Here is a 240,000-nt window from a genome sequence, read left to right on the forward strand (position 1 = left end):
AAGAATGTTGCGGCCCCGCTAACTGTTCTCCATACTGTCCCCGCTATCTTTCAGGATGAGTTCCGTCCAGCTATGCTTTCTTTTTTTGTTGTTTATTTTTGAGATTATATTTTAACTGCGAAGTTTCTCCTTTCCCTTCCCTCCCTCCGAACTCTCCTATATCCACCCCGGCTTCTTCCCCAACGTTTTCTTTCCCTGCCCCCCCTCCCCCACTGCCACTTCTTTCCTCATCCAGCTAACTAAAAACCTGAACAGCTGCTTGAGGTGGTGCCCACCTAGGATCCCAGAGCTGAAGACCCGCCTTGGTGTATGAGCATGAGTGACCTTACCGTTATACAAGTGGTAGGGATAAGATGAGCCATTGTCCCTTGCTGGTACCGGGGTCTCTGATCAATATCTGAGCACACGCTCTTCTTACAGCATCTTGAAACAACATTAAGCAAAAATCAGCTAAATATCATAAAGGCACTCATGACAAGTAGCTGTCCTTGGATATAAATCTAAGGGGAATTACATGTAAGGATCATGTAGTGATTGGAGCCCTTTCTACATTAGGGTGGGCTGAGGGAAAATACTTCTATTTATCTCCAGAGGATATCTTCTGGAAAGAGCTCTTGAAACTGTGTCTTTCCCAATGCCAGCTTTTTATACTATGAATCTTGAGTTTGATTACAAAGGGCAGTTGGGATGGAGCAGCCATTCTGGTAAGCAAACAAGACCAGCCCAGATTTCTCTAATTCCTGTAAGGAGCCTGTGTCTTCTGAGAGAACCTGTTGCCATCCTCAGAAAAATAAATAAAGAAACATGAAGAAAGTTGGAACTGGTCCTGTAGTTGGCTCATCTGCAATCACAGAGGACTGGTCCTGTCACATCCGGCTTTGAAAGAGCATTGGGGGAGCCAAACTTTATCTTTTCCTGACAACTTTCGGTTTTTGGCAAGACCACCTCACTGCTCATGCCCTCAGGACCTCCTTCTTCTTCCATCAATAAACAAGCCTTTCTGATTGCACCTCCCAATCCAAGCAAAGCTGAGGCTCAGCCTTGCTATCTCATCCACACAGCGTTTGTGCATTGCCGTTTCTCATATCCTTCTTAGCAAACTTAAAAATCGCTTCTCTCACTCTGAAGTTTATTTCACTCTACCAGCTTTGTCCACCTTCCTGGGGGTGGGGGTGGGGGTGGTGAGGCTCACATCTATCTACCAGAAGGATCTTCATTCATGCAAAGCTCTGCACACAGAGTGTTCCTGTTGTTTCTCTTACTTTTCGGGGTAGTTTGACTTCCTGTTTTATACACATTCCCACAGACGTCCTGTACCTTGTAAAGCTGCTTTTGCCCTAAGAACATCTTTACATTGTATTTTGTTTGGGGTGACAGGGTCTCACTACATAGCCCAGGCTATCCTCTAGCTCATAATTAAACAGTGGAGTTACCGGCATGTATCATCATGCCTGGCCAATATTGCAACTAATCAGTAAATTTGGCAGTGTTTTAGTATTAAAGTCAATGTACAAATTAATTATAGTTCTATATCCATAAACTTCAAAACTAATACTGAAAGTAGCATCTATATCTCTTCCCCAAATATTTGGAATAAATTTAGTAGGAGTTGCATAACATTGCTACACTGAAACTACAAAATATTGGTGAGATAAATTAACAAAGGACTTAATATGTACAGAGACATAACATATTCGTGACTTATAAAACAAGATTGTCAAGACATTCTGTTGTCTCCAAATTCCCCAGATCTGTGTACAGATTCTCTTCAATTTTAACTTTAAGAGATTTTTAAAGCAAACTTTCTTAAAGTAGAAATTGACAAGATAATTTTAAACTATATATAGCTCTGATTCAAGAGAGATGAGAGAAACAATTCTGTAAGTGAAGCTTAATTATGTTAACAGAGTGATCCTATAAACAGTGTATATCTGTATGTGAAAAGGGGTTTTTGTTGTATTTTAAAAACAGCGAGGTGGCCTTGGTCAGGAGACACTCCATGCAGACACTGTAGGGGGTAGCCAAGGAGGTAGAGCGGAAGGTCACTCCCACCATTCAGACCAGGCACCCACGTGGAAAGTTTTATTGGGAGGAAGAGAGAAGGGAAGAGAGGGAAGAAGAAGAGAAAAGGGAAGAAAGTAAGAGAGGAGGTGTGTACTGCTTCATGGTGTGAGAGAGAGGAAGGCGGGGAGAGAGAAAGAGAGAAGAGGGAGGATTTTTTTTCTTTTTTTTTTCCGAGACAGGGTTTCTCTGTATAGCTTTGTGCCTTTCCTGGAACTCACTTGGTAGCTCAGGCTGGCCTCGAACTCACAGAGATCCGCCTGGCTCTGCCTCCCGAGTGCTGGGATTAAAGGCGTGCGCCACCACCGCCCGGCTGATTTTTTTTTCTTAAAGGGGACTTTAAGATGACATGGTCAGGATGCTGGTCAGGTTCCCAAGGGGCAGGTCTGAATGCTAACATTCCCTAACAATTTTGACCTCTACTTAAATACTGATTTAAGGTGAACCAAGGTCACAAATGCAAAACCAAATGGTGGAACTCTTAATAAAAGAAATAAAAAATATAATTGCAATTGTTTGCTAGGAAAATATTTTTTTGAGATGAAGCAAATAAAGCTAAGCATAGAAGAATGAGAAGTTGAGTGCTTGAAAACTTTGCCTTACCAAGAGACATTTCAAAGAAAATAGATAAGTGTAAGCCCACTTTTCCCTTGACCAATATATATATATATATATATATATATATATATATGAAAAATACTTTCAACATATATTTGAAAAAGGACTAGTATCAGAATATATAAAGAATTCCTACACCCTCCACCGATTCATTCACTCTTGGATGCCTGTGTTTTGGCCTCTTCCAGGCTCTACATTTCAATAATGAAGAAAACCAACTTAGCAAAGATGTAGACCAAAGGTTTCAGCATATGTTGCACAAAGAAAGATCAATGAATGGTTAATAAACACATGAAAGCTTGTGCTATCCCTAGTCTTCAGAAACTGTATATTAAAGCAGTTATAGGAAATCACTTCACAACCACCACAAAGACTGATAACAAAAAGGCTGATAATAAAAGAAGCAGGTGATGCAACTCTGTTACTAGAATGCTTGCCCTGATTTGAATGCCAGCACCTAACAGTTAGGTGTGTTGGCAGACAGGCAAACCCATAATCCCAGCACTCTGGAGGTGGAGACTGGAGAATCTGTAGTTCAAGGCTAGCCTCAGCTACATAAAGCATTCAAGACTAGCCTGGGCTACAGGAGTCCTTGTCTCAAAAGTAAAAAAAAAAAATAGAAAAATGAAATCAAAATTGTACAAGCCGCATGCTGACAAAAATATAAACAGATTAGACTCGTTCATTCTTGATGGGAGTGTAAAATAGTTCAGTCATTTTTTTTTAATTTGTTTGCTTGGTTGCTTTTGTTACTCTATAGCTCAGACTAGCTTTGAACTCAGGAATCCTCTTGTCTCTATCTTCCAAATGTTGGAATTACAGGCAGGGGCCACCATGCACCTTCTTTGTTTTGCTTGAGATAAGATCTCCCTGTCTAACCTTTAAGTCGGTTTTAAAAGTTGAAGGTTCTGATGATTTTAAACAAAATTTTTCTCTGTGATCTAGGAAATCCACCCTTCAGGTTTTATTCAAGAGAAATTAAAGTATGTGTCCATAAAAGTTTGGATAAGATTAATAGTAACTTTCTCTAGAAGAGCTCAGTCCTAAAAATAGCTTAGATTTGCCCTCAATGAAAGACTAGAAAAATGAAAATATAATGGATGGCTCCTAAGCCATTAGAAGAAAGAAACTATAGACAATTATGATAATACTGTAACATGACACAGATGTGAAATACTGAAATACTGTTCTGATGTGAAAATGCCCATCTGAAGCCATAGAATAAAAAAAAACATGTTATAATGATAAAACTCTGAGCCAGGCTGTTCCAGGGCAGGAAGACATGAAATAGAAAAGGGCTATGGATATTCCATGTTTCAATAAGACATAGGACATACGAGTTTACCTATTTAAGCTGCTTTGCTTTGTTTGGGGATAAGATCTCTAGCTGTGGCTGGCCATGAACTGCCTTGAGTTTCTAGGGATGACCTTGGCTTCTGATTCTCCTGCCTTCATCTCGTAAATGATGGACTTAGAGTTGTGTGTCTCACACCTAGATAATAAGACTTCAGGACCTCACGTTTCCCTCTCTTTTTCTCAAGGGGAAGATTAATGTAGAGCAGAGGATGACTGACTCCACAATGGTGGTGGATTTAGAGTCTAGCTCAGTGAGTCATGGGAAACACGGGGATCACTCCTTCATACAAGTTGTTTTCTTCTCTGCTAGTCTGTCATTAGACTCTAGTCTCAATTCTGACTCAGCAAACTTCCATGACATTGCAAAATATAATTTCCCAGTGTTAATCAGGGACAAGTCATCTAGTCTTTATTGCTAAGATACATTTCTTCCTATTCCTTAGATTACTGTCATTGTACAGTCAAAGTCCTCTTTGATGTGATATTTCTTCTGCCAGAAGTCTTAAGGTCATAGACTAATGTGTAATCTGTGGTAAAGAATGTCTTTTTTTTTTTTAAACAACTCATTTATGTCACTTTCTCTTTGACTCAATGGCACACAAAAAGAAATGACTGGCTTGCTTTTTGTTTCCTAGGCTCTACAAAAGAATTCCACGTTAGTGCTCTATTGTGTTTTCACTATGGTTTCCATGCTATTGTTTGTCTGTTGTCTTGAAAGTGACTGAATAATACTAATGAGTAACCTGTAGGCCATAGAAACTGAGCCCTTAGTAAACAGTGTTTATGACTTCTAATTTACAGTCTAAACATTTTTTACCTTCTGCAAATATATTTTATAATGAGATGAGGAATTTTCATACTTCTTGTCAAGACTTCTGGGTGGATACATTGAGAAAACAGGCAGTTTCTTTTCCTTACTAGGGAATCTTGAATGTGACAGCAAAGTGTTGAGAATTTCAAGTTTTCTCGAGGCTTTCCTTTTCCTTGTTGCTAGTGTGTGGCTTGATGCTTCCAGTTTTTTTTGTTTTTTTTTTTTTGTTTTTGTTTTTTTTTTTTTTTTTGAGTATGTGAGCAAACATCTGGAGAACTGGATTATTTTGGTTACATAAAAAACAGGCAGCTGAGTTGATTCTAGCATCCACTCAACTTCCTGTGAGAAGAGAACATTGTTTTAGGGGTTCTTGACTTCTGGCAATTCTTGTCCTTGTGAGTCCAAAGATGAAAAAAGTGTACGTCATTGAGTAAACCCAGGTGTAGCTAGACTACGCTTATGACGTTTAGGAGGGATCTGGCAGTGAGTTTGGAGTTGCCTGAAGCTTAATCTCTTGGGAATTGTGTGCTTGAGTGCTTGAGTGTTCTGGAGCATGTTTTCCACTCGAAACCAAACATGATACTTCTGTTTTAATGCTCAATTATCTGGGTAGCCAATACCTCATGGAACTCTGGTACTGACAGATAGGGCTGGGAAAAGATAGTAGCCCACAGTTTAGCATCATCCCTCCCCAGGAAGCCTCCTTATCTTAATTCTTCCCCAGGCCACTTCTCTGTGTTACAAATATTAACATTTACTGATCTATTATATCCATTTGTATAACAAATTTATAGAGATGCGGTCTTTGTAATGCAAAATTCACCACTCTAATGTATACACTTCGGTGGTTTTATTGTACTCTTTTTGTATTGTATTCTTTATTGTGTAGTAAGTACGCAACTATTACAGCATAATTTTAGAATACTTTAAACACCCATAAAAGAAAGCCTATACACTTGCCTAGCTCCAAATGATACATCTACAGCACAACCCCTACATCAAAGGCTCGGGGAACATCTTGGAAAAGGAGGTGGAAAGATTGTAGGAGCCAGCAATGCAGAAACTCTAACTGCAAGATTGTGTATTTTAGATAAGACAAGAAAGCTATAAGCACGAAATCTCAGCAATATGGCTGCTTGAACAAGACCAGCACAATGACAACACCAGCTGACATACCAGCATGGATGGGGGAAATCTCATAGGGTCTCATCCCCAGATAAAGAGCTACAGGCAATTAAAGACAATTGAGAAAAGGGGAATAAATCTTCCCCAGGGATGGGTCCCCTAGATGCTTATCCGATCCCAAGTGGTCAGAAAAAAAAAGAAAAAAAAGAAAAAAAAGCAACACTAAATGGACATAGCAGGATCCATTTCCATATTTATTTGCAAATATATGTAACAATAACTAAAGAATAAGAGGCCATCGAATTGAGAAGAGGCATGGGAGAAGTTGGAGGATGGACAAGGAGGGGGGAAATGATTTCACTACATTTAAAAAAAAGAACTCATACCTATTGGTTGTCATTCTGAATTGTTCTTTCTCCAGCCTCTGGCCATGAATAATCTAATTTTGGTTTTTTTGTTTTTGTTATTGAAGAGGGTATGTCTGTGCAACAGCTCTGGCAGTCTTGGAACTCACTTTGTATACCAGGCTGGCCTTGAATTCAAGAGATCTACCTGCCTCTGTCTCCTCAGTGCTAGAATCAAAGGCATGTGCCACCACTACCTGGCTTGGATTTACTTATTGTAGATATTTTTTATAAATGCATTCACATGAAATATGATAGGCTTCTTTCACTTAATACTTCTAAGAGTCATTCATATCATAGCATGTATCAGTGCTTTAGTTTTTGATTGCCAAGGAGTTATATTGTGAAGAATTGTATTGACATGTTGCATTCTATTCATCCATTATCACTTGAAGAACATTTGGATTGTTTTCTTTTTCTTTCTTTCTTTTTTTTTTTTATACAAGTAATATACCTGTGAACTCTTATGTGCAAGTCTTTGGGAATGTGTTCTGGGTCACATAGCAGACTTGTCTAACATTTTAAAGATCTGCAGAACTGTTTTCCAAAATGAATGCCTCATTTTTTCCATACACAAAACAGTGTATGAAGTTATCAGTTACTACCTGTGTTTGTCGACATTTGCTATTGCCTATCATTTGGCCTGGAGTCATCCTAGTGAGTGTGTGGTGGCATCTCACCATCACATTTACCTTTACTAATGGTCACTAAAGTATCCTTTTATTAGGTTATTACTTAATTGTATATATTCTTTGGAGAGATGTTCATTCAAATTATTTATCATTTGTAAATTCTGTTACTTCACTCTGATATTGAATTTATAAGATTTCCTTATTATGGATACTAGTCCTTTATATAGATATATTATCTACAAATAGACACATTGCCATCATTTGCAGTTATGACCCTCAAATGATAGGGATGATAATTGTACTTTCTCATAGTGTCCCATATTTGTGATCATTTATGAACTTTTCCTGAGGAGATGCAAACAGATATCTACTCACCCTAGATAGAGCTCCAACGACAGAACAAAGTACCACTCTACAAATATCCACCTTGGCAAACCAGTGAGTTTACTTGACTTACTTACAAGGAATAGGTGAGGAGTTTCTCACAGGAACATGGGGGACCCCAAAGCAGCCTCACCACAAAAAAGTCCCACTCCATCATGAATGAAGATTTCCTTATAGAGGTATAGGTGGAGTCCCCTTCAGTCAGTTTCTCACACTTTACCTCCTACAATCACTAGACCAAATGTAGCTTGGGCAGAATTATATATAGCTGGGGGAGAGGTATAGGAATCAGTGGCTAGAATCTCAGGTGAAAGTTTAATGACCTCCTCAACCTCTCTTTTCATGAGAGAACACACACAGGCCCCATTTTAAGAGATTCTTGCAAGTAATCATAGCTACACTAATAAAGAGATTAATGGCTGTTATGACTAGATGTCACTCTAAGGGAGTGATAAGCAGCTGTTATAAAATATGTATAATTCCTGAAAGATACTCTAGATACAATCAACAGGTTGAGGCAAATTAGGTGTTTCTGCCTAAACTCCAACTGAGCTTCTTTCTTTCTGTTTTTCTAAATGATAGTACTTCTGAGATGTTTTTAGTAACTTTAGATGATGTTTACAGTTCTTTTGTATTGTTACTAGTGTTTTATCTCTTGGATAACACATAATTCTTTTTCTTCAGAAAAATACCTTTCAAATATTAATCATTTTCTCTTTTCAAAATTTGCATAGCTTTTTAAAAAAGGTTATTTAATTTTGGTTTTTGAAGAGTTAACTGATTTTTAGTGTGTATGTGTCTATATTGGCAGTTCTCAATCTGTGGGTAGTGATCCCTTTGGGGGTTGAATATCAGATATTCTGAATATCAGATATTTACATTATGATTCACAACAGTAGCAAAATTACAATTATGAAGTAGCAACAAAATAATTTTATGGTTGGGGGGGGTCACCACATCAGGAGGAACTGTATTAAAGGGTCACAGCATTAGAAAGGTTGAGAACCACTGGTCTATATGCATATGAGTACAGGTGCTCTTAGAGGCTAGAAGAGCATATTGGATTCACTAGTTCTGGAGTTACAGAAGGCTGTGAGCTGATATAGGTGTTGGAACTGAACTCAGCTTCTTTGTAAGATCAGTATATATTCTTAACCACTGAGCCCTCTCTGTGAACACCTGGGCTATTATTTATTTATTTATTTAAATTTTGAGGCAGGGTTTCACTCTATAGCCCAGTCTGACTTCAAACTCAACTCATTATGTAGCCTGAGCTGTCTCTGTACTCATAATTATTCTCTTGCCTAAGTTTCATAAGTGTCAGGATTATAGGTGTTCACACCTATACCCAGCTTTTTTCCCTTTACATTCAACAATGTTAGAAATTCAATACACAAGTTTCTGATTCTCTCACATTCTTTTCCAAACTTTCATTTTTGTTCTTTGTTTTCTTTCCCAGACTTTCAATATATCCTTGGAGTATTGGGCCTTCAGGAGGACAACCAAGTTCTTAGGTACACACAACAGAAACTGCCTTTGGCCAAATTAAATAAGAAGAAATTCCTTGAAAAGGAATATACCATTCCCAGAAATGAACAACAACAGACAATCAGGCTTAGGAATTCATAAGAACAAACCCCCGTAGTCCATCTTTTGGGAATGTAGATGTTGTATTCTCTAACTGCCTCCTGTTATTTGGGGGCACTAGCATCTTTGGGGGAACCTTGAGAAAATCAGGATAATGGTAAGTCTTGGCTGGAGTAGTCTGTGAGGCTGGACCATCTCAGCCAGCAGTCTTGAAATTGTTCTGGATACAGAACTCTGAGGAAACTGCAACAGAGGCATTCTGAGATGCTGCATCACCTGGGTCATTCATTTTTATTGGTATACGGTCCCATTGCTCTGAAAATACGTAATCTTTTAAAGGTAACATACATATCCATATTAATACAAGTGTGTAGATGTAACCAACCGTCTTATTAAATAAGAAACACAGAGCCGATTCAGAGAAGAAAGCCAAGAGGTCAGAACTAAGAGCCTTACCCTTCCTGCTTCAGCCAAGAGAGCTCTCCGAAAAAAGGGACCTACTTCCTGTGTGTATGTCTTTAAATAGTCTTTCTGTTCTGCCTTCTCATTGGTTGTAAACTCAAACACATGACAATGACAATGACAATGACTCGTCATTGCCTGTCTGTAGAGACTTCCAGGTCTTCTATGGTTGGTATTGAGATTAAAGGCATGTGTCTCCAATGTTGGCTGTATCCTTGAACACACAGAGAGCTACCTAGCTCTGTCTACCAAGTGCTGGGATTAAAGGTGTGTGCCACCACCGCCATGCTCTTGCTATGGCTCTAATAGCTCTGACCCCCAGGCAACTTTATTTATTAACATACAATTAAAATCACATTTCAGTACAAATAAAATACCACCATACAAGTGTAGACTGTGCACTGCACAGAAGTCAGCCAAAGATTTTTTTTTTGTTTTGTTTGAGTGGGTAAAATATACATTACATATTTTGTAGTTTTTCTTGGGTTTATTTCTTTATATATGAAGCCAGGATTTTCAGGGAGTCTTCCTCAATCCAATTTGATCTTCTTCAACCCTGAATGAATCAATAGCCTTTCATTTTCTGTGGGAACAAAAGAATAATATCTTCCCCAAAGCAACATACCTTTTGACTTCCATTTTGAAGTCAAGATATTTTTAAAATATATGTTTGTTTATTCTATCAGCTTCCATAATCCAGTGTCTTTTAGCAGCTATTGTTTGTTTATCAGCAATCAAAAAATTGAAAGATAACACAATAACATACAGGACCCAGACTCCTAGTGTATTTTCAATCTCTATGTGGGTTTTTTTATTATTGTTATTTAACTTTTCTCTTTAATAACTTTACTTTATTTATTTTTAAACTACTTACTTTTTTCCCTAGGTACATTTTAAAACACACTGTAACCTATTTAGAGTTTTTTTTTTCTGTCTCAATATGTCTTTACTTTATATCTGTAATCTTTTCTGTTTGCAAAACAAAACCTTAAACCTGCCATGTGACTTAGCTCATGACATGTTGGCAGGGCTCCTGCTGGCAGCTCAAGCCTGCAGGCAGTGGCTAGGGGGATGACTCTTTGTACTGCAGCCCTCATGAGAGACTGCAAGACTAGGAAACAGTGTTTGGCTCTGTTTTTGTGTTTGGATTCCTTTCTTAAGTTTTTTTTTTTAGGTTTTATGTGGATATATGTGGCCCCACATTGGGTGACATTTGTTGATGGGGTTTTTCATCATTTATATTAATTGTAAATGCTCAGCTGATAACTTAGGCTTGTTGCTAGCTAGTTCTTACAATTTAAATTAACCCATATTTCTTTTCTACACCCTATCATGTGGCAGTACCTTTTTTCAAACATGGCATGTTCATCTTCTTCCTCTTCGTGTCTACCTGGCAACTCCCTGTGACTCTACCTTTCTTCTTTCCAGTGTCTTCTCAGTTTGGCTTTCCCACCTAACCTCTCCTTCCCTAGTAACTGGCCAGTCAGATATTTAGTAAATCAATCAGAGAATGTCTTGGGTAAGACACATCTTCATAGTGTACAAAAGAATTATTCCACAACAGGTTTGAAAAGGAAAATTGTTATATCATGAAGTTGATTTTATCAGCAATTCATAGAGATTGGTGTGTAAAAGAGTAAATTGAAATGAATACACTGTGGACAGATGAGAAGAGTAGTTTAGAAGTATTGTCAAGATCCTGGGAATGGAGGGTGTCAAGGAATAAGATATGACACCCAAATGTGTATTCCATTCACTGAGAGAGGTGATACAAGGGTGGGACAATAATAAAAGTTTTAGTGTGGCAGTCTTACTACATTTGTAGTATCTTTTAGATAAAAATGGAGATTTCAAGTCGAGAGGCTGACACATAGGTCTATAGCTTAGAATTTTAGAAATATTAGAAAGTCAATGAAAAGAAAAAGTTTATAGTCTACAAAATTCCACAAAGAGGCAAATCCCTGCTTATTTATAGTCCTTATTTACAATAAGGGATGGCCTCATCAAAATTACATAGTATGCTAACCATGATCATTTATAAAATTAAGTTTTATGGAATTATCAGTGAGAGTTTAAGAACAAATAAAATATTCCAAAGTAATACATAGCTCTTTCACAAAACTAGATAAAGCCAGGTGGTGGTGTTGCACTCCTTCAATCCCAGTACTTGGGAGGCAGAGGCAGAGGCAGGTAGATCTCTGTGAATTTGAGGCCAGCCTGGTCTACAGAGTGAGTTCTAGGACAGGCTCCAAAGCTACACAGAGAAACCCCATCTTGAAAAAAACAAAAGAGAAAGAAAGAAAGAAAGAAAGAAAGAAAGAAAGAAAAAAGAAAGAAAGAAAGAGAAAACTAGATCAAATATGTCCCTCTTTTCTAAATCACTATGAGCACCACAGTTAATAATTCTTTTTTTGTTTTTTTTTAACCAAATGTATTAATTCTTTCTCTTTTTGCATGAATGTTTTATGACGTACTCTGGAGATTTTGTTCATGAATTTGGGAGTGTTCAGGTAGATGTATTTCTGTGTATTTTGTTTTACTACACTATTTTTCATTGTATTATAAACTTTTCATTGAGTAGAAAAGGCTGTAACATGCTATTGAAATTTTGTAATCACAAATAGGTCACAGAGCCTTGAGTAAGCGATCAGAATTTCTCAATGATGTGAGCCAAGTCAATGGAGTGGATTGTGTCACTCAGAACCCTCGATGGAGGCATTACTGTCATGCTCATGGCAGGTTGGCCCCCAGCTGGCTTCCTGGTTTCCAAACATCAGTAAATATTTACAAATTTCATTTATCTCTGTTAACTTCTGGAATATTTCGGAAAAGAAATTGTCTCTTTGAAGTGATTATTCATGGGAATATGAGTAGGAAGTCATAAGTCATTTCAGATGATAATATTTGGATCTCTGATGGAACTCCTAACAGTGTTTGATTATAGCAAACTCAGAGGCACAGTCTCAGAAGCCAAACTTTGATTTAGGCAAGAGACACTAATATAGAGCTCTATGGAATTTTAATATTAGGTGCTTAAAAGGATTCTTTATTTTCTACTGTTTAAATAACCTCAATTCATAATCTATAAGAGAGCTAAGAGATCTCTAGTGTCTGTGTTTACATAAGTTAAAATGTCTCTGTTCCATCTATCATGAATCACCACTCATTTATTCTACTCTGCCACTGCCACTACTTAATCTCTAAACCTTCTCACTAAATAATTCTTGGAGGACGGCCTTGAGTTTCCTATGTATTTGGAGATGAAACTTGCACTCCAGATCTCCTTACCTCTACCTCCCAAGAGTTGGCATTACAAGAATGTGTCACCACACCCCACAAAATTTATATTTCTTGGTGCAAATGCTTCTGGGAATGCTAATTAATAGAAGCTCAGTTATTCAAATGCACTTTGGTGTGACTATAGGGACTAGATCATTTTCCAGTACAAGGTCATGACTAGGAAAAGAAATAGGAGGAAGCTATGTCAGAGAAGATGATATCAAAAGTCAAGAACAATAGTAAGAGGCTGAGGGGTCTGGACACAAGTTTGTAGTTGTAGTGCTTCAAAGAAAGGCTTTCTATTTCTTACACAGAATTATTCCAACCAACCTTTTGTTGTTTTAGGACTTAGTTATTTTTATTTTATATGTATGACTGTCTTGCATCTGCCTTAGTTAAGTTTTGTATTGGTGTAAAGAGATACCATGACCATGGCAGCTCTTATAAAGGAAAACATTTAATTGAGCTGGTGACTTACAGTTTCAGAGGTTTAGTCCATTATCATCATGGCAGGGAGCATGGCAGCTTGTAGGCAGACATAGTGCTGGAGAAAGAGCTGCTACACCTTGATCCACAGGCAACAAGAAGTGAACTGAAACACTCGGCAGCTTGAGCATATATGAGACCTCAAAGCCCACCCCCACAGTGACACACTTCCTCCAACAAGGCCACACTTACTACAACAAAGCCACACCTCCTAATGGGGGCCAATACATTTAAACTATGCCCTATGTACATACCTGTATGTCTACAGAGGTTAGAAGAGGGCATAAGATCCCCGGGAACTGGAGTTACAAAAAAAATATCAAGCAAAATATATATGCTACAAGATGAGTCCATACTTCTTCATAGGCAGCAAGTTCTTGCTCTTAATCACTGAGCCATCTCTCTAGCCCCACAAGTGTACTTTAAACATTTTGTCATTGCATTGCTTCAGGACCCCCAGTCTTACTTTTACTTAATAGATAAAAACAAAGAGGGGCATGGTGGTACACTCTTGTAATACCAGTGCTTTGTAGGTAGAAACAAGAAGATTAGAAGTTCAAGGTCACCCTTGACTACAAAGTAAGTTCAAAGTCAGCCTAAACAAGGTGAGATCCTGTCTCAAAAAAAAAAAAAAAAAAAAAAAAAAAAAAAAAAAAAAAAAAAAAAAAAGCACACTAGCACAGATAATTGCTTTGTAAACATTTCTCAAGTCTGATCTTATCAACTACTTCAGGTGGGACACAGCTCCCATTTTCAAAAGACAGGATGGTTTGCTTGGGTTGTTTATTGTGAAGGAGAGTCAGTCACATAACCAAAGCTCCTCCTGCTGTCTCTTCCTCCCAGTTGATTTGATAATATTGGATACAATTTTATGCTAATGAGATGTACATTTTGGTATCTGCATAAATGACATAAGAAGCATGTTCATGTCTTATAAAACAGATACAGTAAAATAGGAAGTAGAATAACCAAAGAGGCACTTGAGTCAGTTATATTATTATAAAATAATAAAAATTATCTCAATTGTTATTAGTAATTATTGAGCTAAATGATTAAAGAATCACATATTTCCTCTCAATTCTGAAAGTTCTCCTAATAAACAGCATAAATAGTTTATTGTTACTGATTCATAGCATAAGGCTGAATCAAGTTGTAACCTGCTTATTATTGGTTTTTGAGACATGGTCTCTCTCAGTAGCGTAGGCTGGCTTTGAACTCATAGCATAACTAAGTCTGACCTAAAATTTCTGAAGGGTTATCAAGATGACTCAGTGGGTAAAGGCACTCACCACCAAGTCTAACAACCTGAGTTCAGTCTCCAGAACTAACACTGTAGAAGACGAGAACCAACTTCTCCAAGTTGTCCTCTGACCTTGACATACATGCCCCAGCATAATCAGTATTCTCTAAGGATCTTTAGAGACTGTGTTTAAGAATTGCACAGGTGAGTCAAACTGTTACTTTCCCCTCCTTTCAATCAGCTAGGGATACAAAACTGTGTCATGTCTTGTTTGCCATTCCAGGAAGAATGCAGAGCTGGTAACATACCCTATTTCTAGCAGCTAACACACTTGAATGCCACAGCAGTCATTGTTAAGATGTTTGCCAAGAAATGGAATCAATCAATGCCTCCAGAGTTTGCATGAGTCCAGAGATGTAATATTATGCGACTATGTTTGTAGATTTATTTATGTTCATGTATTTAGAGATAGGCTCTTACTCTGCAGCCAGTCTCACTGTGAACTCAGAAATCCTTTTGTCTAGTCCTCCTGAGTGTTGGGGTTATTAGTGTGGAACACAACTGGCTTTATACAGACTTTTATAAAACAATAGTTACTTGCTGTAAGTTGGAAATACCGTTGCTGTGTTTCTTATCAAAAAGTGTCCATTTTCTATTACTCATCACCTCCACGAAAGGTTCCATTCTCAACCTTGACTCATCTGCTCATTTACCCATCCACTCACTTTCTCAAAGTGTGCCCTGAAGACTTGATGAAGTCCACACTGTAAGATGGGTGCTGCAATATGCAGGAGCTAACCTAGAGACTCGGCTGCCTTTTCCAGAGTCCTCTCTTCTACGGATCTTCCACATTCCGCTGCAATCTAGAGATTTTACTTCCTTACCTGCATTAGATTCTTGCATTTTCCTTTCTTCTACTCCCATCACATAGCTGGGCATGCCATTGCTTCTCATGCAGGCTTTGATGCTTTGGAAAGCAGTGTAACTAGTTCAGAGCCAACCAGGCTACAGAGTGAGGCTCGATCTTGAATAAATAACACTAAATAAACCGACGAAAATACCAACAGAGTCAGTGTAATGAGGTAACAGCTGGTGTGCTTTTAGCGTATCCTGCTCTCTCAAGTTTTAGGGGCAGAAGCCATTGAAGGAACAGACAGAGAAAATGAAAGCATTATCCCAGGAATGATCAACATTTGATTTCTTTCAATCTGCTTCCTTTATATTATGCTTATTGCTTACAATTACTTTTCAAAGAAGAGGCCATCTGCATGTTAAATTGGAACACAGAAGTTCAGGTTCCTATATATGATGGCCTGAATGAAAACAGACTCATATGTTTGAACGCTTGGACCCTAGTTAGTAGAACTGTTTGGGAGGGATTAGGAGGTGTGGCCTCAATAGGGTAGGCGTTACCTTGTTGGAGGAGGTGTGTCACTGGGAGTGTGGGCTTTGAGGTTTCAAAAGCCCAGGTCCAGTGTCTCCTTTCTTTCTGCCTGCAACTTGGTGATCAGATGTGAGTTCTTAGCTGCTGCTCCACTGCCATGCCTGTCTGCTTGTCACCACACTTCCTGCCGCAATTATCATGGACTAACTTTCTGAAACTGTTAGCAAGCTCCCAATTAAATCGTTTCTTCAAAAATTTGCATTGGTCATGGAGGCTCCTCACAGCTGAACAATAACTAAAGGAATGTAATACTCCAAGTGTGTCTATTTTCAGACTTCTTTTTTTCTTTATGTCATGCTGAGACTAAGAAACAAGAACAATGAAAGATTGCTTTAAAGGTGGGACATGGTAATGAAGGAGGGGTCAGAGACCTTCAAAGACAGCCAGTCTGACTTCTGGTTGACCGACATTACTTTCTAGAGAAATACAATGGGCTTATTTGTGATTCTCTGATACAGCACCATTGAACCCATGGCATGAAAGAGAGTCCCAGAACTCACCGGTACATCATCAAATATTCTGAAAACTAAACACCAAGGCTCCTTCCTTTTCTTCAAATTACCCTATCAACTCAAGCCTTGATGAAAGCACTTTGGAGACCACATTTAGAACAAGGGAGTTGCAGTGGACAATTATCCTGAGTGAGGTGTCATAGTCATGTTTGTGGAAGTTTGGGATCCCCAAACAGGATATTAAGGTATAAGCAGCTTCCCCAGGGAAAGAGAAACAGTCTAGGTGTTACTCTTTAACTACCCAGAAACCCTGAAAGAACTAGGCGGGGTATTCAGAAACCTAATGAGCTATGCTGTACATGTAAATGTTCTCGAAACTTCTTTTCCAAGGCAGGGTAGGGTTATTAACACAGTCATCATCTCAAGGGCATACAAGGTTTTTCACACACAATTTCACTTAATATTTTTAAATCCTTGTGTTTACACTGAACACATTTAACTGTGATTCATTCATTTATTTATTTGCTTGCTTGTTTTAGTATTTGGTGTTTTGAGACAGGATTTTATGTAGTGGAGGCTGGACTTGAACTCAATATATAGTTAAGGGTAACCTTGAACTCTTGTCTCCACAGCTGAAGTGCTGGGATAAGAGTGACATTTAAAGACATTTTTAGAAGTTTTATGTGTATGGTTTATCTGCTTGCCTGTATGTCTGTGTACACACCATGGGCATACCTGGTGGCCACAGCGGCCAGAAGAGGGCATTGGATTCCCTGGAACTGGCATAACAGATAGTTGTGAGCTGCATGCCAGTGCTAGGAATCAAACCGAGGCCCTCTGGGATATCAGCCAGTGCTTTTAACCACTGAGCCACCTCTCTAGCCCAAGAGTGAGATTTTTAATTCAATGCAAATACTTTGAAATACCTATGTTCCTAGCACATGAACATCAGCTGATCACTAAGTGAGCTGCTTTGTCAACCTACAACACACTGACTTGTCATTGAAATCAATGAAATTCCATTCAACACCTAATGCTTTTGCCGTCTTGGTTGTGTTATCTATGGTGAATAGATAGTACATACACACTATTTACGCTACCTTTGTGTATGTATATATGTAATTGAGTACAAAGTTAGGTTAAAACAAAACTTTGTTTGATATCATTTCCAATATTTTGGAAAAACAACCACTACTCAAAATGGATGAATTCTCTTCATACGTCCCTAGAAAGTGATTGCCCAGATGACTTTAGGAGTAAGAATAACTAACCTGTGAAAACTGCTTTCACCCTTAAAGCTGGACCAAAGGTAAAGTAGGTCAGGACTGATTCAGAACTACTTTTACCTACTAATGTATAAGGCATAGACTGTAGACTATCGTGTGGAAATAGCAGTCTAGCTGCTTCCGCTTGAGCACACAGTGTGTTAATGGTGAATTGTAAGCATCTAGGGAGGGGCAGTAGATTCAAAGCATATGGCCACAGGCAAAGCAGCACCAGTTTCTGGCTTTCATTACTATGCAAAAGGAAATGAGAATTTTCCCTATTATTCTTCTTAAGCATTGCCTTTTTTCTCCATTTTTAGTTTTTAGGTTAAAAAGCTTTTCTTTTATACATGTCCTGTCAAGTACTTCTTCTCCTTCCGTTCCACATCCCTTACCTCATCTCCACCCCTATGGTCTTCAGACATCTGATCATCTTGGTACCACATTCTATGATCACGTAAGCCTTAGGCAGCTTCCCACATGTTAGGTAAACGTGCCCTAGGAGCTCTTTTACTACGTGACTTAAATTCCAAAGATGAAAACCTAGTCTGTTTGTCAGTATCCCAACTTGTTTTCTCAAAGTTCCTACAGGAACACACTGCTTACTATGTGAGTTTCCCCTGCTTCTATTTCTTTTGAGGCACATGAGAAATTTGAGTCAATCATCCTTAAGACACTGGTTATCTTGGGCAATGATACATAAACATGTTTGTAAAAGACATAGTAAGATTTTAAATAGATCTCTATAGCAATACATTAATTTCCCACAGACTGTTTGGAAAGGAATTATGAAAATAGAGCATTAAATAGAAGAAACTGAGGCATCTCAGAGGCGGTGGATGAGTTCCACTCGAACACTACCTGTTTAACAATTCTGCTATTAGAATTGCTTACTGGATGAGAGGAAGGCTGGTGAGGTGACAGCCTCTGCTGACCTGTTGGAAAATACTTGGCTCATTGACCTCCATACAGGTCAAGTCTCTGCAGCTTTCCCATCAGTCACTGCGGTGGTTGGTGAGACATACATGTTCCTTCTCTCCTGGTCTCAGTAAAAATTAATAGAGGAAAATTTAGATGGATTGAGAGCTTGGCCATTCTTGTTCCTCACTGTTAGCTTCCTCAAAAACAATTCAAGCCATTAACATACTTCCCTGGAATTCCACTGTGTTGTCAGCTCCGTATTACTTGGGACAGTTTTGTTAAGTTACTTGGGACAGTTTTGTTAAGAAAATTTCAGAGATACAGAAAACAGAAGATAAGGGCAATAAATGTTCAGAAAGCATTTAGATAAGATGATATGTGTTTTATAGAAACTATTTGCTTTTTGATTAGGCCTCTTGACTAATGGTGACTGGCATATGCCAATGTCAACATGCAGACTAAACTTTTGTTTTGTGGTGTCTGCCATTGGGTCCTCCCCTCAGACACTCCTGTCTGGGTAGGTCTGAATGATCCTTGATTTGTAATTTGAGCCAGCTCTGGATTTTCCTCTAATGAACACAGATATGTGAACCTCCCCATCCCTTATATGCTTTCTTTAATTCTCTAAAAACCCATTAATGTTTGTCATACAGCAGTTAAGAACGTAGAAAAGCAGGGTTATTTAAGGATTTTAAACCAAAAAGATACAATTTTTTTCCTTGGAAATGACTGAATTCTCTGTCAACTGAAGGGGTTAATATTGAGAACTAAGGAGATTTTACTCTATTCATAGTCCCATAAATGTGAAGATTTTATTATAGGTTGTCAGTTAACATCTTTTTATATTAAACTTTTTTAATTATTTTATGTGTATGGGCATTTTGCCCATACGTATGCATATATATGTCTGTGTACCAGGCGCATGACTGGTGCCCTTAGAAGTCAGAAGGCATCAGATCACTGGAATTAGACTTAGGGACAGCTGCATCCATTAGGGACCTGTTTACTTTCACCTGGTGTCCTAAGGTTAAGGTAGCATGGGTAAATTGCAGTATGACTTTTTTACATTACTTATTTTTGTTATTGTTAGATGGCGTCTCGGTTAGAATTTCTACTGCTATGAAGAGACACCATGACCATGGCAACTCTTATAAAGGAAAATATTTAATTGAGGTGGCTTGCTTACAGTTCAGAGGTTCAGTCCATTATCATCATGGTGGGACATGGTGGTGTAGACGCAGACATGGTGCTGGAGAAGTAGCTGAGAGTCCTACATCTTGTAGGCAACAGGAAGTGGTATGAGACACTGGGCAGTATTTTGAGCATATATGAAACCTCAAAGCGTGCCTCCACAGTGGCACACTTCCTCCAAGACTACACTTCCTCCACAAGGGCACAGTTCCCAGTAGTGCCAATCCCTTTGGGGGACATTTTCTTTCAAACCACCACAGATGGTGTGATAAACAACAAACCTTGGAATGAGAAAACCAATTTCAAATTTCATTCATGGCTAAAATAATTTAGATTGTGTTGTATTTTTATATCTACAAATTTCATGTATCAATATTGCATGCATCCATACTATAGAATCATTGTGGGCATAGATATGAGAACAGAAAAACTTCATGTATCTGACATAGTTCTACAGAGGAACAAAACCAATAGGATAGATGATAGGTAGGAAGGTCGGTAGGTAGATAGGTCGATAGGTAGATAGACAGATAGGTAGATAGATAGATAGATAGATAGATAGATAGATAGATACCCAATGATTTAATATGAGAATTGATTCTGTGATGTTGAAATCAGAAGTTCCACAAATTGCCATTTCTAAACTAAAGAAATGGGAAATCTGGTGGGGCAATCCAGTCTATGAGCAAAGACTTGAACACTAGGGTATCCTGTAGAGTAACTCCTGACAGGGTGAAAGGTCCCTCAAGCCAAAGGTCTGAGAGCCAGAAACTCCGATGCCTTACAGGAGGAGAAGGTATGACCCAGCTCCGGAACAGAAAGTTCATTCCATTCATACTCCCTCGCCATTTTCCTTTGCTGAGCACCACCCTGGTGAGGAATCATCTTCTTCATTCAACCTCTTGGTCCAGAGGATGTCTGCCTCCTGAGACACCTTTGCAGACATACCCAGAGAAAATGTTTCCCAGTGAGCATGACATTCCTTAGCCCAATCAAATCAACATCAAATTTATCATCACCCTATATAAGAGTATTTATTACTAATATTGCCATTAGTGCCGTTATTTCATAGTCTTATGTGTAAATGTACTTTTACACCCCCAGTATTTTATGAGATATTGGAGGGGCATGTTGGGGGTCATTATTTATTTTTTAATATCTCTGGATAAACAGTATATATAAAGATTTAAATAAGGCATGTTGAATATATGAATGAATTTTCATTGAAAGTAAAACTAGGAGCGCTGTGGTAAGCCACAGTAATTTTCACTTTTTTGTTTTTAAAGAAACAAAATTACAGGACAGTGAGGAGACTAAAGTTGTTTTCAATGAGGAGTTGTCTCACAAAGAAGAAAATAGTCATACTACTGAAATCCTGTGGACCAGAAGAATTTAACAATGATTCCAAGATAAACCATTTGTAGCTCTTCATTTGAGAATGAGGCTGAAATTATGCAGGGAAAGAATGAGCCAAAGCAGAGGAGAATTTAGTATGAATCAACTAGAAAAATAAAAACTATAGTAGAAAATAAGTTCAGCTCAATTCTGGGAAGATAGCTTGCCTCTTACACAAAATAACTTAATAAAAATTAAAACTGAAGTCATCCTTATATTTAAACTAGTACTGATTCAAATCAGAGATTAAGAGTATATGAGGTACTGCCATGAAACATGAGATTAATAAGTACCACAGCTTGTAGAGTTATAAGAAATGCTATTAAAATTCCAATAAAATTCTGAGTTAAATCAGCCCATAGAGGATCTCATCTGTTATTTATATTCTTTGGGAGAGAGTTTTGCTGTGTATCCCAGGCTGCCCTCGAACTCACAACAACCCTCCTTCCTTGGCCTCCTTAGTGATAAGAATATCAGACATGAGCTCCCACACAGGCTCAAGCATCATTACATTCTGACCTAATGAGAATGTGCAAGGTTAGGAGAAGACGGAAGTGGGCTGGCATGGAAAGCAGTATGGCTTTTGCCTAGGGTCTCTACCATAGTCAGGATGCAATTGCACTTGAAAGCATTTACTGTTCATCTTCTGAGACACACTCATGGTACTATGATAGGCAATAAGAAAGAAGGGATAATCTCTAGTTTAAATAACACACAATACATAATGCAGTCTGCGAGAATAAATACATTTGCCCTGTAAAATAAAATTAAAATCAACAGTCTAAAAATTACAGATTAGTACAGGCGAGTAAACGACAAGAGCATGTTTATTCAGGGCCAACTCAGGAAGGTGGTTAGAGAAGAAGACCTGAGGCACTTTCCTCGAGGTGATGAAACCCTTTCCAATCCTGTAGCCAGTTCTAGTCAATGACCCATGCAAAGGTACAAGGGCAAATGGTATGCTTGGCTGAAGGATGACAATTAGATGTTAGCTGAAGTGTAGGTTGAGCTGAGGCTTGGAGTGTGGAAAATAATGGATCACTTATGTGTAGATGTAGAGTAATAGGCAAGTCTTGAGATCTGAAAATCAGAACTCCAGTGAAAATAGAAATCTACAGAATCTGGGAGTCTAGAGAGCAGGGATCTGTGGTTAGAGGTCAGCTGGGAGAATAGAGACACATACTAGCTGTTCTTCCTGTAATCTTATGCCGATTTGTTGCTGACACGTGTCGCAGAATGAATGGCCTGTGCACTGTGGAGCAAAATAAAGAAAACCCTCAACACACAGTGCTTATGCTCTAGTGGAAGGAGTCACAAATATACGAATGAGAAAATCACCAGATAACTGCAACGAAGAAAACAAAGTGAATGTAGACAGCCAGCCAGCCAGACAAACAGACAGGCAGGGGTGGGGTGGGGTGGGAGAGGGAGGGAAGGAGGGAGAGAGAGAGAGAGAGAGAGAGAGAGAGAGAGAGAGAGAGAGAGAGAGAGAGAGAGAGAGAAAGGAGAGACTTTTTTGCTTTTTTGCTTGTTTCTTAAGATGGGCCGACCTCTCTTGCCTCTACCTCCCAAGAGTTAAGAGTACAAGTGTGTACCAAATTTGCAGCTAAGGGAGGGAGAATGGGACCTTTCTGAGATGACATTCCAGTTCAGATTTGAAGTCATATGCTTAGGAATGTGAGGTAAAGAGACAGTGTGTGGTCAGAGTTGTAAGGACTCAGTCATACATAAATTGAGCAAACTTGGAGTTACAGAGTTTGCTATGGGTTAGGTGGGGCCGTGCTTTCTGGTTTAGGCCTTTATAATAATAGTATGATTGTATTCATCTGTCTGTGACTACCTGTTTCCTCTCTGGGTTTTTTTTTTTTTTTTTTGGTATTTCTAGACAGGATTTCTCTGTGTAGCTTTGGGCCTTTCCTGGATCTCACTCTGTAGCCCTGGCTGACCTCCAACTCACAGAGATCTGCCTGGCTCTGCCTCCCGAGTGCTGGGATTAAAGGTGTACGCCACCACCACTTGGCCTGTTTCCTCTCTTTGTTGCATAGGTTTTGTTGAGCTTTGCCTACTTTTTCTTTGTCATAAGGATCAAACCCAGGCCCTTGTGCATGCTGGGAAAGCATTCTATTTGTAAGCTAAGCGATGTGCTTCTCTCAACAGAGTTTCGGAGCTCTTACTCAGCAAATTCTTAACAGAGTGCACTTTCAACCTCAGAATTACACGGCTTCACAGTTACCTCCTTTTGAAATAAGGCCTCATATAGCTCAAGGTGGCCACAGACTTATTGCTGAGGCTGGCCTTGAACTCCCAGTCTCCTGCCTCTACCTCCCAAGTGTTGAGATTGCAGATGTATGATAGGTTTTTCTTAATTGAGATAATTTTCCTTACTAATGTTGCCACTCTGTAAAGGCGAACTTCCCAGTTAGGGGTTGAATATGACCCTTGTTAGGTTTAGAATGAAGGCTCCCTCCACAAGGCGTTGGTGCTGAAGGCGTGGTCTCTAGCTAAGGTGTTAGTAAAAGGTGAGCAGAGCATGATGGTTCCGACTTAATAAATGGACTCATAATCTGACAGCATTGTTGGGACAGCACTATTATTCCTTATCCCATTCTCCCTGTCTCTCTCTGTCCCTGTCTCTCTGTTTCTCTTTCTCTCTCCTTTCCCTCCCTCCCTTCCTCTCTCTTTCCCTCCATCCCTCTCTCTTTCTCTGCTTCCTGGCTACCATAACTGATAGCTCTGATCCACTGCACCCTTCCACCATAAAGTTCTGCCTCACCACAGAGACAATGGAGCCAACTGACCGTGGACTGAAAAATGAAACCCTCTTTCTTTTAAATTCTTTCTCTTGGGTCGACAGATGGCTCAGAGGTTAAGAGCACTGCCTTGCTCTTCCAGAGGACAAAGGTTCAATTCTTAGTACCCCCATGGCTGCTTACAGCCAGCTGCAACTCTGCTCCCAGGGAATCCAATACTTGACATCCTCCTCTGGCCTCCTGGGGCACCAGGCGTGCAAGTGGTGTGCCAACACATGTGTAGGCACAACACCTATAAACAATCAAATGATAATTAGAGCAGTTAAAAAGCTGTTTCTTCAAGTATTTGTCATAACAATGGACAGCTAATAATATCCCTTCACAGCATTGGAGTCATGGAGTAGAGTGATGGCCTTGGAAATAGAAGAAGGGAGAAAAGGTGATTTAGGAAATGCTGTGCAGGAGAAGCTCCAGTCTCAGTAGAGATGGGATAACAAAGAGAAAAGTCATTTATAAGATGATGAGCCTCTGATCTTAATTACGTTAAGGAATTCGGGATAGCATCTGTCTCCTCCCCGACCCCTTGGTGCAAATAAATACACACCAAGCCCCTTAAGGCAGGTAGGTTTATTTTGGCTTACAGTTTGAGGAGATAGAGTCTATCATGGAGGGGGCACTTGTGGCAGTGTGTCCCTGCTGGTGACAACATGTGACACCTATTTACATCACATCAGGAAAAAGGAAGCAGAGAAAGGAAGATGCCGGCACTCATGTGGTTTTCTTATTTTCCCTTTCTTACTCAGTCTGAGACTACAACCTATGGGATAATGCTGCCCACGCTCATGGCAGGCCTTTCCCTCATAGGAACTGTTCTCTTGAACATACCAGATGTCTATTCCACTAACGCCTTAGGCGTTTCTGAACCCAATCATAAATCATATTGATAATTAATTTTACCATCACAGCACCTAATTTGAGGAAGAAGTAAAATGCTGTTTAATATTTCTCTGTGCAGCTTTGCGCCTTTCCTGGAACTCGCTTGGGAGACCAGGCTGGCCTCGAACTCACAGAGATCCGCCTGGCTCTGCCTCCCGAGTGCTGGGATTAAAGGCGTGCGCCACCACCGCCCGGCAATTTTTAGATGTTTTAATGTCCACTTAAAAGTAATGGAATGAGCTAGTATGATGGCTCAGTGGGTAAAGACTCTTGCTGCCAAGCTTGAGGACCTGAGTTCAAGTCCCAGGATCCACCTTGTGGAAGTAGACAACAAACTTCCACACATTTTCCACTGGTCTCCACACATATGCTTTGGCATACATTGTCATCACCTCCCAACCCCACTACACACATAAATAAATAGAATAAAAAATTCTGAAATGGAATGTATGTAGATCACTGTACAACCCATGCTTTAGTCCCTCACTTATAAAAAGAATATTTCCTTTTCTGGTCTTTTGCTTGTTTGTTTTTGAGACAGTCTCTCTATGTAGTCCTGGCTGTTCTCAAACTCACAGAAGTCCTCCTGTGTCCGCTTCCTGGATGCTGGGACTAAAGGCATGTACTATGATGTCAGGCATGAGTGTTTTCTTAAGGTGACTTCAAGGGTCACTCTCTTCTCTAAATACGTAAGATACTGTAAATTAAAGCCATTTCCTTCTGTTTACTACTCATCTCTTTCTTTATCTCTTGATTTCAAGATAATGGACCCCAAGATGATCATTATATGAATTCAAAATATGTTTATAAACAAGGATTATTGACCTCCTCCTCCTCCTCAGGTTTATACAAGCTGCATGATTCGGGTCCCAGAGTCTGTACACGCTAAGGCTGTTTCTACTCGATTATATTGGTTTCCCTGTTTTAACACCGTCCCTGTAGGATGTGGCTGGTCTGCTCTCTGCTGTGGTTTCCTCCACTCCAATCTCTTGTTAAAATGTGCCTTCTGCTCCTCCCAGGCTCAGTCATTTTACTACAATACGCTTTTCAGAAATGATTGGAGAGTCCTGCTGTCTTCAGTCAGTGCTGGCACGGTGTAGTCTTAAAAGGTCTTTCAAAGACCACAAAGGAGAAGCAGTAGCATATCAGATTATGTTAACTGTGATAAGACTTCAAGCCCAGTGCCTTATCTTTAAAAGGACCGTTTAATCGAAATCAGAGAACGTGGTTTAGCTGCACAACAGGAAGGAAGCAGTAGAGGAAAGCATGTTGTATGTCACACGCAGAGGAGGGGGTCCCTGGGCTTTGGGGTGTTGACTCATCATCATGTTCTATTTTCAATGAGTTGATAGGAGTTGTTGATTCAAATTATCTAAACTACAAAATAATAGAGAGTCGTGCTAATTTGTTTTTATTGTCAACATCTTACAACTTAGAGTCATTTGCGTAGAGGGAACCTTAATGGAGGAATTGCCCAGATCAGAATGACCTGTGGCCAAATCTGTTAGAAAGTCTATTGATAACAGATGTAGGCGGGCCCAGCCAGCCTACGCTGGGTGGCAGGATAGATTTTTGAGATTGTACAAGGGATGATACAGGATGCTGAGCTGAAGCTACTGGAACTCAAGATATATGAAGAGCTTGGTCCTGAAGGGCCTTGTTTTGTCATGCAGCACACACACACACACACACACACACACACACACACACACACACGCACACACACACACTCCAATCATGGTATGCTAAGCTATGTCCATAGTGTCTTGAATTACTTTGTTGACAAAGAGGTAGGACAAAGCTTGGTGTGATTTAGGGAAGTGATTGCTTTCCTAGTCATTTGCCAGTAACAGGAGAAGAGAGCAAGAAGCAGCTGGTTAGTTTTCTAACCACCTTTTCAATGAATGTGCCTTTTGAAGGACATAAATTTCTTTTTAAAAAATGAGATCGTTCATAGAAATATTGGGTTCACTGGTGCATTGTTAAATTGGATTATCAACCTTCCTTGCTAAAGTCCAATCAGCCGTCACTGTCCCAAGGCACAGCCTCCTCAGGCAGCTGGAGAAGGATGCTGGAGAAGGACCCACCTGTTGCTGGGTCCCCATCTAAGCATCTATGGTGCTCCTGAACAAAGGCAAGACAGGCTTTGCCAACAGCCTTGAGGTCCATCCAGTGAGACGACTCTAGAGAACACTTAACCCATTTACCACTTGTCAATTTCTTGATGTGTGCCTGGTCCCTCACAGATACATGGCAGATTTAAACTCTGGAAACTTTGTGTGGCTCCATTGCCCTCCCTGCTGGACTGGACCCAGTCAGGGTCTGCCTCCACTCAGAATAAAAACCACACACCTAACAGTGTAGCAGCGAAGTAATGAAGCACCCCAGCATCTTGAAAGTACCTGCTGTAACTGTGGACCTGGCTCTGGAGGCTCTTGAGTTTTGAAGTTTAGAGGGACATGTTCTGATGACAGAATCAGCAAAATAACCCTGTGTTCACGTCATCAGTTTCTCATTACATCAGTATTCAGTAGGTTGATGAGGGTCATGTTATTTCTGTTGAATTTTCTTTTTTAGATTCATTTTATGTGTGTGTTTGTCTGCACGCGTGGATGCATTATGCATGTGCCCATGAAGGCTAGCAGAGGTATTGGATCCCCTGGAGCTGGAGTTACAGGCAGTTGTGAGCCACCATGGGGATGCTGGGAACTGAACCCAGGTCCTCTGGAAGGCCTCTTAGCCACAGAGCCAGGTCTCCTGCCTCAAGTGTCATGCTCTTAATAAAAACTCTTGAGAGTGTTCCAGTGACAAAATAATGGTGGGGAAAACAAAGATATCACCACCTGTCACTTTCTTGAATGATAAGGACAAGCTATTCCTCAACCAGAAAGAAGCATGCTGCTGTGTCCTCTGAAACCTGCCCTTGCTGTAGCCATTTCTAGTAGGTCTGTTGAGTGGACTTGCTCTGAGTTCAAGTCCCCAAATTCTACCTAGAAGATCCCTTACCTTTCTCCAGTTCAGCCATGCCCCTTTGGGCACCTGCATTGGGGTGGAGTGTCTGACAGAATGTAGGAAACGTGCCTTGTTCATAAAGAGCACAAACCCTATAGATTCTCACTGCCAGCTACCAGGGATTGAACTCTAGGTCTCACTCATGGCTTTTATGCCAGGTGATAATTTAATCTTGTAACATTATATCCATTAACTTCTTACAATGAGGGGATGAGTATGCTAGAGAATTGTCTTCCTCCATCACCCTCCGTCTTATTCCTTTGAAGCATAGTCTCTCCCTGGACCTGGAGCCTGTGGGTTTCCTTTTTGTTTGTTTTTAGCTACGCCGGCAGCCAGGAAACTGCAGCAATTCTGTCTCTGTCTTCTAAAGCACTGAGGTTTGGGGTGTGGGGGACCACACGTGGTTTGTTATCGGGGTGCTGGGATCTGTAGTCAGGTCTTCTTGGTTCAATAGCAAGCCATCTCATCCACTGCACCATCAACTCTCAAGCTCTGCTTCTAAAGGACCAGGAGAGGTCTCTGAGACAGGATCTTACTCTTGCAAAATGAACCATGGCCTTACTTCTGGATTCTCTTCAATGTGTGTTTTAAACAGCAATGTAAAATTCTTTTGATATATACGTACACACACACACATACACACACACACACACACACACACACACACACACATATCTATATATGGTCATAAAGTCCAAGCAATAACCTTTTCTGTGCCAACTTTTAAATTTTCTTTGGCTGTTGTGTCTTGTTTTGTTTTGTGCTATAAAGGTAATGGTAGTAAGTACCTTATAGTCTTAGAAAGGGTATTTTAAAAAAAACAACATGGTTTATCATGCCAGATAGCCTCCCTCCCCAGTTTTTTTTTCCCCCATAATTTTCAGATGACAAAACTGATTCCAACTAAGATTAAACTCTTTACCTGTTTGGGCATAGTTTTTCAATGCAAACAGCATTTTGAAGATAAAAATCCTAAGTCCTGAGAAGGGTGTGTGGTGCATGTTCGTGATTCCAGGACTTGCAAAGTGGAGCTGGGAGGATGGGGGTTCAAGGTCAGTCTCAACTACAGGACGCTGTCTCAACACACCAAAAACAAACAAACAAAACCTTACATCATACATATTGTGTTAAATAGGCACCACGCATGTAGAAAACATTAAGTCTCTAAGTCTAAATTGAGTCCAAAATGTGGGTCTTATATAAACTGACTTCCACAGGATGGAGTTGCAGTTAATTTCAATCTAGTATTACGTGCCTACAGTTAATTTCAATCTAGTATTACGTGCCTACAGTTAATTTCAATCTAGTATTACGTGCCTACAGTTAATTTCAATCTAGTATTACGTGCCTACAGTTAATTTCAATCTAGTATTACGTGCCTACGTGTCTGTCTGTCTACTCCACCCTGACGGGCCTCCTGGCGTTCAGGTCCCAGTGCACGGGGCCTGCTTGACAGTGTTCCTTTTTAATGTCACTGGCTGATTCCCATCTAATCTGCTGTCAAGGAGTTTAGCAACGGTAGTCTGTGCAGAAGCTCAATGAGACCAATGTCGCCAATCAGCAGTTTCCAAATTCTAAGCAGAACATTTTGGATTATCTAGAGCATCTCATTCTAGGTCTGAAAACAGACGTCTGTTGAAACTTTTTAAAAACCTGACCTCCAATGTACGTTTCTAAAATTGCCTCCAACTCCTCTCCCCATAAACTCTGCTGTGTACTGGAAACTCCTTTGACCTCTAATTTTGTTGTTTCCATTTACCCCCAAATTCCAACCCTAGCTTCAGGGTCCCCACTGGATTTCTAATTTAGCACTCTTTTTGTTGGAAACCCTAGCCACTCCTTAGCTACATGGCCTCACATGTGCTGTCCAGCGGTGAGGCAGAATGCTTAGTCATCTCAGGGCCTTATGTCCTACGTAATACATGCAGCATGTGATTGCGTAATCTATGGGTATGCGTGGTGTAGCTACGTAAGCCCAAATGCACATGAGGAGGGGGAGGACCCATAAAAGCAGATTCCACCCATTTCCCCATCCCTTTTCTTCCACAGCATTCGTTTCTAATAAGCCTATTGCATGCTCTTTTTCCTCCCCTAATAAAACTCTGGCAGTGGGTTTCTTTGTACCTCGTGGTTTCTCTGCATGGTAAATAGCGCCGCAAATAAATAACCCTTTTCTCTTTGTTCCTTTTAATGCTTGCTATTCAAGGCCCAAGAACTGGATCTCTCATGTGTGTCTTTCAAATTTCATGGGCCAATCTATGTTTTAATGTGCGTACTTTCTGGTTCTTTTGTGTGGAACATTCCTCCCATATTTGGTTTCATCTTCCAAACCTCAGCCAAAATGCCACATCCTTAGAGAGGTTTTTCTGGGACACAATAGCTTCAGAAGTCTCTGAGGGTTCTCTGCCCTCTCATCATCCAGGATGTAGGTCCGTGAAAACATGGACCTTGTCTATTCTGTTTGCTTTCTCTCCAGTACCTCCTGGAATGCTATTTTGCTTTATTCCTTTGCCCCCATATACTAAGGAGGATTGTCTATTGATTTAAAGGTTAATCTCTGCCAGTAATACCCCAGGGATCCACTCAGAAAAAATGTTTCCCCAACCATCTGAGCATCCTTTACCCCGTACCAGTTGATTCATAAAGTTTAACCAATGCAGTAGTGTATTAAGAAATATTTTAGTTGCTTGTGCCATCAAGGCTTTTCTTAATGGGTCCACCTAAAGGAACAAAACAGTTGGTTTTTGCTAATTTTGTGTGTGGGTGTGAGCACATGTGCGCATGTGTGTTCACAAGAGCATTGTATATGTATATGTGTTTATGTGTATGTAAGTGTTTGTGTGTATATATGTTCAGGTGTGTTACAGGTGTGTGCCTGGAGGCCAAAGATGAATATTCACTGCCTTTCTTGGTTACTTTCCACATTATATATTTTTAAAAAGTAATTTCTATTATTTCTGTCACCTATGTGTGGATGGCCAAGGAGGCCAGAAGAAGACATCAGTTTCTCCAGAGCTGGGATATAGGCAGTTGTTTGCTGCTCAAAATGGGTTCTGGGAATCTAACACGGGTTTTCTGGAAGAACAGCAAGTGCTGTTGAGTCATTTCTCTGGGCCCTCGGTCTTATTATCACCATCATCATAATATTACTGTTATTACTTTGAGGCAGGATCTCTTACTGAACTTGGAGTTCACCAGTTCACTGGATCAGCTGGCCAGCTAGCCCCAGGGATCTACATATTTCTACTTTCCCATTTCTGTGTTTGTAAAAATGAATTGCCATGAATCCGGGTGCTAGGGACCAGGACCAGTATCCTCACACTGCCGTGGCAAATACTTTAGCAAGTGCGTCATCTCCCCAGCCCCTCATTTAGCTGATTTGGAGCAAATATGGTTCTTTCATTAAGTAAATGTTTCTTTGCTTATTTTTGTATTTTTGAATTATATTTATTATTGTTAAAATTGTGTTTATCGTATTAAATTTATAACAATCATAGTAATAATAATAGTAATTGTGTGTGTACATGTGTATCTGCGGAGGTAAGAGAACAACTTTCAGGAGTCAGTTAGTTCTCTCTTTCCACTACAGTGTGGGATCCAAGGATCAAACTCAGGTTATCAAACTTGCGTGGTGAGCACGTTTACCCACTGAACCTTCTGGACAGCCTAGGTTTTCTTTTTTCCCTATCCCCTCCCCTCTCTCTCGTTTTCTCTTTCTCTGAGACTGGATCTCACTATGTAACCTGGATGGGCTGGAATTACTGATGTAGACCAGACTGATTTTCAACTCACTGAGATCCGCCCGTCTCTGCCTCTGTCTCGGGAGTGCTAAGAGTGAAGGATTGTCCCGTGACCCACAATTTTTTTTTTTAAAAAGCGGTTTTAAAAATATTTTTATTGGAATTTATCTCAATTTTATTTCACCTACAAAAACAAGCTGGGGACAACTGTGGAATTTAAAGTCATATGATAAATTAAATGAAATGAAGTCCTGGTATTCGACTATTTTTGTAATTTGGGTAAAGATAAAACTACTTGTTTTGTTGTGTTTCTAATGGAAGAAGAAAAATGACACGTGCTGGAAGGATGAAGAAAGATTTTTCAAAGTAGCTGCTGAGGGAGGCCCGATCATGTATTTGAAAGAGCAAATAGCAAAGTGTTCTTGAGGTTGTAGGCAGTGGCTTTATAAACACACATGTAAGAATGCTATTATTATCTTAGCCCTAGACAGCCAACGTGCTAAAGGAAGACCCTCTACTGACATCTCTCAGGGTTCAGCTACTTGAGAAACATTGGAAATTTACTCAGCAATTATTCTTCCTACTCAGAATTGCCTCAACACAGGAGACATGGGGTTTAGACTGCACGCTGTCGTCAGTCAGTGCATTTAAATTCCAACAGCATAAATATTTTCAAAACCTCGCCGAGTGCCTGGAAGTCCTTCTCTGAGCTGAGTAATGGGGTCTGTGCCCATTGTGACAGAGTCACTAAAATTGGACAGACATTTGCTGCAAGAAATTTAGAGGGAATCTTGGAGAGCAGAAAGCAGCTTGTGGAATTATTGCTGCAAGTAGGTAGAAGGAATCAGGGCAAACTAGTTTCTAATCCTACTGTTTGTCGAAAGTTCTTGAATATGATTTAGTGGTAGTCATATTTTCTATGGTGGACTGCAATATTTATTTTAACTTTGTGAATCTTTCTATTTATACCACATAAACTTGCATTTTGTGATAGAATGAAGGATTCGGATTTGCCTGTTATATTTGCTTTACTTGTGACTGAAAAAGGAGCATTTGGAAACTGTAATGGTATGAATTGTTAGGCATGGTGGCATGTGCCTATGACCCAAGGGAGGTGGAGGTAGGAGAATTAGGAGCTCAAAGTCATCTTTTGCTAGACGGTTCAGTTTGAGTCCAGCCTAGGCTGCATGAGACCCTGTCTCCTGGAACAAAAACAAATAAATTATGAAATGAGATTAAAAATGCATTCCGGCTTGATACCTGCTTTGAAATCAGGTTTCTGACTTCAGGATGGACTGGGACGGGGACATGTACGCCAAATAAACCCTTTCCCCACAGGTTGCTTTTGGTCAAAAAGTTTTATCCTGGCACTAGAAAGCAAACTGAGAGTTCAGAAAAGAAAAAAAAAATACTTCTTAAAAACATTGAAGATATTAATTAGGAGATGAATGAAGGAGTTTTCGGGAAGAAGGGGCAAGATAGTGACCATCGCTGATACGACAGATGTGACAGGCTTCCTGTGCAGGGTACTTAGGATAATGGTGTTTCATGGATTCTCATGATGTTTGCTTGCTTTGAGATATGGCTTCAGTTTGTAACTTGGGCTGACCTTGAACTCACAGCCTCTTCTGTTTCTGCCTCCCAAGCGCTAGAATTACGGGTATGAGCTCCCAGCAAGCTCCCACTGTCAGGGACGCCGTGCCTGTACTTTCCGTCACATCAAAGTTATTTAAAGTTATCAATACTTCAAACTGTATTGCGAACTTGGGGTTTTGCCTGATTGGTTATTGTTTCTAAGTCTGAACATAGGTGTATCCTTTCTTAAACAATGCAGAGGTCTTGAGTGTGGGGAGAAAAGCTTGAGCAGGTTTGATTTTTAAAGTGGCCCAACATCGTTCAACTGAAAAATGTATATGATTCACATGTGGTGTTTGTTTTGAACTTAGCTTTTTAGAGACTTTAAAAACGCTCAAAGTAGTTCATTATCTTTTCAACTTGACTCTTACTCTTTTGGAAAAAAGAGGAAGTGGTGACTGCTTAAGGGCATGCAGCAGTAACACACACACACACACACACACACACACACACACACACACACACACACACACACAAGCTAGGACCAGTTAGGTCACACATTTTTAAGGCACGTTTTATGGATTTAAAGGTCCGATTCTGGAAACTAAACACGTACATGTAGGATGTTAGGCTTCGCCAGGAGAGCTCGCCCTGGCTTGAATTCCACCTTAACAGAGTCAGTGAGACCAGCCCACTTCTTAGCCCCTCCTACCAGTGGGAAAAGACTTTCTTGAAGTCGGAACCGTGAGGGGATCCTGACTGACAGAAAGTTAGAGGCACCAAGAAGCCCGAGGATTCTCACTGAACTCTGGGAACTGTAAGCATTTATTCCCCTTGCCTGCTCCCTCTCGCGCTCTCCCTAGCTATCCGTCGGCACCGACCGAGGAGGAGGAAGGCAGCCACACGTGATAAAACCTCACTGCTTTCACTCCTCTGCCTTTGGGAAAGACTCACGGAACAGGCTTCAGTCCCCTTCTTACTGATGAGGATGTGCTTTCCTGGGTCTAAGGGCAGTTTGGAAGAAAGGGAGAAACTGTTGCCTTCAGCGGGTGCTGGGAAATGTAGTATTTATAGAGAAGTGAGTTGGCGCGTCTTTGTGCTCCACGTGATGCCACCCAATGATTCCAGGCTCCTGGACTTGAGTTGCACGTTGCTTGACAGTGGAGATCCTTAGGGGCAGTTTGGTGACTCATTTAAATTTTAATTGTTCAAAAAAAGAGTTATATTAGTGACGTATGCAGAGAATTTCTGGGTATCTAGTGTGTTGCTGTATTATGCGACAGACAAGACTGAAAATCTAACCGGGAGCTAACAAGGATTGCTATTTCCTTAGTCTTTGGGTAACTTGTCTGTCCTGACAGGAGAACAGGTCAAAACTTTTCTTGAAAATACTTTATCAAGTTGCACGCATGAATTTTGAGTGTGAATACTATTTTAGAATTGGTGTTCAAAAGGAGGAAGGGGGAAAGGCATTTAGTTTTGAAATAACGGTGACTTAACCTATCTAAGTCATTTACAACTTGAATGATTTCGGTCTTAAATATATATTCCATCACTTTAAAAACTAGGTTAAGAAATTTAAATGCTCCTGCTTTCGGGTGGTGGTTTAAACTGCTTCCTGGGAAGGGGGTGGAGAGTGTTAGAGACATGCACTTAGAATGGTGGATTCTCATGTTATATTTGGGATTCTAATTTGGGAAAGGGGGTATGTGTTGTTTTGTTTCTGTTTGTTGGATACATTTGAAGTTGCAGTCAAAGAGATTCACAGAGAATTTAATGAAATGAACCCATTGAGTCTGAAATTATATCCCAGGTATACTGAGACCTTGCCAATGAAGTTGGATCTTTGTTTTTATTGAGCTCAGGAAGAGTTAAAATTTAAATTAAGCCGTAATTACAAAATGCATAGAGAAGTATTTAATCGGCCTTTTCTCAAAGTTTTACAAACTTCCCTCTAAGGGAAATATATTTTATGGGAAGAGAAACTTTCATTTTAACTGCATAAAGTTATTTTTTATAGCATTTCATATTTATTTCTAAATAGAGAAAAATAAAATTATGAGACACATGTCTTAGCCCCTGGTAGAGTTCATGCCATAGAGGTCATTTGGTCTGTTTTTAACACTTGTCGTTCCTTGTGCTGTTACTTAGAAAGCAGAATCCTGAAGCTGACGGTTTGCATCTTAATAAACATGTTCCAGGAATAAAAAAAAAGAGGAAGACAGAACTCTCGAGGTTCCTTTTCCTCCCCTTCCATTTACCGCCACATCCCCCACCCTACCCCATCATATTTCTCTTACTCCTCTCTGGTCACTGACTCCATCACACACATTTTGAGGACTCTGGAATCCTCCTAGGATAATGTATGGATGCTCTTCCAATGCACACACCTCTTAAAGGAAGAAATTCACACATTTGCCAAAGGAATGACTATTTCCCAGAACTATGGGTTTCCGGATAATACATCAAAGTTAAGCAGCAAACTACTCCACTTGTAAGTGTAGACCTGCCTCACTGTTAATATAGTGTCCACACTGGCATTTGTTCACTAATATTTAGGAATTCTAAGCACCTTAGGGCCATGAGTAGCCACTGGCCTAGAAAGCAAGTGACCTAGATTCTGCACTCAACCCCAGTAATAATCAGCCAAGAAATATTAGACCTGTCATTTTTTGTGACTTCTGATTAATCTTTTTACTTAACCATAAAAACATAACAGAGAAATATTGAAGTTTTTTTATTGGATCATGTAGTATATCTGTATATTCTACTTTTATTCTAACATTCTGAATTGTATTTCCCAGATTGATCATGAGTTTTAATATTATTACCTATTACTAAAGTAATTCACACCCACTATCAAAATCTTGTTAAAAAATAGAAAATTGCAAAGAACAAAAGAAAAAAATACTTATTCTCCTCTAAGGAGTTTCAGCTCTTTATTTACTCTAGTATTTGTTGATTATCCAGCATATATTAGCACATAGAAAAAGAACCCATGTATTTGCATTAATTTAAACTTTTAAACATTTTTCCTAAATAATATATAGTCTCACTCGTAGACTCACAAATCTGAGAGTTTGAATTTGGTGCCATTTTCTATGGCACTTTCTCCTGATTTATATGATTCTATTAAAACATTTTTTATAATTGTGACTATATTCATCCATATTTTTAAGCAAATATTATGGGTCTCTACTAGGAGTCTGATACCATGTAGCAATGAAAGACTATGGCTCTTTCCATGAGCTATGTTCATTTTGTGAATATGCTGAATTGACCAATCATAAGTTATTGAATATTTAGATTGATTATAATTTTCCATATTGTAAGTAATATTTAATCTAAAACCATTATAGTAATGTTTGTATAGCTCATTATGATTCAGTCTTAAAAGTACATTTCTAGACTTTAACAAAATTTTCACAACTTTCAAATAATGAGATCATAAGCCACCTAGTTACTTAATCTCCTTATATTTTTTTTTAGCTGTAAAATAGGAATAAAAATAATTCAGTATGTCGAGGGGCCTCCAAATATTTAGCAAAATGTCACAGAGTACTAGTTACTCTGTACCATTTTGCTTTTAAGACATATATCCATTCACAAGCAGCTTGAGGTACTAGAGTTTGACTATGATAAGATTGGATGCTATGAATAACAATACAGAATAAGCAGAGAATCCAGTCATTCAGACAACCACTACAGGAAGAGTGCTACCGTACTTACAATTGCATCTTTTTCTTGAAGAAGTTTGACAAATGTTCAGAATGTTTGCATCTTTCAATGTGACTTTAGCATTTTTTTCTCAGCTTTTACTTTTAGCATAGCAAATCTGAACAGCTATAGTTGACATCAGAGATCATATTGAATCCTCATAGATTTTGAAGAATGCCAAAGTTCTTAACAATCCAGATGAAATGCAGAAGTAGAGATAGAAATCCTATAGACTCATCTTTTAGGGGTTTGGTTTCAGTGTTTCATGGGACTTCCACAATGTGTGGGAATGCACAAGAACATGAAAGCAAATCATATTCTCATAGACTCATAGTTCACCAAAATTGAGGAAATACAAGAGAATTCTGAGAAGATGCCCAGAGCTTCTGTAGTGTCTCTCACAGCCCTGGAGACATCCAGACTTGCTTAATGTAGAAAAAGTAGAGCAAAGGGTAAGAGCTGGTTATGTGATGATTACTAATAAAAAAAGTTTTGTAAAAAGAATGCCCATGTTTGTCAATAACGCGAATGTAGAATGAGCTTAAGCATTGACCAACTCATCATCTTCTACCTCTTGACTATTGGGGCGACAAAGAACTGGGGAACTGACAGTGGTTCTGGGGTTCTGTTCAGAGAAGGCAGCAGGCAGGGAAGATAGTCTTCTTGTCTTTGGATGCCATTACGTGTGTGTGTGTGTGTGTGTGTGTGTGTGTGTGTGTGTGTGTGTGTGTGTTGGGAGTGGGGCTGCAGCATGGTTTTTGCTGCTCTTGATATATATATGGCCTCAGTTACTGTTTTACTGTTGGTGACTTTTAATGCACGCACAGCACTCTTGAATACAGTTTCCTTCTCTTCTCAAACAAATGTAAATAACTCAGTGCTGACCATAATCAGTTTTGAAAAGCTGCACAACCAGTTTAATCGCTTAATTAATTCAGATGTCTTTAGAGACACTCAGCAAACACCTGTGAGTGAGCTGGGATTAACAGATAATGGACAGCCCTCCTCTTTCTTCCTGCTCATTAGCACATGTAATTGGGAACAATTTGCATTTCATTTCCTTAGTCTTCTACTCTTTTGCTTCGGCCTTGGAGTCTACAGGCAAATTTGGGAATTTTAGGGAAGCGTCGGTTTTAAATTAGCAGACAAGGGTCCCTAGTATGTCCAATACCAGCATTCTTCTCAAATATAGAGAACTCAGATCTACAAGACTCAACTTACATGTTCTTATTCGTTTTGTTTCTATTTACGAGCTGTTTTCTGATCATTTTGTTTGAAAAAATACGAGTTTTATTATTATCTTCTATTTCTATGGTGCTGTATGGTTTCTAGAAAGACTATATAAGAACTTCATTCACAGCTGAGGCTGGTAGCACCGGCATGTCATCCGAGCTGCTTGGAAAGTGACACGGGAGGTTAACAAGTTCAAGGCATGCCTGGGCTACACATTCAGTTCAAGGCCAACCTGAGAAACTTAATAAGATCCTGTCTAAAATGTTTTTAAAAGTAAAAAAAAGGGGGAGGGGCAAAGGATGTAGCTCCTTGGGGATCATTTGCCTGTCAAGCATTCACTAAACTGTAGACTCAGTCCCCAATACTGAAAAAGAAAAAACAAAAAAAGCAACAAAGAAAATAAAAGCAACAAAATTAATAGTAAATTTTATTTATATATATATATGTAATAACTATGAATTAGCAGAACAGTTACTACCATCTACATTTACTGATGTGAAAAGAGAAATTTGGGAAACAATCCAATAGCGTCTCTGTCCAAGTCCGTGTCCATGGCATCCATCCCTACTTCGTATATTTCATCAGACCTGCTGATTTGTTCCTAGTCCCTGGTTTTTAATGTGCTGTATTTATGGTTGTCAGCCTCCTCCTTCTGGGGTTAGCTGAAAAATCGTAAGGGAAGGCTCAGAAAAGTGCATTGTCCCAAAGTCCAGTCCCACAGCAGATCAATTGTTCTGCCCTGGTAACTTGGTTACTGATTGAGAGGACATTGCACTATTACTAAGGAGGATTGAGAAATTTGTTTCTGATTTGTAATTTCAGGGTTTTTGAACTACTTAGTATTTCATACAGGTACATATGGCTTCAAAGAAAATAACGTGTATGATATTTTATCAAAACTATGAAATAGACGTGTTAAAGAATGACTTTTATGAATCAGGATAAGAAATGCTTGTTTAACCAAAGGATTTATATCCAGGTTGAAAACAGAGGGGTTTCTAAGACTATTTGGAGTCTTAAGGTTCTTTCTACCCCTGGTTGTGCCAGACAGTTAGTATAGAGCATTTACATTCATCCTTTGCAGAACAAAACAAAAGGTTTACTTTCCCTAGCAATCCAGAAGCTTACAGTAAAGAAGATAAAGCTCCTTCTCGAGACCTATAAACCAGTTGTAAACTCGTCTTGGTATGCATATGCATATGCATGGCTTCATCATAAGTAATACGCAATGGCTGAGGCCTGCATGCTGGGTGCAACTCTGCCTCGACAAACATTAGGTCAGCAAACAGCTTCTGAATTTCAGGCAGTGAATTGGCACACTTCCTGTTTGCCCCACACTTCGTGCCCACATCTTTGACGAGATAAGCAACTCGAGTGTAGTCCATAAGCAGCAAACTGGTTGTTAACCCCAGGTTGAAAGGTATTTCCTTGTTGGATTAATGTATCTGTAATTCCAGAAGATACCGCTTGCCTGGGGTAGTCTAGGGGAAGAAAAACCATGTCTTACATTTTTAGGTTCTGTTACTTATTTATGAAAATAAAAAGGCAATAGATTTTGTGGATTTTTTTAACCTGTATTTTATGTGATATTATGAGAAAAATTGAGAGAAATAATTTAGAGCAATTATGTCAGAATTTATAGAAAATCAACTTGCGGGGAAAGGGCATCAAGATGTACACATGCAGAATGGTATAGATCATTCTGTGTAGACTCTTTCATCTATAATTATGATCTCTTAATAACCATCAGTTACTACATCTACCACAATCTCAAATAGGTTTCTACCTCCTTCCCTTCAACTATTATAAAGAAGATGATTTTAAAATTGGCTTAGTTCATGGTCACAGATTAAAGATTAAATCCTGGCATTTTTGTAGTCCATTGACTTTCAGTGTTCAATGTACATGTCCAAATAATACCTTCTTAAGTATTAGTAGAGTCTTGATTCTCAGAAGTTGCAGCCAACACATTTCAGAAAGATTTGTTATAGCAAAAACTATAATTTAAAAATGTTTCTTTAAACCAAGAGTATAGGCACAGGTCTGCGATCCTATGCAGCAGGTAGATTACATGTTCAAGGCTTATCATGTGAGTTCAACTTAGTGAGGTCATGAGTCAAGTGAGTAGTAACACAATAGAGCCAGGACATAGCTCAGTGGTAGTAGGTTTGCTAAGCCTGTGCAAGGCTCTAGTACCCAAACTAAAGAAATAAGTATCAAAATAAAAAAAGTTAATTTAAAACTATTAAATGGTTATTATAATCTGTTAGTATTTATTTTCTGAGCTGGCAATAAGCAGAGATTTAAATTTAAAATATGTAAAAGTTTAAAATAGTTACAGAGAACTTCCTCTTTCTTTTGCATTGTCTGTAGTGATACCTCTCTCTTGTCAATGATAAATGATGAAATGGTCAACAAAGGAAGATGTGAGGGGTGAGAGGCAATGTGTAGGAGGTGAATAGAGTGAGGATAGCATGGTTCACACTGGCTCCTGGCAGAGAACAGCATTGGTAAAGGAACCTGCAAAGGAACAACCATAAAATTAGATGGGAAACCAGAGGTTTGGGATAATAACATGGAACCCCAGGAAGGATGGTTGCTCCAGAGGAAACAAAGGCTGAGTAGGATGAGGGTGCAGAATTGACCTCTGTGTTAGGGAAGGTGGAGGTCATTCCTGATCTTCACCAGGCCAGTCTCAGTGGAGATTGATGGAGACAGACTAGAGGAAAAAGTGGAAGTGGATGGCAGTGCCTGAAGCCAGACAACAGTGTAGATCTGGGTACAGCGAACAAAGGAGCCTTTCTAGAAGGAGCAAGGACTGGTAGAGACTATAACAGCTTTGCCAATCAGTAATCTGATCGAAGGTGATGTTTGATGATTCAGGAAAGAAAGTTTTTGCCATGAGAGTAAAGTCTGTGTAGAGGTAAGGATCTCCCATTCAGAGCCATGTGTGCCAGGTCTTGTCCAGGAGGAGGAAGGCTACCTCTTTAGTGATGGACTGTCACATGCAGGGCAGTCCAAACCTAAGAGAGTGTAGGTGGGTGAGATCCTGGAGTGTGAGAAGGAAGCCAAGTCACTTCCAGGAGTAGGGGTGTAAGGTGACCTGAGACCTTAGATGCTGCAGTATTGGCTGTAGCTAGAGTTTTCCTGCCTTGCCCACAGTCAGGACAAATCTTTGTCACTCGCCAGTCCCACAGCCGCTCAGACCCAACCAAGTAAACACAGAGACTTATATTGCTTACCAACTGTATGGCCGTGGCAGGCTTCTTGCTAACTGTTCTTACAGCTTAAATTAATCCATTTCCATAAATCTATACCTTGCCACGTGGCTCGTGGCTTACCGGCATCTTCACATGCTACTTGTCATGGTTGCAGCTGGCAGTGTCTCCTTCTGCCTTCCTGTTCTTTCAGTTCTCCTCCATGATAGTCCCGCCTATCCTTCCTGCCTGGCCACTGGCCAATCAGTGTTTTATTTATTGACCAATCAGAGCAACAGATTTGACATACAGACCATCCCACAGCAATTGGCTGAAAGCCTCTTCAGATTCTGAGGATGAGAGTCGAAAACACAACCACTGCTTGGCTGTGTGATTTCACTGTGGCTGTAGATGATAAGTGTGAAGATGCTACGTAGTTGATATTAGAATGTGTGTGTCTTCGGTTTTTGTTTTTGTTGATTTCCCTTTTCCAAAAAGGAGAGGAAGGAAAGGAAGAAGAAAAGGAGGAAGAGAGGAGGGGGGAAAGAAAGAGAGAAAGAAGGAAGGGAGGGAAGGAGGGAGGGGAGGAGGAAGACAAAAAGAACGGGGGAGGGATAGAGAGAGGGAGGGAGAAAGAAAGAAGTTGAAAGCCTTGAAAATAAAATAATGCATTAAGTAAAGCAAAAACCCAAACAAGACAGAACCCTAAACAGAAATACCTCAAATAAAAATACGTAGAAATCCAGAAACTTTGAGGACTCAGGTAATTGAGTAATTGGCAGGGTGTGTCCCACTTTGGCTGGGTTTCTGGTAGGCGGGAATGGAGCCTTTGTTCTTTTCAAACCCCTGTTGGATTCCATGCCTCTCCCTATCCCTGTTAGACCTCTTTCTACACTTCATTGGATCTCAATGACTTTCTACCTGTTCCAAGAGGCAACCTTCTGGAATCTGTTTTCTTCATGTCCTAATTGGTGGGATTGCTGCTGAAGCTGGTTTGAGTTCTGAGTGTTAAACCGCTGGCCTCCTCCCCAGTTCCTGCTGGTTCCCTAGTGAAGTCCTTAGGTCTCACTTAGCACATCATCAGCCATTTGTTCGCCTCTCCAGATTCTGAGGAAAAATTTAAAAATATTATTATTATTATTATTATTATTATTATTATCATCATTATTTTAAGATGGGCATTTTGGGCTGGAACTCACTATTTAGACCACCCTAGACCTCAGTTTCTTGGTGTTGGGATTACAGGTGTGTGCCATCATACCTGGCTCTCAGAGTATTAGTGTATCTGCTAAGACATTCTAGGATTTGATTGAACGGAAGGAATTCTGCGGTACAGGGCTGGAAGTTAGCAGAAATGTGCTTGCCTAACATGTGTTAGGTTCTGGAGTCCATCCCTAGTACCATAAAAAAAAAAAAATCAAAATCATGTTATGTCTGAGACAATTAGTAATAAAACAATAATAAAAAAGAGGATCTTTCTGAGAGTCCTACTGCCAGGATGTGCTTTTTCACCCTGACAATTTGTTTTTTAATCTAAAAATCAACCCCCTGGCTTCTTTTTCAATCACCCACTTCTTAGGGAACAGCTGGTGATCGTAAACAAAGCGATGGACTCTTCCCACCCCGACAAAAACAATATTATTGAAATATTGACTCACATAGTTCTTCAAAGCTAAAAAAAAAATGCACATTTTTTCTTAAGTCCATTAGCCATTTTCATAAATTCTCTTCCCATAAAAGAGCCTTGGTTCAGAACGAATTAGAGTCAGTCTGAGGGGCTCAGGCTGGCCAACATGTCGGAGTAGGGGCCACTCTTCAGAGGCTGTGAGATTACTCCTGGCTGTGCTGTGAGTCATGGCTTCCTCCTCCTCCTGCCCTCCTGCTTTCCTGACAGGCCATGAAGTGGAAAGTCACTGTGTGCCTCTCTCCATGTTCAGCCCATGTCTCTTAGGCTATGGCTTCCTTACAGTCAGCCAACTTCCTCATCTGCAAAAGGAAGGGGCACTGACACCTTATGCGTTTGCCTAACGCCTTCTTTGCGGCCTTCTAGCTCATGCACCAAGGTTGAGGAAATAAATATATGTTTGCTATTGGGAGGGAATGAAGTGATTCTAATTTACCTAATTCAATCTACTGTTGTATAACACCACATATCAAGGGGTAGTACAAGTGCATCATGGTGCCAGCGGAGGACAGTGGCGCAGGAAGAATGCATTTTCTGTCATTTTACCCTTCATAGTTCTGGGAGTCACTCTGCCCTCAAAAACATTGCGTCAGATTTAGGACAATGCTAGTGTGCATTTCAGAGGCACCATGCCACACTTAATATTATTTAATATTCATGGCCTGCTACAGTACTGTATTGCTTTATAGTTGTTTCCCTTTATAATCTGATAGTTTTATCAAGTGACTTAACCTCATGCTGTATCGTGGAGTTCCTACCCTTCATTAGACTGCTACCAGGGTCCACAACCGAAAGTTAAGAACATTTTCCTCAAAAACAAACTTTGTCTTTACAGGCCCCTTAATCCTGCAAAAGACCAGGTTTGTTTCTCATTTCCAAAGAGAATTGCCATTCACAGTATCTAGAAGACCATTTCTAGAATTTCTTTCATCTGAGAAGAGAATTGTGACCTGGAACCCTTATTTCATGTTACACGATCCTGAACCTGCAGGATAAATTTATTAAATGGATTTAGACTGTGGTGGTCTATGTGTATTAAATAATATTGTGTGGCTTGGTACCGCTGAAGCATACACCAACATTGTTTTAAATTTGATGCAATGTTTTTGAGGACAGAGTGACTTCCAGAACGATAAAAGGTAAAATGGTAGAAAATGCATTCTCTCTGTGCCACTGTCCTCTGCTGGCACCACGATACACTTGTCCTACACCTTGAATGTTTGGGTATTCTACAATGATCGATTGAATTAGATGAATTAGAATTACTACCGTTCCGTCCAAACATCCAATGTATGTTTCCTACAAACAAGGTCAGTTTCCAAAACAGTTGTTGTTTGACAGCTTGTTGCAAAGCAGAGTGAGGAAGAGTTCATTGAGAATTAAAATGGCTCCCGTGAGACAGTTCTGCCTGTCAGACGAATTCCAGGGAGCTTTGCCTGAACTTAGTCTTAAGGGAAAGGTGGGGCGTTCCCTGAAGGGCAATTACTAGTACATCATGGGTAGAAAACAGAACAAAACTCAGTAGTTAAAGAGGGAGTGGAGTCCTCAGTACAACACAGTATGCCCACAGGGACATATTTACAACTTCCAGTCTGCAGAGACAGCACAGATGTGGTCTCAATGCACACCGTATTTCTTGGCACTTAGATGTGTTTAAAGGGTTAACACTGACTAACTCACCCAATCAGTTTCCTTAAGGGAGAAGACAGAACATCCTTATTCTATATTATCTAAAAAATGAATGTTGCGTATTTTCCAGCCATCAGTGTAAATGTTATTCCGTATTGTTCTGAGTGATGAAAGAGTTTTTAAAACAATCTGTGTAATATTTGTAAGTAAACAACTTGTAACTAAGGTTCAGACATAGAGAAGTATAAAAGATGAAATAAAGCATAAAGTCATTTTTTTTTAATCAGTCACATGGGGGAAATTCAGTTACTATTTTTTCCCAAATTCATACATTGAGTCTACTCCACACCACCAAACTAGTAACTTAATCACTTAGCATACTGGCCAAAGTGAAATGTGTGTGTGTGTGTGTGTGTGTGTGTGTGTGTGTGTGTGTGTGTGTATGCCTTTTTAAATTTTGATTAATTTTAAAAATCTTTACTGCGTACACTGAGGTATAAAGGAGAAATGAATGTTGAGCTGTCCCCTGGCTAAGCTAACTTGGCTTGGCCTGTCTGTTCCTTAGGCTGCTGCTTATAAATCTGATTCACAGTGATGGCTGGCATGATAAGAGTATTTCCTCCAACTCCAAATTTTTACGACTCTAAAATCTAGCCAGAATGGCCACTTGCTCAGGTGAGAGGATGGAAAAGAACAGCCAATCTACATGTCAAGGGAGGAATACCAGAAAGCTGTCTGGGGACTGAGGAGAGTTTGGCTCTGTTTGTTAATTCACTGGGGGACTGGCAGGCCTGTTTGCTCACTCTGAGGTGGGTAGGTTCCTCTGAGTGAGTGCTTCCTAGTAGTAGCAAGGTGGTGTAGGAAACTACTACAGGGAAGCGTTAAGTAGTGTGTGTTCATCCATATGGAATGCTTGGGGGTGTGCATGGGAGCTTGCTGAATGGCCAGATAGGGTGGTTGCCAGGGGTGGGTGGTGGGTGGGGGTGGGGTGGGTGGGGGTGGGTGGGGGTGGGATGGGTGGGGGTGGGGTGGGTGGGGGTGGGTGGGGGTGGGGGTGGGTGGGGGATGGGGGGTGGGTGGGGGTGGGATGGTGCTGTGCTGCCTTCTAACCAACAACCTGGCTCAATTCAGGTCTCCAAACAGCGAGGCTTCTCCTGTTCATTTTGTCTCCCTCCTGGAGTAATTCCTTTGCCCCTCGCAGGCAGTCCCTTCTTCATTGCTGGATTCTGGACTGCTGTGCCTCTGTTTACCAAACTGTGCTCTAAAGGGATGATTCATTTACAACAAGATCAGTCAGAGTGGCCATAAGACAAGAACATCGTAGGAGAACACCTAGTCAGATATTCTCCTAAATGAAACGTAAGCACACAGAGACACGTGGGAAATACAGGAAGGGGGAAGAGACGTGAGGGGGCTAGGTGAGGAGAGCACCACCGTGAGCAAGGAGAGGGCATGCTGAAGACCTGACTGAGGAAATGAAGGCTACTCACAGGGCTGCTGTACTTTTCTCTTCTTTTCTCTTCCTTCCTTCCTTCCTTCCTTCTTTTTTTTTTTTAGGAAAACATGTCACCTTTTTGCTAAGGCTTTCTAATAACTCTATTTCTTAACATGTAATTTCCAAATGTTTCTGGATGTCATGTCTTTTAAAAATTATATTTATTTTGTGAGCCTATGTGTGTATATAGACATTGCTGTGTACAACAGCTGTGCTCTGTGTGTCTGTAGGTGTGTGTGTGTGTGTGTGTGTGTGTGTGTGTGTGTGTGTGTTTGTGTATAGGTCTGAGTAAAACTTCAGAGTTGTTTTTTTTGCTTCCACTCTGTGGGTCCTGGTCATTGAACTCAAGTCACCAGGCCTGGCAGCAAGTGTCTTTTCACAATGAGTCATCTTGCTTGCTCTTTAGTATCTTATTTGCCATGTCAGAATGAAGTAGAAAGAATTGTTATGAGGCAGGTCACAATTCTAGGGCTGGCTCAGTCCTGTTAATGTTTCATACTACTTGGGAGAGATGTTTTTCCATAACATGGATGTAGAGTTTGAGTTGTCAGGTTGACCAGTTATTCAGCCTTCTAAACCTAGTTTGTTTTAATCTTAAAAATGTTAATAATAATTACTACTTTGTTAAGAAAAATAAATGAGATAGTATGTGTACATTATTTAACAAAGTATCTGGGAAATGATTAACAAGTGTGTATTAATAATTTTTTCTTTTCTTTCTTTTCCTTTTCCTTTTCTTTCTTTCTTTTTCTTTTCTTTTTTCTTTTTTTTTTTTTTTCCAAAACAGGGTTTCTCTCTGTTGCTCTAGCTGTCCTGGAACTCATACTCTGTAGACAAGGCTGGCCTCGAATTCACAGAGATCCTCCTGCCCCGTCTCCCTGGGTGTGTGTATTAATCGTATTGTGACTTGTTGTGCCGTGTTCTGTTGATATCCCTGGGAAGCCTGCTCTTTTCTGAAGGGAAACTGAGGAGGGAGGATTCGTGGGAGAAGGAAGATGGGAGGGGGAACTTCGGTAGGGGTGTGTTGTATGAGAGAAGAAAAAGAAAGAAAAGGAAAGGAAAACTCAGCAGCACAGAAAACAGTTCAAAACTTTTCAGTCAACATTCAATGAAATCAATTTGATCGATCACAGCTCTATCACAAAAATGAAGTTTAATATGGAAAAGATTAGTGCTGAAACTAACAATTGCTTATATATGGAGCAGTTTGTTACTCTAGATTCTATGAATAGGGAGTTCCTTGAGTTCATTCTCAGCACATGGCTTCATCTGTAGTCCAGTAATTTCCCCAAGTATACTATGAAAAGTCCTCATATGCTTATTCACCGTTTCATTGAGAGTAGTTAAATAATCACCCCTGGTCCAGCTAGAGAACTGGGGGAAAGAAGTAGAGCTCTCCTCGTGCAGTTCAGAGTTAGGGCCACCACTGTGTAATGCGTACACGGCTTGTGCCTAGCTCTCCCGTAGAAATACACGGCTCTGAGCTAGAAGATATATCAAGAGGGCTTTCCTCACAGAGCGTTTATGCAGAACACTGAGTGGCAGGCCGGCAGCTCCAGGGAGAGCCACAGGTGAGTTGGAGAGTCTCTAGTGGTTGAGCCTTTACCTAATGGAAACATTTCCTTTTCCCCTTCCTGTGGACTCTGTTCCTTCTCTGAAGCATGGGCTCTGTATGCCATTTCCTCCGTATGCGCTTGTGCTCCATGTGGGATTGTGCTCCGTATATGGTTGTGCTCCGTATGGGACTATGCTCAGTATGCGGGTGTGCTCCGTACGTGGTTGTGCTCTGTATGTGGTGCTTCTTTGTGGTTGTGTTCTGTATGTGGTTGTGCTCTGTATGTGGTTGTGTTCCGTATATGGTTGTGCTCTGTATGTGGTTGTGCTTCTATGCGGTTGTGGGTTTAGAGAGAGCTTTTAGGAAGGCACGTGTGCGAGGTTAGGAAGAAGCGTAGAGACCTAACCGAGAAAGTAGAGAGAGAGAGAAAAAAAAATCCGTTCCTAAGGAAGAGCCATGGTTCCAGCCCACAGCCCCGGGTGCCTTACTGTGACATGCTGGGCAGGCTCTGCAGTTATGTACCTGGGCTGAGAAACCCACCTAGTTAATAACCTGTGCCTGAGTCTGGGAGTGTATATTTTTGTTTCCTAGTGAGCAAAGAACCCTCAGGCTTTCTGTGCTAAAGTAATGTGGCTTGGGGGACATTTCTTGTACAGGTCTTATACATTTAACTACCTTTTTATCTGCTTGTTTTGAGATAGGGTTTTGCTATGTAGCCTTGGCTGACCTGGAACTTGCTATGTAGACCAGGCTGGTTTCCGACTTGGTGACCTACCTGCCTCTGCCTCCAGAGTGCTGAGATTAAAGGTGTGTGCTACCATTCCTGGTGTATTTATCTATTGTAATTCCTATTGTTCTTCATTTTTCTCTGCCTGTGGGTGATGGAAAGCTTCACTTAGCTTTAGTTAAAATAGAAAAGCATCATCCAAACCATTCAGGAACAGAACTTCAGTAATGCCTGAGTGACTGTGCATTTCTGGAAAGGATGCTGAAGGGACATGGGGCCAAGGGCTTTTGTTTTCAGAATATCTGCATCTCCAGCATAATGGAGAAAACTGTGGCTCTAGCATCAGATGAGCCCGTGGCCCAGTGTTCTTACTTTTTAAAATCCTAGTGGATTGGAACTGTAAGCACTTCGTATTTTCTGTTAAAAACTCATTGTTGACCATAAAAAAGCACACGATCCTTAAAAGAATTACTCAACAAACTGGCTGACTCCAAACTTCTTAGAGCTCTCCCTAGAAGAGAAAGCATCAGTTTTATACACAACAATACATTATTTTTTTCATTTCATTTGCTTGTGGTTGGAGTTTCCATATGTTTGCTCATGTTCTCCTCCCAGGGAGTCTGTGAGATGGAGGGACCACTTCCTCATTTCACACAGTGGAATGAATGGAGGGTCAGGATGGGAGAGGGAGCAAGCTCTGCTTGGTTCTGGGCTTGAGAAGGTGGCACTATGTTGTGAAACCTCATGTCACTGCCTAGGGAATGTAATCCCTGTCCTTCTGGCCACCAGATGCTGCGGCTTTAATTATAGCGTTTTCTCCCTTTGTTATTACATCACCCTCCGCAGAGAGACAGAAGTGACACGATACTTCAGGCTGGCCTTAGAGTTTTTACTCACTTTTTCTGAGAAGCCTGTGTCGCTCTGACGTGACTAAATGGGCCTCGGTCAGACACTACGGCATTAATCACCCGATGGAAGCCAACCGTTGCATGGCACAAGCAAGTGTGTATTGGGAAGTGTATCTAAATTCTCCTCCTCTCATGAGTATTCTGGAGGGTTCTAATTATAGGGCATGGGAGAAAAAGGGAAAAGCAAGACAAAAACCCCCAACCAGGAGCTTCATATCTCTTACTGCAGACTTGCCAGATAGTCTTTACTCAGGAAGACTGCTTGTTTAGCCTCATTAGAAGGAATGAGGGAAAGCCTTCTGTTTTGTGGACACTCATTGTAATGGTTGTGCAACTTAGTTGTAGTGAGATTTCCAGGCCTGAGCTAATGGTGGGGGTAAAGGCATTTTCCGAGGGTTTAAAGTGGAGAGTTGGTCAGAGATGTCTTCATACCACAGAAACCTAACGTGTCTGCTGCAGTTACTGTCGGCGACAGGGGTGGGGGGTGGGGGGGAATGTGGGTGAGTGAAAGCTGCTTCCTAACGAGAACTGACAGTGGAGCCACCGACAGGAACTACACGTGGTTTTTGTCCTGAGGAGAAGTGATCATATACTAACCCAGTTCTGGACTGCTTTGTTATTTCCTGGAATGACAATTGGACATATAAATGAGGTCTATTGACAGTTCTTTTTTGAGATAGGGTCTTACTATGTAGCCCTGACTGACCTTGAAGTCACAGATCCACCTTCCTTTGTCTCCCGAGTCCTGAGATTAAGGACATGCATTCACTACAGCCCCCATAACATGCACTGGATTTTAAAATCAACTAGACATAATTAAAATAAAAGTCCCTAAGATGTTATGCAGAGTTCTGTGTGCCTTTGACTAAGTTTCCCCTATTGTATATAGCCAAAGCACATTATCAAAGCCAGGACACTGACATTGGTGCAGCATTATAAGTATATTATAATACTAAAGTATTACAGACTCTATTCATATTTTTACAGTCCTTAGTATTATTTAGTCTGAAGGCCATTGACTTTTGACTGGAGGTCAAATTCATGTACATAACTTTGCTGTTTTGTTTTTTGAGAGAGTTTCTTACAATGTGGTTGCCCTTTACTTATTTCATTCACACGTGTTTATTTTTAGATTTTTAGTAGCATATACAATGATATGTTTCACAGCTACATTTTCAAACATGTTTATAATGTGTTCTGATTGCATTCACTCCTCATTACCTTCTGTTCTTTCTTCCTTCTTCTGATCCCATTATTTTTTGCTGACTAGTATGAGTACTCCCTTGTACTTTCATGTTTTATTGTTTTAGGCTTCTTCTGGGAACCAATGGATTTCATTAGAGTTACTTATAGGAGCATGGGTGAAGAGTTATTTAAAGAAGCATGGGCAATTGACCAGTGCCTACACTACTCAAGAAAATGTCTCTTTCCTCTAGCACCCACTAGGTGTCTGTAGGTTCTCAGAGAGGAGCTGGACCTCATGAACTCTGTCATACTCCATGACAAGATATTGCCTGTCCCTATCTTGTGCATGTCCTGTATAGGTGATTACAGATGTTAAGAGTTCAAAAGGATGATGACGATGTCATGCCCAAAGACAGCCTTCCATACACTCTACCCCTTTTTCTGGCTCTTGCATTTTTTTCTATCCTCCATTCTACAATGTTCTCTGAGCCTTTGGGAAAGGTGACATGGATGGCTGAGCATTCAATGATGCCTTATACTTAGCACTTTGACCAATGGTGAATCTGTACAGTAACCTCTACTCATTGGAAAAGGAAGCTGCTTGATCAAAGCTGACACCAGCACATAAACATAAACATAAATACTGGTAAAGGCAATTTGACAAACCATCATGTCAATTTCTTAAACCAAACCAACCATGGTGTCATCCCCAGCAAGACCTGTGACCTCACCAGCCACTGGCTTTTGATCATGTTTACAGTCCCAGACATGAATTCTTTCCTATGGAGCAGACCTCAAATCCAATTAGGAAGTAATTGGTTACCCCATAGGAGTCATGCCACCATTGCACAATTTTCCTTACAGGTTGATAATACAGCATGCAGTGTTCATAACCGAGTGAGACTGTTGATGATAATTCTTCCCCACCAGCCCAAGACCCTGCATGACACCTTTTAAAGCTATGAAAACTAACTAGCTGGGAGGAAGAAGCTTCCAGCCCAGTTTCAGCTTGAGTTCTCTCAGTCTTGTATCCAACTATGCGGTGCCTTAAGCAATAGAGTCTTATGATTTAGTTCTGGTGGGCAACAGCAGATACAACAGCTCTCGGGGTTCTTTCTGACCAAGCTGACCTTGAACCTGTAAGTCTACTGACTCATCCTACCACGTGGTGGGATTACAGATATGTGGCACCTCATCTAGTCTCACATTTATTGTTAATAGAGATAGGACTGGATTTTCATCTGCCATTGTGGTTTCTATTTATCTACATCTCATTTCATATTTACTTATTTCTATTCTTCTGCTCCCTGCACTCTGTAGCTATTTTCTGGTGATTCTTTTTTTGTGGGGAAAGGCCTGGCAACCCATTTAAATTGTTTTGTTAATATTTCAATGGTATTTGAGTGAGTTTGTTGGTTGTTCTAGGAATTAAGCTATATGTATTAGTTTATTACAGTCTTCTTCATATAATTAATAACAATCTGTAGTCTTTGCATGTAGCTGCAATTCTTCTTCACTTATTTGTGCTGTTGTTTTCCAGTGTGTCTTATCTTCCTGTGTTATAAATCCAATGCTATCTCATTGTGGTATGTTTCTATAAACCTCATGCCTTTTATAAAATGCAGAGATAAAACTAAACATTATATTTATAGACTATTTGGTATGAATCTACATTTTACTGAGGCTGGTATTCTTCATTTATTCCTATGGATTTAGACCATCTGGTGTTTTTTTCCCCCCTGCTCCAATATAGCTACATTTATCGTTTCCCTCTCTGTGATATAATTTTCATGTATACAAAAGAAATCTACACACACACAAACACACATAGCCTCTTTAAATTAGCTCAGTGTAATTTTATCATTTTATGGCATAAAGATAAAGAGAAGAAAATATATTTATTTATTTTTTAAAAGTTTTAACTTTATTGGTGTTCTCTGTTTCTTTGTGTGGATTTGAGTTTTTGTCAACTGTCAATTCTTTTTAACCCAAAGAACTTTCTTTGTTATTTCCTGTCTTCCCAGGTTTCTTCCCTCCCTCCCTCCCTCTTTCCTCCCCTCCCTTCCTCTCTCCTTTCCTCCCTCCCTCCTTGTTCTGACCCCAAGGCCTCATGCATGTTAGTGTCCTCATACTAAAGCTGTAGTTCCTGTCCTTTAACATCTCACAGTTATTTTTAAGTTGGCATGTTCAGTAATGGGTTTCATTGTGACATCTTCATTTATGAGTCGGTATACTTTGGTCCCATTATTCCCCTTCCCACTATTCCCTCCCAGCTGGTTCTCTTTTTTCCATCACAAATGCTCCCGTTTGATTTCCTCTTATATGTATTCCATCACGCTCTTTGTTTCTCATTTCCCTTAGGGTCTTTTCCTTCCCTTTTCCTGATAAACGTTCTAGTTTCTTGACACTAAACACACCTATGAACACAGACACACAGATGCACTTTCAGAAATACAAACAAATACACACACACCACACACATACAGGTTTTAGGTTTAGGTTCTGCATCTTTTACTAATTTATTTTTCTATTTTTTTATTTTTTATTTTAGCTCTACAAATTCTTCCTGTGTTAATTGCTGTGCTAATATCTGTATTTGTTCTTATTTCTAAAAGAGAGTTTGGTGGCTACAGTATGCTCAATGTGTAGTTTGATTCTTTCAGCACTTTGAATATGTGGTCCCACCGCCCTCAGGATGCTGCTGTGGGTTCTGATGAGAATCCACCTGTTGATCTTCCATTATCTCAATCATGAGCAGCTGTTATTTTCTTGCTCTTAAATTTATTCTTTACACTTTTTGGATTTCAACAGTTTGGCTATGTGTCTAGGCATCAGTCTTCTTTGTATTTATCCCACTTGGAGGAACTGAGCTTTATTGATATGCTTTTAAATCAAAACCAGGGAAATTTCAGCCAATATTTGTTGCCATTTTTTTTCTTCTCTTTCTCTTCTGGAACTTTTTATGGTAGGATTCACACTGGTTTTGTGTCCTTTTTCGTTATTTATTTATTTGTTTTTAAAATCTTGGAATTTTTATTATGTTTATTTGTTTAGTGTATTTATGTCTGTGTTTTCCAAGGAGCTTGTGCAGAGGATGTCCGAGGACAGTGTGTAGGAGTAGGTTTCTCCTTCCACTACGTGGAGCCTACAGGTTGAACTCAGGTCCTCAAACTTGGTGGCAGTCACCTTTACCAGATGAGCCCTCTCCCTGGCCCTCTTATGATTAATTTTGAAAATAATTCTAGATTGTATATCAAGGTGTAAATTGTATGTTATGGTGTCTTGATTCTGATATTTCCTATGAGTAAGTTAATGCTACTGTTGCTTTGTTTTAGACCCCTCAATTTATTCACAGATGTACTCTATCGTGCTCTGCCTCAAGCCTGTTTACTCAGGTTACCCCACCCCCATTCTTGCTTTTACTTTCTGTGTTGTTTTCCCAGGGTTCTTTCTGGGTTAGCAAGGCTTAGTTGTCAGCCTTGACAAAGATTTACTTAAGCGTCTTAAATGAGGGTGTCTCTGCTATATCTGACTTGCACGTCACTTGAATGCTTTCTAAGTTCAGGGAGTTTGTAAGTCCCTGCCTGCTTTTCCTTCTCATAAGTTTAAGGCATATATTTTTGGTTGTGAGTCTAGCCTTTAACGGCTGAGCCATCTCTCCAGCCCCTGCTTTTCCTTCTCTACCTAGGACCCTCACATGGCATAGCCTTGCTCACACTCTTTCAGCACACCAGGAATCATCTGGACCTTACCAAGGTCTCTCTCAGCCAACCTCTGTCCCTCTGTTGTGTTGGGGGTTGTAGCTGGAGCCTCACACATGGCTCTGTTTGTTATTTTTAATTTTCTGGATGATCTATTGTCTTGTCCCAGATAGTGTGGATCCCATGTTAGTATGAGACTTATCTGGTATTTGTTTCTGTGATCTTTGGTTTCTCTGACAACTTCTGGGCTGTGGAATTTTCCATGTTCTGTCCAGCCCTGACCAGCAAGGCAGCAGAGCTGTGCATTCTCAAGGCTGCCCTGCTTTCTTAGTTAGAACTTCATGCTGAGGAACTGGGGTGGGTAGGAGCAAGGCCTTCCTAAAATGTCATAGACCTCCATTGTTCCTGGTTCTTGGTATATTGGAAAAATGCTGTTCATTTGTCCTAAGTTTTTTCATTAGTTTCAGGGTTGTTGAGTGATTGCTTGTGACATTTCTGTCTTGTCAATGTTTCTACAGCAAGAACTTTTCAAATTATTTTCTCTGTTCTTCTAGAAGTTGGTCTAGATTGATACTCAGCCCTCAAAGTGGAAGCTTTGACCAAAACCCTAAAGTATTTTTGTTGAGATAAAAAAACAACTAAAAATGAATTATTGCTGTACTCTATATATTGCACATTCTTTTTATTTGTTTGTTTGTTTATTTGGTTGATTGGTTGATTTTGTTGTTGTTGTTGTTTTATATTGTTTTGATTTTGAATCAGGGTCCTATGTAGCACAAACTGACTTCTTACTCATGTAGCTGAAGATGGCCTTGGACCACTGATCTTCTTTTGTCTCTCTAGTACTGGGATACAGATGTGCATCACCTGTTTATGTGGCTCTGGGGAATGGACTCTGGATATGATGTGACTATTTGATTTCCCACTTTGACTGCCCCTCAATGATGGGCTGGAGCCTATGATTGTAAGCTGAATAAAGCGTGGCCTCCTCTAAGTTTCTTTGTGTACGGGTGCTTTACCACAGCAAAAGAAATAAAAATAGAGCAGAAATATTAGATCAGGGAGGAGTGAAGAAGTCAGAGAACACACTTTTCCCTTCCTGCAATAGGCTCTGGTTTCTATTGTAAATGGACCTGGCATCTAAATCTATGAGCTCATTTTTGTTTATTGCAAAAGTTAACAGAAATCTCCTAAGGCAGCCTGAAGTTTCTTTAGGGCAGGACAAAGTTTAGACCTGGATGGAATTAAAGGAGAAAAGAAAAAAGGAAGTTGTTCTAGGACTAAAGGATTAATGCCATGAGTCATGTTTGCCTAATATCTAGTTATCTTGTAGTTCTTAACCTTGTAGCTTGAGAGAGGAGGGGACAAAGGGAGACAGGGGATGATTTAGTAATATTAGTTGGAGCTAAGCATGTTGTATACATGTGTGAACTTACCAAAGATTAATAGAAAAATTTAAGAAAGAATATTAGTTGTGTAATTAACCTGTTAACTATCTTGAACACATTTCCTGCCTTTAACTTGAGTACCAGGAAAGTCTCTGTCCAGGTCTGGCTGGAGGATGTGGTTTTGGCTGATATTTGGATGGTGAACACGGTAGTTAAGAATGGAGTTACTGGATATGAAAAGAGGAAATAAAATTGCTGACACCAGGCTTTTGACCCCAGCAGCAGATTTCCTTAAAATGAGTAGCCATCTCACTTCATGTGGAATTTTACTTGTTCCTCTTTTTATTTTTTAAAGTAGAGACTCATTTATAGTATCTTTTGCTGTTTAAATATAGTTAGGCATGAACAAGAGGAACACTGAAAACAGTGTTATTGTGAGAACTTCCTTCATGAATACACTTGGCCTTGTTCCTAGTTCTGTCCATCATGTATCTGGCCACTAAACACATCTTTATCTTGAACCTGCTGTGTTGTAGGCACCATGCTCGCACACAGAACAGCTGCGCTGACAAGGTATACATGGTCACTGACTTTATACGTCTGTCTTTAGTTCCTGGAGTGAAGCAGAAGGGGAAAGAAAGGCTTGACAAAGTCTAAAATACAAACAAAATCAAACATGCTCTGAAGGTCACAGAAAGTTTCCCCATGGCAGTGACCTTGAAGCTGAGCTCTGAAGCTTGGGTCTAGTTTAGCTGGTGCACAAGTGCTGTCTACAGGGGCCTTCAGGATGTAGCCCTGCTTGCTTTCTAACCTCACCATCAACCACTTTTGCTTTGGTTTTTACTTACCAGACACAGGACTCCTCTCACTTCCTCTACATGCCTGCTGAGAACATTGTATTCTAAGCCTACTCCTTTGCCCTTTGTGGCCAGCCCCTTTCCAGAGCCTAGCTTTGGGAGACTCTTGCTTTTTCCTCTTGTATCATTTATTTTCTGATTGCTCTGTAGAATAGAAGTCCCTACAGAGATGACTTGCTAGCTCAATAGTTTTGCCTCTAGGACTTTGGAATATGATTTATAGACAGCAGCTGAATGTTCTATTTGAATATTGGTTAAATAAGTGAATGCATGAAAGAGGTAGGTCAGAGCTTTGCATCCAAGAGAGCAGCCTACATTTGAAGAAAGTAAGGAAAACCTATCTAGTTAGGAATAGAAAAGAGGATAGAGATGGGATAGAATGAGGAAGTAGATGAAAACTTAATCTTGAAGTCTTTTAGATCAGTGTTTGTCTAACTGTGTTGAGTCATGAAATCAATTTGGTAGGCTGCTCTTAGCACTTAGTCAAATGGGGCAATACAAATAGTGTGCTTTGTTCTTAGTGAAAGTATCACGTTAAGCCTGCTTCCATGTACATTTTTATATATCCATGTACACATGTATGTTATAGTATGGCAGAAAAAGGGTTTCCTGTTTTAGCTTGCAGTAAGTAAGTATGAAAGATTCATTTACTGGTCAAGTCAAGAATGTAGAGATTGTGGCAGTAGCAAAGAATGTAGTGTTGCATGCCTTTCCAACAAAAGACACCAACCCTAGGAAGTGACACTGATTTCAGTAACATAGAAACATTAGGTGTCACACAGAACTACATTCCTTGCTACCTTTACAATTCCTAGATTTCTGGGAGGTATGAGCTCTGTCTTGTTCACTGTGTCCTAGTGCCTAGCAGAAGCTTGTACCAATGATATAGCTGTTGCATGAATGAACAGGTGTCCACAGAGAAATGTTCGTATTTTTCTAAAGCTGCAGTTTATGAATGGAAGTCACTATAGAAGTCCGCTGGCCACACACATGCTAGGCAAACATTCTACCACTGAACTTCTTCACAGCCCACCTAAAGTTTTTAACATGAACAATTTTGGTGGGAATACCAGTCATAACCCTCTTTGCTTTCATAGATTCCAATATGGATCCTGTCCACTATAACAACAAAAACCCCAGTGAGACAAAAAGTACCCAAACAAAACAAAACAAAAAGCACATAAAAACATGAAGTCTCTCTTGTATTAGCCAACTAGTCCTGGGCATGTTGCCTGCCCTGGAGGGTAGCTGACATTCTATTGGAGAAAATGAATTTTCCCTTTCCAAGAAGGTATCAATCGCAAATAGCTTCCTGGTTAGGCGTAGAACTCTGTATCTACTTCTCCTTCTCAGTGCTGGGATTTTGTCTTGTTTGTACCTGTGCAGGTGTTGTGTATGTTGTCACAGTCTCTGTGGGTTCATAAGTGTATTAGCCTTGTTGTATCTGGAAGACATTGTTTCCTTAGTCATCCACCACCGTTGGCTCCTACAATTGTTCCCCTTCCTCTTCCACATAGATCCCTGAGCCTTGAGTATTTGATGAAGACATCCCATTGAGGGCTGAGTGCCCCAAAGTCTCTCGCTCTCTGGACATTGTCCAGTTGTGGGTCCTTGTGCTAATTACCATCCTTTACAAGAAGAAGCTTCTCTGATGAGGGTTGAGTGATGCACTCATCTATGGGTATAGTAATGTGTCATTAGGAGTCATTTTATTGCTATGTTCATTTAGCAGAATCATAGTACGAAGTTTACCTTTTGGGCCCATGACTTATTTAGTCTCAGGTTTTTTTCCACTTTTGCAGTGTTAGGTATGGGCTCCATCTTAGAGAATGGGTCTCAAATCCAATTAAAAACAGTAGTTGGTTACTTCTATAACATTTGTGCCACGGTTGGACCAGTATATCTTGCAGGAAGGTCACTGTTTGAGGTTGCAGGGTTTATTGTTGTTGGTTTTTTTTTTTTTTTTACTCTTTTTGGGGGACTCCTGCCACCCAGCTCCCAAATAAATCACACACAGAGTCTTGTACTTAATTATGATTATGAATGCCCAGCCTTAGCTTGGCTTAGTTTCTAGCCAGCTTTCCTTAACTTAACTTATCCCATCTTCCTTTTGCCTCTGGGCTTTTCCCATTCTCTAACTTCTGTTAATCTTACTCTTACTCCATGGCTGGCTGTGTAGCTGGGTGGTTGGCCCCTGGAGTCCTCCTCCTTCTCTGGCTCCTAGATCTTAGATCTCTCCTAAGTTTTCTCCTTCTGTATATTCTCTCTGCTTGCCAGACCCACCTCTCCTTTCTCCTGCCTTGCTATTGGCCAGTTCTTTATTAGACCAACAAGTGTTTTACACAGACACAGTAACACAGCTTCACAGAGTTAAAGAAATGCAACATAAATAAAAGTAACACACCTTAAAATAATATTCTACTACAGTTTATAGCTGAGTGATGATTACTTTTCTCCTCTGGTAATGTACATAGTGTTTTCCAGTACCCTTAATGCTACTCAGGAGGTGTGAAGCCTCTAGTTAGGAACTAGTTCATTTCTCCATATTTCACAATGTCTTATATATAAGGAGATATTCCTCTTCTTTATGTAAGCACACTTTGAACATACAGAAATATCAATGCAGAAATATCAGTTATAATGGCAGGTCAACTATGTTGATCATGTTTTATTTTATTTTATTTGTTTGGGTCTTACTTTAAATTTTAACTATGTGTATGTGTTTTTGTTTGAATGGAAGTATGTGCACATTTAAGTACTCCTTGAAAAGTCCAGAAGACAGTGTTGGATCCCCTTGAGCCATATTTACAGGTGATTATGAGACACACTATGTGCTGCTGGGAATTGCAAGAACAGAGGACCAGAGACCTTTTAACTACTAAACCATCTTAAAAGTCCCTGTCGGCTTTGATTTAATTTTACTTTTTTTTTTTTTTTTTAAATTTGGCTAAGTTGCCCAGACTGTCCTGAAATTCACTGTGTGGCACAGGTTGACCTTGAATTGCAGATTGTACTGCCTCAGCATTTTGGGTGCTATTATTACAAGTATACATTACTATACCTGGGTGCTACTATTGGCCACTTTAAATAAGATAAAATAGCAATAGCTTTCAAAATTCTAGTAATTCTAAATTCTAAACAGGATTCTATCAACTAATAAATTTGTAACACAAGAAATGCACAGCTATCACATAAATACAAGAGTCACAAATTATCCCAAAGTGTATAATTTTGCCTGTGTCTTTTAGTGCTGTAATTTGTTCAATTTAAAATGCTGGGTCAAGAATACATAGAGGCCGGGCGGTGGTGGCGCACGCCTTTAATCCCAGCACTCGGGAGGCAGAGCCAGGCGGATCTCTATGAGTTCGAGGCCAGCCTGGGCTACCAAGTGAGTTCCAGGAAAGGCGCAAAGCTACACAGAGAAACCCTGTCTCGAAAATCCAAAAAAAAAAAAAAAAGAATACATAGAGGCAAGGCAGAGGCAGAGCATAGCACAGCAAAGAAATAATCCTGATGGTGTGTTTGCAATATGTAGATTATTAAGAAAAATCTTAAGAGGAAACAGAGAAGCATGAATCAACATTGACTAGCAGAGTGAGATAGAGGTGCAGTTTACATGCCGCTTATCCCCTTTAATGCTTAGGTCGGCTGTGAGTACCACTGTCTTAGTTTCCTTTATTATTGCTATGATAAAGACTGTCGGCAAAAGCAACCAGAGGAGAAAACAGTTTCTTTGACTTCCAAGTCCATGTTACAGCTCATCAGCTAGGGAAGCCTGGGCAGGAATTCAAGGCAGGAACCCAGAGGGAGGAGCTGAGGCAGAAGCCTAACATTCTGACATTAGCTGTCTTAGTTAGGATTTCCATTGCTGTGAAGGGACATCATGACAGTGGCAACTCTTATAAAGGGCAACATTTAATTGGGGCTGGCTTACAGTTCAGAGGTACAGTATATTATCAACATGGCAGGACATGACAGCGTGCAGGCAGACATGGTGTTAGAAAAGGAGCTGAGATGCCTACATCTAGATCAGCAGGCTACAGGAAGTGGTCTGAGACACTGGGTGTAGCTTACTTAAGCAAAGGAAACCTCAAAGTCCAACCCCACAGTGACACACTTTCTCCAACAAGGCTACACGTACTCTAACAAGACCACACCTCCTAATAGTACCATTCCCTTTGGGGGCCATTTTCTTTTAAACCACCACATTAGCAATTACATTTATCTTCTTTTTAAAAATTTAAATACAGGGTTTCATAGCCCAGGATGACTCCAAACTCCATATAGCAGATGATCTGGAATTCTTGATTTTACCATATCTACCTCCCAATTGTTGGGATTATAGGCATGTTCTACTATGTCTGGCCTTTGGAAACTAAATGTCAAAATAATTTTTGGTAGAGCCAAATACTCAAACTGTAACACAGAGGTACTTGATGATAGGATCATTTATGATCAAATTTTTCTTTTTGTGGGGAGAGAAAGTTGAGACAAAATCTCATGAAGCCTAGATTGGACTTGAACGCCTGATGCTCTTGCCTCTACCTCTGAGTGTTAGGAATGTGTGTTCTGACATGCCTAGCAAACTTTTAAGTTTAAAGTAGGGCAATGTAAAATAAAATGAACACACACACCCACAAAATCCCACAACAATTTTATATTGGGTTATTGAAAGAAAATCGAAATGATAGCTTGGCTTCACTTTGACTAAAGTTGATTTAAAACACTGTATCCATCTTCAGCCTGATAGACATGTATGATTAGCAGGGCCTGTGATATGGTTTGGTAGGATAATGTCCTTAACTCCAAGCCTGGCAACATGAATTAGGTCCCTGGAACCCACATTCCTATGAGTCACCCTCTGATCTCCACATGCATGCTATGGTACATTTACACACACACACACACACACACACACACACACACACACACACACACACACGGGTACAGTCTCTCACATGCACAAATAAATAAATGTAAAAACTGCATGACTAAAAAAATAAATATAGTTATGCTTAAGTTGGGCATGGTGCTACACTGTTTTAATCCCAGCCCTAGGGAGGTGGAGATAGAAGAACCAAGAATTCACATTCATGCCCAACTATATATTGAGTTCAGATCTTATGAGCCCCTTTCCATCCATGATGAAATATTAATGAGCTTGGTATTGGCAAGCAGCCACTGCTGCTGTGAGTGTCTAAGTTTAAGAGCTCTGTCATGTTCAGGACAGTGTTTCACATATTGTTTCCCAACCTTCACTCTTATATTCTTTCTGTTACCTTTTCCACAATGTTCCTTGAGCCTTAGCGTCAAGGGATGCTATAGATGACCCATTTAGGGCTAAGAATTTAACAGTCAGCTCTTCTCAACTCTTTGACCAATTAAGAATGCTGCCTGCTACAAAAAGAAGCTTGTCGGCCACAGCTTGAGATCAGTACTAATATGTAGTTTTATTTAGAAGTTGGTTTTATCTGCCTGTTTAGCAAAACAGCAGGAGTAGGCACCCTCCTAGGACCTACGACTTCCCCCACCATGGAGTTTTGGCCAGCTGGACAGTACCAGGTCGAAATTCCCTCCTGTGGAGCAGGTCTTGAACCAATCAGAAGAAAGCAGTTGGGTACCCTTATAGCAGTCATGCCGCTATTAAACCAAGGGACACATCTTGCTTGCAGGATGTCATAGCTGTGTAAGAGCATTGATGACTTTTTTCTTCAGCAGACTGCATATCTCCTTTATTGAATAATTTTTATCTTAATTTAATATGAATGAATTATGAAAAAAATACAGAGAGTACTTTTTTTCTATTAAAATATTTTCATGGTGTCACATGCCTTTAATCCCAGCATTTGGGAGGTGGATCTTTGAATTCGAGACCAGCCTGATCTACAGAGCAAATTTCAGGACAGCCAGGGCTACATAGAGAAACCATACTTCAAATAAAATAAAATAAAATATTTTCACTTAACTGTTTTCACATAAACTGGGGGCTTAGAAGTGAAAAAAATTCAAATTCCATTACCAAAGTTCACGTTCAACATGAATGCATTTTTAAAATTGCAAGTCAACACCTAAAGTGAAAAAGCTGTTGTTTTCCTGCTGTGAATTTATGTAATTCTGGCCAACTGAAAAAGTAAAGAACATGTACTATTTAATTATATACGACATGATATTTTTTGAAAGAACTTTATTCTTTTCAGTTATGCATATATGTGTGTGAGTGTGTGTTTGTGATAGTGAGTGTAGACAGCTGTGAAGGTCAGAAGAGGGCATCATATGTCTTCTAGTTGGAGCTACAACTGGTGCTTGTGAGATGCCTCATGTGGGTCCTGGGAAGTGGACTCAAGTCCTCTGCCAAGAGCATTACAGTGCTGTTAAGTGCTCAGTCATCTTTCCAGTCCCCCCCCCCCAAATAATTTTAATTTTCTGAAATTCAATAAATGGCTCATCATATACTTAACAAACAGAAACAAACAAAAACAGCAGCAACAATAAAACTTTTGAAAAAAATTGAACAAATAAATATGGAAGTTAAACAGTAGTATCAAAATATGCTTAGCATTCTCCTACAAGGTGTGTGTGTATTTTTAGTCACATATACAGAGAGCTCAGTCCCCCTGATCTACTCTAGTATACTTTCATTTCCAATTGTATCTAGTCACCATCATTTAAATCTTGGGACTGAGTCCAGAATGAAACTTAACGATGATGATTGTTTGTTTTACAGGCTTTAAAGAAACTAGAGTACCAAAGAAGACCTAGGAGGTGTGAGAATCTCTGCAGCTGGGGCCAAAATGTCATTCATAGATCCTTATCAGCACATTATAGTAAGTGGTGTATTCTTTCTGGGAGGGAAGCTGATGTGTTCTGTGTGTTTGTGTGTGTGTGTGTGTGTGTGTGTGTGTGTGTGTGTGTGTATGTGTTTATGTTCTGTATGTGTCTGTGCACACATATGTGTTTATATTGCTGAAACTTTAAACTGTTCTTTGAATTCGTGTTATATGCATGAACACAATGTTCTACACTAGGCTATGGTGCATTATAAAACAAACTCATGTCTTTTGGTTGCTGTAAATCTTCAGAAAAAAAAATGGATTTAGGAAAAAAGATAACCAAAATATCTGTAACAACACCAAAATTCATGGAACAAAAAAATGTATTCGCATTTCACATTTATCAATGAGCAGAGTTGCATGTGACTTTGTAGACAAAGGATAAATGAATTTCTGAGTTTAGGACTGTATGTGGGAATGCATCTCCAAGGCAAACAATTCTATAAACTTTCACTTAGCTAGAAATGCTAAACAAATCCTTCTATGGCTGGCCAATCTTTAGTGAAGAGTTGACTAATTCAAATTTTATTCACTGTGATTTTCTGTATTTCACTGAGAACATACAGTCTCTCTTTTGATTAAAAAACAAACTAAACCAAAATAACAACAAAAAACAAAAAACAAAACAAATAAACAAAAAACAAAGATTTCCTGGCTGAAATCAGCACATGGAATTCAGTAAGGTTTCAATGGGCAGGAGACAGACTTTGTGAGTATTGATGAATAACCTATAGCTTATTTTTACTTATTGAAGTACTGTTGTCTTGTTCAGTCTTCCCTAGTTAGCCTTTCTTTCCCTGACTGGATTAGAAATTAATATATTATAGCTCTTGTAATGGTTTCTTCCTTTTTATTCCCCCAGTACTGCATTTGTCCCTTCCTTCACAGTAACACTTCTCAACAGTGTATGTCTTGTGCTAAACTCAACGGACCTCTGGCTGTTTCCCTCCCCAGCTCTGCTGGCTGTTCTCTCCTTAAAATTCTCCTGAGATTTCTTTCTTTTTCATTTGTTTTCTTTCCTTTGGTTACTTCTTAATTTTCTTTTATAATTCTCTCCCTCTTCCCACCCTTTCCTCTCATTTTCCCTCCTCCTAGAGATACATTGCTAAGCTACGCTTGATACAGCTTTACATATGTATCGCACCCAGGAACCATCATCCAAATAAAAATATCCATTATTAGTAAACCCAAAGATTGGTTTATGACTCTTATACTCCATAAATCTCTTCAAAGAAACTAGTATGTCTAATGTCATAGGTACATTTTGCTTCCTTTGCTACATTTCTCTAAACATCTGGATTCAGTATTATGTTTCAGAAATTCATTCATGTTGTTGTGACTAGAATTCCACATGTATATATTGTCATGTATTATTTTATTAATTGAGTAGATTGCAAACTATGCATTCTACTGATAACCACCATATCCATTTGGTATGGCAGTAGGGATTTGCCCTAATTTAGACAGCTATAGATGTGGCACTTGATTTATTTTTTTTTAATTTGTATTGGTCTATTAGTCTGTGTTTGTCCTATTACCAAACTACTCTAGTTGCAAAGATTTGAAATGCATATCTATGGTCTCATAAAGCTCTCTATTTCTTCTCCAAGATGAAAGATGATTGTTATTTTTACTCTTGAATAGTCACGTAAATTTTGGAATCAGTTTGTCAACTCAAGTGAACATGGGCATACACACACACACACACACACACACACACACACACACACACACAAACCTTCCCTTCACTCTGTAATGACTTTACAGATCAATATTAATTAAGATAGAGTTGATATGACAATACTGAGGTTATTAATCTATTAACAACCAACAAACCTAACAGAAAACAAAATTTATTCAGATCATTTTTAAAGTACTCAGTAATGTGTTGTAGTTTTCTGTAAGAATCACATATATATATATTAAAAATGTATATACAAGATTCTTATATATACATACATGTGCACATATATATACTACTGGTGTATTTATGTATATACAAATTCTTATTATGTACACACACATATATATTTCTTGATATTTTAGTGTTATTGTAAAGATATTTGTAAATTTTATTTTTTAATTAGTTTTTGTAGTGGTTCATATGAGAATGACCCTTATAAGCTCAAATGTTTGAATGCTTGGTCCTTAGTTAGTGGAACTGTTTAGGAAGGATCTGGAGGTGTGGCATTGTTGGAGGAGGTGTGTCACTGGGGGGTGGAGGTGGAGGTTTCAAAAGCTCAAACCAGGCCCAGAGTCTTTCTCTCTGCCTGCTGCCTGTGGATCAGGTTGTAAATTCTCAGCACATGCGTGCCTACCACCATGCTTCCTGACTTGAGGATAATGAACTAATTCTCTGAAACTGTAAGCAAACCCCAGAGGGGTTATATAAGAGTTGCCTTGGTCATAGTGTCTCTTCAGAGCAATAGAACAATAACAAAAGCAGTTTTTGTCTTCATATGAAAACAAAATTGATTATTGTTCATCCAGAGACCTCACTGAATTTCTATTAATCCTTTGGACAATCTTTTAGATTTCTAGCTTAACCATTTCTGTGATTGGTAAATACTGCTAGTTTGCCTTCTTGTATTTTGATCACTGAGTATTAAATATTCTATTGTTTGAAAACCATATACCTTAGCCCCTAAGTTTTGAGATGTCATATTTGAATGTAATATTTTTAATTTTCACTGTGATTCATGCTTTGATACATAGGGCATGTAGATATGTCCTTCTTAATTTTCAAACATTTGATAATTCTTTAGCTATTTTTGTACATCAAGTGTTTAGAATATATAAGATTTTTCTTTTTTGAGACAGAGTTTCTCTGTGTAGCCCTGGCTGTCCTAGAACTTGCTCTGTAGACCAGAGATCTGTCTGTCTCTGCCTCTCGATACTCCATAAGATTTTTAAACAAGTTTATATGTGATTATTAGCTAGCATATTATCTATTTTGATAAATAATACACATGTAAAATATGTTTTATATCCAAATTTTGCTTTATGAAATTTTGAGTTGTGTTTTTTGGCACATATAACTTTGAATTTATATATAATATATTGTGTATATAAATATAATATAAAATATATATTCTGATTGATTTGGTATTATATTATTAGTAAGTCCTTTTTATCTATGATAATAATTTTGTTTTAAATTTTACTTCATCTTTTATTAATATAACTCTTGTTTCTTTGTTTAACATAGTCTGTATTTTTTCTTATATTTAAAGCATTTATCTTTTAAAAAGCAAATAATCAAGGTTTTTGTGCAAAAATGCTTGTAGAGAAATCTTTATTTTCTGAAACAACATTTTATTTTTCTTCATGGTTCTGTATATTAAAACAACGCTAGGTTTTTTTTTTGGTGGGGAGTTACTTTCTACACAAGTAAGCTGCTTTTAAACCTTAAAAACAAGGAATTTATTATTTTTAATGATGTGTATGTAAACTTCAATGCAGGTGCCCATAGGGGTAAGAGGAGTCAGAACTCCCATGAGCTGGCATTACAGGCGGTTGCGAGCTGCCAACGTGGTCCTAGGGATTGAACTCTGGTCATCTGCAAGAGCATTGCACACTCTTAACTACCGAGCCATTGTTCCAGCCCACAAAGTGTCTTATATCTTAAGTACGGGTTAGTTTTTATTTCTCACTCCATCACCCTCAGAGAGATAGGTGTTTTTGTATAACTCTCAGATAATGGAATCACACTGGTCGTTCTCAAACTTCCTCATAGAGTCTGGCCTCTGGAACAGACAAGGAAGAAGAAGGGCAAGCAAAGCTCTGTGTCCTTACACTCGCCACTAGATACAGCTTGCAGCTCGAGTGTTTGCACGTCTGACTCCTTCTACCTGTAAACACACACATTGCCATTCTCTGGATACTGCAGTATAGGAATCCCTGTCAACAGCACTGGGGACGCAAAGGCAAACCTAGCACATGTTAGCTTCTCCCCTCTCTCTTTCTAAATAGACCCCTCCTGCTTTCCTATGTGTATTTTATTAAATTCTGATTCCACACATGAGACTAAAAATACAATATTTGTCTTTGTGAATTGTAGAGATCTTTCATTTTCTTTTTCTTATTTATTTGTTTATTTATTTATTTATTTATTTATTTATTTATTTATTTATGTGTATGAGATGAGGTCTTGCTAATTAATGTAGCCTTGGCAGGCCTGGAATCTACTATATAGACTAGGCTGGCTTTGAACTCACAGAGATTTGCTTGCCTCTTCCTCTGGAGTGCAGGCCTTTAAATGCATGTGCATAGCTCTTTTAAGTGAAGAACTATGAATTCACAGTTTTCTCCACTTTCTTGGTGCTGTATGTATATCATGACAACTCTGAGTGCATGTGTGTAGATGGAAACATGCCTCCTTCGGGTTTTCACAGGAAATTATTTTTCTATTAATTAATTTGGGGTCAGGGTCTTGCTATGTAACTGAGGCTGTCTCAAAGCTCACTGTGTGTCTGAAGCTAACCTTGAAAAGACACTCATCCTTTTGTCTCTGTGCTGAGATTATAGGGGTGTTCCACAATACTAGAAAGATCTTTTAAAAGTATATCACTGAACTCTTTCAATATAGAGCATCAGTAGCTTAAAATGGAAGATGGAATGAAGCCAGATATCCTGTAATGAGCAGTTGGTGCCAAACAAGCCAAAAGTCTGGTTGCCCTAGGACCCAGGATAATGCTTTTAAAACTACACCTCTGTGTTGGAGAATACTGTGGGCTGATGGAGTGTTTGCAGCCACCAAGCACTCTTGCTTTTAGTGGTACTGGCTTATAAGATGGCAGTAGAGCAGAGAGAGATAAATGTGCAATAGAACTACCTTCCCATTAGCCTAGGGTTATTTTAAGGTGCTTTTCAATATTTAAGATATTCATGCCTTTAGAATTTCTTTTAGCCTTTTTTTATTGTTTTGTTACAATAGAAGCATTAACTTCATAAGGAGAGATCAAGAATAAAGCATTTATGAAACTCTGTAAAGCTGTGTTACTTTGCCTGTGTAAAACACCCAATTGGTCTAATAAAGAGCTGAAAGCCTGCCAATAGCTAGGCAGGAGAGAGAAATAGGTGGGGCTGGCAGGCAGAGAAGAAAAAAGAGAAACAGCAAGGATCAAGAAAAGGAGGGGAGGATACCAGAAGCCAGCCAGCCACCCAGCCAGCCACCCAGCCACAGAGTAAGAAGGGAAGAAAGAATATAGAATAAAGAAAGGTAAAAAGCCCAGAGGCAAAACGTTAAAGAGAAGCGGGATAATTTAAGTTAGAAAAGCTGCTAAGGCTGGGCATTCATAAGTGAGACTAAGTCTCCTTGGATTTATTTGGGAGCGGGGTGGCAGGCTCCTGAAGAGTCGAAACCAAAACAAAACCAAAAACCAACAAAACCAACTACAGGGGACTGTTATGAATTCAAGGCTAGCTTGGACTACATACTGAGATCCAGGACAGTCTGGGCCACAGTATGAGTCTCTGTGTCAAAAAACAAAACCAAACCAATTTTATGAAAGTTTCCATCTTTTTACTCAGAAAATTAATCATACCCTTGTAGTTTTTTCTACCACATATTAGCAACAGGCAGCCACTGCCCACATCCATAGAAATGAAGGCTAGCCTTTCATTAGAGACAGTCAACCACACAGATGTACTAGCATGACCTATTATGAGGAAAGGACCTTTAAAAATGATGCTGCAGGATGTCTGGAATGTGGACAGGTATTTTTCCAGATCGTTACAGTAATAGGAAAACAAAAACCCTACCAGTACTGAGTATGAAATCCAAGATTTAGTATTCTGTTGGTAGTGTTGGTATTCCCAGTTACGTGCTCAGGAGCACTGGGCTCTGCCTCATCTGGAATGCAGGGTATAAATAGTATCCTTCGTGGTGTCTGCCTCACAAGGTTCTCATAAATAATACATTACTGTGTGCACCACGTGATTTCTTTTAAATTTTTTTTTAAAAAAAACCAGCAGGAAATATATTTCTGGGACTCCAGGATGCTGCTACTGGCAAATAGATATGAAAGTGACTAAATTGTACTTACCAAAGCATGGAGCTGTACCCAAATATTATGATAATTATGGCAAATAGTTTAATTTTGAACACAAATACAATCTAGAAAAGTCTGGAATAGGAAGACTAGTGTATTGGGCTTCTTCAGCATGGCTTCATAGGAATTATTGACTAACTAACTACAATACTGAGGATCAGTCCACATGGTTGCAAAGCCTGAGAAGCCATATCACTTGCTTTCTCAAGATGGAGACACAGTAGATGTGGAGGTATAATAATTCAGTGCTATTATAAAGGCCCGTCTTAATTTCATTTCCTGTTGCTGTGATAAACTACTGTAACAAAAGCAAGTTAAAGGAGAAAAGGCTTGTTTGGGTCATAATTCTGGGTTAACAGTCCATGATGGTGGGAAATAAACATGGAGGAAACTGAAGCAGCTAGACCCATCCACAGTCAAGAACAGAGAGAATAAATAAATACATGCATGTTTGTGCTCGTTGAATTTTTTCCACTTGTACACAGTTCAGGATCCTGTGCCTAGGAGTAGTATAAGGAAGTGGTACCACCCACAGTAGGCAGGTCTTCCCATTCAATTAACATAATCCCCACAGACACATCCACAGGTTAACCTGATCTAGACAGTCCCTCACTGAGACTCTCCTACCAATGATTCTAGTGTGTCAGGTTGACAATTAAGGTTAGTCATCACAAGGCTTGAGAATGAGGGGGAGCTGTTGGTGTTAATCCCAGCCTAAGAAGTCATCTTATATGAGGTGATGAGACTTCTCAGCTCAAGTAGTACGACTAGAAAAAGAAGGCAGCTTCTATGTTGTGTTCAAGTTCCATCAATGGACTGGGTGATGGATGCCCTTCCACAGTGATGAGGGTGGTCTACTTTATGGAGTCCACCAATTCAAGTTAGAAATCATGTTAAATTGACTGCCACACGGTCCATTCAAGTTGATGATTCTCCCCGCGTGCCCATGTCTGCTCACAAGCCTCTTTTTAGCAGCAAAGTGCAGAAATTACAACTACTATTCATATTTCGGCTTTTATACCGTAGAACATACTTCAGAAGTCCATAGACTACAAAGAGTTAAATTTTTTTTTTAATTTTGTTTTTAACTATGTGAGTGTCTGTGTATGTGCAGGTGAATTCAGGTATCCAAGATGGCCAGAGCTGTCAGATCACCTGGGGCTGGAGTCAAAGATGGTTGTGAGCCACCTGATGTCAGTGCTGGGAACCAAACTCTGGTTCTCTGCAAGAGCAGAATGCCTTCTTAACCATTGAGCTGTCTGTCTAGGCTGAGCCTATAGACTTTAATCTTTTCCTTCTCAGATTTCTTGTTGGTTCTTTGTAAAATCTTTTTTTATGAGTTTTATGAGTTTCATTCCATGTGATTGTATCCCTATGGACCTCCACTTTTTGAGATTTCTTTTTTTTTTTTTTTTTTTTTTTTTTCGAGACAGGGTTTCTCTGTGTAGCTTTGCGCCTTTCCTGGGGCTCACTTGGTAGCCCAGGCTGGCCTCGAACTCACAGAGATCCGCCTGCCTCTGCCTCCCGAGTGCTGGGATTAAAGGCGTGCGCCACCACCGCCCGGCGAGATTTCTTTTTAAAGGAGTCATATAGTGTGGCTATTAAATGGATGGGCCCATCTTTGGTTCTCTGTCTGGGTGTCATACCTCTTCATGCCACTAATCACTTCAAAATTTGTGCTGATCATCCTGAAGGAGTCGAAGTGTAGCGTTATTCCTTGAGGACAGAACTTGGTCTGACTCTGTCAGAGCTGTTGTGTGACAGTTCCCTCCTAAATTGAAACATTCCAACCTTCAGGGATGCTCCTTAAACAGGGAAGGTAAACAACTCAAAATAGCTGCAGAAAGTCCCTGAGACTGACCAGATTCCTTAGGCCCCTCCATGCCAAAGTAAGCAATAAAAGCTGCAAAGAAGACTGTGAGACCAGACTAGCTGCCTGGAAGAAGCGGAAACCAGCCCAGTTGCCTGAAAGAGGCCAACTGAGGCACCTAGGCAGGACACTGACCAGATTCACTATGCCCCTCCCTGCCAGGGTAAGCGATAAAAGCTGCAAAGGCTCTCAGATAAGCCAACCTGCCAAGAAGACTCTGAAACCCCCTGAGCTGCCTGGAAGGCGGTTTACGACTAGAGTCACTTGGAAAGGCCGTTCTCCACAACCTGTTTGAGCTGCCTGCAGTGTGCTCCGGGGTCCCAGCTTTTGTTAGCTGTCACCCTTGCTGGGGTGAGCTTTGGTGATGTGGCAGTCTTTGAGTCATTTCTGCCTCTGTAACTAACCCCTCACTCTTATTCCTGTAAGTAACCCCAGTAAAACTCATTGATTCACCAAGTTGATCTGTGGCGGTATCTGTACTTAGGTCGGTCATAGTCTCCCTGTCTAGGGTGAGTAAACATGTGTGTTGCGTCTTCCCGGGAAAAGTTTGGTCACACAACAGATGCCTAGAGAAACTGACAGTCTGGGACACACTTAGTCCCCTGTCCAGGGTGCTTGCTTTCTGGATGACCGGGATCATGTTAAAATGGGCTGCTAGTACCCAGGAAGACTTTATATGTTATCCCTATGGCACAAATTGTGTAGTTTCTTTCTATTTTGTGTTTTGTTTTGTGAAACAGCCTCCTGTAGCCTGGGCTGGCTTCAGATTTACTGTGTAGCTGTGACAAATGTTGAATTCACAATCTTTCTGTTCCTGTCTTTCAAGTGCTGGATTTTTTTTTTAAACTGAGTTTTTCTCCTTCAATTATCACATTCATTGTTCATATTAGTCTATTGGGCATGGTATTTCCAAACATCCAGACAGCATGCCTTGCTCATATCTGTTGACTCCTCTTCTACCATCCGCCTCACAGGCCCTTCCTGGTCCCCAGTTATCCGTTGTAGTTTTAGTGTCACCATGTACACCATGTACGGGAGAATGTGTGCTACCTTTGGAGGGAGACCGTGCTGACCCTTCGTGTACAGAGAAGGAAAGGATAGAGCAGTCCCTGCACTAGTTACTTGTCACAGTGAAACCGCACATCAGGAAGTGAAACTGAAAATAACCAAGAAAGGTGAGGGTAATATCAGGGCGGAGGTACGATCCTTTTTTTTTTTTTTTTTTTTTTTTTTAACAGCTCTGAAATCATTTGGAGTCGCTAGTTGCCAATCAAAGATCACTATCTCTCTGCTCAGTCATGAGATTCTGTCCACCCTCACTGTGCCAGAAATCTTTGTTATTCTTAATGTACTAGCACCCTTCAGTTTAGGTTTTGGTTAAAGTTAAAAAGTGGCGTCTAGGTAGAGAAAAGCACTATTTACCTATAGAATCTACCTTCTTTTCCATCTGATTAGTTTTAGGATAGTTGCTTTAGATCTTTTAATAGTAGACATTTAACTTTATCCAAACCATCACACTGGCTTGATCTAAGTTGGTTGTCTTTTTCATTGTTAATCGTCTTAGTTACCAGTGTCAACATAATTGTACAGAATCAACTCTTTTTTTTTTTCTATTGTTTGGTAAATTTTAATTCACTATGGTAAAGATTAAGGATGAGGACAGATACTCAAAGTAAGGTAATTCTAGACCTGCAGGCAAGGCTTAATCTCGGTGACTAAGTCAGAAGATGGAGCTTTGATTTGACATCTCAATAGAACCGCAGCATCTTTTTCTGCCAGCTGCTGCCTAGCACTGTCCTGAGTCACTGGTTTCTCTTGGAGAACGTTACCTGTGGAGTCAGTGTCATTTCCTTTGGCGGCATCCCCAAGCCATAAGCAGCTGTCTATCATCCGAGTCAGAATTCAGCCCAGACGAAGCGTGGGGCTGGAGAGATGGTTCAGTGGGTAAGAGCACTTGCTGCTCTTCCAGAGGACCTGAGTTTGGTTCCCAGAATTCAGGCAGGGCAGCTCACAACCACCCATAACTCCAGTTTCAGCGGATCTAATGCCCTCTTATGGCATCTCTGAGTACCCCCATACACATGGTATGTACTCACACATACACAAAATGTAAAATAAATAATTTAAGATACTAAAGCCTAACATAATTTATAGCAATACATATATACATAGATATTTATCTATACACATATATACTTACTACACACACACACGCACACACACACACACACACACACACACACACACACACTTTTTTTTTTTGAGACAGGGTTTCTTTGTGTAGCTTTGGAACCTGTCCTGGAACTAGCTCTGTAAACCAGGCTGGCCTCGAACTCAGAGAGATCCATCTGCCTCTGCCTCCCGAGTACTGGCATTAGAGGCATGTGCCACCACCGCCCAGCACAATGCATATTATTTTTATAAGTTCTACCATTTATAATGATGCCTCATTGTTGTCAACAGTAGGGATCTTGGGAAGACTGAGAATCAGCATCTAATAGAATAGCTAGAATGTAATGCACACTCAACAAGTCCTTGTGATGATAACATATTTTTTCTGTGCTTTAAGAAACATTTGATGTGTGTATACTCACAACTACTTAAAAGTTAAACTGGAGATAGATAAAAGTATTGCTCATAGGTTTCATATTACAGGGAATTTTAGACATTGAATATTCATATGCTATTACATGTTCAAAGGCATAGATAAGCATAGATAATTGGCAGGTAAGCAAGTTTACATGTAAGAATTCAATGTGTGTGATCTTTCTTTGCCTCTTTCTCTCTCTGTCTCTCTTTCTTTCTGACACAGGATCCCACGAAGACTAGCCTATTTAAAGCTCACTTTGTAGCTAGGGCTAGTCTTGAACTCCTTATTTTCCTGTCTCCATCTCTTGTGTGCTAGGGTTCTAGACATACATCTATAACAATTACTTTTGAGGTCTCTTAGATAGAAAAATTTGATGCCCTAAGTTGGACTTTCCAAGGCAAGTTTCATTTTACTTCAAGCCTAGACATATATGTCTTAGTTCATTTTTCATTTCATTGCAGATGTCCAGTTGTTACAGCTCCATTTGAGGAAAGAACAAAATCTCTTATGTTGGTCCACTTTGTTCTTCCATAAGTACTGGACTATCTTGGTTACAGCAGCCCAGGGAATCATGAAGTTGGGTTGATTTAGTTTAGTTCACCTTTAGTATTTTAGTGCCCTTTTAATATTGTTTGTGCTATTCTGGATTTTTTTGCCTATACATAAACAATTTTGAATCAATTATTCTTGAAAAATAACTTTACATGATTCAAGGAATGTGTTGAATCTATAAATTCAGGGTGTTATTTTTGTGTGCACTTCTGTTTTGTTTTGATTTTCAGAGAAAAGGTCTCACTATGTGGCCCAAACTGGCCTTTAATTTGCTGCCTCTGTCCATGAAGTGCTGGAGCTGTGCACACGTACCACCGTGCTTAGAACCTCTAAGACGAATTGCTAAATGGTCTTACTAATAAAAAACATGGAGCCAAATATTGGGGTAAAAACTGATAGATTAGGAAAGCAGAAAGAAGCCAGCCACGTTCTGACTACTTGGAAATCCTCAGCCAAAGAGAGAATTGCTTCCTATATACCCATGCCTATATGCCTTTCTGTCCCTGCCATCTCACTTCCTCTCTCCGCCCAGCTACATCACTTCCTCTTCCTGCCCAGTTCTGTCACTTTCTGTCACTCTGTGCAGATCTCCAGCCCTCCATGGTTAGTGCTGGGATTAAAAATTTATGACTTAAACACACAGGGAGATAAAAGCAAATATCTATGTATACATCTACATATAAAATTTTATATGTAGCCTAAATTACGCATAAGAGAAAAAATATTTTTCCTGTTAAGTCTGGCTTATTGTATGTGACATAATGGCTTCCAGTTCCATCCATTGTCTGGCAAGTGCCATGGCCTGTAATTCTTTTTTAGACCTAGGACTAGATTTGCTAGTATTTTGTTGAGTAGTTTTGCATCTATGGTCATGAGGAACATTAGTCTATAATTTTCTTTTGTTGTAATATTTTTGTCTAGTTTTGAAATTAGAGTAATGCAGGCAGCCAGTAATGAATTAAGAAATATTCCATCTGTCTCTATCCCTTGGAGAAGACTGAACTTAACTGTTGTAATTTTTTCCTTAAACAGTTGGTAGAATTCACAAGTGAACCCATGTGAATTAGATGCTCTGTCTGAGGGAGAATTATCAGTTCTTGACTCAGTTTATTTAGCAAGTGTGCATTTATTGAGAATGTTTGTTATTTGTGGGACTTTTGCTGGATCGTTCAATGAACTGTTCCAGGTTATCTTTTTTTTTCTTTTTAATTTTGGATCAGAGAGATTTTCATAAATTCCTTTCCTTGGCATTTTATTGTCCATGAAATCATAGTATTTTTGCCTTTTGATTTCTGAAATTAAATAAACCATTTCCTTGTTTCTGAAATACCCTGGCTAAAGGTTTCTTGATTTTATGCTGTTATGTTTCATTTATTTATTATTTTTTTTGAGACAGGGTCTTACTATGTAGTCCTAGCTGGCCTAGAACTCACTGTATTGACCAGGTTTGCTTTGAACTCCCAGAAATCTCCCTGCCTCAGTCCCTGAATGTTGAGATTAGAGATGAGCAATACCACAGCTGGCCTGGTCTGTTCAAAGAATGACATTTTGGGGTCACTGCTTTCCCTATATTCATTTTTTATTTTCAGCTTTCCTGATATCTGCTCTTATTTTACTATTTTCTCCTTACTTTGTGTTTTAACTTGTTCTTTTTTTTGTGTTTCCTAAGATAGAGGCTAAGCTTATTCATTTTGGATTTTTCTTCTTCCTTCTGGTCAAAGAATTGGATAATATAAATTTCTCTCTGAGCATTGTTTTCATTGTATTTCACAAATTTCCTAAGTTGTATCCTCATTTCCTTTATTAATTCCAGATATTTGTGACTTTCCTTTCTTGTATTAATTCCTTGACTCACCTATTTGTGGGCTCACAAAGTTGGTTATCTCTCTGTGTTTGGGGGACTATAAATCTTTCTGTTCTTAATTTTTCATTTATTTAATTCCTTGTATTATGAAAACATTATTTTGTTTCTGTATTTTAAATAAGTGTGCTTATTGTTCACTACATGGTTTATTTTGGTGAATGTGCCATGGGAGGTTGAGAAGACTATATGTCCTGATGGTAGATGACATCATCTCTAGATGTTCATTATATCCAGTTAATTGATTGAGCTCTGAGGTAAATGCATGTTTACCACTGTTGTGCTTGCTACATCTATCTATTACTGGTAGAGGGCTGTTACAGTCTCCAGCTGCAATAACAGATCTCTCTATTTCTTCTTATTGTTATATGTTACATTTTGCCTCATGTATTCATGTTGTATTATTTGACACATACATGTTAAGGATTATTGTATCATTTTGAACAATTTTTTTTAATTCCTGATTATTTTTATTGCCTTAATGTTTGGCCTATCTGAAATTAATGTAGCAAACCAGTTTTATTTTGCATAATATCTGCCTGGCATGCCTTTCACCATTTCTTTACATTTAGAGTAGGTTTATTCCATATAGCTAAAGCCGCTTCGTTTTAACATACACTAGAGAAATGACAACCTCTTTAACAAATGTTGCTGGGAAAACAGAATATCCGCACGAGAAAAAGGAAAACAAAATCCATATTTGTCACCCTGCACAAAGAAATAATTAAAAGTGGGTCACAGACCCTAATGTTAAGGCCTGGAACTTTAACTTAGTTAACAGTGCGAAGACACCTCCCATTATAGACATAAGCAATGACGTTCTCAAAAGAACTCCAGCAGCTCAGGAAAGACCCTAGGAACTGGCCTAGTGCAGAAAGTGCTTGCTGTGCAAGCATGTGGATCCGAGTTTGGATCCCAGCATTCACATTAGCCGGGCTCGGCAGAGGCACACATCTGTAACTCTGCTATGTGGTGGTGGGGATGTGATGGAGACTGGTGGAGCCTGAGGGCTCACCAGCCAGCCTTTCTAGCCAAAATGAATAGCTCCAGGTCCACAGAAACCCTGTCTTAAAAAATTAAGGTGGAGACGGGTAGGGGAAAAATACCATATACTGGCCTTTGTCTTCTACCATGTACATGTGTGGGTAAATGCACTCACATACAGATATGCTCGCACGCATACACTGCATGCACACGCATGCACACAATGCACACACACACACACATACACACACACACACAAGAAATAGAAATGGTGACTAAATACTGAAAAATGTGTTCAACATCCTTAGCTATAATAGCAATAGCCACAATCCTGGCGTGCACGTGAACAGAGAGGAGCCCTGATTCACTACTGGAATGTAAGCAGGTATAGCTGATGTGGAAGTCAGTGTGGAGACTCCACGGAATATTGAAACTAGCTCTACCATATGACCCAGCTCTATCATGCCTGGACATATATCTGAAAGACTCTAAATCCTACTACAGAGATATTACACATACACATTTATTGCTGTACTCTTTAGAACAGCTAGGAAATGGAGGCAACCGAGATCTCCACCAGCAAATGAATGGCAAAATAAAATGTGTTGCATATACATAAAAACGTTTTATTTGGGCTTAAAAATGAAATAATGACCATTGCTGGAAAATAGGTGAAACTAAAAATAATTATGTTATAAGAAATGATCCAGACTGATAAAGACAAGCACCACATGTCTCTCATATCTGAAATCTAGGCTTAAGTTTACGTGTGTATGCACACACGTGCGTGCGTGCATGTGTGTGTGTGTATGTGTGTGTGTGTGTGTGTGTGTGTGTATGTGTTGGAGTAGAAGGAAAATTATTGGAGGGGATGAAGAGCTCATGACAGAAGTGGAAAAGAGAGGGTAATAGTATGTATTTGACATGAGAACAGACAGGAGGATGTTGGTATGGAAAGGAAGGGAGCCAGGCTGAGGTTCATGGAGCAGAGAGAGCTGTGGGAGAGGAGAATGAACTAACAGAATCTAATAACCGGTATGTATAAGAATGCCATGATGAAACACATTAGTTTGTGAGTTTAGTTAAATTAATTAAGTGATTTGATCCCTAGCACTGCCTAAAATGAGCTAGTGGAGGTCCATAGGCCTGTAATCATAGCTACTCCAGAGACAGAAGCTGGAGGACCAGGACTCAAGTTCACTATCAGCCTGAGATGGCTGGAGACGCACCTGGGTTACATGAGACCAGTTAATCCACATGAAGTCTGTTCTGTTTATATTTTATGCCCATTGCCTTTAAATTATTACTGCTTCATAGTATTGACTTTATCTCTGCTTTTTAAAAGATTAGTTTTTAAAAGAGATTCATTTGGTTTATATGTTCGAATGACTTGCCTGCATGCCTGTGTGTGCACCAGAGGCGTACATGTTGCCCTCAGAGGTGAAGACACCAGCTCTCCCCCACACCTGGAGTTACAGGCAGTTGAAAGCTGCCATTTCGGCGTTAGTAATTGCAACAGGCACTTTTGACTGCCAAGGCATCCCTCCAGCCCTCAGCTGCTTTTTAAACAGAACTAGCCAAGCAGGTGTATTAAAATGAACTACAGTGGACTCCCATAAGCTTGAAACAAACAAACAAAAAAACACACGAGCTTTAAATACTTTGCTGTTTTTTTTTTTTTTTCAGTTGCTCTTAAAACTATATAAATTCCTACTTCCCTGTTTGTTTTAGTGGGTAAGGTTGTTTGCTATCTGGTTTCCATTTAGGCGAGGTGTGTAATCACCCACCTCCCTGTTAATTTTATTGCGTGCATGCAGACTTTCAGGATATTAGAAACAACGTTGTTGAGCATAGCTTAAAGCAAATGCATTTGAGTCAATATATAACTGCTTTAGGTCCCAAGTATTTTGACAACGGCCTCAGGAATGTCATGTAGAAAAAAAACTTTTGGGCTGATTTTGAGCAGTTGCAAGAGAGGCAAACCAGTCTGAGTGATGTAAGCTTCTTGCTCTGGGTTTACCTCTCTAAGCCACACTTCCTAGTCAGAGTACAAAGCCCAATTGTGCGCCAGATGCCTGGAGTCCTGATTTACATTTCCTCCGCCAAGTAGCAAAGACATTCTCATTCTCACCCTCAAGCTGTAGTGACTAGTGACAGCGTAAGGCAAGAGCTAAACTCCTCAATGATTCTGTGGTGGGAGAGAAGAGAGAGTTGAGAGAGGAACAACCTACCGTCACAAGATGTTTCTGGTATGTGTGGACTAGTTTTCATATTTTTAATCTGTCTCATTGAAACAATGAGATGCCATAGGGGAGGGGATGCTTATTTTTTTACCTTTCTTATCATTTTATTTCTAGGTGGAACACCAGTATTCCCATAAATTCACGGTTGTGGTTCTAAGTGCCACCAAAGTAACCAAGGGGACCTTTGGTGATATGCGTGAGTACTCGGTTTGTTGTGCGGTTGGCGATGGGGATCATGGCTCAGGAGGTGGGGGGCTTACTGTTCAGTTGCTTGATTCCTTGACAAGCCAGGAGTGTCCCCTCCTTCACTGGGTTTATCTGTGAATGATATCAGTTCGAACCGTTCTGCTGCTGTTCGTCATCTGTCAGAATAGCCATTCACTTTGTCTTTGTCCGAGAGCAACTCCAGTCAGACAGCATGACAATCCCGTGACATAGCTCTGTGGAATTCAAAGTTCTATTTCATCCTATGTGGGAAGAGTGCTGAGTCAGGACTTCAAACAGACTGCCTCTGTGAGGTATTGTGCTTATGGGATTAAAAAGTGCAGTGCGCGGGATTCTTCTGCCTCGGAGTGTGTTTATTATGTATGGGATAGCTATAGAAACTGGTGCAGGACAGCAGCCCGAGGATCATGTTGTATTAACTTGTTGGCTGTCTCCTTCTCTGTGCTCAACAAACAGCACTTTTCCTTATTCTCCCGAGAAGTCCAAAGCTCACGGGTGTGGAGTGCAAAGAAACATATAGAAATATGATGCTAGTGGATTTGTAAGTGTTTTAAGTATTGCCATAGTCTGGGAATACGTGGCTGAACCCTCAGAAGTGTTGGAGAAAGATCAAAAGTAAAATTTAGAACGGCAGGATATATGGGCAGCATCCTGCTGCTTGTTAGAGAAACACGTTTTGTTTTTCCCCTGATCTTGTTCTGCTCTCAGCAGAAGACTTCTGACACCAGGTGTGAGGGGATTTTTGCCACCAACCAGTAGGTGATTGATTCGGAAATAGAAATCAGCAGTGTGTCCTCCAACTCAATTCAGTGGGACATGGTCTACCTGAAGCTAATTTTAGATCGCACAGGTTGAGGACTGAGTTTCCAAGACTTCTTTCCTCTCCCCACTCACAAGCAAGTTGCAAGCTGCAGCTTTTTAAAGGCAGGCTTCTAACCAACTTGTTAATGAGTAGACCTCCCTTAACCCTTTTCCAGCATTTAATTCATTTACCCTGATAGTGGCTCACAGAGCTCAAGGAAATACTTACCTTTACCGTTTTATTATGGAGACATCTGTAAGACTCTTAAATGAAGAGATACAGCCAGACATGGTGATGTCGCCTTTAATCCCAGCTCTTGAGAGGCAGAGGCAGGAGGATCTCTGTGAGTTCAAAGCCATTCTGGTCTACATTTTGAGTTCTAGGACATCCAGGTCTATGCAGAGAGAGTATCTCAGAGAGAGAGAGAGACAGATAGACAGACAGAGACAGACACACAGAGAGAAACAGAGAGATACAGAGAGACACAGAGACAGAGAGAGAGACACAGAGATACAGAGACAGACATAGAGAGACAGAGACAGAGAGAGACACACAGAGGAACAGAGACAGAGATATGGAGATACTCCACAGATCCAGGCATATGGAAGAGGGGAGAGGGTGCAGAGTTTCCCTGGCTTCTCTAGGCATCATCCTCTAGGAACTCCTCTAGTTCAGTAGTCTGATGGCTTTTCCGGGCCTGTCCTTTGGGATTTTGTAGAGATGCCACCATATCTTCTGCTGATAGAACTAGAACCCAGAAAGACCTGCCTCCTTAAGAGTTCTTCTTGACCTACCTGGACATCATTGTCCCTCCAGGGTATGAGGCAAGTCTCTTCTGCAATCAGCTGGGTCTTATGAGATAGTGTTGCACTAGACTGCCTGGCCAAAGAATTTCATGATGGCCAAAGGGAAGAGTAGAGTTTCTGTGATCTGCCTCAAGGGTAGAAGACTCAAGTTTCTATGGCTTGTCTTGGAGAAGGGGTCATGGTACAGTAGCCACGGAGGAGAACAGTGTGTGCTTGATCAGAGCACATCTGTAGAGTGACACTGTATGGTGGTGAAGGGGGAGGAATCTCGGGCAGAAGGAATGTTGGGTGGAGACTGGCTAGAATAGGTCCCACATGGCTCGTGAATGGAAACAAAGGTACAGACTAGATGGGCACGCAAGGCTAGGACAGCAAGCTCTAGGAAGACAGGGCCTGGGAGGGAAATTATTGTCTACACGGCATTGAAGTGGCTAGTCACAGGACTGAGTTCTCACTCAAAATGTTCTGACAACAATACATTAGATATTTGAAAATAGTTGACTGGTTTGGAGAAGAATGAGGAAATGGTTTTGTTTTTGTTTTGAAAGAATAGGAAGGACTTGAGCACTTACTTGACATATTGATGGTAAAGCCAAGAGAGAGGGGGACGTTAAATACTAAGAAAGGATGTGAGGTCTGAGCCCCGGCCACCAGTGACTGCGGGAGAACCAGGAGGTTGGTGGATGTTAGGATTAAGGAGAATGAGGCTAGAATCTAATGGCTTTAGTAGAGCTGAGCATAACAATGGCAGTTTCCTTAAAACTAGTCAGAGTCACTGGTGTAGATGTTTGAACATTACGCTTTTGTCTGCCCTGCCTAATGCCCCTTATGAGTGTTGTCCTTTTACACTTCTTTGCCCCTTTGTCATTTTCAGTGAAGAGAGAGCATATAGCCGGTACAAAGGCAGTGCCAACACGTACTGTTTCTGATATTAGTAATCATGCCCTGGAGAGACCGGCAGCTCACTTGCTCTTGGCTGACCCAGAACCCTTCGTCAAAAAGGCCTGGGAGTGGAACAGGTCAACTGGTAGATGAAAAGGCCTTTCTTCCTTCTATTAAACACTGTGCCAGTAACTTGCCAGCCATGCAAACAATCAGCCTGATTTGACTCTTACAAACATAGCTGTTCTCCCTTAGACAAAGCAGCAACAGTCCTCTTGTATCAGTGCTGATTGGATTGTGTAGACAATGGGTGTGGCCATGCTTAGGATGCAGCTCAGACTCACTGTGTGTATGTGTATGTCAGAGTATAGCTGTGTGGACTCTGATAGTCTAGACTACTAATAGTACAGATGCTGACGGTATGGACGCTGATAGTCTCCCCTGGTGTGGTCTGGATTCCGTTGGAAGCTGAGATGACTGTTTATTGTGTTTAGTCAAGGAACTAGACTCGTGAGAATAATGCTGTGTTAATTTCTGTGCCTACAGTGGCTGTGACATAGGTTAGACCATTGGGCTCCAGATGTGCCACTTTTAAAGGTAAAGGGCACATGGGAGGAACAGCCACTGGGTATCAGTGAAAGGTCAGAGTTAAGCCTCCATGATCAAGTGGTTTTTCAGTGTTCCTAAGACCTGGAAGACCCAGACAGCAGAAATCCCTCTATTCCATTTGTTTTAGTTTAGATATACAAGTGTTTTGTCTATGAGTATGTATGTGTCTGTAGAGGTTAGAAGAGGGAACTGGGGTCGCAGATGGTTGTGAGTCACCACGTAGGTGCTGGGAATCCAACTTGCAAAAGTAGCAAGCACTCTGAATTGCTGAGGAACTCTCCAGCCCCACCATATTCCAATTTTATGCTACCTGCCTTTACTTAAAAGGTTAATTTCCATCAAGCTCTGCATGTTGGCAAAGAATGATGGCTAGCATTTTTACTGTATGATATTTTTTGAGGGGTGAGGTGGTGTTGCCAGCTTCTAGTATCAGTTAATGATGCTACGGAAGTAGGAATACACAGGGTGAGGGCACAGATGGACCTTCAACACACAAAACGAAACAACTTCATGGCAAGTTTGCTGGAAAAAGGAAGGCAGTAGACAGGGCCGAGTCTTTTCTTTTGAGAAGCTGTTGGAGGCTGCAGTGAGGAACGATGTAGGATCCTCATCTGAGGTGATGAACTTGAGCGATCCAAATTACCAAGTAAGCCACATTTGATATATTTGCTCGCAGTAACTCTTGGGAAACAGACAAATATGGGAAACTATGAAAGTATTTGAAAAACCATAAAACTATTACAAACTTTTAAGACCCAGAAAGTCAAGATAGCAGAACCCTCCACCCTATTCTGTTTTCTAGGGTCTTTATTTAAAAACAAATTTCCATTAAATTCTCCACGTGGGTAAAGAAGAGGGAGAGAATGAAACTCTGTTGCTTTTGTGTGGTGGTCTTTCTCAAGGCGACCACATATCAGGTAGCTGTTTCTGTATCCTAATATACTTTGTTTTAGATTAAAAAAAAAAAAAGGTAAGTATGAACTTAGTTTTATCTACTGATGAATTATTCCATTCTTTTATTTTTTAAAGACAAGATTTCTCTGTGTAGCCTTTGCTGCCCTGGAACTCACTCTGTAGACCAGACTGGCCTCATCCTCACAGAGATTCTCCTGCCTTTGCCTCCTGAGTACTGAGATTAAAGGCATGCACAGCCACCACCACCAGTGAATTATCCAATTCTTAATAGCCCCACTTAGAAATATTGTTCTGCATTGTTTAAGTGTCATAATAAAATCAGAGGCATCCCATCAGCTATATTTTTAGGGATGAGAGCAAACTGTTGTTTTGAATGAGGTTAATAACGAAGTTGACCTGGAACGCAACATGTAGCCAAGCAGACCTTGAACTTGTTATCTCCTGTATCTGCCTCCTCAGTTCTGGAATAACAGATATATGCCACCACATCCTACTCCAAACTGATATTTTAGTCATAACCCCTCCAAATTTGGGGCTTTTTGCTTTGGGTCAGCCAAGAACAAGGTAGTCAGTCTCTTCTGGGCATGACTGCTGATGTTAGAAGATTTAAATGTTATTACCACTGTGTATGTTTGTACCTCAGGTCACAGTGCCAACCACATTTGGTATTATTATTATGATCAAGGTTGATATAAGAGCAGTTTGAAGTTCAAATTTGCACCTGGCTGAAGATCATTGCCACATTCTGATTTCTAAACTGAGTAGTTTGTGTTAAATTGGTAGACACTTACTTTTGATGTCACAGTCAGTTATTTTGGATGTGACATGTAACAGGCAGCATTCATGCACAGGCTAGGAGCTAAGTGTTGGTGGGTATGATACTCAGTTTGGCTTTGTTCCTTTACTTTGCTAACAGAAGGTATGCATGTGAGCGTTGGCCACAGTGACGGCAGGATTTCAGTGAGTAAGAGTTTTCCCTCTGTCTACACAAGCCTGACGGTGAACTAATTTCGTAACCAAGCAAATAGCTGATGGGCAACTGTTGGAATAGCTGCACTGAGTCTTGCTCCTTAGTTTTAAAAAATGCCAGGGAATACGTAAGGCATGTGATAATGAAGTCTTAGAGTTTAGATCTAGGTAAAGCCAAGCTTCGTTCTCTGAGAAGATCAGGCATTGAGTGCATCAGAGTTTGTTCAAGAGATCTTAAAAGTTAGTGTAGATATTTTAACACATAAATATTGTGGATATTTATGGAGGAGTCTTTTTTGTTTGTTTGTTTTTGAGGCAGTCTTACTACGTAGCCCTGGCTGGCCTTGAACTCATCACAGGAATATTCCTGCCTCAGCCTCCTGAATGCTGGGATTCCAGGTATGTTACATCACGCCCAACTCTGAAGGCTCTTCTCGGCCTCTTTATTAGACACTGAACACTTTCCTCTGCAGATTTTATCCCATAAGTATTGGAGCTTCTAAATATACTTACAGGATCGTAGGTAGACTATTGTCTTCATTATTCAGGAGCTGACAGAGCTTTATGAAGACACTTAATGGAACAAAAACACTTTAGGAGAGATATGAACTCACAGTTTTTAAACCAATTTTGCAAGATTATGTTATATAATATTTTAAAAGGGACTCTTTGATGATTTTAATAATTTCAAGCTTTTATTTTTTTTCTTAGTGTCTTTACATATGGGAAAACATTATTTCATTCCCAATGATGTTATGGCAACATTGAGTTTCATAGCTATTGAGTTTTAAGTAGCTATTTCTATTTGAAGGTTTGGGGGTCCCTAAAACATATTTATGGGATCTTAATATACATGTGATCACCAGAAAATCTTATTAACAACACAGATTCTGATTCAGTAGTTTCATCAAAGTAGATGAAGATTTAACATCAAAGTGATGTGGGTATAGAGGACCTGTTGAGTACTTTCAAGAGGTGGGGTCTGGGGGATGTTTCTGTTGATCTTCACTCATCCTGAGATATGCAGCTTCCATAGTCTAGAGTGGAGCAAAAGTCCAAGTGCTTTCAGTTTCTACTGGTTTTACTTTTTAAAATAAATACCATAAAGACCTTACTGCCTTCATTTTATTGTCCAATTCACATAAAGACTGCCTAATTCTGTGACTCACAACATTATCACCAAGAAGACAGACAGAAACAAACACTAAGGCTTTAATCCTGCATCACAATTACATTCTTCAATTCTGAAGTTTGTTATACCAGAATTGTGATTAAACCACATTACTATCAGTGAAACGAATTATTTCTTTTTATTGCTCCAAAGACTTCAGTGCTTACTCAAAGTAAAGTGATCACATTTTTGTCAGGTCCTATATACATATGAATATTCACAAAAGCACCCCTCCTGCCGTATACGAAAGATTCCCTGTGTTTGAATATTCCCTCATCTTAATCTGTGATTATATTTACTAGGTACTTGCTCTTTATGTTTAAGTTTTTAACGACTTTATGAAAATTATTTCATTTACCTGTGCAAGTAGCTTTGGTTGAGACAAGGCAAGTCTTAAGAATGTGTCGATTGTGTCAAGTTTAGATAAATGTTTGAGCTCATCGGTTTTTACATATTGTTAGAGCATATAAAGCACAAAATCAAGTTCACTATCAGAATGCAAGTGTTTAAAGATTTGTTTATTTGTATGTATGTGTGTGTGGGTGAGTGAGAATGTGCTTGTGTACTTATGGAGGCTAAAAGCAGGTAGTAGGTGTCCTCCTCTATTTACTCACGTCTTCTTTTACATCAGGGGCTCTCTTAGAACCCGAGAGCTTGAATTTTCTTGGCGAAGCTGAAAGCCAGTAAGCCCTGGTGATCTTCCTGGCTCTGCTTCTCTTGATGCCTGGATTACAGATATGTGCAGGATACCTGGTTTGTTACATGGCATTAGTCTAAACTTCAGTCCTCAGGATTTTTCAGCAAGTAGAATAGCTGAGCTGTCTCTTTAGTGCCACGAAAGAGTTTTTAAGGGTTTTAGACCAGATGCCTTCATATGGAAATCTATGACATGCTTTGTTTGTCCTTGCTTATGGCCTTGAGAAAAGAGACACACTGCAGCTCCACTGTCTTCAAGGGAGACACACATTTAAGGAAGAATCAGCAACAATTGTGAAGTGTTACTTAAATAATGCAGTGCAAAACAACTATGCCATTTCAGAAATAACTATCAAAATTCCTTTAAAAATTGATTTTGGCTACAAGTCCATATATAAAGTGATTATTATTTTTTTTTTTGGTTTTTCGAGACAGGGTTTCTCTGTGTAGCTTTGCGCCTTTCCTGGAACTCACTTGGTAGCCCAGGCTGGCCTCGAACTCACAGAGATCCGCCTGGCTCTGCTTCCCGAGTGCTGGGATTAAAGGCGGGCGCCACCACCGCCCGGCATAAAGTGATTATTAAGCATAAAGTATTTGCAAATACCCAGTCATTTTTTTAAATCATACTGTATTATATGTTTTACAGGCCAATGAACAATCATTCTTAACACATTGCTGTGTAGTGGTATGGCTATTTATGTTCATACTCAGGGAAAACAAACACTCACTTCTAAATCACATTAAATTTGACTTTGAGCCTGTTCTGGTCAATTTGACACAATCTAAGGTCATCTGGGAACCCCTGGACAGGTGATTCTGGGTCATATAACAAAGCTGACTGGGCAATCCATTGTGACCAAGCCAGCAAGCAGCACTCCTCTATGGCTTCTGCTTCACTTCCCCCCTCTCGGTTCCTGCCGTGACTTCCCTTTGTGATGGGCTGTGAGTATAAAATGAAATAAACCCTTTCTTCCCCAAGTTGCTTCTGGTCTTGGTGTTTTATCATAGCAATAAAAAGCAAACTTAAGACCAAGACCTGACTCACTAGATGTGAGGGGAGTCAGAGTGGTCTTCCTCTTTCTAAGAAACTACAAGAGTTCTTCGTATTTACAACTGCCTGTATCATAAGAGGAAGGCCTGCTACAAGCTTTGGGGGTGATCATCTTTGGCTTTCAATCTTCCAGTTACATATTTTTATGGATCCTGGCTTTCTGCTTTAGCAAGAAATAAAATGCCCCCAAGGGAAGATTTTGACAGAGTCTGTATAGCAGTAGAAGGAACTTGTGAACACCCAGGGGTAGTGGTGCTGAGTCCAGATTTATGGCAACCCAGCCTTCATCTGACCTCACACAGTGGCTGAGAAGCATAGGTTTCCAACAATTTAGAATGCAAGGAAATTTAAACTCATGTGAATTTCAGGAAAGACTGCTATCTTTTTTACAGCTCCCCCCACTTTTAAAAAAAAACTGTGTGGATGTGTGTGGATGTGTGTGTGTGTGTGTGTGTGTGTGTGTGTGTGTGTGTGCATGGTCATTTGTGTTAATGTTTTGTGTGTATGCTATAGCATATGTGTGGAATCATAGATGATCGTAAATATCAGTTCGTACCTCTCACCTTGTTTGATAGTCTCTTGTTCATTGCTTCAGACCCAGGCTAGCTGATCTTCTCACTGTGGGAATGTTGAGACAACGTTTGGCTCTATGTGTGTTCTGAGGAGCCAGACTTGCAACATCATGATTGCACAAAAAGTTGTTTTTATTTTTTTATCTACTAAGCTATCTCCTCACCTACCTTTTCCAATCCTGTCTCTAAAGCAGCAAACTAATCCCACCTGTAAAATCACGTAGTTCAATCTTCTGCAAAAGACCCTAGTTGCTAATAATTCCCTGTGAAAGGGAGCTTCGACTTCAGTTTTCCTATTGGTAAATATTGGCATGGGAGAAGAGGCATCAGGTCCATGTGGACAGATGCAGTTTCTAGTTAGTATTTTGAGAAACTTCAGATAAATTCCCATAAAGAAACATGATCCCCTGGTCTGTATCCATTTTGAGTTCCACATTGATCAACAGTTCTGGAAAAGAGGCAGTTGTATTGATGAATAAGCGTGGAATCCATAGGTGGACTGACACTAGCCCCGTGTCTCTTGACAAGCTATGTGTCCTCTCTACACCTTGCTGCAGTTGGACTTTCCTTTGGGCCACCAGCTTACAAATAACAACATGGAAACTTATTATTAATTATGAAAACTTGACCTTAGATTAGTCTTTTCCCCAACTAGCTCTCATAATTTAAATTAACCTGTTTTTATTAATCTACATTCTGCCACGAGGCTTTTACCTCTCTTGCATTCTGTACATCTGGCTTGTTCCAGGTCTTGCTGGTGTCTCTGCATGCCTAGATTCATCTCCTCTTCTTCTCAATCCCCAGAAATCCCACCTATTCCCTCCTGTCTGGCTATTGGCCATTCAGCTCTTTATTAGAGCAATCAGAAGGCACCTTGGCAAAGACACATCTTCACAGTGTACAAAAAGATTTTCCCACAACACTTTGCTCTCTTCATCATGGAGACAAGAGCATCTGAGTTAGCATATGTTAAGTACTTATCCATGTGCTCGATATACTGCCTGTTATTGTTTTCTGTATCCATATAAAAAGACATAAATACTCTCCAACATCATCAGAACAGAAAAATCCATTTTGAATAGTCCATGTATTAGGTTTCTTCCACTTTTCTTTCTGGAGTTAAATTTGTGTTCTGAATTTCTCTGTTGAGGAACCTTTGGATTCTTCTTCCTCAACTTGAGAGAAAGAATGAGAATGGCATTTTCCTTGATAAGCTTCTCCCGAAAACATGTTGCCTCCATACAGGCTTCTTCACACTGTCTCCTTCATGCACTGGTTAAACTGGGCCTCTGGCTCACTTGCTGTCTTTCAAAAATTAGTGCATAGCCTAAGTCTGGCCCACAGCTAAGATATTAAGGGATGCTGAGAAAATAAATCAAATTGATGAGCTGGTCTTCCTGAATAATGCTCCCTTTAATGCCTCATTGAGGAGAGAATTGGAAAAATAGTATTATGTTCCCCCCACCCCCCACAGATTATAATGCCTTTGTTATTTCTGTCCACAATTTATTAGCGTTTTCTGAGGCACATCATACAGAAATCTTTATTAACAATTTTATACATTAATTATGGAGTTTCACGTCTTATTCTTTGTTACTGGCATTGCTGTTTCCATTTGTGGCTCTAAAGTGTGTATTTGGTAATTTGTTTCTCCAGGGTCAGCCTTTAGGTTATGGCTGAATATGAGTTTTATAAGAGTTTACTAATGTCTTTGGAATGCTTTTGAGTCCACCCAAACGTTTAAAGGGCTCTAAATCTAATGAAATTATTTCCCAGTGGTCATTTCATAGAAGATAATTTCAAGATGAGTCAAGTGTCCCATAACATGTTTATCTCCCATGTCTTCAGTCTATGTGACAATGAAGAGAATGTGTTAGGAACGGAGGAAGTACCAAGGCAAAAATGGAATGTTTTCCTCGTCCATTTACATCCTATCTAAGTTGTCAAATGGCTTTATGAGTGCATTGAGATGCTTTCCTCTATACTGAAAAAATTAAGGTTTTTTTGTTTGTTTGTTTGTTTGTGTGTGTGTGAATGTAGGTCTTATGACTTCAGGTAATAGTACCATCGTGCATTTCAACAAGATTGGCTGTGTGGAATTTCACCCGGTTTATGGAATTTCACCCCATTAATTCAATAGAAGTGTATTATAATAGTGTAAGTACATAGGTGGTAGCGAAGGGGAAAGTTCATTACCAGGCCCAGCAGGACACACTGCACATGTACTGCTTTGCCAATTCCAGCCACTATCTGCTCATTTACTTGCTAATCATCCTTGGCACAAACAGGAGCATCTTAGTCTTTATGGTCCTGATTTTATTTTTATCTGTACTTTGAAATGCTAATGTTCTATCCAGTGGGAACAAAGCTTATTTTTCCACTCTCTCATAGTTGAGTTATACTCAGTCTTCTTTGCATGTGCTAAGTGCTGGAAAAGCTTACTCTGCCTCTCTATCTAAAAGTCTGTGATTAAAATATAAAGGAATTAAGTTAAAAATGAGTTTAAATGTCTCTTAAATTTCCAAAGAAAAACACTTACTTTTTTTTTTTTCTTGAGACAAGATTTTTCTGTGTAACAGCTCTGACTGTCCTGAAACTCACTCTGTAGATCAGGCTGGCCTCGAACTCACAGAGATCCTCCTGCCTCTGCCTCCAGAGTGCTGGGATTAAACGTGTGTACCACCATGCCTGGTGAAAAGTACTTTCTTAAAGTTTCTGTGTCAAATAAAATGACCTTGATGCTCTAAAACTTTGAACATTTCTATGAAAATGTCTAGCATATTATTTTACTAGACCTTAATGTTTCAAAGTTTTTTCCTGAAGGTTAAAAACTGTTATTTTTTTTATTATGTAGGAACTGGAATGACTAATTATATATAACTGAGATGTAGTTGGAGTATCACTGAACATTACATCTCCATCCTGGAAGTATTTTTTCTGTTTTTATACTTCCTTTGATATATCAAAATACGTTATATTTGTTTTATTTTGGTCCAGCTGGTCTAGATCTCTTTGTGGCTGAGGATGACCGTAAACATTGAACATCTCATTTTGTCTCTACCTCTCAATGGTTGGGATTACAGGCATGTATCATCACATCTGGCTTCAGTGAAATAAATTCCAGATATGATTCAGGCGCAAAATATCATAGCAGCAATGGAATTTTGACTTTAGAAAGGAAATGTTAAGGAAACATAACCCAGGCTTATTCCAGCAGTTTTCTTCCATTTATGTCCTCAGCTGTCAATGCCAAGTATCTCCATAGAGTCAGTATTTGTCTGGTCTCTTGAAAAAAAAAAAAGAAGAGAAACTGTGGTGGTATTGTGTTCCCCAAAATATTGTGCACCCTAATAAGCTTATCTGGGGTCAGAGACAGAACAGCCACTAGATACAAAGGCTAGAAAATGGTGGCACTCATACCTTTAATCCTAGCATTCCAGAGGTAGAAATCCCTCTGGATCTCTGTGAGTTCAAGGCCACATTAGAAACAGCCAGGCATGGTGACACACGCCTTTAATCCCAAGAAGTAAGCCTTTAATCCCAGGGAGTGATGGCAAAAACACAAAGATATATAAGGCGTGAAGACCAGAAACTAGAAGCTTTTAGCTGGTTAAGGTTTCAGGCTTTGGAGCAGCAGTTTAGCTGAGACTCATTCTGGATGAGGACTGAGAGGCTTCCAGTCTGAGGAAGCAGGATCAGCTGAGGAACTGGCGAGGTGAGGTGGCTGTGGCTTGTTCTGCTTCTCTGATCTTCCAGCATTCACCCCAATACCTGCCCCAGGCTTGTTTTTATTAATAAGACCTTCTAAGATTCCTGCTGCAAGAAACACCATACCTGTGGTAGGTAATTGTACTGAGTATGGGTTTTAACTGAAGAGGAGGCTTTGCAGAGAGGCTGGAGCCAGGACTCTGGTGTATTACTCCAGTTCAAGTGCCCCCTAGGCTGTTTGTCACCTGTGTGAATTTGGGCAAGCTGCTCAGCCATTCTCATTGACATCAGTGAGTAAACGAGGTGACAGTTACCTCTTCCTCCCAGGTTCCTTAGGAAGATGAAATGAAGTGATGCCATAATGGGCATAGTGTTATTTGTGAAATACCCAAAGAGGTTTTTATACTTCCTTTATTCATTTCCGTGGCTCTATGAAATATGGTTGGTTTTGTTGTTGCTGCTTGTTTTGTTTTTTTTTGAGATATGATCTCATGTAGCCAAGACTGGCCTTGAACTCACTATGTAGCTAAGGACAACTTTGCGAGTCTGATCTCCTGCCTTTCCTGAGCGTTGAGATTATAGGCACATGCAACCATGGCTGGTTTGTGGAGTACTGGGGTTTAAGTGGAGATCGAAATCAGGCCTTTGTGCATGCTGGGCAAACACTGTTGACTGAGCAATACCTCCTGTCTTGCTTTTACTTTAATTTTAGAAATTAATAATTTCTTTAAGGTGTTAATCTGCTGTGTTTGGGGCCAGAACTCAGGCCGGTCCACTCTGCTCTGTACTCTTTCAACAGGTTTGCCTTTGAGTAGTTTCTGCCTATCTGGGAACATGGGGTAGGTTTATGCAGCTTGGTAGAAAGGCTTGGTTTAAGCTCCAGGGAAGACTGGTCAGTTTGATTGCAGCTTGCAATAGGTGGATAATGTAAGTGGAATGGATGTAGGAGCATTTTCTTTAGGAAAAGGGGTTCAGGAAAAGTTTTAAAAATGAAGTTGACCTAATATGTCTAAGTATTTAATTTAGGGAGATTAGCTTATTTTGTGAATTTTTTTTTGCTAGTACATAAATATCAGGTAGAAAGGATTGTTTTATTCCAGTGCATTGGTTCTAAATTAATGAGTGAGTTTCCCTCTCAAGGCCTATAACACTGTGTTTAGAAACACTTTCACCAAAATTGAGGGCTCTATTTTAGGTGATTCCTCCTAGCATCCTGTAGGTAGAGGCAAGGAACAGCAGTCCAGGACACAGAATTATCCAGTCCAGGCATCAGTAGGTCAAAGCTGAAGACCTCTGTTCTAATGAAAAGGCATCACTACTGCTTGTAAGAGAGTAGAATTCTTAGATATCTGAATCTATATAGTTAAAACAAACAATATGAACAAATTAATAATTTTCTAACACTCTGTAAGAACTTCTGGTGTGTTATTCTGTATATGTGTGTATGTGTGCATGTGTGTGTAGAGTAGAGACCAGAAGTCAATCTCAGGTGTTGTTTCTGAATGATCTTGTTTGACTCAGTAAATGTCTGTGAGTCTATCTTTTTCTCTGTAAAGGGAGTAGATATGCCTAATCAGGAACTGGAAATGTTACTGTTTTCCTTGTCTGCAGTTAGTCTTAGTTAGGATTTCTATTGCTGTGAAGAGACACCAGGACCACTTATAAAGCAACTCTTATAAAGGAAAACATTTAATTGGGGCTTGCTTAAAGTTCAGAGGTCTAGTCCATTATCTTCATGCAGAAAGCATGGTGGCATGCAGGCAGACATGGTGCTGGAAAAGTAGCTGAGAGTCCTATATCTTGATCTGCAGGCAGCAGAAAGAGACTGTGTGCCACATTGGGGCATAGCTTGAGCATAGACACCTCAAAGCCTTTGTCCATAGTGACACACTTCTTTAAACAAGGCCACACATACTCAAATAAGGCCACACCTATTCCAACAAAGCCACACCTCCTAATAGTGCCACTGCCTATGAGTCAAGCATTCAAATACAGGATTCTGTGGGGGCCATTCCTATCCTAACCACCACACAGATGTATGTATGCTAACCCTGTTGAGAACATGGATTTTAGTTGCCTGTTTCATCTATTAGGAAAGCCGAACAGTCAATTCCTTGTTTAGGAAAGTACCAACTAAATAAGAGAATCTGAAGAGAACATCCCAGTCCTCATATTCCTGACTGTACCATCTTTGGACTCTTATCTGGAACATTCTTAGAACAACAACAGTGGCTCTGATAACTTTCAATTTATGAAACAATGGTGTGTTAGAACATAGTCCTGCTATGTTAGAACAAAGATTTCTGCCCTCAGTATGCACAGACAGATTGTTTGAAATGTGGGGGTTCTCAGAGTGTGCTCTGGTTCTACTGTTAATTTGCATAAGTAGCACTGCAATGTGTGTGGTACAGGAGAAGTCGCTGACCCTGGGATAACCTGGGCTTGGTGAGGGGCCTGTCTGGTTTGTTCCTTTTTCCTACCACATTTAGGCTTGCCTTTGCAGGAAGCCAAGGTTAAAAACTATGCTTCAGAAATACAAGTATGCTTATTGAGAATGTCTTCTGCATTAGCCACTGCAGGATTATGTGATGTCCAAGGCAAAGTGGTGCTTGGTTACCTGGGGTAGTAGTATGAGTGGAATTACTACTAAAAAGCTAGATGGAAGGTTCATTTCTAAGGTGTGAAAACTAAAACTTCAAAAATAGATTGAATGTAAAAACTCTGAGAGAAGGGAGATGAGTATTGAGAGCTGCTGGTAGCAAAAGACCATGGGAGTACACAGCAGGTGACAACTGGAGTTCAGAAGGTCAACCCTTCAGAACTAAGGGTCCTGTTAGAGAAAACCATTATGCAAGGTGTTATGGAATTACTGACTTTTGAATGAATTGGCTGTTTCTTGTTATAAATTTCTTGTGCAATAACAGCTATAATTCTCCCCATTTACCATGTATCTCCATGTTGTATCTACATATGATCTCACGATTGCATCTCAATCTTATAGGCACAACTTCCCCTACACATTTAGGGTAGTTGGAAAACTTTCCCCAGCTGTGTTTATTTTTCATTAACATACATCTGGCCGGGGCTGTTCTCCAGATGAAAGTTTTTCAGCTAAGATACCTTTTTATCCAAGGACAAGTGCAGATAGATGAACATTAGCTCACCTCACCCACAGATAGAGAAAATAACCATTAGCAATTAAATCTTCAACTCCTTGTCTTCATCCCGGTTTATTTACACAAGACTTTTTAGAATTCCCTAATTGATCTTAGCCTTTTTAGTTGACCCTACCAGAGAACTCCCCTTTAGTCACTCCCCCTTTTGGGTTGTAATTGGACGCTGACAATTATTGCTTTGCATGTGGATCCTTATCACCTCTCTCTGTGACCCTGAAAACTTCAAGCCTTGAATTGCTTTGCCAAAGAGTTACTGCTTGTGTATCTATACCAGTTCCCCCATAGCACTTGGGGAATTGATTTAGAAGAAAGAAGATGAGAAAGAACTAAGTTTAGAAAAACGAGAGTACAGCGGAAGAAGGGACAGAGAGGAGCTAGGTATGAGAACAGACAAGAAGCTGTGTAGATAGAATTTATTTAGAAGAATAAAGTGAATGGACTAAAGAACTCAGCATGCTTAGATTCATTTGATATCCCTCAGATCAGTATCCTTAGCTGCTTGTAACTTCTGTTCCAGACTCTGGTAGAAATCTTGTCAGGGCAGGCACCTGGGGAGAAATCGTTAAATGAGTATCCTTTAATAACTCCAACAGCTCCGAATGATGGTGCCACATAGTCAAATAGGAAAATCAGGAACAATGACACGTTTTACATCCCATTTCTGTCTTGTGCTGTGTTTAGAGAGAGGAGGATGGAAAGGATGTGGGTTTGGTTTGTGCGTATTGAGTGAAGGATTTCCAAGGCAGTAAGAACAGATTTAAGGCCTCATAATGGATATAGACTGAAGATGTGGCTGAGAGAGAGAGAATAATGTTTTGTACAAGCCAGAGCCCTTCAAGGACAGTTAAAGAAAACCTAGAGCTGACAGCATGATTGAAAGTGAAACAATCCCTTCAAAATTCCTTACTCAGCAGCCAGGTATATGTGAACCTGTAATAAAAAACTTCATACCTCTCATGTCTGTATCACCTTTGCAGCCTTGGGAGAGAGAAGAAATGCACTTTGGCTGCTGCTTAAGCCCTAATTATTAAGTTTAAGGCCTGAGATGAATTATACTATAGAATTCTATAGAGAATGAGGAGGCTGTATTATGTGTTTAAGAAAATAATTTTAAAGATTTATTTTATGTTTAATTTTTTTTGTGTGTGTGTGTTGTGTGTATGATATGTGAGTGCAGGTGTGTCGTGGAATAACATTTTAGTACACTGTGAAGATTTGCCATTCAGATTGGTCTAATAAAAAGCTGAACAGCCAATAGCTAGACAGGATTTTTGGGGCAGAGAGGATGCTGGAAAGAAGAATGACAGGGACATGGGAGTTACCAGTCAGAGATGGAGGAAGCAGGAAAGCAGCATGGGCAGTACGGAGTAAAGGTAATAAAGCTATGAGGCAAAAAGTAAATTAATAGAAGTAGGTTAACTTAAGTTGTAAGAGCTAGTTAGAAACAAGCCTAAGCTGTCGGCTGAGCTTTCACAATTGATAATAAGTCTCTGTGTTGTGATTTGAGAGTTGGCAGGAGCGACAGTAAAATCCACCTCCACAGGTGCCTGAAGAAGGCTTCAGAGCCTTCCCAGCTGGATGTACAAGCTGTTGTTTTGTGTTTTGCCTGAAGTGCGTGCTTAGAACTGAGAACAGATCTTGGGTCCTCTGCAAGAGTAGTATGTGCTTTTAACTGCTGAACCATCACATTACTCCAGCCCCAAATTAAATTATTTTTTAAAGACTGTTAATAACTGAGAAGTTCTTTGGAAATTATTCTGTATGTGTCAGTATAAACAAATCTTCCAAATGTAGTGATAGGCCAGAAGAACGAGACACGGCTTATATACTGTATGCTTGCTTTTGTTAAAATAAAGATGAAATTAGGCAAAAATGTTCTGTGGTGGTAGAAAGCATGGTAGAAGTCACTGTTGTGGAGTGAGAGGGGAGACTCCTGAATGGGTAAGGTAGTGGTCTGTATTTTAATTTCAGTGGTGGTGTCACAGGTGGAAGTCAGGATTATGAAGATAAGCAATCTTGCCAGTTATAATCTGCTATCTTTTTGTTTTTCAGATAAAAAGTTTAGATTAATAAATGAACTAAACTGTTTTTTTTTGAAACTTATGGCTAAATGGTGTTGCTGACCATACTGTTCTAGGGGCTATGGCAGCCACTCAGTTATCACAGAACACAAGCACTGAACAGACTGACAGTCTCCAAAACTGCTGGGGATTCCCATGTCTAATTGTCATTGCTGCTAATCATAAAACTTTTAAAGAAATGGCTACATTTGAGAACATTCATAGGCATATCTTTACATAAATTCTTACTTAATAGTTGGTCTTTCTGGTTTGGCAATAGTTGAAAAATATTTAATGTCAGTTCATGACCTGATATTAATATACTCTTAATTATATTATAATTAATTAATGTAATATACATAATAGAATTATATATAAAGTATAATATAATTATAATTAACTAATATAATATTAATAAATATAAGGTCATGAACTGATATTTAAATATTTAGTTTAATATTTAAATAATTTAATTTTAAATAAATAATTTAAATATTTAAATATCAGTTCATGACCTCAAACAAATTGCCAACCAGCATATCTACTTTACTTTATTCTTGGAGATGGTTTTCATGTGGCTATTTGAGAATTTATTGAATGGTTGGAGAGAAGCAGTAGTGATTAACTGAACTGTACTTAACCCAATGTAGGACAGAATAATTCCTGTAGAGAAGGCCAAGACTTTTGTTACCCTCCTTATGCCAAATGTTTATGTGGGTGTTATTATACTGCTATTGTTTGGCTTATTCTAATCTATGTCTTAAGTCCTTGGCTTTGAAATGTGTGGTGTGTAGAGGAATCATCTGATTATATTATTACAAAACGAAGATTTTTAAGCCAATCTGAAGATTCTGGTGGGTGATTAAGAGGCCTGCATTTTCCTTTTCTTTTTTTCCCTCTCTTCTTTTTCTTCCCCTCCTTCCACCCTCCCTTTCTTCCACCCTCCTCCCGTTTCTCCCTTTGCTCCTATGTGGTTCTGTGATGAACTCGAGGCTTTACACACTTAGACAAGGCCTCAGAACATTCCAGTCCAGTTTGCATTTTTTACCAACCACTGCAGATGATTCTGGGAAGGTAATTCAATGTTCTGAAACACAAGAAACACAGTTTTAACCTCACTACTGCTTATGGTAAAACTGACCTTGCAGTTTTGGGGACCTCTATTTTTGAGATTTTTTTTTTTAATCCCTTGTTCTCAAATCATAAAATTACTCATCAACTTTATTTCAAGCAAGGGGTTTAAATTGTTGCAGGGTAAAGTGGAAGTGAAAAGCAATAGATGCTTTTAGAAGTAGAATTGGGAGTTCAGGAGCTTCCCTTGCTCCTGCCATGAATCACAGAGTCTATGGCCTGGAGAAAGCTGAGTGACAGCCAGAGCTGTTATGACTTCAGGCAGGCGCTCCTTAATCTGCTGGAGTTTATGAGTAAGTTTTGGAGCCATGGAATTCTGAAGCTATTTCTGGTGCATGTAGCTTCATGTCATCTTTATGATAATAAAAATGGTCTTTATCCTACACCCCCATCATTTTTGTATGTCAAGATGTAGATAAAAGGATGAGATGTAAGAGACTATCTGCCCACACTTATCTTTGCTTCATTACTTGTTTCACTGGAAATAATTTAGGTGAGCACTGATTACTGATTAGTGGTTCAACATCAACTAATGGCCCTGTGGGTATTAATTTACAAAATCATGAAATAGGTGTGTGGCATGGTGGGGGGGTGTTTCTTTTCTTCCTTTTATTTTTTTAAAATGCATTTCTAGGAAATTCTCTAAAGCATTGAGCTATGTTTTTGCTGTCAAAGTGAACTGATTTTTCTTTTCACAGATTCCAAGTGTACCACTATCCCATTCATTACTATAGATTATATGGGGTGGACTTGAAATTTAAAACTCATCCCTTCCAATTTGCTTTCATCCCGGAGTCTCTCGCAGGGATACAGTGTCTCTTGGCTTACATGGTTAGCAGAGATGCAGACTACAACATCAGACTTTGGAGCTGCTAGTCATTTTCCATGTGGCAGCCGCTCTCATCTGCCCATCAACCTTTAACGTTTTAACTTGGAAGTCTTTGGCTGGGGAAGCCACAGGAGAAACTAGAAAACGTGTCACTCTTGACGAACACTATTAAGCTATTCACTTGGACGTTATTTAAAAATAAAATAAATACTGGCAAGACAGAGAGGTCCCATCGAACTAGATTCTAAGGTTTCAAAATGTCTTTTGATAGTTTGACATACAAAGGCGGTACTAGTATCTTTTAATATCATTTTTTCCTTTTATTTTGTCTAAGTTAAGATGATTTAAGCCAAGGCAAGCACGGAGAGTTTAAACTCACTGAAAACAGTCATGTTATTAATTGACACTTTCTATTTCCATTCGCTACTTCCTGTTCCTATCTGGTTTCTTCTGGGCGACTTTACTTTCTGCTCCCCACTCCCCGTCTGCTCTGGGGCCTCCTTCTTCTTTCTCTGAGACTCAGATGAAGGGCTGGAGATATGACCCAATGGTTAAGAGCACTTGTTGCTCTTGCAGAGAACCTGGGTTTGATTCCTAACACCCACATGGTAGCGTATAACCATCCTTCACTCCAGTTTTGAGGGATCTGATGGCCTCTTCTGACCTTCATGGACACCAGGCATACAGGCAGTGGACATACGTACATGTAGGCAAAATATTCATAGATATAAAATAAAATAAAAACATCTTTGAAAAAAAGACTCAAATATCAAGCCTCAATAGCAATTTCCCCACCTACGATTTGACCTGATTTTTGCATAACCACCCGGGTGAGTGAGTTGGGAGTCACCAGTGTGGTGTATCTGCTTGTCTCCCATTTACTTTGGTGTTAAAATTAGGCTACTTGTTTTTGACTCACTTTCATAACTCAAATCGACAGTTTAGGGCTTGGCTCTTTATCAAAGCGAAAAAGCTTTTTGACAGGCAATTCCTAGCATACAGTGGGAGCTTGAAAGTGTATTGAACAAACGAATGAATGAATGTTTACCATCCCTATGCCTCCCCTCCCCATACAGCTTTTATATTCTAGGGTAGGAATGCCAGTGGGTTTACTTTACTTTATCCTCTTAATATTCTGGGAAATATATTTGAGAACACCCCCCCCCCACGCCAAATGGCCCTGTGGAAACGGACTGACCCAAGGGGGTGATAAATAGCTATGTTCCTTTTTACATTTTATTTTCTGTGTCATATGAATACTCTCTTTGAAGTTGCATTACTTATACTCCACAGAGGAAAGCCTGTTTGTCTTTATGATCTTTGCATGCCATGGCTGTTCTAAATACGTTCAGTTGCTTCTGGTTTGGCATCCTAAACTCTGGAGAACGGTGTAGAGAAAAAGGAGCAGGTTGAGGGAGCGGGACCACCCTGTGCATTTCTCTCATCACATTTCATGGCTGCCTTGCTGTTTCTTCACTTCTCTTCCCTGGTCTAGGGAAGTGCTGCCTTAGAAAAGGTAATGCCTGTTGTCCAAAGTGGGATTTTATCTGCATCATCCGAGGCTGCCCTGTGTCATGTCAGCTAGACTGCATTAAAGATGAAGAGCCCTAGACCACACTTTACCTGCTCATTGCTGTTTTGGGGGTCGTGGCTGAATTTTTATAAAAGTCCTGGACATTTATATTGCACCCTTGTCTTGAGATTTTCTATTCATGCCCAATGTCACACGAGCTCTGAGGTAGAAAATTAAATATAAAACAATTCCATAGGCCATTGCATTTGTGGATCTTTCTACAGTCAGGACAAAATACAGTACATGTTTAAAAAAAGTCTAATGACTAATAGAACAAACTATGAGCAGTATTTAAAAGAGTAAGTGAAGAACATTGGTTACATTATTTGATGAGGCAGTTATGGGAAAGAAGATATACGTGGATCATTTTATTTATTTTTAACTCTGGAATAGTAATAGCCTTTATATATGAACTCTAGATGCTGACTTATTTGCTTCCTGGCTTTTGCCCCTTTGGTCTTCCTCAGAACTGTTGCTCCTGCCTTTCAGTGTGTGGCCATCTACTTACCACACTGGCCCGCCGTTGATGGGGTGCAGGCAAGAAGCTTGTCTTACTGCATCCGCTCTTCCATAAAACTGCCAACTCTACCACTCTTTTTTTTCATTATGCCTTTTTCTTAATTTTCTTTGATCACCTTTTGCTTAAAATCTTCCTCTTCAACCATCAGTTGGCCCTCTTCTTGCAGTCTAAGGAGAGAGAGAGCAGTGGGACACACACCACTGTCTATCAGGTGTGCTGTCAGTGAGCACCACACAGTTATTCATGAGGGTCTTGGCGCAGACCAACTCATTATTAGATGCATTGTGAACAATGTCAGTGATCCTCATTTTGTAAGTATAACACAAAGGTGTTATAGGTGAAGTTTGTGAGAACCTATTGCAGGGCACGGACCTTATTCCTTCTTCAAACTCGGGCTATGTACTAGGAGTCAGTTGGCATCGGTAGCAGGATAGCCCAGCTTATATTTCCTTTTTCTCTGCTAAAGCTCTCTCTTGATCCCAGTCTTTCAGTACTTATACCAGTTGCACTGAGTGATGCTCATTGCTTGGTGTTATTTTCTTGCCTCTCTTTGTCCGGCTCTTCTTTCCATGGAAATCTGTGTTTTATGATCTCTCTCTTACTTTGTATGTCATTAAGGCCTTGATTGATGTAATTAGATGACTCAAGTTCAAGATCTTCCACTGATGATTAGCAGTAGGACAGGATAGATTGTATGGCATTGAGTGGCATCTCTCAGTTCCTGTTTGTTTCATGATATGTACTAAAATATAGTACTCACTGTACTGTAATGTGAGATTTAAATGAAATAAATGTGTACTGAAAACAACTATCAAGGACTACTGGTATTTGTGGTTATCAATTACAACGGCCTTGTGGGGAAGGAGGTGTTAAAGAAAAGTGGCAGGCCTTATGTTTCACTATGGCAGGATTTTCCTGCCACAGTCTGAAAGTATACAGGGAAGATATGGTCTTTGTCCTCAAGTTATTTATGGTCTCAGAGGATAAGACAGATGTATCATTTCATACATACAATAAAAGTACAAACAATGCTGTAAGATTATCAAAGGAGTTAGTGGACTCATGGAAGAGCAGACCATCACTATTTATACTCTTGAGTCGCTTAGCCAAGTATAAATGTAGTGGGAATAGTGTAAAATAGCTCCTTTCCACGCAACTGTTTCTTTGTGTTTAAAGGAACACACACAGGCATGACTCAAGTGGACTTGTATGTGACACAGGAAAGGCTTTCATTTTTGAAGACCTCTCACTGTAGTTTGAGCAAATACCGCCATAATAAATACATGCTGACTGCTCACAGGAAGGCTGCCTCTGAGAGCTGCCCCAGGTCACCTGTCAGCAGCAGTTGTCTTCTCACATTGACCTTTGTCACGTTGTTTGGTAAGCAAAAGAACAAGATGGTTCTTCTAATGGAGACAGCTATCAGGATCTTGAGTCGGTGATCTTGTTACCATCATGGTCCTGTGTTGAGGGTCATGCTGTAGAGTTAGGTGAGTGAGGTTCCTGTCACTGTGGGGTAGCTGGATCAAGCGAGATGCTGGCCCTAAAGATGCATGAATTTCTGAGTAGATTGCTTTATAAATGATTCTTTCTCGTTGATCTGTAGTGGAAGGAAGGGGCAAACTATGTGAAATGTGTATAACCTGTGATGTTCTGTTGTATATAATCACATTTTGGTTTATAGTAATGCAGACTTACTGGAAATAAACTAACAACTTATAAAACAAAAAGCTGGGGACCATGAGTTACATTTTCCTCCTCTTCTCTTCCATTTACTGCCCATAGTTGACACTCCAGATCCTTATGTGGAACTCTTCATCTCTACAACCCCTGACAGCAGGAAGAGAACAAGACACTTCAATAATGACATAAACCCTGTGTGGAATGAGAGCTTTGAGTTCATTTTGGATCCTAATCAGGAGAATGTTTTGGAGGTAAGTGAGTCGTCTGGGGGCTGTGGATGGTGCTCATTCCTGTGGAGAGAGATGGCTTGTCTCTTCCCCTCTGCTTTTGTTCCCCTCAATTGGTTGTGGGTGCCTGTGAGCTGGGTGCCATGCTCGCTGAGCCTCTAGATTGTACACGTGAAGTTATGCGAGTGTCCATGGGGAGTTTCAGGATGCTTGTACACTTTGGAGAACATGTATGTTCTGTTCTGAAGATGAGATTTTAAAAAAACAGAATATAAATATTATCACTTGCTTTTAAGATATACTTACATGGAATTTTTTCTTTAAAGCAGTTGTATTGGTTTTCTGTACTAATTTCTTTTCCATATTTCAAATCATAGAGAGAATAACATTCCATTTTTGTAAATAATGGTCAATTAGAAATATGTAAAATTTATTACTTTAGATAGAAATGTCATATTGAGAAAGGAAAAAAATGAAAATATTGTTATGTGTTAAATATTGAGACCTCTAGGGGATGTGTGCAGAGTTCAGTTGTCTAGAATGGACTGTAATTAAAAACAAAACAAAAACATAAGGACCTTAAGGGACTATGAAATATTAAATACTTTAGAGTTTTTAAATTAATTTTTTTGAGACAGGCTCTTGCTTCCATATCTGGCTGGCATGGAACCTGCTGTGTAGACCAGACTGTCCTCAAGCTATAGATATCGGCTTGCCCTGCCCCTTGAGTGCTGGTGTTGAAGAATTTTTGTAAACCCACCTGGCCTAGAACATTATTTTTTTTAATGTGATAAACAATTTTTTAGTATTTTGAGTTTTTTTTTTTATTTTATGTGTAGAGTTTTTGCCTGCATGTATGTCTGTATACTATGTGCATAAAATGTCCCATGAAAGTGAGACCAGGGCATTAAATTCCCTAGAAGTGAAGTTACAGATAGTTGTGACCCACTGTGTGGGTGCTGGGAATTGAACTTAGGCCCTTTTGGAAGAATAGCTAATGCTCTCAACTGCTGTAGTTCTACCTGCCCCCCCCCCCCCGCCATGATAGACCTTTTAGATAAGATTCCTGGAAACTACTCACACTCTCTTTTGCTTTATAGATCACATTGATGGATGCCAATTACATCATGGATGAAACCTTAGGCACAGCTACATTTCCTGTATCTTCTATGAAGGTGGGAGAGAAGAAAGAAGTCCCTTTTGTTTTCAACCAAGTAAGTACCAGCAGAAGCACTTTCTACTCCATGTTCCATATCCGTTGATTTATTTTAGGAAGTTGGGCCTAATGCTTGGAAACCTCTGTTTCCTTATAGGATGCTTCAGCTTTCACTTTGTCTGCTCATTTCCTTCCCGTTCTTACCTTGTGCTTTCTTGCTGTCATTCTTTGTGGTGCTGAGGTAGGGACCCAGGACCTTGCACAGGTTAAGCAAACACTTTACCATTGAGCTGTGTCCGGGGACCCCTATGCTAAACTCTTATCGTTAAATATATAAACCTTGATGGAGGTGATAGCTACTATAAGGCATTAAATTAAGCCATAGCTCTGGACTTCACAGGGGGGCCCACCAATACAAAGCACTTGGGATAGTAAGACATTGCAAAATGCAACCTATTCCAACATTGTGTGCTACTTCGTTGGAACATGTATTTACTATTGCTATTATAAACACACACACACACACACACACACACACACACACACAATATTGAATATACTGCTATAGATTAAGCATCTCTGAGGAAATACTTTGTCTCAAGTAACTATGACCACATCAGAGAAAGGCCAGAGGAATGGTGTTGGATTACTCTTCTTACCTTTATACTTCCCGGTCTGTCACAGTTTGGTAGTTATTTATGAATTTAAAAAAGCCTTGGAAAATGATTTATGCAGAGCAAACTCATTGTATCTTAATGTATGATAAATGCATAAGAAACAAATTAGAGAATTTGTGATGAGACATTGATTGGTGGGCCAGTTAAAACATTTTATCATGTGCAAGGAAACACCATTTTCACTCATCCTTAGAATGACTTCAGGTTCCTCTACTTACCCAAACCTCTCTCCCTTAACTCTCAGCTCCTCCATGTTTCCTGTCCTATCATAAGCTCAGATGACCCCTTCCTATTTGATCCCCCTGGAAAGTCTGTGGTGTTTCCGGGTACTAACTTATTTATTACTGTCCAATTTATCAAATTCCAGTGGTAATAAAATTATATAGGCCAAGAGAAGTGAAATACTAATTATATTGTCTGCAGAGTCTATACATAACTTATGTGCACACCATCGGTGTGCACTTACTTAGAAGTTAACTTAAGATCACAGATTTCTTGAGTAGTCCACATGATCTGATCATCCAGAGAATTTGAGAAACTCCCATCTGTGCTTTCCCCACAGGTCCTTTCCCTGATCACTCATTAATTTTATAAACATTTATCAAAAATCTATAGTGTACCAGCCATTGTGTTTGTAGAAGACATATAAGGAATAATGTACAGGAAACTTTTCCCTCAATTATCTTCCTCTGAGGTAGAGGTGATATTGGAGCTGTGATGGGAAATAGAAGGAGGTAGATGTGTGTGTGTATGTGTGTGGTGTGTGTGTGTGTGTGGGGGTTGTATGTGCATATAATAATAAATCACTATGCACGGAGATAAATATCAGTGAGGTATGTATGGAGTTTAATGAGAGGGCAGAATAAAGGAAGTTTGTTTTGTGAGAAGAGGCCCCAGGTCATTTGAACTGTTTGAATAGTGAACATAGTGGTTAACACTTCGACATTTGAAGGAGGTCCATTTGGCCTTTGAATTCCTTATTATCTTTTTCAGGAAATTTAGTAGTTCCTTTGTGACTCATCTTATTCATCTATAAAAGTAGAGATAATATCTTACAAGGGATTTATAATGATAACTATATATACATTAAAACATAATGAATATCATATAAATTTAATTATAACTTGTTATACTTTGTTGCATAAAATATAAACTATACATCATTTAGATAGTTTAAATATTAACTATATCATGCATTCTAGATTATGTATGCAATGGTAATTAAAATATGTAAGTAGTAAACATGCTATATGCATGCATACATACCACGCTTACAGCAGAGGCTGGTACATATTAACTACTATGTATGAATGTGTTTTGTTTTTGTTGCTGGCATCACTTGAGAAGAGAGCAGTTTTTTAGGGGGCAGAGAAATAGTCTGGAGCATTCTAGATAGAAGCAATTGCAAAAGTGTAGTCTTGAAAGAAGGGAACAAGATGGGGCAAGTTAAAGGCTTGCCAGGTTCACAGTGTGAGTAGTGGGGCAAAGAGCGCAGAGGTGGTCAAAAACATCTAAAGGTCCTGCCTGGATTTTAATAAAGGTCTGTTGAGAGCTTTGTAAGCACAGATTAGCTTTTCCAAAACAGGTCTTTTATTTTCAATACCTAATCAAAAACTGATTATGAAAGAAGACATTACAGAGAAAAAAATACATTCCCTCTCCTTCTGTCATTTCCTATGGCTAAGTTGTATAACCCCTGAGCTCTGAAGAGGCTTTCTACATTCCTGAATTCAAAGTAGATTATGTAATTGCTTTCCTTAGTGTGTCTGGGAAAATAGTTAGCCAAAGAGCTTTTCTTCATTACTTTTCTTTCTGGAGTCTTTTGCAGTTTGTATTTGAAGTCAGTCCTGTGAGTTAATGAACTGGGATGGTCACTGGGAGGAGGGGACTTGCTGGTTGAGTGAAGAGTCAGGGGCTCTTTCTTGGATCATGTGGGAGTGCCCTATGGGAGTCTTGCCTTCCTCTTCATTTCCGGAGATAGGATCTGCCCTAGGTGGGTGGTTTTCTGTCTGTAATGCTTACAGATGTGTAAGAGAGAATGAACCACCAGGGAATGCTGGGAGAGTGCAGACTTACATAAACCTTGAAGATGGCTGTGGCAATATGATATAATAAGAAGAACACTTGGCTTTGGTGAAAAAGTACAAAAATTACAAGCCAAAACATTACTAGTCAGAGTTCCCTCAAACTTTTGGCATCTGCATGTTAATTTGACTCAACAGAGTGGTGTCTATGGCCAGGAGACAGCTGGAGAATCAACACAGACCTCCATCTGGACATGAGCTGACTCCCAGGGACAGTTCTGGCCATTTGCGGATTTGGAACCTGGAATCTTGTCTGGACACTGTTCTCCTTCCATATGTCTCTGAATTATCATTTGCTTTCTCTGAGTCTCGTTTTCATCCTTCAAATGAGGGCTTAGAATGCATTATTCTCTAGCATAGTTCATTTGACGGCATTCCCACCCCAAAACCCTTACAATTCTTCTTGTTTCACAGATATTAAAAATAAAAAACAGCAAGAGTAAAACTCTTTCAGTTGCATATTATGTAATTTCAAAATTCTGACGTATTTGTCTGTGGACTGACAAGCAGCTTCCGTATGAGGAGGATGTGAGTTCCTACGGAAGCCTGAAACTTGCCAACTATTAGAGAGGCATGGGGGTCCATTTTCCAGAACCCAATAATCTGTCTGAAAGGTAGGCAGTCATGTGTAACATCAAGAGGAATATGTGAGGAGCTTGTGTGTCCCACGTGACTTGCTTCATGACGAACAAGCAGCAGAGGACATGATGGGAAGTATCCTCAGATTCTCGTAAGGTTGGTAAAGAGGCAACAGGGAGCAAGTGAATAATCACTCAACACCAGCTAGTGATAAGTATCAGGAAGAAAATTCCATGAAGCCACCTAATAGAGCAGGGTGTGGTGGCACACGCCTATGTTGTGAGTGCTCGGGAGGCTGAAGCAGGAAGATAATGATTCTTGGGCCAGTGTGACCTACATAGGCAGATCTTATCTGAAAAAAAAAAAGGAGGTGGGGGTGGGGGGTTGGAGAGCTAGCTCAGTGGGGAAAGGCTCCTGCTGTTGAGCCTAATAACCTGGGTTTGACCTAAGAACCACCTGGTGGGGGAAGATAAGTAACTTCTCCTAGTGGTCCTCTCACCTTCACATGTAAGTGCTTGCAGCATATATGGTAGACCATGTGCACACCCACATGCACACCACAATAAATAGATAAAATATAAACCAGCAACACCACCCTCCCAACCCTTCTGACAGCCTGACAGATAGCAGTTGGTTCATATAGGCAGGAAAGAAGACCCCTGTAAAGCATTCTAACCCCCTCTCAAGATTTTATTATGAAGTTTTTCCTACATAAAATGTTCAAGTATTTCTACAGTGAACAAGCACATACCTACCATCATGTTCTGAAGTTAACATTCTCCTGCTGCATATGCCTGCCTCATATTTCTTCATCTCTTCACTCATCCATCAGCAGATCCCTTCGGGTACATTTATAAACAGATGGCAGACAGCACTATGCTTGACTGCTAAGCACTTCAGTACATCACTGAGTATCACTCAGGATTTATGTATGATCATTTTAAGTGCCATGTGCCTAGTACAGAAAGTATGTGCCTAGGGTTAAAGAATAAGTCACTCATTTATTAGTTCATTCATTTTTTTCACAAATGCGGTCCCATTCTGTAATTAACATTCAACACTGTGTTTGTTTGTCATCCATTCTCCATCTAGTCACAAGTAACCACTGAACACCCAGTAATGTGCAGGCACTCTTTGACTACTGATTTCAAACATGAGCAAACAAGCAAGCATCTTTGTCCTTGAGCTAATATTCTGTGTAGTAAACCAGATGAAAAGCAAGTTACAACAGGGAGAGATGCTTCTGTTAGTGAGGGCAGCAAATGCTACACAAACCAGGGAAGAAGAATGAAGGGGTTTTCATATGTGTTCAGTGAAGAGGGAGGGTAGCACATGACACTCTAGAAAATGTGGCTAAGAAAGGAAGAGGCTCAGGGCAGAAGATATCCAAGGAAGGAAGACCCTGCTTATAGCTTCAGTGTATTTTCCCAGGGTTCCAGGGCTGGGAACGTGTAGCAGTGTTGATAGGTAGAAGATTAGAGCTGTTAAGACGTGGGGCTTAGTTGGAAGTATGTCATCGTGGGTACTACTCTGGAAAGGGATTGATGCTGGCCATCCTTGGGAGTTGAGGAATTGTTCGATGAACCCAGCTAATGCCTCCACACTTTCCGGTTCCCTGATTTTGATGTAATCTCTGGGTGTTTCAGTTGTTTCCATACCATCTGTCATGAGGCCTTCGTGGGGCATCCTGATTTGGACTTTCAGCCTCTTAAACTATCTACACTCTGCAAGTCTGTGTTCTTTATAACATACCTCGATACCATGGTTATAATAACAGTAAACTGACCAGTGCAGTCTAGACGCCCAGATTGTCTGGCAGGCTAAGTAACTGCTGGAAGGAGGATGGTTCCAGTACAGAGAACGAAGGGTAGAAAGAGGGGCAAGAAACTAGGTCCAAAAGGGACAGAAGACAGTATGTTACAGCCATTGTCGGCAGCAGGGATATCCAAGGTTCAGCTTATCCTTGATGAAAAACATGGCCAAGCTAACTCACTCACAGAGTAGAGGACAGTTCTCATCAGAATGACCTCAGGAACTGCCCATGGGAAGCCATCATCTTCGATGGGCACAGCAAGTTCAGGAAGCAGTGTCTAGCTAAGGATAATGAAGAGAGAATTGATACATAAAGGAAGAGCAGGTTCAGTGGCTCAGAACCCAGCAACACGCACAGGCGAGGTGGAAGAATTGATAAAGCATCTTCCAGTTTGAGCGGTGAGTCACTGCAGGTTTGTGCCCAGGTAATAGGAAACTGAGAGCAAGCAAGGTGAGGCTTTTTTGTCAGAAAGGGTTAGCAGGGGAAAAGTTAGCATGTAAGACATTGAGTGTCGAGACTGTTGTGAAAAGGTGGATGCCCTAAGTGCTTCCCTGGAAAGTGACTAGAATAACAATGCACAGTGGCAGACACAAGGAAAGCCTCTCTGTTATCAGCTCTAATGTGTAAGAGTTGAGTCAGGCAATTTCTTGGTAGGGATGAGGGCTGTTGATTTGGAAATTGTTGTTGGAAATTCTTCCCTAGACTATGACTTATCATTCAACTTCCTCCAGAACACTGTGTTTTGAGGATAAAGTCAGGTTTAGAGCTGGGTCCAGTTTTTGGTGCAACTGGCGCTTTTCAAGTCATGGTTGGGTTGTACTGTTGTAGGTGGAACTTAGAGAGCACTGTATCTGTTACCCGAGAACAGCTGGGACAGCCTGCATCTTGACATCCTCGTCTCAGGGCCAGGGACCTTTGGCTTGCTGGAGTTTGTGTTTTGTGACTGATTAGCTTGAGCGATGGCATCTACTCCTGATGCTCTACATCCTCATCTAGGAAGCAGGGTTACATCTAGTCCCCACCTCTGAGGGCTATGGTTATGGTTAAGCATGTTAATACTGAGAAATAGTATATGGTCCAGCAATCACCAGATACATATTAGATATTCTCATTATAAATGTAACTGATCCAATTCAACTGAACATGAATCACATGCTTTATGGAACTGATTTAGTTGGATATTAAACTTATTTGTTTGTCTTCATTGACCTAAAGGAACTTAGTATTGAAACACAGGTAGAGTTGAATTTAGCAAGTATTTGTTTTATAATGATTCAGACTACTCTAGTCACTCATTCCTGAATTTATTAAATACAGTTTTCTTCCTAAAGCTTCAACCCTTTAATCCAGTTCCTTATGCTGTGGTGACCCCCCAGCCACAAAATTGTTTTCGTTACTACTTCATAACTGAACTTTGCTACTGTTATGAACCATAATGTAAATATCTGTGTTTTCTGGTGGTCTTAGGTGACCCCTGTGAAAGGGTTGTTTAACCCCTAATGGGTCAGGACCCACAGATTGACAGCCCCTGCTCTAGATCCTTCAGAAGTTATTTGGATCTGTGTAGACAAAGTAGCCCCCTTCAAACAAACCATGAAAATGCTACGGTTTGGAAGCCAGTCAGAGAAATTATACTTCTTTATTTCTCTAGATACAGTATGTTTGTTTTGGCCAATATTGGGGCCTCAGGTTTACACTATGCTTTAATTTTCTGTCTTTATTTGGAAGCTAGTATTATTGCTTAGAAATAGCCACATTTCATGCTTCTGTGGCATTTGTCTAATTTTGGCTGATTACTTTCATTGCTGTTTAGTCATAATTATGACTTGAAAATGATCTCTTTGGAAGAGGTAGTGGGTACAGCTTTAAAACAATAGGAGTTTGGGGCTTGAGCTCAGAATGCCCTTAGTGTCAGAGTGGGTTCATTGAAGAACTGTCTTGTGTGAAGTCAGAGACTCTTAAGTTAGGTAGTTCAGGAGACAAAGTGGAGTTTGGAGGAAAAGTCAAGATACTATAGAGGCCCAGATTATGGTGTTCAGCAGGGTTTTCTGGCTGTACAGTGTGTGCAGAAGTGATACACTTAATAGAAGTCATACTTTTAAAATTGTAAATTATTTTCTTTAAAAAATAAACACTGGAGACGAAAATCAGAGCTCGGGCATGTTAGGCAATGGTACCCCTGAGCTGTAGCCACAGATTTTTAAAATTTATCATTTTCTTTGGTCAGTAGGAGGATAATACCAGTACCATTTCCATCCCACTGTACCACCAGCAGCACAGACAACCAGTGCTTTTCAGGCACTTCTAAAGTGAGCTGGTGGGTTAGGTGCGTTCAGTGCAATTGCATTATGATTCCTTTGTCTTAATAGGTTTATCACAGTCGTACATTGATGACACAATTTCATGAAAAGTATGGGAATCAGGGGCAAAGATCTTGTATTGGCTAGTTTTATGTCAACTTGGCACAGGCTAACGTCATCTGAGAAGAGAGAACCTCAATTAAGAAAGCAGCTCCCTAAGACAAGGCTGCAGGCAAGACTGTAGGGCATTTTCTTAACTAGTGATTGATGAGAGAGGGCCCAGCCCATTGTGGGTGATGCTATCCCTGGGCTGATGGTCCTAGGTTCTATAAGAAAGCAGGCTGAACAAGCCATGGTGAGCAAGCCAGTAAGCTGCACCCCTCCATGGCCTCCGCATCAGCTCCTGCCTCCAGGATCCTGCTCTGTTTGATTTCCTGCTCAGTTTGATTTTTTGCTCTGACTTCCCCCAGTGATGGAAGTGTAAGCTGAACTTACACTTTCCTCCCTAAGTTGCTTTTGGTCATGGTATTTCATCACAACAATAGTAGCCCTCACTAAGACAGATGTAAAGAACATCAGACAGTCTTTATGCAGGGTATAGTAAAATGTAGGTCAAATAATTCCTGGCTTTAAGACAGAATGCATTTTTATTTTGGGCTACTAGCAATAGACACCGGGGTGAATCTTCTCATATATCCACGATAGATAACTTGAATTACAGGGTATTTTATAATATTCCTGCATTCATGGGCCCTGTTTTGGGCAGTAAGTTCTATCAAGGGAGTATAACATAGTCAGCTACAAACCGTAATGTAGTACCTAGCCACAAGTGTTTGAAGAATTTTATTTATGTGAAAGGCTGAAAACCTGGGAATCCCTTAGACAATAATAATGAAAATAGTAAACTTTAACAGACAAAGTTAGAGAGACCAAAGATTACCACAGAGAAAAAAATGGCTTGCTGGCAGTGTTCTGAGAAACTTTGGTTATTGTATGAAAGCTACTTATTAAAGCGCTCTTCATAATTCTCACTGGTGTCCACATTTGGTAAAAGATTAAGTTGAGGAATTTTGAGATCATAGGGAATAAAGAAGAACAAGCCACAGGAAAAAAAACAGTGTAGTTTCTTCATCTTTAAAGATCGCCTAGGGTATACTCTGGACGACAATTGTCCCACTTTCTTGAGTCACAGAAGATTCCTGGTGGAAAATACTAATTCTATGTTAGTCACGTTTTATACATTAGAAATGGTATTTATGAGTGTCCCCTTGTTGTGTCTACTTCACACTGGTGGAGTTGCAGTCCCCAGTCTTCACTCAGAACACCGTTCCTTGTCATATTTGTAGTTTGTTCTTCACAGGAGGGAGTTACAGGCAGGCTATGGCAGCCCGGTTCTTAGTAAAAGTGACTCTGACCTTCAGTTTTTCATTTGGTTGTCTTGCACGGGTCATGTAAATACAGAGACACTGAAAATATCATTGTCGTTTCTTTGACAGAGGTGAACAGTTGCTGAGTCAGTGTGACAGTCATTTGCCTTTGTTTCTGCCTAGAAGAAGTAAATGAGAATGAACAAGCTAGGGCCCAGAATTTGAAATTAATGATTTTTTGAAAGGAAACAATACACATATTAAAATATGGATACTTGACTATATGATCTTTTCATTGTAATAGCTTAGAAGTACCCCTTTGTTACTAGATACCATATATACTGTTTGAGCTCCATTCTTTCAACATATTCAAGAGAACTAGTGGCTTAGGTACATTTAAAATTACGTTAAAGTCTGAAATGTATTCTTTTAAACAGTAGTTTCTCGACTCCAGTTCCGTTTACTTACTCTGACTGAACATGTTCCATGGTAGATGTCAAAAATTCTTCTACAGTGTGGAATGCAAAGAAGAGGTTTTTGGTTTCCACAAGAATGCATAATTAGTGCAGCCTGGTTCTGTAATTCTTAGAGGAATTGGAGTTCTAACTTGTTCTGGCCCCTTGTGATGAATCATGGGTTTGGGGGCTGCCTGGGAGATTTGGTCCCCCTTCTGTCTAACACTCTGACCTATAACATGGAAGAGGTTCCCAATGAAGAGCCATTTGCAGTGTGTGGGAAGAAGCTTCAGTCATTGTTGAATGCCTCACAGGAAGTACATATTTTTGTGGCTGTTTTAGGTGAATGACATGTTCCAGGTAAAAGATATAGAGATTGTGAGTATCACGTTTCCCAGCAAGTCTGAACATACTGCACTGGGGTGGGGGAGGGAGGTGCAGGTGAAACTTCCTTCTGAGTTTCTGGTCCACTTGGGCAGCACAAAGAAGTGAGTGTCTGATCCATGATGAGAGCCATAGCAGCACATTCTGAGACCTCCTGGGCTTGCTCTTATTCTGCCTTTCCCTTAAGAGTCTTGCCCTCTGCCTAGGATCAGAATATCTTAAGAAATACTGATGAACATGAATAGAAAAGGTATTCTCCTGGGAACACAAATACAGCCATAAACATGGCATAGCCAATTTTGGTTTTGTTTATTAAATCATTGGAGCAATGAGGCACTGGATACCTTCAAGCATTGGATATTTTAATATGTAAGTTGGTTCAGGACCCGCCAGTTGTAATTCAGCTTTTTATTAAATATTGACTCTCGTGAGATATACATTGAATTAGAGCTTTATAAGATAGTTCATTTCCTGTCCATTTCTTCATAAAAATTTGGCCCTCTGGAGAGAAATACATTAAGCCTAATTTCATTTTAGTGGTAACTTTTATGTATTGTTTTGGAAAAACAATATACACCCAGGTATGGTGGGACATGGCTGTAATTTCAAAGCTCTGGAGCTGAGGCAGAATATTTACCAGTTTTAGGTCAGCCTAGGTTTTATAGTGAGACTTTGTCTCAAAACAAACAAACAAAACAAACAAGCAAACAACACCCAACAGCAGCAACGACTATTAAACAAAATTTGTGCGGCCTCTGCCTGATTAGTCTTACTAAATAACCCTGATAACACTATTCAGTATAAAATCTCTTTCAAGTTCCCTGTGAGAAAGATTCTGGTTGAAATTTCCAAGTTGGAAATTAGGCATAATGCACTGGGATGTGGTCTAGGCACTGCTCCCATTGATAAATGACAATTATTTTATAGCCTGTCACTCTTGATTTACAATGAAACACAATTTATCTGATCATGTGTAATTCCTGCTGTCCTAGACTTTTTAGAATATTTTTTTATCAGCTGTAAAAGTAATGTCTATATCTTCTTTCATAAATTAAGAATTATAAAGTTTGGCAGAAAACTATTCTTTGGGTCAGACTATCCCATAATTTTATCTCTATTAGTGATTGGATATTTTTTGACAGGACAAGATTATCTGGTATACTTCACATAATATGAGCATTCAACACATATTCATTAACTACCCATCAGTTCCAAATACTCTGCAGTGAACTATTAGTAGAAACCTTTTGAAGTTCAGTGCGCCGTGAGACATATGTTTATCTAGATCTTGCTATCTTTTCCTTATAAAGCCCGTACTGAGACTCATCTATGAACTTACTTTTAACCTTTGAGAAGCTCCTGCTCTTTTGTCTTCTCCTCACACCCTGAACCCCAAAGGTAACACATCTGATGATCTCTGCCATTTTTCGATGGTTCTAAACTCATGCCCTTCACATTTCAAGAAGCATATTGTAGATCTACTCTAGAGTAGTGATCAAGCAGTTGCTCCAATCTATGTTCTTATGGTAACTGGTATAATAAAAGTAATAGCATGATTTTAAAATTATACAGCAGCTTCCAGGACATTTTCCCATTGGTTCTTGTAACGGTCTTATTCAGTACTGATGTCATCAGTACTAACGTCAGAGGTCTTTCAATAGAGCAGAGATGTACTTTCTGGAAAGACATCTTTTCATGCATATTTGCTCTGTGAATATTAGCCACTCCCTTTCAAGTTAAATGAAACTTGTCTGGTTGACAGGATGCAGTTTGGTTGGCTCGCAAGTACCCTTGAGAAAGTAAAATCCAGATTCTCCCCATTGCATTGGTAGATGTTTGGCAGAGCCTGGATCTGGGTACCCAGTAGGCATGAGTGTCCCAGTTCCACCCAACTCGTTACACACATGTACGTGTGAACTGACACCAAGGCTTTCTTTAGTTTCTTGGCTGTGGTGGACATTGAATCTGCAACCTTAAGCAACTTGCGAACAGTGCTCACAGTAGTAATATTGCCTTATTTTGTATCTCAGCCATTTTTATATTTTATGACTAATAATCATGGAACTGAGTACTTTATTTCAGTGAGGGAAGAAAACAACAAGGCAGAAGCATTACTTGATTTTTTTTAAAAAAAATTGCAATTCTTTGACAGTTTCATTTATGTATGTAATGGATTTTTAAAATTTCACCCCCATCTCATTCCCTCTCTCATCTCCCTTCCACTCCTTCTGGAACACCTTCTTTTTCTTCCTATTTTCATTTTGTTTGTTTGTTTTTGTGAGGCACTGAGTTTAATGAGGGTTGCTTGCATGAACATGGCTAAGTAAGAGTTTGTTCACTCCAGCATGGGTTCTTATCCATGGCTCTTGAGGAAAGTGTTTCCCACCCTCCAGCAACCATTAACTGATAGTAACCCCTCAGGAAGGGGTGGAGTCTAACAAGTCCCTCCCCTATCTGTGATGGAATATTGAGGGATTTCACCTTGTGCAGGTCTTGGACAGGTAACCATAGCTTCGGTGAGTAAGTGTAGTGGCCATGCAATGTACAGAAGATGGTGTTTCATAGCACTCTTTCCTATGCTCTGGCTCTTATATTCTTTCCAACTCCTTTTCTTTGATGTTTCTGAGACTTGGAGTGGGTAATACAGATGTTCCATCCTGAGCTGAGCACTCAACACAGTCACTTATTTTCAGTACTTTGACCAGTCATGGGTCTCTGCGTTAACTGTTGCCCACTGCAAACAGTAGCTTCTCTGACCAGAGCTGTATGGGAGCACTAATCCATACATAGAAACACATATTTAAAAGATAGTTTGACACCCTGTCCACTTAGTGAAATAACAGTAGTAGGTTTTACCCTAGGGCCTATGACCTCCCCAGCTTTTGACCAGGATTACAGTACCAGGCATGAATTCCTTTCTGTGGACTGGGCCTCAAATTCAGAAAGCAGTTGATTACCACCGTAACAGTCACACCACTAATCAGGCAGAAGCAATTCTAGTACTTGCTAAAATGATTTATCATGCAGAGTTATATAATAACTAACAAAAATTGACAAACATGTCTATATTGGCTTTTCTTTTTGTTCCTTTTTATTTGTCATTCAAATTTCATTTTGCCTGTTTGCATTATATCAAGAACATCTGTTTTATTACCTCATCTAGCTAATATTTTCCTTTTATAGGTCACTGAAATGATTCTGGAAATGTCTCTTGAAGTTTGGTAAGTTCATTTATTTAATCAGATGAAGAATATTGGAATTGATATTGTTAAAGAGAATACTTTATGTGTGAAATAATTCCTGAAGCTTTGAATACATAGCAATATCATAATAGTCCCCTTCAGCTATCTCCTCACTTACAAAATCCAAAAAGCAGAGTTGTAATATTTTCTTACTTTTCCAGTAGTTTGGAAGCTGGATAATAGTTGTCAGAATAAGTGCTTGCTTTCAAGGGCTCTTCTAGTAACATATCTATTCCCATGGAAATAATTGTAGTCTTTAAAGCCCATTTCTTGTCAGTGATTGGCCACTGACAGTGTGTAATAATTTCTTCCATAGCTGTCATGATACATTATACTTGATGTGGTTTTCAGTGGGTATAAGTTTCAGAGAAATTGTTGCTGTTGCTATTAAAAAGGGGTATAAATAAGAGATTCAAATGTCTTTTAGATGGCCCTGCATTTGTGGTTATCTGGAGTTGTGTTGTTTGAAGCGCTTCTCTTTTGCGGGGAGTCCTCCATTAGACAAAGGAACTTATTCAGATAATATTTCTGCAAGCATCTTCCCTGGGAGTTAAGCACTTTGTGATGTTAGAAGGTGTTAGATGCGAAAGTAGTGGGGATGCAGGAAGAGGGGAAGAATTCCTGACCACCTAACCTTGTAAAGTACTGTACCAAAGCCACAGTCTTTTGTTTTGAAGTCCTGCTGAAAGTCTTCACTGTCCTAATATACCATGTGTATTGGCCACTTTCCTACTGTCATGATACAGTACCAAGGCAACTTACAGAAGAGAGTTTATTTTGGGTTTATGGTTCGTGATGGGGGTGCAGAGGCACCAGATGGCAGGAGGCAGAAGCAGCATCTGAGAACTCATATCCCTATCTATAAGCAGAAAGTAGAGAACACAGTGGGAGTGGTGTGAAAACTCACAACTGCCCCTGGTGACTTACTTTTCCCAGCATGGCCACACCTCATAATCTTCTAAATAGACACCAAATGGGAATCAAGCATTCAAGTCTAAGCCTTATGAGGGACATCTCATACAAACCACTCCACAATGTATTGGAGACTGTTTACTCATTTATTTTACCTAAATATCACTTTCTTTGAGAAAATATTTTTAATTTGTTCACATCTGAATACATTTTGCTAATCCTCCCCCGCTCCTTCTGTTTCTAGTCCAGTCTTAGATCACTGCTTGCCATAGGGCACATAACTGTTTTAAGACAGCTATCATTTTGTGCTAGTGTTTAAGATTGCTTCCTGGGAATGGTTTGAGGGAAGCAATCAGCATGTATTAATGAAGCTTTGAGCGACCTCAGAGGTGGAATACTGTAAAACAAGGCTCCTGGGAACGCTGGCTCATTGACCTCTCTGTTTTCTATCATAGCTCATGCCCGGACCTACGGTTCAGCATGGCTCTGTGTGATCAGGAGAAAGCTTTCAGACAACAGAGGAAAGAGAACATAAAGGAGAACATGAAGAAACTCTTGGGTCCAGAAAAGAGTGAGGGGCTATATTCCACACGTGATGTGAGTTGGGGAATTTTAAATGTCATTACAGTCTAATGATAATTTTTTTAGTATTTTCTTCAAATATATCCCTCAATATGAGCATTATCTCTTCAGCTTTTGAGGGAGGATAAGTGGTTCAAAAATGAAAAGACTTTGAGGATGTCCAACTCAACACTAATCTTATTTGGTAATTGTTATCAGCTTTAGTAGTTATTTCTAATTTTACTTTAAAAACAATGTTAATGCCACAGAAAAGCTGAGCAGAAAACAGACAGTTCCCCTAATGCTTTTCACTCACACATTTGTATAACATCCTAGTCTTAGAACAAAACCAAAGGGATGCGTGTGTGTGTGTGTGTGTGTGTGTGTGTGTGTGTGTGTGTGATATTTAATATGGAAATTGGCTCATGTATATACTGAAAGTTGAGAAGTCCTATGATATACTGTCTGTAAGGTAGAAAACCAAGGAAGACAGGGATGCAATTTAATCTGCATCTGAAGGATTTGATGCTGTGTCTATGAGTCCAGGGCTGTAGGCCTAAGGATTAGAATTGCTGGGGTGCTGGGATGGTAGTATTGGTATCATGTCTCAGAGACCCAAGGCCTGAGAACCAGCAGTATGGACATCCAAGGGCAATAAGACATGAATCCATATCAAGCCATGCCTGTTCACATAAAAGACAGAAGGTATTTTTTATGGAGTCCACTGATTCAAACACTAGTCTTGGAAATCACCCTCAGAGATGCATGCAGAAATACTGTTTTATTAATCTGCTGTCTGGGTATCCTTTGACCCAGTGGTGTTGACAGAACATTTATCATCACATTCTTGGACTGTTAACACTCCATATCAGAGCAGTACACTTGTTAGCATCAATGAACTTAACAATTGTTGCAAAATTGCCCAAGTCCATAGTTTATGTGAGGGTTTGTAATGAATGTACATTTTATGGGTTTTGAGAAACGTACAATAATCCATGTCTACAGAACTGGGGGATAATTTTGTTGTCTTGAATATCCATTGTTTTCCACCTGGTTAACTCTCCCTCTCACATAACCTCTGACATCCACTTATATTCCTTCTTTCCTCATAGTTTTACCTGTTTCTAGAATCTTATACAGGGGCAGTCAGATAATGTAAAGTCTTTTCAGATTGGATTATTTCACGTAAGAATAATGGAAATTCAGCTCACTCCATATCTTCTCACAGTTTAACAGTTTTGTCACTTTTTTAAAGCACTTTAGAATAATTTATGTTCTCTAGTACAGTTTTAAAAATTTCCACTTTATTTTTATTTTATGTGTTTGGGTGTTTTGTCTGCATGTGTGTCTCCCATGGAGATGAGAAGAGGGTTTCAGATCCTCTGGGACTGGAGTTAGAGAGGGCTGTGAGCTGTCGTGTGAATTCTGGGGATTGAAACCAGGTCCTATGGAAGAGCAGCCAGTGCTTTTTTTTAACTGCTGACCCATTTCCCCAGTCCCTAATACATAATTTATTTATTTTTTAAAAAATAAGGCGTGCAAGTATTAACCCTTTTTAGAAAAACACTCTCAAGAGATGTATACAGAAATAAGGTTTTCCTAGTTAGCTCAACAACATTACTTAACTGACTTGAGTTGCTTATTAAAAGAGGAGATAAAAAATATGTTTTAAATTCTTCATATTTCAGAGCAGAGAGCTGCAAAATAACATCTAAAATTGACCAAGTAGTAAAAAAAAAATGACATCTACTTATAGAGTGTTTAGAATAAAGTAAGTGAGAACAGTTATTGATATACAATATTTGAATTTTACTTTAACATTTTTCTTTGTTTAAATTACAGCGAATATTCAGTAATACATTTTATAACCTTTTTTGGATGATCTATTGTAGCTGAAGTTTTCCTGTGTCCCAGCCTGCCAGCAGTCGGGACAAATCTCTCCCACTAGTGTCCCATAAGTAAACACACAGAGGCTTGCTTATATTAATTAAACTGCTCAGCCATTAGCTCAGGCCTACCACTGACTAGCTCTTACATTTAAACTAACCCATAATTCTTATTTATATTTAACCACGTGGCTTGGTACCTTTTCCCAGTTCTGCCTTCATATCTTGCTTCTCATGACGGCGGCTAGCAGCATCTCCTGACTCAGCCCTCCTGTTCCCAGAATTCTCCTCTCTTTGTCCCACCTATACTTCCTGCCTAACTACTGGCCAATCAGCACTTTATTTATTAACCAATGAGAGCAACATATTCACAGCAGATATCCACAGCAATCTGTCCTTTCATTTGCCTATCTCTATCTATCTATCTATCTATCTATCTATCTATCTATCTATCTATCTATCTATCATCTGTCTGTCTGTCTGTCTATCATCATCTACCTAATATACCCCATGTCTCTGTCTTCTTCTCTATTTACCCATCTATCTTTAGAAATGAAATCTATGAAAATAAATTGCTGCAATGATGAAATTTGTTAATGAAAGAGCAGCAGTTCTTGGCTTATTTCATGAGGTTTTGCCAGGAACTGAGTATTTTAAGTATTTTAACATAATTTTATTCCTTAAATTCATAAATATGCACACTTTCATACACACACACACACACACACACACACACACACACACACACCCAGGGTTTCAATATTATTGCAAATTAAAGGCAAAATGCACTTGGAAACAAGACATAGCGACTGAGGAAAGGCACCTGATCAACACCCCTGTGTCACAAGCTATGGCAGGTTTCCAGCTATGTCTTCAAGGTGTCATGAGATGGGAAGCTGGCTGCTGATGCTGGCGTGGCTTTGATTGCTGTGAAGCCAACTACCTGTAAAATACAGCACTGCTTATGAGGGATTTCTGCCAGGAAGAAAAGTGAAGCCTCCACTTAAATTTCTATTTCAAAAAAATGCAGAGAACTAACTCTTTTCTTATGTTGCATCTTCTTTGTTACCCTGGCAGATCTCTTGAGGAATTTACGACAGGTTATTATGTTTGGTTACTAGTATTTGGAGGAACTGCCTTCTTACCATATTACTCATTTCCCCCTCCATTTACTTTTAATGCAGGCAACACACCTTTCACTAGCAATTCTACAACATCTTTTTGTTTCCATCTTTGTTTGCTGTTGTTAGACCATTAGGGCCTAGAAATTATATTTCAAGCTTGTTCTGATTTCTGTCCTCTATCACTGACTGAGACAACTAAGTTAGCTTCTGGAGAAGATAAAAGTTCTTCTTACCCAAGGCTCCTTACTGAGTTCAAAGTCTTGTTTGGACAAGAGATATTTAAGCAAGTTAAACTAATGATGTGTTAAGTTAACAGACATGATAGAGGACGCTAGAATTGGTGGGAAGGTGGGAGAGTACTGACCAGGCCAATGTGGAATGAGCTTGCTGGAATACAAAGGAGATTCTCTAGGTTCATGGTCGTCTCTGTCCCTCAGAAGACCTTGGCTCAGAATCCCAGGCTCCCTATTTGCTGTTTAGTTATTTGCAGCAATTTTATTTTTCACTCCAGCTCTTCCATTATGCTATTCACAGCTAATAACTTGGCTCTTAATCAAAGGCAAATTAAAGTCAAGAGATAAGAGATCCATAAATCTTTCTCTTCTAAGTTTCGGCCGTAAGGTTGACACATGCCGGCCATGCTTTTCCCTAGTAGTTTCTCTCCTACTTCAATGAGGAGATTTCCTTTTCTTTCAAATATGGATCCACAACAGACACACATCACAAGCCCTTCTTAGGAACCATAGTATGTTAATTATCCAGTCCTTCCAGTTCCCTCCCCACCTATGTTGTCATCTTCCACTTGACTACAGATACTTTATATAAAAATATACACATGCTCTTCACAGCCCACTTGGCATCCTTTCATGCTTCAGGCCTCTGCCTTCCCTGTTTTATTGCATCAGTCTCATGATAAATAGATGCTGACAGTGTCTCACTCCATCTTTCCCGACCACTAGCTGCTGATGTCAGATGTCCTTCTGACATTGGAGACATTGTCCCTTCACCTTGTAACTTCTCCTTTGTCATGGGTCTTTGATTTTCTTACCTAATCTCTGTATTTCCATCTTTGATTTCATCACTAATGAGCCTCTCGGTATCTCCATCTCAGCGCTCTTGATACTGAGAGCAATATCACTGTTCTCTGTATCTCCTCTGGTCCTCCTTGCCATTTTCTGTCTAACCAGAATTCAGAGTGACATTTTCAAAACATGAAGCTGATTGCATTAAGCTCTTCTTTTGCATTTAAAAGTACATTTTTTTCAGAATCTACCATGATTGTACCTAAAAGTGCTACAAATATTCATTTGATGTCTTCTTTCTCCATTAGAATATGTTTGACGAGGGCCACACAGTGTCTGTGATGTCTACCTGTGTATTTATAGTCTCTAGCACAGCTCCTAAAATATACTCAGGAAATATTTTATGTGAGTCAGAGAATAGAGTTAGGTAGTAGTTGATATAGTTAAGGTTTCTAATAGTCTAAGAATTTATGGTTCCCATAGACTCCAAGGTCTAACCATCACAAAAGACAGTTTTCCCATGGCCCTGTGTCAGGCCTCACTAAGGAAACAGACCAATAAAGTGCGAGTCTATATGGAAAGATGTTCATTTTAAGAAACTGGTTTATACAATTGTAGAGACTAGAAAGTTCAAACCTGAAGCATGGGCCAGCAAGGTCCAGGCCCAGGAAAGCTGATGGTTCGAAGTCTAAAGGAGGTGCTATATAGTTCCTTCCTGATCTTAGCAGCCCATCACCAAGGGAAAAGTTACTCAAATTAGAGACATTACAAGCTTGCTTATCAGATTTGAACTCCACAGCAACAATGATGAAAGAGAAAGCTATAGTTTAAACAAATTACTTCAAGTAGACACATAGGGTGTGCAAAATGGCAGCTGATTTTGAAGGGCACCAACATGTGAAAACCTAAATTCACTTAATACAGACAAGAAGTGGCATGTTTCAGAAAGATTTCTGTCCCAAATGATGAAAAAACAATTGTTGTTATTGTTGTTGTTGTTTTAGAATATTTAGAACCATAAATTCAGAGCTTTCTTCTCTAAGGAAGAAAAATAATAGTATTTGTTAGCCCATGCATCAAGGAGATTAAATCAAAACACAGGATTTTTGGTAAATGAAAGTTCATTTCCTGTAATCCTACGAGAAAGTATGTGAAATATTTCTTGACGTATTTATACGCAAATATTAATGATGCTATGTCCAAATACAACCTAAAAACTTTTTAACAGCATTTCTTATCTGATTCTCTTCAAATAGCATCCAGGACTAACAGATACACACATTATTACTCTGAATGCTATTTCGGAATGACTGTTCAGAACACTATTTTAGTTTCCAAACTTACTCCTCATGTACTGCACAGAATTGTGTTGATATTATTTGATGTTATAGATGCGTATGAAATACAGTTGGCCTACACATCTGGGAATTTCTCTCAATGAATATATCTCCCTTTTCTGTAACAATGCCAAAGAGGAAAAAGCATGGCTTTTGGTGTGAATTGTACCTTAGTTTCTTTCTCGGTTGTACTAATTACTAGCCGTCTGTGTATTGTGGGTGCTTCACTTCTTTCAAATGGAAATAAAAATGGCTTCTGATCACATGCCTTACACCCACCCCTCGCTTCAGATCTGTCACCAAATGTTAAAGATTCTCTCTGTAAATGTTTGTACCTTGCAAGCAAGCTATTTGCTCAACTGACAGATTCCTTCTGTCAGACTGACAGAAGGAGCATTATTCTTTTTACACCTTTCGGGATATCTGAGGGACCAAATGAAACAGTGTCCCTGAGAGCAAGCTACAGACTACGACAGACTGAACAAGCATAGAGCTTTGCTACGGTGGTTGTTATTGTAACTGTTACTGAAATAGTATCTGATTCCCATCTGACTTTGATTCTCGCTTTTTGAAATGAAGCACTTCTTTAAAAACATTAAATATACAAAATAAAATGAATAAGCATGCACAAGAAAATTAAATATGGCCAACATGTGAGTAATGTATGTTTCTTTATATTAAAGTGAAATGTTTTTAACTTTAGAGTTGGAACTGAAAATAAATTAATTTGTGGGTTTTGTTGTTTGTCCAATCTCTGTGTTGCTTCATTCCAGGTCCCTGTGGTGGCCATTTTGGGTTCAGGTGGGGGTTTCCGGGCCATGGTGGGATTCTCTGGTGTGATGAAGGCGCTGTATGAATCAGGGATTTTGGACTGTGCTACCTACATTGCTGGTCTTTCAGGCTCCACATGGTTAGTATGCATTTTTAATTTATTTGAATTTTATTTCTCTAAAGGTTTATAATTTATCTAACTCAAACATTAGGAAAGGGCAATTTAACAAAATTGAATCTGAACTTTAAATTACTAAAATCTTTCCTTCTGATGCCACAATCAGCTTAAGAATGTCTTATTATAATAAACATTTGTATTTAGTTAAAACTTTGGCCATCCGTTTACTCTTTAAAGCCTGTTTTGGTGACAATTGTAGTTAGGACATAAAATAAAAGGCTAGCCTAGTTGAAGATAATTTTAGATAAATATGACAGTAGTGGAATAGCATACTCCACCCATAATTAATTTAATCTTCCTATAATTTGCTGATTTGGAGTCCTTCAGAAAACATGTCTAAGTCTATATGATTCACTAGGTATTCATCTTCCTCTTTAGGGCAAATAGGAAAAAATGCAAGATGCTGTAGACTACAGAAGAGAGAACATGTCTCTGGGCAGCACAAATGCAGGAGGTCTCATTGGTTGCTGTCTAACAAAATATTAAACTAATTCTTTAATACGTTTAAACTCAGTGTGCCTAATCCACACCAGCACATAGAAAAATCAAATCAATGGCTGAGCTGTGGTGGCACATACTTTTAATCCCAGCACTCGGGAAGCAGAGGCAGGTGGGTCTCTGAGTTTGAGGCCATCCTGGTCTACAAAGTAAGTTCCCAAGATAGCCAGGGCTTCACAGAGAAACCCTGTCTCGGACCACCCTCTCAAAAAAACCTGAATTCCCTCAAAGAGAAAAAATCAAATAGATGGTCTTCTTCAGATGTCTCAAATGAGAGAGCATTGCCTCATTACAATATGTCTGCTTCTGACCTAGAAGTCTGGTTTAGTTAGTGGGCCATGACAAAGTTCATGTGTCATATTGTTGTAGTTTACATATTCAACATTTTTAAAGTGTCATTTTAAAGTGTCGTTTTATCCCATGAGGTGGATATTAGTTTCATTTTTTTTTTGACTAAAGAAAATTTGACTCACAGGCCAAGTGACTTGTTCATCACTAGATAGACCAGCTTTAAGGTCCATATTCTAACATTTTTTATACTAAATCATCATCTTCCCTTCGAGAGGTATATATATGATATGATGTTAGTACCGTGTTCTAAGCAATTGAGCTAACTGGCTACTTCTATATTATGTAGAGTTTCCTATGCAGATAATCTAGAGTTGCTAAAAAATATTTTTTTCCTAAATATTTTGAACCAGATTCTGTAGTTAAATAGCCAATAACTCAGGGCTACATTTGCCACCTTCATTGTGCCCTCAACATGATTTATGTCTTCTGAAGACAGGGTGTAGCCTGTCATTATTCTTCCCCTGGAAGGGAGGAGCATGCACCTGCCTGTTTAATGAGTAATGTGGTGAGAACGCTTGGACCCTTTTGTCCAATCTCTTACTAATAATTTTATTATTTGTCTCCACATTGTTTTGTTCACTCAATATTTAGTTGATTCTTGTGGCCCTTGTTGAGTACAGCAAGAGGTCTCTTTTCTTAAACGCATCCAGTAAACGATGTCTAGTCCTTGAGCACTGGGGTAGAATTGTGTATTTGTTATGTGGATTAGACCTGTAGTCATTTCCTTTGTCATAGAGTTGGGCAATATCTTCTTACATGCTTTTCTCGGGAACCGAGAATAAGTCCCATGAAATGTAAGAGAGTTTTAAATTTGTCCACACTTTCATACAGACATGATGTCTGCTCTACCTTTTTTCCCCTCCTTAAATATTAGCTTTACCATTTTTATTTCATTTCCATGAATCACCCTTGTTCTTTAAATTGTTCTAATAAATGTTCACTTACTGGCCATTCCATGTTTTCATTGGTTAGTACATATTTTCCTTGATTTCTTCTGGTGGAATTAGGAGCTAAGGGCTGTGATAATCACACAAACTGTCTTTTAAGTTTCTCCTCATCCTCTCTGATGGCTCTTTCCTCCACGTCACCATTCACTGCATATTCACATCACTGCTTCTCTCCTTGGTGCCAGGTCTTCTTCGTAACCTCCCTCTTGCCAAATTATATCTGCATGGCAAGCTTTGGTGATTCCACAAATCCATCTGACTACCTGAGATGTGGTATCCAATAGTTTAATTTGTAGAATCCTGAGAACACCAAAACATGATGGACAAAAGAGGAGGACGAAAACTAATAGAAACAGCGAGAGAAAGCCTGAGAGAGGAGAGTCAAGTGAAAGATGGGTCCCAGAGGCCAGGGATGATGAGAGCTCTGAGAAACAGCCTAGGTTGAGTTTGGAAAATGTTTGTGGTTTTAATTAGGAATCATCGACTTAAGTTAATAAAAGTTATTTTAGTCATGAAATTACATGAACTGAAAGCATTAATTCAAATATGGCAATGTGAAACCTGAAAAAAAAAACACATGTCATAAAGGGGAAAAAATAGTCAGTGTTTGAGGACACTATGGGGCTTACCTGTTTGGTTTTTCAAATTTAAGAGACTGGGATATTTAGGTAGATGTCTGAGGTGAAGGGAACAACACATAAAGGTCGTTGAAAGACAAGAAAGCAAAATGTCAATAGATCATAGACAGGAAAGACTTAGAGACAGATTGCAAGGTGGAACGCACGTGTGGGGAAAATTGTACTGAGAAGAGGAGATATTTCCTGAGATACAAGAAGGCTTAGGGATGATTCATGTTAATGATTCTTGTTTAAGAAAGATAGGCAAGAAAGGAAAAAGTTCAGACGAAGGAATTCAGAAAGACTTGGAAAAACAAATTACACTTCAGTATTCTGCAATGTTTCATATTCTATGGAGACATGACAGTAATTTGGCATAAATGAGATAGTACAAATACATGTGGAGTAGTCCTGGACCTCCCAGACAGTTTTCTGTGATCACAAAATAAAATTTTAGGTTGGACAAAGCTTCTCTTATAACTGTAGCTACCTTTACAGTAATTATTTCTGAAATTATTTTTGGATGATTCCTGTGACTCATTAAATATAAACTCAGGAGGCTTGGCATGAGTAAGCTAGGAGAGTCATGATGATAATTCTGTGTTCTCTTGCTTAGGCTTTTAACAGAACTCTCTTTCTCAGAGGAGCTGTTATCTTGTAGCACTGGAAAGGGCTATATATTTTATAATTTTAATGACCTATTTGTATGGAATTACCCTCAAAGAGAAATCAAAGTCTCTCCATGTCTATAGACAATGGTGATAGTGCCCCTTCTATTAAATTGGCTAACATAAAATTTGAGAATGAAAATGTTCACTAGCTTGGAGCATTCCTAGAATAATGTGGAGGGTCTTCTCAAGTTATCCAGAATCTTAATTGAGAAGGAGAACTACCTTGGCACATTCTTGAGTACAAAGAGTCTAAATGTACATACTTACAGGTTCTAATTCAGCAAGTCCAAGGGGCTGGGCACTAACACTTTGAAATCTGTACTGTGGGCTATAGGATTTGAAGATAGGGACTGAATTTAGTATTCATTTTCATCCTGGAATAGTATAGCATTGAAAAATTTTACATTTAAATGCATTTATGTAGAAATAATGAGGTATCTTATATTAATAAGTTGAAAATTATAATTAAGTACTTACAGACCCTTATGTAAGTAAATATAAGACCATTTCATTCATTGATTTATAGAAGTTCTGCCAAAGACACTCTGTTTTAGAAACCTGATTGGTATAACTGGGATATAAAATGGAGACTTATTTGTGGAATTATCACTTGGAGTTATATATGTGAGTTTCAGGTAGTCTTATATGCAGAAAACTAGTTATATTTTCTTCTGGGTCAAACCAAGGAGACAGAAAGCCATTTAATCTTCAAGAACTGCATAGAAAACTAGTTGCCTATTATTCTATTTTTAGCTACCACTAGAGCAAAACCTCAAATCCAAGTAGACACAATGATATCATGGAAAGGATATCCAACTCACCCTTGTGAGGAGTATGTGTTCATAAGGGTTGAACAACAAAGACCATTAACTCGATGCCAAGAAACGAGTCTAGGTTGTTATGTTTTGTTTTTGTAAATTGGAGATTAAATTGCCAAGCCAAGTGCTTCCTGAGAAAAAATGAAAAGTAGACATAGAGTGAAATTGAATGATCTTTCTTCACCTGTTGGAGGATAGAAACAGAGGATATAAGGTAGCCATTCTTCTTGCGATCAGAAGAGTGGTAGGCTCACATCTGTATACATTGTGTTCCTTTGAAAAGGTCTATCTCTGATTATAGACACTGTCTGAGATTTTAAGCAACCTCTTAATAACTAAGGAAGAGTTTTTTCTTGCAGCAGGGATGGATGAATGTTGGGAGAGATACAAGGAAGAATGTGAGCCTTTAGATCTTGCTAGTGGCAAGCCTTTGGGAAGAGTATTTGTTACAGTTCATATTGATTCATCCAAAATTCAGCTAAATATAGATGAAGAAGTTGTACTGCAATGTAAATAGAATTTGGATAATTATATCTGTCTGTGCATAGAAAGAATGACAGCGTCCAGTGGCAGAATGACCACATCAAATCCCTTTCACTTGGCCTTAACAGAAAAAAAATCACTCTGTGACTCAACTGATCTCTGATGTGAAGTTTTGCTTTCTTTGTTCACGTTGTTCATTCTCTCTCATTCAGAAAAAGACTTAATGTTCCTTGCAATAAAATAGACTAAATTGGATACATCGAATATTTGAATGAAAGGAAGGAGAAATTTAGTTTGAAGTAAGAAAATGGATGCTGTAATGTATAGCCTTCATGGGCATGTGACACAACTTTAGAGCTAAGCTTTCTAGAATTCAAAAACATGCAATCTATGTGAAGTTAAATAATATACATTGCAATAAGCTATGAAGGTGGAAGTAGAATTATCCTTAGTGATTTAGATAATACTTTAATAAGTTACAGGCAGTGGAAGGAGAATTATCCTGAGTAATTTGTGTTGACTTCTTGGTTTGGTTTGGTTTGATTTGGTTTGGTGTTGTGGATTAAACTCAGGGCCTCATACATGCTTTCCAAGTGTTCTACCACAGAGCTAAATCCTCAACCATTCTTGGTAATAAAACAAAGAATTTCCTTGTAAAACTCTCATAAAGAATGAGCTATATTCTGGATATTTTAAAAGCTGAGCACATGAGAGTCTCTAAAGATTGTTTTATTTTCAGTTATTCTCATGACCTTAAATATAAACACCTGTAGCTACATATGCATTTATTAAAGCTTAACAGGGTCTAGAAAATTCGGTCTTTGTTTATGTGCATGAATCGTGATGTAGACTTTTAGACAGTTATCCAAGCAGACAGAGACTGTATCTTTCAAGTACTCTGTGCTGTATTTTTATAGTTATTTGATGATTGTACTAACCAGAGTTCCTGGTAAGCTTTTAATGGGTTAAATGTACCAGGTGTTAGCTGACAATTATAAATTCAGTTGGTATGATCAAAACATTTAAGTAGTTTTTCTTTTTTGTTGTTAAGCATATATTCTGTTTGTGATTCTTTCATTCTCCATTCATATTTTTTTCAATCTACTATTTTTTTCAACTTGTTTTTAAGAAACTCTGAATCCGAAAGTACATTCTCATTCATTATGTAGTGAGAATGATTTTTTAGTAAGGACTAAAATCCTGTAGTTTAAAATAATAAAGCCTACATGTTCAAAGCTTTACAGTAGTTTTAGCAGTTCATGACTAGTATAAGCTACATAGTGAGATTATAGTGAGGTCATAAAACAAAACAAACCGAGTGTGGTGATGTATGTCTTTAATCCCAGCACTTGGGAACTAGAGGCAGGTGGATCTCTGAGTTTGAGGACAGCCTGGTCTACAGAGTGGTTCCAGGATAGCAAGAGCTACATAATAGACCCTGAAGAAACAAAACAAGACAAACCAAAAAAACCAAAACAAATCAATGAAAAAAATAATAAAGCTTACAAAAGATAGGGCATGTTTTAAATTCTAATTCTTTTTTTATTGATTATATGGGCCTATTATTTACTTTACTGATTCCTCTTTAAAACAAAACAAAACAAAACAAAAAAAAACCCAGAGTATTTGCAAGCCATTACGAATCTTTAAGACAAGAGCTAGGAACATTTAACCAGAATAGTGCCTAAAACAAAACAGGTCTCAGTAAGAGTTAGGCTTGCTTTCCTAAAGAGAAAAATAAGCCATGATGATACGCATGTAGATGAAAACATGCCATTTTATGGATTTGTTTGGGTAGAATATAGAGTATCTTTCCTTGTATTTTATTCTGTCCATGCAGTAAGCTGTTGCGTATGCCAGGTTATCTACCAAGACTGAAAATGATAACAATGAAAGTTTATTTTTCTTGAAGCAGGTCAGAATTTGTTAATGGAGACAGATAAGTAAAGGATCTCTCTATAGGATCTCTACAGTACTAGAGATTTTGGTTCATAGCAAGGAGACCAGGAACAGAATGTTTTTTATCTGGATAATAAATTCCAGGCTCATGGCGATTTTTGTTGACACTCAAAGTGGCCACATATCTGGTGACCAACAGGCTTCATCAGCCAGGAAGGCCTTATTCTTTTCTAGGGTGTTTGACTCAAGTTCATATCCTTAAAAATTCAGAGCTCTACTTTGGGCAAAGTTTTGGGTTTTAACCAGTTGGCCAATGCACAATTTTTAAAAGAGACAAAACAACAACAACAAAAAAAATTAAGGAAAAAAGGAAGAAAGAAAGAAAAACATTCGTCATGAATTCCGTGCATCCACAGTTGTGCACAACCCCATTTCTCCATGTAGATCAGCATCATGGAAAGTGAGATTATCTGGTTCCTGACTGCTTTTACATCCAGAAAGGTCAGTTTACACATGACTCAAAAGTGTTGTCATCCATGTCCAGTAAGTATGACAGACTAGTGGAGGGTAGTCTGGCCATGCTTCCCTGACAATTGTGAGAACTCTCCTTTCCTCTTGTAGATTCATTCTCTCCTAATTTGCTGCCATCAGAGACCAGGACATTTCTGATTGATATCTTTGTTTCTTAAATAAATTAATGCTTTCAACCAGATGGAAAAGTTAGCCAAATATATTCACCATTCTTTATCTTGTGCTGGAGAGTGCCTCCTTTCCTTGGAGACTTCTATGGAATGCCCTTTATCTTTACTAATGATGTTTTGAATTATTTACAGGTACATGTCAACCTTGTACTCTCACCCTGATTTTCCAGAAAAAGGCCCAGAGGAGATTAATGAAGAGCTAATGAAAAACGTTAGCCACAACCCTCTCTTACTTCTCACACCACAAAAAATTAAGAGATATGTTGATTCTTTATGGAAGAAGAAAAGTTCTGGCCAACCTGTTACCTTTACTGACATCTTTGGGATGTTAATAGGAGAAACACTAATTCAAAACGTAAGTCATGGTCAAATTATAATCCTTTCAACTGTAGTAGGCAATGTAGATTAATTATGTCTGGCATTAGAACAGGTACAAGACATTTTGTACAGTCTACTCCACTCAACTTATTTCTTCAACTGTGTATGTGCTGAACACATATGCCCTGCCAGATGATAGGCTTCTTCCCTTCAAACGAGTGCTTATCAACTAATTCAAACTACTGTCAGTTTGACATGTGTGAAAGAACTTTTATATTTTCCTTTCGAAAAGTCAAATTTTCACTGTCCATTCCCCCCACGAATAGTACTCTCTTTAGGTGAAATGGTGAATACGAGTACTATTAAAAATAGAAAGAGAGGAGATTTTTCTCTCCTCAGCAGATAGGAGCATGCACTACTCTTGCAGAGGATCTGGGTTCAATTCCCATCATCAATGTCTGGCAGCTCTCAACAGTGTATAACTCCAGCTTCTGGAAGATTCAACACCCCTGGCCTCTGTGAGCACCTGCACTCACACTCACATGTCCACACGCAGACAGATGTACATAATGCATCTTTTAGAATAATAAAGAAAGGTGGCAGAGGAATGATCATAATCTTTGCCTGGTAAGAGTCTAACAAGGAAGTGAACCACAGGAACCAAATGTCCTTGCTGCTTCACCGCAGGGAGACATTTCATCTGAAGATAAAGCAAGGCAGACATGACAGCCTGTGCCAGGGACTCCAGCTGAGAATCAGTTCCCAGCACTGCAGCTGCCACATCTCCCTCCACGTCAAATGTTGATACCGTCTCCAGAGATTTGATGGTTTGACACAACAGATGACTTTTTCTGCAGAGCTTTGTTTTTGTTGTCTATTTGAGACCAGAGACTTCCAGAAATAATAGGACTTAATTTTATTATAAACATTCAACTAGTTTGCTTGAACATATTATTCAAATAGCTTTTATCTATATCCGTGTCTATCTTTTTTAAACCATTTCGTTCTTTTTTGTGTGCGCATGTGGATAGAGAATGAACACGACCTTGAGTAGTTTGAAGGAAAAGGTCGATGCAGCTCGGTGCCCCTTGCCTCTCTTCACCTGCCTCCACGTCAAACCTGATGTGTCAGAGCTGATGTTTGCTGGTATGTTGTCCCATTGATCAGAACATCCCTTAAAATGGAGACTTCTAACGATTTTCCTAGTGTAAAAAGTCATAAGCAATTTTGGTTGCTAATTATAATACGTTTCTGTAACTCAAGGCAGTTTGAAAATGTAAAAATAAGCTGGATAATTTTTCTGGTTGGAAAGGGAATTCCATAAGACTGTACGTAGTACCTGTTCATTTAGATCAGTAAGGTGGTACTACATGGTGAAAGCAGTCAGTTGCTAAGTGGTCCATTTTCTGCTGACTGATGACAATAGGGTGCCTGGTGTTTTTAAGTCATGTTTATACTTGTGGCTGAAAGACAAAATGCCTTATTTTTAATAAATAAAGTTGCACTTGTTTCTTTTACGGCTTCAGTTCTCAGGTGCTGTAGAAGGACATTGTGTTTCTGTGGGATCCCAGCCCCAGTCACATACAACTCAGGGATGTCATTGTCTGTTTTTAGAGACACACAACTCAGTAACTTCATTCACATTGAGCTCTTAAAAAATCACCATGGATTAGCAGATGTAAACCCATAGTCCCTTTGTAATCTACCTCTCTTTTTACCTTGGCTAAATACTCTCACGCAAGAATTCTTAATAGTTTATAAACAGTGATTTGTTCACTAATATATAAGTATTTATTAGTGATATGGACTAAAATGTCTCTTGTGCTTATGGTTTCCAGGAAGCGCTAGTCACATTTGTTATTTTAATCCACTTTTAGTGGAATCTAGGGAGGTAAGTATTTTTAACTTTGATTCACAGAAGAGAGTAAAATCTCAGGGACACGGTGTGATTGGTATAGTCAGTGAGCGTGGTCCACAGCAGAACTGAAACCTGACCTTGGAAAGCCTTTGTTCTTTTAATAACTTCATATTGGTTTATGTGATTACTGACCTGGTCAGATGCACTTTTGTCGGCTCTCCGGGTTACCCCTCTCCCTTGCTACATACAGCATATGGTTCTTGTCTGCATGAGCTTGTCAGTTGTTTGGGAAGCACAAGGAGTACATGGGGTACACAGACACACATGTAGGCATAACATACACACACATAAAATGATAAATCTCTTAATTTTTTTAATTTACAGTAAGAATTAAAGAAATGGAGAAAAAAGTCAGCTCTCTTTGGGTGAATTGCCATCAGCATCGTGTAACCTGTATCCCTGTACCTCTTTGTCATGTTTTGACAAATGCATGCCATCAAATATAGAAAGCACTTCACTCGCAAGCCACAATTAAATTTTGATACATTTTTAAGAAATTAGAGTGTTCTATGAAAGATGGCATAAGACAAATCACTCTTTAAGATCTTAAAGATGGTTAGAATTTTGTATATAAAGGTGAACTTAATTACTGGGCTATCAAGAGAGAGAGGGAGGCATACATTAGGAGTAAACACTATACTCAGCAGCAACAAGGGCCATAGCTTTGACCAGAGTGTGGTTTGTACTGGAGACGTGAGACTTCATTATAATAAATAAGTGCTGTGATGAATTTGTACCTTCCTCTAGCTATTCTTTTGGGGAAACTTGTAATTCTGGGGACTGGCTGATACTTAGCACTAGCATTCTAGTCAGATCTCAGGACTGGAGAAATCATCTTTTATCCCATAAGCACTGAGATAAGTCAGAAGAGCATGAGAGTTTAATTGGCAAGCCTTGGCTTTTATGTTGAAATTTCTCCGTCATATCATTTAATCTCTCTGATACTTATTTTCTTCACTATTTTAAATATTATTATCCATTACTTTTACCATGTGGAGGAAGTTATGACAATTCCTGATTTATGCATAAAACTGATGGTTGTAGAAACATAAGTATTATTATTGTCACAATTACTATAGCCTTTTTCATATTGGCAACTGTTTTTTTCTGAGCTTTTAGTTGATAGCCATTGACAAGGAAAAAATTAACTAAAATATGAGTAAGTAGTTTTTCTGGAGGCTAATGGCCAAGGTTCCTTTTCAGTTGTAGATCTCGGGTCTGAATGGGTCTAATCGGAAATCTGACTCTATGAGATGCTACACACCATTGACCTTCACTGTTAAGCCTCCGTGATAAGGAAGGTCAAGTTGTGTCTTCCATTAGCTGTGGGAATCTTGTACCCAGATAAGACATTCTGAGTTGCATATCATGACTGTTCAAGTAGTTTTACTTGAGTAATTAGAAAAGAAAAACATAGAAAGAAGAAAAAGTGAAAATATTTCTTTATTGCTTGAACATATCTTTTTAACATAACAGAAAGGCTGAAACAGTCAGTGAATTATTTTCTAGAATGCCAAAGAACACAATCAGCTAATAGAAGTTTTATCAACAATTCTGCTTCATAAATACCAGAGACTGTTTTACTTCCAGACTCTTGGAACAGCTTTAGACGATTTTTTTCTTTGGAAAGTTTTCAACAAATGAACATTAGTGTTTAAACCATTTAATGTTCTGGCTCTTCCACCCTCTTACATTGCTGAGAAGATTTAAAAGTGTATTTAAGATTTTCCGAAGGTGGATAACTTACATGTGCTGAGGATGACTTATGGTTATGGACTAGGCATAATGATAAATTAATCAGTTTTGAGACAGGATCTTGATATGTATCTCATGTTTCCTGCCTTCAATCCCAAGTTGTTAGGATTATAGATGTATATTACCATTCCTTGTTTTATGCTAATTTTTGTGATAGAAACCATAGTTCCGAAATTTATTGCCTTTCCTCCCCAAAAGCATAATCTCACTGAAGACACAAAACTAAAACCTGGACAAATTAATAACGTACATCTAAAATATAATTATTGGCTGAAGTATGTAGATATGACATAGGATAATACTGTATAGCTTTAGTATAGTCATAAAAATATTTTACAGGGGTGATTGAAATAGGATTCAAGTTGGACTTGGGGGTAAAAGCTATCTTTGAATAGGAACAGCATGGACATGTTTAGAAAAGAGCCAAAAGTCTGTCCTGGGGAGTCACTAACATTCCTGCTCACTCCGTTGGGGAGCCTGGGACTAACGCACATGCTGGTGTAGACTGTGTCCATGAGAAAGACTTCAGTGCTGAGTTAAGAACAGTTATATCTCCAGCTGCCTTTGTTTTATGATAATGGGAAATAGTTATTGCTCTGGAGCTGGGCAGTTAAATTACTGGGCTAGTGTTTTTGCAAAAAAGTCCTTTGGTGAGGGGCTGGAGAGATGGCTAACCAGTTAAAGAACACTTGCTGCTCTTGCAGACCTGGGTTGGGTTCCCAGCATCCACATGGTGACTTACAACCATCTTTACTTCCTGTTCCAGAGGATCCTGTGTCTTCTTCTGACCTCTGGAAGCACAAGGAGTACATGGGGTACACAGACACACATGTAGGCATAACATACACACACATAAAATGATAAATCTCTTAATTTTTAAAAAAAAATGTTTTTTAAGCTTAAGTCGGATAGACAAGAAGGGAAAGATGTTAGAAGCAGGAACTTTTATTTCCAAGTTCAACTTGAGTCACTGTGAAGAAATCATGAGACCAGGGAGGTGCTTTTCAAGAAAGAGGCAAGAAGATAGATGCTCAAGGACATTACCTCATGATGACAGATTTCATGGAGTCCAACAGAGTTTTCAGGAATCGTTGAATCAGCCAATCAATAGAACATTTATCTGGGCTGTGATAGTGTAGTTTCCCAAAATAGTTAAGGTGGAGAGGAGGGAAGGTGACGAGGTTTTTTTTTTTCTCTCTCTCAGACAAGGGTAGTGGGAGGTGATGATGGAGCATCCGTGTGTAGTGCTGAACAGGAAGTGGGGAATGAGCGAGTGCGGATGCAGGAGAGAGGCTGAAATTGAAATGTATGAGTCAACAGCTGGAGGGTTGGAGCTGAATAACAGGAGGAGGCCTTCAGCAAGGAGCGGAGGGTAGATCTGAGCTTTTGAAAATGTCTGTCATCACAGTGTATAAGCCAGCAGCAGCAATTACGCAGGGATCAATCAAAATGAAAGGGGCGGGAGTTAGTTCCCAAGACAGTGTTAGAAATTAGAACACTGGCACAGGAGTTTCTCAGCTAGCCTCTGCTTCACTGCAAGTCGTTCCTCACCAATACCACATTCCTCAGTCTAAAACAGGCCTCTTTCAGATGGAGCATCCTTAGATGTACCATTCAGCTTGGATTTGAATGAGCCACAATATGTCATCGCAATTATGATTTTACAACTTCCTTTTTGAAAGGCGAGTGTTCTCCTCCCTTGAGAAAACAGTACATATGAAGCATAATCCTTTGTCTAAAACGATGACAGCACACTTCTTGGACATTCAAACGTTTTTAGACTTGGAAGTTAAAATTATGCTCATAATTGATGTAGTTCAGTATCCCCCTTGAGTCTAACAGTCAAACAGCTTGGTATTTCTCCAATAGGTGGTGTCAACATTCTCAATTGACGGGGATAACAAGAGTGCCCCTTACCCCGCATTGAGTTCAGATCAAGCTTTACCACAAAACAATCACAGGAAGGCTAATGGGTTGTGTAGTTGTTTGTACTGTGGTTGTTGAATAATAAATGTATTTGGGACATATCGTTTCAGAAAAGTAAACAGAAAAATAGGGATAGCAGATGATTTGGAGTTGAGAAGGGAGTTGGGGTTTTATAAAGAATCTCTAACAAAGACTTCAAACTCAATGTTAAGAGAAGCCGTGTAATTGTAGAAGGGAGCAACAAGTAGAGGACCCTATGGAAATGGCCTTGACTTCCCAGGAACAGCAAGAGGGCTTGCATGGTGAGGGTGGACTAATCCGATGTGTAATAGAAAATTTGACATGGGATTGTTTGAAGCGAGCAGATGGAGGCTAGCTGCCTTTCAATTCACAGGGTGAGAAGGCAGGAGGAGGCTTTCAACTGATAGTGTGGTGTTCTGACATTTCTGTTTTCCCAAGTTGATTTTGACCCCAGTGTATGGGAATAGGGGTGGGAGGTGGGAATGCAGAGGGAAGGAGAGAGGGTTGAGACATCTTAGGAAGTCACTGTGGAGATCCAGGGAGAGGATGCCGTACCCTGTGTAGTACGGTGATGATGCCTGTGGTGATGATGGCATGTCTGATGATAGACCCTACAGCACTGGACTTTTCAGGTGTGAGCTGTTATGTCAAGGGAGGCCATCATAAACGAGAGCTGAAGGAAGAATGGTGCTGTGAACAGTGGCGCTAAGAAAGGGAGCCAAAGGAGTGGTAGCTGGGAAAGCCAAAGTCAGAACCCAGACATTCTTCTTGGAGTTACTAAAACGTAGATCAGTGTTAGACACGGTGATGGCATGGGCAGACCCCAAACATCACTGTGGCTGCTATTAAACGAACTATTAAAATGTTCATGGCTTCCCCTCCACTTCCTCCATTTCTCCATTCACTGGGGCCTTAATCTTACAAACCGCATGCTGATTTTATTCACCTTGTTAAGACCTGAGAAGACAGGTGACGTGTTCAGGTTATGAGCACAGTTCATGAGCCACGGCCCAGGGTTGGTCCCAGACTGCCCGGCACCAGTGCTGCTGTGCCCTGTCCCTTACTGTTCCCATCTCGATGGACTGCTAAGAAATCAGACTAACATCTTGTGCATTACGGTTGGGACTTTAGAAGAGATGATTAACAGAAAAAAAGTTAGGTAAAGATACAGAAAATACTTCTTCCCCATTTTGTTGAGGGTTTGATTCATCATAAAGAATTTAATTTCTTTCATTTCCTTAATTGATTTTTATGTCTGAGAATTTTTCAGTTTACAGTCTTAAACTTAAGATGGACTATGCAGAAGATGTCTAAGTTTTTATATGGAAAAAAAAAGCATTCATTTTGTACCAATTAGAATGATCTTCTTACATTGTCTTTTTCATCTTTTTTTTCCTCAACCACCACATGGTATCGTATATGTAGTAGACATTAGTTAATGTTTTTATTATCTAGCGTAATGAGTGAAGTTAATCATGGTGCTGTTTGAATTATTAATTATGTGTGTCTCTGTATCATTTTCCTATTAATAAAGGGTCTTATTTCTAAAATGATTTTAGATTGGGTTGAATTTAGTCCATATGAGATTGGCATGGCAAAATATGGTACCTTTATGGCTCCTGACCTATTTGGAAGCAAGTTTTTTATGGGAACGGTTGTGAAAAAATACGAAGAGAACCCCTTGCATTTCTTAATGGGTAAGTAATAATCAAAAGCACTCTCTCTCTCTCTCTCATTTTAAACATGGATGCATTTTAAACTCTTCTCTGTTTCTCCTTTCTTCAGGTGTCTGGGGCAGTGCCTTTTCCATACTGTTCAACAGAGTCCTGGGAGTTTCTGGGTCACAAAACAAAGGCTCTACAATGGAGGAGGAATTAGGTATTGGAAAAGACTTGCATTTATGAAAAGCTATGCTGAAAATCAACTACACTCATAAACAGCACATACATATGTGGAGAATATGAAATCTTCCTAAGGAGTTTAATTCTCAATTTATCAGTAGCTTTGTTGAAACTAATCTAAGTGTTTCCTAAAAATCGTGTCCAAATTATTTAAGTACTATTATGACATTGCAGTTGGGAAATTTACAAAGACCACTCACTGTTCTTACGAATAGTTTGTACCAGGGCGTCTCCTGTTCTTTTTCTTGCTATATTTCTAAACATTATTTTTGTTAATGAATACTCCTTTTTAGGACAATAAAGGTAGCCTTTTAAAGACTAGGTTCATTAAAACATGAACACAGATTTTTTAAGGATGAATTCATCTATATAGGGCTAACTTACTAGAGTTTTGTTAGTCTATCCTATAACACAAATTCAGTTTTTTTTTAAAGTAGATAAAGTAAGTCATGTCTTCTAATCCAAAACTAATGGTTTTCATGACATCTAATTCATGCTGTAATAATTTAAAAACATGTTTTATAAATCTTGAAAAAGTAGACTAACTCTATGAGGACTAGTTCTTTATAGTCATCATTAGATGAGTACTGTAGGAATATATTTTCCTGAACGAATACATTTGACTTTTAAAAAAAGTAGAGCATGTATTCATGACTTGCCCAAAGTCTTGCGATCTGCATCTAGTAAGCACTATGTTTTGATGGACTGTGGGAAAAAGCCGTAGAATGCTGAATTAGAATTTTTGGGTCAAGGATGCAGTTCTGTTGGTAAAGTGCTTGTTAGCCTGCGAAGTCCTGGATTTGATCCCTAGAGACATAAACCAGGCGTGGTGGCACAAGTTTGTAATCCTAGTACTCAGGAGATGATGACCGAAGGGTGAGAAGTTCAAGGTCATCCCTGGTTACATCTCATGGTTAGAGAACTCCTTGGGATACATGAAGTCCTGTCTCAGAAACAAAACAAACTAACAAACAATAATGAATGAATGCATTGGAGGGCCAGTGTATCAGAGACCAGGGCTACCAGTCAATTACATACTATATATTTTTTTCCTGTCCATGTCATATCACAGGTCTGTTTGGGAACACAGAATAAAAACAATGGATTTTTTGAACGCTCAATTCGTTTTAAGAATATGTTTACATGAAAAGCTTACTGTGCTATATTTTTTCTGATATGTGGCCTTTGGAGATCATGGACAATGACAATCGACATAATGAAGTTCTATATGCATAAGAGAAAGTAATATTTACATGGCCTGGAGTGCCGCACATGTCGTTCTGAGTACTGTTTCTCCTGAGAGACTTGATTTCAGTTGTTAATAGTTACATGCAGTGTGCAAAAACTCATTGATCTTCTCTTTAGGAGTACTATTTGTTCACTTGGATCATTCTTAAGAAAGCGTTGGAAAATTAATTTTGTTATTTCATTAGAACCAACTATTGCTAACTAGACATTAAAAACAAACAGAAAGGCCACTTGTTTCTTGTGGTACTTGCTGTCATCCAAGCACCCCTCCAGTAAGGAGATGGTACTGTGGGTACCATCTGGAGTCTGAGGTGGTCTTCAATGCAGAGTCACAATCTCTTCATGGTTAAAACATAATCGAATTCTACAAGGATGAAGGACTGGGAGGTAGCTCAGTGGTAGAGCACTTGTCTGGTGTTTACAGGGTCCTGGGTTTGATCCCCAACACTGTAACAACAACCTCAACAAATAGAGATTACCCAGCCAGGGTAGAAGGCTGTAAGACTGAACCAAACCTGGGCTTCATAGGAAGAACTGAATTAGCCTGGGCTAAAGTATAGGATGAGGTCATCCTGCTTGGTTTATTTTAATAGTAGCATCCCAGGTGGATGCCCTGTTCCCAACCTTAGTTTTGTGGAAGTCACTCAGTCTTTTCTGAGTCACTCGGTCTTTTCTGAATTACGTGAAGATTTTGAAAAAGAGAAAGGAAAGCAGAGAGGAAGCCCACGCTGGGTGGCCTGTTTCCTGTGTTCCTTCTCCACTGAATAATCCTGATAACTCAGGTTAATTATTTTTTTTTCTCCCAAGGCAGGAAGAGAATGGGGCTGAAGTTACACATCAGAAGGTGGGCGAGACAGTGGCTCCAGGCCAAGGAAAAGGGAGACATTTACAGCACATGGTGCTGAGAAGTCTCCCTGGAGAAGTCCCCTCCCTCGAGGCCAGCAGTCTGGCCGCTGGCTGTTCTGTGTCAGACTGAGGGCAAGGGATATTGTGTACTTGGGCTCCGCTGGTCAGCAGGAGGCATGTCACCGCAGATTATGTAAGGGTTTCCAGAAATGAAACCGAAGAGGTGACTGAAGGGACTCAGGACTTCTGGGGACTGCTTCTTCTTTTGACTGACTGAGGTCTCCCTCTTAAGGGGCACCCAGGGAGGGTTTGTTACCAGTTCTTTCAGTCTCTTACCTTAACAAAGACTTTAAGGTAGACTGGACCATAGTTAGATAACCTTAAATGAAATCATTTGTTTTCTCAAAGAGGTTTATATGTGTGTGATTTTGCTTCTAAAAAGAGCTGTTGTAAAGATAGAAAATAAGAGTTCAGATTCAACCATTTATGCCCTGAAAACGTCCTTATAAAGAAGACAATGGGATTTTCTTAAATTAACGTACCAAATGCAGCCAAAGTAGAGCAAAACCAAAACAACAGTGACAGATAAAAGGAAATGCTTAAGGATAGAAAAGAACATACACGCTGTGACAAAGCCACCAGAAGTATGACATCTGGAACGGATCTTTTCTTACTCTGCCCATCCACTGTATGACAGAATTACTGCTGTCACAGTTATAATATGAAAAGAACAGTCACATTAGATTTTGAGTACTTTATTTTATTGAATTTTGTATCTATAACTAATGCCATTAAAAATAAAGTTTTGAGCTCCCAGGAATTTACTAACTTTTCTGTTACACAACCTTCTATGCACTTGTCCTTTATGTGAGTGTAACAAACATCTGGAGAGAAGTAAGGGGAAGCCACATGCCGCACCTCTGCTTTTCTGGACTTACAGCTTACCAAATGGTTCTGTGAATGAAATTTCTAAATTCGGAACTAGTGCCTTGAAATTGAAAAAAGAAAAGCCATCTTTTCTATTTGCTACCAAAGAGGAAGAAAAACGTCACACTGGGGATAGTTCAGATGAATCGGCCAGAAGTCTGATTTTTCTGCAAATGGTGATCACAGAAACAATGGCCAGGGTCCACAAATGAGAGGCATTTCCCCTGGGAAAAGAGTGGCTAATGATGACACTAGATTTTGCTGCTGTCTTTGTGCCCCTCAGTTCTCACGCTGGCCTTAGTATGTTTTGAAGGGAACACACAATTCTTGACGTACTGAACATCAACAGATGTTTTTCAGTGTTGGCAGAAACCAGAGGTTAGTTAAAGTGAGTGCACTTTCTTCATGTTCTGGAGACTATTGTAGATCACTTGTAGATTTGGGTGTTGTCCTTTATCCACCTTCAGAAACACTAGTTAAAGTTGTAATCAAGCAGTTATTACTATTAAAATTAAGATGAACTCATAAAAACCCTTCCTTAAGACTAGGCATGGACAAATTTACACTAATTAATTTTTGTTTGCTGAGGTATTTGGCGACCCAGTGGTAAGTTTTTAAGAACTGGCGAATCCCATGAGTCTCCATTTACAACACTGATGTAAAGTTCCATGTAGACACAGCAGTCCTCCTTGTGTAGTTTTGCTCAGATTATTTCTTTATAGTTAAAAAAGGAAAGGCGACCTAGTCTCACCACACAGCCCTGGTTGGCTTAGTCAAGCAGGCTGGCCTTGAACTCACAGAAATCTGCCTGCCTCTGCCTCTTGAGTGCTGGAATTAAAGGCCTGCGCCCCCACTCCCTCATCTCCGTAGTTAATTTAGTTGTGCATTGTGATCCCTGAGATGCCTCAATGGTTTTGTCTTCTTCCCCCAGAGAATATTACGGCAAAGCACATTGTGAGTAATGACAGTTCTGACAGTGATGATGAGGCCCAAGCACCCAAAGGTAAGAGAGCGAAAGCGTCCCTTCGGATTGTGAGCAGAGAGGGGAGAGTGTTGTCCAAGCCCTCTCTGCGTGCCAATGATGTTCTGAGTCCTGAAGTGTCAGTATGGAGGCTGTCCCGTGGGAGACAGGACTATTGCGTAGAACCTAAGAGCCGAGGCATTAGAAGCACATCTTTTTCTTTCTTTTAAAGCCTCAAACATATTTGCAAGACAACAGATGAACCTGTCGGAGATGGTGGTAATACTGAATTCTGTTCTAGCCAGATTAGTGAGCTGGACATCTTAGTGTGGAATGTGGGATTGGGGAGTACATTCAATTTGCTTTAAAATGAATGAAAATGTTGTTATTTAAATTGTCATTGAGTCATCTGAAAGGTTTGACTGTCAACACATTCTTTCGTTTCTGTCATGGTTAGTAACTCAATTCCAAGGAAAAATGCTGTGGTGAAGTGTGTTGAAATTATCAAGACTTGTTGCTCACTTGACCTGCCAGTATCAAGGATTCCTTGTGCTTTGGGACAATGCAGCTAGATCTCAGTTTGGTGTGGGTCAGAATAGTTAGCAGCACATTTGGGATGAGGGTGAAGGTGAGGATCAGAGATACCTGTTGCAATGTGGTATTTGTTAGTGTAGAAAAATGTAGAGATTGTATATGTTGACAGCAATTTTCCAACAAAATGGTTCGTAGTAATGTACTTAATAGTACAAAAGTAAACACACAAGAACAAAACATGAAAAACAACAGCTAAGCATTTAGAACTAGAAGAGTCTTTTGCCATTTGAATGTGACTGTCTAGACTTGAGAAAGCAGAAAACTGCTTTGTCCAAAGCCATGAATTCTCCCAGGCATGGTATGCATGTGGGGACGGCTTGTTTTCTACCCTTTCCAATTATCACTAAAAAGAGAGATTCTTTTTTCATAGCCGGCGTGCTGTTATTTCTTCACAGGATGAGTTTATGCAAGACAGAGTGCAGTTGCCTCACCACAGGATGTAGTTGCACATGGCCATGGCATGGGCAGGAGTGCGCTGTGGCTTGTGAATACTAAAAGCACCCTTCTTCCCTGGGGCATCTCAGCTTTGAGGAGCGCTGAGCCCAGCTAGGTTTCAGTACTGGTTTGCTCATGGCCCAGCAGCCCTGCTTATTAATAAGCTGGAGTCCTGGAAAGACCCCCCACCCTGCAAGAAATAAGTCTAAATTCTAAAGTCATCATTTAAAAGTTTAAATTTTACATTTCATTAGTTGTTCAGACTTGCATTTTGATCTTTTTTTTTCTTATAAAGGACAACGTTTAATTGTGGTGGCTCTCTGACAGCTTAGAGGTGCAGTCCATTGGGTTTGTTTTGAATGAAGGAAACAAGCGAGTGTGAAGGGCACACATGCCGTATGGTTAGCACTTTGAGAATTAGTTAGTGAGGACTATGAAGTAGACGTAGCTGTTTGTTACTTAGTGAGGAAAACGCCCTAGAAGGCCAGAAAATTTAGTCACTGCTCAGCACTCGCTGGTTTTTGAGGCTGAGAAGTTCAAGAACTTTGAATTTGCTGTTTTCGTTTTAGTTTCATTTTAACTTAGAGGTTGGTCTCGTGAATATATTTTTTATTAGTTCTCACTGTGCCTTTTAAATAAATACTTTGAGAGCCGTTTTAGGTTCCCTGAAAGATGGAACAGATAAGCCATTTTGCTGAAATCTCCTGCCCCATCTTTCCCAGGCAAGGTCCCCCACTATGACTTGTCCCATCTGAGCAGTGCCCCTGTTACAACTGATGACTTCTAGTGACATGTCACAGTCTCTGTTTCCATGAGAGTTCCCTCTGGGGTTGTGCCCTCTATGGAGGATGGTTGTGAGAAGTCTTTAGCACAATGGTGTCACATGGGGTAGTTTTACAGCTCTCAAAATCTTCTCTCCTCTACCTAACCATCCCTCTGTCAACTGAGGAAAACTAATTACTTTGCTGTCTCCATAGTTTCATCTTTTCTGGAATGGTGCATCATTGGAAGCATGATGCCTGCATCCTTTCCTTCATTTCTTTCCCTCTATAATAAGTACTTAAGTTACCTCTTTGTCTGTTTATGGCTTTCTGTATTGCCTATATTTATTGGAAATTACAGAAGCTGAATGTAGACACTCATCTCTCCAAACACACACAGGGGACTAGAGAATTGGCTCATTAGTTAAAAGCACTTGACTCTTGTGGCGACTACCAACCATCTATAACTCCAGTTCCAAGGGATCTGACGCCCTCTTTTGGTCTTATCAAGCAATACGTATGCACTGTGCACCGACATTTGTGCAGGCAAAACACTGTAAGAATTAAAACAAAAATAAAACCAAACACCTCAACACACAGAGTTTTATGTAAGCCTGTATACTTATTCACAGAGATTCTGGAAGTCAGAACAGAAGGGGTTTGAGCAGGGGTTCTTTCATTTTGATGTGAGTGGGTAATGCTGATAGTTTAGTTAAGCTGTAGCTGGCCGCGGTGAGGCTTTCTGTTTGTAGCTAGATTGTAAAGCCAGGCACTTCTCTGAGAACTTCACACTGAGATCCAAGTCACATTAATCCTTGAACAATTTTACGAGGTTTCCTAATGAGGAAATGAAGGAGGGGAAGGGCTCATAGCTAGCACCAACTGAAGAGAGGATGGGAACACAGATAGTGAGCAGTTCCCAGGAGTTATCGTGGGCACAGGTTTCAGAGGGGAAAGTCATCTGTGATTGCTTCTTTGGACCACCGGTGACTTTAGAAACACTTTATATCGTTTGTTTAAATTACAGGGCTTTAAATCCCCAGACTTTATAAGCAAGGATGAAGTAACGGGTGGTACGATCAGTGCATGAGCGTGTTTATCTATCAGCAGTCATTTGGTGGGTCTTTCTGCTGTCCCTGCTAACTTTGGTGATCCTTGGATGTTTATGAAGCAGGATATGGACACTTAGGAAAAATTAGGAAACATAGATGGTAGTATTAAGTAATTCAGGCTCTCTTTCTCTCTCTCTCTCTCTCTCTCTCTCTCTCTCTCTCTCTCTCTGTGTGTGTGTGCGTGTGTGTGCGTGCGTGCGCGCGTGGTGTGTTGGATGGAGAAGAGCTAGGGAGAGGGAGATAGAAAATTAAATGTATATGAAAAATCTAAATAGACCAAGAGGCATCAGTGAAGAATATAGAATGACATTGTATGTAGATAAAAGGTAACTATGAACACTTGAAAAGTGACTGGGCACTTGTTTTATGCAAATAAACATATTGGATCAAAGCCCTAGAGCCTTAGTTTTAATTTGGTGATTAATCAAATTAAGTTAACAACAACAACAGAACACCCTACATATTGGCATACGTGTACAAATTCGGCACGTGCTGTGTTCCTTCACCTCAGGCACAGAGAACGAAGAGGCCGAAAGAGAGTACCAAAATGACAACCAAGCAAGCTGGGTCCATCGGATGCTGATGGCCTTGGTGAGTGACTCAGCTTTGTTCAATACCCGAGAAGGCCGCGCAGGGAAGGTGCACAACTTCATGTTGGGCTTGAATCTCAACACGTCCTATCCACTGTCTCCTTTGAGAGACCTCACCCCCCAGGATTCCTTCGATGACGATGAACTCGATGCAGCCGTAGCAGGTACGCGCCAAAGCGGGAGCCTGGGGGAGCTAATTTAGCACATCTTGATTCTGTGTTGGGGAGAAGCATTTTAATGCCCCTTAACATTTATTTAGACTCAATTTTAAGAACATTGACTTGCGAGGGACATTCATTTTGTTTTGTTTTGTTTTATTTTTGAAGAAAAATACATTGGCTAGGAAATGGCCTAGTCATGTTACTATAGAAAATGTTCTCTGAACTACCACAAACCTTCTTTGTTTTGTTGGTCAGGGTTCACTTACAGACAACCGGAAACCTCTACCGTGATAATTACAATGCATGTAAAGTAGGGAAGAGGTTGCTTACAGAATAGTTCCAAGGATTAGAGAAGCAGGCCCAGGGCTTCCAAGAGTGACTCCAAAAACACCAGAACCATTCCCCAAACGCCCCCACAACCGTGCCTGGCAGTGGAAAGAGAAGAAACACAGCTATGGCTCATTTCCTCTTTCCTTTCCCGTGGGCGGGCCTCTTTGGAAAAGGCCAGGTCTCCACGGATGGAGCTTTGAGGACATGGTGTAGGTGCGCTAGGCCTGGCGCCCTCTTGTGGTGGAGAGGAGCATGCAGCACAGGGGTTGGAATGGACCATGGGGACAGGGAAACTGTCACTCCAGTTTTCAGAAAGATTAGGAAACCTGGGGAAGTTGCCCGGGAAGAATCTAGTCACTTTTAGAATTGTCATTAACCAAATGCCCAAGAATAGTAACCTTTACTCTTCAGTGCCCTGCATCATAGATGATGTGTTACATTTGCTTATGTAATGAATAATATGTAACACATCCTTTTCTGTGGTGAGTTTAAATCTTTTCTCTATCACACCATCATTTCTCCTTAGTTGTCCAAACGTCATTTCTCAATCATTCCGTCTTAGGTCATTGCCAAGATGCTGTAAAACTTCAGATATTTGAAACAACACAACCTCCCAAAACTTTCCCATTTCCCTGTGTTCATCATTCCTACAAAATATTTTTGAAGCTACAATAGGTTTCTGATTTTGTTATTGTTTTCTAATTGGTGTTTGACTTTAAGAGGAACAAACACTGCATTTTGTATTGTGTGTATGACCTTAAGCTCTAGGACAGGAGTTACTTTTAATTATGCATTTATAATTCCAGTTATTAGATATATATTATTATTTATTTATTTATATAGATATATAATTATTCTATTTATATTAGCTGTAATAAATGTCTACTTGTGGTAAAGTAAATTCACCTGAACTAAGAAGGTGTTAAAACATCCAATTGGTGGCATTATTTTTTCTCGTGTTGTGGCACATGATTGTACTTCTTGACCTCCCTATGGTGAGTGTGTGGAACCTTGTGCTTTATGATGACTGCCGATTAGGTTTGAGCATATTATACTCATAGCGTTTAGATCTATTTAAAGAACCTTCAGTGATTTAACTTTCTCGACAAGGATTATCAAAGAAAAGAATTGTATTATCTTTGTCCCAAATTGCTCAGCAAATCTGAGCTTGAGCCACAGGTCTGAGTCCGGCCTCTAAGTCTTCCCCTCTACAAATCATCCCTGTGGTTTTGTTAGTCATTGTTTTGCTGATGTAAGAATGGAAGTTTTCTTGGTGCATACTTTGTTTCATTTCTTTTTCATTATCATTTTGCCAACACAATTCCTCTGGGGTTTGAGTAGCACAGGTGTTCTAACCAGCTTACCAGCTCACTCCACACTTTAAGAACTTCCTGGCAGTTCTGTAGTATTTAATATGAATTCGTTTGGCAGTGTTAGGACTGCAAGACAAAACAAAGAATCCCCAGTTAAAATTTTAATATTAAACAATACATTTGCGTGTATATAAATAACACAAAACATTTACTGCATATAAAGACTACATAATCATTTGTTTGCTTATGTGAAATGCAGATTAAAGTTGGTCATCCTGTATTTTTATTAGCCAGATTTGGTGACAGTTGGAATTACACCTTTTTATTGCTCACCCTGCCTGAACAGTTGTTCAGAATCTTCACCTGGTTTCTTTCCTTCATTCCTTTCTGCATTCATACAGAGTTTAGAAGCACTCGTGATTGCTTGGTCCTCAAGATTCACTAGGCAACATGTTAAATATAATCAGTGCCTTCATGAAGACCTTAATGAAGACCTTAAAAACACCTTAATGGCCTTTTCCCCAAGAGCTGCTTCATGGAAGGATTGCTGTATTTTGGCTATAATAACACTAATAGGAAAGAGAAAATCAGCCATCCTGCTCCTGCGGGTGTTGTAGGTCAATGGAAGTATTGCTGTATAGTGGCCAGGCTGGGATTTTCCCCTAGCCATGAGGTTTGAATCGCTGTATATATCACCTTGATGCATTTGTTTCCTCTGAAAAAAAAAAGATTTACTAGCCATTAAAAGAATAAAAAGAGCATAAGGAACTATATGTCAATCATCCTAAAATATACATCGTATGCACTAAATATTTGTCGTTGCAACTCGATTTTAGAGATTTTAATTTTTTATTATTTATTTGTGTGTAGGTATGTGTGTCTATTTTTTTTTAAATGTGCCCAAAGAGGTGAGAGAGGTGTCAGCTCCCTGAAGCTGGAGCTCCAGTTGTGAATTTCCTGATGTGGGTGCTGGGAACAAAACTTGGGTCCTTTGCAAGAACAATATGTTCTAACCTAAAGTTGTTTCATGTGAATGACTTTTGGGAAAAGGTTTATTCTTAAATCTCAGTAAACTTTACATTAAAATTATTTTTTACATATTTCATATTTACTCGAATGAAATAGGGAAAAATTCCAATCATTTCAATAACAAATTCATGCACATTTATTGTTTAGATACGACCATTGCTAAACATAATTGCATATTAGACTGAATTAACTAAGTTTATTAGTGCTTTTCTGGATGGGAGCTTTACAAAAATAAGTTCTATCTCCTTCTAGTTGTTTACAAGTTCTAAAAAAATCCTGTGTTTAATGTGGAAGTCAAAAGGTTTATCGCAAACCATAATCATTTTTTTCAAAAGATGTTATTAAAATTCCTATTTATGGGCAGATGAGATGGCTCAGTGCCTAAAGGCACTTGATGTCTTGTCTGACAACCTAAATTAAATCCCCAAGACCCACATGATAGAGAGAACCAACTCCCTCAAGGTTGTCCTTAACCTTCATATGTGGGCCATATGCATGACCTCTTCTCCCCCACATGGAGAAGTAAGTAACTATAATAAACAGTAAAACAAAACCCCAAAGAACCTTATGCATTGTACAACTGAAATGGCACAATTAAGATAATGATTATGACTATATCCCTTTTAATTGTACACATCTTCCATGCAAAAGAAGAAAAGGTAAAGGCTTTTGTCCAGTCTACATGTTAATGTTGGGAGAAGCTTATACTTTATTCTATGGCAATTCTGCTCATAAAATTAAAATTGGAGTGTCTTAAATAGTAGGAAATGAGAAAAAGTGAAGTATTTTGTACCTGTGACCTCAGCTTTCAGGTATTTGAAACAAGATAAATTATAAAATAATAAAAAACCCATTAATAGGTTACTGTAAAATAGTTAAATGTCTGTAGAAACAAATTTTGGAGGAGCTATTCTTTAGTCACATGACTTCTTTCCTGTTTACTTTGTGTTTATAGTGTTTACTGTGACACACTATCTGGAATGCGAAGTTGACATGAGTTAATTCAAGCCAGAGTTCAGAATACAGATATCCAAATATTTGTCTGTTGTAATTTGAATCTGTGTGCTGGATTCCTCCGATACAACTGAACTCTTAAGTCAGTGGTTCTCAACCTATGGGTCACAATGCCTTTGGGGGTTGAATGACCCTTCCACAGGGGTCACCTATCAGCTTTCCTACACATCAGATATTTACATTATGATTTATAACAGTAGCAAAATTATAGTTATACAGTAGCAACAAAAATAATTTTATGGTTGGAGGTCACGACCACATGAAACTGCTTTAAAGGGTCGCAGCATTAGGAAGGTTTAAGGAGCTGTTACAGGCTTATAACAGTGTTGTTTGTACACTTGCCAGAGAACCAGATTAACTCACTCACAGGCTTGGGGAGTTGGTGTGCTTTCAATCATGGGAGGATGTTTGCCCATTGTAGCATGAGGCAAACTTTCTACATTTTAGTAGATGTCACCTGATAAATTGGCCCTAAAGTATGCCTTCAAAATCTGACACCTCTCCCTCATAACATGCTGAGATAGCCTACTGAGTTAACATGTTACTCTGAGGGCTAAAGACATATTTTCAAAACAGATTGACATCTGAAACTCAGCCAGGCCTTTTATTAGTTGGGTATCTTGAACAATTAGATGGCATAATCCGTATTTTGCTATAAAATAGAAATGAATGGTAGCTGTTGGAAAGCTGCATGATGGGATTAAGTGGCCGTTCACACAAACTGCTGTTACTCTCAGGCATGGTAAGGAGAATAGGAACGTGCTGTCTACTTGGTAGTTACTGTAGATGTTTAGTCCTGACTTTCTTAAATCTGTTTGATCATGGAAGTCTTAATTTGTGTATGGGACAGATACTGATATTTCACAAACTTATACGGATGGCTACACAATAAAAACTCAGTTTGTCTGGAACCAGGACAGTGGTGTTCAGCCTCATGCCAGTTTGGAACTCATCCACATCTGAGCATCCCCTCAAAGGCCATCTTGGGATTAAGAAAGGAAAGGCAGAGACAGCTAGTTTCCTGATCTGTTTTGACGAATCTCTTAGCTAAAATTAAAAAAGAAAACCCTGGGTTTGCAAAGCCAAGGGAAACACCTTATGAATTCTTGTGCTTTATTGTATTAGAAAAAATTACCGCATTTAAACAAATGCTATCATTAAAAAATTTTAATGTCAGTTTGTTTAATCACGATTAAATGTTATTGGTGTGTTTTCATAGAGCTAGAAGGTATTCATGGGTGATTTCTATGCATTGTAGTGGCTGCTTTCTTGAGCTGTTCATTTCAAATGCTGTCGGTGTTTTTGGTTGTATGCCTTAGTTTTGACTTCCATATTGTCAGTTCTTCAGGGTAGGTGTTCTGAAACTATTAAATAGATAATTTGAGAAATGAAGGGGGTGGTTTTCAAGTTCTAAACTCCTTTGGTTAGGTGGTTCTGTGTTGTTATTCTTGTTCTGGATTAAGGATGCCTTCTCAGAATTCTCTCCCCTAATCCTGGGAACACATCGATGCTCACTCTTCACCATGTTGTCCTCTGTTCCTTCTGCCACAGCGATCCTCGCTGCACTGACTTGTCAGTGATTTACTCACTTGGCAGTAGACCCATAGTATCTATTATAGTTTACCTGGCTTGTTCAGGGCCCAGAATTGTGCCTGAATGGGGCGACCCAACTCATGTTTATGGGGTGTGAGGTTTGGTCTTTTATCTTGGACGCTCATCCCTTAGGATAATCGGCACTCAGCCCAGAGAGAGGCAGATGAATCTGTTCGGACTCTGGCTCTTCCCAGTTGTTTCATTTTCTAGATGACTTGTAGTTGGTTTCACCCACCATTTCTAAATGTTCTCTCCTTTGCTTCTCTTCTGCAAACGTTAGACAAGATGATGTCTGAAGAAACGTTTTCAGATCAGTAAAGACCCCGTGATGGGAGATAGTGGTACTAAAGACACTGTGGCTAGTGTCAATACTAGGGCCTGAACTAGTTCTTTTTCCCTTGGCATCTTGCTTGATAATTGTTCTTGTTCTGGTACCACAGATAAAGAACTAAGACTTAAAGTTATTAATTTAGCTACCCTTGCCAGAGTTAAATCCACACCTGATTCTAACAAAACTAGGGGGCCCAAACCACATGGAATTCTGTCTCTCAAATTTATAATAAACATTTATGTTTCTAAACTAAGGGCAGATGACTATTTCATTTATTCTTGTCTTGCCTTTGCTTTTTAAAGATCCAGATGAATTTGAACGAATATATGAACCACTAGATGTCAAAAGTAAAAAGATTCATGTTGTAGACAGCGGGCTCACTTTTAACCTGCCGTATCCCTTGATTCTACGACCTCAGAGAGGTGTGGATCTCATCATCTCCTTTGACTTCTCTGCAAGGCCAAGTGACACAAGCCCTCCTTTCAAGGTAAGGAGACTTTGGTAAGGAGAATAGGAGCATGCCCAAGGAAGGGTGCAGCCCACAGTGAGATGGGTCTCCCTATATCCATTAAGAATCAAGACAATGCCCCTATGCCAACCTGATCTGGACAATCATTCAATTAATACTCCCTTCTTGGGTGAGTCTAGGCTGTGTCAAATTGACAGTTCAAGCTGATTGTGGCAAGCACTGAGAGCTTCTAGAACAAGAAGTTGATATAATAATGTCTTAAATATCTTTAAAACCTCACATGTTCAAAATATGTTAATATTTTATTTCTTTTGAGGCTGTTAGTAGTGTTCAGACAAGAAACCAAGAGTTGGTGTGATAAAACCAAATTATGTACATCGTGAAAGATCAATATGAAAGTGTGTTGATACATCCCGGAGCCAGTGAACAGAAAAAAAGTGCACAGAAATAGCAGTGAGCACATTGGAAAGATGGGATGTTCTGGTTGTAACAGACAGATGTTAAGCCTGTTAAGAGGGCTCTGGGGAAAATTTTTGAGTTTGGAAGGTAGAAAATGGAGATTGGTGGAGGATTTCCAGCAGACTAATGAAATCATGAAATTGGAATCTTAGGATGATTAACCTGAGTGGGTGGGTGGAAGGCAAAAGGTTAAAACTATGACTTACTGTAACCCCAGCATAGGATAATAAAATCTGGTACTGTGCAAGCCATGGGTAGAACCTGGTGACCCATGAAAAGAAAGGAGGAGGTAGGTTCCAGTGATGACTCCAAGGCGGTGGTGCTGATGGTGGAAGATACTGTATTATTCATTTAGCCAATGGGAGTGCAAAATGTCAAAGCCATAATTTCATATGAGTCAGAACTTTACTACTGAATGAGGGGATACTACCAAGGAGTTTTAGGATACCACTTAGTAACACAAAAAGAAGGCATTATATTTTGCAAGAGTCTTAAAATGTTTCATTGTTTATTATTAAGAAGAATATATACTTAGAGGATACATGAACAATTAGAATGTATACCAACCACTTCTGGATAAACGCTGCTGGTATTTTGATTTTTTTCCTTTTCTGATCTGTCTTTGAGAGATAGAGATAGACAGAGAGAGAGAGAGAGAGAGAGAGAGAGACAGAGAGAGACAGAGAGAGACAGAGAGACAGAGACAGAGAGACAGAGACAGAGACAGACAGACAGACAGAAAGAGAGACAGAGACAGAGACAGAGAGACAGAGATAGAGACAGAGACAGACAGACAGACAGACAGACAGAAAGAGAGAGTCTTACATGTGTGTGGTGCACTCAGATGAATGTGCAATGCATGGACCCCTTATGTGAAGGCAAGAGAAGGATGTGAGATATCCCTCTCCACCTTATTCCTTTGAGACAGAGCTTCCAACTGAACCAGAAGCTCACACTCTTTGCTAGACTGAATGGTCATCTAGCTCTCAGGTCCTGCTTGTCTCCATTCCCCCAATGCTGGCGACACAAGCATTTGTAGCCATGCCCAGATTTTTACAAAGGTGCTGGAGAATGAAACCAGGTCTTTGTGCTTGCAAACCAGGGAGCCATCTCCCCAGCCCCCAATTTCTGTTTTTAAAAATGTATATATATGTGTGTGTGTGTGTGTATGTGTGTAAGTATGTGGGCTTATGTGTGGAAGTCAGAGGACAACTTGTGGGAATTGGTTTTCTCCTTCCTTCGTGTGGGTCTCTAGGCTCTAACTCATTAGACCTTTATCCACTGTGCCATCTCACTGGTCCCCTTTTTTGCTTTTGATATTAAAATATAGACACCATTTTTCATTAAAGAGTAGAGTATAAATGTGGGTAAGAAATTATACCGTTGACTGGGCATGAGTCTCAGTTGGTAGAGTGCCTGCCTGCCATGAATAAAGCTCTAAATTCAATCCCTAGCACCTCATAAAATCCAGGGTGGTGGTACCCATGCAATCCCAGCATTTGGAAAGTAGAGGCAGGAGATTAGAAGTTTAGGTCATACTCAGCTACCTTGAGTTCTAAACCAGCATGGGTTACATGAACTCTATTTCAAAAAGAAAAGGAAAGGAAAAGAAAAGAAATAGCCATTTACTTCATTTATTGTTTATTGATACATGTAGCATTCCATAAGTATAGTTAAGTCTCACATTTTTGGGGGAAGCTATATAGTGGTGAATATCCTGGCTTTTGATAAAGGCAACTACAGTTGTGTTATCTATGTTGGAACTGGACTTTTAAGTTAACATTATCAGTATAAGGGTTATTATTTTCATTAGAACAGATAGGACACACTGTAAAAATAAAACAAACAAATAAAACAATAAGCTCCCCAAACTGGTATAAAGAGTCTCATGATTCCAAACATTATTCCTATTAATTTTTCTAAGAAAAGCAGCCCTGTGTTTCATTTCATCAAGTTCCGTTTTTATTACTCATTTAATAATGTAGGTACAGACAGTATCTCTGTTTGATTTACCATTGAGGCTTAGCTGCCAGTAATTCTCATGGCATTTGGGCAGACTATGCATAAATAAACAGACTCTGAGTTTAGGGGGAAGGGTGCTGTGGGTCTGATTGAGGGAAAGTCAACTGGAGCACAGCAGAACTCAGGGCTCACTACTGGTGCATTTCCCTACATTTTATTAAAAGACTATTTTAAGTCACTTTGCCATGACTTGTATGTTATAGCACAGTCCATACATGGCACATGGGCCTGCTAACTTTTACTGCTCCTTAGAATGCTTTGTGACCAGGGGCCAGCAGGAGCAATGGGTCTACCCTGTACACCAAAAGGAAAAAGAAGGTGGCCATAGGGTGCATGTGAGGGTGACATCGATGTAACAAAGGTCCAAGTGGGCTGTACATCACAAGTGTCTTCAATACATTTGTCTCCCTATAGGTGGTTCTGGGGGAACCACAGACAAACTAATCGGTGTTTTTCCACATTAGCCTTATTATCAGTTGTTATTTGATCTTGCTCTTGGTTTAGAACTCCCATGCCCACATGATTCACTTCTTACATTGGGTCACATCATGACCAAATCAGTTGAAGTGCTGGTACTGACTGGACGCTATTCTGCTATGCCTAGTGGGGGAAACTACTCACCCAAGCCAGTCCAAGTAACACTGTAGACAACAGGGCACTATGGCTCATGAGGCGACCTGCAGAGACACATTAGCCTGGGGGAGCTTTGTGAATGTCAGTCCACCCTGACCGAGGAAGACCACACAGCATAGACTCCAGTACCTGCATGTTTACTTCTCACGCTGCTTTCTCAAGAGTTGCTATTAAAAAGTGTCATCCTATATAAAATTACAGAAAAGTGGTTTGTCTCCGTTCTGGGGCCAGCAGTTGAGCAGGGTTTGAGCAGGACTGTGTTTGACATTAGGATTTGTCATAGAACTCTGTGGCCTTCTGCAGATTCCAGTGCATCTGGTAATTCCTTAGCGAGCAGTTAGGACACCTTGGTCTATACCTCAGTAGTTTTGTTGTTGTTGGTTGTTTGTTTGAGACAGGGTTTCTCTGTGTAGCCCTGGCTGTTCTGGAACTCACTCTAAAGACCAGGCTGGCCTCAGACTCACAGAGATCTGCCTGCCTCTGCCTTTCAAGTGCTGGGACTAAAGGCGTGTGCCACCACCTCCAGGCAATCTACCTCAGTTTTTATTTGGCCTTTTCATTTATATCTCTCTTTGTCTCTTGTTAGCAAAACTGTCATAGTACTTACCCCTTACCCCATAATCAAGGCTGATCCCAGCTCAAGATCCTTAGTTATGTTGTGAAGAGCCTTCTTCTGAGCCACTGGGGTGATTCGGCAGTAAAAGCTTTTGTTGCACAAACTTGACAACCTGGGTTCTAGCCGTAGATCCCAGAATGAAAGGAAAAAAAAGTGACTTCAGAAAGTTGTCGTCTGACCTACACACATACACATACACACACACACCAAAACAAACAACAAAATAGCAAACAAACAAGCCACTACCAATAATAATAACAATAGTGATCATTTTTTAAAGAACCCCTTTCTCTAATAAGATCACAGTCACAGTAGGTGGGTAGCTAATGTGGGTTTCTTCTGTTAGGGCCACCATCCAACCTACCGTACCCGTTTCAGTCACTGAGTATCAGATGCCTTGTTATGAGCACCCATATCTAATATTGATCTCTTCAGGGATGCTTTTGCAAGTGTGTACACAGCTTTTAATGGAGAGCTAACTGCTCCAAGGGTTACACAAACTCTGTCTCCAGACTTACTGCTCTATGAGGCTCTTGAAGACAACCACAGCAAACTCTCTAGAAGAGACAGTAATCATAACTACAAATAGAGAATTCTAAGGGGTAGTTCTGTCAGTCCCGTCTTAGATTAGTGGCTTTGATATTTTTAATCATTATATTGTTCTAAATATTACATTATTTGCTTACTAATAGGCCATCTACCTCCCCAGTCTTAAAAAATAAGTTTTAAATAATGAAAAATTTTAAGGTAGTAAGAATAAATGTTAGGTTTGCATAGAGATGAAAAAAATCTCATTGTCTATAGTGAAAAACCAACTTATTATTTATGTATATGTATTTATATAGGAAAATATATTGTGTGTCTAAATTAATTAATTAGCACGTGTAAGCCCTTCTCCCTGTGGCACTGTGGTCTGGATATATTTCTGTTAAGTTGTTTTAGTACTTTTTTTTTCTTTAGTTAGGGTTTAGTACTTGAAAATGAGCATAGGCGTTTTTGAAAGTATCACTTTGAATGAGGGTCCCTAATTCTTTACTGTATAGAGAGCTGTGTTTGTAATTAGTACTATGTAAGCTTACAGTACATTAGTGCTCGAAACCGTGAAGCATCTTGGGGCATCAGGCAGCAGCTGATAGATGTTACAGCATGGCACGCTGCTGGTGTATCGCTGTCATGTCGGAATTAGGCCTTCTTTGCTCACTAAAACATTGTTTGGATTTTAATTCCTTCCTTTTTGGGGCTCTCCACACGCACGTCTGTGTGGTTGTCTCTCCGTCTTTCTGGAGGGAGAGGAGACAGCCGGAAGCAGACGTTTTTTCCATCCTGTAATCACAGCCTTTGCGGTCAGCACCGTTTAATCTTTTCCACCTCAGGATGAGAGCAGAAAAGAGAAAGTTTCCATCCCTTCCTGCTTCCAGGATAACTTCGTCCAGCTAAAAATAGCCAGACCTCTACCTCCACGAGCTCCCTTTCCCTCTTTCTCCACACAGCCACACATGGTTTGGTCATCCCCTGACTCATGTTTGTCAACACTAGAAAGCTGCTTTGCTTTGCCCTCACGCAAGCAAGCAACCGCCTTACTGTATGAGCTCTAGTCTGACTGTGGTGTTGAGTAAAGACCAATGAGTAATCATGGATAGTGCTCGACGTGAAATACCAAGAGGAGGTCAGCTGAACGGGGTGGGTGGGGGAGGAAAGAGGAATGAGAAGTGTGTCCTCCAACTTCAAACGAGATATGTTACATCTGTTTGATTTTTAGCAAAGCATAATCATATTCTGCAAAACGTTCTGTGGAACAGCTGCTTTTGTATCTGTTGAATCCTTTTTCTCTCAGGTTTTATATCTTTTTGATCTTTGGGAGAACTGATCAACTTGAAGTTCATGACTTTACTTTTTTTCTTTAGTTTGCTAGAATATTTAGGGTTTTATTGCTTTTTTTGAGATTATAATGTAATTAAATCATTTCCCCTTCCCTGTCTTCCCTCCGAGCCCTCCCATATGCCCCTCCTTGCTCTCTTCTGAGGTTGAGGGAAAAGACCACAAGGCCTCAACACTACATAAAGAACTACAGACAATTAAGGAATGCTGTGAGCGGGAGAAATATTCTTCCCTGGGGAAGAACACACCAATTGGTTACCCAATACCAGTCATCATCCCTGAAAACCTGCATATAAGTAGAGTTATACACACTAAGCAGGGTGTACTTAGGAATGTATATATATATATATATATATATATATATATATATATATATATATATATATATATGCACTTATGCATGTAAAGTTCATGACTTTTCTGAAATACCAATAGCAGTGAAATTTGTATGTCCTCTGTATTTAGGGTCCTAGGTTAAAGCACTTGCTTACTGTCCACCTAAGATTTTCATATCTCAATCTCTAACCTTCACAGCAGCCCAGTGAAGAGGAGAGTAGTAATTACTTTTATTTTGCAGAGGTGGAAAGTATATTACTGAGAAATAGGAAGCAGATGAGATATAGGTGAGATGTATTCAGGGGCTGGTTAATTTAGGGTTGGCATACACTTTAGTCCTCATGCTATCTTGTCTCTCAAAGTCCCCACAGTGACTTTAGTGGTGTCACGTGGTATACTTTAGGTCCCCCTCACATGACTGGTGCCTGGTGGCTGTAGTGTCTAGGCAGTTGGTCTTGGAAAGTAGCCCATGTTGATTTAAGCTGGGCCTGTTAACTACCCAGGTATATGGCTATCCTCAGTCTTCCCTGTCTTCCCAAACTGTTAAACTACTATTAGTTGGTTTTTCCCATTGACTTAAAGGCATCAAAGCTTCAAATGCAGATCCTGTCTTATGAGTAGCACACAGTGAAAGGCTCAATAGTATTGATGGTGTGAATTAGAAATATGCCAAGGAAGTGGTCTAGGCTTCTGAAAATGTGTGACGTTTCCCTAGCATCGATGACAGTTTTCAATACAAAAGGTCACTTGATGACTGTCCCTTACCTGTCAGAGTGTAGATGCTGTGGTGTTGATAGCCATTTAAGTGCACTCACTGAAGGTCAGCCAGTAATGATTATCATTGACTAAATCAGTATGACAAGAGGAGTTTTAAAAAAAGGGTAATTTTAGTGGTTTGCCCAAAACTTTGTCTCTTTAGGAATCTCTCTAAAATGGTTCCTGCCTTTCTTCCTTTCTTTTCCTTTTGTTTTCTTCATTTTTTCTTCTCTGGATCCTTATTTATTGATTGGATAGCTGTATAGCACTTACTGTGTGATAGATGTTGGTCTAAGTACTGTAAAATGGTAATTCATTTCATTCAGATTGCACTCTGTGTTTTACAGTTAAGAATATTAAGCTCAGAAACAGTCCCAAGGCTACAGAACTGACATTTGGATGCAGGCAGTGGGCCCAGTCTGTGGTTTTACACCACGGTGCTATATAACCACTTATTTATTCTGGCCCCTGACACTGCATAGAAAAAGAAATGATGTCTGTCTTTTCCTGACAACCTTCCACATTGATTTCCCCAGGTTAAATTTAGCATGGATGTGCGTGCGTGTGTGCGTGCATGAGTGTGTGTGTGTGTGTGTGTGTGTGTGTGTGTTATGTATGTATATGTGATATGTATGTGTGTGTATATATATATACATACATATATATGTTCATGTTGGGTGTATTTGTGTGAAAATGTGATGTACATGCACATATATGTACCTGTGTGTGGAGGTCAGAAGTGGATATTAGATACCTTCCTCAATTGCTCTCCACCTTATTGTTTGGGATGGGATTTCTCAGTGAACTCAGAACTCATTGATTTGATGCATTGAGGCCTGAAGTTCTATTTTCTTTTCGTAATTAGGAGCCAAAAAAGCCAATTTACATACACAAATTTAGTTTTAAAAATATGCATAATTTTATTACAGATTTTAAAAAGAAAACAAAATGAAACATCCTTTAAAAACCAATTTACTATTAATACAGAATCCTATGAAGTGTGCTATGCTATCATACATACATCTAGGAGTATTCAACACCAGAAGCTAGAAAATCTAACTGCATATAGTAGCTACTAAAAACCCTACAACTTGCATTTTTTTGAAGTGGTTTCTCTACAAAGAATCTTACCAGCGATACAAGAATCTGTACCATGTTGATACTGAAGTTAATGGTGATTTTCTCTTAAATTTCACATTCTTAGCAAAAGAATTTAATTGATATGTTTTTTTGCACCTTGATGGAGATAACAGGTATAAAATCCAGTAACAGGTTGTCTTAGTTAAGGTTTCCATTGCTATGTCTTAGCAACTGCTGGAAGATAATAACACCTAACGAATATAGAATAATGGACAGACTGACTGAACAAATTAGAACTGAACATTTCTAAATGCATCGTTCTCCTCCCTGCAGGAACTTCTACTTGCAGAGAAGTGGGCTAAAATGAACAAGCTCCCCTTCCCAAAGATTGACCCTTATGTGTTTGATCGGGAAGGGTTAAAGGAGTGCTATGTGTTTAAACCCAAGAATCCTGATGTGGAGAACGATTGCCCTACCATTATCCACTTCGTTCTGGCCAACATCAACTTCAGAAAGTACAAGGCCCCAGGTATGTCTCCATGAAATGGAAGTCTGGCTGGCGACGTGACTGATACTGAGCTGTTTTACACTGATGCTGTCCCATGAACTAGGACTACATGGAGTGCTTGTCTTACTGTGACAAATAGTCAGTTGTGACCTGAGAGCCCAAGTACTTCCTTCTTGTTTACCCCAAGATTTCGAGTTCCTCATGATAGAGAAAGTGAAATATGAAGGTCGAGCTCAGGAGGCATTGCTAGGGCATTGAACCGGAGCCTTGGGTTTGATGGATGTCCTATTCATAAAGGATGTTAAATAGTGTGACTTTCACCGCTGTGAAACAGCTCTCGTTTTTAAAATAAAAGCATGCAGAAGACTCTGGGAATATTAAATTGACCACACAACTTAATGTAATCCAACAATGCGACATGGCAGACCATTTGGGGCTTCCATATTATAATTTAAAGCAAAGGAGAATCTAGATCAAGGAATGGTTATTCTGTTTTACCATATCTGGAGGAGTGGGTGGACTTTTGTGCATCCTAAAAGATACCCGTTAACCAAAGAAGGATGCTTAGGGGCATTAAATGCTAAATATTTTTCAGACTGGAAGATGCAGTTTTCTATTTTGTGAATGGAAAGAGACAGAAAAGGTGAATGAGGTGATACAGGGAAGAAGTCTTCTTCCTAGGTTTCTCAGAACGATACAACAAATTAATAAGGGTGGAGCTGCGAGGCATGCCTCATACGGGAGACTGAAGGCAGGCTGGCATTTTTCGCTTTCAAATGAAAACCTTAGTTTCAAATTGAAACCCTGGTTTCAAACTGAAAGCAACCTAGTCAATTTTCTATTACTGTTAGTTCTCAGGGGGAAACCAGGGGGTTGGTAAGTACAGGGATTTCTGGGGCTTGAAGAGGAGTCAATGTTTTGGTTTGGATTTCCCCAGAGGAAGATTCTCAGGACAAGATTCAAGTGCAAATGGTTTATTTGTAAGGGAGTGAGGAAGTGATACTGGGCAAGGAGACAGACGACAAAGCATATGCTGGTACAGTAGCTACCCCATGAGGACCATGACCCATCTGGGAAAGTGGAAGGCAGAACACCCAGACTACAGAGTCATCCTTCCACCCATAGGCTAGCAGGAGAGGGAGCTGTGTATCTTCCCAACTTGAGTGTGGCTGATTGGGGCAGATAGTTATTTTTTGGAATCATAGCCTTTCTGGTGACTCTCAGTGCTGTCTTCATGGTTGCTTGTATGTTTTGGAGAGATTTTTTTTTAATTTTTGAATGCAAGATTCATGCTCTTTTTTGGCATATAGGTGTTCCAAGGGAAACCAAAGAGGAGAAAGAAATAGCTGACTTTGACATTTTTGATGACCCTGAGTCGCCATTTTCAACCTTCAACTTTCAGTATCCAAATCAAGCCTTCAAAAGGCTACATGATCTCATGTACTTCAACACGCTGAACAACATTGACGTGAGTATATCTCCCACCAGTGTTAACATGAGAAGTCACTTAGCAAACACATGAATTCAGTAAGAAGACAAATCAGGCTTGGGAATGGCCAGATCCGCAATGTGGTGCCTTGTTTCTCATAAATTATTTCACTAACCTCTAACAGAACACTCAGAATTCACAAATACTGGCATCACTGTTGGCAACCAATCAGAGCCCACACTTTGTATTATTGTTTGGTGGAGTGAGGGTTCATTCCCAGCTTTCCTGATCTATTCATTTTATGATAAAATAATTTATGAAGTGACGGAAGGGCAATGTACTGGCGGGAGAGTGAGCGTGAGTGCATTATTGTAGAACTCTCACTGGTGACTGAATGAAAGCATGCTTCCAAATGTTGGGTTTTTGTAGCTCTTGATGATATTGCCAGATACTAGAGCCTCCTACATTTTTAGCCTTTCCTGTGTGCTCTGGAAAAGAGACGTTAGAAGCAAGTCTTTCCCTTCAGTATCAAACATTCTTATTGCTAGCATACCTGCTACTAGAAGTCTGTGTCTCTCAGAATGGCTAGTGATAAATGCACCATGTCAGAGTACTGTTGTGTGATTGAATTCATCAGCTTGTGGGCCCAGATCATAGCATCTAACCAGTTACTATCAATTGTGGAAGCTGAGCTCATTGGCCTGCTTGGACTTTGCGCATTAAGAAAGAAAATTAAGAAAAGAGAACTAGTTAGAGCCATGCATCACGTTGGACTCCCTGGTCTTTTCGGAGCTTAGGAATGGCCGAAGTGAACATACAGATGTGCTGGTTCTGCAGAACTTAACTAGATTTTGTGCTAAGGGACTACCGACACATCCCAGTCCTTGCTCGTTTAGTGTTCCTTGAGACAGTTTAAGACAGGCCAAATGCAATCATGACATGATAACAATAACACATTTCAATTGATACATTTTTGTAATCATGTGAAAAATTTCCTAATATACTTCAGTTCCTATAATTCTAAAATTCCTTCTTTTTTTTGCCTGTATTTTCCAGTATGTGATGACTAATACATAATATACTTACCAAAAGTTGCAACACATTATTTCTTTAACATATGCTGAAAAAATCTTACATGGGGAATAAATATTTAAAAACCTCATGTTACCTTATTTCTGTAGTGATGGTTAAAATTCAAAGAAAATGGAGAAGTGAGTATTTTGACACAGGGAACACATAGAAATTGTCAAAATAGAGTTGTAGTTTATTTTATTTAGATTTCATGTTTATGTATGTTTGTGGGAGGTGGGTATAGGAGTGCAGATGCCCCCAGAGGCCAGAGGTGTCAGATCTCCATAGAGCTAGAGCCACAGGCAATTGTGAGGTGACTTTCACAGGTGACAGGAACTAAACTCAGGTCTTTAGGAAAAGCAGTGTGTGTGTTCTTATTCTCTCAGCCGTCTCTCTAGCCTCCAAATAGAGTTGTCTTTTATGAAGTTTAATCATACTAAAAGAAAAGAGAGCTAAGGAGATTCCAATTTTCTGTTTTGAAATGAATAGACAATAGATTTGAAACTAATAGATTCGGGAGTAAAAATCTGTTAAATTTGATAAAGCATCCTCTAATGAAAAGAACTAGAATTATAGGAATTATAAATATCCTCTATCCAACTTAGGAATAAACACACTCACATATGTATTTTAAACAACTGTATTTCTCTTGCTATTTTCTGTTCCTGTTTATATTAGACCTGCTAAAATATTTGCTGTAAGTAATTGTATAGTTCTATTTACATATTTTACAAGCATTCTTCAAGGTAGTTTATTTGACGCAGACATGAAAAAGTTAAAGCCTGAACAAAAATAGACTGAACTCCCAAACAACCATCTTCAGTATAGCCCAATAAACACCGATTCTTCACAAACCATTAACCAAGCATTATTTATAATACCCTATGTGAAATTCTGGAATTTCTTACATTGTATTTTTATCATATCACTGTCTCCCTAGACTGCTCCCAGATCCACCCTCAATTCCGTACACACTCAAGTTTGTGTCTCATTTTTTTCTTTTAGCCCATCAAGTCTAGTTGGTGTTACCTATATATTCTTGGGTATGTGACCGTTCATTGGAGAGTGTTCAACCTAACAGGGGTCATATCCTTAAAGAAAAATAACTCTTCTATCAGTTCCCAATAGCTCCTCAGCCGAAGTTGGAACTTTGTGACCACTTCTACTCCTCTATGATGGAATTTTTTTTGTCTGGGTTGAGCTTGTAGAGATTCTGTTCGGTGTCACAACCGATTTTCTATGTGAAACTACCCTCTTTCTGTAAACAAACATTTTTTATAGCTTCTACTTATATTTGTGGCATAACATTTAGAGACAAAGATATGAGTTCTATAGTTATCTTTAAATACAGGTAGGCCATTTCTTAGTTGCATTTTATTGCTATGATAAGATACCATGACCAAGGCAACTTATCAGAGCAAGAGTTTACTGGGGCTTATGGCTTCAGAGGGTGTCCCCATGGCCATCATGGCGGAGAGACATGGCAGCAGCAAAACTTGTTGTATTGGGGCAGTGACTACGAGTGAGCCTGCATCTTGAGACATAACCACAAGAGGGAAATCTAACTGAGGATGGCGTGAACTTTTGAAACATCAAAGCCCACCCCCAGTGACACTACCTACTCCAACAAGGCCACACAATCTGATCCTTCCCAAATAGTTCCACCAATTGGGGAGCAAGCATTCAAATATATAAGCCTATGGGAGTCATTCTCGTTTGAACCACATGGGTCACTTGTAACTGAACATACTGCTCAAACTTGAGGAGGATTGGATTCTTCATCTTGGAAACAGGGACAATAGGACCTGTCACAGGGGCAGTGGGACTACGAATGCGTAACCAGGTAGGACCTAAATAGTACCCTGAGAACAGAAGCCACTTAATTGTGAAGATCTTAGCTATGCACGACAATCTCCTGGCATCCTGAAGTGCATGGGAAATCTATAAAAGGAACTGTGAAACTGTTAAGGATTCACCCTATAGACAAATTGTATAGACAATGACAGTTGTAGATATTGAGTAAATGTTTTGAATAAATGAATGTAGGTGTTTTCCTAAATTAGATGGCCATTTTGACTTATATTCAAGTGGAGAATGTGTGTGTGTGTGTGTGTGTGTGTGTGTGTGTGTGTGTGTGTGTGATTCTACTTTTACTGATATTTATCTCTTGGTGACCTCTTGCATATCATTTATCCAAAAAATCCCCTCCACATTTTATCATAAAAATTCCTGGTAAGGGTGATGCATTAAAAGTAATAAAGTTTTTTAAAAAAAAGTAATAAAGTTTTGCTGAGCATATGATGCTGGGAAATGCGTTAGGTTCAGTGAGTGAAAGCCACCCACTCCATCTGAGTGGAGGTGAATGTGGACTTGCACTTAAGAAGCTGCACATGGATCATCAGAGTAGTTTCTAGGTGGCAGAGACTGTGATAAAACAGGATGCAAAGTCTTTCTTCTGTTAAAGCTTAAGACAGTTTTCAGCCGTGTGGCCAGAGCCGCTGTGACTTGAGGTGTATTTCCTCAATTTGTTTTCTGATCTGGTTTTGTTCTGAACAGGCCACGGTGTATCTAACAGCTGGGAACTCCTGTCGATGGTTCTTCTGGGACGTCCTTTAGAGCATTTTTACCTCTGCTTCAGCTCACTTTTTGACAGGAGTCTGGCTTTGTCGTTAGCATCAATTTCCTGTACTTACTCAGTCCTCCCGAATTCCTTCTTGATGAGCATTGTCTCGGTGCTTCTACAGTTGTGGAATTTTGTGGGATTTACGTTTTGTTTCCTTAGTAGAAACTTAAGGTCCAGTGACAGACTGACTGGTGGACATGTGGCATGTGGCATCCGGAGGCTTTGGATTCAGACAAAATTGAGTGTTTAGTCATTGCTCAGCTGTCTCTAAGCTGGTGGCCTTGGACTGGTACATTATTTTCTTCTTTTGTAAGGGGAAACAATGATACATTTTATAGGATTAGGATGGCATTTAGTTAAAATAACTTAAGGATCTAGGATACAAATAGGTACTAAGGAAATTGCAACAGCTAATATAATGAAGAATTGTTATTAGTTTTCATATTTGTATCTACTTATAATTATAAATTATAAGCTCCACAAAACAGTGGCTTATTTATTTTCTGTACTCCAGGGATAGTGATCATAATGTCTGGTACCTCAAGTGAATATGCAATGTATTTATCATAAATGTATAAGTCACTGACTGATTGAAGATAATGAGGGTTGGGGTAAAAGTTGTCACTGGTTGGAGATGGAGCTGTTGACCATGAAGCCTGTACCCAGCACATGCCCAGCTGGGTAGCGTGTACAATCATAAACATCCACGTTGGTTGGGAGGGAACATGTATTTGGAGGACTCTTTTCTCAGTACCTGTCAAATCAGCTTATTTTCCATTCTCATTCAGGTATCAGTTGAGCAGACAAATTCAGGCAGATTCTATGATACTGTCAGACTTCACTACATTCGGTACATACGAGTATGCATAACAATCAGCTTCAATTTTTGTCAGATGGTTTTACAAGGCGTTTTTATTGTAACAGAAGCAGGAAATGTTTATGTCAGTTCCTGAAGCGAGCGTGTAACCCATCACGGTGGGAAAGTCACAGCTGCAGGAACCTGACGCAGCTGGTTACGTTGCATTGGCAGTCACAAAGCGCTGAGACTACAGGGCATGGGATGGTACTCCCCACAAAAGTTGCTTTTTCCCACCTCGACTAACTACTCACTGCTGTGCTCAGATATATTCTCCTAGATGATTCTAGACCCTGACAAGATGACCGTCAGCATTAACCAACCACAGCGTTTAACATCAGGTGTTAATCGGAACGAGGGAAAGTGTGTATCAGAAGTCCTAGTAGTTAATTCTTAGTTTAATGGCATTTAATCATTATGATCACACTGTCTAGGAAATTAAGAAGATAATCTGCAATTATATAGTAGCTGCAGTAATCTGCAGTCTGTTGCATATCCTGGCCTATTTTATTAGGCCTGCAGGGGAGGAAAGAGAGTGATTCCTCCTGCCCATCATACTCATTGTTGGCCGGCATCCTAGACAAAAGATACATCAACCAGAGAAAAGCCTAATGGACTCCTTTGAGCATAGTTCTACACAACGTGGGATCCTTCAGAGTAAAGATTCAGAGTTCTAAAATGGACTACCTATTTTTTTTTTATTTCAGGTTTTGTGATGCATGGACAGGTGTATAGAAATATGATTGTTCGAAATGGTTAGAAATAACAGAAACCCAGAGGGGTCTGTTTGTTTGGAATTTTTCTGGTCTCTGTGTAACATTCCTTTTGGGTATGGGACAGGGTATCTTGAAGTGGGAGGGCGTCTTATGGTGGGCCCTCAGATGGGCAGAGAATTTCTTTATGAGTTTTTGTAGGAAACAAAAGGTGGGGAGTCATAGCAATACCTTCAGACCTTTCAGACAAAAAGTGTTTTGACTTTTCTGCTCCCCTTTATGGAAGAGGGATGCTAGTTTCTCTGGGTTGCCTGAGGAAGGGTAGAGAAAAGGATGGGGGACTGGAGAACATGTTTCCAAGACTTTTTGAGGCTGTCATTTGAGGGTGTCATTTTCTGAACCCCTACAGCCCCAAACTCACTTGCTGTTAATGCTCTACACGATCTCATCCTATCTCATGTACACATTGGTTGAATGTGTCTTTATTATCAGCTGTGCCAGGCACTGTCTCAGGGTCATGGTGATATGTAACACCCAAAGAATAAAGCGGCCCAGGCTTGCAATCTCATCACTCAGGAAGCTAAGGCAAGAGGATCCTGAGTTTTCAGCTTGGGCTCCATAGGGATGCTCAGTTTCAGAAAAACACAACAAAACACCATCCCCTGCCCCCAGAAAAAAACAAAAAACAAAAAAGAACCCAAACAAGGAAATATTTTAAGTGCTTAGTATTAACCAAATATTTCCTCCTAAATTTTCAGTACTTAAGATTAGCCTAAGAAGCATGAAGCTGTGGATATATGTGTATACATATGCATGTGTGCGTATGCGTGTGCATGTGTGTGTGTTAATTTATAGGCAAGGGAATTGAGTAATGAATTAATTGGGCAAAATCCTAGAAGTCACAATTTTGTGTAGCAAGGCTTTCTTGTTGGGCTATCTTTGGACCGCCAGCCCACAAATAATGACCCAGAAACTTATTATTAATTATGAAAGCTTGGCTTTAGCTTAGGCATTTTCCCAACTAGCTCTTATAACTTCATTAACCCATATTTAAAAAAAAAATACGTTCTATCACATGGCTTGGTTATTCTTCTTAGTACAGCTCATCCAACTTGCTTTGAGTCTACTGGCAAAACAGTGTGCCTAGATTCCTCCTCCCAGTTTTTCTCTCTCTACCAGGAAGTTCTGCCTATTCTCTCATGCCTAGGTATTGGCCATTGAGCTTTTTAATTATAGGAATCACAGCAATATGTGTTCATACAATGTACAAATATCCCACAACAGTTTTGGAGTTGGGGCTGGGCTGAGATCATAAATCTTCCCCACTCTTTTCTCTGTCACCCATTTATCTCCCAAGTGGCCTTATTTCTTAATGTTCCCACAGTTTCTTTTCCACCCAAGCCAACCAGTTTCCATGTGTCTCCTGTGTCTCCCTTTGCCACAACATTCCATCCTTAGCTGTGTATGGTTATTCATGGAGAAAACCACCTGCCCCCTTATACTTATAAAAATCATGTGTGTTTAACTCCAGTTGTATTTTCCCAATGGCTTATACTGGGCATTTACTAATTTAGAAAATATTTGTTAGGTACCTTTCATAATCTCAGTGCTGGGATCAAACACGAAGACTTCCTACTTTCAGGATATTGCAGATCTCATGGAAAAGCAGACATCAGCCAGAAAACTCACAGTAATTTTAATGAAAAAAGCAGCTGTTTGTTATTCTGATAATGTTTACTTTTTCAGAATGCACCATAACTCTCTCCCTTGGGCTGCCGTTTTAACTTGACACTGTAAGCATTCCACATTTGTCTAAAAACAGTTCCATCGCACACCTCCAGAATCCTTCATTTTGATGTGAGGCAGGAAGTTTTCCAAGTTTTATGTTTTTTCCCTCATTTATCTACCCATACTACTGAAGAATAAAGAAAACTGTTTTAAACAATTGGGAAGCTCTTGAATGGCGCAGTAAAAGTCAGGCTGGATCATACTCCAGATGATCAGTAAGGGTGAAGAAGATCAGTGTACATGGGATATGGCTAGAGTAAACCTGACAGGAAGGATTTGGAATCCCATGGAAGGAAAGAAGCAATTATATAAACCCTCTAAGGTCACCCCTTGTAAAAATAAAAATTAGAAAGACACAGATATGACATAATGCATCTCAGACACACCTAGATATACTATGTGGCATGCTAAAAGCTTTACAGTTAGCAAGTGATTTCATACCGAGTTTTTTTGAGCATGGCCAGGGTGCATTAGGCTGTGTTCTGAGCAATGAGAAGCCTGTTCAGTAGTTTTATAGTGTGATGGTGCCACCTAGTGGTTCAACTTGCACATTCTTATTCCAAATGATTTGGGTTTTCCAGTTAAAATGTAAATGTTGATTTTCCTTTACAAGAAAGGCTTAAAATTAGGAATATGAGCAGGGGCCAAATTTTGGTAAACTCACTCATTGTGATACTAATTCTTTTCTTTTTTCCTTGTGTTTTCTTATAGTGTTAGGGATTGAACACAGGGCCCCTGTATACACTAAGGAAGTACTCTACCAACTGAGCCACAGCTCTGGCTGCTTTTCTTGCTGGGAGTGTGTGTGTGTGTGTGTGTGTGTGTGTGTGTGTGTGTGTGTGTGTGTGTGTGTGTGTGTGTGTGTGTGTGTGTCTGAATTCACTGTCAAGAATTAACATCAGGCAGCCATCACTAGTGTAGTATTCCCTGGGGTCTTTTCTGCTTTGGATTGTTTTCCCTGGCACTTCTCTGCACCAAGGAGATGCAGCTGAAGGAGCAGAAACCAACCAGTAACACTGTAAGCTGGGAGTCTAGAAAGACTGACTGTAACCAGGAAATAAAGTAGTTCATTTGAAGAAGAACCTGGGGCAAAAGGCTGAGGTGCCTATTTAACACGTCAAAGCTGGCCTGGCTACCAGGTGTTTCCAGAATGTCTCAGTCCCTACCTGTTACTGGGTATGGCTGGCAGACCCCACCCTCTACCCCAAAATTTTCAGTCCAGGGGCTGGGCTGCCCTTGCCCAGGTGACCTTCCCTATATAATCTAGACATTTTGGTTACTGCACTTTTTGTACCTTGCCCTCTTGGCTGCTGCACCCTTGTCCTGTCTCCTACATGGCCCAGCTCAGTCTGGTCAGGTCCACTCTGGACTCTCCCAGATGTCCCAGCCTCTGACTATGCTCTCTCACATGTCTACAATAAAGTTTCTCCTCCACCACACCTAGGAACAGTTTCCCTTCCCTTCCCTTCCCCTACCTTCCCTTCCCCTTCTTTCCCCTCCCTTCCCTTATCTTCCTCTCTCTCTCTCTCTCTCTCTCTCTCTCTCTCTCTCTTTCTCTCTCTCTCTCTCTCCCACTCTTCCTCCCTCCCTCTCTCCCTCTCTCTTACTCATCAGGTGCTGAAACCCTGGACAAACTGCTGAGTTGCTTGTTTAACATATCAAAGCAGACCTGGCTGCCAGGTTCTCCCAGCATCCCTCAGTCCCTTCCAGTTAGGAGGTATGGCTGGCATACCCCTCCCCTTCCCCCAACTCTCCAGCACAGGGGGCTGGGCTGCTCTTCCCTGTATATTCCAGCCATTTTTGGTTACCTGTGGACCTCCTGGCTGCTGCACCTGGCTCCCCTCTCTCTCCTCTCCTGTCCCTTCCTCCCCTCCTCACATGGCTCCACTCTGGACCCTCCCAGATGTCTCTGCCTCTGGCTATGCTCTCACACATATCTACAGTAAAGTTTCTCCTCCACCATACATACCTAGGAGCAGTCATGTTCCTTTCCTTTGTTTTTTTTCTTTGTTTGTTTTCATTCAGTAGCCTCCTAACTTGTACCACATACAGTTTATAAGCAACAGTGTGGACACATGTCTGTTGCAGGATCTTTCTATGTGCCAATCACTGTCCACAGCACTTTATACTGATGGTCTCCAATTCCCAGCAACCCAAGATTAATAATGTTACTCCTATCTTAAAGACAAAGAAACAGGGACTGGAGAGATGCCTCAGTAGTTAAGAGTACTTGCTGTTCTTGTAGATGACCCACATTTGGTTCTCAGCACGCATGTGGAAACTCACACTGTCCAGAAATATTTACAAGGGATCCAACTCCCTCTTCGGCACTCCACAGGCACTGCATACACATGGTACACTTGCATGCAGGCAAAATACTCACACACATAAAATATAAATGTGTAACATCTTTAAAGAAGAAATAATCTCAAGAATTTAGGCTAATTTCCATCTCTTTCACATAGCCTGGGCATGACTGGACCAAGGAGGCCTCTGACCCAAGTCTTTTTCAACAGATCTAAAGTACAGAATTAATTATGTCTCCCTTGCTCGTAGGAAAATGGGCTCCGCATAAACCCCGACGAAAGTCTCAGTGATATCTGAGTCTGTTTCCACCAGCAGAGACCGACTCAGTTCTTTAACCATACGAAAGGCTCAAACTTTTGAGATAAATTCTTTTTTTTGTTGTTTGTTTTGGTAACATGATGACATATTTCTCATTTTGTTAGCCGCTCTGGAAGAAACAGAGGTTCCTGCCAATGGGTGTGATAAGAAGCTGCTGGAGGCTGACTCCATGTGCTCACAACTTAGCTCTTCTAGCTCTCTGTTCTAGGCACTGGAGCATACTTGCTCAGTGAGCTTGTATTGGGAAAAGCTCTCTGTGTATGCCTCTGTGGCGAGATGAGCCTCGTGAGTCCCGAATGGGAGGAGAGGTCACAGGGGTCCTAAGCTTTCTGGACTTGCCAAACATTCCTACTCACACTGTAGACCTGAAAAACATATGGTCAGTGCTTCAAGCTTATGTAACAGTCCCTGGAGTGGAGAATAAAGGGGACTTTCTAATGACCATGCAGCTTGCCTCTGCCTCTAGTGCCCCAAGCATCTATTTTGCTGACAGCTCCTGGGGGTATGGAGGTTTCCTGGTGTTTATAGGGCTCTGAAACAGTAGCAGAGTCATCATGAGCACCCTCTCACCCGATTCCCAAAGCATTTCCCCAACTCTGCCGTAATGGCTCTGATCAAATCCATTTCATTTTCTCCTGAAATTCCTAACAAGGTTAATTTCATACCAGAAACAATGTATAGTACCTCTCATCATCATTAACTTGGATAAACATGAGATAACTCTGGATGGAAAACAGCGATCTATTTTCATGAGGAAAGTCCTAAGGTTTGGTGGTTTTTAGTTTGAGGACACTTGTTCTCTAGTTGCTGGTGAGAACCAGGGAAATGGAGAATTCCCTGGAGAGCAGTGCCTTCTCTCTCCACTAGGGGACATCTTCCTTCCTGTGGTCTCCTATCCCCTCTTTAATTTAAAAAACCCCAATTATAAATTTCGTATTTCCTTCCATATTATCACTTCCTAGTGAACGCTAGATGGAACATAAATTTACCTTGTTGGCAATTATCTTATTTTTCATCTGGAACACTCCTAAAGTACTTCTTCACAAGAATGTAAGAGTGAGATCTTGCACATGTGCCCAAAAGAATCATACTTTTTGTCAGTAAATTCCAAAACAGAGACAATAAGAAAAGAGAACCAGACTTTTGCGTTCATTCAAAGAATGCTTCCGGGATGTAGAGCTGTGCTCACCATTTATTTTCTGTTTCCACTGACAGGTGATAAAAGACGCCATTGTTGAGAGTATTGAGTACAGAAGACAGAATCCATCTCGTTGCTCTGTTTCCCTGAGTAATGTCGAGGCAAGAAAATTCTTCAACAAGGAGTTCCTAAGTAAACCCACGGCGTAGTCTGTGTGCTGCAAAGATCAAGCTGTTTGGATCATGACGATTGGAGTCAAGAGCGATTTAGAGATCGTCTTACTGAGCATAAGAGACTGGCTAGCACTCAGAGTTACAGCGATTTAGCTGCGTGTTGGGTGGAAAATGGTGTTGGTTATGTAATTCTTAGCAACAGTTTGTGTCAGTATGAACTTTCTGACATAAGCAGAGGGATATATACTGTATTTTAAACATTCCTCACCAACCTTTTTTTTTAACCTGTACTTATACATATATATATATAAATGTGGTTTTCTTTTTTAAAATATTTAATAGTTTAGCTCAGTAAGTAAGGCTTCCCATTGTGTGTGAATGTTATTCACAAACTAGATTTGTTCATGCCATGATACAACACTATTTTTTATTTAAGGATTCATATGTACACATATGAAATAAAAATCTTTGATGTACAAACTACCATGAGTGACCTGAGTCTGTCTTTCTTTTCACTATCTTTTAAAAATCTTTCTGTATGAGTGCACTGTGTATGATGTGTGTGTGTGTGTGTGTGTGTGTGTGTATGTGTGCACATTTATGTGTGTGATTGCAGATATGCTCATACCATGAAGTATGTGTGGAGGTCAGAGGACAACTCAGTGTTAGTCCTTGCTTTCCACATTGTTTGAGACAGAGTTTCTTTGCTGTTTGTAGCTATGTATGCTAGGCAGCTACCCTTGAGTTTCCAGGGCCTGACCTGTCTCTGGGTTTACAGACACACACTGCCAAGGCTGGCTTCACATGGGGACCCAAACACACCTCTTTATGCTTCTGTAGTGAACACTTTACCCTCCGAATCATCTTCCTGGTGCTTGTTACTTTTTCAAGGAAATATTTTACTTTTACTATGAAAGGTTTTCAGATTCACTAATTTCCAGCAATGCAAATATGAAAATTACAATGCTCTTCAAGATTCATTTTTAATTTAATTATGTGTGTGTGTCTGTGTGTGGGGTATGTGTACATAAATACAGGTGCCCACAGGTCAAAGGTGTTGGATCCCAGGCAGCCAGAGTTACGAGTGGTTGTGAGCCACTTAACATGAATGCTGGGAATGGAACCTGGATCATCTGCGTGAGCAGTATGTGCTGTTAACTGTTGAAGCCCTGTGAAACTGACCTCCTAATTGTTTTTTTTTTTCTTCAAAGGAAAAGTGTGCATATTTTGTTCAATAAGTGGCATTAATTTATACTCGTTTGCATACAAATGTGTAACAGCTTCTAATGTAGTTCTTTACTCTGTTGATGTTATCCTGGACCCCTTACCCAACCAGAATAGCTGACCCCAGGGCAGTGGTGAGGGCTGTGTCTGACTTGAGTCAGTGCTCAGGGACAGCCTCTGCTGCAAGCAGCTGGACTGTATGCTTCAAAGATCACCTTCCAAATGTACTGTACTGTCTCCCTCTGCTTCCTCTGCTCTCTATTAATTTTTCTTTGAGTTAACTTTAAGCTCTGTTCTTTTGTTCTAGAATTCTTTTTCCTTTCATATGCTTTCCTATGATCAAAGGAAAAAAGTAATAAAGAAAAAACTCAAGGGTGGATAGTTTTTAAAAGTTGATCTATGCAAAAGGCAAATAAGTGGTCACCATACCCCTTGGCATGCTGCAGGGTCTGGGAGGCCTAGTATTGATTACACTGGAAAAAGTACCTGCCTGGGGGACTCGAGAGATGTATTAGCTACTTTTCTTATCACTGTGCAAAATACCTGCCACACATGGTTTAAAGAATGAAGGATTGGCTTAGACTCTTGGTTGCTTGTTGGGTTGTTGGAATATCATGGTGTCAGGAGCATGTCAATCAGAAGGGCTTTCACTTCCTGGCAGACAGGTGACAGAAAGGCTCCCAGGACATGATATAGTTCCCAAGGACACACTTCCAGTGACCTCGTTCGTCCACCCAGCCCCCACCTCCTAACATTTCCAGAACCTCCAAAAATAGTACCACCAGCTGCAAACCATCCTTTTATGGGATGCTTCGGATCTGGACCATAGTTAGTTTTATTAGCCAACAATAAACAAGCCAAGTATGTCAGAGAGTGGTATGTAAAGAGTGGAAAAGAGATGAGAGGTGTTGGACTTGGGTGACTTTGAATGGGCCTTGGAGAGTCACGTTGTAAAAGTAACATGAAAACAAAGATGTGACCTGAGAGCATCTCCAAAGAACATCTCCGAAGGGGTTGAGCACAGGCCGGTACTCTGCAGTGAAGCCTCACGCATGCGTTAGGAACCAGGAGGGGACTGCAGGCCCAGCATAGAAAATCGTATTTGTTCAAAACTTGACAGTACCGTTTATTTTCGTGGTGCTATAGAGCACCTCAGGGCAACACTGTTCTTTGTATTTCATTTATTCTTCTGAATATCCCTGTGAAGGAGCACAACCACATAGCTATTAAACTTGCCTAAAATTCCTTGAGTTGATGTTTGTTTGAACTGGGGTTGTTTGCCTTGTGGCCTTTATGTCACACTCAATGGAAGTGAATGAGATGAACATGTGAAAGATCACTGTGTGTGTGTGTGTGTCTGGAACCGCACACATATACGTGTTCATATACTTTCAAGTACAGTAACTAATGTAGCTTTGTCAATTTGTTCACCTATATATTTCCTAGAAAGTCTATTTTATAAAAAGAAATACAACTTGATGACACATTTTTATAAGAGTACTTGTATATTAGGATTCCTAGAAAGCTGACTTTATAAAAAAAATTATACAACTTGATGACTTTTTTTGTACTACATTTTTTTCTTTATTAAGAATTTTTTTATTCATTTTTACATACCAAGCACAGATCCCCCTCTCATCCCTTCTCCCACTCCCCACTCTAGCCTCCCCCCCAATAACCCACCCCCCATCCCCTCCTCCCAAAAGGTAAGGCCTCCCATGGGGGTACAGCAAAGCCTGGTACATTCAGTAGGGGCAGGTCCAAGCCCCTCCCCGCTGCATCAAGGCTGTGCGAGGTGTTTTACCATAGGTAATGGGCTCCAAATTGCCAGCTCATGCACCAGGGATGGATCCTGATCCTACTGCCAGGGGCCCCTTAAACAGAACAAGCTACACAACTGTCTCGCTTATGCAGAGGGCCTAGGTCTAGTTCCATGTAGGCTCCACGGTATTGGTTTAAAGTTCATGAGTTCCTCCTAGCTTGGTTCGGTTGTCTCTGTAGATTTCCCCATCATGATCTTGATGCCCCTAGGTCATAGAATCCCTCATCCCTCTCCTTGACTGGACTCCTGGAGCTCAGCCTGGTACTTGGCTGTGGATCTCAGCATCTGCTTCCATCAGTTACTGGATGAAGGCTCTATGATGACAGTTAGAGTATTCACTGATTTGATTACTGGGGTAGGCCAGCTCAGGCACCCTCTCCACTATTGTTAGTAGTCTAAGGTAGGGTCATCCTTGTGGATTTCTGGGAACTTCTCTAGCACCAGGTTTCTCCCTATCCCCATGATGTCTCCCTCTGTCAAGATATCTCTTTCATTGCTCTCCCACTCGGTCCCTGTTCCAGCTTGACCATCTGTTCCCTTATGTTCTCATTCCACATACCCTACCCTCTATTGCCCCCACCTCCACCCCCAGTTTACTAAGGAGATCTTTGATGACACATTTTTTTATAAGAGTAACTGTATACTGGGATAACTGGGATGCTAGTCAAAAGTAACAACTTCGGTGGTGATGATCAGAAATCTCTTGCTACCATCTAGAACACCACAGAACAACCCAGCCTCACTTCCAGGGTCATCTTGCCTGAGGCGCACTACCTGAATCTAGTCACACAGAGGTACCAGGCAAACCCAAACTGGAAGAAATGCAGAGAGTAACTAGCTCTCAGAACTGTTAAGCCAGTGAAGTCAAGGAAAAGTTGAAGAACTTTTTTTTTTTTAATTTTGAAAATTCAAGAGATGTGACACCTGAAAACCATGTGGCTCTGAACTGAATTCTTCCTGCTAATGTCAATGAGACAATCCCTGGAACCTGAGAGGGTCAGAGGCTTTGATCATAGTCATGTATTGAATCGAACATCCTAATTTTAAAAATGTGTTTGAGACAGCATCTCTCCGTGTAGCCCAGGCTACCCTCATTGAAGCCAAGACTGACCTTGTAATCATCCTGCCTTAGCCTCCACTGTGCAAGAATTACAGGTATATGTCACCACACTGAGATCAATATCCTCCTGGCTTTGATAGCTGTATTGTAGCTTTGTAGCAGATTATCCTTATTTTAATATATACACATCATCCAGAAGGTCAGGACCTGCGGTTAGCAACATGTTTCTGCAAGGAAAAGGGGAGGGGGCATCACCAAATGTCTCTACATCTTAGTTGAAAGTTCTCTGAGCTGGACATTGGTTCCAAAATAGCACAAATGGTTCAAAATGTTGGCAACACATTTTAGTCAGAAGATTCTCTCAGAATTAAAAGGGATTTACATCAGTGTTTCCTTTGTTCATATCAATGGTTTCCTCTTTAACCACTCCAAATGATCAATGTAACATAATTTTTCTATATTGAAAAAAAAAAACCTCAAGAAATAAATCATTGAATGACATTTCCACAGAATTTCTCTCCATGACTTTTCAATACTCTTTCTAATAGTTCAAGGTGATTGTTTTATGACATTCTGGATGTTTTATGCCTATTTACAATGCCAGTTAATGCCGTCTTTGACTATATGTGTCTAAAAAACTAAATATGAAATGTCAAACAATAAATGAACAATAAAATAAATAAATTACAGTGGGTGGGAAAATTCGTTTTTTTTTTTTTTTTTTTTTTTTGGTTGGACAGTGCAGGTCTATGGGCATATTGTTTCTCATCCACGTCAGATGCCATGTTTGGCATGGATAACTAGAATTCCTCCAGATCCCCTTTTCTAAACTGTGGTACTCATCCTCTAGGTGTGGTGATACTCATTTCATTTCTCTGAGAATTGCTCTGCCCTGATGACATTGACTTGGGTTGTTATGATGGCCTTCTTAGAAACCTATGATCATGATTAGCTGAAGTGGGGTACAGAGGCCACGGTATCTCAAGATGGGGCCATTCTCTGATGTCTTTCACTATCCAGAATTCTCTCTGAGTTAAGAATTCAATGAATCTACCTCTTTGACTTATCTCTCTTTTTATTTATTTTATTCTCAGGGTCAACAAAGGACATTCTTTTAACACATTACTCAAACAAGAACCTTCAGTTTGGTTTATTATTATTTTTTTTTCTAGAGAATTTGACCTAAGATGGACCAAAGCTCATGACATTCCATGTTGTGTCACACAGTTTACAACCTTGTGAAGAGGAAAGAAAAGAAAAAAAAAATGTAACTCGTGAAGTAAATGACAAACACATCGCTGTTGTGGATCGTTCTTCAAAACTAGGTGATACGGGGAATTTTCATGATGCCTCAGCCTTTAGGCTGAATATTTAAAAGATAAACCGAATTACAAATGGGATTTAGGAGACAGGTTATTTCTCTTCCAAATTGAGCTTATTTCTTCCTTTTGGATTCTACATCTTTCAGTGCATTTTAACATTACTTTAGGGACTTGGGGCACTGATTCACTGATGTATCAGTTGAAGAAACTCTACACTTCAAAATATTTTTTTCAAAGTGAGTTGTTCATATGCTACAACAAGCCCAGTCGGATCAGATGAAAGGGAACAAAAACAAACATGGAATTCTGCCCTGAAATCCAACAACTTGAGTGTGAACTGAAAGAAGATGCATAGCTCGCTCTCTGAAGGGAGACTTCATCTATACCTTCTAAGGAAAAATGACTTCTCTGACCCCTCTGATCAAATGCCTGAGAAGAATTTGTTCTGGCTCATGGCTCGAGAGGACATAGCCCATCGTAGTGAGACAGCATGGCTGGATTTGGCTCAGTGGCTTGCAACCATGTTGATGGTCCAGAAAGATCTGACAAGTCCAGACCCCAACAGCCCACTTTCTCTAATGAGTCTTCACCTCAGAAAAGTCTGATAATCCCGCCCCCCCCCCCCCACCAGTGCACCACCTTCTGGGAACCCAGTATGTAAACACATGAACCTACAGGAGATATTTCACATATACTGTAACCGGGGGTTAGAATCAAGCTTAGAAAAATTGAATAAGATTATTCTGTGGAGTGTTTCTAAGGGAGTCTTTCAACACAGAGGTGACAGTGTTTTAATAGTCGTCTCTGAACAGCTTGATTTGAAAACACGTTCTTCACGCTGCCTCTCTCCCTTCCAGAATTCCTGGCAGACCCGGCCTCTGAATCATGTTCTGTTTAGTGATGAATCTGGACCCACTTTCATTTCCTGCTCAGTTTCATGGGTCAGTCACACGAGTGGATCAGAATTGAGGTGGGGCAAAAATCACTTCTAGGTCTCTTGTGACAGTGGGATTAGATATGATACAGTTCCAAATAAGGAAAGTCTCCCTACTCATTAGATTTGTTCAAAAGTGAAATGAAACCCATGATTAATTCCTTGTCCTGGTGATTATCACTTATTATAGGATGTGACTTCAAGGGTTCATTTACTCAGTGGGGAGTAAGGCACAGTTTAGGTGATTTCCTGGTACTTTCCAACTCAGAGTATAAACTTCTTCAGTTCTGTTTATATTTTAAAGAGGATGCCTGTTAACATGCAGAAACAGATCTATGAGGGTGGCCTTTCAGCTTAAGCAATTGGCCAGGGAGGGAGCTGTTTTAGGTAGACCCCCACCCCTTACCTTGCTGCTAAAAACCATTATACAAATTATATCTGTAATTTGAATACAGCACCTGCTCTGATCTAAGGAGACTTTTAGTGACCATAACTACCCATAATGTTTTAGACTAAGATAATTTCTGTGTTTCCATATTGAATAAGGACATGAAGAAGGCATTAAGTAAAATACCTTCATACTGAACTTATAGTATAAATACCTTATGGCTGAAGAAGCCCCTCCCACCCACTGCCAGTCCAACTTTTGGCTGATTTCTTTCGCCCTCAAACTTTCCTTCTTACCATATCCGGATCATTAATTGCACTCTACTCACTCATAATTTACTTATTTGATTTTTCTCTTCAGGCTAGTTCTTTGAGAGAGAGTTGGGCTGTTGTCCTCCAGTGTTTGAAGCTCCACATGCCCCTCTGCTGAACTGAACATGACTCAGTTTGTTTCTGTCACTTTGAGTGTACCATAACTTCATGCTCTATATTTCCACACAGGAAATGATAAACACATCTTTTCTGATCCTTAACCAGCCTGTGTATTCTAAGTACCTAGTTTAGGCACTAGTAACTTTGTGTTATTACAGGCACCATGCTGAACTGACATTATAAGCACATCCAAGGACATGCTGATAAAATTTATAGCTCATAGGAATCATGATAGAATTAATGACATGACTCTATTAGGTATAATGCTAGGAAAAAAGTCACCCGTGGTTGATGGTCACAATATGGCAGAAGACTCTACTCTTGTGGGTGTCATTGGAGCATTTCACCAATCCCCAATCCAGCTTCAAAACTGCTCTCAAAGTATCCTTTCAGACAAGCAGATTTCATAGTCAGTGAGATGGCTCAGTTGGTAAAAGTACTTGCCCAGCACGTCTGACTTGAGTTTGATTCCTAGAGCCCATGGTAGAAGGAGAAAATAGGCTTAGGAAAAGCACAAGTTTCAGAGCTTTGAGTGTAGCCTTGGGGTAGAGTACCTGCCAAAGTGAAGGTTCTGGATTTACTCCCCAGGAACAAAACAAAAGATTTTTAATTTTTTTAATGAAAAATTGATGGTCATTTATTTATTTACAAGTTTCCAGTTGATTTTCATTCACTTAGAAAAAGTCAAGGCTCCAAGGAGACATGGTTGGTTTGCTGCTGTCTGAGCTCCGCTGTTTTACCACGCTCATTTTCCCGCCTTCTCTCATCACTCTCACGTCCTCTTGCATTTTGCATTCTAACTCACACTCTACATTATTTTCTCATAACTTCCGCCTTTGTTTCCGTTGGTTACACCATCAACACTGCTGTGGATATCGTTCTGTATAAATAAAACACTGATTGGCCAGTGGCCAGGCAGGAAGTAGGTGGGACAAGGAGAGGAGAATTCTGGGAAGTGGAAGGCTGAGTAAGGGAGACACTGCCAGCCACCACCATGACGAGCAGCATGTGAAGATGCCGGTAAGCCACGAGCCACGTGGCAAGGTACAGATTTATAGAAATGGATTGATTTAAGATGTAAGAACTGGATAGCTAGAAGCCTGAGCCATTAGGCCAAACAGTTTAAATAATATAAGCGTCTGTGTGTTTATTTTATAAGTGGGCTGTTGGACTGCCGGGACTTGGTGGGACCTGGAGAGAAGCTCTCCAGCTACACAGCACCATGCTTTTCTCATCCCCATCCCATTGCCCTGAAGATGCACCTCTGTATAAAGGCATCTCTTCATCAGTTCTAGAATCTTCCTTCCTGTGTTTCCTTGCTTTCCCATCTGAGACAGGACTGGGCACACCAACATTAACATTGCTTTTTGTTGTTGTTAATTAAAAGAGAGAAGATTTTTTTTAAAGCATTTAAAATTAGCTGTCTGATGTTTTCGGTACAGAGACCAAAAGAATTCTGGTCTCATTGGTTGCCATGGTATCCTCCAAGTTTGTGGAGAGCGTAAATGACCAAGCTTCAGAGACTTCTCTGATGTTAAACTTTTTCATTTCCTGCAAGAAATGCTGCTTTTGTTTTTTTTTTGACTACTCAGGTCATTATTTTTAAGTGGCAGGAACCTCATCCCCCACAACTGGGCCCCCAATCCAATCTCAGTAGCTTTGCTAAAGCTCCTTGCAGCTTGGGCTCAGCTCCTCTGCTCAGCTTCCACAACAACCGTGGTGTACAGCTAATGTCTGTTCTACTCAAGATGTTTGAAATTCGAAGTTCTCCCAACATTCAACCTGATCAGGGCCTAATTCATCAAAATGAGTAATTGGCAACACGACGAATGTTCTTTGTGTGAATTATAGCAGCCCTTGTTAATTGCCTGAAATCTGCAAACCTGCAGGAAACATTTGCAATAAATTGATTTTTTTCCAGACGTTGCCTTAGTAATAAATAAATCCTCCTGGTGATTAATAAGTATCCCTTTTGATTTCGTTCCTTTTTAATTAAAAAACATGAAGACAATCAAGAGGAATCCCAAAACCACATCTGGCAAAATACAACAGTGAGCCCACAAAACAGGCCTGAGGCTTCTCCCTCTAATCACCGTTGTTGAGACCGTCTCAGCTGCAAATGATAGGAAAGGAATGCAGATAAGTGGGCCAAGAAGGCATTTTTGACTTTATGTGACTAGTCGTTTCCAGTCTCGAGTTTGATCAGAAAAGAATGTGATACATGCCATCAGTATCTTATTGGTTTAAATATGAAGGCCACTCCACATAGTTAAAAGGGAGGTTTATTTTGTGGGGTAACTTACAAGTGAAGGGATAGGTTACAGGGTCTGGGAAAGGTGTAGCGCAGTCCAACGGTGTTCTCTGGAGAACTCTGCTCGGTCCACCTCCAGTGTCCAGGATCCAGGAACCAAGAGAGCTGGCCCATCCGGATCTCCGGGCTTCAGGGGTCCTCTCTCGGCTCCGCCTTGTAGGCATGACAGTTACCAAAGCCTCAAAGGGGGTGGTACTTCCAGGTCAAAGCTGGAACGGCTACCCACTATAGTATCTTTTCCTCCTTCATGTCTGGGACTCCTTGCCTTGGAATCTTTCTAGCAAACTTACTTCTGTTCACAAAGAGCTAATCATTCACATCAATCTACATAAAATCTACGATTTGTGGACCCAGACAAAGACTTTCTTTCTACACATTGCCTTTCAGAGCTGAACCCTGAAGTGTCTACTGTCTACTAGATGCACCCACTTATGCTATAAGTGGAATAGACATTGGGGTGAAGTGGGAATGGTTTACCTGAGTACCTACTGTGTGCAAGGCATTGTCTTCAGAACTAGTGATAAAATACATGAAAAAGAAATGAGTTCTCTCAAGTACTAAAATGTACATGGAAGATTTTAGCACTGGATGATGGCATTTGACCAACAAAATTTCAATAATAATTTTATATTGAAATCATGCCTTGAAAAATATTAATCAAAATACAGCAATGATGGTGTCTGTAGCTATTTTAATGGGAGAGGTCAGGCAAGGATGTTTTTAAATAACCAAGAGGTGAGCAGCAGTAACATCCAGGTCCATGGATTGTGTTATGACTTCTTGTTCACACTTCAGAAAAATTCAAAGTCAAAAATAAGACTACTGAGCTCAGAGACATATATATTCTAAGAGCTTTACCAGTTAGGCAAAATTGGGCATATAAAAATGGTTCAGGTCTGGGAGTGTGGTATAGTTGGTAGAGTGATTGCCTTGTATGTGGGAAACCAAGCTTCAGTCCCAGTACTGTGTAAACTAAGCATGGTGACATGCACCTTCAACCCAGAACTGAAGAGGCAGAGGTAGATGATGAGAAATTGAAGGTTATCCTTAGCTACATGGTGAGTTTCAGGACAGCCTGATCTTTACCAGGCCCTGTCTCAAAAACAACAAAGATCTCATGGAAGAAATATAATTATTTTTTCTTCCCGAGGCTTGATAGCATGTGCAAGACACTTGGATTCTCTAAATTGAGCTCTATATGAACTTTAAGGTCTTTGCAAGCCTTAAAAACTGGTTGATTCTGAATTCCTTCTCAAAGTAATTAATTTTCATACTTTTTTAACATTCAATATTGTCAGAATGAAGGATGCAAAGAGGACAAAATTAAATCGTAGAATGATAATTTATATTACTCAAATTATAGGAGGACATTATAAATAACCTTATCTAAAATGAGACAAAAGTTTTATTCTTTAATGACTCATGTGTCAATATTTGTAAATCCCATTAAGCGACTTTGAAAATGCCTAGTGATACAGAGTAATGATTTATTTTCTAGCCTGTGCAATCTGTGATTAGATTAACATCTTTCTGATCAGTAAACAGTCTCTAAGTGCAGTTGGCATAACCTTGGCAGCCAGTGAGACAAATATTTGAAGAGAAAGAACCCTAAGAGTTTCTGACTTGAGCTGGTTAGCATTGGTACTCTTTGATTTAATAAGAACAAAAGAAACACCTACCTAAATTTTACCCTAGAAAAATTTGCTTTTTTGTCATTTATACTTACAAGTGCAAAATACACGTAAGGAGAACAGTAAAAGAAGCTAACATTAGTGGTTCCATATAGTATATTCATAGTGGTTACTGTAGCTAACATTAGTGGTTCCATGTAGTGCATACATAATGGTTACTCTAGCTAACATTAGTGGTTCCATGTAGTACATACATAGTGGTTACTGTAGCTAACATTAGTGGTTCCTTATAGTAGATACATAGTGGTTACTATATGGGAGCCACTTTTCTGGGTGCTTTGCATCTTGATTTATTTTAATCCTCAGTAGCCCTGTGAAATGCTATTACTGTTTATCTGTATTGCAGATGGGAACAGAGGTGACCAGAAGAGAGAAACTTGCCCTGCTCAGCATTGCATCCTTGAGAATTGCCCATTTCCTCTCCATCAGAGAGCCAATGCAGTTTTTACTACTGTACCGACCCCCCAGAGTCCTTCTGTTCTGTTCTACCACCCTTAAAATGTGGGAGGTCTCCATAGAAACTTATTTAATTGCCTAGAACTTAGTATCATCTTGCATCCTGGATTGTGTCTCTCAGGAGGACAGAGTTTATATTACATTTCCTGCAGAGAAACAAGAGGCTTTGCTTTGTCTGAAGGGAGTTCGGATTTATGCAAGAGGATGGGATAAATATTTGGAGGAGGTCTGATTGAAATCTAATTGTTGAAGCAAATCCACCCATTTAAATGGCTTCCTAGTGTTTGGCTTTGGAGGCAAGGGTACTTAAGCTAATTGTATTAAATATTCAAAATTACGAACTGGCAAGGGATAGAACAATTAATTGGACATAATTTCCCAGGATGGTCATAGGCTACAAGATGTATCAAACAGCCTTTGAAAAGAGATGGGAGAAGAAAATGAAGTAAAATTCAAATGATTTTACTAACTCCCACAGTAACACAAGACATAAAATGTTACAAGCAAGTAGAGCAACACAGCTTGCCCCGGAGATGAGTGCTTTGGGCTAAATGAAACGCTGGTGTGTCAAGCAGATTGGAAGACCGTTATTTTCCTGTGGAAATTTCTCTCTGAGTAGCTGAAGATGACCTTAATCTTTTAACCCTCCTGCCTTTTCTCCCTAAGTGCTGGGATTACAGGAATCTGGCACTATGCCTAGTTGATACAGAATTAAGGCTTGAATTGAGGGCTTCCTGAATGGTGGGCAAGCCCTCTACCAATTGAGCCACATCCCCAGCTATGAAATTTTCTCTCTAACATCCAGATTCTCCAATATCCTTACAGGATAGCTTGAAAATAAAAGAATATTTTAAAAACAGGAAACACTTTAAGTAGTGTCATTAAGTAGGTGATCAAATGCTAATCATCATCATCTTTTCCCATTAAGCATTACTTAATCTTAACTAAGTAATTACAGAAGCAAATAAATAGAACACTTCAACCTGGGATCTTTCCTCCTGGGACTGACAAGCTGTCTCTCGGAGTGGGAGTCGGTTTCATGTGCGTCAGGAAGAACGTGATCGTTTCCTGGTTGTGGCATACTTAATCTTCTTTCTCCTTTTTGAGATTGCTCGCTTCCACATGACAGTCAGTGGTGAAAACAGGTGAGCACTTTCAGGCAACTCAACCTTAATGTCCAGCAACAATGCACATGCTTCCAAAGACTTTCAAGTAACATGACTGTGGCCGCAGTTCCAGACACTAGCCCTAGGATTAAATAACAGTTTGCCTACTCAGAAATACCTAATGACATTTTAGTCTATTAATCTTCTTGCTTACACATATAGGCATATAGACAACTCTTCTAAATAGTTTTCTTTTCTTTTTTTAATTAAACATAGATTTTTTATTACAACATATTCTGATGATAACTTCCCCTCCCCCAACCAGGTTAGTGTTCTTTCCTTCCTTCCTTCCTTCCTTCCTTCCTTCCTTCCTTCCTTCCTTCCTTCCTTCCTTCCTGTTTTTTTGTTTTGTTTTGTTTACTGTTTTTGGTTTTTTGGAGACAGAGTTTCTGAGTGTAATAGTCCTGGCTGTCCTGGAACTCGCTTTGTAGACCAGGCTGGACTTGAACTCACTAGAGACCCACTGCCTGCCTCTGCCTCCCAAGTGCTGGGATTAAAGCATGCACCACCACTGCCTGGCTTAGTTTTCTATTTTAGTTAAAACCAAGTGGATAATGTTGAAGAAGAAAAACTTTTCTATTTGTTTTCTTGTTTTTTTTCTTTTTAATAATATGAGAAACTCAAAGTTTTGACTTTTTAAAAAGAATTTACATGGAATCATTTTAGTACCTAGTAAATAATATAAATAATAGGTATTTTCCCCCTTTCTTTTCTTTTCTTTTTTTTTTTTTTTCTGTTGGAGATAGTCGTATATAGTCCGTGTAGCCTGAGCTGGCTAGTTTTTATTTCAGTTTGACACAAGCTAAGGTCATTTGGGAAGAAAGAATATTAATATTAATTCAGAAAATGCCTGTATAGGAGTGGCCTCTAGGCAAGTCTGGAGAGCATTTTCTTGATTGGTGATTGACGTGAGAGGGCCCTGCTCATTGTGGGTGGTGCCAATCCTGGGCAGGTGATTCTGTGATTTTGGTGGCATAAGAAAGCAGGCTGAGCAAGCCATGGGGAGCAAACCAGTAAACAGAACTCTTATATGGCTTCTACTTCAGTTCCTGCCTCCAGGTTCCTGCTTTGAGTCCTTGCCCTGACTTTTCTCAGTGATGGGGTATGACTTGAGAGTTGTAAGCTGAAAGAGATCCTTTCTTTCCTAAGCTACCATTGGTTATGCATTTTATCTTAGCAATAGAAACGTAAGTATGACATAGCCCAAGCTGGCTTTGAATTTACAACGTAGGCAGGGATGACCTTGAACTCCTGATTAGCTTGCCTCTAACCCACTAAGTACAGTCATTACAGGCAGGTGCCATCCCATTTGGCTAAATACTACTTCTAGAAGTACTTTTTCTCAGAATAACGAAAGAGAAGTTTATAATACTGAAGCTATTTTATGACCTTAGATAGGTTGCCATAAATACTATCTTTCAAGGAAGCATGTATACTGACAACTTTTCAGCTCATTTTGGTCTATGTATTTGTGTATGAGAAAGTACGTATTTTGATTTCTTCTATCTTTGGTTCGTTCACTGATTCATGGTAAGAATCTGGTTTTCTAGTCAGTGTTGTAAGACACGTGAGACCTTACTGGGTTCATCCTGGGAAATTGTTTCAGCTGGGCTTTCCCCAATTCACTCTCATCTACATGTCAGACATCAGAGTATCCAATTCTGGTCGGAGTTTTTACTGATTTCACTCGAAGCAGCAGTTAGAATGATTCACCAGGAAGTCAGCATAAGAGGGGTTATCTTCTAAACTAAAAGTGTAAGGCAGAGAAACAAAGATTACAAAGTTTTGCTCTCAGCATACAAGCTTGGTTTAAAGTTCCAAATTAGGTTACCACCCTTCCCTAGGGGGTTCTGCTTGCAAACCTCTTAAACAATTTATAAAAATTAATTGCCCTGAAAAGTGTACTATGCAGTATTTACGTAACTTACACTCTCTTAGCTCCACATTTTAGGTGAGTGATCTGAGGCATTTTCTAAAGTCATGCTGCATTCCATTTCACTCTGATTTTCCCTTGATTAGCAAATCAGTTTTGTGTAACATGCAATGAGTCAGTAGTCTTAGCATGAGGAGAGTCTGGCCAAAGGATGACAAATATCTAATGTGTACTCCAAGGGTCATTGTGAGGATTAGCACAGATGAAACCTATAAACATTTAGAGCTGAGTCCAGCAGAACATGGAGCATTCATTCAGTCAGTTATAAATAATTACTATTACTACTACTATTAGAGATTACTCTGGACTCACTTTTTAGGGTGTCACTGCCCAACAATATGGGAACTAAGCAATGTAAACATGACACAGGGACACAACAAGAAGGATGACTTTTCACTCTAACCCACACAGTTCTCTTACATATGTAATGGTTTCAATCAATGATATTAAAAATCAGTTTTAGAACCCTTTGTATTCATCTGTTACCAAACAGCTATGATGGTATAAGGTGATAAGACAGGCATATAAATTATGTTGTGTATAATTTCATTAGTCATCTTTTTTCATCTTTCTCATAGGAGAAAAAAAGCATAAGAAGGTTTTAATTTAGTGACTCAGGTTCACACAACTAGAGAATGATAGATCTGGGATAATACATTTTGAAATAAACTGTTGTGGGATATTTGTACATTGTGTGAAGATGTGTTACTGTGATTGGTTTAATAAAGAGCTGAATGGCCAGTAGTTGGCAGGAGAGAATTGGGGGGACTTTCAGACAGAGAGAGGAAGTGATAAGGGATGAACCTAGGCATCAGCAGACTTGCAGCAAGTTGAGCATGTTGTACTGAAGAAAGGTAAAAATCATGTAGCAGAAGATAGATTAATAAAAACAGGTCAATTTAACTTATGAGAGCTAGTTGGGGACAAGCCTAAGCTAAAGGCCAAGCTTTCATAATTAATAATAAGTCTCTGTGTTGTTATTTGGGGACTGGCAGTCCAAGAAAGTCCAAAAAGAAAGTCTGACTACAAAAAACTAGTATAATATTTTGATCTACGTATTATCTGATAATTTCTATTTAGTTACTTTAGCACATGTTTTCAATGATTTGAGCCCTGATGGTGCTCATTAAATCTTCAATGAAGTTCAGATTGAATTCTACTTCCCATAAGTCAGGATGCACAACCCTTCAGATTCAAAAGGTTCATCCATGATGGCTGGAGTATTGGGCCTCTGAAGACACACATTTTACGTATCTGATTAAAGATTTTTAAGATGGAGTTATTCTTATGTCTTATCTGACTAGGTTCCATGTAAACACATGGATCTGTTTTCTTTTCTTTATTTTTTATTTTATGTGTGTGGGTGTTTTGCCTGCATGTCTGTGCATCACATGTCTGAAGTTTCCGAGGTGGCCAGAAGAGTGCACTGCATCCCTTGGAACTGGAGTTACAGCCTTCCAGGTCCCTCTGGAAGAATAGCCATGCTCTTAAAGGCTGAGCCGTCCCTCCAACCACACAATGGTCTTATTAAATGAAAGGAAAGTATGAAAGCCAGAGAAGAGAGGAAATAAGCAGAGATCTCAGAGTGTATTGTCAAGATAGAAAAGACTTATCAGAATACAGATTTTAGACCAGTGGTTCTCAACCTTCCTAATGCAGTTCCTCATGGTGTGGTCCCCAACTATAAAATTATTTTTGTTGCTACTTCATAACTGTAATTTTGCTACTGTTATGAATCGTGATGTAAATATCTGATATTTTCAGTGGTCACAAAAGGGGCAACCCACAAGCTTGAGAACTACTGTTTTAGAGGCTTGAAAAGTAAGGGGATAGATTTTTGCCATGGCATACCGTGACAAACGAAGCAGCCATAACATGATGTTTTCAGTCCTGTAGTAGTCATTTCAGACTTCTCACCCTCATGCACCTGAGTAATGTTCGGGTTAGTTTAAGACACTAAGTTTGTTACAGAATCATTAGAAAACGAACACATCCTCCTTGCAGTATCCGGAACCCATTCCCTTCTGTAAGCACTCTCACAAGTCAGAGGATCTGACTTGTTCACATGCAGGTCAGGGTCCTGAATGACTTGACTGCAACATACACATGAGGGAGTCAACTCAGTTTTTGTCATTAAAAAGTTTTGGGAAATTCAATATGGCAGTCTAGTAGAGAGAAAGCTGGGAGAGGGGAGCACGGCCCTTTGAAGCTGTGGGTGATCTGAATTTGTTTTCCATTCCCTAGGGAATTCTGATAAAGCTATAGGAGGCCTTTGTCTTGTGCCATTAAAAAAACCACAGACCCATCAATAGAACTAGCAGTAGTTGGGGATTCTGGACTAACTGCAATTTGGAGAGCTTTATTTATGTAGAGGTACACATTTGTTGAGGAATATTTGTTTACAATGTGTGAAGATGTGTCACTGTGGTTGGTTTAACAAAGAGCTGAATGGCCAATAGCTAGGCAGGATAGATAGGCAGACTTTCAGTGGGGAGAGAGGAAGAGGAGGAGGAATCAAGGCCAGCAGACTTGGAGAAAGTTGGATGTGCCGTCCTAAGAAGAGGTAATCCAGCCATATGGCAGAATGTAGATTAAAAATATGGGTTAATTAAGCTATAGGAGCTAGTTGATAAAATTCCTAAGCTAAGGCCAGGCTTTCATAATTAATAAGTCTCCAGGTCATTATTTGCAGACTGGCGGTCCAAAGATAGTCTGACAAGAAAACTTACTACATACATTCATCATGAGGTAAATATATGAGAAACACACTTTTTCTAACATCTCTGCTTTATAAATATATAAACATACACACGGCAAAAATGGTTCTGTTTAATCAGACATTTTGCTTATAATGTAATTCACCTTGAATTTATGACCACAGAAATTATTTTTGGTTTATAATGTACACTTTTAAAGTTTTTTGCCTCCCATTTTTGTTTTCAACTTGCAATTCTATTTACTGGGGTGTCATTAAAATATAACTGATAAGGTAGGCTATAAATGATTAAACTAAACATTTTTTTTAATTGAAGGATAAGCAAGAAGGTGCCATTTCACAAACTTCCCACTGGGTGGCAGTAGCTTACAAGACCAAATGGATAATTTGTTTTGGTTGTTAAATAGTTAATCTTTGCCTTTCTGGTTTGAAGAAGGTACCAGAGTTGGGTGAGGTACGGGAGGTTATACTGTATTTAATATCCTTTCAAAATAGAAAGAATTTTAACAGCGTAACAACTTTGATTTATAACAAACATTCTTTTAAGTGAGAATTTACTTTGAAATGCCTTTTATAAATAACCTGATTACACGTACTTAGCTAATACTTGAGTCCATGAGAAAACCTGTGGAACTCTTTTTTGCATTGGTATAGGCAGGCTGTAATAACAGTGCAAAGGCAAGGGTGGTATTGCCATGACATTTATCCTAAGTCCTCCCAGCGCTTTTAGGGAAATATTACACGATATGCATTTATTACACTCAATTACACAACCATTTTCTTTCCTACATGTTCAAAACTTTCATGTTAATGACAAAATTCTCCCAATCAAGACTTTTTAGTGCTACAATTCGAGGCCAGGTCGAAGTTAGAAGGTTCTTTTAAAGGAATGATCCAGGCAGGGAAGAAGCTATTTAGAAATTGCTGAGTGAATGCTTGAATTGCGTTTCTGTAATAGTGTGGTTGGTACATTTGTCAGCCGAAGTCAGGTGATACTGTCCGTGTGAAGCCCTATGGAAAGGTCTCACCTAATCCCAAGTCCCTCCGGCTTATACTCATCTTGCTGCTGCTTCTCAATAAGTCATTTCCCTTCTCTCCTTGAGTCACTGTTTTCTCTGGGCTGTGTAGCAGGTTGGTAGCCCACTAGTCTAGGTACTCCTGAGACATCACTGTGGCTTGTCAGCGCCTCATCTTCTCCCTATCAGAATGGACATTTGAGGCTCTGGTTCATTAGCTTTGTGTACAAAAATATGTTGATCAGTGTAAGCTAAAACATACTTTAAAACGATGAGTGCCGTGGTTTCCTCTAATCTTGAGGAAGACACGACTCTGCTCCAGGCACCCAAACTTTAGTGTCAGCAATTTCCCATTTAATAGTTCTTGATTTAACTACTGGGCTGAATATGAATGAATTTTTTGAGGTATAAATATTCACATATATTTAAACTTTCACCCTCTTACGTGTGGTTTCTACAGCATACATTACAAAAGAGATGAAAACTTGCAAAATATTTCCCAGGTTAGGGTAGCTGTTTCACACATCTTAAGGGTGACCTCTGTGGCAGTAATTTTTAAAAGTTTATTCTTCTCATTTTTAGTTATGTTGTAGGTATGTTTGCATGTGGGTGTGTGCATGTGAATGCAGATGTCTGAGGAGGTCAGAGGCATCAGATCCCCTGGAATTGCAGTACAAATGGCCTGACCTGGGTCTCGGAAACAGAACTCCCATCCTTTGGAAGAGCACTGTGTGCTCTTTACTGCTGAGGCACCCCCCACCCCACTAGTTCTTCCATGGTGGTAATTGATTCACAGAAATTTTACCAGTGATTATCAAATGTGAACAAAAAAGTTAGACCTGTACTAAATTTTAGCAATGTTTTCATTGGAATGTCACTCTTTCTTTTGAGGGAAAAAAACTGAAAGATATGAGAAAATAAAATCAGTGAGTTCCAGGAAACAGAACCAAGCTCGGTCAATCAGGCAGGAGAGAGCAATGGAGTGTGCACTCAGTGGTCAACGTGCGATGGCCACTCAATGTCTCTGTGATCGATTGGTTGATCACTCATGTTTCTTTCTGTTTAAATCAGCCATTTATGTAAAAATTAATTTTCTTTAAGGAAAATATCAACAGATGTTAGTATGTGTTGACCTTTTCCCTCTGCCAACCATGCTGTCTAGTTGTCTGGAACTCTAGAAAAGATAGAATCATGCCAAACGATGGTAAGACATTTAGTGGAGTGGTACCTGGGATGTAGTGTTATAGAGTGGTGGTTGGGCTAGAAGCCTACAGGGTTTTCCTTTTATTTTTTTAATTACATGATCCACTAACTTTCATCAAATAACTCATAAACTTTTGGAAAAACAAGACAAAACATACACAGACCAAAAATCTGGCTAATAAAAACAGACATAGTAAGTCCATGTGTCAAAATGTATAATCTTATAGCCCTCAATGGAACTGACCCCACAGTCTGAAGAAACTTAACACCTCATGTAATATGTGGAAAATATATTTAAGAGAAATCCTTGTCAAACCCACTCAGCCTTAATGTTCTGCTGGAGACTGGGTATGGTAATGATAAAAGCCAGCACCGAACATCTGATTTTATTTTTTCTAGTGTTTTTACTTGTAATCTAATTCTTCATCCAAGTTTCGCGTCCTAAGTTGCCCTTTTCCATTTTGTGGCCTTGGTGTAGCCTGAGGAGCAGAAGATCTGGCAAGAGGAGGAGATGGGCTGGGAGTGTTCCATGTCTTCTGGGGCAACAGGAACATCATGAGGAAAGGACCATCAGAGGCAAGATGTTTTCATGTGCAGGATTTAATGGAACAGAGCAGTAAATGCTTGGTGGCTCCAGGAGCCTTATTCCAGAATGGGAAGCAAATGACATCAACGACTGCTGTCTGTTGTCTTAGTGTGACACCCAGGGGCAGAATCCAAAGGGCTAGATCAGATGCCCTGCCTCACTCAACCCTTCAAATATCATGAATAATGAGTGTAGCTTCCTAGGTTTCAATTATTTTGCAATTTACATCAAATTTTTGTACAATATTATTATTGTTCAAAACCCATAGTCCTTCACCTCACAAAATGCTATATAATGTTGTAAAGCAGTTTATTACTCCATTTTCCCAAGGAGTTTAGACTTGTCATACTTGATTGCCATAAAAGCAATTGCACAAACTACAGAGTCACACATTTTCCTTATACAGTTTTTGTTACCCTATCACTTTCTCTGTGTGTGTGGTCTCTGCAAATGTCATGACCACCAGAATATAGATCTATGTGAGGCAAGAAGGAATTCTAGTTCAACAGGACTCAATAGCTGGTGTTGTTTCAAACTTCTAGAGTCTGATACAGGACAGTTTAATTTAGGCATATTTATGCACAGTAGAATTTTGGAAAAAAATGTTACCTGATGATAATCCAATCTAGTATGCACATTCAAAGCTTAAGACATGATGACATGGAAACTCTTTTCAGAATACCTTTTCAAATAACCTCTTTCATAAAGATGGGTTCTATTGACTGAGAAATGGTGCTCAAGATAAGAGTCTAGTGAGAATGACTGAGATAAACACAAAGTCTGGGGGAGTCAGATGGGGTCTGGCCATACAGATAGTGTAGAGGTCACCAAGATATCAACCACCCCTGCTCCATTTGTAAACTACATGGGACATCTCCCATAATGATGGGTTCTATTGACTTGAGAAATGATGTTCAAGATAAAGGTCTAGGGAGGAAGAGTCTGTGATAAACATAAGAGATGGGGGGTGGGGAGGTGGGGGGGAATGGGGGAGTCAGGTGTGGCCTGGCCTTACAGACAGCACATCTCACCAGGGTGTTAACCACATCTGTTTCCAGCCCTCTGGGTGGAAAACAGGTTATACATCTCTTTTTTTTTTTGAAGAGCCAACACTTCATGTGGAACATTGCTGGTCTCCCTAGTGCGTATCTGTGTGCACAAGGTCTTCATGCCCTCTACAATTTTCGTCCGGAAGGTTCAAACTGGCTTAAAGGAAATAAACACACTATCTGCAGAGGAGCTATGAGATGGGTGATTTCACTGATTTAACTGAGGATCAATGGTTGCTTTGACATCCTCTCTGAATTTTACTCTGTATCAGCTCTTTTTGGATCTTAAGGCATTTCATCAGAGCCCAGCATCATATGCAAGCAGGTACATCCAAAGGGGGGAAGAATAAGAAATTTCCCAGTGCCTCCTTTATATGTGAGACCAAGGAAGCCGATCCTAAAATTCTCCTCTCCTTTTGATGAACACAGGGTCCATATCTAGACCAAACACTGGCAAAGGGAACATGAGATTCATGGGGACTGGAGAATGACATGGAGTGAAAGGTTGCAGGGAAGTTTGTTGGCATGATTTTTTCCCCCCTCTGGGGCAGTTTTCTCTCAAAGCAGGATGCTAGCTCTGCCACCTCAAAGTGTTTCTTTCCCTAGTTCTGTTAAATGCTGAAGGCCTTTTCAAGGGGGATGTCAGTGGGGATGTCTGTGTGACTGATTACTGTCACAGAAGCTCTGCAGAGACGTGTGCACACAAACGCTAGTACGCACACCAACCCGAGAGAGAGTCTAATGAAGGAGAGTTCCCAGTTAATCTTTCTATTTTCACTCCTTTGTTTTATTGTCTTTGAGCTTTCTTTTTTTTTTTTTTTTTTTTTGCAAAGAAGAAAGCCAAGAGGTCAGAGCTAAGAGCTAAAACCTTACCCTTCCTCCTGCAGTGGTCCTACCTCTCAGAACTCACTACCCCTGTGTTAATGTCTTTATATAGTGTTCCTGTTCTGCCTTCTCATTGGTTGTAAACCCAACCACATGACTGCCTCGTCACGGCCTGTCTGTATAGGCCTCCAGGTTTTCCTTGCTTGGTATTGAGATTAAAGGCATGTGTGTCCAATAATGGCTGTATCCCTGAACACACAGAGACTTACCCAGCTCTGTATACCAAGTGCTGGGATTACAAGTATACGCCACCACTGCCCTGCTTTCCTATGGCTTGCTAATAGGTCTTTGAGCTTTCTTGGTTGTAAACTGGGAAATTACGGTAGCCTTTAGGGTGAGAAAACGGGCCTCTTGATTCCCAGTGCATGTTAATGAAATGACCTTCAAAATCATGCATGCTCATTTTGGTTTTGCAATCAGTTTTCTGATGTTTAGCGGAAGAGGAAAGGATTTAGGTATTTAGTGGCTGATCTGTCATTCAGGGAGACAGTGACAGACAGCAAAGTGTGCTTGGTGCTCCTTTCAGTTTCTTGGCCAGGCATGGCTAAATCCGGCTCTATTTCATGCCAAAGCCATTGAGTTAACAGGAGAGAGAAGAACAGCTCAGATTCTGATGGGAGAGTTGGGACACTTTGATGTGAATCTCTACTCCTGTCTGGGAAACAGATCTAGGTTCCTCAGTCTCCTAATGAAACCGGGGTTCTTATTATTTGCTGTTGTTAAAAAGATAAATACAGGAAGGAAGGATGCCTTGTTTATGGGATAATTTCCTTTAAATTTAAAACTAGTAGTAAATGATGACATTGATTACTATGATATGGTCCTGAAACGCAGACTTTTGTTCACAGTTGCATAGATTAATGAGAGAATTTCCTGTTACTGCTACGGTGTTTTAAAGTGACAATTTCTGCTCAGATTCACTGCAAATAAAAAACTGCTCAATGTATTGCAGTTCTCCACTGAACTAGCTGGGCACATTTACATATTTTGTCTCTCTAGCCAGTGAGAACATGTCGCTGAGTTTCTGCTCACAATGTTCTCCTTCACAGAAATACAGAGTGATCAAAACTCGAGTCTCAGGTCAAGTCAAATACTTGGGCTTCTTCTCTAATTTTTTTCCTGCCAGTACTGTAGTCTAAGTGAAGGAGAGGAAAAACATACAGAGGGAATAACAGAGGTTGCACAACCTTGCTTACTATATACACATTTAATACAATACAATGTAATTATATATTATATAATATTCAGTCTGTCAGTTTTATTTTAAGGAATGCTTCCCTGAAAGCAATACATATTTTGTAAGTCAGATGAAATTATTGGTAACTTGAAAAATCAAACAACAAAAAAACTTCCCCATGAATCAGGGTGTCATTAAAGAACTTTCTGTATTAAGTGCTTAGACTCCCCCTAGGTATTGACAACAGGCTGGAATGAAACGAATCCTTCCTTACAATTTTCACAAGCTATCACAACACACAAAAGACACAGACTCCTGGATCAGAGACAGAGGAGATTATTATGCATGCCCCAGCAAGAAGTGTGTTCCTCTGCCCTCCATTTCCACAGAAGGATGATACTGAGTGCAGTGACAGGGTCTGCCACATTGAGAAGCAGAGCTTGAGAAATTCTCCTGAAGTTATACGGGAACTATGAAAAAAAATCTGCTGAACTTTGCCCAATACAGATTGTATTTCATTAAATTCATCGATAAACACATCTCTGCCTCATTTCAGAGAGAAATACTCTTCTTAAAGTTTTTTTTTTTTTTTTTTTTAAAGACAACCAGTCTAAAACAAAACAAAAGCCATCACAAGGTTTGTAAAAGTGTCACAGACTTACAGGGAATACGTGTCAGGGTATACACATATACACGTACAGTTTTGTTACAAATGGTATGAGTACATCATACTGCATATGTGTATATATACAGTATATGAACGTATTTGTTATCTTTCTATAATTTGTTTCTCTTAAAAGTTCCCTGAAGCCAGCTTGTCCTTCTGTCTTAGGTGTGAAGAAATCATTTGCACCAAGCACCTTGCCTAATTACACAGGGAGGGCATGGGGCAGATCCAGAACTTCACTGCCATTCTGCTCAACATTCCCTTCTCTTTCTGGCTAACCTGCACGGTAATTGCCATGGCAAACAGGGATAAATAAATGTGTCTTTTTTTGATACGAAGTTCTAGAAACGTGTCACTTTGAATTTTTCTGTCACCTCCAGCGGAATTACAGGATTTCCCATTGTTACTCTCCTCCTAATCAGCCACCTTACAGATTAAACCATGTGCCCTGCCATTCAAACAAGTATGCAAAATGGTGGTCAATGAAGCAATGTAATTTTTTTTTCTTCCTTCAATCAAACCAATTGCTGAGTATAATTATAATCTTGGAAGATACAGTTAAAAAGTTGTTGAATTAAATTGAGCTCTGAAAATTGCTCACCTCATGATTCCTTCTGATTACATCTTGGCATAATTCCACCAAGTTTCAATATGTAATTTAGGGATAATGTATAATTGGTATCAGAATCATTGCGGCTTCTCTACATTTAAATGGGAGGTCGATTTTATTAGTAATAACTATAATAACTCCGCTAAATAGGTTGTACGACTTAGCTGCTCATTAGGAAATTATTTTTCAGCAGGAACACCTTATCTTTACATATTTAGTTCCAATTTTAAATCAGAAATTTATGAACAAGACACAAGACAAGTGTCTAATAGAAGATATATATATATATATATATATATATATATATATATATATATATATACATGTGTGTATAGAGAGAGATATTATTGTTATGTCCTAATCAGACAATTATTTCCTCTAGTGTTAAATTCAAGAGCCTATTTTTATGAGGTCTTATTTGCAAGAAAAAATTTATTCACAAGAGAAGCACTCTAAAGATATGCAATAAGACTTAGGACCATAGAGTCAAAATACCAAAGAAATAAATGTCTCCTTTAGGTTCATTATAAAACATTTTGTCAATACATTTCATAGAGAAACACCACTTTCAGATTAAAAATTCACTGAAGTATCCACACCAGACACTGGTGTCTAACAGCAGAAAATAGTGCTATGCATAGTGAACGGAAGCTAATATACTCTCCTAAAGGGTAAGGCTCTTAAAGAGGTCCCTAATAGAAGTGAGTTTGGAGAAGAGCTGGTTAGAGTAAGTTTTCATGCAGCCCCATTACATGTCAAACACAGACTCTGAGAGGTCCAACCATGAAGCAACTTGCTAGTCTTTATCTCTCATGTTTCCTGGATCACAGTGCCTCCTTATTTGGCAACAACATTGTTATTTAGGGAGTCTGAAACCTCTCCAATTCTCTTCTTATCAAGAGATCATTATCTTAGGGGGCCTTTGTGTTCTCACATACTGGTTAAACTATCCTTCTCTTTCTCTCTCTCTCCTCCTCATTCTCTTCTTCTCTTTCCTCCTCCTCCTCCTCCTCCTCCTCCTCCTCCTCCTCCTCCTCCTCCTCCTCATTCTTCTTCCTTTGAAAATATCCAGTAGTCAATACTTCTATCTGTTCTCAGGCTCTGCATTTAGTCTGAAGAGATGCAACAGAAAAGTTTAATATAGAAGGTGGAAGAGGATATAGGCCCGAGGGATTCAAAGAAATTAATGATGCTACAAGATGAATGATGGGGATTTAGTGACATTGGCTCTAAATGCTTATTATTCATATCTTGATATCTACATCTCTAAGATGAGAACAAGCTATCTAACTTGAAATACTTCACAAATGGCAGCTCTCATGATAGTGTGTGCCAGCCATCAAAGTTATATGGATTATATTTATTTTTCATTAAAATATCCTTTTATCATCTTTTCATAAAATATTCTGTAAAGGTCACCCAAAGCTATAGAAGACCTATATTCTTTTGGAAATTAGTATTGAATTGCACTGCATTTGTTTAGTTTATCCAAAAATATTCTTGTGATATCATGTGATAGATATTTCTCTGGCTCCCATAGATATATCAGCAACCCAAACGGAAAAAAAAAAAAAAAACTTCCTTTTTTAGATCTGAAATTATAAACAAGTTCTTATACTTTTAGTTAAAGCAAAGGAAAATTATAGAAAATTAGAAAAGTAATAATAGCATAAGGGCAATGTAAGTATAGCTTCACTAAATGCAAATAAGGTCTGATGTTTCCTAAAAGAAGTTAATTTCTAGCTGAGTGTGATGGGGCACACCATTAATACCAGTACTTTAGAAGCAGAGGCAGGCAGATGTCTGTGAGTTCAAGGCCAGCCTGGTCTACAAAGGGAGTTCCAGGACAGCTAGAGCTGTTAAATAGAGAAACCCTTCTGAAACAAAACAAAACAAAACAAAACAAAACAAAAAAACAACAAAAACCAAAAAAAAAAAAGAAGTTCATTTCTTGTCAGAAAGTGTGAGAATAACATGGTAAGAATACCTCTGGTTTAGGGTGGAACTTCCTTTATATTTCTACATCACCTTATTAACTTTGAAGATAAAATTTATCTCGCATCTCAGTTCCTTTTGAGGAGAAAAATGATGAGATTCATTTTCATTTTCTGAATTCTGTTTATTACTACTAATTCTCTCTCTTGCACGTGCTTTCTCCCCCTTTTTCTATATGTAAATACCTGCACTCATGCAAGGACACACACACACACACATGCATGCTACAACTTGAAGGATCCTGTCCTCTCCTTTCCCCCATGTGGCTTTGGGGGAATCAGTCTGTCAGACTTGCTTCTTGTTCTTTACCCAGTGAACCATCTTGCCAGCCCTTAATTCCATCTGAAAACCTTTACTGGGGCTCAGAGGAGCAGGCTCTCAGTAGCAGAGGTGAGCAGCTCCATATTGCTGAGGGAGTACTGACTCTTGGCTGAGGGTGTTGGCTACCTCCTGGCTGTGAAAAGATAGGATAAGCCCGTCATTCCCAGGCTACGACAGCTGAGCAGGACTGGAACTGATTTCCAGCATGCATGAAAGCTAAACACCTTTTACAGAGGTTATTTTTTTCTCTGAAAGCATATAAATCCATTTAAACTAAGATTTTGAGAATGAGAAACAGGTGAGGATTGTATAGTCTTTGGTCTCAGGTTGTCAATTATTCTAAATGTCATTTGCAATTTTATACAGTTTGAATGAGTTCTAACTCTTTCACCATGCTGTAAGTGTGAGTCATCACCCCATAGTGCTTTATTCCAGATGCAAATGTCATTGACAAAGGAAAAGAAATCACTTATCCAGGTGATGAGTAATTTTGGCTAGGTGACTATCTAGTCTAGATAATGTGGTCCTTCTTTGGGAAGCATGGTTGTTAGAGTTCCTACTGATGAAATTCCTGATCCTGCTAAAGAATGTCATCTGTCCATCGGAGTCTGAGCTGCTGCTGAGGTCCATGCCTTGGTCTGTGGTCCTGCTGCGGCTGGGGTCTGTGATGATGTTCATGACCCATGTTAGCGGGTGATAGGGGCATGGGGGTGTCATTGGAACCATGCTTACTGGGCCAGCCACACCCTTCACTGATGTGATGGCTGGCCCTACCGCTCCGTGGATACCTCAGCAGGAGAGCTGACCCCTCTCCTCAGGGGAGAGCTGGCCCCTACACTCTGGAAAGATGGTCCCACCCCTCACCACAGGTGTTCACCTCACCTAGGCAGCATATTAGAGCTCACCTTATGGTTGGGGATGCAGGTGAGCTGACTGCCACCGCTCATCTGCCGTGTGGTGGCATGGTTGAGGGAAAGATGCCCTCCCCGCTTTGCCCTGTGCTACCTGTAGCAGACAAAAGAGTTGGCCTGGGGTAACAAGAGTTTGGGAACTAGCCTTGCCCCCTCACCTGCTGCAGCGCACCGAAGAGTGAACCCTGCACCCCACCTGAGGTGCACACTAGAGCAGACCCCGTTGTGGTGGGGCACAGGTAAGCCAGCCCTGAGAGCTTGAGAGCATGAGAGCTGACCCTGTCCCCCCTCATCTGTCCCCGACAGCAACCAGGAGAGAGGGCCCTACTCCTCGCCTACTGGGCAAAATGATCCTGGTGGAGTGAGTGTCTCTGAGGACCTGGGTGTAGTGGGTAGCCATTCCAGCTTTGATCTGGAAGTTCCAACCCCCATTGACACCAATATCTGGCACCCAACGTGGGGCACAAACCCACGACCCTGAGATTAAGAGTCTCATGCTCTACCGACTGAGCTAGCGATATTGGTGAAATTATTAAGGCCACTCCACGTAGTTAAAAGGAGATTTATTTAATGGTGTAACTTACAAATTAAGGGATAGGTAGGTCGCGGGGTCTGGGGAAGGTGCATCACAGTCCAGCGATGTTCTCTGGAGCTCTGCTTGGTCCACCTCTCCCGTCCAGGATCCTGGAACTGAGCGCGAGCCTGCTGATCCAGCTCTCCAGTCTTCAGGCGCCTCCCTTGGCCCCGCCTTGTAGGTGTGACAGTTGCTGAAGTCTCAGTGGGGGTTGGAACTTGCAGATCAAAGCTGGAATGGCTACCCACTACACCTGGGAGCAGGAGAACTGGCTCCTCTTCTTGCTGCAATCTGGATTGGGTGAGCTTGCCAAGGTACTGCAGGAGAGCTTTTCTGGATAGTGACAACGAGAGAAAGCTGGTGGGCCGACCAACCCAGTTACCACTCAGGGCCAGAACCAGGGCTATGAGTTGGTCCACCCAAACATCCACCTCATCTATGATCTGCTGGAGCAGGTGAAGGGGATGAACCTACAGATCCAAATCAGCAGGATCTCTATGACACAGGACAGCAACAGAATATCCAAGAGGCGCCTCAATGAGAGCCTACCATCAGTGGCATAGCAGAAGCTAGAGGCCTCAAGCCAGACCAACGACTTGTGGCAACGAATACTTGCAAGTAAAGACGAATGGACAAAAGGGTAAACAGTGTGACCCAATGGGCCACACTACAGCTACCACTACAAGATTCTTCTCTTTCTCTTTTTTTGTTTTATTTTGATTTTGTTTTTTTTGTTTCTGTTTTTTTTTTCTTTTAAATTTGATTTTGTTTTGTGGGGAGGCTGCAAGGACAGAGGGTGGATGTGAGGAGACAGGGAGATAAGTGGGTTGGGAATGCATGATGTGAAATCCACAACGAATCAATAAAAGTGAAAAAGGAATGTCATCTGTCTATTCTAAACTGTGTTCTTGTCAGTCTTCAGTGATAATAAAGGCACCTGCTTTAGGGGCTGGGAAGATGTGTCTTTGCCAAGGCGCCTTACAATTGGTTTGATAAAGAGCTGAATGGCCAATAACTAGTTAGGAAGAGGTTAGGCCAGACTTCCAGAGACAGAGAGGACTCTGGGAAGAAGAAAGGCAGAGTCACCAGCCAGACACGGATAGGAAGTGCAAGAAGGAAGAGATGTAACTCAGAACATAGATTAGAAAGTATGTATTAATTAAGTTATAAGAGCTAGTTGAGATAAGCATAAGCTAAAGGCGAAGCTTTCATAATGAATAATAAGTCTCCAGGTCGTTATTTGCTGGTTGCTGGTTGAAAGATAGACAAGAAAGCTTGCTATAGTGGGCAGAACTTGATTAATATGATTTGTACTCAACAAAACACTTGGCGTCTTAGCCATCCCACCTCATGCTGATGTGTTCATAAGATTATTTGGGAAATGTTTCCTGATTATGAAGAAATTTCAAATACTGACACTATTAAGAAATCCTTAGCCTTTGCAGACACAATAATCAGGTGATATAAAGGGAGTCAATTTTAAATATTCTTCCATTCGTCTCTTGCTTGGTACTTTTATATATAGACCGAAAAATACTTTTAAAGTTTGAATTTGGAAGTTTATATCCTCTTAAGAAGAATCCATGATATCTATTAGAATGACATCGAATCATACTGTTCCTCTCTTGACTTATTTTAACATGATAAACTTGATTTAATTAATTCCTAGGCATGTCATACTGGGAGAAAAGCAGAAATCAGCACGAGTAGCTTTAGATCCCAGTGTGAGGGAAAGAAACCTGTCTCCTGGTGCCAAAGCACAGAATCCCCATTTACAAGCTTACCAAGAAATTGCCCTAATGATTTCCTGTTGATCTTTCACTGTCAGGGAAACATTCTTAGAGTACTTTCTCAGTTACATCAGAAATTCCAGAATACATACATGGTTGGCGGTGTTAGACTCCTCATCTAAAGAGTTAGTGCCTTCTCAGGTAGATGTTTGGATCCTTTTTCAGTTTGACGTCATGAAAAATAATGTAGCAGAATTCAGCAGAACATAAGGATGCTGGGGCCCAGGCTCTCTGGGTTTATGTTCTGGCTATGATTCCTCCTAATGGTGTGACTGGGGTCATAATCTTTAACTTCGGAACATATCTCACTTACAACCTTCTTTTACAAGGCTTTCTGATGATTGTGTAGGGCAATGTCTATAGGTGGCACATAAGACTTGTTTAGTAGGTGCTAGCTCATTATTGTTTCTGTGACAGATAAGAAAAATTAAATATATCATCTCACAATTTAAAAGCCCCTTTTCACTGTTTCATTTAATTGTCATGATGTATCCTATGGTAAGAAGTTCAGAAGTTCTTCCCTGGAAAATAATAATAATAATAATAGTAGTAGTAGTAATAAAAGAAATCCAAAGCTTTTGAGATTCAATCACTTCCTTGAAGGCTTTCTTAATACTATTGTGTTGGAGACTGTTTCAGTATATTAATTTTGGGAAGACATCAATATTCATACTGCAACACTTGACCATGCCATATTAGTTATATAGTGAAGTGTTAGTATTTCTGCTTTTACCACAGTTCATGTAGCATCTCCAATGCATGATGAGTTATCACAGAATGCAAACTTGGCATTATTAATGTAGATGATATGGAGGGCCATGGCTATGGGCTCAAAAACAAACAGGCAAGAGTAAGCAAGTAAGTAAGTAAGTAAGGAGTTGAGGGAATTTGGGGTGCAAGTACTGCTAATGCTGGGTCTGGGCAGAATCTTGGGCTGTCTAGCAAAACACCTTACAACATGATTGCTGTACTGTTAAAAACTGAAAAAAAAAATCAGGTGAAACTGTAAAACAGTTCACTGGAATTAAAAAGGCAACTAATACAGGAGACCGTATTAGCCAGTGAGTAATTTCCACATCTCTTGAAACAGCCAATTTCCTGTTTTGGTTTTAGCTTTGTAAATTTCAGTGGAAGGAACAGCCTATATTCTCATATTTAAGTTATCCCATCGCTCATTATAAATTGCCTGCCTTCAACAATTATGGAAGATATTAGGCACAGGAAGACAGGAAGAAAATTGAGTCAGTTCTGCTAAAGGAAACATCGCTGTTTCTATAGCTTTTACTAATGTCACTTTGAGAAATCTAGAGTATCTGTTTTTCTGTTCAATTATTAAAGACAATATGCTCATGAGACTAAGTCCATTAGTTTTGAATTTTGCTTCATGCTGTTCTGTATAGGGAGATGCTGCTCCAATTATCCCGGGCACTATTTGGCCTTTCGATATTTTTCTTTCTGCTTGTTACACTCTGACAGTGATTTATAAATGCTCTAATATAGTTATGTTTTTTTTTTATGTATTTAAACATAATTGAAAATGCTGAAGTGATTTCTAGAAAACTGGTGACTTAAACATAAAATCTGTCCTTGTGTTCCATTAAAATTTCTTCATAACCCTGAAGCTATAGGCACATGCATCTTTAGAAGGAAAATGCTGTTTATTAAAAAAGAATAAGACACTTGATAACATATATCATGCTATTTTATAAATTCACATGGGAATAGCCATGTAAAACACAATGCATTAAAGTTTGGTCTATTAGAATATCTATCAGTAATATTCTCAAAGAATGATTGCATAAAATTTATTCTATACTGACTGCTATTGGGGGATTTATTAAGGCAACTCCATGTAGTTAAAAGGGAGGTTTATTTTGGGGTAACTTACAAGTAAAGGAATTGGTTACAGGATCTGGGAGAGGTAAAGTGCAGTCCAGCATTGTTCTCTGGAGAATCTGCTCAGTCTACTATCCAGCATCCAGGATCCAGGAACCAAGAGAGCAGGCACATCTGGCTCTTGGTTCTTAAAGACCCCCATCTCAGCCCTACCTCAGGGGCAGGTCATAGGTAAGTGTGACAGTTACCAGAAGCCTCACTAGGGGTAGTACTTCCAGGTCAAAGCTGGAACAGCTACCCACTACAGACTGCCATAATAAAATACATACAAAACCAAGGACTCTGTTTTCTTTAAAATAAAATCAAAATCACCTGGAAAAGAATTGATACTTTTTCTGACCACATTTTTGCCACCAGACATTGCTACTAGAATGTCAGATATTACTCACTAGGGCAATAAACACCATGTTGTTCAGAATCATTTCTAACTATATTTACACTATGGAATCTTGGGAGGCTCTGTAAAAACACTATTCTTCTAAATAGAATAATACACAAGATAACTGGTACCAAAGGATACTAGCTTTGTGAATCACTAATTCAGTTAACATGTGTGTAGAGTTAACATGTATGTTCATTCAGACAGTTGTGGGAGAGAGGGAGTTCCTACAGCGTGGCAGGAAAGACAACACAGACACTGAGTGCATCGAGGACTTTCCAGAAGAGGCATTTAGAGAGATGGAGGAAGGCACAAGGAAGCCATTAGGGCTGGTGGAGGTGAACCATGGCTAGCAGCAGCTGCTGAGTTCTGCCTTTCAGCTTGAGGTGGAAAGAATGAAGGATGGTGTGGTGGGAAGCAGGTGGTGGCTACCAGATGCTTAGCGCCTTCCTCTTTTGTACGGATGGTAGGTGAGCATCCTTGCTTTCAGCTTGAAAGTCAGAGTCTAAATAAGGAGGTACAAGCAGATGAAACAGACAGCCTAAGAAAACAAAAGAAATGATCCTGTAATCTTGTTAGCTAGAGGTTGGGGGAAGTCCTGATGTCAGAGTAGTTAAGAATGAGCTTTCCAAAGGATTCTCAGGGTAAGAAAGGACTGACTTTTTCAGGCTCTTATGCTGCAGCATGTGCGTATCATTCTAGATCTCAGGAGCCTGATGCTGAAGTGTTGCAAGTTCCCTGCCAGCCTGAACTACAAACAGAGAAAGTGGAGAGAAGGAGAGGAAGTTAGGGAACGAGAGGGAGATAGAAGGAAGAGTGGAGGGAAGGAAGGGAGAAGGGAAGGAAAAGGTGGTGGAAGAGAGAGGTGGGAGGGAGAAAGAGGAAGGACACACACACACTCACACACACACACACACACACAGAGAGAGAGAGAGAGAGAGAGAGAGAGAGAGAGAGAGAGAGAGAGAGAGAGAGAATTAAAACTGATAGCTAGAAATAAAAATATAGCATGGAGAAAAATAAACCTAAAATGCCCCTACAAAGAAGAAAAAAACCTATATAAATGACAATATAGGGTTGGGGAAGGAAAGATAAAGTAAGGAAATGTGGCCAGATTAGAGAGGGGCGGAGCCCAGGATCAACATAGGGGCAGGGATGGGAGGAATGCATCTCATTGCAAGGAATGCCCAGGCTTGCCTGGGAGCTGCTACCCAGAGGCAGTGGAGAGATGTTTTTTATAATACCTCACAGTCTCCAGAAATGACCAGCCCTGGTGACATCTTGGTTTAGCCTGTTAGTCTCCATCTCTGAGAGAGGATATATTTCCTCTGGAGCCCTTTTGATTCTCCTTAGGGTAGCTCTGGAAAAGCGTCTCACACACACTGAATTTAACTACAGAACTCATTAATCTGTGCATCGCTGCATAATCATTTCTGCTATTTTCTGGTCTCCTTACACATTTCAATGAGATTGAGTTCCTGCTGACTCATTTTCCACTTAGGTTTTACAATGAAGATTAAGTTGTTTTGCACTGCCAATTAAATATGTTCATGTTAGATTTTTCAATTGTAGTGGTATTTTTCTCTGGTCACGATTTCTACCAAGCCTGTTTTCTCTGGATTAAAAATTGAAAATGTGTATTTTGCTAAATAGATTTAATTTGTCCAACACATATGGCATTCTATTTTTATGCTTATTTCTAACAATCATTTTCGCTGTGTCTTTTGTGAACAACTGTGGGCACTTCTGTCACGAGAAAACTAGAAACAGTTTAAAACTAAACTTGAAAGAGACCCAGACAAAGACAAGCAGTGGGGACAGTTGAGAGACACACACAGAGACACTTCCTCATATATAACATGAAGTTGGCAGCTGAACTCTCAAATGCTCATTTAGAGAGCACGTGGGCTTCCATGCTAGAAGTTGAAGAACATGCCTAGCATCCCAGCACCTGGAAGGCGGAAGCAGGAGGATCACAAGTGTGAGGCAAGCCTGGTCTACATAGTGAGTCCAGGCTACAAAGAGAGACCTTGTCTCAAAAAATAGATGAAGCCCAACCTTCCTCCTACTAAGAAAGAGCCATGCTAGTCTTTATCTCTAGCTAAAGAGAACATTTTGTGCTTGGAAATTACAAGACTAACTGGACCCAAAGAACGTGGATCCATTTTCAGAAATTCTGTTTCAGCTCCAGCTCTGTATAGGACATCCTACCCCGCGAGTGAAAACAGCTCACCCCTGTCCTAGTTAGGATTTATATTGCTGCAATGAAATACCATGACCAAAGCAACCTGGGGAGATACGGTGGATTTATTTGGCTTACACTTCCAAGTCATTGTTTATCACTAAAGGAAGTCAGGACAGGAACCTACACAGGATGGGAACTTGGAGGTAGGAGCTGATGCAGAGGCCATAGAGGGGTGTTCCTTACTGGCTTGCCCTCCATGGCTTACTCTGCCTGCATTTTTATAGAACCCCGGACTACCAGCCCAGGGATGACCCCACCCACAATGGGCTGAGCCCTCCCCGCAACTATCACTAATTAAGAAAATACCCTAGAGGCTTGCCTGCAGCCTAATCTTATAGAGACATTTCTTAAGTAAGTTTCCCTCCTCTCAGATGATTTTTAACTTGTGTCAAGTTGACATAAAACTATCCAGCACTTCCCCAAGCCCTGGCTCCTGCTTCAGGTGACTTATTTCTCTCTCAGGTAACTTGGCCCATAGCTACCTTTGCATGTATGTGTACAGCTTCTGGCTTTTGTTTATCCTTTAAGTTGGGACACTTCTGGGGGCAAATCACAGAAAGACTGAGAATTTCTCTTTCCTCAGTTGTGGCCCAAACTAAAAGTAAATGTATTTTTTCCTCTCCTCCCTCTCTTTCCTTCTTTCTTTTAAAAATATTTTATTTTTATTATGTGTGTCCATGTGTGGATATGTGCCGTTGAGTGAAGGTCTCCATGGAGGCCAGAAAAGGGCATCAGATCTCCTGGAGCTGGAGTTACAGGCTGCTGTGAGCTACCTGACATGGCTGCTGGCAACAGAGCTCAGGTTCTCTGCAAGAGCAGAAAGTATTTCTAGCTATTGAGACATCTTTCTGTTCTCAGTTTAATCTCTTTTTCATTATGCAGGTGATCATACAGACCTAGAGCCAGGCCTTACATCCATCCAGGAGCATGATGACATATCCATATTTTACCATGAGAAACTATGGTTTAACTTTCTTACCCAGAACCACAATAGGGATGGAGGTCACGACATCGTTATGAATCTTCTGCCCAATGCAATAGATAATAAAATTGTCAGAATTCTTTCTTCTGATTGCTTACAGGTAAGAACAGCAAGCGACCTAACATGGTAATTTGAGGTCACTTCCCAGAGACAATTAAAAAGAACCATTCAATTGGGAAAGAAGCAAAACTATCAGCTTTGCTCTACTGTACCGCCTTCTATTGGGCATGGTCTGTTTAAATCCCAACCCTTTGCAGCTAGATGGCATTTGGAACTGAAGCAATTTAGCTGTTAGTGTGCCAGACATTGATTGTAGTCAGATTCAAGGACTTTATGCTTTCAAACTGTAAAAAAAAAATGGTGATAGTTGTTAGATCTCAGATACATTTACTCCATACAGTTAATCATAAGCTTGAAAATGCTTTTCATTAGTGTAACATCCTTGAAGGAAAGTATATTGGTTTTTAATATTGACACGCACACACTCTTGGGGAAAATTTTTAAAAATCTTTAAATTTTGAGATCAATTACCGCACACATGGACTGATAGAAGAGTGGACAATTTCACCCTTGAGTGGTTTATTGAATCGGTCTTCTGCTAATGTCTTAAATCTAAAATGTTTACAATTAAAGAGAAAGCACTCATTTCTTCTGTAGTTCTAGACCAGTGGTTCTCAACCTTCCAAATGCTGCCGCCCTTTGAGACATGCAGTTCCTCATGTTGCGGTGACCCCCAACCGCGAAATTATTTTTGTTGCTACTTCACAACTTTAATTTTTGTTGCTGTTATAAATAGTAATGTAAATATCTGATATGTAGGATGTCTGTTATGTTACCCCTGTGAAAGGGCTGAGACACACAAGTGGAAAATCACTGTTCTAAACTGAAAGCTCAATTTGCCACTGGAGGCTGGAGCAACCCATCAATGCATGATTCACTTATGCCTAACTTCTACAGCAGACTGAGCTTTGTGTGTTCATCTCATATATATATATATATATATATATATATATATATATATATATATATATATATATATATATATTAACTGTGTGTGCTTTGCCTACAGATTAAGAAAACACAGTTACTTTCCTAAATTCTACTACAACAGTTCTGTAATGACTCTGAGGTATTTGGAAAAGCGTCAAATCCTACAGATTAGAAAAAGCGCACGCAGTTACTTTATATACATGAGATAAACATGCAAAACTCTATCTGCTGTAGAAGTTAGGTGTATGTGAATAGTGCATTGAACAGGCTGTATTGTGTCTTCCCAGTCACATATAAATTATGTCTCAGAAATTCTGACAACTGGACAGAGATGAAAAAGTTTTACTTCTTTATCTATCTATCTATCTATCTATCTATCTATCTATCTATTTATTTATTTAAATTATACTCATAATATTCATTAATTACACTCACTATATTAATTGTATTTGTGATATTCATTGGTTACATTCATAGTATTCATTCAATAATTATGTTTATGATATTCATTATTTTTATTAATTGTATTGATTTATTACATTCATGATATTATGTCCTGATACTACTGTCCATTTGTGGGGCTTTTTCATCACACAAAACAGAGATTCTGTACTTAGGAAATCATTGCTCTATATTCCTTTCTTCTTCATCTTGAGATAACATCTAATCTTTCTGTCTCTTTTAATTTATATATTCTATATATTTCATGTAATACAATTCTATAGTATTTGTCTTTTTTTTGAATGTAAAAACATTTTATGTACAACTGCAGGAAAAATAATACACAGATAGCTTGAACATAAAAACAAAAGTCCAGGGTTTTTTTAAAAAGTAAAATATTTTCTCTGTAGAAAATAGTAAAAATGATAACATTTCCCAATAAGCCTTTTTAAGCCAAGTGATAGCTGAATTATACATATAAACATTGATTAGATTCTGGGATACAGAAGAAACCTATCTTCATCTGTTCAGAGACTATGTTTTACCTAAGTTGTGTAAGTGAGATTCCTATTCATCTTCCCCTTCACTGTTTGATTTACGGCAGACATATTTCTATAGGCTAATCCATAATCTAAAAAGATTTTAGCCTCCCCTCCTGAAAGTATGGTCAGCATTTTCTTTCAAGTTGATACAGTACAAATTCTTATCCTAGTAAAATGTTTCACTAAAGCTTGCCTAGTGATTGGGCAAAACCAAAACTTATTATAAGTCACAGTCATCCTAGGGTCTCCCCTGCTAGTTACCTCTTCTTATCTTCCATCTACATTCATAAAATTGCCAAATCCAAACCTGACATCTTTCTTTGGAACACAAGCATGCTCTTCACAGTAGTTCATTTTTCACCTTTTTTGGCAAGCCTAAAGATATGTTTTGGAAACACATTCTCTACTCTTTTCTGTCACTTTAAAAAATATTTACTACCTAATTTTTATTTTCCCTTTTGTTCACAGGTGTTTGGCCTGCATGTCTGTTTGTGTACCATGTGTGTGCATGGTGCCTTTGGAGGCCAGAAGAGAACATTGGCTGCCCTAAACTGGAATTATAGCTGTTGTGTGCCATGTGGGTGCTGGGAATTGAACTTGGGTCCTCTGGAAGAGCATCTAGAGTTCCAAGTTTCTTCATCCTCTTCTTGCTCACTCTTAGAACCAAAGAAAGATAACAAACAACCAACATGGAATTTTTTCTGTTTTGTGGTGATATGTCAGTAAGTCCTTGATTATTATTATTAATTATTATCATTTTTTTGTGGTTGGGAAGTGTGACTTAGTTAAAAAAACCAAAGCAAATGTGAATCATAGGGAGAAAAATTAACTCCATTCTTTATCCCCAGCTCTGACTTACATTTATGACAGAGTTGTGGGCAAGTTTTCCTCAGTTTCAATTCCATAAAGTTGAAGAGTTGGATGCAATAATTTCTAAAATCCACTTTAGTTATGGTAAGGAAATGATACTCACTAGTCATGCTATTTTATCCAGACAAAGCATTTCTGAACTTGACGTCTGTTAATTCACTTGATGCATATCAGATGTGTCCTCTGGTAGGTGAGGAAGCTAAAACTAACTCATCCACGGCACAGCTGTTGTCTTGCAACCTCAAGTATGTGGCCACAATTAGCAGCAACACTGTTCATGGCTTTTCCTCTGGGTCCAGTTCCAGTGTCTCATCTCGGCGTCCCTTTCAAGGCTTAGTCATACAGGATAAGCGATAGACACGAATAAGAAATGAAAATGGATTTAACCTTGTATTCTTGTCATTTTAAGTCTTTGCCATATGAATGATGGAAAAGGAGAAAGAGGAATGGTTTGAAGTTTGCACTGAGTAGGGCATAGATTGCTGGCATTTGCATTGTACTGAAGAGGAAGGAAGTCAGGAGGATGACAGCAGGGAGCTTCTACAGTTCTCTTAACAACTCACTACTTTGACAGTTTCTATGAGAGTCCCAGCTGTGACCAAGGAAAACAGGATGGTGTCACTTTGACATTGCTGTTGCCCTTGGGGCAGGGAGTTCTATGTGACTCTCAGGAACACTGAAAAGAGAGATCATTTCACTGTTGTGCCAGAACCTTCCAAGTCCTTAATGAGTTGACTGAGAAAAGAAAGTCTAGAAACACCACAAAACCATTCCTCTGTGAGTTTTCCTCAGTTCTCCCAGAAATGGTAAGAGACAAAAGCTGAAAAATGTATCAGAATATAGTTTTCAATTTTATGTCATATATGATTTCATAGTTTTCTATAGCTACTCAAAAGAAATGGACAAAGGAAATGACACACATAGACATACACCACACACACACACACACACACACACACACACACACACACACACACACACAAGCTTTAGTAAGATGTTGCTAAGCCAGAGCCAAGCAGTTAGGTTAGCCCAGTGGAGAACATCAACATCTGAAGCTAAACACTGAGGCAAAGCAGGTAAGAGTCACTTTAAAGAGTAGTGAAGAGCCTACCAATTATGTCCAAAGTAGCTACATGCTATTACAAATCCTAAAACATGGGATAGCCTCTTGAAGAAGACTCCAGAAAATTTACGCTTGCTAAGCTATCTACTGAATTCAAGAAATGTAACAATAATGGTTCAAATGACAGAAGCTAAGTGAATTGTGGGTGATAATATGAACAGTAATTTAATTATCTGATGATTTTCTTTATGATTGTTTCCTACTCCGTGCAAATATTAATTTATACCTTCCCATCTCTTCTTGCAGGAGCCCCTTTCTTCTTTGTGACTGCAACAGTAGGCAACCTGGCTTTTCAGGTTGTCATCATGATTCTTACATATCACATCCCCTTCCCCACCCACCAGGCATTGGCATAGATGTGGCCTTACTATTATTGTCCCGTTTCTATCTACAAAATTGTGTAGCAGATGGTGTAGTGATTATGGCTGGCCATGCTGTACATATGGATTTTAAGAGTCTAACATACCAAGACAATGCCAAGACTTATGATGCCCCTGCAGATGCTGCCAGGATACTATAACCATATACCCTTCTTGCCACATTTCCAGACAAAACTGAGGAAAAGCCCTTATCATTTCCTACAGAAATCCTTTTTTAAAGGTTTATTTTTATTTGTGTGTATGTGTGTGTGTGTGTGTGTGTGTGTGTGTGTGTATGTGTGTGTGTATGCCCCACATGTGTATGGGTGCCTGTGGAGGACTGAAGGGGTGCTTGTGAGATTCCCTGGAACTGGAGTTGCTGGCAGTTGTGAGCTACAGCACAAGGGTGATGGGAACCCAGGTGTAGTCCTCTGGGAGAGCAGCAAACACTCTCAGCTGTTACTCATCTCTGTAGCTCCTAGACACTTCAACTTCCATCGTAGTTCACTGGGTTTGTTGATAAACTGAACAATATTAAGCATGTGACTCCCTTAATGAGAGAAAGATGTATTAGCCTGGAGAGGGACAGTTTTTAATGTTTGTGAGTTTCCTGCTTAATCCACTCAGGAGAAAGAGCCTTGGGCACAAGGTCGTCTCTTCCCTTTACTCTTCATGTCTTTAATGCTGAATTTAATATCTTTGAAATATAGTTGAGATTAAAAGTCATTTACTTGCAAGAGGAATATTCTCAGGAGATGTGAAGAAAACTCTTGATGAAATTATTGTTTTTAAAAAAGATTTTTATGAAGGAAAAGTCATATCATTTACATTGGTGATTTATAGCAATGCTTACATAAACAAATTATTTGTGCCCTTCACAGACAAATGGATAATTTAATGATGATTCAATTTAAAATCTTGTCCTGAGGTGAGGTATGTAAGATTATTCAAATTGTACCATTTGTGCTCCATAAAAGGGAAGCTAGGAGCAGTTTATAATTCCTGGGACAGATATTTCTGTATCCATTTTTTTCCTTAACAGATAGAAGCTTGAAAATTACACTTTCAGTTTTAGCAGAGATTGGCTGATAGCTGGAGGAGATGAAGCTAACTGAGGAAAATTGATTGCGGCATACACATTTGAGGTTTGGTGAAGAAATACCAGCATGCCCATGCAGTTGCGATGCAGCACTTTCCTCTTGGATTTGAAGAAGATTCATCAAACTATGTGGACAAAGATTAACAGGAAAATAAGCCTCATAAACAATGATTACATATGTGCATGTAACAACAGTCAGTGGAGAAAGAGGCTACACATTTGAGAGAGAACAAGGATTGGTATATGGCGAGGTTACCAGTGTACTGGAGAGAAGAGAAGGAAGGATAAAATGGCATAATTATATTATACTCTCAAAAGTAAAATGATTAAAAAAGAAATTAACATTAAAGATATATATATATATATATATATCAAACAATAGCAATAACTAAATGATATGAGATTGTGAAAGTAAGTACAGGTGGCTTTGAAGAGTCATTTGAATTTATAAAAGTTTTAAAGTTTGTTGCAATAGCAAGATTTTAGACAAAACTAAAATTGTATTCTCCCCAGGGAAGTTGACTATAAATATTCTGAAATTCAAGTTTAAATCTTAGTATCTATTTTATGTATTTAAAGACTTGTTACCTGGAAACTGCCAGTCAGTTTTGAAAAGCTATTCTAAGGTCCCATTAGGCTACTAGAAAGGGAAATTGAATGGAATTGGTAAATAATTTGCACTAATGGGGAGATTTTGTGCTGTGGGTTTGTGTTTGTTGTGTAAAGTGTCTCAGGTAAGTTCCATCAACGAGGAAGAACATTTTCTTCTAGGAGAGACAATACAATTATTCTTTTCACAGTGACCTTGCTGTATTTTCCAAAGGAACTTAAGAGTCTTCTGAATGAAGAAATTGTTCCATGTAGGTGGGAGTTTCTGTTCCACAAGCCATTCCCAAGTAAAGACACAGAGGCTTAATATTAATTATAGATGCTTGGCCAATAGCTCAGGCTTGTTACTAGTTAACTCTTACATTTAAATTAACCCATATATCTTATCTACACTTTGCCATGTAGCTTGGTACCTTTTCTTAGTATAGCAGGACCATCTTGCTTATCTCTGCATTGCCTCTCAACTCCTCAGACCCCACCCTTCTTCCTCCCAGCATTCTGAGTTTGGCTCTCCTGCCTAACCTTATCCTGTTTAGTTATCAGCCAATCAGCTTCTTTATTAAACCATTCACAATGACAAGTCTTCACAGTGTCCAAAAAGATTTTTCCATAGAAGTTTCATCTCTCAAAATCAACATAGTAGGACCAAAATATACAACTTCACTTGTGTTACCATGCAGAAAAATTATTAGAAAATTCTTCTCATTCTAAATTCCTTTGTGGGACTTAAATATATTCCCTTGGGGAAGGCTGGAAAACAAACATGCCCAAATCTAAAAAAACCTAGAAATTTTAATGATTCTAATATTGGCTTAATGAATTAGAAAAAGGAAGTTGAGAGCTGGGGATGAAGCAGAGTGATTGAAGGTCCTATGTTGACCTGATTTATGTAAGAAGGAAGAGGATTTTGTCTTAAACCATGCCCTGGCCAGCAGGGCTTCAACGGGTTCTCGACCACCCTAAAGACGGAATGATAGGGACAGGAGACACAAAGGAAATACTAATTATCTTAATCTACCCTCAAACAGCCAGGATCTGCTACAGGACAAAACTAACTATTTTTCTAAGTGGAGAACTATGAACTTGTGTCTAGAGCGTGGGTAGAAGCAGGTGGAGTTGGTTGGGAAAGCTGGAAGAAGTTCTTAGTTACAGAATTTAAAGCGTCATCACACACGCCTCTGTGCACCCTCATGGAATAACTGTGAAGAGCCCCTCTGAAGTGCTCATGAGTATGTGCTGGACATCTGAGTTCCTCACAGGGAAAGAATGTGTATACTTTATAAGCTATAAAGTACGTGTATTCCTAGAGATAGGCACTCACTTTCCATTGGTATTTACTAGTTGTCAAGAGGTCCTAGTCAGTGGTGTGTATTTTGCCATGCTGGTCAGCTCCAGGTATTTGCCTCCTTGTATGTTAAAAAATCATGTTACATTTGAAAACTTATCTCTAGGAGATTCTTTCTTGATTACCTATCATTTCAGTAACAAGGGCATGCACTCCTGGAGTGAAACATGGCACAAACCTTCTGCTCTCAACTGTGACAGTTCTGGGTTCAGCTCCTGGACCACAGACAAGGAGGAAAAAGATTTACTGAAAGAGATCTTTGTGTTGAAATTTCAATCAATTACCAAACAAATACATGTCATCTGTTGTCTATGAAACAGTGTAATAATTTGCCTTCTTTAACTGTGTCTGAAATATAGAATTTAAATTTGACAAATAGAAGGAACTTAGTGAATAAATAGTGCCCAAGAAACAAGAATTCATCCTAGAGGGTATGGCAATTACAGAGGCAGGCTAAATATAGCTCCTGAATATTCCAGTAGAAGCAAAGGCTTTCACAACCCAGTACTGAAATCTTGCTAAAGCCCCTTTCTTTCTTTTTCATTTAGTTCCTTTTTGTTTTTAAAGAAAAAATACCCCTTAGTTCTTTCATTTTTCTTTGTCCAAAGCCAATAATTTTCAACCACTTTGGACTGTAGGATTCTTTTTTTTATTGGTATATATTTATTACACATTATTATGGGTCCATCCCTTCCTTCAAGTACTAACACACACACAGACACAGTGCATCATGTATGGGTATGCTCACACACATGTTTAAGTCTAGATTCCAAACTCTGCCTTATATTGTCATACATGAGCTCCAGTTCCATCCATTATCTCGTGAAGCCCACGATTTCTAAGAAAAGGGGGGCTACAGGAGAGGAAGAAGAGCTCAAAGGAGTGGGGTGTGCGCTGGTAAGCAAGAGGGGGCAATGGCATATATGAGACATGAAATCAGACAGGAGGACCCCTGGATCGAGGAAGGGGAACAACGGGAGCAGGGGATAGGAGTAGGTGTGAGTAATAATGGCCCATAATAATGATGTATCTGTATGATAATACCAACACAAAACATGACTTTATCCACAAACTAAAAAAGTTTAGAAAAGGATACACGTGAATAAATTACTGAACATGTCTAAATGTTTAAAATATAGTCATATTTCTTTCAAACTATGTTATAATAATAAAACATGTTCAGCACAGGTCACCGAGTCACTGCACCTTGTGCATCCATTCACAGACATTACTCGCTGGTGTTGCACCACAGAACACCTGGCGGACTGCAGGGAGTGGTGTTGCCTCATTTGGACCTCTTGTACCTGAGTGGTAGGCGGGAAAGCAGGGTTCCCAGGGTGGTTTTCTAGAGTACCTAGTTACATGTGGTGTATTTAGGACAGTGGTGCTAGGGTAACCTGACTTCTGTGCTCTCCCAAGGTTTCCAAGAACAATATTCCTAAAAAGCCAACCAAAAAGTGAAAGATTATATTAGCCTTAGAGATCTCATATCTTTATTTCTACTACATTTTATTGTTTGAGCTTGACTCACTGAGGTTGAGACAAATTAGGGGGATTTAGAGTCCACTTCTCTAGGAAAGATATGTCTTAAAAGAAGGAGCATAGATCGATGGAGTAGGAGATTGAACCCACGATACGTACAGACGTATTAACTACGCCCGTCCTAAAGGTTTGTTAGTGGTTGCTGGGAGTAGAGGTGCCGTTTTCTCCAGTGATGGAGCCACTGGTAAGTTGTACATGCTCTAGGCTGGTCTTTGCCATGTGTGTGCAAGCAACTCTAATTAAATCAGTGGGATGCACACACACACACACACACACACACACACACACACACGCACACACACACACACACACAGTGCGGGGAGAATGGAAAGAAGTGTTTCATCAGGAGCAGGAGAGGGAAGAGAGAAAAGCAGAGTGGAGCACAGAAAACGACTAAAATTCATGACACTTGTGTGGAACTTCTGAAGAATTCAAAAACAGTAAGCACTGCAGAACTGCTCTTTCTGTTTTTCCCTTGGCAGAAGTTTTCTTTCTTTAGCACCTAGCAGAGAGTTTTGAGCAATCTGACCATCTGTCTTTTCTTTTTATAAATGAATGTATATTATTAGTGTGTGTGTGTGTGTGTGTGTGTGTGTGTGTGTGTGTGTGTGTATGTGTAGGTCAAAGCACAACTAAGTGGAGCGAGCTCTCTAATTCCACCCTTACATGGGTGCTGAGGATCAAATTCAGGCCACCAAAGGTTTGTATGACAAAGACCTTAACCAGCTGATCCATCTCATCAGTCCCCTACGTTTAAAAGAACAATATATTAATAGTAATAATATATTAATAGAACATTAATTTGGCTTATATTTCAACATTTATAGAACACTTGGATTTCTCGGTTGGATTCAACCTTCCAGCCATCCTGAGGCTCCTGGACTCCTTTGCCTCCTCTGTTAGCACTAGCTGCAGGGGTCAGTTTTAAGCAAAGAGGAAGCCAACCAACCAGCTCTCGCCAGCACCTGTGATGACGGCCTGGTTTTGTTCCTGTACTCATTAAAGGGCCATATGCATGGCCATGATTCATAAGGCATCACCACATCTGACAGCTTTGATTTAGGAATAGACTTATTTTGTGACTCTAGCAATAGGTCTTATTAGGAGGAAATGGACAGCTTGGGGACAAGAGTCTGTGATCAGAAGTTTAAGAAGTATACCTCTGTGCAGCTCAGTTGTGATGTATCTGAGACTCACTAGGAGTGCTAAAGTCTCCTGCAGTCATTGAAAGGAGAGTCACAGTTTTGGAAACAGATGGTAGAATTTGTGCTAAGTTTATGCGGAAACTCATCTGTGATGAATAATGAGACCAAGTTTTACAATGAAAAGAATACAAAGAAGAACCGATGACTAAATATGAGGTTGCGGGTATCTTGAAATGCAGGAAAAGAGAAAAAAAAATGAGACAGAGACGTATCGGTAGAGGCTACAGAGAAAGCATTGGAAAAGTGCAGCTGCCTCCAATCATTTTGAAATGAGATAAGGTATAACTTCACTAATGAATGAAAGGAGTTTAACTCAAAAAGCCCCCCAGACATAGAGAAATGTAGACAAAGGAACAGAGACCTATCTATCAGACGGGCAAATGATCAGATATCCTCCCCTTGTTCATGTAAGACATACATATGAGCATAGAAGCATGGAAGGCTTATCTATCTACTTTAGGCACTTTCTGTAATGAACTAATATTGAAAGGTATTCCAGGAAGAGAGACGTACCAAGGCAGAGAGACTTGTAACCTGGATAAAAATACATTGAGACATAGCTCGCAGATAGACATTTCTGAACTGCTCTTTCTTATAATGATATACCTACCCTGGAGTTTTTTTTAGGATTTTGTGTTAAAGCCATTTACAACTGTATGTCATTTTAGAATCTTCTGAAAATATTGCCTCTAGGCAATTGCTTCACAGGCTATATTAAACTTATCAGAAGGTAAGTTTTGACTCATGGACCAGGGAGATTTCTCACTTTTCTCTTTTAGCAATAACATGAATGGATATCACCATTAGCTCACAATTATTTGAATAGTTTAATACACATTGAAACTGGAGGAATGGTTGTTAATGTCCTGTTCCAGTAGGGTGCTAATGATTGTACATGCCATAAGGCATCCACACAATCTAATTCCTTTACATTTATTCAGGCACTGCAAGTATTTTTAGTGGAAGTGGATATGAGAAATGAGTCATTCCATCAATAATTATGCATCTAATCTCTGATAAAACGTTCCATTATTTAAGGGTAGATTTTAAATATTATTTTCATATAGAGGTAAAAAGAAAATCCTTTCAACTCTTCAATATTATTTTTCTAAAAAAATGAAAATGCTTACATTTTCACTAACACAAAGGAAAGCATTGCTAATCTGACAATATACCTCTGGTTTCTGCTAATTCATTTTATGTTCCACTGTTGAAGTTCATGATCACAGTGTATGAAAATTGCCTTCTAAGATGTATGTTATGCATACATAGAGATGGGTAGCAAGTCATGGCTTATTAGAAAACATGTTTATTGTGGATAGAAAAAGATTACATTTTTTTTAGAGGAGACAAACTTTTTTAAAAAGTTTTTTTATTTATAATGCAGTGTTCTGCCTGCACGTATGCCTGCATGCCAGAAGAGGGCGCCAGATGATGGTTGTGAGCTAACGTGGTTACTAGGAATTGAACTCAGGACCTCTGGAAGAGCAGTTAGTGCTCTTAACTTCTGAGCCTTCTCTCCAGCTGGGGACAAACATTTTTAATGCTGTCAGAACAGAAAAATAAAATTTCTTTACTTGATATTGTGAGATAGTTTAAATCACAGACATTTTAAGGACAAGTATCAAAATGTCAAATGATATTAATGTAGACTTTTTAGGGCATTATATGTTGTTAAAACATTTTTTAAGGTTGTATTTTCTTAACTTGTTACTAAATGACACATTGTCAAACTACAATGTGAAATTCCAGATTACCATAAGATACAAACTGTCGTGTTATTGGTAGAAAACTTAAATAAGGGGGCTGGAGAGATGGCTGAGAGGTTAAGAGCACTGACTTCTCTTCCAGAGGTCCTGAGTTCAGTTCCCAGGACCCACATGGTGGCTCACAGCCATCTGTAATGAGATCTGGCACACTCTTCTGTATACGTAATAAATAAGTCTTTAAAAAAAAAAGAAAAAAGAAAACTTAAATAAACTATGGACTATCAAAGATCCAAATTTTACGAATTACAGTGAACCGAAATTGAGGTCTTTGCATCACATAAAAAAGACAGCCAAGGTAAGATGTTTCCAAGACATCCCCAGTGGATTTTGACTTCTTGATAGTCATGCCCTTGTTTATTCCCCCTCTGAATGATGAAACATGATCTCTTGTTTAACTAATAAGATACCGAAATAAGATAGACTAAGGCTTTCAAGGAAATTTTATGAACTAGACTGACTCTCTCATTTTGTTATTTTAGCTCTTAGTCAAGTCATAGGACACACAGCTTTGTAGAGGGGAGTGACCTGTCTTGGATGCAGATCTACCAGCCCCAGTCATGCCTTCAGACAATTCCAATGCTGATTCAACATCTTGATTGCTCTCCCCATAAAAATCAGCTTGTCTCATAAAATACACTGAGCTGAAATAACTAATGGTTTTGTAATGTTACCCTTGAGTTCATGATCCAAAGAAACAGATTATAAATGCATGTTCTACTCAAGTGTGTCGTTCACTGCCAAGTTCTGCACAAGTTCTTCTGGATTGTCTAACTAATTTAAACTCACATTGATTTTATAGTTCTAATTCTAATATTAAATATCTTGATGGCGTTGTGACTAGTACTAGATGATTCTGGGTCTCAACTATATTATTTTTACATTTATGTAATTGGAAAATGTATTTAGATGATCTCTTTAATCTTTTCTAGGTATAATAATAAATGCATCTTCCCGAGTCTATGAGAATACGATTGTAGGTTTAATCAGGTTCAATGAACTGATTTGAATATGAAAAAAGTCTGTGTATTTACTAATATTATTAAGTTCTTATTTTGTATTTAGTTTCACTTAAAACATAATAGAGTATTTAAAAATAGATTTAGTAACCTGGATTACACTGGCTTCAGTTTATTATTGACATTCCTATTATAGAAGATAAGTTGCATGATATATGACCTATTGATTAGAAATAAGGGAAAAATGAGCTACTGTGCTATTCTATTCTAAAGGCACATTTAAATCACTGAGAGAGTTTTAAAAATACTGATCCTGGAACTTCACCTCCTACCGGCTAAATCAGAATTTTTGGTAATAGAACAAGGGGATTAGGAACAGTTTTTTTTTTTTTTGTATTTTATTTACAACTTCAATTTTTGGACAGTAATGAGGACTGATGACACTCAGAGGCAGTAGTCGCCACGTGGAAGTCATTTAGAATGAGCCCATTGCACACAGAAAGTAAGGACACTCACAGCTCTGCTGGAGGAAGAAGAAACACTAGTCCAGGCTACAAAGAGTACATGGGCAGGTAGAGCTGGCATGTATGGTAGATCTACTTTTAGCTTCTTGAGAGCTCTTTGAACTAATTTCCATAGAATAACTTCTTTTTTTTTTTTTTTTTTGGTTTTTTGAGACAGGGTTTCTCTGTGTAGCTTTGCGCCTTTCCTGGAACTCACTTTGGAGACCAGGCTGGCCTCGAACTCACAGAGATCCGCCTGCCTCTGCCTCCCGAGTGCTGGGATTAAAGGCGTGTGCCACCACCGCCCGGCTTTTTTTCTTTCTTTTTTTTTTTTCCATAGAATAACTTCTATTTAATCACAACATGAAGGCTAAAAGTTTCAGGTGAGATTTTTGGAACTGATATTTTATGTTATCTCAAGGTATTAGTGACATGTGGCTTGGCTTTGATGGGCAGCCATGAAATTTTAGTAACTTTGCAAATACTATTAGAAGCAAACCCTTCATACTGCAAAAGTTAAGCACACTGAAAATTCAAATTTTAATAAGTTAGAAAATACTTCTTTCAAAAAAAATATAAAAGGAAGACAAGTTATACCCATAAAATTATGAGCAGAAGGTATGACTTGTGAGCTAAGGGGAAACCACTCCCCCAAAAGTCAATAAATAGAAGAAAAGTTGTTCAGCCCAATAAGTAAATACAACTTACTATCTGTTGCATTACTAATTTAAAAAATGAATATATTAACATGTGCCTTCCATTCACTTCTACAGAGTTAAATGCTTCTATACAAAAAATATTTAAAAATCAATATACCATTTCAATAAGGGAAAGCACATTCGTACCTAGAGTTCAATTCCAGGAATACATTTTAAAATTATTTTCTTTAGATTATTTATTTTATTTTATGTGTATGGGTGTTTTGATTGCATGTACGTGCACCATGTATGTTCCCAGTGACTGCAGTGTTGTGAGAAGACCTTCTGATACCCCTGGATGGTTATGAACCATCATTTCAGTGCTGGGAACTGAGCCTGGGTGCTCTGTAAGAGCAGCAGCGCTCTGAAATCCTGAGCCATTTCTTCAGCCCTTCCAGGAAGACATTTTAAAAGTACAAGTATCCAGCGAGACATCACAGTGGGTAAAGTTGTCTGCTGCCGAGACTGAGGAGTTGAGTTAGTTCTCCAGACCACAGGATGGGAGGAAATCCACTGCTGAAAGTTGATCTTGGACTTCCATCGGCATGCTGTGACACAAGGACACCTGCACACACACACACACGCACACACATGCACAGAGACAGACACACACAGAGACAGAGACAGACACAAATGAAATAACATTGAAAAAAATTAACATACAAGTGGATACTTTAAAAAAAGTAACTCTCCAATGAAGCTCATTTCATCACTGCTAAAATTCAGACAATTTGAAGTGTTCAGACCACCAGTGCAAATAGATAGTAATACCTACATAAAACATGCATGAGAGCATCTGACTTCCATAATACATACACATTTATAAATGTATTATATATTATGTAATATGTATAAGTATATATATATATATATTATTTCCTCAGTTACTACTAATAATGTCTGAGTGAATATTGATTGGAGCTATTATTAAAGGAAAAAAACCCTGTGACATCCCAACGGCTGATGATGAGTGTGCAACTATGAAAATGGACAACAATCAGGCCATATATATATATATATATATATATATATATATATATATATATATAATTAGAATTCCGGCTCATAACCATAAGCAATAAGGCTGGGAGAACAAACTCCAACCTGGCAGTAAATATTTGAACCAGTGAGGACTCATCCTGTGACCCCTAGGTCTCCAATCCTTTATAGCCTTTCTTTCCATCTCTGATCCACCCATAGAGAGTCAGATATGTGATACTGATCAGCAATGGGATGTGCCCAACCTGTCCAGTCATCCTCTTCCTTCTTATGACAGTAACCTTGCCTAGGAACGACAGCACACTTGATGCATTACATGACAGCACCTTTTCCATTACAAGCATTTCTACTGTGCTTGCCAACTGCAGTGATGGTGCCTGTTCCTTCTTAAAGCAAATTCTAAATAAACAGCCTGTTGGTTTTTGATAGTTTCTGATTATTTACATCATATAGCATGTAAACTTTGTGGGCATTTGCGTGAGAAAGATCTGTTTACCCTTGCATGTTTTGAAGTCCGTAGTCTGTGCAAACTAGTCCCTGATACCAAGCTTGGCTAGCTGTAGGAAGTGAGATGTAGAGCTGTTCTGCTTATAGTATTTATTATTCGTTTTGTTTCTACATAAAAGGTATGTGTATGAAAACTATGTTACTTCAAGTTACAGGTCAGTTTATCGCTTTTAGTCAGTTTTCTATCACTATGACAAAACGGCTGAGATAGCTCACAAGAAAAGGTTTATTTTTGTCCAAAGTTTCAGTCTATGGCTATGCCATCAGTTTGTGCCTGCAGCTGCAGAGTACGTCATGGTAGAGGGCATAGTGGAACAGTCACAAGGCAGGGACCAGGGTCCCTCATATGCCCTTGAGGGACACTTTTCTAGTAACCTAACTTCCTTCTTCTAGGCCCCATGACCTAATGATTTCCCCACCTATCAGTGATGCACAAGACAGAACAGAACTCCAACCCTAGAGGACATTTAGATCCAAATTACAGTCGTCATTATGTTTAATGTTAAAATGAAAATTCTGTACACATAAAAAGGATAAATATCTCTAATTATACATGACATATGCATGTGTGAATTTTATCCCTATATGAAGATGCTTAGCAGATTAAGCTTTCCGTTTTCTCAATTATTCTCTAAAATAGTTTCTTCTTTTGCATGTGTGAAAAGTTTTATTCTAATAGGTATTCCTTAAATATGAAAAATAAGTGGAATTGAGAAATACATTTTTAATTATAAAAATGATTAATGAGTGTGAACCATTGGAGGACTCCCTGATTCAATAGTCTCCATTATTCAGCCATAACTCAAATAACTATTATCATTCCAGGGTGGGAAAAAAAAATCCCCTTAGATTAATAAACATAAATCTTCATGGTCATCAATTTTCCCTGATGTTTCTTTAACAAAGGCCAGAAAGATTAGATTTTTGAGGAGAGCATCGCTCATTTCTGTCAACATCTGATTATTTATCCTTCTAAGTTAAACAAAACCCTAGCTCCGACAAAGACTAAACTTTGAATAAATCTGCAACCTTCAATTACACAGTAGAGAGGGAGAAGAGGTATGCATACAGGACCAACATCTCTCAGCTGAGCCCAGAGCTGTTCTTCCCAGTTGAAGCAGAGGCTCACTGTCTTGCCATGGAGATGGGCTTCATCTCATTTGGAGTCAGTGCATTTCTGATCATAGAGCCCTGTTTCATTTCCCTGGGATTCCCTCCGACTTTCTCATCCATAATGAGTGAGATAACAGCCACATGGGAAAGGAAAATGGTCTTCAGAAACACTTTCTGCTTTCTAGTCTCTGTCACATTTGTTCTCATATTCACAGTGCTGTGTGGGTTAATTAACACACATATGCACATGCACACTCACACACATACAACAGTTATCTATTTATTTTCAATAAAAGCAACATCTTTCTACTTTTTTTAAAACACAGCCTAGAGAATTCTTTCCATACTATATTTTGAATAACATTTAATATAATACCTTTATTCACCATTTGAGACTTTCATACATTCATACAGTGTATTCTGTTTATAATCACCCACCCATTCCCTTAGCCCCTTTCAGATCTATTCCTCACTTTAAAAAAAAATTGTTTATTTTTATTTTATGTACATTGGTATTCTGCCTGCATGTCTATGTGAGAAAGTCAGATCCACTGGAACAGGAGTTACAGACAGGTGTAAGCTGCCATGTAGGTGCTGGGAATTGAACCTGGGTCCTCTTGAAGAGCAGCCAGTGCTCATAACCATTGAACAATCTCTCCAGCCCTATTCCTCACTTTTTGAACCTTCCCCCAAGGCCCATCTGTGTTGCCCATATACTTCTTATGTTCATCATAAGAACATGTCTATCCAGCAATATGGATAGACCTTATTTCCTTTGTTAAAATTATAATGAACTTTTAATTCTCAGAATATTTTTAATACTATAGTTTTTCCTACCATTTTTATAAGCTTCATATATACATATAAAGAGATATGTTTTCATATAAAAAAGTTTAATTGGAGCTATGTTGCCTAGGGCATAACATCCTCTCCAGAAGCCATAGATGGCCAAATAAAAAGCCCAGTGCCAAATGTAGCTGATTAAGCTTTCCATTTTTCCTCTGGAAGTGTTGGCCAGGAGAGGTACCAAAGACCCATCAAACAACACAGGCTCTTGGCATTGCTTTTGGCTTCCCATTAGTGACCACCAAGTTCAGTGGTCAGACCCTGTTGTTGAAAACATCTTACACTTTAGTCATGGGACTTGTGATAATCAAGTTGGTACTGAGCAGGAAATTTCTTCCTTGCTGGCTACCTTTCATTTATTGTTGTTGTGTTTTCATTTATTGTAGCATGTGTGTGTGTGTGTGTGTGTGTGTGTGTGTGTGTGTGTGTGCACGTGTATCATATTTCTTGTGTATTGAAGTCAGAGGGCAAGTTGTGGGTGTTGGTCCTCTCTTATCTTGTGTGAACTAGGGATTGAACTCAGGTTGTCAGGCTTGGCATTAAGGGCCTTTACCTGCTAATCCATCTTGCTGCTCCTGATCCTTTTAAAACAAAGTATGTGTATGTTGCTTAACTCACACAGCACTGTGAATATGAGAACACATGTGACAGAGAAGAGAAAGTAAGATCTGTGTCTGAAGACCACTTTTATTTCCTATATGACTGACTCTAAAATTTTCAAGTGTAATGGAAATGAATTGATGGATAGAAAAACAAGTAAGTGGAATGATATAAAAACATAATATGGAACCCAAGTTCCCATTGAGTAATCTATATATCTTTTTATATGAGATAGCAACAAAAAACGTTTAAGGAAGGAACTGGAGAGGTGTCTCAGTGGTTAAGAGTGTTTACTGGTTTTGTAAAGGACCAACATTTGGTTTCCAGAACCCACATCAAGCAGCTCACAACTTTCTGTAACTCCAGCTCTGGGGCATCTCTACCCTCTTAGGGTACCCTCACACGTGAGCATATACATACAAAGGCACCAAGACATTCATGTACGTAAAAGGCAAAGAAATCTTAAAAAATTAGGTAAGTTCTGTTCTCTCTGTCACAATACACACTATGGGTGTCTGTAATTCTATTCACAGACTTTCTAGAAGCTTCCAACCTGAGGGCAGAAAGGACATTTTCAAGCTATCTACTTTCTGAAAAAAATTTCCACATTATTAGAGATTCTTATTACTTTGTATATTACCGCTTTTCAGACACTCCACATCCCCTCAATACCTTCACCCAGCCCCACAGTTGTGTTGTAGAAATGCTCCCATTTGGCCATTTTGGAATTCCTTGTTCATTCACCCAAATTTAATATTCTAAAGGACCGATTGCCAATCACATTTTTTTGCATCTTTATCACGTCCTAGAATAGTGATTATCATTCACGGAAGCTAATCCTTGTTGCTTCAGTTTTTGACTTCTGTGTGCCATAGTTATTCCTTTGCACTTACAGATAGAAAACAATAACCAAAGTTAACCAGAAGCGCAGGTCTAGTGTGAAGTTCCCAAGTGTTATGAGAAAATCACAGTGAGTTCCAGAGAGAGAGAGAGAGAGAGAGAGAGAGAGAGAGAGAGAGAGAGAGAGAGAGAGAGAGAGAGGAAGGTTGTAGTCTCATCCTTTGTTTCTTAGTGAAAAGTCAAAGATCTTGGTTTGTGCAGACCTTTAAGAGTATCTGTCACCTCGTGAGTTAGTTTATAGTTAAAGTATACCTTTCTTTCCTTTTGTTATCTATTCTCCAGATGATGGTTACTTCTGGGCTAACATTTGAGTATTTATTATGTATTGTGGAAAAACAAAAACAAACAGAAACACGCAGAAAACTGAAAAGCCCCAAATGGTCTTACGGTTGTACGTTGTCAACACCAAGATAAAGACTCAGGTACAGGGTTGATGCCCATTGTACTGGGACAGTGTCCTCATGGATACTGGTGGTTTGTAAGAGACTGTTTGCAACCAAGTAATTTTGGCTGTTATTTTTGCTCTGAGCACCAAGTAAAGATAGTTTCACTGTTTGAGGAGACCATCAGCACGTCTGACTTCCTGCTAGGTCTTAGCTTTGTAGTCATTCAGCATGGGGCTCCTGGCAGTAGATACAACATAGGCTGAGGGGATCTGCAGGCATCCATGGTGGTAGAGCTAGTGATGGATGTGGGATGTTTTAGACTTCACGGAACAAACACAAGATAACTACAGATTACACCAATATCACTCCCTGAAAACTCAGAATGGAGTGCCCATTACAATTTTAAAGAAACTTCTTCTGTGCCACATGTGGGGTGATCAGGCAGCCACTTCAAAAAGAAGTTGAAGATAAAATGTTATTTTTACAGATAGAGATAAATCTAAACATTTTGGTGCGATTATCTTCGGTCATTATCTTTTTTTTTTTTTTTTTTATAAACCAAGGAATGTATTTTAAAGACATTTGTATATTAGGATGGATGGACATAAGGCATACAAAAACAATTTAACGTTTTTACTTCTGTCTAGTCACTTAGATGATAGAATATGCTGTCGTTTTCCCTGGGAGATTAAGAAGAAAAATGCCTGAATTTTTCTCTGGTAAACTATTTCAAAAGGATCGTATCCAATATTTCTGAAGTGGTAGATGTATTATCTCACTTCTGCCAGAGAGATCCCAGAGCCCCCTTTCAAACACTCTTAGTCAGTTTGGCTTATGGCTTTGTCAGAGTACCTGCAGGATTGCTATTGACCTGTTTCTTTAGCTAACTCACTGCTGAGACATTCTGCAGGCCAGACTTGTTCTTTCAGCTAATTCCCAGGCAGACACAGTCAACAGGAGCACTGTACCACAAGGACGATCTGTCTTTCATTGGCTGTGCTTGCTAGTGTAGGCATTCTCTGATTTAGAAGCTACTGGAAGCTCTTTGATAAATTAGAAGCCATATATATTTAATTGACATTTAGAGTGAATTGGCCTTTGAATTAGTAGTGAAAGGACATTTTTAAATAAAAGATTTTTTTTTCTGAACAAAAAAAAAAAAACCCCTGTTTAAGCTGTGTTGAAAATTAATCGGGGATGGGGAGTTGAGGATATAGCTCAGTGGATAAAGTGATTGCTGAGCAAGCCTGGGGACCAGCATTTGGGTTTCTGGCATGCATATGAAACCCTGGTCACTTGTGGGCCACCTGCTATTGTATGCTCTGGAGGCAGACTCAAGAAATCCCTGGGCAAGCTGGCCACCTAGATTATCAGATGGGTGAGAGATGACATCTCAATAAATAAAGGAGATCATGATGGAAGAAGATGGTCACCATCAGTCTCTGGCCTCTTTACATACCTGTACACACACAGGTATGTGCACACATGTGTACTCACAACATGTGAACATGCATATATGCACACATAACGTACACACACACACACACACACACACACAAACACACACAGAAATTAGTTAGAAAAAGAAACCAGCAACAAAAGTAAATGATGATAAGATATTTTTAATGTAAAGTTAAAAATAAAGGATAGAAGAATTTTACTCCCCTCCTACCAAAGTTATTGCTACTTATATGAGTTAAGCACCAACTGTGAAAACTACTTTTTATTGATTTCTTATTATTGTGTGTGTATTTATAATGTTTGTGCAGGGGTCACAGGACAGCTTCATGAAATTGGTTGTCTCCTCCAAACTTTATGTGTGGTCTGAGGGTCAAACTCAGGCCATCAGGATTATGAAGTGTAGCTGGAGTTTTCTCCAGCCTGGCCCACAGCCGCTCAGACCCAAATAAACACACAGAGGCTTATATTAATTAAAACTGTATGGCCTAATGGCTGAGGCTTCTTGCTAACTAAATCTTACATCTTAAATTAATCCATTTCTATAAATCTATACCTGGCCACGTGGCTTGTGGCTTACTGGTATCTTTATATTTTACTTCCTCTGTTTCTGTCTGGTGACTCCTTACTCAGCCTTCCTGTTCCCTGAATTCTCCTGTCTCTTTGTCCCGCCTATACTTCCTGCCTGACTACTGGCCAATCAGCACTTTATTTATTAACCAATCAGAGCAACACATTCACAGCATACAGAGTGATATCCACAGCAATGAAGCAAGAGCTTTTACCACCTAATCTCACTGGCCCTGTTTGAGCAAAGTAAAGAAACTTGTTAAATGAGAATTTTCATGTCAAAGTAATAGCCTATTCTTCATAACTAGTGTCTCTCTCTCAATTAAAAGAAGCAAGCATGTTTCTGGTAACAACCTTGAAAGTTTCATATTTTGAGATGAATATAGGCAAATAAATCACATCACATTAAGAAGCTCTCTAAAAGTAAAAAAAAAAAGCAACTGAATGAACAAACAACTTAAGAGAACTGTGAAAATATTCACAAGTCACATATCTGCTAAGGGACTGACTTCCAAAGTGCATAATGAGTTCTCCCATTTAACAGTACAAATATCAAGAATTAAGTCGGAAGACGGACAGAGGCTTAGAGATTTCTCGAAAGAAGATACAGAATAAATAGCAGGAGTATGAGAAGATGCCTAGAGCCACCAACAATCAGGGCAATGGAAGAAGTATTGAGTCACATCTGGCAACAAGACTACTGTCAAAAGACAGGACTGTTGGTGAGGATGTGGAGACATGGGGAGGCTCTGACTCTCAGTTGATATGCCAAAGGATGCAGTTACTATGGAAAGTTTTACAGGGTTTCCTTAACAAATTGAAACTTTTATCCAGCAAGCTCATGGATTTTATTCAAAAGAATCGAGAATTAGGACATGGAAGAGATATATCCACTGCCATGTTTAAGATGACATCATTTTGAAGACCCAAGATGTGTAAATAATCTTAAAGTGACAGAGGCCAAAAGAATATGTGCCATAAAACACACAGAAGAATTCCATCACAATGGAATTCCAAATAACAGAGGTGAATTATGATGAGCAGAATGAGGCAGTCAAAAGGGAGACACTGTTTGAAGCCACGCACACGAGGAATTCCATCATCAGTCAGAATGTCCACAGGACACAATGGTGGTGGTGAGGGCCAAGGAGGGGACTTAGTAGAAGTAATAAGTAATAGCTTATTACTACTAAAGCAAGCAGAGAGTTTCTGTTGGAGAAGACAAACTAGAGATCTGCTTTCAGCATCAAGCCTACACTCAACGATACTGAATTTTACACTTAAAATTTTCAGAACACAGATCTCATGTTATGTTCTCCGCACACTAAAGTAAAAACATTTAAAAAGCTGCCGCTACTCTGTCATGCATTTGAAGACACAATTTTTGGTTCAAGGATTAGATGATTAGCTATCCGTTTGAATTGTGTGTTTCCTCTAATGAGAAATGACATTTAAACACAGCCCCTGAGAACAGTGCTGCTGCTGAGCCTGGCAAATCAATGTTATAGAAGAGGAGCAAAAAAAAAAAAAATGTAAGCACTTGACTGTGCCGCCCTGAATGTCCTCTCAGTGGAAAAGCATTCTTCCCCAGGCTCCCCTCCTCATCAGTGTTGCAGACAGGCTCAAGTGAACAAAAGGGCAGGTTCTGCACAACAGCTTTCTTCCCACTCAGCTTCCTTCCACCATTGGTAATTGGGGAAAATACAGGGCCTCCAGGTATGCTTACAGCACAGCCACCGACCACGTTAGGATGGTATCTTCACTGATGCATCCGATAGTGCATCAGGCTGTGTGTATGACTGGAGGATTTTTGCTTGGAGCACCAAGGAAAGGCTAGTGTACAGTGCTGCAGGAGAACGCCCGTGAATCTAACTGGAACAGTAGGTTTTAATAACTTCAGAGCCTTTCTGAAGGAGGCTCCTGGGGAGAACTGTTTATCACCTCAACAAGGGATAGACTGCAGCAGGAATTCGATCACTGAAACGTTATACTATTTTCTAATTGCCATACTATAGAACCCTCCGTATATATACAGTGCATGTTCATATTATTTCATGTATCTCATATGAATATATGAACACATAATGCATACATACAAGACAGAAATCTATTGACATGTTTTTAGGAATTAGCTCATGACATTAAGACTTGCAATCTAAAATCTAAAATCTTCAGAGAAGACCCACAGGGTGGACTCAGGGCGTGTGTGTGTGTGTGTGTGTGTGTGTGTGTGTGTGTGTATGATAATTTCACAGAAATATTGAGAGGAATATTTGAGAAAATATTAAATTAACCATCATAGCTTGTGCCATGCCGTGGAAGGAGGTTGGAGGATGCTCATCTCTCTTTGGCAGCCTCTCCTGGGGGATACCCACTCAGCTATTCACAGTCACCGTCTTCTTGGTTGTGCTTCCTTAACTGTTGCAGAGTGTGGTTTTAGGTTCCGCTGTGAGCACCAGTTCCATCAGCTTACTGCACAGTAGAGTCACAGAAGAACTCTCAGGTCTCATCTGCTCACGAGTGTGTAGCAGCCGTTCCCTGAAGGAGACAGCCACTGGGTGAAGTGATGACACAGAGCAGGGCCACTTCTTGACGTCTGATGGACCACCAACATCGCCTTCCCTGACTTTGAAACTCTTCTGCATCTACAAAACCCCTCCTCTTTCTACATCTGGATAACTTGTTCACAGTTTTGTCTACCTTGCTAATTGTCACAGGTGTTCACACCTTTTCGCATTTCACAGTTATAGAAATAAACAGGGTTGTTGTTCTGTGCTGTTTTTATAAATCTTGTCCCTTCTCTTGTGGAACTAGTAAGACTACAAAGAAAGATATGTAGTTTATTATTTAAGTTATGTTGTTTTAGAACATATTGACCTATCAAGGAAATTATATTCTCTGCAGGACTGATTACTTTTGTAGGTACTTGTCTTCTGAAAAGATTCCTCCTCAGGACTGGATAGATGGCTGAGCATTTAAGAACACTCGCTGCTCCTGCAGAGGACCTGGGTTTAGTTCTCAGCATCCACAATGAGCAGCTCTCAGCACCCTGTGACACATGTTTCAGGGTTTCTGCCTTCTTGTTCTGCCCACTGAAGGTACCTACTGGCTTGTGGTGCACACGCAGACAAGCAGGCATGCATGCATATTAATAAATAAAAAGAAATAAAACAAAAAAGAACCCCTGACTTTTATAGAATCCCATTTGACTCCCCTTTGTGTTTCCCTAATCTCCCACCTCATGTCAGAGACGGAGTATCTCTCAGGTTTAGAGTTGTTTTGTTCCAGGATCCCTGGAACTTTCAAGTACAATTACAGACAGTTCTTTAGATGGCCACTAGATGTCACCATTGACCAGTGCACTATGACTAAACATGCTTCAGCCTTGAAGCAGGTATTCTTAAAGATCCACAAAGATACCCCCACAACAGACTGCTGGCAATGGTCGAGAGACAGTCCGAACTGACCTACTCTGGTGATGGGATGGCCAAACACCCTAATTGTCGTGCTAGAAACCTCATCCAACTACTGAGGGATCTGGAAGCAGAGATCCATGACTAGGCCCCGGGTGGATCTCTGGGAGTCCAATTAGCGAGAATGAGGAGGGCTTATATGAGCGAGAATTGTTGAGACCAAGGTTGGATAAAGCACAGAGACAAATAGCCAAACGAACCGAAACACATGAAATATGAACCAATGGCTGAGGGGTCACCAACTGGATCAGGCCCTCTGAGTGGGTGAGACAGTTGATTGGCCTGATCTGTTTGGGAGGCATCCAGGCAGTGGCACCGGGTCCTGTGCTCATTGCATGAGTTGGCTGTTTGAAACCTGGGGCCTATGCAGGGTCCCTTGGCTCGGCCTGGGAGGAGGGGACTGGACCTACCTGGACTGAGTCCACCAGGTTGATCTCAGTCTGTGGGGAAGGCTTTGCCCTGGAGGAGATTGGAATGGGGGGCAGACTGGGGGGAAGGTGAGGGGGGCGGGAGGGGGAAGAACAAGGGAATCTGTGGCTGATATGTAGAACTGAATTGTATTGCAAAATAAAAATTAAAAAAAAAAAGATTTGATCCCTAAAATAGGGACTGGTCAGAAAGAAGCCAATAGACAAAGGTCATAGCATGATTTGGGGTAGGAAGCAACAACTCTCTTCAGTGAGAGATAATCACACCCACCCTGCCACAAAAACCTTCTGCCCCACAAAACACTGCTGAGGTAACAGGGGCTCTTCTCTGTTCTTCAGCAGGTAGACAACTGGAAGCTTCTAACCTGGGCTGCTTCGCACTCAGAACGTAGGGCGTCCCTGAGAAAGTTTCTCTCTCTCTCTCTCTCTCTCTCTCTCTCTCTCTCTCTCTCTCTCTCTCTCTCATGTACATGTTTTGTGGGTGTGCACACATTGTGCATGCAGGTGTATATGGAGGCCGCCAGTTGACGTTGGGTGGAGATCCATACTCAGGCCCTCGTGTTTGCATCATAGGTGGTTTACTATTTAATCAGCATCACTAATTAAAATGTTTAATTGATCTTCAATTTCCTTACCTGTGAAATGAGTTTTAATTAATATCCCCTTTCAATTTTAAAGGGTAGTATCTCCAAGCAATTCCTTCCCCAGATTGGAACTTCTTTATTGCCTCCTCCAGAACCCATTCTGTAGTCCCATCAACACACCACACTCCTTCTTCATGCATAAACGAGTGAGGAAGCCACCAAGAACATCCCCTTCTGTGGCCATTTTTCTTTCTACATTCTGAATTACGTTTGCAATGTAAAATGAACTAGATAGTTTTGTTCTATTTGAGACAGGTGGATTGGCTTACTTTTAAATAAAAATGTTAATAATCCAGAACCAGAACAGTGGTTCTCAACCTGGGAGTCGCGACCCCTTGGAGGGTTAGATGACCTTTTCATAGGGGTCACCTAAGTCATTGGAAAACTCAGAGATTTACATTACAATTCACAACAGTAGCAAAATTACAGTCATGAAGTAGCAACAAATGGAACTTTATGGTTGGGGGTCACCACACCATAAGGAACTGTACTAAAGGGTTGCAGCATTAGGAAGGTTGAGAACCACTGGTACAATATATCTCTGCCTTGTCACACAAGGAAATCTACTCTTTAATCTTACCAAAATCACATCAAAATTTAAGTTTACTCCCTCAAATATTTTTCTCCTAACCAAAAGTTTTCCCCGCTCAGGTCTTAGCTTTTAGTTAACTCATATTCTTGGATCAGGTAACAACCTCAACAGGCAGAGGAAATAGTGTTAGCTTTAGGCTCCTACCTCAAAATCACGCTTTTCTTGGAAAAATTAAGTTAATACTTACCTTGCAATGTTTAAATGCCCATAAACTTTATGTAAGTTAAGGTATTTTAAGAGTCTTATTAGTATTTAAATATAAATTGTTTATTTAATTTCCAGGGATTCTTTGAGAAACAGTATAACTAAGAGAACAAGAGTTTGTAGTGGTTGGGGTTGGAGAGACAGCTGAGAGGCTAAGAGCACTTGCTGCTCTTGAAGAGAGAGGACCCCCGTTGGGTTCCCAGCACCCACATCTGGTGACTCACAACTACTTATATCTCCAGGTCCAGTGAGTCTGATACCCTCTTCTGGACTCGGCAGGCACCTGCATTCATGTGTACATACACACACACACACACAAAAGAACCATAAAAAATAAAATAAATCTTAAAATAAAAAGAGTACATAGTGGCCTAAAGAGGAGACAAGCCTATCAGACTTTTGTAAAGGGGTGGGTAATTTTAGGGAATTTCTGCGCTTTGAATATGTTTTGATTTGTTATTGCATACATGACATTTCTTTCCCTATGACAAATTGCCTGGGAAAACGAACCTATGAGGGTTTGTTTCTCTTGCCTCATGGTCTCTGGGATTTCAGTCCACAGTGGTTTGGCCCTCTTGCTTCTTGACTATGGTAGTGCAATATGCTATAAGCTACGTTCCCCTCAGGGTGGCCAGAAAACAAAAGAGAGGAACAGGTATATCCCTAATATCCCAACTTCCTCCTACTGAGTGCACTTTCTGAAGGTTCCACACACTCCCAGTAGTACTACAGGCTGGAGGCCAAGCCTTTGCTGTGTGAGCTGCAGAATGATAATTCAGATCCAAACTACAGCAGCCACCAAGTGCATACATTCCATTTTTTTCTATTGCATGTAAATTGAATGGGGATTCATGTGCTGTGAGGTGGACATCAGGGGTGAATGGACGAGCTCAAATCTGGAATAAGATTTAAAAAAAAGAAAATTCAGCAGAAGAGAATTTTGAGCAAGAAAGGGTGAGGAAGCTGTTAATGCTTCCTTGCTTGGTTTGTTGAGGTGCATTCATGAACTATTTGAATTTGAGTGTAACTACAAGGCTCATTTCGATTATGTTAAGAGATCTGGGACACACAGAGAGCTGATATTCAAGATACACACGTGCAGAAGTATAGCAAGTGCTTATTGGAAACATCAGTCTTGCAGCTGACACACATGAGCAGTGTAGTTCTCTAATAAAAACTTTTGATTCCCCATGAAATTCATATTCTTTGAGCTTCTATATGAGTTGCAATTCTTTCTATAGGATTTCTTGGCAATCCCAGAAGATCGGGGATATTCCTTTGACTGTTTTCAGCTTTGAAAGAAATAAAGCAGACCTATAGCTTCTCTGTGATGGCCCTTTGGAAGCCTTGATACCACCCTTTCAAGGGGTTAAGAGAAAGCCCAGGCTGCAAATGGAGCAGCAATTACATACTGACTGGGAAAATTGCCAGTTGTTCCTGGTCTCTGACCCTCTCTACAAGGTCCCAGCTGGTATGCATTTGAAATTTATACCTTAATCATACTTCATATTTGACATGATTTTGCATTTTCCAAAGAACATTTAAATACATCCTTTCCCTTGGATATTATCCCCACCCTAGACCTACATTACCAGGGCAGACATTTATCGACTGTGTTTTACACATGGAAATCTAATATAAAGACAAGGCCAGATTTCGGGTAAAGGTCACACAAAACTTGGGGCAAACCTGTGTTTCCTGTCTCCACGGTCGGTGAGTGCTCAGATGCAGAAAGTGTCTCTCTGTTTGAAAACACAACCTTTGTCTCACTGTTGAGGGAATAACTCACCAAAGCCTCTAAGTTCCAAATTAGAGACAAAACTGTTTTCCCTACTGCACCTGTTTTGCTAGATACCTCCCCGACCTCCACCACGTACGTCTTGGAAAAACCTCCAGGGAAGAAAGAATAAAATGATGAATTAGTTGTTTCAGCAAAATGAGTAGTGGAACTCATGATGGGATTTTGAGCTCAGCTTCCAAGCTCCTCATTTAAATAGAAACTCCAGGGTCGTTATTCAGAGTAGCATGAAGGATCACAAATTCTGATCTGCATGAGATGCAAATTTAGAATTTCCCCAAGTGTGGCTTTTATGAGTGTTTTATGAAAAAAAAGAAAGATTCTATGTTCAAACTAGTCAAAGTGCTTTATCAAAGGACCTGTCCCAGCATCTCATCTGCCTGACAATCTTGCTGGGGGATCCTTGTTGATTGAAGTGTACAGTATCATCCTAATGTGTTTTCTCAAAGAGTTCCCCCTCCCTTCCTACCCCAATTATACCACGTGGAAAGCTACGCTAGAGAGAAAAATGCTGTGATCCCTCTAGTATGCTTTCACTCTCCTAAGTCTTAAATAACACAATGTTAAATATTTCCTCAGAACGTAAAACCAAGTGATAGTTGCAAAAAATCTTCATGTTCATAAATTGTTTAAGATTTAAAACATATTGATGTTTAAAACATATTTGCATCTTTCTTGATCAACTAAGGAAAATTAAGCAAGGGAATTTAATTATCACTATGTGTTTATAAGTCACAAATGGCTCAAGCTAAACCACCTAACATGGAAGGATCCTGGTACACGTTGAAGAAAAGGACTATGAAAAAAATTGAAAGGTGCAAGGTGACAGAGAAATGTAATTTCCTCAACCATCCTCAGTGGAGAGGCTGCATCCTGAACAATCAGAAATCCTGATGGGCCTGCTTATTCCACAGCTGCTCTCTCTGGCTGAAATTGAATTTCCCTGGGTACTCATGAGGCCAACTGGGAGCTTACATTTCCTTCTATGCTTAGCACTAATTCTAGAAGCAAATCGAAGCTGTCTACTCCCAGATAAAATGGTTCACCTGTAGCTTTGAAAAGTGAAGCTTTAACCCTTTTTTGGGACACTTAGGTGTAGACTCAGAAGAAACAAACGGATTGTGCCTCCCAGGTTGCATGTTGGGTGGGCGTGGTCTTGGTGACTTGAAGCGCCTTTCTAGGACTTTGGAATTTTCAGAGGTTCACTTACACTGAACTTTCCTTTCTGCTTCACAGGAAGTTGTGAACAAGGCAGGGGTCACGACCTCTTTCCACAAGAGATACAATGACTTGTTCAGGAGAATGAGGATTGTCGATGTTTAAAAGGGCTGGGATCCATGACTGGCCTCTCTCCATTAATCCATTTGTTTTATTCCTATTATGTGGAGTAGTCTATTTTGTGAAATGAGGCTCCGTTTTTTTCTTTTTATTTTCTTTTTGAGATTATAATTTTATTACATCACTCTCTTTCCTCCCTCCAAAGCCCTCCCATAAACCTCCTTGCTTTCCTTCAAATTTATGCCTTGTTGTTTTATTAGTTGTTGTTACAAAGATGTATATGTATGTACATACATATTCCTAAATACATAATTATAACCTGCTCAGTCAATA

General features: G+C 39.6%; 1 protein-coding gene across 1 annotated transcript; it reads left to right on the forward strand.

The window, feature by feature from the left end:
* The first annotated feature begins 33,846 nt into the window (after nucleotides 1-33,846).
* Pla2g4a (phospholipase A2 group IVA) lies at nucleotides 33,847-174,563 on the forward strand. The gene is made up of 18 exons (XM_059280570.1): nucleotides 33,847-33,943; nucleotides 63,127-63,226; nucleotides 79,500-79,581; nucleotides 102,866-103,014; nucleotides 104,091-104,204; nucleotides 116,989-117,026; nucleotides 118,415-118,556; nucleotides 124,663-124,799; nucleotides 131,956-132,178; nucleotides 133,173-133,287; nucleotides 139,321-139,458; nucleotides 139,547-139,639; nucleotides 143,615-143,686; nucleotides 147,058-147,300; nucleotides 153,210-153,394; nucleotides 161,490-161,685; nucleotides 162,975-163,132; nucleotides 173,985-174,563. Exons 2-18 carry the CDS (start codon nucleotides 63,194-63,196, stop codon nucleotides 174,114-174,116), a joined length of 2,250 nt encoding a protein of 749 aa, XP_059136553.1. The 5' UTR covers nucleotides 33,847-33,943; nucleotides 63,127-63,193; the 3' UTR covers nucleotides 174,117-174,563.
* Nucleotides 174,564-240,000: the final 65,437 nt, after the last annotated feature.

Source organism: Peromyscus eremicus, chromosome 15, assembly GCF_949786415.1.
Source record: "Peromyscus eremicus chromosome 15, PerEre_H2_v1, whole genome shotgun sequence".
Taxonomy (NCBI): Eukaryota; Metazoa; Chordata; class Mammalia; order Rodentia; family Cricetidae; genus Peromyscus; species Peromyscus eremicus.

Excerpts from the sequence above, each read along its gene's own strand:
- Pla2g4a (XM_059280570.1), top strand. The coding sequence starts at position 63,194 with ATGTCATTCATAGATCCTTATCAGCACATTATA. Across the intron at positions 161,686-162,974 it reads CAGAAAGTACAAGGCCCCAG|GTGTTCCAAGGGAAACCAAA; the intron begins GTATGTCTCCAT and ends TTTGGCATATAG. Across the intron at positions 163,133-173,984 it reads ACACGCTGAACAACATTGAC|GTGATAAAAGACGCCATTGT; the intron begins GTGAGTATATCT and ends TTCCACTGACAG.